The sequence below is a fragment of the Hemiscyllium ocellatum genome, chromosome 10, assembly GCF_020745735.1.
Source record: "Hemiscyllium ocellatum isolate sHemOce1 chromosome 10, sHemOce1.pat.X.cur, whole genome shotgun sequence".
Classification (NCBI taxonomy): Eukaryota; Metazoa; Chordata; class Chondrichthyes; order Orectolobiformes; family Hemiscylliidae; genus Hemiscyllium; species Hemiscyllium ocellatum.
This window is the reverse complement of record NC_083410.1, coordinates 111,821,036-112,109,393: the sequence shown is the minus strand read 5'-3', so window position 1 is coordinate 112,109,393 and position 288,358 is coordinate 111,821,036. Positions and strand designations below refer to the sequence as shown.

Here is a 288,358-nt window from a genome sequence, read left to right as displayed (position 1 = left end):
TGTCCCTCTACCTATCTTTGTATCATCTGTAAACGTGGCCAGAATACCCTCAGTTCCCTCATCTCGATCGTTAATGTATAAAGTGGATTGTTATGGTCCCAACACTGACCCATGGGGAACACCATTTGTCACCAGCTGCCATCCTGAGAAGGACCCTTTTATGCCCACTCTCTGCTTTCTGCCAGACAGCTAAGCCTCTATCCATGCTAGCACCTGGTCTCTAACACCATGGGAAAAAAGTAAGGACTGCAGATGCTGGAGATCAGAGCTGAAAATGTCTTGCTGGAAAAGTGCCGCAGGTCAGGCAGCATCCAAGGAGCAGGAGAATCAACGTTTTGGGCATGAGCCCTTCTTCAGGAATGAGGAAAGTGTGTCAAGCAGGCTAAGATAAAAGGTAGGGAGGAGGGACTTGGGGGAGGGGCGTTGGGAATGCGATAGGTGGAAGGAGGTTAAGGTGAGGGTGATAGGCCGGAGTGGGGTGGGGGTGGAGAGGTCAGGAAGAAGATTGCAGGTTAGGAAGGTGGTGCTGAGTTCAAGGGTCCTTCCTAACCTGCAATCTTCTTCCTGACCTCTCCACCCCCACCCCACTCCGGCCTATCACCCTCACCTTAACCTCCTTCCACCTATCGCATTCCCAACGCCCCTCCCCCAAGTCCCTCCTCCCTACCTTTTATCTTAGCCTGCTTGACACACTTTCCTCATTCCTGAAGAAGGGCTCATGCCCAAACCGTTGATTCTCCTGCTCCTTGGATGCTGCCTAACTTTCTGCGCTTTTCCAGCAACACATTTTCAGCTCTAACACCATGGGCCCTTATCTTACTCAACCTCCTATGTGACACCTTGTCAAAGGTCTTCTGGAAGTCTAGACAAATAACATCCACTCGTCCTCCTTGGTCTAACTGTTTGTTACTTCCTCAAAGAATTCTAACAGATTTGTCAGCCATGATCTCCCCTTGATTAAACCATGCTGACTTTGCCCTATTTTACCGTACACTCCCAAGAATTCAGAAATCTCATCCTTCACAATGAATTCCAGGATCTTACCCACAACCAAGGTTAGGCTAAACGGTCTATAATTTTCTATCTTGTACATTACTACACCAACTAGCCACGAAACGACACGACCAGCTATCCTTAGTAGCCACACACTCAGATGACAAACAACATGAATTCGATTGGGACAACACTATATTATAGGGCAAGCCAAACAGAGAACAGCCAGGGAATTCTTAGAGATATGGCACTCATCCACAGATTCTATCAACAAACACATCGACCTGGACCCTATATACCGACCACTGCAGCGGACAGCAACTGACAACCAGAAGCGGCAGAGACAAACCACTATAAATGCCAGAGGAAACATCACAGAAGCGCTTCACAGGAGGCTCCCAAGCACTGAGGATGTCACCTAGAAAAGGGACGAAACGTTTGCAACAAAAACTCCTAGCTCGGCGAACAGACCCACAACATTAATATATAACATGAACAGCTGTGGCCCCAACACTGAACCCTGCAGGATACTGCTTGTGACCAACTGCCATTCCGAAAAAGAACCTTTTATCCCAACTCTCTGCCTTCTGTCAGACAGCCAATCCTCAATTCATCCCAATAGCTCACCTCGAACACCATGGGCCCTCACCTTGCTCAGCAGCATCCTGTGTGGCACCTTATCAAAGGCCTTTTGGAAGTCTAGATAGACCACATCCACTGGGTTTCCCTGGTCTAACCTACTTGTCACCTCTTCAAAGAATTCTAACAGGTTTGCCAGGCACGACCTCCCCTGACTAAATCCATGTTGACTTGTTCTAATCAGACTCTGCTCTTTCAAGAATTTAGAAACCTCATCCTTAACGATGGATTCTAGAATTTTACCAACAACCGAGGTTAGGCTAATTGGCCGATAATTTTCCATCTTTTGTCTTGATCATTTCTTGAACAAGGGGGTTACAACAGCCATTCTGTTTTTTTTTTTTTTGTTGTTTTTGTTTTTTCTGTTTGATTCTGTTTTTAAACTTAGCTCCTAGCTGTTCATGCTCCCTTAGCAGAGCCTCTGCCCTAGTTTTATCAATTTCATTGGTACACGCGTGGACCATGACCACTGGATCTTTACTCTCCCATTCCAAGTTCCTCTGCAGCCCAGATGAGATATCCTGAACCTGAGCACAAGGCAGACAACACAACCTTCAGGACTCAATTCTGGTCACAGAGATCAGTGTCTATGCCTCTAACTATACTATTCCCAGTTACAGTAACATTTTCTTCTCCCCCCCCCCCCCCCCCCCCCCCCACTTGAATGGGTCCCTGTCCCACAGTGCTGCGGTCAGTCAGTTCATCCTCCCTGCAGTCCCCATTCCCATCTGTACAGGGAGCAATACTCTTGAACCAGTTGGACACGGATAGGGGCCGAGGGTCCTGTAACTGTACCACCTGGATCCCTGCACCTGCCTCACTCACAGTCACATCCTCCTGTATCTGACCACTGGCTGAACCATTCAGGGCAGCTCCGGACTGACAGAGGGTGTCCGATTCACTACAGATGGTGCAGCTGCTTGGGATGCTGGTGAGTTTGGGTTTCTCCTGGCAGAGGTGCATCATGTGTCCGGAATTGGGTGAGAGGGGCATCTTAGGGGGTAGACTAGATCTTTAATAAAGTGATTCTGATAAGAAGTGGTGAGAGAACGTGTGTGGCATTGCAGAGAGAAACCCTCAGGGGAACCCAAAATTAACAAATTTCCAAAAGAAAACATTCAGTCCATTAATGGATATTTGAAAAAGGTTTTGAGAGGGGGCTGGTTCCTCTGTGTTGAACTCTTCCACAAGCTCACACCTACACACACCTACACACACACATACCTACACACCTACACACACCTACACCTACACACCTACACCTACACACCCACACACACCTACACACCTACCTACACACACACATACACACCTACACACACTTACACACACACACCTACCTACATACTACTACACACACGCCCTCTCACACGCACCTACACATGTGCACACATTCACACACACATGCACACATACGCACACACCTATACATGCATACACTCACACATCTACACCCACACTCTCACATGCACCTACACACGTGTACACATTCACACACACACTCACACGCACACAGTGAGAGGCCTTTAAAAGTGAGATAGCTAAAGTTAATTGACTGTATGTACCTGTGAGGGTGAAGGGTAAGATTGGCAGGAATAGGGAACCCTGGATGACAACAGATAGTGAGGCTTTGACCAGAAAAAAGGAGGTGTGGCTGAGGTACAGGCAGCTGGAATCAAGGGAATCCCTGGAGGTGTTTAGGGAATACAGGAGTTTACAGAAAAAGGAAATCAGGAGGCCGAAAGGGGGCATGAGATAGCCTTGGCTGAGAAGGTGAGGGTGAATCTAAGGAAGTTCTTTAAGTGTATTAAAGGACAAAGAATAATTGGAGAGAGAATATGTCCCTTCAAAGACCAAAGTGGACATGCCTGTGTAGAACTGCAGGGGATGGGCGAGGGTTCTCAATGAATATCTCTCCTCTGTGTTTGCTGTGGAGAAAGACATGAAAGCTTGGGAGCTTGGGAAGGTATTGGTGATATACTGGGGACAGGAGAAAGTGAGGAGTGCAGATGCTGTAGATCAAAGTTGAAAAGTATGGCACTGGAAAAGCACAGCAGGTCAGGCAGCATCCGAGGAGCAGGAGAGTCAACATTTCGGGCATAAGCCCTTCATCAGGAATGTCTTGGGGACAGTTGATATCACTTAGAGGTGGATTGGATGTATTAGAATATATGAAGGAGATTAAATCTCTGGTCCTGATCAGATATAACCAAGTACAGTGCAAGAAAGTTGGGGCCCTGGCTGATATTTTCGCATCATTGTTAGCCACGGGTGAGATCCCGGAAGACAGGAGAGTAGTGAATGGTGTGCCATTATTCAAGAAGGGATCCAAAAGAAAGCCTGGAAACTATAGACCAGTAAACTTAAAATTTGTTATGGGTATATTACTTGAGAAAATTCTGAGGGTTAAGATGTTCATGCATATGGAGAGAGAGGGTTTAATTAGGAGTAGTCAGCATGGCTTTGAGAGTAGGAGATTATGTCTCACAAATATGTTAAGAGTTCTTTGATGGAATGACCAGGAAGGTTGATGAGGACAGGGTGGGAGACAGGGTCTATGTGGGTTACAGTCGGGCCTTTGATAAGGTTCCACATGGTAGGCTGCTCTGGAAGGTTAGATCGCATGGAATCCAGAGGGAGCTGGCAAATTGGACACACAATTGGGTAATAGTGGAAGGATGCTTATCGGACTGGAGGTCTGATTAGTGGAGTGCCTCATGAGTTGGTACTAGGCCCATTACTGTTTGTTATCTATGTCAATGATTTGGATGAGAATGTACAAGGCATGCTTAGTAAGTTTGTAGATGACTCTAAAATAGGAGGTATCGTGGACAGTTAGAAAAGTGATCAGAAATTGCAGCAGGACCTTGATCAGCTGGGGAAGTGGGCTGGGAAATGGGCAAATGGAGTTTAATATCGATAAGTGTGAGGGCTTGTACTTAGGCAAGTCAAATCAAGGTAGGAGTTCCGTGGTGAATGGAACGGCCTTAAGGAGTGTAGTGGAACAGCTTCGGTGCACGGTTCTTTGAAAGTGGACTCACGGGTAGGCAGGGCAGTGAAGAAGGCTTTTGGCACAATGGCCTTCCTCAGTCAGGACATTGAGTATAGAAGTTGGGAAGTTATGCTGCAGTTATACAGGACGTTGGTGAGGCCGCACTTGGGGTATTGTGTTTAGTTTTGATCACCTCATTATAGGAAGGATGTTATTAAACTGGAAAGAGTGCAGAAGAAATTTATAAGGATATTGCCTGAACTCAATGGTCTGAATTATAGGGAGAGGTTGGACAAGCTAGGACCTTTTTCTTTAGTACATAGAAGACTGAGGGGGACCTTATAGAAGTGTATACGATTATGAGAGGCATGGATAGGGTGAAGGCACTCAGTCTGTTTCCCAGGGTTGGGGAATTGAGGACTAGAGGGCATCAGTTTAAGGTTAGAGGGGAAGGAATAAAAGGGAACCTGAGGGACAACTTTTTTATACAGAGGGTGGTACGCATATGGAATGAGCTGCCAGGGGAATTGGTTGAGGCGGGTACATTAACAACATTTAAAAGGCATTTGGACAAGTACATAGATAGGAAAGGTTTAGCAGGATATGGGCCAAGTGCAGGGAAATAGGGTTAGCGTGGACAGACATTTTGGTCAGCATGGACCAAAGGGCCTGTCTCTGTGCTGTAGGACTCTGTGAGTCTATGAGTCTATGACTGTCTGTGAGGAGTTTGCACATTCTCGCTGTGTCTGTGTAGGTTTCCTCTGAGTGCTCCAGTTTCATCGACAATCCAAAGATATATAGATTTGGTGGGTTGGCCATGGGAAATTCCCCAGAGTGTCCCGGGATATGCAGATTAGACGGATTCACTATGGTAGGTAGGGTTTCAGAGATACGATGGGGTTGGGGGTGTGGGGTTCTGGGTGGGATGCTCTTCTGAGGGTCACTGTAGACTCAATGGATAGAATGGTCTGCTTCCACACTGTAGGGATTTCAATATCACCCATCCTGACAAGTGAAGAGAAATACACAGGAAAATAAATCATCCTTTAAAATGTTCCATATCAAATGATCTTTATGTTTGAACTATCAAAAGCAGCTTTAACACTCGCTCCTAGACATTTCTTGCCGGTAGCAACATATTATTACCATGGCCCAGATTAACACATGTGGTTCCAACACTTTTAGAAGCTGCAGACAATAAAAGTGACGACTGATGTGGCAAGGAATGATCCAGCTGTGCAGCTTTGCATTTTCAGGAACAGATCAATGTGGGTAACAGTTCACTGCAGAATTCCCATTGCCCTTCCATTAAACCTCCACACCGTGACAGCTTTACAATTCTTGACCTGATTCTCTTTCTGCATGGAGCTGCTATCCAGCACTCAGTGCCCCCTGCCTCACAAGCCAATGTCCAGATGTTGACAAAGGCAGCAAAGGATTTTCAGAGAGGTTCGCAGGAGTTTTATTGTAAATCTATAGTTTAGCACAAACACCAGTTTCCACCTTTTCCCCAGACCCTCTCCCTGTCTAGAAGTCAACATCACCATTTGGAAAGGAGCCAACTGTTTATTTTATTTCACAAACCCACCAACAAATTAACCAAGCACCCAATTAACTATTAACCAGCACTGCCCACCGAGGGGCAGGTTACCAGGGGCATGCAGGAATGTAAAGTTTAGATTACAATCTGATTGAACGGTGGGGTAGGCTGAAGGGCAGAGTGGCCTGCCCATGGTCCCGTATTGTATATTCTGGAGGAGGGGGGTGGGACGGAGCTCCCTGGGGGAAAGGTCAGCCTCAGGGGTCAGCTCTGAGTCCGAACTCTGAGAATAAAGTCCACCACAAGAAACATCCACCTCCTGCCATTAACGTCCACCTCCCTCATCCATCCCCACCACCTCTCTCACTCCCACCACCTCCTTCACCCCCACCATCTCCCTCTCCCACCATCTCCCTCGCCCACTATCTCCCTCACCCACTATCTCCCTCACCCTCTCCCAACTTCCTCACCCTCCCCCAACTCCCTCACCCCCACCATCTCCCTCGCCCACTATCTCCCTCACCCTCCCCAACTCCCTCACCCCCACCATCTCCCTCGCCCCCACTATCTTCCTCACCCTCCACCACCTCTCTCACCCCCACTATCTCCCTCTCCCACTATCTCCCTCCCCCTCCCCCACCTATCTCCCTCACCCACTATCTCCCTCACCCTCCCCCAACTCCCTCACCCCCACTATCTCCCTCACCCTCCCAACTCCCTCACCCCCAATCTCCCTCCCCCTACCCCAACATCTCCCTCACCCTCTCCCAACTCCCTCACCCCCACTCTCTCCCTCACCCTCCCCAACTCCCTCACCCCCAATCTCCCTCCCAACTCCCTCCCCGCCACCTCCCTCAACCCCACCACCTCCCTCCCCCAACTCCCTCACACATTCCCACCTCCCTCCCCCACCACCTCCCTCACCCTCCCCACTCCTCCCTCTGGGAACGCCCTGAGAAATCACTTCCCCAGTCCCTTCAGCAAATTGATCTCCTTCAAAAATTGTGGGACCCATTGGACACAGTTGACCATTTGAGGCCAAACAGAGATTTATGGAGTTTTAAAAGAACTGTCTTGTTTTTCCATTTAACACCCTGACTGACAAAGCCAAACATCCTCTCCTTTGTTGAAATGGCTGTATTATTCTGCACCTTTAAAGATCTGGGAACATCCATTTCCTCTGAACTGCACAGTGTCCATGACTGAGTGGAATTTGGATAAACACAAGAGAAAGAAGGAGATGAGCAAAGGGGTGAGATAAAGAGGAGGCTGGAAGGAGGCTCATTTGAAGCTGAAATCCCAGTACAAAGCAGATGGGCTGAATGGCCTGTTTCAGTGCTGGACTTTCAGTGTGTGAATGATGTTATAGCCAAGCTGTGCAACAAAATGTTTTGTAGAAGTTTAAAAATAAAGTACTTGGAACTTATTAACACTTCTAATAGAAATATCTGATTCTTTTGAAGAATAACTTTTTTATTGAAGAATCTTATCTTAAGATTCTTTTGATTGATTGGGTCAATGGGCTGAGGAGTGGCAGATGGAGTTTAATTTAGATAAATGTGAGGTTTTGCATTTTGGTAAAACAAACAAAGACAGGATTTATACAATTAAAAGTCGAGCCTTGGGGAGTGTTGTAGAACAGAGACCGAGGGGTTCAGGGACATAATTCTTTGAAGTTTAGTTCACATAGAGACAGGGTGGCTAAGATGGCATTTAGGACACTTACCTTCATTGCTTAGACCTTTTAGTGTAGGAGCTGGGACGTCATGTTGAGGTCGTACAGGACATTGGTGAGGTCTGTTCTGCAATATTGTGTCCTCCTTTTGGTTGCCTTGTTACAGGAAGGATACTATCGAGCTGAAGAGGGTTCAGAAACAATTTACCGGGATGTTGCTGGGAATAAAGGTTTGAGTTCTAGGGAGAGGCTGAATAGGCTGGGACCTTTTTACATTGGAGCGTAGGAGGTCAAGGGGTGACATTTTGGAGGTTTGTAAAATCATGAGAGGCGTGGGTAAGGTAAATAGCAGCTGTCTTTTCTCTAGGGTGAGAGATTTCAAGCCTAGGGGTATATTTTTAAGACTAGAGAAGGAAGTTTTTAAAAAGGAATGAGGGGCGACTTTTCTACACAGAGACTGGTTTGTGTTTGGAATGAGCGTTCTGTGGAAGTGATAGATGCAGGTACAGTTACAACATGTAAAAGACATTTGGATAAGTACATGAATAGGAAAGTAGGAACAAATTACTGGAGCTGCTGGAATCTATACTGGAAGCAACAAGTGTTCGAGATCACAGCGGATCAGACGGCATCCATGGAGAGAGAGAGAGCTAACTAGTGATTTGAGTCAAGATGATGGTTTGGAGGGATAAGGACCAAGCACAGATGGGTGTGTTTATTTTAATTTAGGATTATGGTCGGCATGGACTGGTTGGACCAAACAATGACAGATAAGAAAATAGTTAATGATTCACAGCAAAAGATATACCCCAGTGAGACAGAAGGATCGTAGGATAGGAAGGAGCTAAGCAGGTTAGCCAGGTAACTTCAGGATCGTCTCAAATAGAAAGATAGAACAAACAATGTTACCAAGTGCCATGGTAAATCAGAGGATTGAGGAAGTTTTAAAAGCCAACAAAAGATGCCAAAAGAAAAGAAAAAGGAAATAAACTTGCAAGTAATATAAAAATGGAGCTTCTTTGAATATATAAAAAAGAAAGAGAGTAGCTAAAGTGAGCGTAGACTGATTGGAGAATGAGGTTGAAGATATAATAATAGGAGCCAGGAAATTGCAGAGGAGTTGGATAACATCTTCAGGGTAGAAGATGTAAATAGCATTCCAAAAATCTTGAATAAAGGCACCGAAGATAGGGAGGAAATTAATATGATAATGGTCACTGGAGAAACATTTCTAGGGAAGCTATTAGAGCTACAGGCCCTGGACCTGATGGGAGGCATCCGAGGATCATAAAGCTTTAAAACCTATATTACTGATTATAATGAGGGAAGTAAATGTAATACCCTCACGTTTGCAGATGTGAGTGGGAGGGTGAGCTGTGGGGAGGATGCAGAGATACTTGACTGTCATTTGGACAAGTTGAGTGAGTGAGCAATGCATGGCAAATGCTATGTAATGTGGATAAATATGAGGTTATCCACTTTGGAGAAAGTGAGGACTGCAGATGCTGGAGATCAGAGCTGAAAAATGTGTTGCTGGAAAAGTGCAGCAGGTCAGGCAGCATCCAAGGAGCAGGAGAATCGACGTTTTGGGCATGATCCCTTCTTCAGGAATCAGGGCATATGTCCGAAATGTCGATTCTCCTGCTCCTTGGATGCTGCCTGACCTGCTGCATTTTCCACTTTGGTCATAGCAGGAAGACAGATTGTTACCTGAATAACATGAGATTGGGAAAGGGAGAGGTGCAACGAGACCTGATGTCCCCATACAGCAGCTGCTGAAAGTAGGCGTAGAGCTGCAGCAGGTAGTGAAGGAAGTCAGTGATTTGTGGGTCTTCATAGTGAGAGGATTTGAGTGTAGGAGCAGGGACATCTTGCTGCAATTTTACAGGCATTTTGGTGAAACCGCACCTGGAGTATTGAGTACAGATTTGGTCTCCTTATCTGAGGAATGATATCCTGTGTATGGAGGGAGTACAGTAGAGGTTTACCTGGCTGATTCCTGGGATGGCAGGACTGACGTATGAAGAGACTGGATTGGTTCGGACTATATTCACTGGAGTTTAGAGAATGAAGGTGATCTCATAGAAACCCAGAGAACCCCCATAATAAACCGGACAGGGTCAATGCAGGAAGGATATTCCCAGTGACCAGGGAGTCCAGGGCAGAGGTTACAGTCTAAGGATAAAGGGTAGATCATTTAGGATTAAGCTGGGGAGAACTGTTTTCACCCAGAGAGTGGAGAGGCTGTGGAATCCATTACCACAGGAATTGGTTGAGGCCAAAGCCACTGAATGTTTTCAACGAGGAGTTAACTGTAGTTTAGGGGAATAAAGGGATCAAAGGGTATGGGGAGAAGGTGTGAACAGGCGACTGTGTTGGACAATCAGCCATGGTTGTATTGAATGGTGGGGCAGACTCGAAGGGCCGAATACCTTCCTCCTGTTCCAATTGTCAATGTTTCTATGTTCCCAAGATTATGGGAGGCATTGACAGTAATCTTCCAAGATTCTTTGGATTTCAGAGAAGTCATAGAAGATTCAAAAACTGCCAATAAATCTCCTTTAATTAACAAGGGAGGGAGACAGAAGCAGGTAACTACAGGCCAGTTAGCTTAATACCTGTTATATCTACAAAATGTTCGGGTGTATCATGAAGGATGTAATGGCAGAGCATTTAAAATACATAATATGATCAAGCAGAGGCAGCGCAGCGTCATGAACTAGAAGTCATACCTGACAAATTTACTAAGGTTCTTTGAGGAAGTAATAAGTAGGATAGATAAAGGGAAACCAGCAGGTGTAACATTTGGATTTCTAAAAGGTGAACAATAAGCTGCTTAGTGTGGGGCTACTTAATAGGATGGTGTTGGGGGTAATGTATTAACATGAAAAGAGGACTGGCTAACTAATAGAAAACAGAGAATTGGGCTATTTTCAGATGACGACCTGTGACTTGTGGTATGCCATAGGGATCAGTGCTGGGCCCTTAATTATTTACAATATACATTAATGACTTGGGTAACAGAAGTGAACTATAGCCATGTTTATGGATGGTAGAAAGGCAAGTGATGAAGATGACTCCGAGTACATTGAGATTTTAAGTATGTGGGCAAGAAATATGGAACATGGAATATGAAAGTGTGAGGTTACGTACTTTTGCAGGAAGAATAGAGAAATAGAATATTAGTTAAATGGAGAAAGACTACAGAAAATTGATACACAGAAGGATTTGGGAATCCTTGTACATGCATCACAGAAAAGCTAGTTCCAAATTCAGCGGATAAGAGGGCAGGCAAACGGAATGTTGGCTTTTATTTTAAAGGGAATGGATATGAAAGTGCTAAAGTTATACAAAGCACTATTTGACCATATCCAGAATACTATGAACATTTTGGGTCCCTTATCTGGTGTTGGAAGCAGACCAGAGAAGGTTCCTTTGGCTGATACCAGTTATGGCAGAGTTTTTAATGAGGAGAGGTTGAGTGGGTTGGGCCTATTCTCAGTTTAGGACAATGAGAGGCAACTGTATTGAAACAGTCAAGATTCTTTTTGGACTTGACAACTTGGAGAAATTGTTTCCCCTTGTGGGAGATTCCAGCACCAGAGGTCATCTCAGAATAAAGGGTCACAAGTTGAGATGAGGGGAGTGAATCTTTACTGCAGAGGGATGTCAAGGCAGGGACATGAAGAATATTCAAGGCTGAGATATTTTTAATCAGTAAGGGTTATGGGAATTAGACAGGAAAGTAGAATTGAGGATTACTTGATCAGCCATGATCTCATTGAATAGCAGAGCAGACTCGATGGGCTGAATGGCCTACTGTTGCTCCTTATGGAATATTGATCAGTGAAGGGAGAGTGGCAGCCGAGACCAGTCAATGATGGGAGAATTAACCCAAGTCTCTCCTGGAGCACAAACCTCATGTGTTCTGACTCCATCGTTTCTCTAGGTCTGTTGGTATCTTCCAACATTCTTTCATCCCAACATAAATCATATCAGCTCAAGAAGGAAGGAAACTGTTGGAGCAAAAATGTTCCTGAAGAAAAATAGACCAATGCAGCCAAATCCCAAAGACAAGCTTTGGAACAAAGATGAAGACATTTAGATTTCATGGTTCAGAAAGTCAGGAAACATTTTCTTCTTTAAAACTCAAATCAAATACACTATTAATTCCTTTTTTTTTTAGCATTTATCTGTAGCAGTGCAGTTGCTAACTTTGAAAAGTGTGGTTTGGGGTTGCACGTTGCACAGGAACACCTGAATAGCATCTTATTGCTCTTGGCAATTTGCCCATATGGTGCTCCACAGAATCATTGGCTGAAACTCTACAACTCTGTAACATAACAGGAAGTGGAGCATTTTACTTTTTCCACTGGAGAGTTACTTTTTTTTTGGTGAAAAATGCTTGCTGTTAAACTGAAACATAATCTCACCTTTTGGCTTCGATAGCTACTATCTGCTGGATCAGGATGACAGATTCATGAGCAAGACGTTGCTGGGAAAGTGGGCATTCATAAGGCTTGAGGTTTAAATCCTACACTGGCCCTCTGTTCTGCATTACGATATGTCCTGTTTGATTTATGCTATGTGTAGGTGATTTGAGAATTGCTTTTTTTCTCACTTTCTCTTTTCTGAAAACAGTGACTCACTCTGGAGTTTGCTTGCTGGCTCCCCTCCAGCACCTTGTCTAAATGGCCGCTTGTCATGTGTGAGCACATGTACTCGTAATGTGTCAGCAGTCTCAAGAGATGTGGCTGGGGGAGTACAGTTCGGTTGTATCCTGTCCACTCCCCAAACACCCGTTCCTGCCCCTGTCAGTAACCAGCAGCAAGATTCCAGCCATTCCTTGTCCATCCTATTCCAACGCTGAAATCAATTGTCACAGCCCTTCTGTTGCTTTGGCTGAAATTCTGACTGAACATGGGATTGGATCCAAATTTTTGGCAATGTATTACTGCAACATGATGGAGTATGTACAGCCGCAGGAAAATGCAATGTGAGTGAATAAACCTCGGCTACTCTTCCTTGAGATTCTGAACAGACATCAAGCCAGCAGCTGAGGTTCAAACCAAAACCCATATTTTTTTTCTTCATAGAGAGAGTTTATTGCCCTGTTCAGTCTCATAGCTCTCATTCTAACATACCGGCTTCGTTTGATCAGGAGATTAAACTTCACAGAGCAGTAGTGGGAAATGATATCCTGACACTTTGATTTGATTTATTATTACTTGTACCTAAGTACAGTGAAAAGCTTTGATCATTCATCTCGAAAGTAACTCTAATTACCATCTTCAGTTTGAAAACATCTTCATTTCCAACCTCCATCATTAGGCAGCAGTTCAAAGCTACAATCATTAATAGACCGGTTAGAGAGGTACAAACTGAGACTATCTTAGTTAGTTAAAGTTAGCTGAGCTTTGCCAATGGGTCTATTTCTTCTTTCTATTACCCCTCCCTTTCCCCCCACCCCGCCTTCTCTAACATAAGTCTCATGCACACCTTCCCCCTTCACTATCCCACCCCACTCTACCCCCAAACAGTTTCCACATCTCTTTACCTTATCAAACATCTTCCTCCTCTGCTTCCCACGTACTCCCCTGCCTCCCTGCATCCATCCTTCCATGTTCTGTCACCAAACAACCCCTGACCATCAAAGTATACCGTAGCCGAGAGAGAAGTCCAAAGTGATGACTTTGAAAAGCTGATAGATTTTGTGAATAGGAGGGTGCGGGAACCATGTTGTTTCCATTCTAAGATGGTGCCATTGTCAACAAGGTGACACAGACTGTACACCATCCTGCAATACGAAACACTTTCACAGCTCAGTGCAATTTAAACAATTCTCCAGGGCCACAGAGAGGGTGAGGACTTATTTTCTTTGCAAATCACTTCTCTCTGTTTCTTTTTTCTTTTCTCTTGCATCATTATACATTTCAGTTTTACATTAGGGCCTGGGATCAGATCTGATTCCTAATTTACCAATCTGTGTGCATTACAATGAGGGAACTCTCCAGATTTCCCCTCTAGCTTGATGTTATTTTTTGGAGACTGGTTCCTCACTTGGTTAATTTGCATTGTATGGGTCTCTCACCTGTTTCAGTCTTATTCACTTCTGCCTCGGCTTTGCTGCTTTTCCATATTTTCCACCTCCACGCCTTCCCACCTCCCCGCCTTCCCGCCTTCCCACCTCCCACCTTCCCACCTCCCTGCCTTCCCACCTCCCCGCCTCCCCACCTCCTCGCCTTCCCACCTCCCACCTTCCCACCTCCACGCCTTCCCACCTCCCCGCCTTCCCACCTTCCCACCTCCCCGCCTTCCCGCCTTCCCACCTCCACGCCTTCCCAACTCCCCGCCTTCCCAACTCCCCGCCTTCCCACCTCCCTGCCTTCCCACCTCCCCACCTTCCCACCTCCCCACCTTCCCACCTCCCTGCCTTCCCACCTTCCCACCTTCCCACCTCCCCGCCTTCCCGCCTTCCCACCTCCCCACCTTCCCACCTCCCCGCCTTCCCGCCTTCCCACCTTCCCACCTCCCCGCCTTCCCACCTCCCCGCCTTCCCACCTCCCCGCCTCCCCGCCTTCCCACCTCCCCGCCTTCCCACCTCCCCGCCTTCCCGCCTTCCCACCTCCCCGCCTTCCCACCTCCCCGCCTTCCCGCCTTCCCACCTCCCCGCCTTCCCACCTCCCCGCCTTCCCGCCTCCCCGCCTTCCCACCTCCCCGCCTTCCCGCCTTTCCACCTCCCCACCTCCCCGCCTTCCCGCCTTCCCACCTCCCCGCCTTCCCACCTTCCCACCTCCCCGCCTTCCCACCTCCCCGCCTTCCCACCTCACAGACAGACCCTCTGCTCTCACCTCAGGGATGAGGGTGGTGTGACTGTAGTGTTGCTGGTTTAGTAATCCAGAGACCCTGGAGAATCTTCTCGGTACATGGTTTCAAATTCAATTGGAGTCACTTTAATAAATCTGGAATCTGAAGCTAATCTCTGTGATGGTGACCACGTGATTACAGTTGAATGTTGTGAGGACCCCAGAAAGGAAATCTGCCTTTGTTACCCAGCCTGGCCTACATGTGACTCCAGACCCACAGCAATGGGCCTGTCTCAAAACTCTCCTCTGAAATAAGAACATAAGAACTCGGGGCAGGAGTAGGCCATCTGTCCCATCGAGGCTGCTCCGCCATGAAATAAGATCATGGCTGATCCTTCCATGGCCTCAGCTCCATTTACCCGTCCTCTTACCATAAGCCCTCACTCCTTTACTGTTCAAAAATCTATCTATCTTTGCCTTAAAAACGTTCAACGAGGTCACCTCAACTGCTTCCCGGGGCAGGGAATTCCACAGATTCCCAACCTTCTGGGTGAAAACGTTCCTCCTCAGTTCCGGCCTAAATCTGCCTCCCCTTATTTTGAGGCAATGCTCCCCAGTTTCCACCTGTCAGTGGAAACAATCTCCCTGTTTCTACCTTATTTACTCCCCCCTTCCCATCACCCCCCCCCCCCCCCCCCCCCCCCGCCCCCCCCACAAGTCACTCAGCTCAAGGTCAATTAGGGATGAGTAACAGATGCTGGCCCAGCCATCCTGGGAATGAATACACTTGGGAAAAAAGGAGCGGGAATCATTGAAATTCCAGAGCACCAAAGGAAACTATTCTGCTCTGTGACCACCTACCAGACTTGCCAAGATCATCACCATCCCCGGACTAACTGGAATTGCTCGGATTATACCTGTTTTTAAGCTGACTGTGTCAGGTTAAAGTGAATCCGTTTTCAATGTTAGTCAAGTACCTGAAGAAATAAACAAAAATCGAAAGACCTGCGGATACTGGAAATCAGAAACAAAACTGGAAATTGTTGGCAAAACTCAGCAGGTCTGGCAGCATCTGTGGGGAGAGAAGCACAGTTAACGTTTTGGGTCCCGTGACCCTTCTTTGGAACTGGAATTAATTCCAAACGCAGTTCTGGAGAAGGGTCGCTGAGCCAGAAGAAATAACCTTTGTAAAGTGAAGGCACAGGTCAATGGGGTGACCTGGGAGAGACTTTGTCCTTTACGGACACAATGATGAGAATAGTGGTTTGAAAAGGAGAAGGGTGCTGATTCTGCGATTTGTGGATCTAACCTACAGATACAGGCTTGCAGAGGCAAACTTATTTTTGATAGATGCTCATTATCCAAACATTAAAATCCTAAAAAGAATAAGCAATGAAACGTAAGCCAAATATTTAACTTGGGATTGTCATCCTGGAGGGTCACAGACACAAATGGGAAGCAGAACAAGTCCATGATGCCGTTATCGAGTCAGAAGCAGTTCACCAGCTGGTGCCTGTCAAGGGAGGTGACTCACTGGCCCCTGCTCTCCGTCCAGTCCACTTCAAAGGTAGAAGGCAGAGGGTGGTGGTGGAGGGTTGTTTTTCAGACTGGAGGTCTGTGACCAGTGGAGTGCCACAAGGATCGGTGCTGGATTCTCTACTTTTCATTATTTATATAAATGATTTGGATGCGAGCACAAGAGGTACAGTTAGTAAGTTTGCAGATGACACCAAAATTGGAGGTGTAGTGGACAGCGAAGAGGGTTACCTCAGATTACAACAGGATCTTGATCAGATGGGCCAATGGGCTGAGGAGTGACAGATGGAATTTAATTCAGATAAATGTGAGGTGCCACATTTTGGGAAAGCAAATCTTAGCAGGACTTATACACTTAATGGAAAGGTCCTAGAGAGTGTTGCTGAACAAAGAGACCTTGGAGTGCAGGTTCATAGCTCCTTGAAAATGGAGTTGCAGATTGATAGATAGTGAAGGCGGCTTTTGGTATGCTTTCCTTTATTGGCCAGAGTATTGAGTACAGGACATTGGTTCAACCACTTTTGGAAGATTGTGTGCAATTCTGGTCTCTTTCCTATCAGAAGGATGTTGTGAAACCTGAAAGGGTTCAGAAAAGATTTACAAGAATGTTGCCAGGGTTGGAGGATGTGAGCTACAGGGAGAGGCTGAACAGGCTGGGGCTGTTTTCCCTGGAGCGTCGGAGGCTGAGAGATGACCTAATAGAAGTTTATAAAATCATGAGGGGCATGGATAGGGTAAATAAGCAAAGTCTTTTCCCTGGGATGGGGGAGTCCAGAACTAGAGGGCATAGGTTTAGAGTTTGATGGGAAAGATATAAAAGAGACCTACGGGGCAACTTTTTCACACAGAGGGTGGTACGTGGGTGGAATGAGCTGCCAGCAGAAGTGATGGAGGCTGGTACAATTGCAACATTTAAGAGGCATTTGGATGTGTATATGAATAGGAAGGGTTTGGAGGGATATGGGCCGGGTGCTGGCAGGTGGGACTAGGTTGGGTTGGGACATCTGGTCAGCCTGGATGAGTTGGACCAAAGGGTCTGTTTCCATGCTGTACATCTCTATGACTCTAATTATGAAGAAGAGTCACTGGACATAAAATGTTAACGTTTTTCTCTCCACAGATGCTGTCAGATCTGCTGAGTTTCTCCAGCAATTTCTGAGCTGTATTTTGTAACCTGTAATGTACAGGTGTCAGTAATGGAGTGTTTCAGTGTATCACGAGTGGAAAGGTTTGATCAGCACCTCATGCACAACATCCCCTCCCTCCACCACTGACTCTCAGTAGCATCAGTGTGTACTACCTACAAGATGCACTGCAGAAATTCACCAAAGATGCTCAGACAGCACCTTCTAAACCCACCACCACTTCCATCAGAAGGATAACAGCAGCAGATACATGGGAACACCACCCCCTGCAAATTCCCCTCTAAGCCCCTCACCATCCTGACTTGGAAATATATCGCCATTCCTTCACTGTTGCTGGATCAAAATCCTGGAATTGCCTCCCTTAAGGGCATTGTGGGTCAACCCACAGCATATGGGCTGCAGCGGTTCAAGAAAGCAGCTCACCCCCATCTTCTCAAGGGGCAACTAGGGACGGGCAATAAGTACTGGGCCCAATCAACGACGTCCATGTCCCAAGACTGAGTAATAAAAGAATCTGGGCAGGACAGTCTCAGGAAAGTGTGTAGACATCTACAACCACGGGTACTAATGACAGAGTCTAGATATGCAGATAACGGGACTAACTTAAAGAATCAGATTAAATGATTGCTCCAGAACGAGGGATATCAGGGAGTACAGGATAGGACCAGGTAGCTCATGTGGTCAAACACATGGAGCACGGTCAGTGTGGCTTGTTCACAGTGTATAATCCACAGCATCATCAGATTTTAGACAAGCAACCTCTTTCAGAGAGTTGTGAAGATTTGTAACAGAGCCCATTTGTACTTTCTGCAGAGTTTTATGCTGATACTCTGCAGCCTTGGGGTAATGTACCGATTCCTGATCTGCTCAGGCCCCTCCCATTCCCCAACTATCAGTTTCTCTTTTTGCCAGTTTCTCTCCTGATGTCAATGTAAAGGAACAAGAAAAGACAAGTTAGGAAAATGAACCACTGAGAATACAGAGCCAAAATCAACACATAAGAAACAAATCAGGTTAAATAGCAATGAGTAAGAGTGAGGGGAGTGGGCAGTGGACCTGGAAGATGAATACAAGGCTGCACTTATTCTTTCTGGTTTGGATGCTCAGAAACACAAGACTGGCATTATAACCCTGAAATAATGTAGCAATCTAACTCCAGACATTGCATTAAAGCCAAGTGGTATGGAATACCTCCAGCACTCTGTTTTTATACCATTTCATCAGAAACGTAATGGCTGCATTGAACTCCAGTCTGTGACTCCAGTTCTTCTGCTTCCAAATTTTTCCCCTGAAATCTTCATTTTATATTAATTTATTCTTCCATGGGACATGCATGTTACTGATAGGGTCAGCATTTATTACTCATCCCTCGTTGCCCCTTGAGAAGGTGGGGGTGAGCTGCTTTCTTGAACTGCTCCAGTCCGTGTGCTGTAGGTTGACCCACAATGCCCTTAGGGAGGGGGTTCCAGGATTTTGACCCAGTGACAGTGAAGGAATGGCGATATATTTCCAAGTCAGGATGGGGAGGGGCTTGGAGGGGAGCTTGCAGGTTCCTACGTATCTGCTGCCCTTGTCCTTCTAGATGGAAGTGGTCATGGGTTTGGAAGGTGCTGTCTGAGGATCTTTGGTAAATTTCTGCAGGACATCTTGTAGATGGTACACACTGCTGCTACTGAGTAGCGGTGGTGGAGGGAGGGGATGGTACACACTGCTGCTACTGAGCATTGGTGGGGGAGGGAGGGGATGGTACACACTGCTGCTACTGAGCATTGGTGGTGGAGGGAGGGGATGTTTGTGGATGTGCTGCCAATCAAGCGGCTGCTTCATCCTGCATGTCTTCTTGAGTGTTGTTGGAGCTGCCCCCATCCAGGGCAAGTGGGGAGTATTCCAGCGCATTCCTGAGTTGTGTCTTGTAGATGGTGGACAGACTTTGGGGAGTAAGGAGGATAGTTACTCACTGCAGTATTCCCAGCCTCTGACCTGTTCTTGTAGCCACTGCGTTTATGTGGTGAGTGCAGCTGAGTTTCTGGTCAATGGCAACCCCCAGGATGCTGATAGTGGGGGATTCAGTGCCGGTAACAGCAGTGAATGTTAAGGGACAATGGTTGGGTTCTGTCTGGTTAGATGTGGTCATGATGTGACACTTAGATGACTCAGGTGTTATTTGTATAAATCAGCCCAAGCCTGAATGCTGCCCAGGAGTCACTGCACATGGTGACCCAGTCAGTGCAATGTCACAGCACACAAGGTGGCCATTCGGCTAATCATCTGCCTTTTCCCAGCTCTTTGCATCTGTTTGTATTTAAATAATCATCCAATGCTCTCATGGATGCTTCAAAACACTAAACGGACTGCTTCAGTACCTGAGGAGTGGTGAATGGTGCTGAACATTGTGTGAACATCCTCACTTCGGACCTGATGATGGAGGGAAGGTCATTGATGAAGCAGCTGAAGATGGTTGGGCCGAGGACAGTACCCTGAGGAACTCCTGCGGAGATGTCCTGGAGCTGAGACGACTGACCCTCCGACAACAACAAGCAACTTCTCTTTCTTCATTTCTTATTGGTAAAAGCAATGTTTTCCTTCTACAAGGGGACAGCTCTCACTGAGGGGATTCCTGTCAGTATCTAGGACAGGGCTATTTTGGATGAGGAACAGGAATCACTAAGACGTCACAGATTGACTGAGATCAATATCAGAAACGGTTCTCTGGCCAGTGGAGATGGTAAATACTGTCTGAATGCTGTACTTGCAGCTTGTGGAGAGTAGGAGTGTGATTGTGTTATAAGCAGCAGCCTGTGCCCTACAGTCAGTGACTCAGGGCTCCTCACAAACTGAGAAATTTTGGCAATTATAAAATTTGGAAAATTGGAGCTCAGATCATTTTGGAATCAGCTGATCTGAATGTCCATGGTTGGACAAGATCTTGGTAAGTGCCTTGTTAACTCCAGTGAAGCTGAACTTATTTTCCATCAATTAAATACTATTTACAACACAGAAACAGGCCATAGGGCCCAACTGGTTTATGCTGGTAATAATGCTCCACACAAGCATCCTCCCAATCCCCTCGTCATCTCACTCCATCAGCATATCCCCCTGCTCCTGTCTCCCCTTAATCGCATTCCAACGTTAATCATTCCAATGGCTTCCTATGGGAGTGGTTCCACATTCTCCCCACTGTCGGGACAGAGACACCTCTCCTGAATATCTGATTGGATTTATTTCTGATTCTTTTAAATGATTGACCTGAGATTTGGGTTCCTCACAAACATTGTTCCTGAATCTGTTCAATGAAATTCCTTTGATAATTTTATTAATCTTGACCAGACTCTGTACTTATCTTCTACATTCTAAAGACGAGGTTCAAAGCCTCCTTAATTTTTCCTGATAGTGAAAACGATCTGGGATAATTCTTGTCAATCTGTTTGACACCGTCCCTGTGTTTGTGATTGAGTCGGGCTGTTAACCAGAGGACAGAGAGGTCAGACCTGGAAGAAGCTACACATCTTGGAAAATTGGAGCTCAGATCATTTTGGAATCAGTTGATCTGAATGTCCATGGATAATAGTCACTGACTATTATCACCAATCTCTCAACCAATGGTTTGGAGGTGGGGGCTGGACTCACAGTAAATCTATCTCACTCTACACAAGGCCCACTAACTTGACAGTCTGGTCAAACTGCACAGCAAACAGTCCACAGTGTCTGTTTAAAAAGAGCCTCTTAGAGCAACAGCAAACAGAACTCATGGCTAAAGCCGCAGCACTGCTGCCCAATGAAAACAGGACAATTTCTTCCAGAAGGTGCCAACGTTGGAGGATCATCACACAATACAAATGTCAAATCAATCCCTGAGGGACTCTCGGCTGGATTGACAGGGGAATTCAACCAATCATCTCCATTCTGATCGGAATGAATGCTGTTATTATAAACTGCTCTGGTGGGCCATGGAGGGGGTCATTATGGCCGATTGCCTGCCCCTCTTCTGTGGTTACGTCCCAGCCTGGGTGTCCCTGGAGAAAGAGCGCACAGTGTCTACCAACACCCTCGAGGTTTCAGGGAGAGGTGGGCACCGCAGGGAGTGAAGTGTTTTAATTTCCCCCTCCAACTCTATTTTGATTTAATCCCTGCCCTCCCTTCACTTTTTTTTGATCGTGCAGCATTGCCCTCTGAGAGGGGCATGGCCTGTCACCGCCACTCGGCTGTTTCCTCGCTTCCTGGTGGTGGGAAATTAATAAAGATTTGTACACCTTGTGTCTTTCACTGTGTCTCACACCTGCACACACACAACATGGGTGCTGGGGGAAAGATAAACACTACTGCTATCTGGCATAGTCGGGGCGGGGGGGGAGATAAATAAATAAATATATAAATAGATATAAATTGCGCTGGCATGGAATGGTTGGGTGAATGGCCATCCTTTGTGCTATATCTGTCGATGTCACCTGATGCTGGGGAATCCTGCAAAGCATTCTGACTGTTGCTGTCTGCGCATTCTGTTGGTGTTCACATGGTGCAGGCTTTTCAAAGATGAAACCCACTCTCAATAAAACTGAAGATCAGTTGCAATGTAGTTCCGAAGAAGAGTCATTGCACTGAAAACATTAATTCTGCTTCTCCCTCCACATAGGCTGCCAAAGCTGCTGAGTTTCTCCAGCAATTTCTGTTTCTGATTGCGCTGTGCTGTACAAAAATAGCTGTGAAGGATATCCGGCTGGGAAACGCAACCTCAGGACTGGTAATGCTTGTTTAAAACTGGGTGCAGTCTCTGATCAGTAAGTTTGCAGATGACACGGAGATTGGCGGAGTAGCAGAAAGCACAGGGGACTGTCAAAGAATACAGGAGGATATAGATAGACTGGAGAGTTGGGCCGAGAAGTGGTAGATGGAGGTGATGCATTTTGGGAAGTCTAATTCTAAAGCGAACTATACTGTAAACAGAAGAGCCTTGGGAAAAGCCGATGAGCAGAAAGATCTTTGAAGCAAAAGGAGACCCAGCGGGGGTATTAGATGTTCACCTGTGGCAGGGGATAGAGTAGAGTGGCACTTGGACATTGTGGGCGAGAGCTGTCTTGTTTCTAGTCTGCCCCTTAACTATTGCCTGCTGTAAAAATGTAACTCTTCCATATCAGTCTCAAAGCTGTTGATAATTCCAACTTATATGTCAGGAAGAGCAGTGTGCTCCCTGGGAGATGGGAGGGCTCATCTTTAAACTTTCACTGCACTGTTGTTATGTCATATCTGTTAAGAACAATTAGGAACTGGTGTTTAAGTGGCACATCCCCTGAACCCAGGCACACGCCCTCCACATTCAGATCTGCTGTCAGCGACCCGTCTTCTTTCACTGTATAAGGAATGGACCCAATGGGAGGGATTTCTCAATGGTTGATGTTATTACTGCAAGTGCAGTACGCACTGACACTCTGGTCAGGCAGTTGCCTCCTTCTGACAGATTCTGGATCAGTGGTGCTGGAAGAGCACCAACGAGCTGAACTGTTGTGTTCTTCCAGCACCACTGATCCAGAATCTGGTTACCAGCATCTGCAGTCATTGTTTTTACCCCCTTCTGACTGATGTTTTACCTTAAACGGTGAACACTTCACCTCCATCAGGTGAATGAAGTTAAAAATCACACAACACCAGGTTATAGTCCAACAGGTTTAATTGGAAGCACTAGCTTTCAGACCGACGCTCCTTCATCAGGTGAGCTCGTGTGCTTCCAATTAAACCTGTTGGACTATAACCTGGTGTTGTGTGATTTTTAACTTTGTACACCCCAGTCCAACACCGGCATCTCCAAATCAGGTAAATGAACACACTTCATTAAAAGCTGTTATCTTTAACATTTCATTAACAAACCACAGTTCATTGACCCTGTAACCAGTTTTCAAAAATTCTACAAAAGAAAAGCAACGAGATTTACATTCCTGGATTTATTTTTTCAGAAAAGGAAAAATGTTTGCTTGAAATGTAATTAATTAACTCCAAGTAAAACTGTATGGATTTGTGATTTTTAAATATGTAGGATTTAGACAGATGTGGAGGAAGGTGATAGTTATTCAACATTGTACCTTAACCTTAACCCTGATGGGGTAATCGCCTGGGAATCTGAAAGATATTGCACGATTTATAGCTCAGGGTGAAACACAGCCGTTAATGCAACAGCATTGGCAGAGCTGCAAAGGAACATGAAAAATCACATTATACAGGAATGATGTCCTAATCTCTTTCCCTCCATCTCCCCAGACTGAGGATTCTTGCCTGTGACACAGATTGTGTGAACGGTCGGAGATATTTATCATTCTGATCCCAACATTGCAGTGGTCCTTCAGCAGACTCACTCCAGCACTGGGCACCTTCTCTTCACTCTGCTGACAGACGGCAACTTTGAAATACCAGCTTTTCTTATCAACAGGGATGGAATCAAGGCAGGTACAGGGGGTTTAGATCAGCCATCAGCAGATCAGGCTCATTGGGCCGAATGGCCTCCCACTGTTCCTGTGCCTCATTCGCACTACAGCAGCTCTCTGCTGTTCTTACATTCATCCATCCTTCACTCACAAGTTGTAACAGCACGGAGCTCTTTGAAATACCAGAGTGTCAATGATCTGTTATATTTGCACTGACTGTCCTCCCCGTTACTTTCACAAACGCAGTTAGCCATGAGGTTTCTTTTGAAAATTCATTCCCAGGTCATGGGTGCTGACCGTCTGCTTCATGACTGATTGCCCCTCCCAGTATCAGAGAGCAGTTTAACAGCAGAACCTTAGTTCTGAACCTGGTGCATCCCTCAGTCATCACACAGCAAGTGAGGTTTACCAGGTACCAGCCGGGGTCAGTGAGATCAATCACAGCATCTCAACTACTGCGGGCTGCAAGTAACACAGGGCCAGGACTGAACTCAACAGTCTCCTTTGTGGGGTATTTCCACCAGCAAGGTGCATTTAAATAGCACCTTTAACATAGTAAACATCCAAACAACATTGAACCATGATGCAGAAAAGGTGATGACCCAGAACCTGCTCAAAGAGAGACCTATTGAGGAGCACCTTAAAAGATGGAGATAGAGGGGAGGGAGAGACAGAGAGGGAAGGGTTATTGCAGACAGGGTAAGGTGAGAAGGGAGGAGGGTGGTACAGAGGCAGAATGAGAGGAGAGAGAAGCATGGGGCGAGAGAGTGGGACAAAGGGGGAAAGAGAGGAAAACTCAAACAGAGAAAAGGGGAGAATTTTAGGGAGTGAATTCTGGGGTCAGTGGCCACGCTATCAAACCATTTGAGGAAATACAAATTCCACTTTTCAATTTGTATTTGAGGGTGAGGCAAAAATTCCTGTACATTCAAACACATGTTATAATCATTCCCTCAGTTTGGGTTTATTTATAATTGCCCACAGATTGGGTGCATTTCTTGGAAGGTGATTTGAAACCTTGCAGATTAACTCTTAACTTCCCACAGAACCTGAGAGCAGTCTGCACCATTCACCATCTCTGTGCCAGCAGCTTACACCACAAGCAGAGGGAGGCTGTGGTGTAGTGGCCCTGTCACAGAGCTGGTAATCCAGCAGCACTAGTGTGGGGTTATGGGTCCAAATCACCCCCTCCTCGGGCCTGTATTACCTGTGTTTAATCCAATCGGAAGTTTCTTTATCAGTAAAACCTAATTGGCTCACCAATATCCTTTCAGGAGGGAAACCTGTTGTTCTTATCTGGCCTAGCCTCCACTCAGGTAATTAGGGATGGGTAACCATTGATGTTCACATCTCATTGATAACTGTCATGCTGATTGTCAGTGGTGTCAGGGCACATGGAGCTGAGACCTGCTGATTCCCTGCAACAGACCATTCCTGACTGTATAACTGCACGTGCTGCCCTCAGCCGTGGTTTTAATGCAGACTGTGGATTCTAGTCTGTGTTGAGCAGCTGAGGGAGTGCTGCAGTGTCAGGCAGTCTGGTGCACAGCCAAACCCTGTTCCTCTCAAATTCACCCCATGACCTCCTGAAAACTCCCAAAACAACTGGAATGGTGCCCAGCTGAGACTGTCATTGCCGATCCCTCAACACTGCTAACACCAAAACGACTAATAACAACAGCCCCTACCAAAACGCTGCCATCTCCAACAAACTACCCACCTCTACCCTACCACAGCACAACCAACCACATATTCCACTTGTGCCCAAAGTTTTTCCTTGTGTTTGTGGATTCCCAGCATATGTCAGCTATTGCAATGAAGCTTCTCTCAGTGTTTCTGAACAAGTCTGACATGAATAATCAGGGACAGAATGTCGAGCGGTGTCAGAGCACAGGACATTGACATCACTGCAGAGATTGACACAGTCTTTGATGAAATATTGTGCCAACATGCAGTGCCAGTGTTTGTTCAAGGAATGGCAGAGAACTGGGGGCATACCAGTTCTAAGGAAGTGCATTCCAGATGCCAAACATTCACTGCAGGAAAAAACAACTTGCATTTCCAATTGTGTTAAACCTGCACTCCATTGTTCTTGAATCTCTCAGCAGTGTTAAACCTTTGTTGAGAAAGTAAGATTTTAACCTGGGAGTAGAACTACAATGAATCAAAGCCTAAATTGAAAAATTGATTGTCAATTTTTTAATGTATAATTTCAGTTACATCACACTGTAAATATTTGCTATAAATTCTGTGTTAGGATTGAGTCCTCCACAATCACCTGATGAAGGAGTGACGCTCCGAAAGCTAGTGCTTCCAATTAAACCTGTTGGACTATAACCTGGTGTTGTCTGATTTTTAACTTTGTACACCCCAGTCCAACACTGGCATCTCCAAATCATATCCAGAGGGAATTAGTCTGTTCCCAGAAAAGACAGGGTGTGCAGGTTGATGCAGAGAAAGTGGGAGAATGACACTCAGTGAGCTGTTCATTCGGAGGACTAGTGCAGACACAATGGGCCGAATGGTCACCTTCTGGACTGTAACAATGTGATGTCCAAAGGCAGCATGAGCTGCTGATGAGGGTACATCCTGTGCCTGTCTCTGGCCAGTGGTCCAAGTGGGAGACAGTTCGAGTTCCCCTGCGCCTTTTAACTCCACCGACATCAGTGCTTGTTCGAGTAATTGTAAGATTCATTTATCGTCTTCCTTTCCTTCTTTGATCTCTATTTGGAGTGGGGACAGTTACAATTAAAAGCAGAAAGCCTCGCCCTGCTCCACCCAAACTGTGCCTTCAGCCGGCTCTGCCTCGAATTCTAGTCTGGGTCCAGCCTGAGAGACAGACACTAACCTCTCCATTGGCGGCAGCAGCAGCATCAAAGTCTCCCAGGAGCTGCAGCCTGCAGCCGTCTCTGACAATTACTGCCCAGCTCAGCAATGTGGAATCCCCCCTGAAATATCGGTATCTCTGTGTCCTCCGTTAACACCCCACCAATGGGGGAACCCGGAATTCAGAAAAGGGCATCTAGCTGGTAAAGCACACAACAACAGCGAAATAAAACCAAATCCTCGATCAGAACGTGGTTTGATTACCGGAACACATTTGTTGACACATTTCAGAATTAGCTTCAAATAAAGGACTTGCATTTCTGCAGCGCCTGTCGCCACCTCCTGACAGCCCAGAGCCTTTTGCAGTGTGATCGTGCAGGAACTCCAGCAGCAAGCTCCCAAATCAGCAACCCCATAAGGAGATAAGAGGAAAGGTTTGGAGCAAGATGAGCCAGTTGCATACACTGGGACCAATTTAGTCTGGAATTATGGTTGGACTGGTCGGACCAAAGGATCTGGTTGTGTGCTGTATGACTCTGTGGATGATAAATATCAGCCAGGGTACCTGGGACCCACTCCCTCCACCACCGAAGCCCAGTAGCAGCAGTGTGTGCTATCTACAGGATGCACCGCAGAAATTCACCAAAGATCCTCAGACAGCACCTTCCAAACCCACGATCCCTTCCATCCAGAAGGACAAGGGGCAGCAGATACATGGGACCACCCCCGTGCAAGTTCCCCTTCAGGACACTCACCATCCTGAACTTGGAAATATAATCACTGTCGCTGGATCAAAACCCTGGAATTCCCTCCCTAAGGGCATTGTGGGTCTACCTACAGCACATTAGAATCAGAGAATTCCCTACAGTGTGGAAACAGGCCCTTCGGCCCAACAAGTCCGCACTGGCCCTCTGAAGAGTAACCCACCCAGCTAACTAATGGACCTAACCTGCACGTCCCTGCATACTACAGGTAATTTAGCATGGCCATTCCACCTAACCTGCACATCTTTGGACTGTGGGAGGAATCTCAGAGCAAACCCACACAGAGAGTCGCCTGAAGCCGAGGCTGTGAGTTGAACCTGAGTCCCTGGTGCTGTGAGGAAGCAGTGCTAACCACTGAGCCAGCGTGCTGCCCAGAAAGGGGTAGGGAGCCTTCCTCACCAGGTACTATCAGTTCTGAGGAAGGGTCACTCGACCTGAAAAGTTAACTCTGATTTCTCTCCTCAGATGCTGCCAGACCTGCTGAGCTTTTCCAGCAGCTTCTGTTTTTGTTTCTGATTGACAGTATCCACAGCTCTTTATGTTTTTGCCTGAATTAGTTAGGCACCTTTTTGTGTAGAGACACCCCCAACTCTCTGTTGCTGCAGACCCTGTGAGTTGCAACGTGTGAAGAGTACACCTCCTCCAGGGTGCAGCTGCTGCTTGTGTGTGCTGTCACTCTCTGGGCAAGTTGTTACAGGAAAGTTGAAGGGAAGCTGTGTTTGAACTTGTAGTTTCAGTGAAGTGAGAGGGCCAGGCCTTGTGAGCTGATACAGTCACTCTGATAGGCTCAGAGCTAGGTAACTGTCTACAGGCAAACCCACAGCTTCCATAACCCAGCCCCTAGCCACTTGTCCAATTGTTTTTTCCGGTTGTGAAACTTCTCTTAGAGAGAGAGAGAGAGACTGCTGGAACACCAGGATCTGTGTGTATGTTCCTTAAAAACAAATCCATTCTAGCCGAAACATTTCTGGCCTTGAGCTGGTGCCAGTGTCAGATCTGTCTTGCTTGCTTGTACCGACAGGCTGGGAGTCAGAATGAAATTGCAGACCCGATTATAAGTGGCGCCTGTAGCAGACTTTTGTCTTTGTTGCTGTTGGTGCACTCATGACCACAAGCCGGTAAACGAAACCAATGTCCTGTACAGCCTGGAGTCACGTGAGCAGCTAACCCTGCCCGAGGGCAGCACTGGCTGAGAACAGCAGCTCCAATACAAACCAGCTGCTGCTGCTTGGGGTCAGCTCATTGGGAACACACCCAGCTCCAGTGTGGGGACAGGACAGCCGCAATCTAGATCAATGTCTCGTGAGTCCTGATGAAGGGGCTTAGACCCGACATGTCCAATCTCCTGCTGCTCGGATGCTGCCTGACCTGCTGTGCTTTTCCAGCACCACACTCCTGATTCCGATCTACTTTTTTAATGCCTCATTTGCTGAGCGTGGGGAGGCAAATGGACAAACCGCTAGGATGTATGAAAAAGCAAATACGTTGTGTAGAATCTTATTGAGATTAGACATGGAACACAGTGCCTGTAATCCAGACTAGGCTCAGAGAGACTCCAGCAGATTGTTGTAGAATGTCAGAACACAGAGTTTATACCAATCAGGGACAACCCGACAGATTGGGGGTGGGGATCCTGACGGGGATATTGATCAAAGACACAAACAGCAAAAGCAGGTCTGGCAGCTTCAATAGAGAGAAAGCAGGGTTAAAGTTTTGGATCCAGTGACCCTTTGTCAGAAATTGGACTCAACATGTTAACATTGCATTCTCTCCATAGACGCTGCCAGTCCTGCTGAGCTTTCCCAGACCTGTAATTCTGTTTTTGTTTCTGATTTGCAACATACACAGCACTTTCGTTTTTTACATTTATCAAGGACTTTGACAGGGAGACCCAAATGGTAGACGAAGAGGGTTACCTCAGATTACAACAGGATCTGGACCAGATGGGCCAATGGGCTGAGAAATGGCAGATGGAGGTTAATTCAGATAAATGCGAGGTGCTGCATTTTGGGAAAGCCAATCTTAGCAGGACTTATACATTTAATGGTAAGATCCTAGGGAGTGTTGCTGAACAAAGAGACCTTGGACTGCAGGTTCATAGCTCCTTGAAAGTGGAGTCGCAGGTAGATAGGTATGCTTTCCTTTACTGGTCAGAGTATTGAGTACAGGAGTTGGGAGGTCATGTTGCAGCTGTACAGGACATTGGTTAGGCCACTGTTGGAATATTGCGTGCAATTCTGGTCTCCTTCCTATCGGAAAGATGTTGTGAAATTTGAAAGGGTTCAGAAAAGATTTACAAGGATGTTGCCAGGGTTGGAGGATCTGAGCTATAGGGAGAGGCTGAACAGGCTGGGGCTGTTTTCCCTGGAGCGTCGGAGGCTGAGGGGTGACCTTATAGAGGTTTACAAAATTATGAGGGGCATGGATTGGATAAATAGGCAAAGTATTTTCCTGGGGTTGGGGAGTCCAGAACTAGAGGGCATAGGTTTAGGGTGAGAGGAGAAAGATATAAAAGAGACCTAAGGGGCAACTTTTTCACCCAGGGTGATATATGTATGGAATGAGCTGCCAGGGGATGTGGTGGAGGCTGGTACAATTGCAACATTTAAGAGGCATGGATGGGTATATGAATAGGAAGGGTTCGGTGGGATATGGGCCGGGTGCTGGCAGGTGGGACTAGATTGGTTTGGGATATCTGGTCAGCATGGACGGGTTGGACTGAAGGGTCTGTTTCCATGCTGTACATCTCTATGACTCTAAATAGAAAGGCAAAACCAGGAAGTCCAGGGATGAGCCGCCACCTCAGGCAGGACCTGTGGAGGGAAACAGGTTGGAATTTTCCTGGGGTTTTCCCCCGAACCTTTTTACGGAGTGTATGGAGGGGTATCAAATATTCTGCTTCCTGATCGTGGTGCCAATGTTCTATTAATAAAGCCTCGGCATTTTTCAGACGTGTTGCATTTCCTAACTCCATGCTCAGCGCCTGGTTTACATTGGTCAGTGTGTCAGGGGTCATCAGTAAGTATCCCATTTGCTACTCGGGTGATTTGTTGGGGGCAGTTAATAGATAAAGGAACAGGAAATGGCAGGGTGATTTGGTGATGGTGTGAGCTGTGTCTAAGAGCACTCTGGATAGGGGAAAATAAAAGACTCATTATTAAACCCAGCCCTTCCTGGAATAACCCTCACGGTCAAATAGGGGAGCCATCCCTATTCACAAACCCAACCTGACCAATCAGGCGTGTAGCTGGAGGGGGAGGCTGCTGTTTCCTCCAAACGGCTTCAGCTACTTGTCTTCTTCAGAAACATGGTGGTTCGTTGTTCAACATTGCCAGTGTTCTGGGTGAAGCCTCACCATGTTGATCAGCTCATGGGTTGTCTCAGCCATTTCCGGTCTGGTTTGTTGTTGTTCGGCGTTTCCAGTGTTCGGGGTGAAGCCCTGCTGTGTCAATAAGCCTGTTCAAGTGAAGGAGCCACACACTGGCTGATGCCAGGGAACCTGACTGAGCAGGCACATGGAGTTCAACTCCAAAGGCCACTGTTTGTAACTGTGTGCTGGTCCCAGGTCAGCCTTTGGTGAAAAGCCCAGAGATATAGACCTTCTCACAGTTGGGATATTAGGTCAGCCGGCTGATCATAAGACCATAAGGCATAGGAATGGAAGGCCATTAGGCCCATTAAGTCCACTCTGCCATCTAATCATGGCTGATGGGCATTTCAACTCCACTTACTCACACTCTCCCCATTCCCTTAATTCCTTGCGAGATCAAGAATTTATCAATCTCTGCCTCGAAGACCCCCAACATCCCGGCCTCCGCTGTGCTCCGTGGCAATGAATTCTACAAGCTGAAGAAATGTCCCCACATTTCCATTCTGAATTGACCCCCTCTAATTCTAAGGCTGTGCCCACGGAGCCTAATCTCCCCGTCTAACAGAAACAACTTCCCAGCATCCACCCTTTCTAAGCCATGTATTATCTTGTAAGTTTTTATTGGATCTCCCCATAACCTTCTAAACTCTAATGAATACAATCCCAGGATCCTCAGCCGATCATCATATGTTAGGCCTATCATCCCAGGGATCATCTGTGTGAATCTCCGCTGGACACGTTCCAGTGCCAGTATGTCCTCCCTGAGGTGTGGGGACCAAAACTGGACACAGTACTCCAAATGGGGCCTAACCAGAGCTTTATAAAGTCTCAGTGGCACATCACTGCTTTTATATTCCAACCCTCTTGAGATAAATGACAACGTTACATTTGCTTTCTTAACCACGGATTTAACCTGCAAATAACCTTTAGAGTATGCTGGACTAGCACTCCCAGATCCCTTTGTACTTTGGCTTTATGAATTTTCTCACCATTTAGAAAGTAGTCCATGTCTGTATTCTTTCTTCCAAAGTGTAAGACCTCACACTTGCTCGTGTTGAATTTCATCAGCCATTTCCTGGACCACTCTCCTAAACCATTAAACCTGTCTGCATCCTCCCCACCTCCTCAGTACTACCTGCCTGTCCACCTAACTTCGTATCATTGGCAAACTTCTCCAGAATGCCCCCAGTCCCTTCATCCAGATCATGAATATATAAAGTGAACAGCTGAGGCCCCAACACTGAACCCTGCGGGACACCGCTTATCACCAGCTGCCATTCTGAAAAAGAACCTTTTATCCCAAATCTGCCTTCTGTCAGACAGCCAATCCTCAATCCATCCCAGTAGCTCTCCTCGAACACCGTGGGCCCTCACCTTGCTCAGCAGCCTCCCGTGTGGCACCTTATCACAGGCCTTTTGGAAGTCTAGATAGACCACATCCACTGGGTTTCTCTGGTCTAACCTACGTGTCACCTCTTCAAAGAATTCCAACAGGTTTGTCAGGCACGACCTCCCCTTACTAAATCCATGTTGACTTGTTCTAATCTGACCCTGCTCTTCCAAGAATTTAGTAACCTCATCCTTCACAATGGATTCTAGAATTTACCAGAACCGAGGTTAGGCTAATTGGCCTATAATTTTCCATCTTTTTCTTGATCCTTTCTTGAACAAGGGGGTTACAACAGCCATCTTCCAATCATCCGGGACTCTCCCTGACTCCAGTGACTTTTGAAAGATCACAACCAACGCCTCCGCTATTTCCTCAGCCACCTCTCTCAGAACTCTAGGATGTATCCCATCGGGGCCAGGAGATATATCAATTTTTAGATCTTTTAACTTTTTTAGCATTTCCTCTTTTGTAATGTCTACCATCCTCATAGTCAGGTGGAGAAAGCTGTCCCAATGAGACCCTCCACCCCAAACTCATTCCGGTCTAATGTAACATTCAACTGGCACCCACCCACCCACAGATTCCACCCCCCCCCCCACACCCCTCTCCTTTCTCTAATCCCCACTGCCCCCTCTCCCCACACACCCCTCTCTCCCCCCCATAAACCCTTGCCCTCTATCCCACCCCCATACACCCCTCCACTGTCTCCTGCCCCCACGCACCCCTCCCCTTTTACTCTTCCCCACCCATACACCCCTCCCCACACTCCTTGCCACCCCTATACACCACTCCCCTCTCTCCCTCCCACTCACACACTCCTCTACCCTCTTCCCGCGCACACCTCCCCCTCTCCCCCAACACACATCCCTCTCCCCTCTGCCCCCACACACACACCTCCCCTCTCTCCCTCACACCCCTCCCCTCTCTGCCCCCACACACACACCCCTCTCTGCCCCACACACAAACACCTCCCCTCTCCCCACCCACAAACTCCACCCACTCCCCCTCCTACACCTCTCCACTCTCTCCTCCTACACAACCGCCTCCCTAACACCCCTTCCCTCTCTCCCTGCCAACACAACCCTTCCTCCCACATCCCCCTCCTCTCTCTCCCCCCACACACCCCCTCCCCTCACTGCCCCCCCACACATCCCTCCCCCTCTCTCCCCCTCACATCCCTCCCCCTTTTCTCCCCCCAACATATCCCTCACCTCACATCCCTCTCCCCCCTCCCCCAACACATCCCTCCCTCTCTCTCACCCCTCACATTCCTCCACCCCCTCCCCCCACACATCCCTCCCCTCACTGCCCCCCACACATCCCTTCACTCTCTCTCCCCCCACACATCCTTCTCCCTCCCCACACTCTCCCCCCAACACATCCCTCCCCCCCACACATCCCTCTCCCTCACCCCTCTCTACCCCCCACACATCCCTCCCTCCTCTCCCCCCACACATCCCTCTCCCTCCCCCCTCTCCCCCCACACATCCCTCCCCTCTCCCCCCACACATCCCTCCCCCTCTCTCCTGCCCACACATCCCTCCTCCTTCTTTCCCCCACACATCCCTCCCCTCTTTCCACCCCACACATCCCTCCCCCCTCACCCCCCACACATCCCTCCCCCTCTCTCCCCCACACACATCCCTCCCCGCTCTCTCACCCCCACATCCCTCTCCTCTCTCCCCCTCACACATCCGTCCCCTCTCCCCCTCACACATCCGTCCCCTCTTCCCCCCCCCACACATCCCTCCCCCTCTTTCCCCCCACACATCCCTCCCCTCTCTGCACCCCCCACTCCCACCCTGTTTCAATGGTTTTGAACAAGTCTCTGGGTGGAGGTGGTGGGGGTGTGGGGGGGTGGGTGTTGTGGCCTGTAACCAGCAACACACAACCCAGGGACATGAAGAACCGCTAATAGAGAATCGTTGAGAGTGTGTGAGGAGCCACCGTTGGAACTCTCCCCCTGCTTTAAAATTAAAGCAAGAAAAAAGACAAGAAATCAGGAGGAGATTTAGCCCAGCACTGCCCTCTGGTGCCTCCACTGAGTCCTGATCCTCACTCACTAGGGCCAGGACAGGAACCTGTCAGCTCCCTCCCCTGGTCACTCACCCTGGGACGAGGTGAGGCGATGTGGTGTCAACAGAAAAGTCTGGATGGACTGGGGCTGGGGATGATAGTGATTGCTGAGTGAGCCAGTGAGTGACTGTCACCTACAGTATTTGAGTGAGTTCTGCAGGGGCACTGTGTGTTACTGTATGGAGCATCAATGTCAGCTGTCAGTGTAATTGTTCACACCTTCAGGATTATCCAGTGGATGTTGTCTAATTGTAGAGTCACTCTGTATGACGGGCACTGTGTCCCAGGTGTCTATAAGTGCAAGCTGGGTGGTTAGGACCAGTACCTTACAGGATGCAAGCAGCTGAAGAGATGAGCTATTTGACCAGATTCACAGGTGATTGGGGCAATGGGGCTTATTCATCAGGTATCACACTGCACTTAAATTCACACCCCACTTTACTCCCCAATGTGATCTCCTTCGATATCCTCTGATTTGGTGGCAGGAGCAGACGAGGCATACATCAGACATGCAACAGCCTGACATAGTCATTCTGACAAAACCATACCTTAAAGGCCATATCCCAGACACCACCGTCCCACCAGCAGGACTGACCCAGCAGAGGGGGGCGGGGGGAACAGTCGGGAGAGAGTTGCCCTGGGACTCCTCATCGTTGTCTCTGGAAGTCTGACATGAAGTCTCATGGCTTCAGATTAAACCCAGGTGAGGAAACCTCCTGCTGATTACCTTATACCGTCCTCCCTCGGCTAATGAGTTGCTACTCCTCCATGTTGAACAACACTTGGTTAAAGATGAGATCTCGACCAGCAGGGGCATCCTCCGTTAGTACTATGTACCATTTGCTACATGATGGAGTCTCAGGAGACATGGATGACCTGCTTAAAACATGGGAGCAGGACTTGGGGCTAGAAATCTCTGAGGATATGTGGAATGACATTTGGGAAAATGCTAGAAGAATTGCTATCTGTAACAGAACTCAGGCTATCCAACTAAAGATACTTCATAGGGCCCATATAGCTCCGGCTCGACTGGCAAAATTTAAGGCAGGAGCATCTCCAATGTGTCCTAAATGCAAAATAGAGGTGGGTACTCTTGTACATTGTCTGTGGACTTGTCAGAAAATCCGCAGATACTGGACTAAAGTGGCAAATACCCTGACAGAAATTTTAGGAACAGAAATTAGGGTGGACCCTGTATCTCTCCTTTTGGGCTTTTCGAACCTCTCATCTCTGGATACGCACGGGAAGAGACTATTTTCTATTCTCTCTTTCTGTGCAAGGAAAAATATTTTGGTGAACTGGGTGGCTGAGGGCCCCCCTGGACTTTCAAATTGGCACAGATTAATTATGGAATATATCCCCCTTGACTTCCTCACAAATATGGTGCACCGAAAGACTGAATTATTTTATAAAATATGGCAGCCCTTTTTGAATTATATAAATGCAGATATTTCGGCTATCCTAACAAGGGCTTTTATTTAGTGAAGATTTCAGACCGGGCTGTTCCGGGGCCCCTTGGGAGAGGAATCCTGCGCGAATACGGGTTTTATTATATTTGATGTTTATACATTCCGAGCATGTAAGAGACTTAGGTATACACTCTGGTTAGTTATAGGTTAGATTAGTAGAAAGTTGAGTTTTTTTTTTCTTTCTTTTTTCGTTTCTTTTTTTTGTTTTCTTTCTTTCTCTTTTCTTTGTTAAATTATGACTATTGTATATATGATTTAATTGTACATCAATGTTTGTATTTGAGAGTTTTGTTTATTTTTGTAAATTTGCAAAAATGTTAAATTTCAATAAAAATATCTACAAAAAAAAAAGATGAGATCTAATGCTGAGAGTGGCTAGGGCACAAAATGTCCCCTGGGTGGGGACTCTCAATGTCCATCACCAAGAGTGCCTCAGCAGCAGCAGCAGTGCTACTGATCGAGCTGCCCGGGTCTGAAAGGACACAGCTGCTAGACTGGGTCTGCGGCAGGTGGTGAGGGAACCAACACAAGGGAAAAACATCCTTATCTCTCTGCCTCATCCTTATCAATCCCCCAGCTGCAGATGTATCTGTCCATGACAGTATTGGTAAGGGTGACCACCACACAGTCCTTGTGGTGATGAAGTCCTGTCTTCACATTGAGAATACCCCCCATCGTGTTGTGTGGCACTATCCCCGTGCTAAATGGGACAGACTTCAAACAACTCAGGACTGGGCATCCATGAGGTGCGGTGTGTCACCAACAGCAGCAGAACTGTACTCCAGCACAATCTGTAACCCCATGGCCCGGCATATCCCCAACTCAACCATCACCATCAAGCCAAGGAATCAACCCTGGTTCGATGGAGAGTGCAGGAGGGCATGCCAGGAGCAGCAGCGGGTATACCCTGATGATGAGATGTCAACCTGGTGAAGCCACCAAACAGGACAGCTTACATGGCAAACAGCATAAGCAGCAAGTGATAGACAGAGCTCAGCCATCCCACAACCAACGGATCAGATCTAAGTTCTGCAGTCCTGCCACATCCAGTAGTGAATAGTAGTGGACAGTTAAACAACTCCATGTACATAGTCCACGTATCTAGATCCCTCAAAGTTGCCACCCAAGTTGATAGAGTTGTTAAGAAGATGTATGGTATTTTGGCTTTCATTAACACGGGGATTGAGTTTAAGAGCCGTGAGGTTTTGCTGCAGCTCTATAAAACCCTGATTAGACCACACTTGGAATGTCGCGTCCAGTTTTGGTCACCTCATTATAGGAGGGATGTAGATGCTTTAGAGAGGGTGCAGTGGAGATTTACCAGGATGCTGCCTGGATTGGAGGGCTTGTCTTATGTAGAGAAGTTGAGTAAGCTAGGGATTTTCACACCGGAGACAAGGAAGAAGAGAGGTGATTTGATGGTGGTGTACAAGGTAATGAGAGGCACAGGTAGAGGAGATAGCCAGAGACTCTTCCCCAGGGCAGAAATGGCTGCCATGAGGGGTCATAATTTTAAGATGATTAATGGAAGGTTTAAGGGAGATGTCAGAGTTAGGTTCTTTATGCAGAGAGTGCTGGGTGTGTGGAATGTACTGCCAGCAGTAGGAGTAGGGCTATTTAAGTGACTGCTGGACAAGCCCATGGATGGCAGTAAATTGAGGGGTGTGTAGGTTAGGTTGGTCTTAGATTAAGGAAAATGCTCAGCACAACATTGCAGCCAAAGGGCCTGTACTGTGCTGTGTTCTAACTGACTGGAGGAGTAGGCTCCACACATCCCCATCCTCGATGATAGAAGAGCCCTGCACATCAGGGCAAACGATAAAGCTGAAGCTTTCACTCCAGTCAGAAGAGCTGATTGGTTCATCCATCTCTGCCTCCTCCAATGGTCCCCAGCATCTCAGATACAAATCTTCAGCCAATTCGATTCACTCCACATGATACCAATAAACGGTTGGAGACACTGGATACTGCAAAGGCTATGGGCCCGGACAATATTCTGGCAATAGTACTGAAGACTTGTGCTCCAGAACCTGCAGCTCCCCAAGCCAAGCTGTTCCAGTACAGTTACAACACTGGCATCTACCTGACAATGTGGAAAACTGCGCAGGTATGTCCTGTACACAAAGCAGGACAAATCCAACCCGGCCAATTACACCACATCAGTCTGCTTTCCATCATCAGTAACATGACGGAAGACCGACAGTGCTATCGAGCAGCATCTGCTCAGCAATAACCTGCTCAGTGATGCCCACTTTGGGTTCCCCCAGGACCACTCAGCTCCTGACCTGGTTCACAGCAGTTCCATCTCCCTGGCCTGACACTCATCCCTGGAATGTCTGGATAACAAGGTCACCTATGGCAGACTCCTATTTATTGATTTTAGCTCCACATTCAACCCCATAATTCCAACCAAACTCTGAGAGTTAGCACTCTGCTCCCCGCTCTTAACCCGCAGACCACAGTCAGTAAGGATAGGCAACAGCCCCTCTTCCACAATAATCCTCAACACCACTGCCCTGCATGTCTGCAAACGCAACCCCTTACTATACTCCTTATACACCCTCAAACGTGTGGCCAAATTCAGCTCGAATGCTGTTTACAAATTTTCTGATGATACCATCATAGTGGGTCAGAACTCAAATGATGATGAGACCGAGTACAGGAAGGAGATGGACAGCGTTGTGACGACATGATGGTAACAATGACGACAACAATCTTCCCACCAACGTCAGTAAAAACAAAGGAGCTGGTCAGTGACTTCAGGAAGTAAAAAATGAGGTCTGCAGATGCTGGAGATCACAGCTGAAAATGTGTTGCTGGTCAAAGCACAGCAGGCCAGGCAGCATCTCAGGAATGCTGCCTGGCCTGCTGTGCTTTGACCAGCAACACATTTTCAGCAGCGACTTCAGGAAGCAGAGTGGAGGACATGCCCCTGACTGTATCATTGGTGCTGAGGTGGAGATAGTCAGGAGCTTCTAGTTCCTGGGAGTAAATATCGCCAACAATCTGTCCGGGTTCATCCACACCGACTATATCGCCAAGAAACCATACCAACATCTCTGTTTCCTCAGGAGGTGGAGGAAATTTGGCATGTCCACAATAACTCATCATCCTATCCCGGTGCCTCACAGCGCGGTATGGCAACTGCTCTGCCCAAGGCTGGAGGAAATTACTGAGAGTTGTGAACACAGCCCAGTCCATCACACAAACCAGGCTTCCATCCATTGACTCTGTTTACACTTCCTGCTGCCCGGGGAAAGCAGCCAAAGGGATCAAAGACCCCCTCCAACCCCAGTTAATACTCTCTTCCAGAAAAAGTTGAAAACACATACTGACATGTTTTAAACACAGCTTCTTCCCCACTCTTCTCAAAATTATCAACAGACCCCTTGTACATCTGAGCGCATCATTACTGATGAAGGGCTTTTGCCCAAAACGTAGATTTTCCTGCTCCTCAGATGCTGCCTGACCTGCTGTGCTTTTCCAGCACCACTCTAATTTTGACCCTTGTACATCTGAGTTGATCTTTCTCTGCATCTTCTCTGTAGCTGTAACACTTTATTCTGCATTCTATTCTATTACCCTGATGTACTTAGGGAAGGTATAATTTATCTGGTTAGCACACAACACAATTACAAACAAAAATCAAACCACCACAGCCTTGGTTCAAACATGGACAAAAGAATTCCAGAGGGGAGGATAGAGTGACAACAGCTTGGCATCAAGGCTGAAGTCAACTGAGTGTGGCATCATGGAACCCTAGTAGAACTGGAATCGATGGGTATTGGGAGGCAAACTCTTCACTGGTCAGGGTTATACCAAACATGTAGGAAGATAATTGTGGTTGTTGGAGGGCAATCATCTCAGCTCCAGAACATCTCTGCAGGAGTTCCTCAGGGTAGTGTCCTAGGGCCAACTATCTTCAGATGCTTCACCAATGACCTTACCCCCTACCCCCCCCCAGTACCCATCCCAAACCCTCCCCCAGGAAGGTCAGAAGTGGGGATGTTTGCTGATGATTACAGAATGTTCAGTACTATTCACAGTCCATGTTCAAGTACTAGATCTGGATATTATCCAGGCTTGGGCTGACAAGTAGCAAGTAACATTCACACCACACAAATGCCAAACTATGACCATCTAACCCTAACCCTAACCCTATCCCCTCCCCCCACCTTGTCTCAGTCCCAACCCTCGAACTCAGCACCACCTTCCTAACCTGCAATCTTCTTCCTGACCTCTCCGCGCCCACCCCCACTCTGGCCTATCACCCCCACCTTATCACCCTCACCTTAACCTTCCACCTATTGCATTTCCAACACCCCTCCCCCATGTCCCTCCTCCCTACCTTTTATCTTAACCTGCTTGGCACAGTTTCCTCATTCCTGAAGAAGGGCTCATGCCCGAAACATCGATTCTCCTGCTCCTTGGATGCTGCCTGACCTGCTGCGCTTTTCCAGCAACGCATTTTCAGCTCATCTCCAATAAGAGCCAATCTAACCATTTGCTTTTGACATTCAACAGCAATATTATCATTGAATCTCCCACTATCAACATCTAGGGAGTTATCATTGACCAGAAACTGAACTGGACTCACTACATAAACACAACGGCTACAAGGGCAGGTCAGGGGTGAGGAATCCTGCAGTGAATAACTCACCTCCTGTCTCCCCAAAAGCCTGTACACCATCTGCAAGGCACAACGCAGGAGTGTGATGGAATATTCCCCACTTGCCTGGATGGGGGCAGCGCCAACAACACTCAAGAAGCTTGACACCATCTAGGACAAAGCAGCCCACTTGATTGGCACCACATCCTCAAACATCCCCTCCCTCCCCCACCGACACTCAGTAGCAGCAGTGTGTACCATCTACAAGATGCACTGCAGAAATTCACCAAAGATCCTCAGACAGCACCTTCCAAACCCACAACCCCTGCCATCTAGAAGGACAAGGGCAGCAGACACACGGGAACACCACCCCCTGCAAGTTCCCCTCCAAGCCACTTACTATCTGAACTTAGACATATATTGTCATTCCTTCATTGTCGCTGGATCAAAATGCTGGAATTCCCTCCCTAAGGGCATTGTGGGTCAACATACAACAGACAGACTGCAGCAGTTCAAGAAGGCAGCTCACTCCACCTTCTCAAGTGAATAAAAAATCATTTGCTGGGTAGGCGTTGACATGAGGAATTACACTGACAACAGTTCTTGTCTATTGGTCAGACTCAGAATGTGCTTGTATGTATTGGAGCTACTACTATTAATGAGGCCCTAGTCTTTGCCGACAGAGAGCGCGAGCATATGCACTGCACCCTGTTTCAACTCAGTAAGGTGGGTGACAACCATTTCCAGCTATGTTCTTCAGGACAATGTCCTAACCAATCAGTGTCAACCTGACTGCTTTCAAATTTAAACAAAGACTGACAGTTAACTGTCAATCATCTTTAACTGGCACATTCTCCATGACAGCATCTCTACAAATCGTTTTCCCACCAATTGGTACTCTACTCTCATTAGTATAAATGCTGGTGTTCCCCTTAAACTGGTATTCATGTGAATTGTCCAGATGAGAGTAAGCTGAAAAGCATTGATAACATTTCCCTTTTACCACAATGCTCAGGATTAATGTTAGCATTTAGTAAGGACAGAAGCTTGTAAGCTCTGCTAAGGTGAGAACCGTGTTGTGGATCTGGTGCAACCAATCCCCATCCGTGAGCCAGAGGACAATGCGCAAAAATCCACAACCAAAACCTCTGAAAACTCCTGCACAAAAATTAATGAATCGAACAAGGTTTAGAGAAAATAGTGGGATTCAAGATGACATTGTCACTGAACTACTTCATCGCGTTAAAACAAAACACACAAAATCATCTTTTTTCTGCAAACCTAGTGCAATGGGGTGGCTGACCAGGAGCGAAGAGTTATTGTGACACGCAGCGACAGTAAGAACATCATCAGGAATAATCACATATCTAATAAACTGGGAAAACTACACCGGAGCAAGGTATCTCCATGGCAACCATGGCACACCGAATCCAGCAGTCTCCTGGGAAGGACCATGCACTGAACACTGACCCTGTGTCTGTACGGGAAGGGCTCATGTAAATACACACTCTTTCAAGAATTCATTAAACAAATTTGTCTATTTCGAGATTGATGTCACAAAAGTGAAATTGTGAGCTTTATTGCATCAGCTAGTGAGGTGTCGATGAGACTCCTTTGTCTAAATGATCAGACTGAGGTCAGGGACGGGTCCAAAGCTGATAGCTCACCGTGTTTCCATTGCAGGGTTTATACACAGAAGCACTTTCACTCTGAAGCCAATGCACCCCCTCAGCTCTGTGTAACCTTTCACCTTCATTCACCACCCGCCCTTCCAGTGCATCACATTACCTGCAAAGACCATCAGGGGCAGTGCAATAATTCTGTAGGTGAGGAAGAGGTAGGGAACTGGGGAAGGGGCTCACTCAGAACGGAGTGGGAGGGGGATTAAAACACTGTACCCTTCAGTGCCCACCATTGGTGGACATGGGTGTGCTCGCTTTCCAAGGACACCCGGGCACAAAGGTAACTGCAGAAGACGGGCAGGCAGTTGGCAGGGGTGACCACCCCCTCCATGGCCCACTGCCTGGACCTGTTTATAACCAGCCTGGCCAGGCCCAGGAGCAGACCCACAGGGAACTCCTCCGATCTGCCCTCCCCCCTCCTCACCGGGTGCCCAAAGATCAGGAGGGTTGGGCTGAATTATGACCAAAGGCACAGTGAAAGGATTTTTTTCTCAGAAAACCAAAGAGGAGGTGCAAATACCCAGAACTAACACAAGGTTCAAGGACTCTCCAGCTCACTGAACCACATGTCTGTTTCTTTGGGAATGAATATTCGGGCATGTCTAATGGCAACTGACAGCATGTTCACGGATGTTATTACACACCCCAGAAGCAGGTGGGACTTGAACCTGGGCCTCACCGTCCAGGGGTAGTGACACTGCCACAAGAAGGCATTGGAGATCTGCTCTAGCGGGCCCCAGCTGTGAATTGTTGTTTGCGGTGTCCGAGATCTGCAGCTCAAGCTCCACATTTTTAATCATTTTACCTCTGTTTTTTCAATCCTCTGTTTCCAGGCTGGTCTGCCTGTACTCCATTGTAAGAGGACTCTGTTCTGTCAGCATTGTGCTCTCCTTCTAAAGTCCCATCCAAACAGCGGCTCCTCAAAAATGGATGTAGCAGGAGACCTGACGTCTGGCTGTGAATCTGAATCAACGCTCCATGCAGACTCCAAACATTAGCCCTGTTCCAGTCCCCACAGATGCTGCCAGACCTGCTGAGTTTCTCCAGCACTCTCTGATTTTGTTTCAGATCTGCAGCAGCTGCAGTATTTTATTTTCACACTATATTTCCTCTGTCACCGTTTGTATTTGTGAAGAAGCAACAAATCAGCAGAAAGTGGGAAATGGGAACAAGTTGAAAAGGGGAGCGACGGGGAGTAAGTCGCCCGGAAACCGCCAACAGTCTGAAGAAATCAGAATGAATATTTTAACAAGGGGAACAAGGGGAAAGTCTCATCAGATACTCTGTTCATCCACAACAAAACTGGGACATTAACTTACAAAAGAGAAATGTTTTAAATGTCAAGGCAGACTTTTAAAAAATCCTATATAGAACTTGAGATGAGTGAAGAGCAGTTTGAGATTGCAAGAGAAAAGTGAACTTAATAAGCGACATTCTGAAAAGGAAGTGCCAATATTTCAGCTGTTTGATCAGAACTGAGGAGCCACAGTGATCTCCACGAGAGGGCAAGGGGCAACAGGACATGGGGAGGTGGGGACCCAGGATGATGGCTGTTACAGAGCAGATTACTGACAGAGTACAAGAGTTTGTATGACATTGGTGTGAGGCAGACCAGCAGGAGCAGCAGTCTGCCTGTTGGTGGTTTCCAGGTGGGCCCTTGTGCTGGGAAATTCCCGTGCTGGGAAATTCAATCCTTCATCCCAGTTTGAGGAGATGCCAGTGTGCCCTCCTCCCTTGGCACATGTACAACTTGCCACCCAAAGACAATGCTGGAAGAGGCTGTGGGTGTGATCGCTATGGAAACATTTGAGTATACCTTGGGTTGTGATGGAAACACAGAGTCTGTGTGGTTTCTATGGTGATTAGGGACATTGCTATGGAGATGCAGAATGTGGGAAGCAGGTTCCAGTGTGTTCCCCCAACAACCCTCTGCTGCCAGAACCTTCCAGAAGTTCCACAAACCTGCCCCCTCCCTTGTACAAACAGACACAATTGGAGCAGAACTAAACCATTCGGTCCATCGAAACCGCTCAACCCGAACAGCACTGTGGGTGCCCCTCATCCCATGGACTGCAGTGTTTCAATATGGCACCTCAACAGCACCTTCTCAGAGCAGCTAAGGACAGGCAATAATTGCTGACCCAGCCAGTGCCACTCCTGGCCTGTGGGTACAATAAGAGAAGTGTTTCACAGTCAGACGCTAGGTATCATTCTCAATAAAATCGAAAATACCTCTATTGTTTTTTCAGGGAACAAATGACACACTTGCACAAAGTCCCCCAAAGCACTGATAAAGAATTGTGTATAACTGTGGGTAATGTACATCGCTGAACCGTATGATATAGGAGCAGCAGTAGGCCATTCAGCTCATCGTATCTGCTCTGCTGTTCAATGAGATCATGGCAGATCTGATCCCCCTCAACTCCACTTTCCTGCCCTTTCCCGTAACCCTTGCTTCCCCCTGACTGATTAAAAATCATGGATAGGATAAATAGACAAGGTCTTTTCCCTGAGGTGGAGGAGCCCAGAACTAGAGGGCATAGGTTTAAGACAAGAGTGGTAAGATTTAAAAGGGACCCAAGGGGCAACTTTTTCATACAGAGGATGGTGTATGCCAGAGGAAGTGGTGGAGGCTGATAAAATTACAACATTTAAAAGGCACCTGGATGGGTATGTGAATAGGAAGGGTTTGGAGGGATATGGGCCAAGTGCTGGAAAATGGGACTGGATTGGGTTGGGATATCTGGTCAGCATGGATGAGTTGGACCAAAGGGTCTGTTTCTATGCTGTACATCTCTATGACTCTATGACTCTAAAATCGGTCTGTCTCAGTCTTGAATATACTTGATGACCCAGCCTCGACAGCCCTATGTGATACAGAATTCCATGGATCCACCCCTCTCTGAGACAAGACATTCCTTCTCATTTCTGCCTTCAACATGCAACCCCCGATGACGCCCTCTGGTCCTAGACTCTCCCATAAGGGGAAATAACCTCTCCACATCTCCCCTGGCTCGTACGTTCCAGTAACAGGCCCAACCTACTCAATCTCACCTCATAACAGACCCTCCATCCCTGTGATCAACTGAGTGAACCTTCTCTGAAACGGCCCCTAATGATCCTTCCTTAGGTAAGGGGCCGGGGTGACATGTTAATCAGCCGATCTGAGAAGACAGCCCGTGGGATCAGGTTGTGAAATCGATCCCAGCGCTGGAGAATCCTCCAAACTGAGAGTTGCAAACTATTTGAAGAGATTGTGATGAATGGAACAATCTACCGTCTGACTGAAGCAGATTATTTGTGGTTTAACAGTTTCGAATAGCAGCATCCTTCCTGTTTGTAACCATATAGGGTAGCTATAGTAACACAGCAGAAATGTTTCATCATCCTCAGGCATGTTACTTGACACTGAATTAAAATTGTGATGAAATATCCGCCAGGCCCTAACTGGAGGATCTGAACGAGGTGCTGGTAAAAGTGAAACTTACTCATTGGTTAACATGACATCACAGCTTTAGGATAAAGCCATATCAACAGGGATCCATGTTATGGGATCAAAACTGCACAATTCTCACCAACTGGCACTGATTCCTGAGATACAAACAGTTATTAGCTTCTACAGAGCTTGAGTTTTGCTGAAAAGAAAGATCCATTTTATGAAACCGTATCATCTTGCACTCTTCAGAAGAATATGCAAGAATCTTTTCACTGTGCCTCGGTACACATGACAATCAATTCAATTCAATCATTCTCCCACCAGAACTAACACTGAATATGAGTGCTGTTGTTGGAAAGTAGATTTTGATTTGTCAGAGTATTGCCATGGAGGCATGAATGATGATTATACATCAGTTAATGATGATTGACAGTTAACTGCCAGTTTTTGTAGAATTTTAAACTAGGCAGGTTGACTCTGGCTCATGCCCGAAACGTCGATTCTCCTGCTCCTTGGATGCTGCCTGACCTGCTGCGCTTTTCCAGCAACACATTTTCAGCTCTGGTTCCTACTTTGTTGAGTGAAACAAGTGTGGTGTGGATACATACTCTTCCTGTACAGGGCCCTGTAGTTTGCAGCACACACACACACACACACACACAGAAACACACACACACGCACACACAGAAATGCCATGCTGAAGCCTGACCAATAGTAAATTGATTATCAGTGTGATTCTTTGCCTACTCAGTCTCCTGCAGCAATTGTTATCCAAATGCAGAATTCTGTCTAATATTGGACACCGCACTGTAAATTTTGCCAGGGGTTGAGTGTGGTCAGTACCTTCGTTATTGCCAAAGGAGCCTGCTGGTTGATACCATTGGCCAGTCTTTGGTACAGATAGCCTAGACACCTGGAGCCACACCAGCAGTGAACCTCAGACCCACATTATCAGTGTGAGAGACTCCAAGGTTTGATGGTAACCTCCTGTTGGTGGTGAACACCACTCATATAGCTACTGCATAATAGCAGTGTGAAGCAACTCACTTAGATGTTTTCAGAGACTTTAACCTTTCAGGGCCATAGACTGGGCTCTATTCAGAATCAAACATGGGCCTGAAGGCCAATTGGATGTGTCTTTTATTTAGAAATGTTCTTAGATAGAAACTGCCCCCTATTGCACAAAGGTTAAAAGGGGGTTAACCCCTCAAGATTGTGTGGGCCTTTATTGGATTAGAGAGGGAGAGAAATTGTTTTCACTGACAGGGGGCGTCACTGAAGGAGGGGGCCACAGGACTTTGTGGAAATTGACACATGTGATGAAATGTGCCTTTAAGAGGGGTTTGCCTGTCCTTTCTTGGGGTGGGGTGGGGGTTGTATGCAGAGGCGCCGAGGTGTCTGCCCCATGGAAAGCAGAGGAAATAGCTTTGGTTTTTTTTAAATTAGAGAAAGCAAGTATGTGTGGGTGGAGTCAGGCTCACACCGAGCCCAGGGTTTTGGGTTTTGCTTTCAGTTGGAGTTGGGGTTTTGGAGTTGAAGCTGCTAGATACAGCTCTCTCTCTCTCTCTCTGCTGCTGGATTCACTCTGTCAGTGCTCCTTCACCTGGACTGGGTGGGATAGCAAGCGACGGAAATCTGTTCTGCCTTTGCCAGGGGTGTGTTTATGGGATGCTGCTATATCGGAACAGTTGGTAACTGGTCGTATTATTTTGTTAATTATTTCATTAAAGTTATGTCGATCCTTTGTTTGTTAGTGTTTTAACTGTGGGCTAAGAATAACACAGGTTTTGCTTAAAGCTGAGTAGTGACACCAATTGAATCACATCTGGAACACAGCATCTTACACTTGCCTTTAGATGACAGTTAGGGTCTAACTTATCTGGGGTGGCACGGTGACTCACAGTGCCAGGGATCCAGGTTTGATTCTAACCTCTGGCGATTGTCCGTGTGGAGTTTGCACATTCCCCCAGGTGCTCTGGTTTCCTCCCACAATCCAAAGATGTGCAGGTCAGGTGACTTGGCCGTGATAAATTGCCCTTGTGTTCAGGGATGTGTAGGTTCGGTGCATTAGTTAGGGGTGAATACAGGATAATAGGGTAGGGGAATGGGTCTGGGTGGGTTACACTTTGGAGGGTTAGTGTAGACTTGTTGGGCTGAAGGGCCTGTTTCCACACTGCAAAGATCTATGATTGTATCTCGTTGATAATTTGAGGGGGTTTAGTCTGGCCCCTAACACACAAAAGGCTGGGTGAAATGACCCAGTGAGTTGCGGTGATATGGAATGTGCAGCGGGAACAGGTCCAACAGGAATGTTTAATGTGGAATTGGAGAAATATTTGATTACAGGGATATCTGGGAATGCACTGATTGTAAACAGTGGACAGACTGGAAACGAAAGGGTTATTTTTACTGTTGGACTGCAGTTCATTTTTGCTTTTTATCACTTTTCAACCTCCACTGGGAATAAAATTTGGAAGACACTAGTTTTAAAGTCGAATGTTGTCCAAGATAATGACTGTCGTCGTTCATCCTGTAAATACTTGGAACTGAATGATTGGTAAATTGCTTCAGTTTCTAAATCCGTGTGGACCCAGTTAGCTCCAGATTCCTGCAATGTAACCTCATCCCCTTCTCATCTTCCCACCAGTCAGGTTAAATCCATGCTCCCTAAACACTGACCTCTCTTACACAGCATTGCCCTTTGATGTGAAGGGCACTGCTTGTCACTGGCCACTCGGGTGTTTTCCTATTTTTCCCGTGGTGGATATTGAATAAAGATTTGTACACTTTGTGTCTCGCTGTGTCTCACACCTGCACACACACACCATGGGTGCTGGGGAAAAAATAAGCACTAGTGCAGTTAGGCGGTAGTGTGAAAAAAAAAGAAAAAAAAGAGAGGAAAAAGAAAAGAAAACACTGTTCCCTTAAAAAAGAAAAAAATAATCAGGAGATTTTTGATGTGAAGGGCACTGCTTGTCACTGGCCACTCGGGTGTTTTCCTTTCTTCCTGGTTGTGGAAATTGAATAAAGATTTGTACACTTTGTGTCGCTGAAGAAGAAAAAAAGAGAAAAAAAACACTGGCCTCTCTGCTCAGACCCCTCACTGGTATCGTTTGCAAGGGCTTGCATCATGCTTCAGAAAAGCACTTGCAAAACTTTCACTCTCTGTCTTCCTCACCCTTGCCTCACCTTCCTGTTTCTGCTGCCGTTGGGTAATTTCTCCCACTCTCTGTTTCTAAGATACAATGTTGAATTTGAGCTGTCAGAGCTATCCCAACTCAGCCCAAAGTTTATAAGCACGTCCTTCCAACAGGGACAACCCCCAGTGACTCCAGGTCTCCACTGAGACAGAGTCAGGGTTACAGTACACATTGTCTGGGTCACTGCTTGGAGATCTGGGATAGCACTAGGAGGACTAGGATACAACAGGGAGTCTGGGATAGCACAGGGAGGATAGGATGTGTCTTAGACAAAACAGATAGAAGTTCCAGGCTTTGCAAGAAAGTGCTGGCTCTGAGCACAAAGACACATCACAAGGCCTGTCCATCAGGCTCTTGAGGGGACAGCTGAGGCTATCCCTTCCAGCCTGCCTTCCCAAGTGGGGGCTGCTGGATAATCAGAGACCAGGGAGGGGGGTATCCTCATGGGGGGAGGTGAAGTGGGGGGGCAGGTGTAAAGGATAAATCTGATCAGAGACAAGTTCAGGCGAATGGCCTGTTTCTGAATCACAGCATTGTTACAGCTTACACGAGATCATTCAGCCCATCGTGCCTGCACTGAGTCTTCAAATGAGCAGCTGTCACTAGTGCCTCTTGCCCATATCCCTTCACACCATTTCTATCCAAATACAGCCTGTTCTCTCCTGATTGCCTCAATTGAACCTCCCTCCACCACATTTCCAGGCCGTGCTTTCCCACTGGCTGGATGAAAAAGTCTTTCCTCACATCATTTTTGCTTCATTTGCACATCAGTTTAAATCTTTGCCCCTCGCATTCTTGTTTCTTTTATGAGTGGTAGAATGTCTGTTTCTGAGCTGTTTTATATTCAACTGTTACAACTCTAGCATCACAGAATAATTGAGACAATCAAGGAAGAATGAACTTGCACTGTTGTTCCACTTGGAACAGTGGGATGAGGGTTCAAGTCCTACCTTTCTTTAATCATAGAATCCCTACAGTGTGGAAACAGGCCATTCAGCCCATTGAGTGTGGAATCCGAAGAGCATCCCACCCAGACTCACCCCCTACATTATTTCTGTAACCCTGCATTTACCCGTGGCTAATCCACCCAAGTCTGCACATCTTTGGACTATGTGAGGAAACCAGAGCACCTGGAGTAAACCCACACAGACACGGGGAAAACGTACAGACTCCACACAGACAGGCACCTGAGGGTGGAGTCAAACTCAGGTCCCTAGTGCTGTGAGGCAGCAGTGCTAATCTCTGAGCCACTGTGCCACCAAGGTCAATCAATAGCACAGTGTTGCTAACAGAGGTTGCAGTGCAATCATTGTCAAATTATTGGAGATTTGTGAACAGGGACTCCCAATCTCACCTCCTCACTATCTCTGCAATCCCCTGCGATGACAACACCTCATTTGTCAAAAGCCTGCAAGCAGCCCAGGGAATGGTGCTGTAGTGAGCAATGCCTCTGGAATTATTAACCTACAGACCCAGGTTAATGCCCTGGGGATGAGGGTTCAAACCCCACCATGGGACCAGGTGGAATTTTAGTTCAATCACAGCCATATAATGACCATCACATCTATCATCAATGGATTTGAAACCCCACCTGCTTTTCTAATGGACAACAAACACTGGACTTGTCAGTGAAAGATTTTTTTTTAAAACTGGTCTTTCCTGGAAGTTCCAGACAACTTTAAAAGTGATGTGTGGACAGTGGAAGGGATTCAAACCTATTGCTAGCTTGTACAATTTTCCAGAGGCCCTTCAAGTTATTGAGACCTTCTCTATCACAACTGCCTGGAGGTTCTGGGTTTTCAGAGGCCCCTGCACTGAACCCAGTGAGGGATGCTTCAAACAGCTTCAAACAGCAATATTCAAATATGGAGTCATAGACTCATACAGCTGTACAGCACAGAAACAGGCCCTTTGGTCCAATCGTCCATGCTGACCCAGATATCCGAAATTAATCTAGTCCCAGTGCCAGCACATATTCTTCTAAACCCTTCCTGTCATATACCCAACCACATGCTTTTTAAATGTTGCATGTGTACCAGCCTCCATCACTTCCCCCGGCAGCTCATTCCATACACGTACCACCCTCTGTGTGAAAAAGTTGCCCCTCAGGTCTGTTTTACATTTTTCTTTTTTTTTGAAAGATACAGCGCAGTACAGGCCCTTCGGCCCTCGATGTTGCGCCGACCGAATCCTACCTAACCTACACTAGCCCAATAACTTCCAAATGCCTATCCAATGCCCGCTTAAATGACCATAAAGAGGGAGAATCCACCACTGCTACTGGCAGGGCATTCCATGAACTCACGACTCGCTGAGTAAAGAATCTACCCCTAATATCTGTCCTATACCTACCACCCCTTAATTTAAAGCTGTGTCCCCTAGTAACAGCTGACTCCATTAGCGGAAAAAGGTTCTCAGTGTCGACCCTATCTAAACCCCTAATCATCTTATACACCTCTATCAAATCTCCCCTAAACCTTCTCTTCTCCAATGAGAACAGCCCCAAGTGCCTCAGCCTTTCCTCATAAGATTTTCCTACCATTCCAGGCAACATCCTGGTAAACCTCCTCTGCACTCGTTCCATTGCCTCCACATCCTTCCTATAGTATGGCGACCAAAACTGCACACAATACTCCAGATGAGGCCGCACCAGAGTCTTATACAGTTGCAACATGACCTCAGGACTCCGGAACTCAATTCCTCTACCAATAAAGCCTAGTACACCATATGCCTTCTTCACAGCACTATTTATCTGGGTGGCAACTTTCAGGGATCTGTGTACATGGACATCAAGATCCCTCTGCTCATCCACACTACCAAGTAGCCTACCATTAGCCCAGTAATCCATCTTCTTGTTACTCCTACCAAAGTGAATGACTTCACACTTAGCTACATTGAATTCCATTTGCCACATTTCTGCCCAGCTCTGCAACTTATCTATATCCCGCTGTAACCTACCACTTCCTTCCTCACTATCCACAACTCCACCGACTTTTGTGTCATCCGCAAACTTGCTTACCCAGCTTTCAAGCCCTTCCTCTAGAGCATTTATAAAGATAACAAAAAGCAATGGTCCCAAAACAGATCCTTGTGGTACACCACTAGTAACTGCACTCCAAGATGAACATAGTCCATCAACTACTACCCTCTGTCTCCTTCCAGCCAGCCAATTCCTAATCCAAACTTCTAATGTATCCTCAATGCCATACCTCCGTAGTTTTAGCATTAGCCTACCATGGGGAACCTTATCGAACGCCTTACTAAAATCCATATACACAACATCTACTGCTTTACCCTCGTCCACTTCCTTAGTCACCTTCTCAAAGAACTCAATAAGGTTTGTGAGGCACGACCTGCCCTTCACAAAACCATGCTGGCTATCCTTGATCACGTTATTCCTATCTAGATGTTCATAAATCTTATCCCTTACCATTCTCTCTAAGACTTTGCCCACCACTGAAGTCAGACTCACTGGCCTATAGTTACTAGGGCTATCCCTACTCCCTTTCTTGAACAAGGGGACCACATTCGCTATCCTCCAGTCCTCTGGTACTATTCCCGTTGACAATGACGACATAAAAATCCAGGCCAATGGCTCTGCTATCTCCTCCCTAGCTTCCCATAGGATCCTAGGGTAAATGCCATCAGGCCCAGGAGACTTATCTATTTTCATCCTCTCCAATATTCCCAGAACCTCTTCCCTGCATATTTCCAGGCCATCCATTCTAATCATTTGTGACTCCATATTCACATCAGCAACAGTGTCCTGTTCCTGAGTGAATACTGATGAAAAGTATTGATTTAGTGTCTCTCCAATCTCCTCCGCCTCCACACACAACTTCCCACTACTATCCTTGACTGGACCGATACCTACCCTAGTCATCCTTTTATTCCTGACATACCTATAGAAAGCCTTTGGGTTTTCCCTAATCCTACCAGCTAAAGACTTTTCATGTCCCCTTCTCGCTTCTCTTAGCTCTCTCTTTAGATCCTTCCTGGCTACCTTATAACTCTCTATCGCCCCAACTGAACCTTCACGCCTCATCTTTACATATGCCGCCTTCTTCCCTTTCACAAGGGATTCCAATTGCTTACTAAACCACGGCTGCCTCACAAGGCCCTTTACACCATGCCTGACTGGTACATACTTATCGAGGACACGTAGTAGCTGCTCCTTGAACAATCCCCACATCTCATTAGTGTTCTTCTCCTGAAGCCTGTTTTTCCAATCCACACATCCTAAGTCATGCCTCACTGCATCATAATTTCCCTGTCCCCAGCTATAACTCTTGCCCTGCGGCGCACACTTATCCCTCTCCATCACTAAAGTAAAAGTCACCGAGTTGTGGTCACTGTCCCCGATCTTTCCCCTCTCACCCTAAACCTATGCCCTCTAGTTCTGGACTCCCCCATCCCAGGGAAAAGACCTTGTCTATTTATCCTATCCATGCCTCTCATGATTTTATAAACCTCTATAAGGTCACCCTTCAGCCTCCGACACTCCAGGGAAAACAGACCCAGCCTGTTCAGCCTCTCCCTGTAGCTCAAATCCTCCAACCCTGGCAACATCCTTGTAAATCTTTTCTGAACCCTTTCAAGTTTCACAACATCCTTCCTGTAGCAGTCTGCTGCATTGGGAGATGCCAATACTTTCTCACCCCCCCCCCCCCCCCCCAGTAAATTCCAGCTGGTGATGATGGCAGACGATGTGTCCCGTTCAGGATGGTTTGCATCATTTTCCAAGAGCAAGCAGTGGGTATGGGGAGCAGCCTCTTACTCTGAGTTTGCTGATTTCTGTTGGAGCTCAGAGTCAGATCATGAAGTGGGCAGTGGTAATTTTATTTTCTCAGCAATAGCTGAGCTGGGTTGCATCATCTCAGAGCTCCTCCTGCACCGTTATCTCTGAGTTTCCCATCCTGTTCACACACTGCACTTAGAGACAGTCCCTGACAGACACTCTCTCTCAGATTAGTCACTCTTATTCTCTCTCACACACACATATTTAGCCACACACTCTCACACAGACACACAGAGAAACACACACACACTCCCTCACACAGATACACACACACATACTCTCTCTCTCTCTGTTACACACACACACCCCCTCACACAGATACACACACCCTCACACACACAGATATACTCACACTCACATTCTCTGTCACACCCACCCACCCTCAGTGTCCCTGACTGTCCTGCAGTCTCCGGCCTCAGGCAGATACACCTCCCTGTTGCCCAGACACGGTCAGGGCTCTGCCTGCAATGGGGAAGGACTCAGAAGCCGGGCAGCAGCTTGCTAACGGCAGCCGCCGAGGATGCAGTCTGAGCGGCGTGGCGATCCGGCCGAGCCCCGGGGAGGAGCGGCGAGCCCCGGCTAAACTGCGGGCTTTCCTGCGGAGGAACTGCCTGGTGCTGCTGACCGTCTCCGGGGTGTTGCTCGGGGTGGCGGCTGGACTCGCGGCCAGGAAGCTGCAGCTCTCCCGCACCCACATGCTGCATTTAGCTTTCCCCGGAGAGCTCCTGCTCCGGCTGCTCAAGATGATCATTCTGCCCGTGGTGTTCTGCAGCCTGGTAGCTGGAGCTGCTAGCATCGACCCCAGAGCCCTGGGCAAACTGGGGGGCAGAGCCATCCTCTACTTTGCACTGACCACCCTGATTGCATCTACACTCGGAGTCACCTTGGGCTTGACCATCAAACCAGGAGATCAGAGCGGCCAAGTCCGGCCCATGGACCAACCCATTGCCAGCCCCAGCCTGCCCAACAAAGAGGCAACTGATACCTTCCTGGACCTCTTCAGGTAAGACACCCCCCTGTTCACTCATCGCAGTCTGAGAGGGGGACCTTACTGAAACACACTGGATTGTCAGGGAACTTCGAGTAGAAAGTGAGGACTGCAGATGCTGGAGATCAGAGCTGAAAATGTGTTGCTGGAAAAGCGCAGCAGGTCAGGCAGCATCCAAGGAGAATCGATGTTTCGGGCATTCCTGAAGAAGGGCTTATGCCCGAAACGTCGATTCTCCTGCTCCTTGGATGCTGCCTGACCTGCTGCGCTTTTCCAGCAACACATTTTCAGCTCTTGTCAGGGAACTTGCCAAGGTAGATATGGGAGAGTTTAGGACCAGAATTTGGGGACCACCATTTTAATGTCCAGGGAGGAATCTCTTCTGTGAGAGGAGGGGGGGTGGGGTGAATCTGTGGAATTCTTTACTGCCCAGGGCTGTGGAGGCTGGGTCCTTAAAGGCTGAGATAGATCAGTAACAGAATCGAGGATGATGAGGAAAAGGCAGGAAAGTGGACACCAGGATGATCAGATCAGCTATGGTCTCATTGATTGGTGGGCTAGACTTGATGGGCTGAATGGCCCACTTCTGTTCCTACCTCTGATGGTCCTCACATTGGGATGCAGCATCGGTAGGTAAAAGATGGTTTCAGGGAGACTAATGGCGGTGTTTAACATCACCAGGGGTTTAGAGAATTCGCTGAGAGTGGGATATAGAGAAAAGCTGTTTCTGATACGGTTGTTGTAATGTCCGATTGGGAATGTTTTAGCCTCAGACTGTGTGCCTGTAAGAAAATGAATGTTCCTAATATTAAGACTGTTACAACCAGACTGAGACAACCATGAGTGGACCATGATGTGTGGGAATTTTGCTGCTCCATCTGTAACTTTCACATCAAAATGTTTTGTAATACACTTTTATAAATCTTATGAGTAACTTAATTTTTTTGCGGAATGTAATAAGGAGAAGCCATGCTCGTTGTGTTGGCAAGTGAGTTAGTAACCAGAGGTACTCCAACTAGATGGATAGGCAGAGAGGCTGAGGGGAGTGATTTTGATGTAGCCAATTGTGTTCTGGAACACACTGACTGAAAGGGAAATGGAACTTTCTAAAAGTGGATTAGAAACGTGGGAAGTGAAAACTGGTGGGGCTCGAGAGTGGTGTGTGGGACAACTGTGACAGCTCTTTCAGAGTGCAAGTGCACACACAATGGGCTGAATGGCCTCCTCTGGTGCCTACTATTGGAGAAGGGGGTCCATGTTTATTAGTTAGGCCTGTAAGAGCTGAGGACGTGTGAGATATCCCCTGCAGTGGGAAGGTGGGATTGACCCAGAGGCAGGATGTTCATGCTACTTGTGGATAGTTGGTTGTGTTTAAATATCTGATTGAAATGACAGTGAATGCACAGAGTTCAGGCGGTCAGTCACTTTGAGGGGAGTAGCTGAACAGGCTCTCCCCAGAACTGAAAGCATTGACTGCAATCTCACGTTCGGGAGCTGGCCTAGCCTGGCAGTTTCAACTGACATCAGTCTTCATTTGGTCTCTTCTCACCCTCAGGTTCACTCACTGTCTCACACTCTGCCTCACCGTCACACTGAGTGTCAGTCCCACTATCTCTCACAGCGTTGCTCTCTGTCTCACTCTCTGTCTCACTCTCTGTCTTGCTCACTGACTCACTCTTAGGAGATGATGGCCTAGTTGTATTATTAGACTGTTAGATCATTAATCCAGAGACCTGGGCAATATCTGGGGACCCAGGATTGATTCACCTTGTTGCAGAGAGCAGATTGGAGTTCAATAAAAACCTGGAATTAGAAGTCTATTGATGACTATGAATCCATTGTCAATTGTCAGAAATCCCCATCTGGTTTATTAATGTCCTTTAGGGAAGGAAACGGCCATCCTTATCTGGTCTGGCCTACATGTGACTCCAGACCCACAGCAATGTGGTTGACTCTTTATTACCCACTGGGCAATTAGGGATGGGCAATAAATGCTGGGCCCAGCCAGTGATGCCCCCATCCTGTGAGGCTGAGGGGTGACCTTATGGAGATTTATAAAATCATGAGGGGCATGGATAGGGTAAATAGACAAGGTCTCTTCCCTGGCGTGGGGGAGTGCAAAACTGGAGGGCATGTTTAAGGTGAGAGGGAACTATTTAAAAGGGCCCCAAGGGGCAACATTTCACGCAGAGGGTGATGTGTGTATGGAATGGGCTGCCAGAGGATGTGGTGGAGGCTAGTACAATTACAACATTTAAAAGGCATCTGGATGGGTAAATGAATCAGAAAGGTTTAGAGGAATATGGACCTAATGCTGGCAAATGGGACTACATTAATTTAGGATATCTGGTTGGCATGGACCGAAGAGTCTGTTTCCGTGTTGTACATCTGTAAGATTCTATGAATTTAAAGAAAACATCACTGTCATACTCTCTGTCTCACTCTCTGTCTCTTTCTCTCTCACTCATTGCCTTGATCACTGTCCCCATCCCTGTCTCTGTCTCAGTGTCACGCTTGGTCAGTTGGATTTTGGAAGGATGTGTTGGAGGTGGAGGGTGATAGATAGAAACGGTCCCAGTATGAGAGGGAGTCTGGCCTTAAAATCACATCGAGTTACCTCAGGAAATGTTTCTTCAAACAAAGGGAACTTGATGTTTGTGACTTGCTGTCACAGGAAGTAGTAGACACTGAGGCTCAGTTAATAATCTTTCATCTTTGTTGGTTACGAGGAGCTGAGGTGTGCAAGTGCAGTTAGGTCCCATGTCAGCCATGATCACATTGACAGGATCAAGCAGTTGAATGGCACAATCCCCATATCCTACACAATGCAGTCTGTTCAGAATTCCAGAAGGGATTTATTTGTGACTGTCTTGTGTTTGTGACAGCAGCTTCTCTACATGCCATCCATTCACCTTCCCTGTTTGGAATAGACAATCTCAGCCTAGTCCAATCTTCCTGATGATTAAATTCTCTTGGGGGTCCAAAGGTATTGCCTTTGTAATTTTTCTTTTGCCTCCTTTTGAGAGTGTTGATGTTCTCAATGCGGTGTTTTTTTGTGATACAAATCCAGCCAGCTTTGCAATCTAACCAAGATTCAGTTCAGACTGAAATTCATTTCTTTGCTTTTCAATCTGTCTCTCTGGAATTTTAAACTTCTTAAAGATGCTCCTATTAACACATATCATTATTTATTGATTTGTGAATGTATTTCCCCATGTACTCTTTCAATCTCTATCCCATTTATCCATTTTCCAAGCGTAATGTAACTTTGAAAGTAAAAACAGATGACCAAGTGGGCTGAGTCAGCAGATTGATGACTATCAGATCAATTTACAGGATCTCCTGTTCATTCGAGGCAGAATTTATCCCCTGCCCTTTGATCAGAATTTTACTAATGACAGAGGCCATTATCTGGTCTTTTAGGCCTCCCCAGCTTTTATAACTCAGTGCCAAGTGAGAGCTGCTGATGCACTGAAGGGTCTCCAATGAAGCGTTTTCAGAAGCACATTCACTGAGCTTCAACATGTGCAGTCACTCAGAGCAATGTTCCCAAACATCAGGATCAAATGCATCTTATTGATTGGATGCCCTGACCTTAATGCAGGAGCCAATTAGGTTCACATTGTTTAGTGGCATGGACAATATTCCAAACTTTTCCAACATATGAGATTCCAATTCTGTCTTCAGTTGGCCTTACTATCTGGAGTTCTGCAGTAGAATGTAAAATTGATGTTTGTTGTAATCATCTGCAGTTTTTCTTAAGATTTTTATCGACGTTATAGCTCTGAAACATGAACTGGAAGTTAATGTTTCGAGTTTAGTACAACTGTTGTTTGGAACTGGTTCCTTCTGTTCCAGAGGACAGTCACATTGAACAGGAAATGTGAATGATGTTCCTTTTGGCAATGATGTGGAGGTGCTGGTGTTGGACTGGGGTGGAGAACGTTAGGGGAGAGGGCTCCTGTGGATGGTGCCTATGGTTTTATACTCCAGGTGGGGCCTGTTTCTTGATGTGTCTTTAGTCCCCATCGAGACTTTGCTGTGTAAAAGTTGGCATTTATTGGAAAATATACCCTCGCTTAAAATTATTCACTTGGACCCCTGAAATTATGCAAATCTCTACATCTTAATTTCATCCAATGCTAATTAGTTTTTTTGTTGTGTGGGCTTTAGTTGGGAAGGCCAGCATTTAGGAGCTGTCCTCTAATTGCCCCCTGAATGAGGTGTTCTCTGCTTAAGCCGCTGCAGTCCATGTGATAAGGATTAAGGATGAATCCCCTGGCAGCTACTAGCAGTGATGAGGAGGTACTGGGGTGGACAAAGTTAAAACTCACACAACAAAAGCTATCAGCGATGCTGCCCTTTTGTTTGTGGAGTCAACACATTTCTTAGGTGTGAGTGACAAAAAGTAAACAGTGAGGGAGATACTGAGCCATGGTGCTAAAGGCAGACACTCTTATCCTCTTAGACAGTGGTTCTATATATAACCCACTGATCCTGTAAATACCGGGTGCTGCATTTTCCCTGTCTTAGCTTTCAATCCCAGTTATAGAACATCTGAAGAAGAAAATGGCCATTGTTATTTCTGTTTGCTGTTTTTGGTATCAGTGTTAGTGTTAACGTTTTGCCCTCTCTCTTACTCTTTGCCCACTTTGTAACTAGAAGCTGAAGGTGATTCCTTATCACTGTGACACTGCACGGCCTGAGCACAGAACAAGGCATTCTGCTTTCTTGCTCCAACACTTGGCAGATGTTTTGAAATTTATTTCACTTCCTTATATCTAAACTGCTGTCATATAAAACATCCTTTTCTTCCAGCTAAAAATTCATCAAACTATAAATATAACAGTTGTTACTAAAATCAAATCAGACACCTGGTCCTTTCATTAGTGTAAGTATTCAGAGATGTCCAGCTACTATTTTGTGTGAAGGCTTTTGGGAAGTTAAACTGTGCCTCACTAGGAACATTTAAATCAAAATGATTTTAGAAGCATTTATTTATATCTTCTCAACAACAGGTTCATATTTTATTTATGGTGCATAGTCTAAGACATGAAAGGTCTTAACATTGTTTCCCATTGTGCTGCCACGTCTGTATTTTATCTTTAGTTGGGCCCCTACGGTCTCTCTCTGAGGGGAGACAGTGACATGACGGGTAACGTCACTGGACCCAGTGACCCAATCACTCTGGGAACATGGGCTCAGATCCCTGCATGGCTTTTGCTGAATTTAAATTCAATTCATAAGATTTGGAATTGAAAACTAGTCCCAGTGCTGGGGATCCTGAAACCAGTGTGGATTATGTAAAAACCCATCGGGTTCACTCCCCCCTTGAGGGAGGGAAATCTGCCATCCTTACCTGGTCTGACCTACATGTGACTCCAGACCCACAGCAACGTGGACTGCCATCTGAAATGACCAAGTGAGACACTCAGGTCAAGGGCAATTAGGGACAGGGCAACAAATCCTGGCCCAGCCAATGTCACCCCCATCCCATGAAGAACATTTAGAAGCCGGGTATTACCAGGTTCCTGTACTTAATCTGGGGCTGTGATATGACACAATAAAACCCTGGGGGAATGGATTGAACAACTGGAGGGCAGTTTGAAGAGTTAGATTCATAATTGAATTTTTCCTTCTTTATCACTGTAATATAGAACATAACTCCATATTTTCTGCTGTTGCAAATGTGTATACCGTGCAGAGAGGCTGTGAGTGGGTTAAGCTCAAAGCCTTGATCTGAAGTTGTTTTCGCTGTGTGTGAGTGTATTGTACAAATACTTTCCCACGGACTGTAAAGGAACTTGGTAAATAAGCCCGAGAGCAGGCTGCTGGGCTGTGGACAGGTAGAGACACACTCTGGGGCTGCAGGAATTTGTGGAACACGGCGGAGGGTACAGTTAACAAATGCATGAAACAGCCCATTCCCCCCTGGCCTACAAGGCTGCCTTTAGATGGAGATTTTGGGGACTGCCCCACTCATTCATGGTTTAATTGTGTTGATCAGCTGGGGCTGAGTTGTGGAATAGGGCTCGAGTTATGTTCTGAGGTGAGCTAGGCCCAGCCGGAATCCATTGGTGGTTAGAAGAATGAGGGGTGACTGCATTGATAAATATGAGATCCTGAGAAGATTTCTCAGGTTGATGCTGGACGAATGTAACCTCTTATGGAGGGAGACTCAATCAAGGGGACAATGTTTAAATGGAAGAGATCTCCGAGTTATGAAGGAAATGAGGATTTTGTTTCTCTGAAAGTTTTGAGCTTTCTTCTCCTGAGAACGATGAGGAGGGTCATTGAGTATTTTTGAAGCTGAGGTAAAAAGATTTTTTCTTGAATGTGGAATTGAGACTGCATAAGACATAGGAGTGGAAGTAAGGCCATTCGGCCCATCGTGTCCACTCCACCATTCAATCACGGCTGATGGGTATTTCAACTTCACTTACCCGCATTCTCCCCATAAGATCAGCCATGGTCTTATTGACTGATAGAGCAGGTGAGAGGGGCTGAATGGCCTGATTGTATTTGATGTGTATATAGGAGTCAGCTCCTTCAGTAGGCTGTGGGAAGAGTTCGGGGGGGAATTGAAGGAACAGAAGTGAACTGCTTTCTGAGTCGTATAATTTGAGTTAAGCTGTGATCTGTAAATATTTTAACTCCTTGCTTATAATAACTGCTTCAAGGTCATTGATGTTCTTGCAGCTTTCTCACGGAGTATAGCAACAAACTGTTTCTGATTAGATAAGTTAAAGACTGGCCTGAATTTGCCCAACGAGGTGGTTGGGTGGAGGTTGCTGTAGAAAGCTGTGCCCCCTCGATGTTGTCCTGCCCTGCAGTGAGTTGGATGAGCAGGAGGCTGGTGACATAGCCCAGGCCTCAGAGGAGACGATGCCTTCCACAGAGGCAGGAGCTATCTGAGGCCAATTTAAGACTCTGCTCATTTTAAAATCCCGTCTGCATTGTGCCTTACATCCGCAGGGAAGTGCAGCCATTTTGGGGGTGGGGGGGGTGCGGGGTGTGGGGGGTGGGGAGGTGCTTCTCCCAGGAAGGTGAAGGTGGGACATCTGCCTTTTCTGGAAAAAACTCTCAAAGACTGTGTATTTCCCAAGGCAATGAGATAGTTGGAGAAAGATGCACTGAAGCCAGGAGCTATGGCTGGCTCTGATCTGTCTGTTAACAGTGTGTGACCAAACACAGACACTGCCCCCATGGCAACTACTGACTTAATATTTACCCCTGACTAATCCACCTAACACTACGGGCAATTTAACATGGCCTGCACACCTTTGTGACTGTGGGAGGAAACTGGAGCACCCGGAGGAAACCCATGGAGACACAGGGAGAACGTGCAAACTCCACAATGACAGTTGCCCAAGGCTGGAATTGAACCTGGAACCCTGGTGCTATGAGGCAGCAGTGCTAACCACTCAGCCACCGTGCCAGCCATGGTGGGGAGTATTCCATCACATTCCTTGTTGATGGTGGGGCAGTGTGCCGTCCCAAAGCTTGACGTACATTATTGTTCTCTTTCTGGGTGTTCCTATCTCTCTTTTTCTAACCAAGCAGCTTCTAACTGGTTCTAAAGAGGTGTCTCTGGACTCAAAATGTTTAGGGCCAGAGCCCTTCATCAGGAAATGGGAGCCCTTCAGGAGCCCTTCATCGGGCTCTGGCCCGAAACGTCGAATTTCCTGTTCCTTGGATGCTGCCTGACCTGCTGTGCTTTAACCAGCAACACATTTTCAGCTCTGATCTCCAGCATCTGCAGACCTCACTTTTTACTCAAAACGTTAACTCCATTTTCTGTCCACAAATACTGCCAGAATTGCAGTTTCTCCAGCAGTATCTGCTTTTTTTTTTGGCTTCTAAATGAACTAATTAACTTTAAAAGTGACTACACATCCAGATAGCCAATAGCCCACCAATGCATGGTCAGTTACATCATACTTTGGGCCATGATATTCTGAGGGCTATTTAACTTATCAAACCCCCTTGTGGCTTGTAATGAAATGTAAATAGTTTCTGGTCATCTTTAGGAAATGTTCTGGTTTTGCATTTGGATGAAGGCCCCTAATTTGTGCAGTGCTGAAATGAGAAATTCAATATTTTCATTGTATTTTCTGTAACATCTGACTTGAACTGTTTTGGAATGTACTTACAGATAACTCATGAATAAAGTGTGTTTTTGTGAAGAAACATTCTGTTATAGTTACAAGTTTACCGAGGAACTGCGTCTGGAGATTGCAGCCAGAATAATGTGCTTCAAAACTGACCTCCCGTAACCTATTTCACAGAACGTTTGCTGCAACTTTCTGACACTTGGGCTGTCTCAGAATAAAATCACCGGGTCCCGAAATGTGAACTCTACTTTCTTTCCACAGGTGTGGCCAGACCTGCTGAGTTGTTTCAGCAATTTCTGATTTTGTTCCAGATCCTAATTGTTGCCTAAAAGGAGGTTCCTGTTTATTTTCTTTTCGCTGCAGGCAGTTTGACGAGTAATGATTGGATTGGATTTGCTGTGAAATTGTTGTTTCTTTTTGTTTGTTGCAGGAATCTGATTCCTTCAAATCTTGTTGCTGCAGCTTTCCGCTCGGTGAGAATTACTCCTTTAAAACCTTCAAACTAATCCGGGTCTGACAGGGACATTGGTAAACAGCTGACGCAGATACTGTCCTTTCCATGCCTACTCTTATTCTCCCTACTGCACCAACCAAACTCTGTATCTCACTGCCATTTCTCACCAGGGAACATTTATTAATTCCAGTTGTTCAGCGTCCATCAAAGGTTAGGAAAAGATCCATATTCAAAATAACATTTGGGGAATGCTTCCTTGTGTGAATTAAATTGTGGTGATAATCTTTAAACTCCCAAATAGTAAGCAAGTGAGAACTTTGACATTCCTGGTGCCAACACAATGCACATTGTTGCTAAAAGGACAGGAAGGCTGCTGGCAGCAACAGCCCTGTCTCTTGGCTGGAAGTTCCGGGTTGCGGGTCCCACTCCAAGAATTTTCCGGCTGTGCTGATTGGTTGTCAACAGTAAATCCTTCCAGGTGGCTGGACAGCAGGTGGTAAGAGGGGGAGAATGGCCTGCTCAGTTACCCCTGCAGAAGGCCATGGTGATCACTACAATGTATTACCATAAGACTGCACCATCCAATGGCAGTCCTTGACCCTATCCTCAGGGGCGGAGACTGGGGAAAAGCCAGGGGACATAGTGAAAGGTGACCTCGTGGTGACAGGCTCCAGAACTGGCCAATTATGTTTGCCTTTAGTGGGGTTACACAGCTCAGTGTGCTGGTGTTGTTGGTGAATCACACCTGATGTGTGGCTATTTGTTATGATTGAACAACCAGGGCAGGGTCTAACACAAGCTTCCTTTCTCAGTATGCCACAGATTATAAATGGGTACTGACTACTGCCCCCGGTGAAAACCTAACATCCAGAAACACAACCCTCGAAAAGGTAAGAGATGTGCAACTCTGGTTGCCAAGAGAGCTCTGGAGTTTGTTCTTATAAATGTTTATTTGCAGAGGTACACAGTCAAGCACACAACTCCAAACCCAGCCGCAGGGAGAGATGGTGGGGAACTGGAGGAGGCAATAACAGGAGATCTGTGTGATCCCAGGTTTTCACCTTCCACTGCTTTCTCTGATTGCCATTTGAAAGTGGTCGTTGAATCTGTTTCTGTCATGATGCAGATCGCAGTAATTCACCACCACCACCACCCCCCCCCCCCCCCCCCCCCCCGCCGTTAGAGAAATACTTTCTCATGTCAGTCCCGGACATTTCTGTCAACTGGGCATTTCTTATCCAAGAGCAAACGCTGCTCCCTGTCTGATGAAAGGAGGTTGGCTGGGGGAGACCAGAGTGGGAGGGGGTCTGGGATTGTCGGGGTGGGGTTGTGCAGACCAGCATGGGGGTTTGGGTGGGGTTTGGGTGGGGTGGGGGGGAGTAATCTTTGAAAAGCAAACACAGCCATTGACTCCCTGGGGCAGGAATGAGTCTGTTTCAGCATGACGCTGTCTGTGTGAGAGGTCAGTCAGGGTGGATAGTCCTCGCTGTGGTTGTCTCTGATTCTGCGGCCTATGTTTTCTGTCTGTGATTCCAGGTTCCAGTTGGCAGCGAGGTGGAGGGAATGAACATCCTGGGACTGATCCTGTTTGCGATGACCTTTGGGATTGCTCTCCGGAAGCTGGGCCGTGACGGAGAGCAGCTGATTCAGTTCTTCAGCAGCTTCAATGATGCCACCATGATCCTGGTCTCGTGGATAATGTGGTGAGGGTTCAGCGAGGAGCTCGCTCACAGAACCGTCCTGAACGGGTTGCTGCTACTGCCATCACTCCCCACCCCCCACCCAACATACCCTGCCAACATCCCCACACACCCCCCACCCATCCTCACCCCCACCAATATCCCCCACACTCACACCCATCCTCACTCCCACCAATGCCCCCCACACTCACACCCATCCTCACCCCCATCAATACCCCCCACACTCACACCCATCCTCACCCCCATCAATACCCCCCACACTCACACCCATCCTCACCCCCATCAATACCCCCCACACTCACACCCATCCTCACCCCCACCAATACCCTCCACACCCCCACCCATCCTCACCCCCACCAATACCCTCCACACCCCCACCCATCCTCACCCCCAACAATACCCCCCACACTCACACCCATCCTCATCCCCATCAATACCCCCACACTCACACCCATCCTCACCCCCACCAATACCCTCCACACCCCCACCCATCCTCACCCCCATCAATACCCCCCACACTCACACCCATCCTCACCCCCATCAATACCCCCCACACTCACACCCATCCTCACCCCCATCAATACCCCCCACACTCACACCCATCCTCACCCCCATCAATACCCCCCACACTCACACCCATCCTCACCCCCACCAATACCCTCCACACCCCCACCCATCCTCACCCCCACCAATACCCTCCACACCCCCACCCATCCTCACCCCCAACAATACCCCCCACACTCACACCCATCCTCATCCCCATCAATACCCCCACACTCACACCCATCCTCACCCCCACCAATACCCTCCACACCCCCACCCATCCTCACCCCCACCAATACCCCCCACACTCGCACCCATCCTCACCCCCACCAATACCCTCCACACCCCCACCCATCCTCACCCCCACCAATACCCCACACACCCCCACCCAACCTCCCACCCGCCAATACCCCCCACACTCGCACCCATCCACACCCCACCCATCCTCCCCCTCACCCCCTCCCCTCCAACCCACTTATCCTCCCACACGCCATCCAACCTCTCCTTCTCTTCACACTCATCTCCCTCCCCCAAAACCCCTCACCTCTACCCATCCACCACCAACCCCCACACCCATCCATCCTCCCCCTCTCACCCCCTCCCCCATGTCCCAACCCATCCTCCCCTTGCCCATCCCCCACTCATTCTCCCCTCCTCCTTCACACCCCACCCATCATACTCCCTCCCTTCACACTCATCTCCCTCACTCCCTCGCATTCACCTCCCTCGTCCTCCACCCCTTAATCTCACTCCACCCCATCTCCCTCACCTTTTCTACACCTTCCCCCTTTCCCCCACACCTACTTCCCTAACCCCCTCACCCTAACTCACTTCCCTCCATCACATGCCACCCCTTCACACTCACGCCTGACCCCCCCACCCTCTCACCCAAACCCTCACCACCCCATACCTTCACCCCTTCACCCTCACTACTCTCACCCCAACCCCTCACTGCTCCCCAACCATGTTCTCCCCCTCACCCCTACCCCACACTGCACCCCTAAACCATGCCCTCACCCATACCCCACACAGCCCCCCAACCCCTCACCTCTCTGCTCCCCACCCACCGTTGTTGCCGTGTGTGTTTGACTGAGCAGGATGTCACCCTGATGCTGACTATCCATCTTGTTTGAAACAGGTATGCCCCGGTTGGAATCCTGTTCCTGGTTGCCAGCAGAATCGTGGAGATGGAGGATGTGGTTTTGCTAGTAACCGGTTTGGGGAAATATGTCCTTGCTTCTATCCTGGGCCATTTCATTCACGGAGGGATCATACTGCCCTTGATCTATTTGCTGTTCACTCGCAGAAACCCGTACAAGTTTCTGTTGGGCATTGTAACTCCGTTAACCACAGCATTCGGAACGTGCTCCAGGTCTGTCACTCACTGTTTTCTCGTCAATGTCACTTCGGGAGGGGTGGCACAAGGGTGGGGGTGACATATTTTTCCTTATGGTTGGTGAGGTCATCAAGTGGCTGCAGTTCCCAAACAGAAGACTAGTCATCAGATTGGTCAAAGAGCTGGGATCTTGAAGTGATCATTGGGAGAGCTCCAGAGATCAGGGAATCATTGATGGACAATCAGCCCATAATGTGAAAGAGAAAATCAGAGCTGGAGCATGGGGGGGGGGTTGCATTCTGGGAAATCTGTATGGATGGAACCTGGAACCATTTGGTGATGGGAGCAGTCAAACCTCTAGAGAACAGTGATCTCACGCAGGTCAGTAAGGAAGAATAAGGTTGTAACATTTTGCTCAGAAGAGAGCTATCGAATTCTGGATTGGCTAGAGGGCATGGAATATTGAGAAGGGAAGATTGACCATGAGACTATTTGATAATCAATTTATAGTTTCCATTTGGAACATGTGGGTCACTGGCTGGGCCCAGTATTTATTGGCCATCCTTAGGTACTTTTGAGAAGGTGGGGATGAGCTGCCTTCTTGACCCCATGTGCTGTGGGTTGACCCACAATGCCCTTAGGGAGGGAATTCCAGGGTTTTGATCCAGCGACAGTGAAGCAACAGTGATATATTTCCAAGTTCAGGATGGTGAGTGTCCTGAAGGGGAACTTGCACGGGGGTGGTCCCATGTATCTGCTGCCCCTTGTCCTTCTGGATGGAGGTGGTCGTGGGTTTGGAAGATGCTGTCTGAGGGTCTTTGGTGAATTTCTGCAGAGCCTCTTGTCGTTTGGGCACACTGTTGTAACTGAGCGTTGGTGGTGGAGGGAGGGGATGTTTGTGGATGTGGTGCCAATCAAGTAGACTGCTATGTCCTGGATGGTGTTGGAGCTGCACTCACCCAGGCAGGTGGGAATTGTTGAGATAATGATCATGTGAGTGGAGGTTTCAGTGATGGAGTGTGACAGACATCAGCACTAAAGTGTTCTGCTTCAGATTTGAAGAGATTTTAATTTTCAGGAATAACTAGACTTTTCCATCTTTGGAATTTTACAAGTAGGGAACTTGACCAAAGCCTTCCCTCGGGGGAAGTTCTGTGAGTGGATGGTCCTGTGGCAAACTGCTGTTTACTGTGGTCAGCCACATCGTCATAGAGAGAGAGAGAGCAGAGTTTTGGTTTTGAAGAGTCATTGGACTCAAAATGTTAACTCTGCTCTCTCTCCACAGATGCTGCCAGGCCTGCTGAGTTTCTCCAGCACTTTCTCATTCTGTTTCTGATTTCCAACATCTGCGGTTTTTAGTGCTTGTTTTTGTGCTGTTATTATTTTGTGTTATGTGGGAATCGCTGTCACCTGTTAACATTGTCAGCACATTGTAAGCTAATAGTGAAGGGCTTTGCAGAGTTGCTTTTAGCAGATGCGAAGGGCGTCTGTTAATATTTCCCAGATTTGTGCTGCCATTAGGAAGGTAAATGATAGAACTGACATGTTAATGGACACTCTGCTAATGGAGTATTTGCTTTGCAGATTACGAAATATTTGCTTAGCCCAGATAGCTTTGGGATAAAAGGTTACAATTAAAAGGATGTCAGAAAAAACACTGCCGTAGAAGAGTCCGTGTTCATTGTTATTGGTGTGAACAGTAAAGAGGCAATAGAGTCATACAGCACAGAAACAGACCCTTCGGCCCAACCAGTCCATGCCAACCATAATCCCAAACTAAATGAGTCCCACCTGCCTGCTCCAGTGTAATACAATTTGTTCATCTCCATTGTGCTGTTCATGGGGAGTTTGTGCTCAGGGCAAAGAGGGTTAGAAGGTAGGGGCAGGAAGGGGGGAATAATTGGATCAATGAGTGGGAGGAGCTGTTTTGGAAAGGGAGATGGGGAAACCTGTGAGTTAAGGTGAGAGTGAACAAATCCAAAGGAACAGTACAATGGCGTGGCTCTCATACTGCGTTAGTAATGTTGAAGCTGGACGAATAATTCCCCGTCATGAGTTCAAATCTCAGCAGTGTAGTTTTGAGACTTTGATTTCAGGTTAAAAGCATATCTGAAATATAATCAAACCCTGTATTTACCCTCGACTGTAAAATGGTTTGACCATTGTTAAAATTCAACCTCCCTTTAAGGTAGTAAACCTATCAGCTTGGTGTGTATGGGACCACACCACCAGGGCTGCCTCTTAATTACCCCGAAACTGGTCAGCACACCACACTGCTGTCTCCAAGGAGAGGGAGATTAAACCAAAAGACTGCTTGGCATTGAACCATCTTAGCTGACCCTGCCAGGCTTCTCCCTGACATTTGGGATTGGTGCCAATGTTGGCAGAGTACTGTGTTCTCAGTAAAATGTTTCTGTTCTGCCCAGTTTCCTGAGTTCTCTGCAGGGATTCCAACTCCTGCTCCATACCTCCGGGCAAAATGAAAGGGTAGCAATCGAATCAGTCTTTGCCAGCTGTGGGACAGAGCTCCAGGTTCGAGTCCAACTCTGACCCTGGTCAGCCATGGAGGGTGTGTTTGTAACAAGATGAGGTTAGCCTGTCCATCTATCCAGTCGGCCGATGATAGATGGCAGGAGGGACAGAGAGTCTCCTGGTCAGCCCCTCTGCTTAAGGCAATGCCAAACCAGGAGCAACCTCTGAAACAGGGGCTGGAGAAAAGAAAGACCATGTTACAGAAACCGGACATTTGTCCAATTGGTCTTTGGCCATGTTTAAGATGCAGTCACCCTGCTCCCACCCTACATTATAACCATGGCAACATCAACCCCTCTTCCTCTGTCCCTCATGTGCTCATTCCAGCCTCATGTTGAATATATCTGCAGTAGACAGTATACCTTGACACCTCTCTCTGGGAGCCATGTTCACATTCTCCCCATTCTCTGGAGGAGGGGGAAGGGGTTTCTCCTGAATTCTCCATTGGATTTATTAAGGACTCTCCTTTTGTTAATGGTCCTCAGATGGTTCATACCAGGAGAAGGGTCTCACTTTATGGATGATTTTGTTTGGAAGTTGGAGCCAGGATCATTTCAGCCCTGATTGATCAGAGTTAGAGATCACTGCCCCCAGTCCTGGAGGTTAAAAACCAGAGGAGAAGGTGAGGACTGCAGATGCTGGAGATCAGAGCTGAAAAATGTGTTGCTGAAAAAGCACAGCAGGTCAGGCAGCATCCAAGGAGCAGGAGAGTCGACGTTTCGGGCATGAGCCCTTCTTCTGGTAAAAATCAGAAGAAAGGTCTCCCCCAACCTTCACTTTCTCTTTCCTCTGTATCTCCCCTTCTCTCTCTCTCTCTCTCTCTCTCTCTCACACACACACATTCTTTCCCATTAAGAGTCCCTGCAAAACTCTAACCAAGTTGTTCCCTAAAATGTGATTTGGAGTGAAGTCTTTATTGAATAATCGCTGCAGTGACTTGTGACCTTTTACTGCTTGAAGGCACTCTATAAATGCAAGTTGTTGTTACAAAGTGGAATTGCTGAGGCCAGATCCTGAGCCACGTGGATACCATGCTGTGTCCAATAGAGTGCCCTGATTTGGAAGGTGCATCTTGACTCTCTCTCCTTATGGTACATTGCAGTTCAGCCACTCTGCCTTCAATGATCAAGTGTGTGGAAGAAAACAATGGAATCGATAAGAGGATCTCTCGGTTTGTTCTCCCCATTGGAGCTACAGTCAACATGGATGGAGCTGCTTTGTTTCAGAGTATTGCTGCTGTCTTCATTGCAAATTTGAACAGTGTCACCTTGGATGCAGGACAGATCTTCACCATTATGTAAGTATCAAGTTCTCATTTTTTGTTATTTTATGATGATGTGTCAGAGTTCTCTCACTCTCTGCCACACTGCCTTTAGTTTACCTGGAGAGAGCAGTCCTTATTAAACTGGTGTGGAGTTCCCCAGGTCCCACTCTAAGAACACAAGCAGAACACTGTATGGCCCTGGCACCTGCCCTGTCACTCTATGGCCCTGGTGCCTGCCCTTTCACTGTATGGGCCCTGGAGCCTGCCCTTTCACTGTATGGGCCCTGGAGCCTGCCCTGTCACTGTATGGGCCCTGGTGCCTGCCCTTTCACTGTATGGGCCCTGGAGCCTGCCCTTTCACTGTATGGGCCCTGGAGCCTGCCCTGTCACTGTATGGGCCCTGGAGCCTGCCCTGTCACTGTATGGGCCCTGGTGCCTGCCCTGTCACTGTATGGACCTTGGTGCCTGCCCTGTCACTGTATGCGCCCTGGTGCCTGCTCTGTCACTATATGGGCCCTGGTGCCTGCCCTGTCACTGTATGGGCCCTGGAGCCTGCCCTGTCACTGTATGAGCCCTGGAGAAATTCAGCCAGTATGTCATTGTCTGTGGAGAGAGAAAACAGCATGGCTTCTTCAGAACAGCTGGTATTTTCAGTTTCTTCATTGGCCTGAGGGAGAGTCACTGAACTTGAGGCATTCACTCTGTTTCTGTCTCCACAAATACTGCTGAGTTTCTCCAGCACTTTCTGTTTCAGGGTCCATAAGGACCGACCTGACCTCCCAGTCACTGCCCATTTTAATTCCCCTTCCCCCTCCCTTTCCAACATGACCATCCTTGGCCTCCTCCATTGCCACAGTGATTCAGACCACAAACTGGAGGAACAACATCTCATCTACCGCCCTGGGCAGATTACAGCCCGGAGCACTCAACATTGAGTTCTCCAATTTCAAATAACCTTCCTTCCCATCCCCTGACTTCCTTCCCAAACCCTCCCCCTCCCTTCCATTCCTCTGATCGACCCTTTCTTCCAGCTACCAACTGGATTCATTCCTCCCATCGACCAACCAGGACGTACCTACCACCTGTACCACCTGTCACTACCTCACCACTCTGCCCCTCCTCCCATCCATAACCCTCCCCCCCCTTTATGTGCAACTCCCCTTTACCCGCACCCCCAGTCCTGAAGAAGGGTTACACCTGAAACCTCAGAAATCTCCAGCTCCTGGTGCTGCCTGGCTGCTGTGTTCCTCCAGCCTCCTGCCTGTCTACTTTACAATGTTGGAAGCAGGTGGTTATTGAGATGGACAATGTGACAAACTGCTTATGTCAGGAGCAGGGTTAGAGTCTCAACCCCAATTACAGCACAAAATGTGATATAATTGCACCTCATTTGTCTGAAAGCTGATCCAGTATTTGCTCAGTTCCCATCTCCACAAATCAATTGTCATTTTCTATTTGCGTCTCCACATTAATCAAACCTGAAGCTGATGCTAATTCAGCAAACCCCTCTCCTGAGCACTAAAGGTGAATCAGACCAACCTCACTTCCACAGTTCCCAGGCAACAAAAGCAGAGTCCCTCTCCGTATTCCCAGCAGCACACGTTCCTCTATAAACAAGAAATCTTTCCAATTTGGACCGAGCCTGCTCACCAGTGGGTTTCACCTGACGCTGTGTTTGCCGTGAAGTTACATACTCAGCCAATTTCTACACACACTCCATTAATTTTTGCATCATCCCAGAGGTTGGGGATATTTGGATCAATGAACCTGCCATTCCTTGTAGACTCTGTTGGTTAAACCATTCCTCCTCATCCACCTCAATCTGACCTGCAGCTTGTGACAGAGATAACCTTCCCCTCGTCCTCCAACCCCATTCCACTGGCCTCCAGCTGCCTGCGGCTTGTTTTTATCCTATTCATCAGAACCAGGAACTCTCTTCCAGTGGTTTCTCTTCCTGCTCCATCTGATGCCCCCTGTCTATTTTTCATCTACATGGGGCCCATCAGCAACACCACCAGGTCCAGGGTGAGCTTCCCACCCGTACATTGACATATACCAGCACCTCTCTCCATTCCTCTGCTATGCCTACGTTATCCAACTGCATATCCATTTTCCTCCACTTTGGTTACACAGATAGTTCCACCAAATAGATATGGGGAAGACTGAAGGCATTGTCTCTGGTTCCTGCCCCAAATGTCCCCGTTCCCCCACCCCCGACCAACCTAGCCTCTGTCTGAAACAGCTTTGAGAGCCACTCAGTATGAGGCAACTAGAGATGGATAACAATTGCCCACCTTGCCAGTGCTGCCCACATTTGTGGAATTCTTTCCTGCAGAGGGCTATCGAGGCTGGGTCATTGAGTATATTCAAGGCTGAGGCAGACAGATTTTTACTCAAGAAGGGAATTGAGGGTTATGCAGGAAAGGCAGGGAGTGGAGTTGAGGATGATCAGATTAACAGTGACCTTATCGAAAGGCAGACCAGGCTCGATGGGCTGAATGGCCTTACTCTGTTCCTATGGCTTATGGTGTTTGGGGAGCAGGGTAGACTTGAGAGAAAATGGCAGAAGGATCAGCGATGGGTGAGATAAAGAGGGGATGGGATTGGGGCAGAAACAAAGTAGGTGGCCAGAATGGCCTGTGTGTAGACTCACTGCAGTGAGATGATTGGTGAGAGAGTGTGAATGTTGTTGACGTGCTGCTGGTTGTAATCACAGAGTGACGGCTACAGCTTCGAGTGTTGGGGCAGCTGGAATTCCAGCTGGTGCTGTGCTGACTATCGCCATCATCTTGGAAGCTATTGGACTGCCCACCAATGACCTTTCGCTCATCTTAGCCGTTGACTGGATTGTGTAAGTATAAAAGATCTCACTATCAGCCACAGTCCATTTTTTAGCAAGTTGTTTATGTAATATTTAAATGTTTCCTTGTGTCTGGGACCTCTACTTTTCCTTCATTCAGATGTGGTCCCGGGAATGATGGGAAAGTAAGGATGGACTAATATCCTGGAAATGCTGACATGTGGACATTTTCCAAACTGGAGAGTTAATTTGGATAAATGTGTTATTTCCTGCTCAGTGAGCAGTGAGCTTCTTGGCTTGGCCTCACATTAATCCCATCAGACACGTTGCCACCCAGGAGCATTCACTATGTAGCAGACCATCGTAAACCCGAGGTTCAGACCTGGGCTGGTAACTCACAGGGGAGCCCCCCCCTTTCCCCCACCCACCCCTCTGCTTGCTCCAAGCCAAGCAACATTTTAATTTCAAAGTTCTTCTCCCTGTTCTCACATTCCTACATAGTCTCCCCAACTCTGTAACAATATTCGATTCCCCACCCTACCCCATCATGGAGATTAACCCCCCCCCCTTCCAATTCTGAATCCTGTATGTTTCTAATTCCCATGGCTGTGCTGTTAGTGGATGTTCCTTCAGCTGCCTAAGCGCTGGGGAATTCCCTCCACAAACCTCTCCACCTGACTGTGCCACTGAAGGGGAAGGGGAGGAACTCACCACCACTTGCTCAGGGGCAATTAGGGATGGGCAATAAACGGTTAAAGTCCCTATTTGTTACGGCTCAGGGAATCCCTGATGTACCTGACCTGTAAGCCTCTGTTGGTTCATCCCACAGATCATACTCTGCGGTAGTCTGGAATATAAAACTCTTACAGGCAGTTTAGTTTAAATTATTATCTTTATTTACCAATGGCATTAATATTACACTATAACATGGATACCTATGAGCCAGGCTTGAGTTAAGGTTCTAAAGCCATTAGCAGAGTCGCGGAGCCGGCTCTGACCCCTAACAGCTCTCTCAGGCTACCCTCCTTATTGCTGCAAACAGGCTGTCTTCATACGGAACCTGATATTAAAATTACAAAACCCCACATGTCCTTAATCCGATAAGTAGCAATAAAATGACAAAGGTTTGCAGAGGAAGAGAAACTCATTGACAGGTCTGTGTACGTTTGACTAATTAAGATACAGGCCCATCAACGTGGGACAGCATGATCCAGCCAGGCCCCAAATGGCCGATTGCTTTGGCCCGATAACCTTCCCTTTTAACACTACATCGCAACGAGGGACTAGTCTGAACTATGTGGAAAAGGTCATGAGGTAACCTCGCTCAGCTAACATGTGCAGTATCACTGTCCTACAAAATGGCTTTTTCTTTTAAAATTATCTTAGATTCCCAAAATACAAATTCAATTCATAACATTTCTGGATCTCGAGCTCCTGGGAACAACACACAAACATTCAATCCATGACAAGCAAGTGTATGCACAAATCAGATCACAGAGTGTTAACATTTCCACCAGCTTCTGTCCTCTCTCTCTCTCTCTCTCTCTTTCTTTCTCTCTTTCTTTCTCTCTCACTCACCCTTGAACCCTTCAGTCAGTGAATGTAATTTACAGAAGAATATTTCCTCTCTCCCACTCACATATGAACATCTTCCAACTTTCTTACTACCTCAGTTTCGGCCTCCGTGTTTTCCTAGCTTGTAAGGGTGATGAGACATTCACATTCCAGAACAGTCAAGACGAGGGAGCTGAGCTTCATAAATTCAAACCTGCTCAGTGTGGTATACATGAACATGTGTCAGGATTGTTCTATTACACGCATATTTGGCTTATTAAATTACAAGTTCTTTTCCTATTGAGTATGAGTTTTGTTAAGAGTCTTCGATATAAACCAGAAATTTAGTTATTCAACATCCAACTGTGAAACGTGCGCAGCGTCCAGCCCCTGGGGCGAGAAGGAAGTACTGCCACACGTTCCACAAGTGAACAGTGTTATCACCGTATTTACACAGATCCATTAACACTAAGAATAGACCGCCTTAATTCTTCTGAATAAATGTATCAGGCTACCAGCTTTCTCAAAATGATGCCCTCTGTCAGCAACACCACATACCCTAGAAATTAAAACCAAACCTTTTTATTTTTAAGATTAGAGTTCTTGATGAAGGGCTCCCGCCCGATATATCGATTATTCCTGCTCCTTGGATGCTGGGTGACCTGCTGTGTTTTTCAGCAACACTTTAACCTTGACTCTGCTTTCCTGCATCTGCAGTCCTCATTTTCACCTTTTTATTTTTAAGACATCCCTTAAAACTTTCTCCAACCTGAATATCTCTTTCTGGTACACTTTCAAATTTTATTACTTTGAAGGTGCTACATAAATGCAAGGTGAGGTTGTTGTCCTTGGAAGGAGGGATTTGAGACATGGCAGTGTAGAGTTACATTGGAGCCCTCCTTTTACTGACTATGCATTACCTCCAAGGAGAAAGTGAGGTCTGCAGATGCTGGAGATCAGAGCTGAAAATGTGTTGCTGGAAAAGTGCAGCAGGTCAGGCAGCATCCAAGGAACAGGAGATTCGACGTTTCGGGCATAAGCCCTTCTTCAGGAATGAGGAAAGTGTGTCCAGCAGGCTAAGATAAAAGGTAGGGAGGAGGCACTTGGGGGAGGGGCGATGGAGATGTGATAGGTGGAAGGAGGTCAAGGTGAGGGTGATAGGCCGGTGTGGGGTGGGGGCGGAGAGGTCAGGAAGAAGATTGCAGGTTAGGAAGGTGGTGCTGAGTTCGAGGGATTTGACTGAGACAAGGTGGGGGGAGGGGAAATGAGGAAACTGGAGAAATCTGAGTTCATCCCTTCTGGTTGGAGGGTTCCTAGGCGGAAGATGAGGCACTCTTCCTCCAACCGTCGTGTTGCTATGGTCTGGCGATGGAGGAGTCCAAGGACCTGCATGTCCTTGGTGGAGTGGGAGGGGGAGTTGAAGTGTTGAGCCACGAGGTGGTTGGGTTGGTTGGTCCGGGTGTCCCAGAGGTGTTCTCTGAAACGTTCCACAAGTAGACGGCCTGTCTCCCCAATATAGAGGAGGCCACATCGGGTGCAGCGGATGCAATAGATGATGTGTGTGGAGGTGCAGGTGAATTTGTGGCAGATATGGAAGGATCCCTTGGGGCCTTGGAGAGAAGTAAGGGAGGAGGTGTGGGCGCAAGTTTTGCATTTCCTGCGGTTGCAGGGGAAGGTGCCGGGAGTGGAGGTTGGGTTGGTGGGGAGTGTGGACCTGACGAGGGAGTCACGAAGGGAGTGGTCTTTGCGGAATGCTGATAGGGGAGGGGAGGGAAATATATCCCTGGTGGTGGGGTCCGTTTGGAGGTGGCGGAAATGATGGCGGATGATACGCTGTATACGGAGGTTGGTGGGGTGGTAGGTGAGGACCAGTGAGGTTCTGTCCTGGTGGCAGTTGGAGGGGCGGGGCTCAAGGGCAGAGGAGCTGGAAGTGGAGGAGATATGGTGGAGGGCATCGTCGATCACGTCTGGGGGGAATCTGCGGTCCTTGAAGAAGGAGGCCATCTGGGCTCCAATACCGTACAGAAGAAGGGCTTATGCCTGAAACGTCGAATCTCCTGTTCCCTGGATGCTGTCTGTCCTGCTGCGCTTTTCCAGCAACACATTTTCAACTATGCATTAACTCCTCCTACATTGCTCAGACAATAGGAGCTGAACTTTGGGGATAGTACGTTCTGTTTCTTGTATGGGTTGTGGGCTTGTTGCTTATCCCTAACTGCCCTTGAACTGAGTGACTTGTAAGGGCCATTTCAGAGGCCCTTTTATTGCCCTGGGTCTGCAATCATATGTAGGCCAGACTGGGAAAGGACAGCAGATTTCCTCCCCTAAAGAATATGGGTGAATCTGATGGGGGGTTTTTTTGACCGTTGTTACATGGTCATCATTGGGATAGCTTGGTATTCCAGATTTAATACTGAACTCGAAATTTTCCCAGCTGCTGTGTCGGGATTTGAATCTATGTTGGCAGAGTGTTGGCCTTGGTTCTCGATTCCTAATTGACTACTACCCCTCCTGTGGTTTTAACTGGGAATGGGAATACTCCTGGTTAGATATTTCCAAGAAACAAAATAATAGAGTTGGGAATATTGGTTTCAAAGCAACAAGAGCTTTATCTTAGGCCAGACCCAGAGAGAGTGAACTGTTTCACACCTCAGGAAGGATATACCACCGTGAAGGTTTACCCCTGGGTTACAGGAGTTAAACAAGGAGAGATCAATCCAGTATTGTTTTCTGTGGAATGTAGATGGTTAATAGGTGGTTAAATTGAGTTTTCAAGATTAAGGGTAAAAAATGAGGTCTGCAGATGCTGGAGATCACAGCTGAAAATGTGTTGCTGGTCAAAGCACAGCAGGCCAGGCAGCATCTCAGGAATAGAGAATTCGATGTTTCGAGCATAAGCCCTTCATCAGGAATGGCTTTCCTAATGAAGGGCTTATGCTCGAAACGTCGAATTCCCTATTCCTGAGATGCTGCCTGGCCTGCTGTGCTTTGACCAGCAACACATTTTCAGCTTTTCAAGATTAAAAAAGGGGACAGAAAGTGGAAGGAGGGGGTTTTCAATCACTAGGGTATTCAAGACTAATGCTGAGGCTGAATATTTGAACCAGACCTTTCAGGATTGAAATGAGGAAACTCTTTGATGCACAGAGGGTGATAGACCTTTTGAATTCTCTCTGACAAATGGCAATTATCACTAGATCAATTGTTCATTTAAAATCTGGGGGTGGTAGACTGTCGTTAACCAGAGGGTACTGTGGGATCATAGAATCCCTACAATGTGGAAACAGGCCACCCAGACCCTCTGTAGGGTAATCCACCCAGACCTGTCCCCCTCCCTATTATTCTACATTCACCCCTGACTAATCCATCCTGACCTGCCCATCTTTGGACTGTGGGAAGAAACTGGAGCACCTGGACGAAACCCACACAGACACGGGGAGAATGTGCAAACCCGAGGTCCCTGGTGCTGTGAGGCAGCAGTGCTAACCACTGAGCCACTGTGCCGCCCATATATTGGGATATTGGGGCAGTTTAAGAAGCAGTGGGTGAGGTGATGGCCAAAGGGAGTTTAGTTTCTGAAATATTTCTTCAGAGGGAGGTATCCCATTGCCCTTTATTTAAAAATGCCCAACTTTTGACAATAGTCTCTCACTGAGCCAGGCATTCAGGGGGGTTTGACATCCCTGACATTCACAAACAGAAACAGAAATTGCTGGAAAAGCTCAGCAGATTTGGCAGCATTTGTGGAGAGAAATCAGAGTTAACGTTTCGGGTCCGGTCACCCTTCCTCAGAAGTGACTTGCAGCATCTGTAGTTCTTTCGGTTTTTAATCCCTGACATTCAACCTTTTCTATCAGCCAGGGCTTCCTGATTGGGCTGTTAGTGTGGTCCAATCAGGGAACTGCTATTCTGTGCGGTCATCCCCGTCACTATCGCTAGAGTGTCCAGGAAAGGAAGATTCTGGAAAAGGAACTCCAGGTTGCTGCTTTGTGGTGAGACTGAGACAGTCAGCTGAGTGCGGGGTCACTCCAGTTACTGACACCCCAGCAAGCCACAGGAAAGCCTGGACAATCACCAAGATCCTCAGAGATTGTTGGCAGCTTGACTTTGGTCAACATAAGAGTGTCTTCACTTCTGATTGGCCCCTGAATAATGCACATTGATGTTGAGCTGACCAAGGCCCTGGACAGACCCCAGTTAATCCTGGATGAGGCCACTCAGCTGGGATGATAGTAGGGGCAGTGCAGGGGCTGTCATTCTCCTGAAAAGCCATGATCTCATTGGATGATAGAGGGGGCTGAATGGCCTCATCCAGCTCCTGAGGAATGTTCCGTGTTCCCCAGCTACACAGTGCCCCCAGCTGGAAGACTTACCTGAGGTAGGGTTTGGGTAATGCCATCTTTGAGCTCAGCCCTGGTGGCTTCTGCACTGAGACAGGTGTGTGGGCTTCTCTTACCCAGAGCAGTATCCGAGAGTTAGTTTCGCCCCTAACAGAAGCATGGGCTGGGGGGGGGGTGTGGGGAGGGGGGGTGGGGAGGGGGGGTGGTACAGGGTTGTAGAGCCCCTCTTCCCCTCACACTGTACACTGACTGATGGCTGTGACTGTGAACAGGGACCGGAGCTGCACTGTGGTCAACGTGGAGGGCGATGCTCTGGGAGCAGGGATTCTTCACTACACCTGCCATTCCGAACTGGACCCGGCGAAACCAGAACTGACGGATGTGAAAGTTGAAGCTGTAGCTAACCCGAGTTCCGAGGAAGAAACCTCTCCCCTGGTCTCTTACACTAAACAGCTGTCAGCTCCTGCTAACACCACTGATTCAGAACCGAAGGAATCTGTACTCTGAAGGCATCAAAATACTACTCCCTGTTCCAGAAACCTGAAAGCTACCTGCACGTGGGAAGAATAATCTCCAGTGTTAATGGTTGATTTCTAATTATTTAATGTGAGTGTTGGTATCAGTTACTTAGTCATCTTCAAACCAATTATTTTGCAATTATTTAAGTAAAGATCCAATATTAATCAGCAGGAAGCATCCCCAACCAACATTCCATGAGTATTAGATTCAGGCATCATGGAAACCGAGGGAGCCGCCCAGGATCTCCGTTACCCATGACCTTCTTACAACATATAATGTTTAAAAACTTCAGTCACGTTTAATATTTCTTAACTGTCCTGTTGCCTTTCCTATTTAGATGTTCATAGAAAAAGAGGTAAGGGTGTTTGAAGTCTTTCCATCTGTTGTGACTGAGACAGGAGGTTTCACATGTTCTGTTGTCAATGGCTAAGTTTTCACACTGGGGCAGTATTATGTCGCCATTTACAGTATCCTGTATGACTTGTAATGAATGTGTTAGTGTGTCAGTTGCTGTAAAAGCTTTGCAAATATTTTGATGTTCATGGTCTCTGTTACATAACCCTCTTGGAGACAATGCTTTATTTGGTTTGACCAGGACGAGAGGAGAGTTGACCGTTTCACTGAGACACTGGGGGATCTGGGACTGACTGCTTATATGGATAGAGGCAGAAATTCTCACCTCTTTGTAAAAAGAAAACCCCTTGGATATGCAGTTAGTGTCAGGCCCAAGAGCTGAAGATGAAATTAGTTTGGACATCATAAAAATGACAGACCAAGTGGTCTCCCACTGCACTGAGTTTTCTCTGTTTCTCAATGTTCATTTCAGATGGTCTTTGAAATGTTGCTTTAACCTGCTCCCGTGTGCCTTAATGTTTACTTCCTCTGCCCTGACCATACCTCCCCCAACAAACCCATGCTGACCAATAGCTGAAGTGCAGAGACGTGTGTGTATGAGAAATTCCCACAAGCTGAAAAATAATATGGTCACAGATTGGAAAATGGTCAGGGTTTTTGCCTCACCCACTTTGTGCTGCTTTAATAAGCAGCAGTCTACATGCTTTCAGAATTCCTTGGCACCACATTGGGTAGGACGAGCCTTCCGTCCTGGGCCTGCCTTTGTGTTTCTCTGGTCTCAGGTGCAGAGACCAGTTGGAATGGTTTCCTAAGCAATTAAATGGTGGAAATGCTGCATATAAAGAAAGGAACGGGCAGTTGTTTCCAAGAGACTTCACACAAATTATTTTGGCTTGGAATATTAGGCATTCATCTGTCAATTTTATTCTCCCGAATGTTTTTTAAAGAAGTAATTTCCTTTTGTAAACACCCTGATTAAAACACCGGGAGTAAAAGGCATGGGCAATGTGCTGACCGAGCGTTTCACGACAGTTTTGGAAGTTGTAGAGTGACTGACTGGACTGTACCTCACTGCTGGAGATGTGCTCGCTAACATACAGCTTGTTACACAGTGTTCCTGGGAGAGTTCTGCTCTGAAAGACACATTTTGCAACACAGTTTAGCATTCTCCTCATTAACAAAAGCAGTTAACCCAGGTACACGTCCATCAACATGGGGATGTATTTCATTGGTAGTCTCACCACCTCGCTGAAATCGATCTGAAAGATCAGCTTCCTATAAGGGTAGTCCATTCCAAACTTGGGATCCAGTAACCATTCTCCATGATCCCAGATAGAACTTGGTTTCAGTATATATGTACCTACTAACCTCCGCACTGACTTCATGTCAAAGCACACTGCACAATTGGCAGAACTAATCTCTGAGGGAATTAAACAGTAAAGCAGTTTTCCTGAGGAACCTTAATAACACTTTATCCAATGAAGTAATTGTATTCTGTGTAACTCAATGTCATTGGATAACTGTGAGAAAAATTTCCTTTTCAAAACTTGATTTGCATTCTGACATGATTGTGATATGAAGTAGAAATGTTCAGTTGAGATGAATCGATTACAGTTTCTTTTGAACTCGTTCTTTTTTTATAAAGAAAGTGGTTTGATTTACTGTACATGTTGCTAAATATTTTTATCCCGTATTTCACCTGGACCAGCTGAATCATGTTAATTCCCATTCTGATCTTCAAATCAAAGCCTCATTCCACTTTATACCCAGCCCAACCCAACCCCAATACAATGCAGCACGACCCAACCCCAAAACAACCCAACCCCATACAGCCACATCACAACCTAATACAACCCCAACCAACCCCATTACAGCAGAACACGACCCAACCCAACCCCAATGCAACCACAACACAACCCAATACAACCCCAACCCAACCCAACCCCAATACAGCAGAACACGACCCAAACCAACCCCATACAACCACATCACAACCCAATACAACCACAACCCAACCCAACCCCATACAACCACATCACAACCCAATACAACCACAACCCAACCCAACCCCATACAACCACATCACAACCTAATACAACCGCAACCAAATCCAATACAACAGAACATGACCCAACCCAACCCCAATACAACCACATCACAACCCAATACACCAACCCAACCCAATACAACAGAACACAACCCAACCCAACCCCATACAACCACATCACAACCCAATACAACACCAACCCAACACAACCCAACCCAACCCGAATACAACCAAAACACAAATCAACCCAACACAACCCCAATACAACACAACACAAATGCTAACCAACCCCAACACAACCCTACCCAACCACAACCCTACCCAAACACAACCACAACACAACCCAATACAACCCCAGCCCAATTTGGTACAATACAATACAGCCCTGACCAGCCAAAGGAGCATAATCTAACGCAGTAACACTCAGTAGAGATAACATACTCGCAGCTGGACCATGTCACTTTCCTGTTTCTCCAAGTCAAGAACCAGGAGACAAGTGCGCACATGAAAAGAATTTCAGAATTCAAGCGATTATTTCATCTAAACACAGTGGCCTTATTTCCAACTCTTTTTTGATAATGGTAATAATAATGCTGCAGCTCCAAGCGTTATTCAATCACCTTAACTCTTCACAGTGACAAGAACAATGAGAGTTTACACTTGTTACCATGACGAGTGGGGATTGAGCTTTCTCTAGTTTGTTTAAATGATGTAATTTAATCTTGTCCTGATGTAAAGTATTGCTGATAATGTCTAATCTAATAATGTCATAGATTCTACTAAGAACCGTATTACAAATGCTGTGAATTTAAATTACTGACTGATATTGACGTAAACCGAGTTTTTGCCAAACTGGATTGTAATGTTCTTTGAATAAAGTTAATGCTGTCAATGGGCCACTTTTGTGTTATTTTTAACTAAAGCCCTCCTGTATCCATGCAGGAGTTTGTATCTTTTCAGACTTTTCAGCTTCAGCCATGTTTAGGTGGTGAAACAGAATTATATCCAGACTGTATCCAGGGCAGGGAGTGATGGAGATAGGGAGGGGGTGTAGGGGGCTGGTGGAGGAGGTGACAGAGATAGGGAGGGGGTATAGGGGGCTGGTGGAGGAGGTGACAGAGATAGGGAGGGGGTATAGGGGGCTGGTGGTGGAGGTGACGGAGATAGGGAGGGGGCAGAGGGGGCTCGTGGGGAAGGTGACGGAAATAGGGAGGGGGCGGAGGGGGCTCGTGGGGAAGGTGACGGAAATAGGGAGGGGGCGGAGGGGGCTGGTGGAGGAGGTGATGGAGGTAGGGAGGGGGCGTAAGGGCTGGTGGAGGAGGTGATGGGGATAGGGAGGGGGCGTAAGAGCTGGTGGAGGAGGTGATGGGGATAGGTAGGGGGCTGATGGAGGAGGTGACAGAGATAGGGAGGGGGCGTAGGGGCTGGTGGAGGAGGTGATGGGGATAGGTAGGGGGCTGATGGAGGAGGTGACAGAGATAGGGAGGGGGCGTAGGGGCTGGTGGAGGAGGTGACAGAGATAGGGAGGGATACGGTGATGGAGGAATTTGAAACAAAAATGAGCATCTTGAATGTAGACAAGGGACAGAATATGGGAAGGGATACGTTAGCCGTATGTCCCGATATTAATTGCAGCTAGATAGCTTCTCACGTACACACTGACACTGACTCTCTTTCCCGCCCCCCCCCCCCCCCCCCCCCCCCAGCTCCCCCAACAACTTGCTCCAAGAGGCAGAGACACAATGGAAGGAATTCCAGAGCTTCGGATCCTGGTACCTGTAGACATGGCCACCAGTGTTGGAGTGATTAGGGAGAGGCTGGGAGTCCCCGTTATCTTGGATATTACAGAGAAATTTATCAACAAGGGCATGGGCTGGATCATCCTTTTGGATCCCTCAAAGTTTTACATAATTTGGAGGAATTTATTGTTTGTAAATTCATTCACCGGATGTAGATGTCACTGGCTAGGCCAGCACTCATAGTCTACCCCTGATTACCCAGGGGGCAGCTGAGAGCCAACCACGTTGCTGTGGGTCTGGAGTCACATGTAGACCGGACCGGGTGAGGACGGCAAACTGCCTTCCCTGAAGGACATGACATTAGTGAGTCAGTTGGGTTTTAGCCAATAATTGGCAATGTTTTCATGGTTATCAGTATGTTCTTAATTACAGATATTCTTCATTGAATTCAAATTTCACCAACTGCAGTGATGGGATTTAAACTGGAACCTGGGATATCAGCTGGGTCTCTGGAGTAAAAGTCTAGCAATAACACCACTAAACCATCGCCTTCCCCTGACTCTCCCTCTCTCTCAGCTAAATTCTGTGTAATTGGGGGAAGTGAAGCCAGGGAAATGTTATACCTTTGGTCATAATTCAGCCTAAAACTCCTGATCTTTGGGCACCCAGTGAGGGGGTGGCGGGGGGGGAGGGCAGATTGGAGGAGCTCCCTGTGGGTCTACTCCTGGGTCTGGCCAGGCTGGTTATAACCAGGTCCGGACAGTAGGCCCTGGATTCGCGGAGTCATCCCTGCCGACTGCCGCAGTTACCTTTGTTCTTGGGTGTCCTTGGAAAGGGAGCACCTGGTCCTGATGGCTTTAGACAGAGGTGGACACCATGGGAGATACAGTGCTTGAATTTCCCCTCCAACTCCATTCTGGTGTAGCCTCTTCCTCTCTCTCTCTCCCAGCCTTTGGGGGAGTGCATTGGCTGGGAAATGAATCAATCGGAAAATACAGCTGAAAATACAAGTGGGTAATGAGTAAAAATTACCACAAGCCATTTCGCCGGTGGGGGGAGGGGGAGGGGAGAAAGAAAAACTCAGTTGTATGTAAGAACATTACTAGATTTTAAAAAGAAGAAAAATGAAGCCAGAAAGGGAGTTCATGTGATGGAGTGGTAGTGTCCCTAGCTCTGAGCCTTGAGGCTCAGGTTCAAGTCCCACCTGCTCCAGAGACATGGAGTAACATCCCTGAACAGGTTAATGAGGAAAGTATCTGAAAGCAAATCACACTGAGCTTTTGATCTCGTGCCCTGCTGACTCGATGTCAGTGTATTATCCGAATATCCTGCCGTTTCCATTACCCTCAGGATCTCTGGGAGCTCGCCTTAGCTCAGCCTGTTCCAGATTTGGAGCAACCTTTCCATACGTGTGAACAGAACAGGGTCACCAGGTATTTTCTCATCAACCTGTACAGAGATATTGCAACACCTCTGGAGCAGGTGGCGCTTGATCTCAGGCCTCCTGGCTCAGAGGGAGGGACATTACCACTGTGCCACAAGGGCCCGCTTCACCAGGTTTTTAAAGCATTATGTATACACAGAAGTGTCATCGCACACAACCAAGTGATCGTCCCAGTATCACCATCACCATGACTGTTTCATCATTGTGTAAGCTATCCAGCACCAGCAGGTTTTACCATGCAGCCAATTCAATGTTGACATGTCAAGCCCATTAAAGACAATACTAACTCACAAAAGGGAGGGGGAAGAGGGGAAAGAGGGATAGGAGCAGACCGTATGGGAAGGTATTTAATTGGGGGAGGGGTATTACAATGCTATTAGGCAGGAACTGGGGCACCTAAATTGGGAACAGACGTTCTCCGGGAAATGCATGATAGAGATCCGGAGGTTGTTTTGGGAGCACTTGTTGATGGTGCTGGAGAGATTTGTCCCACTGAGGTAAGGAAGGGATAGTAGGGTGAGGGAACCTTGGGTGACAAGGGATGTGGAACATCTAGTCAAGAGGAAGAACGAAGGTTACTTAAGGTTGAAGAGGCAAGGATCAGATAGAGCTTTAGAGAGTTACAAGGTAGCCAGGAAGGAACTGAAGAAGGATGTAGGAAAGCTAGAAAGGGGCATGAAAAAGGTTTATGAATAGAATTAATGAAAACCCGAAGGTGTTTTACATTTATGTGAGGAACAAGAGGATGACCAGAGACAGGGTAGGGACGATCAGGGATAGCGGAGGGAACGTATGCCTGGAGTTGGAGGAAGTAGGGGAGGTCCTTAATGAATACTTTGCTTCAGTATTCACCACTGAGAGGGACCTTGATGTTTCTGAGGACAGTGTGAAACTTACTGATAGGCTCTTACAGGTTGATGTTAAGACGGAGTATGTGCTGAACATTTCAAAAAGCATAACGATAGATAAGTCCCCTGGGCCAGACGGGATAATGGTTACTATGGAAAGCCAGGGAAGAGATTACTGCACCTTTGGCGTTGATCTTTGCATCCTCACTGTCAACTGGAGTAGTACCAGATGATTGGACGGTGGCAAATGTTATTCCATTGTTCAAGAAAGGGAATAGGGATAATCCTGGGAATTACAGACCAGTCAGTCTTAAGTCTGTGGTGGGCAAAATATTGGAGAGAGACACGATTTATGATTATTCAGAAAACCATAGTTTGATTAGAGATAGTCAGCATGGCTTTGTGAAGGGCAGGTCATGCCTCCCAAATGTTACTGAATTTTCTGAGGATGTGACAAAACACAGTGATGAAGGTAGAGCAGTGGATGTGGTGTACATGGATTTTAGCAAGGTGTTTGATAAGGTTTCCTGTGGTAGGCTCATTCAGAATGTAATGAGGTAATGGATACAGGGAAACCTGTCTGTCTGGATACAGAATTGGCTGGCCCACAGAAGACAGAGGGTGGTGGTAGATGGAAAGTATTCAGCCTGGAGCTCGGCGACCAGTGGTGTCCCGCAGGGATCGGTTCTACAACCTCTGCTCTTTGTAGTTTTTATAAATGACTTGGATGACGATGTGGAAGGGTGGGTTCGCAAGTTTGCCGATGATATGAAAGTTGGTGGAGTTGTGAATAGTGCGGAGGGCTGTTGTAGGTTGCAATGGGACATTGACAGATGCAGAGCTGGGCTGATAAATAGCAGATGGAATTCAACCTGGAAAAGTGTGAAGTGATTCACTTTGGAATGTCGAATTTGAATGCAGAATACAGGGTTAAAGGTAGGATTCTTAGCAGTGTGGAGGAACACAGGGATCTTGAGGTCCATGTCTATAGATCCCTCAAAGTTGTCACACAAGTTGATAGAGTTGTTAAGAAGGCGTATGGTGTGTTGGCTTGGCAGGGGATTGAGTTTAAGAGCCACAAGGTTATGCTGCAACTCTAGGGAACCCTGGTTAGACTACATTTGGAATATTGTGTTCAGTTCTGGTCGCCTCATTATAAGGAAGATGTGGAAGCTTTAGAGATGGTGCAGAGGAGGTTTACCAGGATGCAGTCTGGGCTGGAGGGCCTGTCTTATGTAGAAAGGTTGAGGGAGCTAGGGCTTTACTTGTTGGAGAGAAGAAGGATGAGAAGTGACTAGATAGAGGGGTACAAGATGTGGAGGGGCATAAATGGAGTAGATAGCTAGAGACATTTTCCCAGGGCAGAAATGTCTCTCATGAGGGGTCATAATTTTAAGGTGATTGGAGAAAGGTTTAGGGGAGATGTCAGAGGTCGGTTCTTTAACTGAGAGAGGTGGGTGTGTGGAATGCACTGCCAGCAGTGGTCATAGAGACAGAGACATCGAGGACATGTAAGCAACTCTTGGACAGGCACATGGATGACAGTAAAATGAAAGATATATAGGTTAGTCTGATCTTAGAGTAGGATAAAAGGTCGGCACAACATCGAGGGCTGAAAGGCCTGTACTGTACTGTTCTGTGAAATGCAGTTGGACAGGGTAATAAAGGCATTGGTGAAACAGCACATGGACCCTCTCCAAGGGCACCTGGGCTCAAACATAACCAGCTTCGAAACCTTTCTTTTTACCTCCACAAGAGGGCGGCCTGCAGTCATCCGAGGTTATATTTTAATTATTTTTGTAAGACAGAAAATTGTACACGCTGTTTGAACAGACTTTATTCTTACGAATGCATTTTATTTTCTCCACCACCAGGAAAACACTCGTGTGGTTAAGTGAATATTTACAAGCGATGCCTGTTAACATTAAAAAGTGAGGGAGAGAGGGAGGGGACTGAGTGAGAATGGAGTGGGAGGGGGGAAATAAACCACTGTATCCCACCCCCCTGCCCAGTGCCCACCCTAAAGACCCCGAGAACATTAGTGAACATTACATGATCATCAGTTCTCTTTAAACTGTTCTTCTAATCAACCTGTTCAAAGATGTTATTACACACCTCCGGAGCAGGCCTCCTGGTCCAGGGGTGGGGACACTACCTCCGTGCCAATCGATTGCACCTGGGGGTTAAAATATCTTTCCAGTTTTGAGGTTTTGTAATTCTCATACCTATTATGCTATCCTTCCAAGACTGAACTGTCTCCTGTCTCACAAGCTCCTCCAGACACCAAAACCCTCCAGGATCTCTGTACTCCATCAATCCTACCCCCCTTTTCAGGAGTCCGTCCACCACTGGCTGTGCCTGCAGGAGTCTGAGCCCTACTCTCGGGAACTCTCTCCCTAAAGCTCTCCGCCTCTCCCTCCTTCCCTCACTCCATTTTTAAGGTGATCCTTTGACCTTTACACTGTGGTGAGATATTTAGCCAGCTCCCTATGTGGATCCTGTGGGTGTGCACTTCACTGAGAGTCACTGCTGTGTTAAACATGACACAGCGAGAGAGAGTCTCACATCAAACAGCCAATGCTACAACAAACAACATCCACTGACTCAGAAACAGAAATGGAATTCTGCAGAAGGGTCACTCGATCCGAAATGTTAACTCTGATTTCTCTCCACAGATGCTGCCAGACCTGCTGTGTTTTTCTGTTTTTGTTTCTGATTGACAGCATCTGCGGTTCTTTAACAGATTATATTTACTCAGGAAGCCTGAAGGGTGTTTGTTGCTTTCTCAGTAACTTTGCAGGGTGTTGGTGATAGAGTGGCCACGTCAGTGCAGTGACAATGCACAGGCCCAGCTGAATGTTTAAGGGACTTGGCTGCTGAACATTCCCTTTATTTCTGACAGAGTGTTGTTTTGAGACAGTAATACAGCCGATGCTGAAATCCAAAATAGATACACAGGAGGCTGGAGGAACACAGCAAGCCAGGCAGCATCAGGAGATGGAGAAGTCAATATTTCAGGTGTAACCCTTCTTCAGAACTGGGGGTGGGCATGGGGGGAGCTGCAGACTCACTGAGTGTTTTGGGCAGATTCATGTTGGGCAGTTTGCCATCGCTCACCCCTCACCGTCCCCTCTTTAGTTGATTCAGGGTGTAACAGGCCTTTCCCGTGCTGTCTCAGCAGCAGAGAGAGGCGGCAGTGCATATCACTCTGAGTGCTGCACACAAATCCCAGCTGCTCTCCCCTCCCTCCCCATCCCCATCCCAGTCCCCTGCCCCCTCCACCCCAGACAGCCTGCAGCCCAGGGGCTCCCAGTCCCCTGCCCCCTCCACCCCAGACAGCCTGCAGCCCAGGGGCTCCCAGTCCCCTGCCCCCTCCACCCCAGACAGCCTGCAGCCCAGGGGCTCCCAGTCCCCTGCCCCCTCCACCCCAGACAGCCTGCAGCCCAGGGGCTCCCAGTCCCCTGCCCCCTCCACCCCAGACAGCCTGCAGCCCAGGGGCTCCCAGTCCCCTGCCCCCTCCACCCCAGACAGCCTGCAGCCCAGGGGCTCCCAGTCCCTGCAATGTTATCCTGAACAGAGACAACCAGAGAGCTCCGATCACCCCTCACTTCAGCCTCACGCAGCTGGGGCTGTTGCTGCATGGGGTGGTTCTCGGTGGGGGGGGGAAGTGGAGGGCAAGGAGGCCTCTATTTTCTCTTGTTGCCCCCCAAACTAGGCCACATAACCAGTCCCAGTCAGAACTGCGGCCACGGCACAGTGCACCAAGATAGATGGTCAGTCATCTCCTGCCCCCCACAGGCGTGTCATCACCTCCTGCTCCCTCAGACTCACAGGGACCACCACTCATTCTGACACTGTCACTGCACGCACCCCTCACCCAGACTCATCAACAACAGCTCCCTCGATAGACTGCAGCATGGCCTTTACCCAGCTCACCCTCCCAGACCCCTCGGCCTTTACCCAGCTGACCCTCCCAGACCCCTCGGCCTTCACCCAGCTCACCCACCCAGACCCCTCGGCCTTCACCCAGCTGACCCTCCCAGACCCCTCGGCCTTCACCCAGCTCACCCACCCAGACCCCTCGGCCTTTACCAAGCTCATCCTCCCAGACCGCTGGGCCTTCACCCAGCTGACCCTCCCAGACCGCTCGGCCTTTACCCAGCTCACCCTCCCAGACCCCTCGATCTTCACCCAGCTCACCCTCCCAGACCCCTCGGCCTTCACCCAGCTCACTCTCCCAGACTCCTCGGCCTTTACCCAGCTCACTCTCCCAGACCCTTCGGTCTTTACCCAGCTCACCCTCCCAGACCCCTCGGCCTTCACCCAGCTCACCCTCCGACCCCTCGGCCTTCACCCAGCTCACCCTCCCAGACCGCTCGGCCTTTACCCAGCTCACCCTCCCAGACCCCTCGATCTTCACCCAGCTCACCCTCCCAGACCGCTCGGCCTTTACTCAGCTCACTCTCCCAGACCCCTCAGCCTTTACCCAGCTCACCCTCCCAGACTCTCGGCCTTCACCCAGCTCACCCACCCAGACCCCTCGGCCTTCACCCAGCTGACCCTCCCAGACCGCTCGGCCTTTACCCAGCTCACCCTCCCAGACCGCTCGGCCTTCACCCAGCTGACCCTCCCAGACCGCTCGGCCTTTACCCAGCTCACTCTCCCAGACCCCTCGATCTTCACCCAGCTCACCCTCCCAGACCCCTCGGCCTTCACCCAGCTCACTCTCCCAGACCCCTCGGCCTTTACCCAGCTCACCCTCCCAGACCCCTCGGCCTTCACCCAGCTCACCCTCCGACCGCTCGGTCTTCACCCAGCTCACCCTCCCAGACCCCTCGATCTTCACCCAGCTCACCCTCCCAGACCGCTCGGCCTTTACCCAGCTCACCCTCCCAGACCGCTCGGCCTTTACCCAGCTCACCCTCCCAGACCCCTCGATCTTCACCCAGCTCACCCTCCCAGACCACTCGGCCTTTACTCAGCTCACCCTCCCAGACCGCTCGGCCTTTACCCAGCTCACTCTCCCAGACCCCTCGGCCTTTACCCAGCTCACCCTCCCAGACCCCTCGGCCTTTACCCAGCTCACCCTCCCAGACCCCTCGGCCTTTACCCAGCTCACCCTCCCAGACCCCTCGGCCTTTACCCAGCTCACCGTCCCAGACCCCTCGGCCTTTACCCAGCTCACTCTCCCAGACCCCTCGGCCTTTACCCAGCTCACCCTCCCACACTATGAGACTCTCACTGAGCTCACCCTCCCAAACCGCTAGCCCTTCCTGACCTCTGCATGTCATCTACACTCAGTGAAGACTTCACCAAAAACACCTCCTCCATCCACCTCCATCAAACCCAACTCCTTCCTAGGTCTCACTGCAGGAACAATTGGTCCAGCCCCTGAACTGGAGCCAGATGTCCCCCCAACTTGGCCCCACCACAGACTGGGCCCTCTGTCTTTCAGAAGCACGGGCAGTGTGTTGGTATTAAGATGCTGACACTGTAGGTGTGACACTGAGGTAGCACGATGTCCTACAGTGACATGTCCACCTCCTTGACCGTCCATTCCCCTCCCACAGTCACGACCTCTACATCTGCACTAAAGGTGAGGCACAGACACTAGCAGCCTCCAGGTAACACCAGGTGAGTGAGTGTTCGGCAATGAAGCTGAGGGCCATTGGATTGCTCCCTGTGCAGATGTATCAATGCCCCCCCCCCCCCAATCCATTCACACAGAGGGAGCTGGCAGCTGCAAGTCCCTGAGCTGCAGAGTGGTATCCCAAAGAGCTGGTGTGGGGCCTGAGAGCGGGCATTCTGGTGTGGTGAGGCTGGTGGCTAGCTGATGTGGGGCCTGAGAGCGGGCATTCTGGTGTGGTGAGGCTGGTGGCTAGCTGATGTGGGGCCTGAGAGCGGGCATTCTGGTGTGGCGAGGCTGGTGGCTAGCTGATGCCGATTTGGGTAGACAAAGGGAGGAGGAGGAAAGTGTGTGTGGAGTGCGCAGGGGTGTTGTGGTGAAGGCAGAGGTGGATAAAGTTCTGAATAAGGGAGAGGAGGGATACTGCTGATGGGTACCTGCTCTCCAAACTATGACCCCACTTCTCCCGGGCTGGGAGTTGTCAGCCTGTCTCCCAGGGAGGGAGAGCAAGCTGGGAAACTGCTGGGAAAAGATGTGAGTCAGACCAATAACGAGGTACAAAATGATTGAAATAATGTGGTCCCCAAACATTCATGAGAATCAGAACCCACCTTCTAAACCCTAATGGGAAAAATTGGAATGTTTTTTCTCAACATCAAGAGTTTAATTTTTGCAGAATGGTCACGTTTTCCCAGCTCTCTCACTATTGCCCACACTTCTCAAGGAAGCAGAAAATTGTAGTCACAGGTTCAAACCCCACCATGACCCTCTGGATTGAGAGCTCCTCTCTGTAATAATGACCATGAAACTGTCATTGGTTATTGTAAAAACCCATCTACTTCACTGATGTCCCGGAGGGAGGGAAATCTGCCGTCCCCTTACTTACTGTGGTCTATGTGACTCCAGGCCCCCAGCAATGCGCTTCACTCTGGAATAACCCAGTGAGACACTCAGGTCAAGGCCAATTAGACAATATTCCACAAAGAAGTTTTAAATGCTGCATTTAGAAAAGGAGCTAAGCAGAGACAGGGTCTAACCAGGACAGGGTCTAACCAGGACAGCGTCTAACCAGGACAGGGTCTTACCAGGACAGGGTCTTACCAGGACAGGGGCCTAACCAGGACAGGGTCTTACCAGGACAGGGTCTTACCATGACAGGGTCTTACCAGGACAGCGTCTAACCAGGGCAGGGTCTTACCAGGACAGCGTCTAACCAGGACAGGGTCTTACCAGGACAGCGTCTAACCAGGACCTGTATAAGGACTTAGAGGAAAGGTCAGGGCTCTTTACTTTCAAAAGAAGACTGAGGAGTGAGAAGACAATAAGACATAGGAGCAGAAATTAGGCCATTCAGCCCATCGAGTCTGCTCCACCATTCAATCATGGCTGATAAGTTTCTCAACCCTATTCTCCTGCTTTCTCCCTGTAACCCTTGATCCCCTTGATACTCAAGAACGCATCTATCTCTGAGTTAAGTATACTCAGTGATCTAGCCTCCATAGCCTTCTGTGGCAATGAATTCCAGAGATAATGATAGAGATAGTCAAGAAAATTAAAGGATCTTAAAGGGTAGATGTAGAGAAGATGTTTCCACAAGGGCCCATTGATGGAAGATGATCACTGATAAATCCATTAGGCAATTCAGAAAAAGTGTGTATGGAGCATAAATGCTATCATAGACCAGTTGGGCCAAATGGCCTGTTTCTGTGTTATAGATTGGATGTACAGTGAAGAATGAAGAGTTGCCTCATTATCCTGTTGAAAATGTGTTGCTGGAAAAGCGCAGCAGGTCAGGCAGCATCCAAGGAACAGGAGAGTTGATGTTTCGGGCATGAGCCCTTCTTCATTATCCTGTTGTGCTGTCAGTGGGGCAGCTGAGAGAACAAAACTAGATTATAACATTAGGGTAGGGAGAAATATAAATCTCTTATTCTGCTTAGTGCAAGGGCAGCTCCGAAACATGTGCTTGTGTTTACACACGTGGACATTTTTATTACCAGGTGAGTATGAAGAGAAGGTTTGCACACAATTACCATCAATGAAAATTCATTTGATCACTAACACGTTAACAGAAGTATTGCTGATATGTAACATTGATATGTAACAGCTGTGTGTGAGAGAGGACAGGAGAGACACAATGAATTGGTTGATGGTGTTTTATTTAGTGCACATGGAAGACACATATCTGGGTTTAATGAACAAGATTTTGCTGGACTGCATTTGTTCTTGCATTGTGAAAATTTGTCCTTGAAGTTTAACAATGATAATTGGAGAAAGAATTAGACAAAGATATGTTGAGTTGTTACAGATGTATAACTTGTTGAGTTACCATGTAACAGTATTAAACTGCTTGTTTTAATTTTGCTCAAACAAGTCACATGACAAAATATAACCAATTGTAGGAAGGAAGAAATAATTGGATGGGATGCATGGGATTTTTAAGTGAACTTGGTCATTAGTGCAATGAGGAAATGGAAAATGAATGTAATGAGAAATCTCACAATTATTAACGCGTTTAGATCAGGTGTCATGTCCTTCTCCTTAAACACACACCTGTATCATAAGTCATTCCTACTGAGAAAAGGAATGTAGAATTCCTGAGACTGCATGGCCGGAGGGATTTTCAACGTCTAATTATGTTTGAAGCAAACTGATGGAATGCAGACTTGATTTAGACCTGGAGTAGGATCGAGAGAGAGAAAAATATTAACCTGAGAACAATCTTCAATAAATATTTATTTGTAAACAAAACCATTTACAAATAGACAATGAAAATGCATTTGATCACTAACACGTTAACAGAGGTATTGCTGATATGTAACATTGACAATGAAGCTGTGAGATTTACACAAAGCCTATACTGGCACCAACGAGTGATAATCAGGGACCCGGACAATCGGGTATGCTAAAGGAGTGAAAGCAGGAGTGCCACAAGGACGTGTACTGTAACTACAATTATTCAGTCTTTACACTGAGCAAGTACTTGATGTACTTCCAGGAGTAAACATTGGAGGCAAGAGCATAATAAACTTGCAGGACACTGATGACTACACTGAGGAACAGAGAGGTCCCTGTGAAGTCCAGTGGAAATAAAATCCAGAGGTATGGAATTTGGAGTATGGGCACTTAAATGACACAAAATTGTAGTGGTTTGAAGAAACACATTGGAAAACACGAGAGTAAAGACTGAAGTGGACGGTACCATACAGTTATAGAGTCATAGAATTGTACAAAACAGAAACAGACCCTTTGGCCCAATTCATTCATGCCGACTAGATATCCTAAATTAATCTAGTCCCATTTGCCAGCACCCGGCCCATATCCCTCTAAACCCTTCCTATTCATATACCCATCCAGATGCCTTTTAAATGTTGTCATTGTACCAGCCTCCACCACTTCCTCTGGCAGCTCATTCCATACACGTACCACCCTCTGCATGAAAAAGTTGCCCCTTAGGTCCCTTTCAAATCTTTCTCCTGTCACCCTAAACCTATGCCCTCTAGTTTGCTGATGACACCACCATAGTCGGTCGAATTTCAGATGGCGATGAAGCAGTTTACAGACGGGAGGTGGGAGACCTGGAAAAATGGTGCACTTAGAACAACCTAGCTCTCAACGCTGGCAACACCAAGGAACTCATTATTGACTTTCGGCAGGATATTACTCATGTCCCCCCCCACACACAGTAACAGCACAGAGGTGGAACGAGTGGAGAGTGTCAAGCTCCTGGGAATGGTCATCCACAACAAGCTTTCTTGAACTCTTCTTATGGATGCACTGGTTACAAAAGCCCAACAACATTTCTTGTTCCTCAGGCAGCTGAGGAAATTTGGCATGATGGCGAATACCCTTGCCAACTTTTATAGGTGCGCCATCGAGAGCATTCTGGTACGGCAACTGTACCATTCAGGATCGGAGATGGTTACAGAGAGTGGGGAACTCGGCCTGGACAATCACAAAGGCCAACCTCCCATCTATAGAATCCATCTACCAGGCCCACTGTCAAGGAAAGGCCACCAGCATTCTCAAAGATCCATCCCACTCTGGCAATGCTTTTCTACAACCTCTACCATCAGGGAGAAGGTACAGAAGCCTGAATATACACACCAGCCAGTTTCACAACAGTTTCAACCCTACTGTTGTTAGAATACTGAATGGACTCGCAAACTCTTAACATTCGCCTGTACCTGTGTTTTTGTTTTTGCCACTGTTTACCTATTATTTACCTATTTATATTAATTAACTCTGTGATCTGTCTATTTCTCAGAAGATAAAGCTTTTCACTGTGCCTCGGTATATGTGACAATAAATTCAATTCAATTCAATTCTGTACTCCCCCTCCCTTTCAAGGAGCTATGAACCTGCACTCCAAGGTCTCTTTGTTCAGCAACACCTTACCATTAAGTGTGTAAATCCTGCCCTGATTTCATAGAGAATGAGTCTTTGAATATGGCGGATGGTGGGATGGAAAATGAGGACAAAGGGAACCCGATCACACTGTTGTCACCTTCAAAACAGTGCTGCTGCCATGGCTTCCTACCCACTGTGGTTGACAGGGCCCTCAATCACATCCAACCCATCACCCAAACCTCTGCCCTTGCCCTTCCCCTCACTCCCAACAGTGTGATCAGGTTCCCTTTGTCCTCACTTTCCATCCACCATCCACCACATTCAAAGACTCATCTTTACCAGCTCAGGGCAGGACTCACACACTTAATGGTAAGGTGTTGCTGAACAAAGAGACCTTGGAGTGCAGCCATCCCAGCCCTTACCCCTTCCCATCCCTCCCACCAGCGTTAGTGTGGAGGTGCTGGTGTTGAACTGGGATGGACAGGGTCAAAAATCACATGACACCAGGTTACACTCCAGCAGGTTTATTTGAAATGCCGAGCTTTTGTAGCCTCGCTCCAAAGGGGCAGTGCTCCGAAAGGTTGTGATTTCAAATAAACCTGTTGGACTATACCCTGGTGTCATGTGATTTTTGATCTCATCACAACAGCGTGATTGGGTTCCCCCTGGTCCTCACTTTCCATCCCACCAGCCTCCACATTTGAAGTATCATTCTCCACCATATCAGACAACTCCAGCAGAGCACCACCCCCAACCACATCTTCCCCTCACTCCCCCTGTCTGTATTTAGAATCATAGACATGGACAGCACGGAAACAGACCCTTCGGTCCAACTCGTCCATGCTGACCAGATATCCCAAACCAATCTAGTCCCACCTGCCAGCACCTGGCCCATATCATTCTAAACCCTTCCTATTCATATAGGATAGGCACTTATCCAGATGCCTTTTTAATGTTGTAATTGTACTAGCTTCACAGGGATTGTTCCCTCTGGAACACCCTAGTTCATTTCACAATCACCAACACCACCCCCCTCTCCATGGCACCTTCCCATGTAACCGCAGAATGTACAACACCTCCCCTTCCCCTCCTCCCTGCTCACCACCCAAGGATCTAAAGAGTCTTGATTAGATCAGATTACTTACAGTGTGGAAACAGGCCTTTCGGCCCAACAAGTTCACACCGACCCTCCGAAGAGCAATCCACATTTACCCCTTCACCTAACACTACGGGCAATTTAGCATCTTTGGACTGTGGGAGGAAACCCACGCAGACACGGGGAGAATGTGCAAACTCCACACAGTTGCCCAAGGTGGGAACTGAACCCAGGTCTCTGTGCTGTGATGCAGCAGACGCCACTGTGCCGTCTTTCCAAGGGAAGCAGCGTTTCACCTGGACCTCCCCCAGCCGTGTATTGTAATTACTGCACCCAATGTGGCCTACTCTCCATTGGAGAAACCAAACGCAGACTGGGTGACCGCTATGTTTAGCACCTCCAGTCTGTGTGTAAGCATGACCCTGACCTTTCCATAGCTGGTCATTTTTACAGTGTCCTGCTCACATGCCTTGTGGGCGGCACGGTGGCACAGTGGTTAGCACTGCTGCCTCACAGTGCCTGAGACCCGGGTTCAATTCCCGACTCAGGCGACTGACTGTGTGGAGTTTGCACATTCTCCCCGTGTCTGCGTGGGTTTTCTCCGGGTGCTCCGGTTTCCTCCCACAGTCCAAAGATGTGCGGGTCAGGTGAATTGGCCATGCTAAATTGCCCGTAGTGTTAGGTAAGGGGTAAATGTAGGGGTATGGGTGGGTTGCGCTTCGGCGGGTCGGTGTGGACTTGTTGGGCCGAAGGGCCTGTTTCCACACTGTAAGTAATCTAATCTAATGCCCCACATGTCTGTCCTCTGCATGCTGCAGTGCTCCACTGAATCACAGCACCAACTAAAGGAACAACATCTCAACTTCGGACTAGGCACTTTACAACCTTCTGGACTGAATACAGCCCTGAGTTTAACACTTCAAATTGTGAACTAGCTCCCGTTCTTTTAGCTTTAGTTGTTACGTTCTCTGTCATCGTGCCCTCTCTCCCCTCCCCCACTCCTTTCCAGTGGGAATGTCTGTCCTTTCCAGTCTGGCAGATAGATACACCATTGTTCTCATTGAGAGTGTGGTGCTGGAAAAGCACAGCAGGTCAGGCAGCATCCAACGGGCAGGAAAATCGACCTTCTGGGAAATGGCCCTTCATCAGGAATTGTTCTGCCATTCTCACATTCCGATCACTTAATCTAAACTGTCAACATCTTTTCTCCACCAGCATTCCCTCCACCATTTCATAAATACTGTTCCCTCCGCACTTCACCAGCTCTGATGAAGGGTCATCAAGACCGAAACGCTCTCTCTCTCTCTCCCCGTGGATGCTGTCTGACCCGCTGTGATCTCCAGCATTTGTTGTTTCCAGGGCAGATTCCAGCATCTGCATTGTTCCTAGAATTGATCGCTTTCAGATCCCAGGATTTGCCCCTCTCTAGCTGGGACTTGCCTTGCATTGTACTGGGATTTGCCCTGCTGTGAGCTGGGACATTCCCCCTCCACTCTGCCAAGGACATGCAGGTCCTTGGACTCCTCCATCGCCAACAACACGACGGCTGGAGGAAGAGCGCCTCATCTTCTGCCTAGGAACCCTCCAACCACAAGGGATGAACTCAGACTTCTTCAGTTTCCTCATTTCCCCTCCCCCCACCTTGTCTCAGTCCCAACCCTCGAACTCAGCACCACTTTCCTAACCTGCAATCTCCTTCCTGACCTCTCCGCCCCCACCCCACTCTGGCCTATCACCCTCACCTTGACCTCCTTCCACCTATCGCATTCCCAATGCCCCTCCCCCAAGTCCCTCCTCCCTACCTTTTATCTTAGCCTGCTGGACACACTTACCTCATTCCTGAAGAAGCGCTCATGCCCGAAACATCGACTTTCCTGTTCCTTGGATGCTGCCTGACCTGCTGCGCTTTTCCAGCAACACATTTTCAGCTCTGATCTCCAGCATCTGCAGCCTTCACTTTCTCCTCTGGTGGGATTTGCCCCACTTTGGGCTGGAATTTGCCTCTCTCTCTGTGCCCTTCAGTATGCTGGGGTTGACCCCTCACTGTGCTAGGACTTGCCCATCACTGTGCTGGGATTTGCCCCTCTCTGTGTTGTGACTTGCTTCTCTGTGTGCTGGGATTTGTCCCTCTATGTGGTGGCATTTGCCCCTCTCTGGGCTGAGATGTCCCTTCACTGTGCTAGGTTTCCCCCTCTGTGTGCTGGGATTTGGATTGACCCCCCCCCCCCCCACTCTGGTGGGATTGGACCCTCATTATGCTGGGATTTACCTGTGTACTGGGATTTGCCCATCTTTATGCTGGGATTTGTCCATGTCTGTGCTGGGATTGGCCCCTCACTGTGCTGGGATCGGTAAGACACTGCCCCCTGAGAGAAGTGAGTTCTCTGATTGGTCGCTGGGCTGCGTAACGGCCGACGTTACTGCGTGACTATTGGCTGCCACAGCTCTTGCCCCGCCCCATCCTTTTGTTACATTTTCCTCGAATGAATCTGCTCTGGAAGCGGCAGATCCTCAGAGAGAGAGAGATCCTGGACAGGGGCAACGGAGAGAGAGATCACAGTAATAGAGATCACAATGAGAATGAGAGAGATCCTTGAAAGAATAATCATAGAGGGATGGAGATCACAGAGAGACAGATATCATAGACACAGAGATCATAGTGAGAGAGTGAGGTCACAAAGTGAGTGACCATAGAGAAAGTGATCATAAAGAGAGATTGTGACCATAGAGAGGTAGAGAGATCATAGATAGACCAGAGTGAAAGGGTGACCATCACAGATTGACCAAGAAAGAGAGTGAACAAAGTGACCATAAGACATAGGAACAGAAATCAGGCCCTTCAGCCCACTGAGCCTGCTCTGCCATTCAATCATGATCAGTTTCTCATCCCCATTCTCTCCCCATAACCCTTGACCCCCCCTTCATACTCAAAAACCTATCTATCTCCATTTTAAATATACTCAGTGACCTGGCCCCCACAGCCTTCTGTGGCAGAGAATTCCACAGATGCCCCACTCTCTGGATGAAGAAGTTGCTCCTTATCCCCGTTCTAAAAGGTCTTCCCTTTACTCTGACGCTGTGCCCTCTGGTCCCAGTCTCTCCTACCAATGAAAACACCTTCCCAACATCCACTCTGTCCAGGCCATTCAGTATTCTGTATGTTTCAATTAGATCCCCCCCTCATCCTCCCAAACTCCATTGAGTATAGAATCAGAGTCCTCAAACGTTCCTTGTTCATTCCTTTTCGTTCCGGGGACCATTCCTGTGAACCTCCTGTGAACAGGCTCCAAGGCCAGTACATCCTTTCTAATGTATGGGACCCAAAACTGTGCACAGTACTCCTACTGCAGAGAGAGTGGTTATCAGAGGGTGACCAGAGAGAGTGATCTGAGGGAGTGTGTTGGGGTGGGTGGGGGTGTAGGGGTATGGGTTGAGTGTGTGTATGTGGTGGGGGGGGTGTATTAGGGTGGGTGGGGTGTGTGAGAGTTGGGTTGGGTGTGTGTGTGAGGGGGTTGTGTGTGTTGGCGTGGGTGGGGTGTGTGTGTTGGTATGGGTGAGGGTGTGTGTCGTTGTGGGTGCGGTGTGTGTGTTGGTGTGTGTGGGGAGTGTGTGTTGGTGTGGGTGTCTTGGTGGGGGTGTGTGTGTGTGTATTGGTTTGGGTGGGGGTGTGTTGGTGTGGGTGGGGTGTGGGTGGGGATGTGTGTTTTGGTGTGGGTGGGGTGTGTGTGTGGTGGGGGTGTTGGTGGGGTGTATGTTGGTTTGAGAGAGGGGTGTTTGTTGGTTTAGGTGGGTGTGTGTGTGTTGGTTTGGGTGGGGGTTGTGTTGGTGTGGGTGGGGGTGTGTTGGTGTGGGTGGGGGTGTGTTGGTGTGGGTGGGGGGTGTGTTGGTGTGGGTGGGGGGTGTGTTGGGGTGGGTGGGGTGTGTTTGTTGGTGTGGGTGGGGGATCTGTTGGTGTGGGTGGGGTGTGTGTGTTGGTGTGGGTGAGGGGTGTGTGTTGGCGTGGGGGGGTGTGTGTGTCGGTGTGGGTGGGGGGGTGTGTTGTTGTGGGTGTGGTGTGTGTGTTGGTGTGTGGGGGGTGTGTGTTGGTGTAGGTGTCATGGTGTGGGTGGGGAGTGTGTTGTGTGGGTGGGGTGTGTTTGTTGGTGTAGGTGTGGGTAGTGTGTTGGTGTGGATGGGAGTGTGTGTTGGTGTGGGTGGGGGTGTGTGTTGGTATGGGTGGGATATGTGTGTGTTGGTGTGGGTAGGGGTTAGTGTTGGTGTGGCTGGGGAGTGTGTTGGTGTGGATGGGAGTGTGTATTGGTGTGGGTGGGGTGTGTGTGTGTTGGTGTGGGTGGGTGTTGGTGTGAGTGGGGTGTGTGTGTGTTGCTGTAGGTGGGGGGTGTGTGTTGGTGTGGTTGGGAGTGTGTGTTGTTGAGGGTGGGTTGTGGGTGTTGGTGTAGGTGGGGGGTGGGTACTGGTGTGGGTGTGTGTTGGTGTGGGTGGGGTGTGTGTTGGTGTGGGTGGGGTGTGTGTGTTGGTGTGGGTGGGGTTGTGTGTTGGTGAGGGTGGGGGTGTGTGTTGGTGTGGGTGGGAGTGTGTGTTGGTGTAGGTGGGGGTTGTGTGTTGGTGTGGATGGGAGTGTGTTGGTGGGGTATATGTGTTGGTGTGGGTGGGGTGTGTGTGTTGGTGTGGGTAGGGGTTAGTGTTGGTGTGGCTGGGGTGTGTGTGTTGGTGTTGGTGGGAGTGCGTGTTGGTGTGGGTGGGGGATGTGTGTTGGTGTGGGTGAGGGGTGTGTGTTAGTGTGGGTGAGGGGTGTGGGTGGGGTGTGTGTGTTGGTGTAGATGGGAGTGTATGTTGGTGTGGGTGGGGTGTGTGTGTTGGTGTGTGTGTGTGTTGATGTGAGTGGGGTGTGTGTGTGTTGCTGTAGGTGGGGGGTGTGTGTTGGTGTGGGTGGGGTGTGTTTGTTGGTGTAGGTGTGGGGAGTGTGTTGGTGTGGATGGGAGTGTGTGTTGGTATGGGTGGGGTGTGTGTGTTGGTGTGGGTAGGGGTTAGTGTTGGTGTGGCTGGGGTGTGTGTGTTGGTGTTGGTGGGAGTGTGTGTTGGTGTGGGTGGGGGATGTGTGTTGGTGTGGGTGAGGGGTGTGTGTTGGTGTGGATGGGAGTGTGTGTTGGTGTGGGTGGGGGTGTGTGTTAGTGTGGATGGGAGTGTGTGTTGTTGAGGGTGGGTTGTGGGTGTTGGTGAGGGTGGGGGGTGGGTATTGGTGTGGATGTGTGTTGGTGTGGGTGGGATTGTGTGTTGGTGAGGGTGGGGGTGTGTGTTGGTGTGGGTGGGATTGTGTGTTGGTATGGGTGGGGTGTGTGTGTTGGTGTGGGTGGGGTGTGTGTTGGTGTGGGTGGGGTTTTGTGTTGGTGTGGGTGGGGAGGTGCGTTGGTGTGGGTGGGGGTGTGCATTGGTGTGGGTGGTGGGTGTGCGTTGATGTGGGTGGCGGTGTGTGTTGGTGTAGGGTGTGTGTTGGTGTGGGTGGGGGTTGTGTGTTGGTGTGGGTGGGGGTTGTGTGTTGGTGTGGGTGGGGAATGTGTGTTGGTGTGGGTGGGGGTGTGTGTGTTGGTGAGGGTGGGGGGTGGGTATTGGTGTGGATGTGTGTTGGTGTGGGTGGGATTGTGTGTTGGTGAGGGTGGGGGTGTGTGTTGGTGTGGGTGGGATTGTGTGTTGGTATGGGTGGGGTGTGTGTGTTGGTGTGGGTGGGGTGTGTGTTGGTGTGAGTGGGGTTTTGTGTTGGTGTGGGTGGGGGTGTGTGTTGGTGGGTAGGGGTGTGTGTGTGTTTGGGGTGTGTTGGTGGGTGGGGGTGTGTGTTGGTGTGGTTGGGGGTGTGTGTGTGTTTGGGGTGTGTTGGTGTGGGTGGGGGTGTGTGTTGGTGTGGTTGGGGGTGTGTGTGTGTTTGGGGTGTGTTGGTGTGGGTGGGGGTGTGTGTTGGTGTGGGGGGTGGTGTTGGTGGCTGGGGTGTGTTTGTTAGTGTGCATGGGGGTGTGTGTTGGTGTGGGTGGGGGTGTTGGTGGGTGGGGTGTGTGTGTTAGTGTGCATGGGTGTGTGTGTGGGGGTGTGTGTTGGTGTGGGAGGGGTGTTGGTGGGTGGGGTGTGTGTGTTAGTGTGCATGGGGGTGTGTGTTGGTGTGGGTGGGGGTGTGTGTGGGGGTGTGTGTTGGTGTGGGTGGGGGATGTGTGTTGGTGGGGGGTGTGTGTTGGTGTGGGTGTGGGTGTGTGTTGGTGTGGGTGGGGGTGTGTGTTGGTGGGTGGGGGTGGTGTTGGTGGGGGTGGTGTTGGTGTGGGTGGGGGTGTGTGTTGGTGTGGGTGTGGGTGTGTGTTGGTGTGGGTGGGGGTGTGTGTTGGTGTGGGTGGGGGTGTGTGTTGGTGGGTGGGGGTGTGTGTTGGTGGGGGTGTGTGTTGGTGGGTGGGGGTGTGTGTTGGTGGGGGTGTGTGTTGGTGTGGGTGAGGGGGGTGTTGGTGGGTGAGGGGGGTGTTGGTGGGTGGGGTGTGTGTTGGTGTGTGTGGGGGTGTGTGTTGGTGTGTGTGGGGGTGTGTGTTGGTGGGTGGGGGTGTGTGTTGGTGTGGGTGGGGGGTGTGTGTTGGTGGGTGGGGGTGTGTGTTGGTGGGGGTGTGTGTTGGTGGGTGGGGGTGTGTGGGTGGGGGTGTGTGTTGGTGGGTGGGGGTGTGTGTTGGTGGGGGTGTGTGTTGGTGGGTGGGGGTGTGTGTTGGTGGGGGTGTGTGTTGGTGGGTGGGGGTGTGTGTTGGTGGGGGTGTGTGTGGGGTGGTGGGTGGGGGTGTGTGTGGGTGGGGGTGTGTGTTGGTGTGGGTGTTGGTGGGTGTGTGGGTGGGGGGGTGTGTGGTGGGTGTGTGGGGGGTGTGTGTTGGTGGGGGTGTGTGTGGGTGGTGGGTGGGGTGTTGGTGGGTGGGGGTGTGTGTGGGTGGTGGTGTGTGTGGGTGGGTGTGTGTGTGTGGTGGGTGGGGTGTGTGTGTTGGGTGGGTGGGGTGTGTGTGGGTGGGGGGGGGTGTGTGTGTTGTGTGGGTGGGGGTGTGTGTGGGTGGGGGGGTGTGTGTGTTGGTGTGGGTGGGGGGGTGTGTGTGGGTGGGGGGGGGTGTGTGGGTGGGTGGGGTGTGTGTGGGTGGGGGGGTGTGTGTTGGGTGGGTGGGGTGTGTGGGTGGGGGGGTGTGTGGTGGGTGGGGTGTGTGTGGGTGGGGGGGTGTGTGGGTGGGGGGGTGTGTGGGTGGGTGGGGTGTGTGTGTGTAGGTGGGGTGTGTGTGGGTGGGTGGGGTGTGTGGGTGGGGGGTGTGTGTGGGTGGGGGTGTGTGTGGGTGGGTGGGGTGTGTGTGTCTCCGCCTGCTGATACAGCAGGATATCAGATCGCTCCCAGCAGCTGCCGCCTCTCTCCGGCTGCAGTGAAACTGCAGGGGATCGGCTTCTCTCCGGGAAATGGGATCCAGTCGGTGAACGGAGAGAGCAACTGGATCCTGTGGCGGATGGGAAATCTCTGGGATAGACTCTGGGTGAGTTATTGCAATCCATCCCTCCCCGGCCCGTGTCTCTCTCTCTCTCTCACAAAGACAGGAGACCTTGTGCTGATGATTGAACAGGCTCATGGTGGCTGTGGGTTCAGGTCTCTCCATCTTCGGGGCTCTCTCTGTGTGTAACTGCCTCTGGGCGGAACACTCCCTCTGGCCTGGTGTGCTCCCATTCTAACTGCTTTCAGGGATTAACTGCCCTCACACAGATTTCCCTAAAACAGAGCAGGAAATGAATTAAATTTAATGTGGATTAGATTCGGATGTTTCACATTTAACTGTGTGTGAGTGAGAGAGAGCGAGAGGAATTACTGAGGTGTTTACGTGTGTGTCTGTACATATCCCGAAGAGGCATTAATATTTTTATCTGTTTATGTGCGTGTGAGAGACGGTACTCTCTCTGGATAAATGTCCAATTTTTCATCAGCTTTTCTGGTGCTAGTAATTTGCACTTTGGCTCTCAAAACATCAATACAGAACGTGGTAACTTAGCAATGCAGTCTCCACAACAAAATGTAAATCAAACCATTGCCTTTAGGTAACTAACATTAACTGTTTGACAAGGTGTGTGCATATCAGCCTGTTCCCCCACTCAGGTTAGATTGAGAAGGTCAGTCCAGGAGATATTCAGATGTTTATCAAGTTCTTATCCAAATAATAACTTTTAAAAAATCAAAACGTACAAAATTGCTGAAAAAGCTGTTTAGGTAAATGGTGGGAGATTATTCTGTTGACCAGAGTCTGTACCTGGGTGTCACTAGGCAGATGCTGGAGTTCAGAGTCTAGATTAGAGTGGTGCTGGAAAAGCACAGCAGGTCAGGCAGCATCCGAGGAGCAGGAGAATCAATGTTTCAGGCGAAAGCCCTTCATCAGGAATCACTCCTTGGATGCTGCCTGACCTGCTGTGCTTTTCCAGCACCACTCTAATCTTGACCTGGGTGTCACTGTCTGGGTCAGTGTTTATTGCCCGTCTCTAACAGCTGTTGTCAAGGGAGGAGTGAGCTGTCTTTGTGAATCACTGCAGTCAGTGTGGGACAGCCACAGTACGATGGTGGAGTGGTCACCCATTTAGGACTGACATGAGGAAGAATGTCTTCATGGAGGGGGTTATGACGGTTTGGAATTCTCCAGTCGGTAGAGCTGTTGAAAATAGATTGCGGGCAGAGATTGAGGGTATCTCAGGAGGCAAACTAAAAGGTTAGCCATGAGCTTCCTGAATGATGGTGGGGGTTTGAGGAGCTACCACCCTGTTGCTTCTGCTATTGTTTGAGTTAAAATGCTGCCAAAGCCTGAATACACTTCAGCATCAGCCTGATTGATTCTACAGCGACCTGAGGGCTGTCAATTCCTTGGCATTTCCGTCAGTTTGATGGACAGAAGCAGGAAGCCCCTCTTCCAGAGAGGTGATAGTGCACAAGGAGCAGCAGGGAGCTGCACTATCTACCAGGCACAAGTCCGGTGTGTGATGGAACACTCCCCACTTGCCCTGGATGGGGGCAGCTCCAACAACACTCAAGAAGCTTGACACCATCCGGGACAAAGCAGCTGCTTGATTGGCTCCACACCCACAAACATCCCCTCCCTCCACCACTGACTCTCAGCAGCAGTGTGTGCCATCTACAGGATGTACTGCAGAAATTCACCAAAGATCCTCAGTCAGCACCTTCCAAACCCATGACCACTTCCATCTAGGAGGACAAGGGCAGTAGATGCATGGGAACACCAGCCCTTGCAAGTTCCCCTTCAAGCCACTCACTATTCTGACTTGGAAATATATCGCCAATCCTTCAGTATTACTGGGTCAAAATGCTGGAATTTTCTCTCTAAGGGCATTGTGGGTCTACCTACAGCACATGGACTGCAGCGGTTCAAGAAGGCAGCTCACCCCCACCTTCAAAAGGGGCAACTAGGGACAGGCAATAAATGCTGGGCCCAGCCAGTGACCCCCACGTCCCACAAATAAATGAAGAGAACGTCATTAACTGTGGAGCTCTGAGAAATTCAGAAACCTTGTATTGAATCTCTCTTTCGCTTTCAATGGAAATGGTCCCACCAGCTCTGGGTTTGCCAACTCATGAGTAATCCTGGTGGATGGATACTCTGGTTTCTGCTTCTCCAGTATCTGTCTATTTTCTGGCAGAGTTCCCAATCATTGCTGCAAAAGTTAACCAAATTAATTTAGCATACTTTACTATTATTTGTAGAGTCCACAAATGCTGCTGGATGAGTTTTATTACTTTTTAAAACATATACTCAGGAACCATGACTCTGGTCTTAATTCTTCAGATGCATCCTTTCCATTGGCTGTCATTGATTTCTCTGCCGGAATGTGTTAGCTTCCACATTTGCATGTTATTTTGGATCTGGCTTTTTCTTGTCCATTTCATTAACCTGTCTTGTCTTTCCATCTTTGCGTAATCTTGATGGTCTTGGTCAGCTTTAAGGTTTGTGTTCCCATTAATGAACTCCAGATTGTCTGTGCGTCGGGGAACAAAAAGGGAGCCAGTGTTGATCGCTGAAGTTACACCCAATTCCAGTTCCAGTCATCACTGTTTTGTGGAACCCCTTGTTCTGTTGGTATCTGCCTTTCAGTTTGTTCAATAACAAAATGATGGAAATCTTGTAGCATTAAGAGTGAGGACACTTGGGACATTAGACAGCATTGTGGCAAGGGAACACACAGTTTATGTATGGAACACTTTGCTGGGACTCTTTCACAGGCAATAAGCTTAGAAATAGGAGGACAAATGATTCAGCCCATCCAGTCTTCTATGCCATTCACTATGATCGTGACATTGGGCTTCAGCACCATCTCCTGTTTTGCTGCTCATTTCAGAGGGACCAAGACGTACCTCTGTCCCAGCCCTAAATATATTCAACGAGGAAAACAAAAACGGAAATAGCTGGAAAAGCTCAGCAGGTCTGGCAGCATCTATGAAGAGAAATCACAGTTAATGTTTGGGTGCGGTGACCCTTCCTCAGACCTGAGGAACATCCACAATCCCCTGGGTAGAGAATTCCGAAGATTCACTACTCACTGAGTGAAGAAATTCCTCTTCAGCTCTGGCCGAAATGTTTGACCCTTTATCTTGAGACTGTGACTGGGTGTAAATTCCCTGATCAGCAGAAACAAGGTCCCAGTATCCCCCCTTCAGAATTCTGCATATTTCGATGAGATCACCTCTTATTCTTTGAAACTGCAGAGAGGATGGAGCCTTTAGACTCAGGGTCTCACCAGCAGACAAGTCCTTTGACCCAGGGGCTAATTTAATGAAACTTTACTGCATCATCTCCAATGCAGCTATGGCCTTCCTTCGACATGAACACTAAAACTATTGTGATTTCACCAAGACCCTGCACAATTGGAGTAAGTAAAAATCCCACAACACCAGGTTGTAATCTAACAGGTTTATTTGGAAGCACTAGCTTTCAGTGCACTGCTCCTTCATCAGGTGGAGTAAGATTTCTGTCTTCCAGTATTCCCTTACACTAAAGGTCAATATCCCATTTGCTTTCTTAATTTCTTGCTGTTCCTGCATGCTAACCTTTTGTGTTCCTTTACAAGTTCACCTAGGTCTCTGTTAACTCAACATTTACAAGTTTCAAGGCCGTTAAAAATATTCTGCTGTTCCTAAGGCAAAACTAAGTTCCTAATTTTGTAATCTATCTGTCACCTCATTGCACAATTACTTAACCTGCCAAAGTAAAACCTGGAGATTGGAAATAGCTGGGACCCCAGCACGGTCCCATTATTCATTGCCTGTTAACTGGAAAATGCTCCATTTATGCCCTTTTCTCTATCCGTGCTGATAGATTAACCCTATCTCTATTTGCTTTTATCTTTTCTATGGCACCTTATTGCATGCTTTTTGAAATCCAGGTTCACTACATCCAGATCCCCTTTATCTGCCTTCAGAAGGGTCACTGGACCCGAAACATTAACTCTGTTTCCCTCCACAGCTGCTGCCAGATCTGCTGAGTTTCTCCAGCACTCTCTGTTCTTGTTTGTATCAGATCTCCAGTATCTGCAGATCTTTGTTTTGTTTTACTTGTCAAACAGGATTGTTTTTCAGTAAAACCCATGTTGGCTTGTTCTGATCATACTCTGCTTTTCCAAGTGCATTCTGAAGACTTTCTCAATAACGGATTCCAGCATTTCCCGAACAACTGGTGTCAGTCTGACGGGCTGGTAGTTTCCTGCTCTCTCTCCCTCCCTCCTTTTTCAAAAGGAAGTGTAACAGTTCCCAACTCCCGGTCTGCTGGAGCTGTTGCTGAATTGCAGTAACTTTGGAAGATCATTGTGACTACATTCCACTGTTTGTGCATCTGCAGCTAACTCTGTTAGAGCTGAAAGATGCAGAGCCAGTCCCAGTGCTAACCAGGGACTTTAGGCTGTTCACTTTCTCCAGTAATTTGTCTCTGATGATAATCTCAGATCATGTCAGAGTCAAAAGCACGTAAATTAGCGAAACATTTGTGATCACGCCAAGTTTTGTATCTTTGCAACAGCAGCAGCCAATAACAACCCGAGTTCTTTATGAGTTTGTTTCCGTTTCCCGTCTGCAGCTGGATTTTTAATTTGCAGCCTCTATCTGACCAGCTTCAAAACCCTGTGGAGTTGCAGCATGGTGAGCTGGTGAGTGTTTTATTTGATGAAATCACCCAGCGGTCCCAGTGCGCGCTGGGGGAGACTCACTCAGGTCCTGTGCGTTTTGAAACTCCGGGGTTCCTGGGGTTCTGCCATGTCCTGGGAGTCCAGACCCTGAGCAAACCGAACTCAGGACGGGTCTGAGCGGAGCCAAACAACCAAGCCAGCCACTAAAATCTCTTGCATTTATGCCATAGGCCCTTGCTGAGTTATGAAGGAAATTAGGTCACAATAAACTGGGGTTTTCAGAGTGATGTCTATTGGACAGGATGCCTACTTGCCTTTTTGTAGTGCCCTCCTCCCCCCAACCACTGGTTATTTAACACCCTCTGGTCAATAACCACTCACTAACCAGGAGCCCTGTGTCAACACCTGAACTTAAGCTGCCCGGAATGGATTTTCCACTCTCTATTTAATATGCCCAGTGGTACCTGAATCCACTGGCAGTATAGGCAGTTGGAGCAATGGCTGTTCCCCCTTATTGCTCAGGGACAATGTGAACAGAGGATATAGTTAATCCCTGGTCAGCTGGGAGCTGGGAGGAAAGAGCCACAGGACAGAATATTCCGCACATTTTCTTTGAAAGAGGAGCTGGGTTTGAGGCGGTGACAGACTTGGTACCATCGTGCATCAACGGCTGAGGGAGACGGTTTACGGCCACAGTTTTTCACAGGTAATTTGTCTTGGATGTATAATATAATTGAATGCGTTCCATAAATTTCTGTTACAGTCTTGATCAATCAGTGATTCTGTGTCAGAAATAAATCTACAGTCAGTCAGATCAGTTTGACTATGATATTGTCGGAGGAATGAACAAAGCTTCCTTTTCCTGACCCTGGTCATGACCTTTTATACCTGTCAGGGCTGCACCAGACAATGGTTCTGTCTTTACAGAGTGGAGGTTCTTTCCTGTGAGCTGCCTGTTGTCTTGTATAAGCCCTCGATTCACTCACTGTAACAGACCCTTCAGAGTCTGACAATACCTGGTACAACTGGGAGGGAGGCTCTGAGCTGATTAGCAGGATCTGAACAGGGTTGGCTTTAATGGGTTATGGTTATGGTTATAGTTACGGTTAAGGTTCGAGTTAGGCACTGGGAATGTTCTAACACAAACAGAGATTGAGAAATTGTAGCGATATATTTTTTTAAAAATTTGCTCATTTTTGTGGAATGTGGGTGTCACTGGCTGGGCCCAGTATTTATTACCCATCTCTAGTTGCCCCTTGAGAAGGTGGGGGTGAGCTGCCTTCTTGAACCGCTGCAGTCCATGTGCTGTAGATAGATCCACAATGCCCCTTAGGGAGGGAATTCCAGGATATTGACCCAGTGACTGAAGGAATGGTGATATATTTCCAAGTCAGGATGATGGGTGGCTCGGAGGGGAACTTGCAGCTGGTGGTGTTCCCATGTATCTGCTGCCCTTGTCCTTCTCGATGGAAGTGGCTGTGGGTTTACTCGGTGGATCTCTGGTAAATTTCTACAGTGTATCTTGTAGATGGTACACACTGCTGCTACTGAGAGTTGGTGGGGGAGGGAGGGGATGCTTGTGGATGTGGTGTCAATCAAGTGGCTACTTTGTCCTGGATGGTGTTGAGCTTCTTGAGTGTTGTTGGAGCTGCCCCCATCCAGGCAAGTGGGGAGTATCCCATCACACTCCTGACTTGTGCCTTGTAGATGGTGGATAGAGTTTGGGGAGTCAGGAAGGGAGTTACTCGCTGCAGTATTCCTAACCTCTGACCTGCTATTGTAACCACTGCATTTATGTGGTGAGTCCAGTTAAGTTTCTGATCAATGATAACTCCCAGAATGTTGATAGGGGGTTTAGTGATTGAATGTTAAGGGGCAGTGGTTAGATTGTCTCTTGTTAGTGACAGCCATAGTCTGGCATTTGTGTGGTACAAATGTTACTTGCCACTTGTCAGCCCAAGCCTGGATATTGCCCAGACCTTGTTGCATTTGAACACGGACTGCTTCAGTACCTGAGGAGTCATGAATGGTGCTGAACATTGTGCAATCATTGGTGAACATCCTCACTTCGGACCTTCTGATGGAGGGAAGGTCATTGATGAAGCAGCTGAAGATGGTTGGGCCTGGGACACTACCCTGAGGGACTCCTGCAGAGATGTCCTGGAGCTGAGATAACTGACCTCCAGTCTTGAACATCTTTCTATGTGCCAGGAATAACCCTAACCAGCAGAGTGTTTGCCCTCTGATACCCATTGATTCCAGTTTTGTCAGGGCTCCTTGATGCCACACTCAGTTGATGTCAAGGGCTTACCCTCTCCCTCCCCTCTGGAGTTCAGCCTTTTTGTCCATGTTTGACCCAAGGATGTAATGATGTCAGGAGCTGAGTGACCCTGGGGGAACCCAAACTGGGTGTCACTGAGTAGGTTATTGCTGAGCAGGTGCTGCTTGATAGCACTATGGTGACCCCTTTGTTCACTTTACTGATGATTTGAGAGTAGACTGATGGGGTGGGATTTGGCTGGGTTGGATCTGTCCTGCTTTTTCTGTACAGGTCATACCTGGGCAATTTTCCACATTGTTGGGTAGACGCCGGTGATGTAACTGGAGTATGTAAGTGAGGTGACGATAATGCTGAGGGACGGATAAGTGATGGGACTGAGTTTGGGAAGGAGACCGAGAGAGGATGAGGAGAAATCATTTCTCGCAGAGGATTATGCAACTTTGGAACTCTCTGCCTGAGAAGTTGATGGGGTCCAGGTCACCAAATATTTCAAAGGTCGAGGTGGTTAGATTGTTGTTGGGGAAAAAAACCAAAGATTGAAAAATGAAGCGATTAGCCAAGATCTTATTGAATGGGCAAACAGGCACGAGGGGCTGAATGGTCTATGTCTCCTAGTTTATGTATTTCTTTGGGATATTAGGTGGGGTGAGTCACTTCAGGACATTTCCACAGAAGTTCTTCAGGATAGTGTCCTGGGCCTGACCATCAATAGACTGTATGAAAAAGTGGGTCCTTTTTTCAGGCTGGTACAATGCCACTGAACAGTGTGCCCCGGGGGTCAGTGCTGGGGCCTAACTCTTTACCGTTTATAGAAATGACTTGGATGAAAGTTTCAAAGGTGCAGGAACTCAATTTATTGTTGACAAAAGATAGGAAGGTGAATTGTGAAGGGACATTAACCTACAAAGGGATAGAGATAGGTTAAGGCAGTGGGCAAATGGAGTCTCATGGGAAATTGTTTCTGTCAAAATGGACAATCTTCAGCTGCTTCCTCAATAGGTCAGAGGTGGGGATGTTCGCAGATGATTGTGCAATGTTTAGCGCTAATTTACAACTTCTCAGATACTGAAGCAGTCCGTGATCGAATGCAACATGATCTGCACGATACCCAGGCTTGGGCTGACAAGTGGCAAGTAACATCCATACCCCACAAACACCCATCAACGACCATCCCAAGTAAGAGCAGAAAGTGAGGACTGCAGATTCTGGAGGTCGGAGCTGAAAAATGTTGCTGGAAAAGCGCAGTAGATCGGGCAACATCCAAAGAGCAGGAGAGTCCACGTTTTGGGTATAAGCCCTTCATCAGGAATGTGGGGCATTGCAAAAGGAGGCTGAGAGATAAATAGGAGGGTGGGGATAGGGCTGGGACTGTGGCTGGGGGGAAGGTAGCTGGGAAGGCGATAGGTAGATGAAGGTGGGGGGTGATAGGTCAGAGGGGAGGGTAGAGCAGATAGGTGGGAAGGAAGATGGACAGGAAGGACAGTTCAAGAGGGCGGTGCTGAGTTGGGTTGGATCTGGGATGAGGTGGAGGATGGGGAGATGAGGAAACTGGTGAAGTCGACATTGCCGGGTGGTTGGAGGGTCCCAAAGTGGAAGATGAAGTGTTCTTCCTCCAGGCATCGGCTGGCTTGGTTTGATGGTGGAGGAGGCGCAGGACTTTAATGTCCTTGGCAAAGTGGGAGTGGGAGTGGGAGGGGTAGTTGAAGTGGTCAGCCACAGCGTGGTGGGGTTGTTTGCTGCTAGTGTCCCAGAGATGTTCTGCGAGTTGGCGTCCTGTCTCCCTTATCACTTATCGTGAATAAGAGACAATCTAACACCCGCCCCTTGATATTCACTGGTGTTACCGTCACTGAATACCCCACAATCAACATCCTGGGGGTTACCATTGACCAGAAACTCACTGAATTCACCATGTAGACACAGTGGGTGCAAGGGTGGGTCAGAGGTTAGGGATCCTGCAGTGAGTGACTCCCCAAAGCCTGTCCACCATCTACAAGACACAACGCAGGAGTGTGATGGAATACTCCCCACTTGCCCTGGATGGGGGCAGCTCCAACAACACTCGTGGAGCTCAACACCATCCAGCCCCCACTTGATTGGCCCCACATCCACAAACATCCCCTCCCTCCACCACCAATGCTCAGTAGCAGCAGTGTGTACCATCTACAAGATGTGCTGCAGAAATTCACCAAAGACCCTCAGACAGCACCTTCCAAACACATGATCACTTCCATCCTGAAAGGTAAGGTCAGAAGATGCATGGGAACACCACCTCCTGTAAGTTTCCCTCCAAGCCACTCACCATCCTAACTTGGAAATATATCACCATTCCTTCAGTCGCTGGGTCAGAATCCTGGAATTCCCTCCCTAAGGGCATTGTGGGTCTATCTACAGCACATGGACTGCAGCGGTTCAAGAAGGCAGCTCACCCCCACTTTCCCAAGGGGCAACTAGGGATGGGCAATAAATACTGGACCCAGCCAGTGATGCCCATGTCCCATGACACAAACAGAAAAAAATCTCTTTGTCCCAGGGCTTTTGTTCACTTGACCTAACTTTAGTGGCTCAGTGTCCATTCCTGTGTAACAATTGCTCCCATAAAGCACATGGGGATGATTTGCCTTGTTAACGTTGGGTGTCAGTGCTTAGTGCTGCTGCCTCACAGCGTTCAGTTCCAGCCTTGGGCGACTGTCTGCATGGAGTTTGCACATTCTCTCCGTGTCTGTGTGGGTTTCCTCCGGGTGCTCTGGTTTCCTCCCACAGTCCAAAGATGTGCAGATTTGAGTGGCTTAGCCATGGGAAATGCAGGGTTACAGGGATAGGGCGGGTGAGATGCTCTTTGGAGGGTCGGTGTGGGCTTGTTGGGCCAAATGACCTGTTTCCACACTGTAGGGATTCCCTGTTAGGTGTTAGATGAATGCACTTTGCACTTTGAGGCTGGATTAATATCGACAGGGTTCACAACTAATTCTGAAGGAAACCGGTCATTAATGTTATATTAACACATGGATCAAGAGCAAGAACTGTACAGGATGTTAAAGTACTCTTATTGTTAGGGGGCATGTCGCTACATGTTTATCTGACTATCGGTGGGTGGAGAGATTCCAGTCTTCTGTAGTTTGCTCAGCCTGTGTACATTCCCAGTGCCAGCCCAGTGATCTCTCCATCCAGAGTCTGAGGACACCTGTGGCAGTCTACCCAGCAATATGGGGTCACCTCCCTGTGCTCAGACACCAGATTCCCCCCTCTCTCTCCCTCCTCCCATTGGTCAGTTTACAAGTCCATGCTTGGCCGTGTGTCCTTCAGCCAATGGGAATGCCAGCACACTCTTCATTACCCACCTGGAGGATTCCTGATTTCGAAGTCAAACAGCTGCCTCTTGCCCACAGCCATCGAGAGCGTTTTGATGAATTACAAAACATTGTGATGAAATTACATTCGATTTGTTTGCGCTTTCCCTGAGTTACTCCCAGAAGTGGCCTGAGAATCCATCATTAGCTCCTGGAGAACTGAAAGCTGTTCCGGTGGAGGATAACATGTTCCTGCCCAATCACTGTGGCAAACATGGACCAGATGAACAGCAGGAAGCCTGCTCCACCATTCAATATAATCATGGCTGACCAAGCACCTCAAAGCCTTTTACCCCCACCCCCCCACCCCATCCCAATAATCTTTTACCTCATTGATAATCAGAAACAGAACATAGAAACTAGGGGCAAGGGCAGGCCATTCGGCCCTTCAAGCCTGCACTGCCATTGATGGTGGCCTATCTTGTATTTCAATGCTGTATTCTTGTTTTCTCTGCATCCCCCTATTGAGACCTCTTGTATCTCAGAATTCATCAATCCCAGCGTTGAATATATTCCGTGACCTGGCCTCCACACCATTCTGTGGCAGTGAATTCCACACATTGACCACTGTCCGAGTGAAGTAATGGTTCCTGATCTCAGGCTGTTTCCTGGGACGGTGTCCCCTATTTTCGACTCCTCAACCAGGGAAAACAGCTTGCTTGCATCATTTTGTTCAGCCCTGCTAGAATTTTATAAGTTTCAGTCCGATCCCCTCACGTTCTTCAATACCCTCGTGAGTCCAGGCCCAGGCTGACCCATCCTGAGGTCAGTTCAGTCTGTCACCTGAAACAGACTCTCTGGCAGCTCTGCCACAGGCCCCTGTGGGCTAGAGGATTCTCTGAATAAAATCATTTCTCCTCATCTCACATCTCTCTTATTTTTAAACTGTGCCTCCTGGATTTCTCTCAGAGGGTTGTGGAGGCAGAATCAATCAGCAGATTCAAGAAAGAAATGGATATGTTTCTGATGAACAGCAGGATGAAGGGCGATGGGGAGCAGGCCAGAGAGTGGAGTTGGGATCAGGATAAGATCAGCAGAGTGGGTTCGAAGGGCTGAATTGCCTACTCCTGCTCCAAATTCCAATGTTCCTATGCCCTGGACTCCCCAGTCCAGGAAACATCTTACCTGCGTTTTGCCCTGTCCATGTCTTTGAAGTATTTTGTAAGTTTCATTGAGATCTCTGCTGCCATTCTCCAAACTGTCGAGAATCCAGGCCCAATTTGTCCAATCCCTGTTCACAGGATAGTCCCACCATCCCGGGAACTCCTCTCCCTCTGAGGCAATATTAGTGTTCATGAGATAAGGAAAACCAAATAAGGGCATACCCTGTACCCTGTACTCTAACTGTGGTCTAACCAAGCTCCTACACAACTGAAGCAAGACCTCACTGCTCCTGTACTCAAATCCTCTTGTGAGAAAGACCAACATTTTACTCATCTTTCTAACAGCTTGCTGCACCTGTATGTTAGCCTGCAGTCACTTACTGGCAAGGGCACTAGGTTCCTTTGCCCATTTTATAAAATATTTGGCACGTCGATTTTTACCATCAAAGTGGATACATTTTTCTACATTATATTCCAGCTGCCATTTTCTTGACCATTCGCTAACTCTGTCTAATCCTCCTGAGGCCTTTTAATATCTTCCTCATGACACACATTCCCACTTAGTTAAGTATCTTAACTTGGAAATATGACATTTGAGTCCTACAGTCCTGTGGGACCACTTCAATCCTTCAACTCTGACATCATTCCTTGAAAGTGGAGTCCCAGGTAGACAGGGTGGTGAAGATGACGTTTAGTATGCTTACCTTTATTGGTCAGTGCATTGAGTGTAGGAGTTGGGAGGAGGAGAAAGTGAAGACTGCGGATGTTGAAGATCAGAGTTGGGAGTGTGGTGCTGGAAAAGTGCAGCAGATCAGGAATGAAGGGCTTTTGCCTGAAACTTCAATTCTCCTGCTCCTTGGATGCAGCCTGACCTGCTATGCTTTTCCAGCACCACACTCTCGACAATAGGAGTTGGGAGGTCATGTTGTGGTTGTACAGGACGTTGGTGAGGACACGTTTAGAATATTGTGTGCAATTCTGGTCTCCCTGGCATAGGAAGGATGTTAAACTTTGAAAGGGTTCAGAAAAGACTTACAAGGACGTTGCCAGGGTTGGATGGTTTGAGCTACCGGAAGAGGCTGAATAGGCTGGGAGTGATTTCCCTGGAGCATTGGAGGCTGAGGGGTTTATAAAATCATGAAGGGCATGGACAGGATGAATAGCCAGGGTGAGGGAGTCCAGAACTAGAGGGCGTAGATTTAAGGTGAGAGGGGAAAGTTTTAAAAGGGACCTAAGGGGCTACTTTTCATGTGGAGGATGGTGCGTGTATGGAATGAGCTGCCAGAGGAAGTGGTGGAAGCTGGTATAATTACAACATTTAAAAGGCACGTGAATAGGAAGGGTTTGGAGGGGTATGGGCCAAATGCTGGCAAATGGGACCAGACTATGTAGTCAGCATGGATGAGTCGGACCAAAGGGTCTGTTTCCGTCCTGAATGACTCTTCCCCCACACACCAGATTGTAATGTCAGTCACATTGTTGCCTGTGTCTGCAGCTAGGCACTCCCCTTACTCTGAAATTGCCTCCCCTAACCCATCTGGCTGATTCTCCTCCTTTAAGATGCACTTTAAGGCTGACCACTATGTGTCTCCTACCTTTACATTGAGCCCTACAAGGAAACCGCCTGGGTGGACCCACGGTGTGGGATGTCACTGCTGTAAGTTGTCGCTAAGCGGTCTTAGCGTCTTAGTCCATTTGGAAACTGCATTTCTCAGTCATTGTGAAACCCCAGGAGTGCATTAGAAACGGGGATTGTCAGACTTGATAAAGGCATTTGATTTTCATATTGTGGCTTTGAGAAAGGAGCATTGTGTTCACTGGATTTTAGAAAATGAAGGTCTGATTTGATCAAAAATTTTCAGAACAAAGAACAAAGAAAATTCCAGCACAGGAACAGGCCCTTCGGCCCTCCAAGCCTGTGCTGGTCTAGACCCCCAATCTAAACCTGTCGCCTATTTTCTAAGCATCTGTATCCTTCTGCTCCTGCCCATTCATGTATCTGTCTAGATACATCTTTAGTGACGCTATTGTGCTGGCAATGTGTTCCAGGCCCCCACCACCCTCTGCATGAAGAACTTTCCATGTGTATCTCTTCTAAACTTTTCCCCTCTCACCTTGAACTCGTGACTCCTAGTAACTGGGGAAAAAGCTTCTTGCTATCCACCCTGTCTACACCTCTCCTGATTTTGTAGGCCTCAATCAGGTCCCCCCTCAACCTCCGTCTTTCTAATGAAAATAAACCTAGTCTACTCAACTTCTCCTCATAGGTAGCACCCTCCATACCAGGCAACATCCTGGTGAATCTCCTCTGCACCCTCTCCAAAGCATCCACATCCTTTTGGTAATGTGGCGCCCAGAACTGTACGTAGTATTCCAAATGTGGCCAAACCAAAGTCTTCTACAACTGTAACATGACCTGCCAACTCTTGTACTCAGTATCCCATCCAATGAAGAAAGCATGCCCTATGCCTTCTTGACCACTCTATCGATCTGCATTACCACCTTCTGGGAACAATGGACCTGACCACCCAGATCTCTCTGTATGTCAATCTTCCCCACAGCTTTTCTATTTACTGTATAGTTCGCTCTTGAATGGGATCTTCCAAAATGCATCACCTCAGATTTGCCTACATCTGCCATTTCCCTGCCCAACTCTCCAATCTATGTGTATTCTGCTGCATTCTCTGACAGTCTCCTTCACTATCTGCTGCTCCACCAATCTTAGTGTCATCTGTGAGCTTGCTAATCAGACCAGACATAACTTCCTCCAGATCATTTATGTATATCACGAACAACAGCACGGATCCCTGTGGGACAGCACTGGTCACAGGTCTCCATTTTGAGAAACTCCCTTCCACTACTACTCTCTATCTCCTGTTACGCAGCCTGTTCTCTATCCATCTAGTTTAGAATACTCTGGACCCCATGCGACTTCACCTTCTCCGTCAGCCTATCACGGGGAACCTTATCAAATGCCTTACTGAAGTCCATGTACATGACATCTACAGCCCTTCCCTCATCAATCAACTTTGTCTCTTCCTCAAAAAAATTCTATTTAAATTGGTAAGACATGACCTTCCCCGCTCAAAACCATGCTTCCTATTACTGATAAGTCCATTTTCTTTCAAATGTAAATAGATCCTATCCTGCACTAACTTCTCCAGCAGCTTCCCTATGACTAATGTCAGGCTATAATTACCTGGAGTATCCCCTTAAACAAGGGGACAACATTAACAATTCTCCAGGCCTCCAGGAACTCACCTATGTTCAAGGATGTAGCAAAGATATCCGTTAAGGCCCCAGCTGTTTCCTCGCTCGCTCCCCTCCTGTCTGGTTCTGGGGACTTGTCTACCTTATTGCCTTTTAGAATACGCAGCACTTCCTCTCTCCTTATGCTGACTTGACCTAGAGTACTCAGACATCTATCCCTGACCTCAACAGCCGGCATGTCTCTTTCCTCGGTGAATACTGATGCAAAGTACTCGTTAAGAATCTCACCCACTTTCTCTGACTCCACCCATAACTTTCCTCCTTTGTCCTTGAGTGGGCCAACCCTTTCCTTAGTTACCCTCTTGCTGCCTATATATGAATAAAAGACTTCGGGCTTTTCCTTAACCCTGTTTGTTATAGGGATATCTCATGACCCCTTTACCCCTCTTAAATCCTCCTTTCAGATTGGTCCTACTTTCCTGATATTCTTCCAAAGCTTTGTCTGTTTTCAGTCGCCTAGACCTTATGTATGTTTCCGTTTCTCTCTTAGCTAGTCTCACAATTTCACCTGTGATTCCCTAATCCTGCCATTTCTATCTCTTAATTTCACAGGAAAATGTCTCTCCTGCACTCTAATCAACCTCTCTTTAAAATCCTCCCACATAGCAAATGTGGATTTACCATCACACAGCTGCTCCCAATCCACATTCCCCAGCTCCTGTTGAATGTTGCTACAGTTGGCCTTTTCCCAATTTAGCACTCTTCCTTTCAGACCACTCTCATTCTAAAACTTACAGAATTATGATCACTATTCCCAAAGTAATCCCCTATTGAAACTTCACCCACCTGGCCGGGCTCATCCCCCAACGCCAGGCCCAGTGTGGCCCCTTCCCTGAATTGGACTATTTACATACGGCTCTATAAAACCCTCCTGGATGCTCCTTACAAATCCTGCTCAATCCAATCCTCTAACACTGAGTGAATCCCAGTCAATGTTGGGAAAATTAAAATCTCCTATCACCACCACCCTGTTGCTCCTACATCTTTCCATAATCTGTTTACATATTTGTACCTCTATCTCACCCTCACTGTTGGGAGGCACCCTTCCTATTTCTGAGCTCTGCCCATTGCTAGAGTCTCCATAATGCCCTCCTTCAGCACAGCTGTGATATCCTCTCTGACCAGTAATGTAACTCCTCCACCCCTTTTACCTCCCTCTCTATCCCACCTGAAGCATTGATATCCTGGGATATTTAGTTGCCAATCATGCCCTTCCCTCAACCAAGTCTCAGTAATAGCTATAACATCATTCTCCCAGGTACTAATCCACACCCTATGTTCATCTGCCTTACCTACTGCACTTCTTGCATTCAAACAAATACACCTCAGACCACCTGTCCCTTCTGCGTTCCCGCCTCAGGCAACTGACTGGAGTTTGCACGTTCTCCCCGTGTCTGTGTGGGTTTCCTCCGGGTGCTCCGGTTTCCTCCCACAGTCCAAAGATGTGCGGGTCAGGTGAATTGGCCATGCTAAATTGCCCATAGTGCTAGGTAAGGGGTAAATGTAGGGGTATGGGTGGGTTGCGCTTCGGCGGGTCGGTGTGGACTTGTTGGGCCGAAGGGCCTGTTTCCACACTGTAAGTAATCTAATCTAATAGAACATAGAACATAGAAAGATACAGCGCAGTACAGGCCCTTCGGCCCTCGATGTTGCGCCGACCGAATCCTACCTAACCTACACTAGCCCAATAACTTCCAAATGCCTATCCAATGCCCGCTTAAATGACCATAAAGAAGGAGAGTTCACCACTGCTACTGGCAGGGCATTCCATGAACTCACAACCCGCTGAGTAAAGAATCTACCCCTAACATCTGTCCTATACCTACCACCCCATAATTTAAAGCTGTGTCCCCTAGTAACACCTGACTCCATTAGCGGTAAAAGGTTCTCAGTGTCAACCCTATCTAAACCCCTAATCATCTTGTACACCTCTATCAAATCTCCCCTAAACCTTCACTTCTCCAATGAGAACAGCCCCAAGTGCCTCAGCCTTTCCTCATAAGATTTTCCTACCATTCCAGGCAACATCCTGGTAAACCTCCTCTGCACTCGTTCCAATGCCTCCACATCCTTCCTATAGTATGGCGACCAAAACTGCACACAATACTCCAGATGAGGCCGCACCAGAGTCTTATACAGTTGCAACATGACCTCAGGACTCCGGAACTCAATTCCTCTACCAATAAAGCCCAGTACACCATATGCCTTCCTCACAGCACTATTTACCTGGGTGGCAACTTTCAGAGATCTGTGTACATGGACACCAAGATCCCTCTGCTCATCCACACTACCAAGTAGCCTACCATTAGCCCAGTAATCCATCTTCTTGTTACTCCTACCAAAGTGAATGACTTCACACTTAGCTACATTGAATTCCATTTGCCACATTTCTGCCCAGCTCTGCAACTTATCTATATCCCGCTGTAACCTACCCCTTCCTTCCTCACTATCCACAACTCCACCGACTTTTGTGTCATCCGCAAACTTGCTTACCCAGCTTTCAAGCCCTTCCTCTAGATCATTTATAAAGATAACAAAAAGCAATGGTCCCAAAACAGATCCTTGTGGTACACCGCTAGTAACTGCACTCCAAGATGAACATAGTCCATCAACTACTACCCTCTGTCTCCTTCCAGCCAGCCAATTCCTAATCCAAACCTCTAATGTATCCTCAATGCCATACCTCCGTAGTTTTAGCATTAGCCTACCATGGGGAACCTTATCGAACGCCTTACTAAAATCCATATACACAACATCTACTGCTTTACCCTCGTCCACTTCCTTAGTCACCTTCTCAAAGAACTCAATAAGGTTTGTGAGGCACGACCTGCCCTTCACAAAACCATGCTGGCTATCCTTGATCACGTTATTCCTATCCAGATGTTCATAAATCTTATCCCTTACCATTCTCTCTAAGACTTTGCCCACCACTGAAGTCAGACTCACTGGCCTATAGTTACTAGGGCTATCCCTACTCCCTTTCTTGAACAAGGGGACCACATTCGCTATCCTCCAGTCCTCTGGTACTATTCCCGTTGACAATGACGACATAAAAATCCAGGCCAATGGCTCTGCTATCTCCTCCCTAGCTTCCCATAGGATCCTAGGGTAAATGCCATCAGGCCCAGGAGACTTATCTATTTTCATCCTCTCCAATATTCCCAGAACCTCTTCCCTGCATATTTCCAGGCCATCCATTCTAATCATTTGTGACTCCATATTCACATCAGCAACAGTGTCCTGTTCCTGAGTGAATACTGATGAAAAGTATTGATTTAGTGTCTCTCCAATCTCCTCCGCCTCCACACACAACTTCCCACTACTATCCTTGACTGGACCGATACCTACCCTAGTCATCCTTTTATTCCTGACATACCTATAGAAAGCCTTTGGGTTTTCCCTAATCCTACCAGCTAAAGACTTTTCATGTCCCCTTCTCGCTTCTCTTAGCTCTCTCTTTAGATCCTTCCTGGCTACCTTATAACTCTCTATCGCCCCAACTGAACCTTCATGCCTCATCTTTACATATGCCGCCTTCTTCCCTTTCACAAGGGATTCCAATTCCTTACTAAACCACGGCTGCCTCACAGGTCCCTTTACACCATGCCTGACTGGTACATACTTATCGAGGACATGTAGTAGCTGCTCCTTGAACAATCCCCACATCTCATTAGTGTTCTTCTCTTGAAGCCTGTTTTTCCAATCCACACATCCTAAGTCATGCCTCACTGCATCATAATTTCCCTGCCCCCAGCTATAACTCTTGCCCTGCGGCGCACACTTATCCCTCTCCATCACTAAAGTAAAAGTCACCGAGTTGTGGTCACTGTCCCCAAAGTGCTCACTTACCTCCAAGTCTAACACCTGGCCTGGTTCATTACCTAGAACCAAATCCAGTATAGCCTCACCTCTTGTTGGCCTGTCTACATATTGTGTCAGGAAACCCTCCTGCACACATTGGACAAACAAATCTAATCTAATGTGCTCCCTGCCTCCTCTTCCTCTTAGTCACACTGACTTCATTATCTAGTTCCTTACAGGCTTTAGTTACTGCCTCCTTCCTGTCTACGAACCACCTCATTTGTTTCCCACCCCTCTGCCACATCATTTTAAACCCTCCCCAACAGTGTTAGCAAAAGCCACCCCCAAGGACTTTGGTTCCAGTCCTGTCCAGCTGGAGACCGCCCAATGTGTAATAGTCCCACCTCCCCCAGAACTGGTCTCACTGTCCTGAAAATCTGATCCCCTCCCTCCTGCACCGTTAAGAGGAACAGGTCGAGAGAAAGAGAAACTATTTCAGGTGGGTGTGAAGTCTAAAACAAGTTTAAAATTGGAGGCAGTCCTGAAGTTAAGAAACACAAGTAAATGGTTGGAACTCAGTTCCAAAAATTTCAACTCATTTCAAATCTCAGGCTTCTTGCGAGCTAAAAATATTAAGAGAATCATAATATTGGCATGGTTATTAGTGAAGCCAAAAACTGCAGATGCGGGAGATCTGAAACAGGAAGTGCTGGAGAAACACAGCAGGCCTGTGACGAAACAGTTAGTGTCTGGGATTGATCAGCAGACTGTGATTGCAATGAAATGAAATGTTAAGTTTATCTGTCTGTCTGTCTCTCTGGGTGTCTCTCTCTTTTTGGGTATCTCTCTCTCTCTTTCTGGGTGTCTCTCTCTTTCTCTCTCTCTCTCTCCCCCCCGTAAAGAGAACTATAAGGCGGCCGAAAAAGCTTTGGCAGGAAGGATGAGGGAAAACCCAAAGGCGTTTCTACACATTTGTGAGGAATAAGAGAAAGATCAGAGAGATGTTGGGCCGATCAGAGGTAGTGGAGGGAACTTGGCCTGGATTCTGAAAAGGTATGGGAGGCCCTAAATGAGTTTATTGCTTCAGTATTGACTAGAGAGAGGGACCTTGTGAATACCGTGGACCAGGTTAATGAGCTTGAGCAGATTGATATTAAGAAAGTGTATACGCTGGAAATTCTGGGAACCAGCAAGATAGATAAGTCTCCAGGACAGGACCAGATATGTCCATGATTACTAAGGGAAGTGAGGAATGAGATTGCTGTGCCTCTGGCAAAGATCTTTGCATCCTCACTCTCCATTGGTGTACTACCGGCTAATTGGAGGAAGGCAAATGTTGGTCCTCTGTTCAAGAAAGGGAATAGGGCAATCTCTGGGGATTACAGACCAGTCAGTATTATGTCTGTGATAAGCAAAGTATTGGAAAGGATTCTGAGAGAGGATTTAAAGATCGTCAGCATGGCTTTGTGAGGAACAGGTCATGTCTCATAAACCTGATTGAGTTCTTTGAGTAAGTGAGGAGGTTGAGCAGTGGATGTGGTGTATGTAGATTTCAGTAAGGCATTTGATAAGGGTCCCCATGGTAGGTCATTCAGAAAGTTAGAAGGTATGGGATACAGGGAAATTTGGCTGTCTGGATACATAATTGGCTGGCCAAAAGAAGACAATGAGTGGTGGTGGATGGAAAGTATTTCACCTGGAAGTTGGTGACGAGTGATATCCTGCAGGGATCTGTTCTTGGCCCCTGCTTTTTGTAGATTTTAGATATGAACACAGAACATAGTCTGACAGCCAGACTACTGCGACCCTTAGGACTCATAACAGCACACAAGCCAACATCCACACTCAGACAACAAATCACTAGAACAAAGGACCCAATACCCAGCATGAGCCAAACTAACGTAGTTTACAAAATACCATGCAAGGACTGCACAAAACACTATATAGGACAAACAGGAAGACAGCTAACAATCCGCATCCACGAACACCAGCTAGCCACAAAACGACACGACCAGTTATCACTAGTAGCCATACACTCAGACAACCATCAACATGAATTTGACTGGGAAAACACCACCATCATAGGACAAGCCAGACAGAGAACAGCCAGAGAATTCCTGGAAGCATGGCATTCATCCCCAAACTCCATTAACAGACACATGGACCTGGACCCCATATACAAACCACTACAGCTGAAACTGACACCCGGAAGCGGCAAGAACATCCATCAACAGACACATCGACCTGGACCCCACATACAAACCACTACAGCTGAAACTGACACCCGGAAGCGGCAAGAACAAACCAATATAAATACCGGAAGAAACATCAAAGCAGCGCTTCATACGAGGCTCCAACAGCACTGATGATGTTCCCTAGCCAGGGAACGAAACGTTTGCAGCAAAAACTTCCAGCTCGGCGAACACAACCACAACAACGGATACCCGAGCTGCAAATCTTCAATCAAACTTTAAGAACATAGAAAAATACAGCGCAGTACAGGCCCTTTGGCCCTCGATGTTGCGCCGATCCAAGCCCACCTAACCTACACTAGCCCACTATCCTCCATATGCCTATCCAATGCCCGTTTAAATGCCCATAAAGAGGGAGAGTCCACCACTGCTACTGGCAGGGCATTCCATGAACTCACGACTCGCTGAGTAAAGAATCTACCCCTAACATCTGTCCTATACTTACCGCCCCTTAATTTAAAGCTATGCCCCCTTGTAATAGCTGACTTGGATGAAGTGGAAGGGTAGGTAGGTAAGTTTGCCGATGACACAAAGGTGGGTGGTGTTGTAGATAGTGTTGAGGAGGCAGCACGGTGGCTCAGTGGTTAGCACTGCTGCCTCACAGCAACAGGGTCCCAGGTTCGATTCCAGCCTCTGGCGACTGTGTGGTGTTTGCACATTCTCCCTGTGTCTGCGTGGGTTTCCTCCGGGTGCTCCGGTTTCCTCCCACAATCCAAAAATGTGCATGTCAGGTGAATTGGCCACGCTAAATTGCCCATAATGTTAGCTGCATTAGTCAGAGGAGAATGGGTCTGGGTGGGTTACTCTTCAGAGGGTCAGTGTGGACTTGTTGGGCCGAAGAGCCTGTTTCCTGTAGGGAATCTAGTCTAATCTAATCAGAGGACTGTTGCAGGCTACAACAAGACATAGACATGGTGCAGAGCTGGGCTGGGAAGTGGCAGATGGAGTTCAACCTGGATAAATGTGAAATGACTCATTTTGGAAGGTCAAATTTGAATGCTGAATACAGAGTTAAAAACAGGATTCTTGGCAATATGGAGGAACAGCGGGATCTTGAGGTCCATACAGATAGATCCTTCAAAGTTACCACCCAAGTGGATAGGGTTGTTAAGAAGGCTTATGGTGTTTTAGCTGTCATGAACCAGGGGGATTGAGTTTAAGAGCCGCGAGGTTTTGCAGCAGCTCTATTAAAAACTCCTGATTAGACCACACTTGGAACATCGTGTCCAGGTCTGGTCACCTCATTATGGGAGGGATGTAGATGCTTTGGAGAGGGTGCAGAGGAGATTTACCAGGATGCTGCCTGGTTTGGAGGGCTTGTCTTATGAAGATACGTTGAGTGAACTAGGACATTTCACATTGGAGAGAACGAAGAGAGGTGACTTGATGGAGGTGTACAAGGTAGTGAGAGACATAGATAGAGTAGACAGATTTCCCCAGGGCAGAAATGGCTGTTACAAGGGGTCATACTTTTAAGATGATTGGAGGAAGGTTCTCTACACAGAGAGTGGTGGGTGTATGGAATGCACTGTCAGAGACATTAGGGACATTTAAGCGACTGCCGGACAAGCCCATGGAGGGCAGTAAATTGAGGGGTGTGTCTGTTAGGTTGATCTTAGATTAAGGTAAATGCTCAGCACAACATCGTGGGCCAAAGGGCCTGTACTGTGTTGTACTGTTCTATGTTCCATGTTTACCCTATGCATGCCCCTCATGATTTTATAAACCTCTATAAGGTCACCCCTCAGCCTCCGACGCTCCAGGGAAAACAGCCCCAGCCTGTTCAGCCTCTCCCTATAATTCAAATCCTCCAACCCTCGCAACATCCTTGTAAATCTTTTCTGAACCCTTTCAAGTTTCACAACATCTTTCTGATAGGAAGGAGACCAGAATTTCACGCAATATTCCAACAGTGGCCTAACCGATGTCCTGTACAGCCGCAACATGACCTCCCAACTCCTGTACTCAATACTCTGACCAATAAAGGAAAGCATACCAAATGCCTTCTTCACTATCCTATCTCCCTGCGACTCCACTTTCAAGGAGCTATGAATCTGCGCTCCAAGGTCTCTTTGTTCAGCAACACTCCCTAGGACCTTACCATTAAGTTCTGCTAAGATTTGCTTTCCCAAAATGCAGCACCTCGCATTTATCTGAATTAAACTCCATCTGCCATTTCTTAGCCCATTGGCCCATCTGGTCCAGATCCTGTTGTAATCTGAGGTAACCCTCTTCACTGACCACTACACCTCCAATTTTGGTGTCATCTGCAAACTTACTAACTGTACCTCTTATGCTCACATCCAAATCATTTATATAAATAATGAAAAGTAGAGGGTCCAGCACCAATCCTTGTGGCACTCCACTGGTCACAGGCCTCCAGTCTGAAAAACAACCCTCCACCCCCACCCCCTGCCTCCTCCCTCTGAGCCAGTTTGAGCCAGTCTGAGCCGGTTCTGTATCCAATTTGAATTCTCCTGTGAAAAGTGACAGCTGTTTTTTTTTGGATGAATTGTTTTGGTTCTGATGGATTCTGGTGTTTTGAACAAGTTGGAAATGGACTGATGTGGTTTTGGTGCAGTCCCAAGTTGGATTTCTCTCTAGCTGGAATTGTCTGGTGTTGCTGCGCCCACGTTCCCCCTGTACACAGACTGGAATCCAGGGCCAGGCGTGTCTGAACTTGTTGTGTGACGTAGCTGAGGGCTCCAGGGAAGGCAATGTTACTGCCCTGTTCCTCAGTAAAGAGACTCCTTTGTTGGTCTGTACCATTCAAGTGTTAATGAAGCTGTTCGATAGGAGCCTGGTATCCCGTAGGCTGAGAGAGCAGCTGCAAGTGGAAAGGCCAGTCACTGTTTGGTAACACAAAAACCATCTTGCATGGCAACCATTCTCGTGGGCAGTCCCCTCTCAGTGGGTGGTAGTTCCTTCGGAGTGGAAGGTCTCCTAATTTTGGAGCATGTCCAGAGATTAACATTATTCCCATTCCAAGGTTTGTTACTTGTGTGAAATGTATGTGAGCTGGGCGATCCCAGGGGGAGAGAAGGTGTAGGGTGGTGAGTGACCTTGACCAGTTGGTCTGGTCATTACCACCCTCTGTTTGTTACGGGCTTCCTGGGTTCGGATTAACTGCCACATCTCTGGGTTAGATTTTCAAATTCAGCAATGCTCTCACACGCCTCTGGAGCAGGTGAGACTGGTGCCAGGCTCTCTTGGTCCAGAGGTAGGGACACTACCACTCCACCATTGGGCTCTTGCGGCTTCTCAGGAAACGGTTGTCGATTGTCATAAAGAGCCAATCTGTCCTTACTGTCCCTCGGGGAAACCTCCCACCCGCTGCAGCTAGGTTACTGACCCCCCCCCCAATACTGTTAAACCCCAACCCCCCCCCAATACTGTTAAACCCCAACCCCCCCCCAATACTGTTAAACCCCAACCCCCCCCCCCATACTGTTAACCCCAGACCCCCCCCAATACTATTAACCCCAGGCCCACCCCGCCAATACTGTTAACCCTAGATCCCCCCCAATACTGTTAACCCCAGACCCCCTCGCCAATACTGTTAACCCCAGACCCCCCTCGCCAATACTGTTAACCACCGACCCCCCCCACCGATACTGTTAAGCCCCCGCCAATACTGTTAACCCCAAGTTCCCCCCCCAATACTGTTAAGCCCCAACCCCCCGCCAATACTGTTAACCCCTGACCTCCCCAATACTGTTAATCCCCCCCCCCCCCCCCCCACCAATACTGTTAACCCCAGACCCAACCCATCAATATTGTTAACCCCCGGCCCCTGCCAATACTATTAACCTCAGACCCCCCCCCCCACCAATACTGTTAACCACAGTCCCCTGCCAATACTGTTAACCCCAGACACCCCCAATACTGTTAACCCCCGACCCCCCCCAATACTGTTAACCCCCGACCCCCCCACCAATACTGTTAACACCAGACCCTCCCTCGCCAATACTGTTAAACCCTGACCCTCCCCCAATACTGTTAACCCCAGACACCCCAATCCTGTTAACCCCCGATCCCCAATACTGTTAATCCCAGACCCCTCCCACCAATACTGTTATCCACAAACACCCCCGCCAATACTGTTAACCCCAGACCCCCCCCTGCCAATACTGTTAACCTCTGACCCCCTGCCAATACTGTTGAACCCCAGCCCCCCCAATACTGTTAACCCCTGACCCCCCAATACTGTTGATCCCAGACCCCTTCCACCAATACTGTTAAACCCCAGACCACTCCCACCCCAATACTGTTAACACCAGACCCTCCCTCGCCAATACTGTTAACCCCCGACCCCCCCCGCCAATACCATTAACCCCAGACCCCCCCTCGCCAATACTGTTAAACCCTGACCCTCCCCAATACCGTTAACCCCAGACCCCCCTCGTCAATACTGTTAACCCCAGACCACTCCTGCCCCAATACCGTTAACCCCAGACCCCCCCTCGTCAATACTGTTAAACCCCAGACCACTCCCGTCAATACTGTTAACCCCAGACCCCCCCTCCAATACTGTTAACCCCCGACCCCCCAATACTGTTAACCCCAGACCCCCCCGTCAATACTGTTAACCCCAGACCCCCCTCCAATACTGTTAACCCCAGACCCCTCCACCAATATTGTTAACCCCCGACCCCCCAATACTGTTGAACCCAGGCCTCTCCCACCAATGCTGTTAACCCCAGACCCCCCTGCCAATACTGTTAACCTCTGACCCCCCACCAATACTGTTAACCCCCAGCCTCCCACCAATATTGTTCACCCCAGACCCCTCCCTATACTGTTAAGCCCAGACCCACCCCCCTCCCATTGGTGTTCAGCTCCTTAAGGTTACAGGAATCAAAGGGTATTGGGGAGAAAGTGGGACCGGGACTGAGTTGGATGATCAGCCTTGATCATATTGAATGGTGGGAGAGGATCAAAGGGCCGAATGGCCTACTCTTGCTCCTATTTTGTAGTTTCTCTATTGTTTAGATTTATTATCTGATCTAGCAGGAGGCCGCTCCCCCCATTGTTTCTGTTCCAGCTCTGTGACCGAACAACCCAGAGATAAAGTTACTGTCTTGCTTTTACCCCATGGTCCTGAATCTTCTTCAGTTTCAGCTGTTCCCCTGCTGTGTTTGATAAAGAATTTCACAGAACAGCAACCTCTTCACTGATTGTCTCTGTCTCTGTCTCTGACTCCCTAAGAAACGAACACAGTCCAAACATCAAACTCCTGTTTCATTTTAAAAAGCTCCTCTTTTGATCTTCTTTCTCCCACTGTGTCTGCACCCTTTCCACTGTGACCCTAATTACTGTCTCCTCTCTCTCCAGTATCAGCAGGAGTGTTTGTTACTCTGTATTCCCTGTGGCCATTCTAATTACTCTGCTGCCCCCTCTCCCCAGCCCTCAATCCATCAGCTGCCCTCCCTCGTTCAAACCTCTCTCCCCACCTGTACACTACTGCCCCCTGGTGTGTTTCACTTGTTACTGTTCCTGAACGATGCCCTGGTCCTCGGTTAAAGCTGCTGCATTTCCTTGCTTCACTTGCTCACTGCGAGTTTAGGTTTAGGATTGTGTTGAGTTTAAACAGACCAGTTGGGCCGAAAGGTTGGTTTCTGTTCTAGAGATGCAATATAATTAATTACATGTTATTTTGACCTTTCAGAAAATGCCAGCAGTCATTAATGTTGCCGGTATAGACCTCGAAGAGCCTGAAGATTCAACCCCTTCCTTACATTCCAGCTCGGAGCAAATCTGAGAGGTTTGCTTCATGGGACGATACTGAGCTGGGAGCAGATTGGTCTAAACGTCTTCACGTTGTCTCTCTGTTGCTGTGCTTTAATTACATTTATCTCCATTAACTGTGAATGCTGCCTAAACCCATCAATATTTAAATGAAGGATAGCTGGACACAAATGCCGAAGAAAAATGTCCAAGTTGTTTATTTACTCTTATCAGCTTGAAAATCGCGTTAGGAGAGTTCTTAGCAGACTGAAGATTGATCGCTCACAAACAGAGTCAATTCAGGAGCTTTACTTCAGCGTCCAGCTCAAAACAGGTAAGGAATAGAAACATTCTTCTATTTCTTCACTGTGTGTTTTTTTTAAAGAAACAGGTTGTTATTGAGTCATACAACACAGAAACAGAGCCTTCAATCCAACATCTCCACACCAACTAGGTTTCTCAAACTAGACTCGTCCCTCTTACCTGCACCCACACCATGTCCATGTCAACCTTTCCTGTTCTTGTACGTAGCTGCCCAAGTGTCTTTATAACGTTGGAACTATAGCTGCATCTCCCACTTCCTCTGGCAGTTTATTCCACACATGACCAACCCTCCGTATGTGGAAAGGTTGTCCCTCATGTCCTTTCAAAATCTTTCTCCTCTCGCCTTAAAACTAAACCTGCTAGTTTTGAGCACTCCCACCCCATGGAAAAGATATTTGCTGTTCACCTTATCAATAGCCCCCATGATTTTATAAACTTTATTAAGGCCACCTCTCAACCTCCCGTGCTCCAGTGAAAAAAACTCCCAACCTATCCAGCCTCTCCTTATGACTCAAAATCTCCAGTCCCGGCAACATCCTGGTCAATCTGTTTTGAACCCTCTCTAAGTTAACAATATCCTTCCTATAGCAGGGCAACTAGAACTGTAAGCAGTACTGCAAAAATGGCCTCACTAATATCCCGTACAATGTCAACATGACGTCCCAACTCATATACTGAAAAGGTCTGAGCAACGAAGGCAAGTGTGCTGAATGCCTTCTTAACCAGCCTGTCCACCTGGGGATACAAACTTTAAGGAATTATGACCCTGAACCCCTAGGTTCCTTCTACTCTACAACACTCCCCAGGGCTCTACCATTGACTGGATAAATCCTGTGTGTGTTTGTTTTCCTAAAATGCAATACCTTATATTTCTCCAACATAAAATCTATCTGCACCTCCTCAGCCCATTGGTCCAATTGACCAAGATCTCTTTGTAATCTTAGATAATCTTCTTCACTGTCCACTATAACCACCACTATTGGTGTCTCCTCAAAATGCTAACTATGCCTCCCCCAAATTCTCATCCGTATTATTTATACAAGTGACAAACAACATTGGGACTCAGTCCTGATCCCTGTGGAACACACTGCTCACAGGCCTCCAGCCCAAAATATAAACCACCCCGCCCCCCCCCGTTTCCTACTGTCAAGCCAATTTTGTGCAAGTTAATTACGAACATGAACATTACAAATTAAACTGTTGTTTAAACTGGGTTTTAAATTCACTCTTGTGCATAAACACAGTCACTTGCTAACAATAGGAACAGGAGTAGACCAGCCAGTCCATCACACTGCCCTGCTACTTTCAACCTTAAACATATGCACCTCGAAGACTGATCCTCTACAGCTCTCTGAGGTAAAGAATTCTGACAACTCCCTGAGTAAAACATGGTCCCCTCTCTTAGACTCTAATGGCATCCCCTAGGTTCGAGATTCCCCAATCAGGGAAGTGTCTCAACGACATCTCCCTGGCCACTGACCTGGCCAGTACAGTCTTCTGACTAAAACTAATTTTCTTCAACTTCTCATTCTCCCTAATCACTTGCACCTCTGATTCCGGGATTAGAAACATCTTTAATTTTTGTACCTTCCTCCATGAAAACAGACACAAAATAAATATTTACCTTCTCTGCCAATGTCTGTATTCCCCATTTCAAATTCTCCTGACTCTGCCCTCAATCTTCACTTTAGCCAGATGTTTCCTTTTCCTGTTCCCATAGAGGGATTTACAGTCCATACAGTGTGGCTTTTTGTAGGTTGCACTCAAATTCAATTTTCCCTTTCCTTTCTGATTCTTGGTCCTCCTTTGATGGATTCTAGAATCCTCCCAATTCTCAGAATTCTTTTTAATGTATTTCTGGCAACTTTTATTGGCCTTTTTGTTTAACCTGATGCAATCCTGAACTTCCTGTGTTTGTCACAGTTAACTGCGATTGTTTGAGTTTTCTGTGTCTTGAAGGAAGCTTTTCCTGAAGTTGAGATTGTCAGAGCATAGAACATAGAGAAAAAAAATACAGCGCAGTACAGGCCCTTTGGCCCTCGATGCTGCGCCGATCCAAGCCCACCTAACCTACACTAGCCCACTATCCTCCATATGCCTATCCAATGCCCGTTTAAGTGCCCATAAAGAGGGAGAGTCCACCACTGCTACTGGCAGGGCATTCCATGAACTCACGACTCGGTGAGTAAAGATTAGCAGTCTCTTCCTAATTGGCTTTTACCTCCCTCTTTCTCCAAAGATATTCTTTTTCCTCTCCCTCATTCTGTCTCTCTCTGTTTCTCTCTGTTCACTGGAGTGAAAGAAATCGCTATGCAAGTCACCAGGTTGTTGTAAAATCTTCACTCCACATCTGGTGCTGTTTACATATAGGGTGGCACGGTGGCTCAGTGGTTAGCACTGCTGCCTCATAGCACCAGGGACCCGGGTTTGATTCCAGCCTCAGGCAACTGTAGGTGTGGAATTTGCACGTTCTCCCTGTATCTACGTGGGTTCCCTCCGGGTGCTCCAGTTTCCTCCCACAGTCCAAAAATGTGCAGGTTAGGGTGGATTGGCCATGCTAAATTACCCGTAGTGTTCAGGGATGTATAGATTAGGTTTGTTAGTCAGGGGAAATGTAAAGTAATAGGGTATGGGGATTTGTTTGGATGGGTTACTCTTTGGAGGGTCAGTATGGACTTGTTGGGCTGAGTGGCCTGTTTCAATTCTATAATGATTGAACAATGAGAGTGAGTTGTGGCCTCCTGACAATGTCACTGGGCCAGTAATCCTTCTTCAGAACGATCACCGGACCTGAAACGTTAACTCTGACTTCTCTCCACAAATGCTGCCAGACCTGCTGAGTGTTTGCAGCAATTTTGTTTTTTGATTTTGTTTTTGTTCAGACGTACGCTCTGGGTTCCCATCCCACTGTGCGGATAGTTTTGATCCAGGGTGGTATGGATTTAATTCAGTTTAATTTATATTCAGTTCATCAATTCACACTGTAGGGAATCTAATCTAATCTCATAAAATCTGGACCGTAAAGCCAATCACTCATTGTGAAGAAACTGACTATCTGATTTGCTCATGTCCTTCAGGGAGAGAATCTGCCACCTTTTCCTGGTCTGGCTTACATGTGACTCCATACCCACAGCGATGTGGTTCGCCCCTAAATGCCCTCTGACATGGCTGAGCACACCAGTCCAAAGAGATGGACAATACATGCTGGCCCTTCCAGTGATGCCCACAGACTTGATGGAATGAATGGTCTCCTCCAAACCATGGTGGCTATGTTCAGTGAAGTTCTGTGAATGTATAAACATGGAAACTACTGAATGAAAAGTTGATGCTTGCTATAGGGAACAAATACCTTTAATATTTCCCTCACTCGTCTTGTTTTCCAGGGAGCTGATATGCAGGAGCAGAGCAAAAGATATTCCAATCTGTATTCTGGATTTACGAGAGGGATTCCATCAGAAAGATGGGATGGCAGTGAGATGTTCTCTCTCTTCTCTGAATCTGTACGTTCCCCGTATCGTACATACCAGTCAGACTCCTCACCACTCTCTGTATCTCGAGTGTATGAACCTGTTGGGAGATCTGACCCAAACATAATGGCATCTACTGATGAGTTACCCCGGTCACTCAAACACCTGGAGGCTGAGAAACCCCTCAATGGGAGGTGTCTGTCCACTGTGAAGTATAGCACCTGCCTCGATACGTCTGCTTTCTCTCAGTGTGTACCGAAAAGGAAAGCTACGTTAAGCTCACACAACATCAATGTGGGTAGATATACCTCACACGATGTCGATGTGGGCAGATATACCTCATTGGGCCAAACCTTGACTGGCAGCCTTGGCACACCAGGCTCTACCCATAAGGCGCTGCGTGAGAAAGAGGTCACACCTTGTTTCTCAGAATACTGCGCCATGAGGCAATCGGATTCCTTCAGGGTGGTTCGGGACCGCACCTCCCCAGACTGGGACCCTGACGAGGAATACCAAGCTCTACTGGATTTTACGTATCCCTTAAGACCAGGGTACATGAGCTCCAGGGACAACTTAGACGACGATGATGACAATATGACCTCTGACTCCTGTCTAAAGGATTCAGGGATCGTGGATGACAGTCCAATACCCTCCCTGTCAAATACATTAATTACAAACGCTTTGTCATCACTACCTACCTCCCAGCCTAACCCCAGCAGTGCTGCTAACATCACCTGGGGCCATCCTAGCTACATGGAGGATCATGTGTACACTCCATATTCTTCCTCCAGTTCCCTCCGCCTGCATAACCAGCCGTCCTATTGGCTGTCCAGTCGATCGCCTAAAGCTGGTATTAATCCAAACACCTTTCTGGAGAGTTCTATGAGGAATAAGACACAAGGTGTGACGAACCGGGCCAATCCTGACTGGGCCACGGTCACTTCGGTTGTTGATTCAAGTTTTCTTTCAAGCAGCTCAAACGAGGAATTTTCCAAGCCCTTGCTCTCAGGGAAAGATCCTAAAGGCTTCACATTATCCAGGCAGATCCTGCCCTTGAACAGAGAGTGGGACAGTGAGGAGGATTTTCTCACTCTCCCGTATAAGCTGAAAGAATTGGAAGCCTTGGCCCACCAGCTGGAGAAGCTCTCTGTTCACGTGGAGAGCAAGTCTGCCTTTGCAGCCAATGGGATGAGACTGGGCACGGGCAGTCCAAGTGGCAGTACCGAGGGGACCCCCGCCGTACACAACAACAACACTGAGGCTGCTCCGTCAGACTGCCAACTGGAAATTAGTCCCAGAAATCAACCCAAGAATCCACAGTGTGAAGATATAATCGCTGATTTAAAAAAGGCCAATGAATTTATTCAAAAGTTGGGCACATGGTCTAGTTCTCAACTGCTATTCAACCAGCCCTTTGAACAAGTAGCTGACAACAATGACAGTCTATTGGCTCACATTCAGGTACGATCTTATTTCTTTTCCAAGTTCTATGTTTCATTCAAATACCTCACACGAGCAGAATACATCAATCTTGTTTCTTGCTGGTACAAACGTACTGGATTGGGCAAGCTAGGAAACTAAACGTTAGTATTTAGCCGCAATGGTTTCAGTTTAGAATTTGAGGTTTACGTTGATAAAAGTGAACTGTGAAAGACTGGGCAGGGCTGTTGAGTTCCTCCAGCACTTTCTGTTTCTGTTTCAGATCTTCAGTTTATGTAGTTGTTTGTTTCATTAAAGATTGAGCAAGTTTACTTTTTTTTAAATAGGCTTTAGAGTTTGAAATGGAATGTAAGATTCTGAGGTGGTTGGACAGGGTCAGTATTGAGAGAGTCTTTTGACCTGCTGGAGAACCATAAACTAGGGTTTGTAAATACAAGCAAGTTACAAATATATTCAGCAGAGAAATACAGAGAGAGATTACCTTTCTCAGAGAGTAAGGAGGATGTGGAACCCACTACTACAGGATGTGGATGAGGCAAACAGCTCTGATACTTTCAAAATGAAAATAGGCAACTGCATGAGTGTAAAAGGGTCAGGAAGACGGGCAGAGGTACATCAGATGGAATAGGGGCGGGTCTCATACCGAGTACTTAATTGGATTTGATTTATTATTGTCACTTGTACTTCAGTACAGTGAAAAGTTTTGTGTTGTGTGCAGTACAAAGTGCATGAAAGTAAGAGAACAGAGTGAGGAATACACTGTTATGGTGATAGAGAAGGTACACAAAGAGCTAGATCATCATTAAATTTAAAATTTGAGACATCCATTCAGGAAGTCTTAATAACAGTGGGGAAGAAATTGTTCTTGATCTGTCGGCTTGTGTGTTTAAGCTTTCCTATCTTCTGGTTAGGAGAGAGTATCACCGGGTGGGAGGGCTTTTTGATGGTGGCAGCCTTCCTAAGGCAGTGAGAAGTGGAGATAGAGTCAATGGATGGGAGGTTGGTTTGTCTGATGGACTGGGCTGTGTTCACAGCTCCCTGTAGTTTCTTATGGTCTTGGGCAGAGCAGCGTATAAACACCAGCATGGATGGGTTGGGCTGAATTCTGTGCTGTGTTGTAGAGCCATAGAGATGTACAGCATGGAAACAGACCCTTTGGTCCAACCCATCCATGCTGATCAGATATCCCAACCCAATCTAGTCCCACCTGCCAGCACCTGGCCCACATCCCTCCAAACCCTTCCTATTCATATACCCAACCAAATGTCTTTCAAATGTTGCAATTGTACCAGCCTCCACCACTTCCTCTGGCAGCTCCTTCCATACACGTACCACCCTCTGTGTGAAAAAGTTGCCCCTTAGGTCTCTTTTATATCTTTCCCCTCTCATCCCAAACCTATGCCCTCTAGTTCTGGACTCCCCAATCCCAGGGAAAAGACTTTGCCTATTTACCCTATCCAAGCCCCTCATGATTTTGTAAACCTCTACAAGGTCACCCCTCAGCCTCCAACGCTCCAGGGAAAACAGCCCCAGCCTGTTCAGCCTCTCCCTATAGCTCAGATCCTCCAACCCTGGCAACATTCTTGTAAATCTTTTCTGAACCCGTTCAAAGTTTCACAACATCTTTCCGATAGGAAGGAGACCAGAATTGCACACAATATTCCAACAGTGGCCTTATCAATGTTCTGTACAGCCACAACATGACCTCCCAACTCCTGTACTCAATACTCTGGCCAATAAAGGAAAGCATACCAAACGCCTTCTTCACTATCCTATCTCCCTGCGACTCCACTTTCAAGGAGCTATGAACCTGCACTCCAAGGTCTCTTTGTCCAGCAACACTCCCTAGGACCTTACCATTAAGTGTAGAAGTCCTGCTAAGATTTGCTTTCCCAAAATGCAGCACCTCGCATTTATCTGAATTAAACTCCATCTGCCACTTCTCAGCCCATTGGCCCATCTGGTCCAGATCCTGTTGTAATCTGAGGTAACCCTCTTCGCTATCCACTACACCTCCAATTTTGGTGTCATCTGCAAATTTACTGACTATAACTCTTATGCTCACATCCAAATCATCTTTGTGTTCTCTGTCATTGTGTGTAACTGATCTGCTATTTTGCTCCTATAGAGCTTTAGCTCTAAACTTGAAGAAATGGTCCAGTGGTTGTATGAAGTAGCAGAGACCACAGATAACTGGATCCCACCACAGCCCACAATGGACAGTATCAAGGCTTCCCTGGATAAATGTATGGTAAGCAGCCCCCCTCCATTAAACTACACATTTGTGATTTTAAAAAATTAAGATTGTTACCAGTCATCACTGTAAGCAAAATGTTTCTCCACTGCTCGGGCATGCTCCACCATTCAATAAGGTCATCTCAGGTCAGACTGGGATCTCAGGTTTCTTACTCACGTTTGGATGTGGATGTCACTGGCTGGGGCCCTGTCCCTAGTTGCCCCTTGAGAAGGTGGGGGTGAGCTGCCTTCCTGAGCTGCTATAGTCCATGTGCTGCCCTTAGGGAGGGAATTCCAGGATTTTGACCCAGCAACAGTGAACGAACGGCAATATATTTCCAAGTCAGGATGGTGAGTGGCTTAGAGGGAAATTTGAAGTGGGTGGGGTTCCCATGTATCTGCTGCCTTGTCCTTCTGGATGGAAGTGATTGTGGGTTTGAAAAGTGCTGTCTGAGGATCTTTGGTGAGTTTCTGCAGAGGATCGTGTGAAGGATACACATTAGCGGAGACAAATGTAATTATCACCAGGTCTCAGTCAATCATAGGGACCAGCCTTCAGTCAGAGACTCCCAGCACAGAGAGAACAGGGCAGCATCCACGCTGGATCCAGGGGCTTGGGAATAGGTGGTCAGTATCCGTATCCCGCCATCCTGGGAGGGAGGAGCTGAGCTAACTTCAGCCCACTGTCCACCTTTTTTCTTTCTGTCCAGTTGTGTGCAGTTTGCTGCTGGAATGAGAGAAAGAGAGGGGAGTTGAAGGAGATGAATATAGCTGGTACATGTGAGGAAGGGTTGGTGAGGTGGCCCGAGTGAGTATAGGCAGCACAGAGGGCTGGTGTGTGTGTGTGTGTGTGTGTGTGTGTGTATATGGGCATGGGCAGGTCAGGAAAGATGTAGCAGGCAATTGTGAGAATATTAGCCTTGGTTCAGGTGGTTATGGTGCGGAGGTGGAGTGACTGTGAGGTATGGCAGTGAAGGCAGAGGAGCCCTGGCCAATTGGAGAACGTCATGGAGCTCCTTCCTTCATCGCTGACTGTTTCCTCGTGTGGATCAGGCTGCACTGACCCAGCTGGGCCTCCTCTGGACCAGGAGCCCTGGGGGCCTGCCCCACAGCAAGGTACCTACCTCCCTCTGTCTGCCATGATGGGGCAAATGTCAGGAGTGTGTGTGAGGGTGCGGTGGGGGGGGAAAGAGTGTGAGGGTCCAGGGGAGATGGTGGGGGCAAGGGAGTGTGTGACGTGTGGGGGGGAGGGGGAGATGGGGAGGGAGTGTGTGAGGGTGCGGGGGGAATGTGTGTGAGGGTGCAGGGGTAGGTGGTCTATGAGGATGTGGAGGGCGAGTGTGTGAGGGTGTTGGGGAAGAGTGAGGGTGGGGGAAGATGGGGAGGGCGTCTGTGAGGGTGCGGGGGGAATGTGTGTGAGGGTGCAGGGGTAGGTGGTCTATGAGGATGTGGAGGGCGAGTGTGTGAGGGTGTTGGGGAGAGTGAGGGTGGTGGGGAGATGGGGACGGAGTGTGTTAGGTTGCAGGGGAGATTGTGTGAGGGTGGGGGGAGATGGGGAGGGCGTCTGTGAGGGTGCGGGGGGACTGTGAGGGTGTTGGGGGAGAGAGGATGGGGGAGATGGGGAGGTGGTGTGTGAGGGGGAGGGGATGTGGAGGGAAGAATGTGAGGGTGCCGGGGAGGTGGTGTGTGAGGGTGTGGGGGAAGAGTGTGTGAGGGGAGAGTGAGGGTGGGGGGAGATGGGAGGTGGTGTGGGGGGAGGTGGTGTGTGAGGGTGCGGGGGGAGAGTGAGAGGGGGTGTTGGGGGAGAGTGAGGGTGAGGGGAGATGGGGATGTGGTCTGTGAAGGTGCGGGGGAGTGTGTGTGAGGGTGCGGGGGGGGGGGGGGAGTGTGTGAGGGTGCGGAGGGGGGGAGTGTGTGAGGGGGTGGGAGTGTGTGACGTTAAGATTAAATGATCACTCACCAAGTGAGTAGACTGTGCTCTTACAGAATAAAACATTGATCTGCAGGAGAGTGAATGCAATGGTGGAATGTGTTTTGTGTGTGTCCTCCCTAACAGGCTTTCAGGAATGACATTAAGGAACACCGAGAGCTGACTGCGAGTGTGCTAAAGTCCGGAGAACACCTGCTCCAGTCGATGAGCAGCGCCACGCCAGGTATAAATCCTTCAGGAGCACGGAACTCTGCGCTTCATCTACAACACCCTTTACCTGCTCTCATAAAACCAAACATTATTGGCAGAAGATTCTACCTTTTACTCTTTTCAAAGCGAAAGGGTCATTGTTGTTCCCTCTCCTTGGGTACTAGTTTAAAGCCTGAATTGAATAGGAATGGGACAGGCCAATCAGCCCCCTTAAGTTTTCTGCTGATAGTCAGTGAGATGCTGACACAGCAGTAATTAACTCCTTTGGTTATGCTTCCCTGACTGCCCTTATCCCACTCAATTCTAACTATCTCCGAAGTAAAGTGATTCACTGATTAGATTAGATTACTTACAGTGTGGAAACAGGCCCTTCAGCCCAACAAGTCCACACCGACCCTCCGAAGCACAGCCCACTCAGACCCATTCCCCTACATTTACCCCTTCACCTAACACTATGGGTAATTTAGCATGGCCAATTCACCTAACCTGCACATTTTTGGACTGTGGGAGGAAACCGGAGCACCCAGAGGAAACCCATGCAGACACGGGGAGAATGCTTTCTGTGTGTTAGTGATGTGTCACTCGCTTTCCTGCTGAGGTGGTCAGTTTGTCTCAGGCTGTGAAATAACACAGTGAAGCAAAATAATAAATCAGGGTGCTGTTTCAACTTCTTATTGAAACCTTTTTTCTAAAAAAAAATCAATCTTCTGTCTTACAAGAATTAACTGGTGATAGAATCATCATTCTTCAGTTTTAAAAATCACAACAGCTTGCATAATCCAGAAAATATTCAAAGTTGTTTTACAAAGAGCCAATAAATTAAAATGAACTCTAAATCAGAGATGACCAAACACTTACTTATTCCAAGATTTACCAAATGTGTGAATGATTTTCACATGACATAAAATAATTTCTTAAAATTCTGCTCAATTTTGTGTGCACTTCCAACATGCTGTTCAAATTTTAAAGCAACCACCTCCTTGTCATCAAAACAGAGAATGCTGGAGAAACTCAGCAGATCTGTCAGCATCAGACACAAAGTGCTAACTGTATTTCTTTGGTTCAGAGAGAAAGAGGAGTTAACACTTGGAGTCTGATCAAAGCTCACTGGGCTGGAATGTCTGACCCAGCATTTCATGCTCTCCGTCTCTCTCCACAGATGCTGCCCGACCTGAGTATCTCCCAATATTTCTTTTGGCTTTTGATTTGAATTTCCAGCATTTGTGAGGTTTTATTTGTGTATTGATGAGCCATGTTTGCTACATTCATTGCTGCTTCTCTGACTACCTCCTTCTGCTCCCGTTTAGTTCTCAAAGAGACACTTGAATTGATCTCTAGACAATCCAAGCAGCTGAATGGGCACGCTGCCCACCTGTACCTGTCGATTCTGGCTACTATGGATAAGGTGAAAGATGATTTGGAGACCAAGCAACAGGAATTCGTATCTGCTGGTTTGGAAAGGCAATCAGTATTGGTAAAGAATAATTTCACCTTGAATCTTTTGTAAATTGGTGAATGTGGTGAATTAAAAGAGCTCTGCTTATTTACTGTTAATATTATAGAAGGTGTAAAAGTCACCATAGTCAGACTGGACCGAGAGAGAGAGAGAGAGAGATGATGGGTGGAGGTTTAATCTGAGGGTCACCATGCCTCAGGGGAGGATGGGGGTGGAGGTTGAGAAGAATCCTTCATGGTAACCTCTGCAGGTATGGGTTTTTAACCCATGTGGATAGCGTTGTTCACTCCAGTAGCCACTACCATCGATATGTTGGCATCATTCACCAAACATCCAGTCAACTGAGCAAACCTGCTGATAGTGTCCTACAGCAGCAATTCTGGCCCTGAGGGCAGTTGAGTCAACCCCATTGCTGAGTCTGGAGTCACGTGTAGTCCAAACCAGCTATGACCAGATTTCCTTCCCTAAAGGACATTGGTGATTCAGAGGGGTTTTGTTTTGCAACGATTGATAATGATTTCATGATTTCTATTAGGCTAGCTTTCAGTGTGACTGAATCCTTTCAGTCCATTATTAACAGTAAATGTGCACTTCCTGTGTGATTATGAAGGGACGTTTAAGTGCTTAACTAGGAGGAGCTATGAGGACATTGCAGCCAAATTAACATATCACTGGAGTTTTTCACTTCTCAGTAACCCCCGTGGTAGAAACGTAATTGTATAAATTTTGCAGTGTTAAAGTACAAACAGTTTGTAAACTTTTTATAAGTAATTCCTGCAAACTATTTAATTTGAGGGCATCGTGGAGCCTTGAGCTAGTTCATCCCCATATCTATGGAGCAGTCTACAAGAAAATGAGGAAACAAGAAAATGTGGCATTAAAATTACATTTCACTTATTTGTAAATTAAACCTTTTATTTTTGGTCATAATTTGTTTTTTTTTTAAGCAATGCTTCTTGTATTTCCAAAACTGCATCAGATTTTGTGCAAACTTGTGGATTCTGGTTTTCACTTGAAATGTTCGTTTCCTTCTGGTTTCAGTGATGTTTTGGCTAAAGGTATGGTCTTTAAAAGTGTAGTACACGGCCATTTACATTGGAACTAATCTTTCCTGTAATTGCTGCCTTGGAAGAAACAGGATGTTGGTGTCAGTTTCAGTGTTTCCCATCACATGATTCACTGAACCATGACAGCACAATGTTACTTCATATTTAAATGTATTTATAGGGCTCGGAAACCGGAGTCAACTTTACACAGACCTCCTTTGATTGATGTGCACTACTGACCTATCCCATCAAGACCACTGTGTATTCTGGAAGTCTTAATTTTAAAGCTCTGTTTACAGGATGGAGTACTTCCAGAATAGATCCCCAGAGAAACCTGATGAGTGTGTGTTGTTTTTCCAGATGCCAAGCGATGTTGAGGAACATGATGCATCAAACCACATGAATATGGATGATCTAGTTTAAAAGGGCTGGTGAAGTAGTGAGATGGTGATGCTTCTTTTAATTCAAGTTTGGGAAGAACTTGTTCTGCAAAATTATTGGCTTAATTTTACACTTTTTTTAAAAAAATGAGCAATGAGTGTTTACACCTCCTGTAATTAATCTCTTCGTTTTATGATACTTGGTTACTTTTATTGACACTTCAATTAAACTTTCAATCTGGTGAAATTCAAGTCACACAAAAAAAAATTCTTGTTCGCCTCCAAGACAAACAGAAGAAAATCAGTAACTGCATCAAAGGTTGTGAATTACAGAGAGATCAAGTTGCAGTCCATACTGGGGTATACAGGACTTCTAGATGGACGAGACTTCCTCCTCCTATTGAGATGGAGTACAGTTAGGGGGAAACACTGCTCAAGTCCTCTCCCCCACTCCTACTTCCATAAGCTGGTGGCTACAGGAAAAATTCAAAAGCACAAAATAACAGAAGAGGGATTCTGACTATACAGATATTCATTTGACTCCATAATTTCCATCATACAAACAGAAAGGGATAACCCTCAGTCTGATTAGAAAAAAAAGTATTGTTGCCCAATAACAAGCCTGATTGACCAAGTCAAGGTTCAACACTGAGTGTGAGTAACCTGTCTGTTAATTCAGGTAAAACGTGACTAGGTGAGTGCAATGAAGTTTTACAGGTGGTGTCGATATAAGGAACAAATCATACTTGACTAGATAGTTTTTTTTCTAAACTTTGTAAAATGACTTGTCTCAAAAGTAACTTGCTGTCACTGTAGTGTTAATTAAAATTTATCTTAAGTAACCAGTGTGCATATAGTTTAAATTGTTTTAGCAAGTTTGTAGATTGCAAGTGGAAGATAATTAGCAAGAGGAATATGGAACCAAGGTCCACATCATACCAGCCTTGACCTTATTGAATAGTGAAACAGATCGCTGAATTTGGATTCATGGATATGTATTAGTGTTTGCAACTTGGTGTGAACCTGGGCTCCAGAGACAATAGCAAAAATCTCCATTCCCACATACCCACACAGTGAGGGAATTGCAATAATATCCAGCAAAAAGTCATAATCCATTCTAAAAGGCTTTTAAGTAAGAAAGTGGATGACTGAAGATGACATGCAAGATTATAGTACAACTTTCCTCCAACTGTTATTCTTGCAGGAAAAACTTCCTGTTTGAGCTGAAAACAAAAATAGTTACACAAATGATCAGAAAAAGACATCAAGTGGGACTTGATGCCAGTGAAAGGGAGGCTAGCACTGCATTACTCAGGGCTGGCAGATTACACAGCTTAATGTTACTGACTGTTGACATGGCCTCCTTTGAGAAGGTCAAACAGCAACTTTCAATTCCGTGCCAGTCTTGCACAATGCCAAAATGCTTCACATAAGCTAACTGACTTGAAGGAACTATTAGAATATTAAAGACAAAATTACAGAATGTTGGGATTGGACAGAAAAGACAATGGTGGAAAGATGTAAACCAGCCAGAGCAATTAATAGCAGCCGGCCATTAAGCCTGTTCCACCATTCAGTAAGATAGTGGCCTCCAATTCTTTGTCACCCCCTCCACCCCTTGTGGATCCAAGATCTAACTCTGCCTTGTATACTCTCACTGTGACAGTCATTTAATGAAGGGTCTGGGTCAAAGACCAACAACCCTCAAAAGAAATGCTTCATCTAAAAGTAATTTCTCTTTATCCAGTCCTAAGTTTCCCTATGAAGGGAAACTTATCAGCAACATCTTTCATTCTGTTAAACTCTGAGGAGTACAGGTCCAACCGACTCACCCTGTCCTCAGTAGGAGGAATGGCCTCCAATACAAAATGCCCCTCCCAGAGTAGCAAGACCAATGGCAGACATAATATTTCTGATGTAGTTTCACTAATGTCTGATATAAATGCAGCAAGACTTCACTGATTATACTCCATGGCCCTTCCATTAATGGCCACCCGTTCATTCTATTTCCCTTCCCAATTACTTGCTGTACTTGCACACAATATTTCAGATTCACGTAAAGGACATTCTGCAGTTGCAGTTCATCTCCACCCTGCCAAAGTAAACAATCTCACTTTCCATAAAATAACCCACCTGCCAAATTTCTCCCTCCTTCACAAACTATCCATAGCTGACATGTTGTCCTGATCACATTTTGCTACTTTAGCATGCAGTCAATCAAGTCCCTCACATCAATGCTCAGCACTAATCCCAGTGACACTCCACTCACTATAGTTTTCCAATCTTAAAGTAATCCATGGGAGGGTGAACAGGCCCAGGGAAGTGTAGAAGTTGGGAAAGGTTAGAAAGCAGCCATGCAGGGACATTGCATTTGCCTGTCCTTGTGGAGGGTAAACACCAAAAGACTGGGTGGGTCTCAGTGTTTGTGAAATTGATTTGTTATGATTATACTTCATTGAGATCATATATTTCAATGTTTTCTATGTAATTAATAAATACATACAAAATAAAAAGAAATGTGGAAGAAAAAGTGCCATTAAGCATTTTATTTAGAATGAGTAAAAATAAATTTGAAGTAAATCACCCTTAACCATGCTTAAAATATTTTAATTAAGTCCTTTCAAATTATATGGGTCCCTAGACTAGTCCTAAAAAATGAAATGAGTTAGCATGCCTGATATACTGTAACTGTTTACGAAACTTTCTGGAGAAAAGAACAACCCATTAGTATCTAGATGTACAGTTTCTAAAAATCCACAAAAATAAATGAAATTCACTTGTAAAAATGTCACCTGTTTTGAGCACCTCTTCAGTAAGCAATGTCCCTGTGCTCTCAAATGCAGTTTATAAATACAAGCCATTTTCCAAGGCAAATGGGAATCATAACAACCAGTGATCTACATTTTGAAAACTGTCATCCACAACCAAATCTACATTGAGATACAACAAATGAGATATATGCAGAATAAATAATTAAGACATTTAAAGCTCTGCAGCAGTTTAGCCCACTTTTATCTCGCAGGCTGTGAAGCTGTGGACCATTCTGTGCCACCGTGTTAGTTCTAAGTAATTCTAGAAAGTACAACATTCATTAAACACTTCTTCAGTTGTTTAATGTTACATATGTGCAACAAGTTACAATATCCTGCAGACAAGTTATATGCAGAGAATATGAAGGTAATGCAGTGTAATTCTCTCATATCTCCACAGAAAGTACTTGCAAAATCAGATCTGACACATAACATTTCACTAAACTTTATTGATGTCAATGAACATGACAAACACTTATGCTGCGTGATGTGAAATGGCTAAACTTCATCTTCAGAGCAGATCCAATGTTGACATTTAAAACATGCCATTATAAACAAAATCAATTTCTATAATAAACCGACCGCAGGAAAATCTGATAACAGGTTATGAGATTTATGCACATTATTAATGACTGGCAACACTTTAAAGTTTAAAACCATTCTGAAAATGAAGTTAGTCTCAAGTTGGAAATCTCAGCCAATAGTGGCTTTTCAGTCCCCAATTGTGTGTCTGGAAGGGAAAGGGGCAAGTCTGTAGTAGTGTGGCTACATACAGTACAATTCAGGCAACGTTTCTTACTTTTGGGCCTATTAAATCAAATTTATTAGGAGAATGTGAAAGCTCTTAGCAGCAACCCCCACTGGACGGCTTCACTGGTGTGCTCTGGATGTTGACATTGGACTTTTCAGAACCACCAGATGTAGCTCCAGGACCCATTCGCTTTTTAATCTCAGCAGCCATTGTCATGAAGGCTTGTTCTACATTTGTTGCATTCTTTGCACTGGTTTCCAAAAATGGAATCCCAAGGGAGTCTGCAAACTCCTGTTGACCAATAAGAGAAAATCATTACTCAGCAGGAACAACTGTTGTTGACATAGCAATGCAGCAACTCTCATGCACCTTACTATAGCACCACAGAGAAAATACTAAACCCACAAAGTTTCTTTCTGAACAGAATTCTGATAATGCACATTGTTCAAGATGAAACATGCACAATTACAATAAAACAGATATTCGGATTACCGATACCAAGAGCTCCAAATGTGCATAACTGTGAAATATTGTTTCATATTGAAACGAGCCAGAATTGCTAGGATCCGAGCTAGACAATGGCCCCTTCTACTGGATTACAGCAACACGTGGACAAAAGCTGATGTGTTTAATTGAAAGCCATCAAAGTGACCCGGGGAGATGGTAACAGGAGACAGACTAACTGCATCATTAATTCAACTGAAAAATATAATTTGACACAAAGCCACAAAAGGAAATGAGAACAGAAAGAGACAGACTTTAAAGGAGCTTTTCAAATGAGAGATGCAGAGGTCCTCGGTGAAAGCAACTGAACTCATGACCAAAATGATGCAAACTGTTGTAACCAGAACTATGTAAGCCAGAACTGGACTGCAGACAGATCTGGGGGCTTTTGTCAAGCAGAAAGAGGATTTTGAAATAGAGACAGTGACAGGCACCGGGGGGCAATGCACTGCAGAAAACACTGGAGTGATGGGGGAATAGGATTTGGTTAGCAGAGGTCAAGTTTATAGGACTAAAGTCTGGGCCACTCAGAGACCAATGTTTAAGAACTACACTGAAATGAAATTTGTGCATGAACACCACTGCTGATAATCAAGTATTTGAACTGCAGAAATGCTCAACTATCACACTGCTTCTACTTCATATAGCTACCAGCACAGATCTCAAAAGAAAATAATTGTGCAGTAAAGTTCAAATTAAGCAGCTTCTTAACAGATCATAATTAAGCCTCAGTGCTGAAAGAAGCCCACATCATACATTACACATAGCTAATACTGGTGGGCAGATAGTCCACAGGTAGCAGACAAATGCAATGAGTAATGACTTGCTGGAAATCTGGCATCATGACCATACAGCTGGCATATAACAGGATGGAAAGCCAGGAATGGATCACCATAGTTTATCTCGACTCCAAAAATATCTAGTGTACACCTCAAGTAGCTGCAAATGTGTTGCTGGTCAACGCACAGCAGGCCAGGCAGCATCTCAGGAATAGAGAATTCGACGTTTCGAGCATAAGCCCTTCATCAGGAATTAAAATCTAAAATTGAACTGGCTCCCACTTGAATTTTATGCAAGACTTACACTTAAGACTCAGAGATGTACAGCATGGAAACAGACCCTTCGGTCCAACCCATCCATGCCGACCAGATATCCCAACCCAATCTTGTCCCACCTGCCAGCATCCGGCCCATATCCCTTCCAAACCCTATTCATATACCCATCCAAATGCCTCTTAAATGTTGCAATTGTACCAGCCTCCACCACTTCCTCTGGCAGTTCATTCCACACACGTACCACCCTCTGTGTGAAAAAGTTGCCCCTTAGGTCTCTTATATATCTTTCCCCTCTCACCCTAAATCTATGCCCTCTAGTTCTGGACTCACCAACCCCAGGGAAAAGACTTTGCCTATTTATCCAATCCATGCTCATAATTTTGTAAACCTCTATAAGGTCATCCCTCAGCCTCCAACGCTCCAGGGAAAACAGTCCCAGCCTGTTCAGCCTCTCCCTGTAGCTCAGATCCTCCAACCCTGGCAACATCCATGTAAATCTTTTCTGAACTCTTTCAAGTTTCACAACATCTTTCCAATAGGAAGGAGACCAGAATTGCACGCAATATTCCAACAGTGGCCTAACCAATATCCTGTACAGCCACAACATGACCTCCTGACTCCTGTACTCAATACTCTAACCAATAAAAGAAAGCATACCAAACACCTTTTTCACTATCCTATCTACCTTCAACTCTACTTTCAGGGAGCTATGAATCTGCACTCCAAGGTCTCTTTGTTCTGCAACACTCCCTCGAACCTTACCATTAAGTGTATAAGTCCTGCTAAGATTTGCTTCCCCAAAATACAGTACCTCGCATTTATCTGAATCATCTGCCACTTCTCAGCCCATTGGCCCATCTGGTCCAGATCCTGTTGTAATCTGAGGTAACCCTCTTTGCTGTCCACTACACCTCCAATTTTGGTGTCATCTACAAACTTACTAACTGTACCTCTTAAGATCGCTATTCAAATGTAACAGTGGAAACCATGATCAGTGCAATAATTTTAAGAGATAAACTTTTTTTTAAAAAGAGTCAAGTTTAGTTTTTAAGTATTTAAAGGTTAGCCTGTTTCTGGCTAGTGTCTAGTACTGCCAATATATTTGCAGATATGAATTCAAATACTTCCCTCAATACTAACTTTTCAGGAAAATGCAATGAAATGCTAGTCTTAAGTTCAAGAACATCAGAGTGTGACTTTTCACAACATACCTTTGCTGTTGTATAGTCCACTACTTTCTTTGTTGTCAGGTCACATTTGTTCCCTACCAATAACTTGTTAACATTTTCACTGGCATAACGATCTATCTCCTGAAGCCACTGCTTTACATTGTTGAAGGACTCCTGGAGGAAAGAAACAAAAATAGTTTGTTGTCCCAAAGGTAGATTCAGGAGCAGTTTCACAAACCCTGCCCGGAGACCCCAGCCTGAAAGAGAATGTTGATGGAGGTTTACTTCCACTGGTAGCTCTTGTTGATTCACAACCCAAACCTCATTTAAAGAAAAGCCAAAAAGACCAAAAATGCTCAGATCAAAAGGTAAAAGACCTAAAGAGACACATCTGGTGCAAAGAATTACCCCAAACCAAACCACATCTACTTTAAGAAATGTGTTGTTTTAAGGGAATGTTTGGTTAGCAGAGTAGTTTTTTGAAGGGTTGAAAAATGTCATGCTGAAAAAGCACAGCAGGCCAGGCAGCATCTGAGGAGCAAGAGAATCGACATTTCGGGCATAAGCCCTTCTTCAGGAATGAGGCTGGTGTGCCAAGCCGGCTGAGATAAAGGGTGGGGGCCGCTGGGAATACGATAAGTGGAAGGTGGTGAGGGTGATAGGCCGGAAAGGTGGGGGCGGAGGGGTCAGGAAGATTGCAGTGCTGAATCCGGGGGTTGGGACTGAGGTAAGGTGGGGGGAGGGGAAATGAGGAAACTGGAGAAATCTACATTCATCCCGTGTGGTTGGAAGGTTCCTACGCGGAAGAGGAGGCGCTCTTCCTCCAGGCGTCGTGTGGTCAGGGTCTGGCGATGGAGGCGGCCAAGGACCTGCATGTCCTTGGCAGAGTGGGAGGGGGAGTTAAAGTGTTCAGCCACAGAGCGGTTGGGTTGGTCGGTGCAGAGCGCCTCATCTTCCGCCTAGGAACCCTCCAACCACATGAGATGAATGTAGATTTCTCCAGCATCATTTCCCCTCCCCCCACCTTATCTCAGTCCCAACCCCCGGATTCAGCACCGCCCTCTTGACCTCCAATCTTCTTCCCCAACCTCTCCGTCCCCAACCCCTCTCCGGTCTATTGCCCTCACCGTCACCTCCTTCCACCTATCATATTCCCAGGCCAAGCTGTAGAAATCAAACAAGAAGAAGTTTTATCCATTGAAATCTCTTGCTCCAGAAAGATTCAGACGAACTGCAATGACTCCACTGGTGTTGAGTGAGATCTGTTCACTGTACACAGGTTAGAATCACGATTTGATCATCCACATTTGCCCACCATGTCTATTTATCCACTGAAGTCAACAGGGAGCGTTACAACATTTAATCACTGGCCGACATCATTTTCATGAATGGTTTTGGTTTTAATGATGTAACTGTATCTGCCTAATATGCTTTCACATTTTCCAGTGTGTTTATCAGTTCTACATTTGTATGACTGAAATTACCAAAAGTTAACTATATTCAACACTTATATTAGTGCATTTCCTGGGTCAATGTCTTTCACTTAATATGCACAAAATTGTTTTGATTGTAATTGTAAGATCCCCAGTCTGTTGCACAATATTCAGCCCTTCAACTCACCCAGGAAAAGAAAACCTGTGCCCAAAGGTACTAAAATAGACTGACTGGTACTTTATAAAGAATGCAAAGCTTAAATTAGACAATTAAAATGAAGCAGAGGAGTGGTGGGACTGAAGACAACAGATACAATCCTCTGTCTCTATCTACTTAGACAACCTTTTGCCTAAGAGCTGTACAGCACAGGAACAGATCCTTCAGTCCAACTCTTCCATGCTGACCAGATAGCTTAAATTAATCTAGTGTCATCTGTCAGCATTTGGTCCATAACACTAAACCCTCCCTATTCATATACAGATGCCTTTTTAAGTGCTGTAATTGTACCAGCGTCCACAACTTCCTCTGGCAACTCATTCCATACACACACCACCCTCTGAAAACGTTGCCCCTTAGATCATTTTTATATCTTTCCCCTCTCACCTTAAACTGATGCCCTCTAGTTCTGGACTCTCCATTCTGGAGAAAAGACCTGTCTATTTATCCTAGTCATGCCCCTCATGATTTTATCAACTTCAATATGGTCACTCCTCAGCTTCTGAAGCTCTAGGGAAAATAGCCTCAGCCTCCCCTGATAGCACAAACTCTCCAACCCTGCCAACATCCTTGTACGTTTTTCGGAAACCTTTCAAGTTTCAGAACATCCTTCCTATAGCAGGAAGACCAGAATTTCATGCAATATTCTAAAATGGCCTTACCAATATGCAATATAACCTCCCAACCCCTGTACTCAATGCTCTCACCAATAAAGGAAAGCATACTAAACGCCTTCTTCACTATTCTATCTATCTGCAACTCCACTTTCAAGGAGCTATAAATCTGCATTCCAAGGTCTCTTTGTTCAGCAACACTCTCTAGGACCTCACCATTAAGTCCCGCTAAGACTGCCTTTCCAAAATGCAGCTCCTCAAATTAAACTCCACCTGCCACTCCTCAGCTCACTGGCCCATCAGATCAAGGTCCTGTTATAAGGAGGTAACCATGCTTAATGTCAAGAGCTCGTTTTAATGAGCAGATTGCGTTTTAATGATATAACTACATCCGACCAATATGCTTTCACTGTGTAGTTTTACGGTACCTGGTCTGTAACATCATATACGACTATGATGCCATGTGCTCCTCTGTAATAACTGGACGTTATTGTTCGAAACCTTTCCTGACCAGCTGTGTCCCACTGGAAGCAAGAGAAAAAGAAATTCCCTTTCAGTCAGAGTTAAAATCATCGCAGCTAATGGGTCAGAATCTTAAACAATAATTATTCTGAAGTGGATGCCAGCTATTATTGCCCGTGCATGTTGTGTTTAAAAAGAAACTCACTTGTGGGATGTGGGCCTCACAGACCAGGCAAGTTTTTATTGCCTATCCCCAGTTGCCCTGGAGGTGGTGGTGGCAAGGTGCCTTCATGAACCACCACAGTCCATGTACCTTTAGGGAGCGAGTTCCCAGAATTACAACCCAGGAACACTGAAAGGACAGCCATATGTTTCCAAGTCAGGATGGCAAGTAGCTTGAAGATGGTGGCGTTCCCGTGTATCTGCTGCCCTTGTCCTTCTCAATGGAAGTAGTTGTGGGTTGGAAGGTGCTGTCTGAGAATCTTTGGTGAATTTCTGCAGTGCATCTTGTAGATAGTACACACTGCTGCTGCTTCTGCACATTGGTGGCGGAGGGAGTCAATGTTTGTGGATGTGGTGCCAGTCAAGTAGGCTGTTTTATCCTGGATGGGTGCTGTGGGAGAGCAGTACCCACCAGGCAAGTGGGGCGTATTCCATCACGCTGCTGATTTGACGATGGTTGACAGGCTTTGGGGAGTCAGGTGAGAGTTACTTGCTGCAGTATTTCTAGCCTATGACATGCTCCAGCATCCTCTGCATTTACACGGCTGGGTCCAGTCTAGTCAATGGTAACCCCCGGAATGTTGAGAGTCAGGGAGATCAGTGACGGTGATGCCATTGATTGTCAAGGGACAGTAAGTAGATTGTTCCTTATGGAAGCTAATCACTGTCAGGCATCTATGGCACAAATACTACTCCCCCACTTGCCAGTCCAAGTCTGGATTTTATTCAGGCTTTGCAGCATTTGGACATGGACTGTTTCAGTATCTTAGGAGGGTGATGATGCTGAGCATGGTGCAATTATCAGCAAATATTTCCACTTCTGACCTGATGGAGAGGAAGTCATTAATGAAGCAGCTGATGACAACTGGGTCTTGGACACTACCCTGAGGAATGCATGCAGAGATGTCCCAGAGCTAAGCTAATTGACCTCCAACAACCTATGTGCCAGGTACAATTACAACCAGTGCAGAATATGACCCCTACCACTCAGATCCCCATCCCCACCAGATTTGCTGGGGTTCCATCAAAAGTGGTCTTGATATCAAGGGCCATCACTCACACCTCTGGAGTTTAGGTCTTTAGTCCATGTTTGAACTAAGGCTGTAATGAGGTCAGGAGCTGAGGGGTCCTGGTGGAACTCAAACTGGGTGTCACTGAGCAGGCTTTTGCTGAGCAGGTGCTGTTCAACAGCATTACTGACGCCAAATTCTATCACTTTATTGATGCAGTGTAGACTGATGGGGTGGTAATTTACTGGATTTGATTTGTTCTGCTTTGTGTGGGACTTGCTTGGGAAAATTCCCATGTTGTTCAGCAGATACCAGTACTGCAGGAATTAATAGGAACTGGTAGGATTTGAACTGACGTCCCCAAAACATTAGCGAGGAGATTTGGATTACTATTTTAGTATCAATACTATTATGCTATCACCGCCTATAACACGAAAACAGGAATCAGTTTTCCAAATTTGCTTTGTGTTTTCATTTAAAAATCATGAAATAGCACATTAGAAATATTTAACCTGGATTTTAGCAATTTCATTATTTAAATTCTGCAGCATTTAGAGATACTTACAATTTGAAGTTTGATAGTCTTGCCGTCTAACTCTATAGTTCTGATTTTGAAGTCCACACCGATTGTACTGATATAACTTTCTGTGTATGTATCATCCTGGAAATTAACAGAATATTCAAGATTGATATTGTGAAGAACAGTTGGACCAGAATGAAACCAACTCCTTGCTGTCGATTAACAATCAATCTGAATTATTCTCAGTGTTATGGTTTCATGGCTTCATCCATCTGGACTGTAATATCTATTCAAACCCAGAACTGGGTTGCATTTTGGAAACATGTTAAGAAATTATGAAGTACCTCTCTGCAAAGATAGGGCCTAAAAGTGCACTCAGTGTTAATAATGGTTACAGCTGTTTTAAAAAAAAAAGTTTATCTTCAAAAGGAATAGACTGCCATATTTTTTGAGGAAGTAACAAAGAGGACTGATGAGGGCAGAGTGGTAGATGTGATCTATATGGACTTCAGTAAGGCGTTTGACAAGGTTCCCCATGGGAGACTGATTAGCAAGGTTAGATCTCATGGAATACAGGAAGAACGTGGGCGGCACGGTGGCACAGTGGTTAGCACTGCTGCCTCACAGCGCCTGAGACCTGGGTTCAATTCCCACCTCAGGCAACTGTCTGTGTGGAGTTTGCACGTTCTCCCCGTGTCTGCGTGAGTTTCCTCCGGGTGCTCCGGTTTCCTCCCACAGTCACAAAGATGTGCGGGTCAGGTGAATTGGCCATGCTAAATTGCCCGTAGTGTTAGGTAGGGGTAAATGTAGGGGTATGGGTGGGTTGCGCTTCGGCGGGTCGGTGTGGACTTGTTGGGCCGAAGGGCCTGTTTCCACACTAAGTCTAATCTAGTCTAAAAAAAAACTAGCCATTTGGATACAGAACTGGCTCAAAGGTAGAAGACAGAGGGTGGTGGTGGAGGGTTGTTTTTCAGACTGGAGGCCTGTGACCAGTGGAGTGCCACAAGGATTGGTGCTGGATCCTCTACTTTTTTTTGTCATTTACATAAATGATTTGGATGCGAGCATAAGAGGCACATAGTTAGTACATTTGCAGATAACACCAAGATTGGAGGTGCAGTGGACAGCAAAAAGGGTTACCTCAGATTACAACATGATCTTGAACAAATGGGCCAATGGGCTGAGAAGTGGCAGATGGAGTTTAATTCAGATAAATGCAAGGTGCTGCATTTTGGGAAAGCAAATCTTAGCAGAACTTATATACTTAATGGTAAGGTCCTGGGGAGTGTTGCTGGACAAAGAGACCTTGGAGCACAGGTTCATAGCTCCTTGAAAGTGGAGTAGCAGGTAGATAGGATAGTGAAGGCGGCATTTGGTATGCTTTCCTTTATTGGTCAGAGTACTGAGTACAGGAGTTGGGAGGTCATGTTGCGACTGTACAGAACATTGGTTAGGCCACTGTTGGAATATTGCGTGCAATTCTGGTCTTCCTATCAGAAAGATGTTGTGAAACTTGAAAGGGTTCAAAAAAGATTTACAAGGATGTTGCCAGGGTTGGAGGATCTGAGCTACAGGGAGAGGCTGAACAGGCTGGGGCTGTTTTCCCTGGAGCGCGAGAGGCTGAGGGGTGATCTTATAGAGGCTTACAAAATTATGAGGGTCATGGATAGGGTAAATAGGCAAAGTCTTTTCCCGGAGGTCAGGGAGTCCAGAATTAGAGGGCATAGAAACCTACAGGGCAACGTTTTCACACAGAGGGTGGTACGTGTATGGAATGAGTTGCCAGAGGAAGTGGTGGAGGTTGGTACAATTGCAACATTTTAGAGATAGTTGGATGAATAGGAAGAGTTTGGAGGGATAAGGGCCAGGTATTGGCAGGTGGGACTAGATTGGGTTGGGATACCTGGTCGGCATGGACGGGTTGGACCGAAGGGTCTGTTTCCATGCTGTACATCTCTATGACTATTTGTTTTCAATTCTGATAATACTACTGTCTGCAGTTTACATTCATGAACTAAATAGACCCTCCTGAGCAGAAATGTAATCAGTTAGTGCGTGGGACTGAAGGTCCCTCCCAGATTATATACATGCCAAAGAAAGCAATCAAAGAATCTTTTGCTTATGGTGAAAAGACACATGCAACAATGAATTTCTGACTACCACTTAGTGGAAGCACCTATAAAATTATGCCAGAAAACAAACAGAAGTACTTTTGCTGTTATATTGCTCCCGATAGTTTTCAGTTTTCTGAGGAGTTAGCACCAGCCCCAAAGTTTAACAAGCTTACAACCAGCCATGCACTCTGAGCATGAGGAACATTGTGCTGATCAAGGATCAGGCTAAGGAAAAAAAGCTACAGATATTAACTTGCAGGCTGGTGCTTTTTGAAAAAGCTGTGTGCAACAGGACAACTTCGGTTTTGACTGCTCAAACTTATGAAAATAGCCCTGCATTACTCACCACCCAAGGCGAGGGTGTTAAAGTCTGGAAGCAGTTTTCTTAAAAGTACTATCAATTGCTTTCATATTACTAGAAGTGAGACAATTCGGGACAGCACTTATGCAGCAAGAGTTTCCTGAAACAGTGCTCCCAGCTGCAACAGGAACAATGCACAATGTTTTAGAATAAGGTTGATTCAATTTCAAACTGACATGCAGTTTCAGCCTGCCCCCAGTTGGAAGGAGGGACATAACAAACATCACAAAATGCAAATGCTGGGTGTGGCACATTTGCTTCTTCCTCTTGTGACAGCTTGGTTAATTTAGCTCTCAAAAAGGCAAGTAGAGTGGTGTGAAAGGTCAGCACAGCACTCTTCTATTGCAACTCAACAAGAACATCATCGATCAGACTAAGGATTGTTTAAAAAAAATCACTCGTCTCCCTACCTTTCAGCGTTGGCTGGTTTGTGTGTTGGGACTTGTGTGACATTGTTCCTTTTTAATACTGTTGAATACAACAGTTTTCATATTTCCAATTGAGGCATTTTAATTGGATTCAGGACACTGCATCCATGTATGACATATCAACTTACATGCTAGTCCTGAGTTACCATAGAAATTCCTCAACTTTCCCCACTCCAAACTCCGTGTGGATCAGTTGCCTTGCTGTTTAAGACACACAATGGAGCATAATCTGAACAAACAGGAGTGTTCCCAGTTTAGCCACCAATTTAGTTTTTCTGCTCAGATTACAGTTTTTATGCAAGAAAACCAACTGGCAAAGATTTTAATTGGTGGGGAAAATGGGGAACAGCTTACATTTCCTCTTATTTTGCCCACTTCCTAACCATTCCACCCTTCAAAAGCTAAATTGCAAATATGAACATTTCTGAAAACAATTAGATAAATCATCATGAACCAAAAGTTACATGCTTAATGCTTTCAAATTTTCAGTGAGGTCAGGATCCCAAGTGAGGACATGAGCTGAAATTTCAGAGGTACAAAGCTCTGAGACAGCAATGGGCACTATGGAACTCTGAGGAGAAAGTGAGGGCTGCAGATGCTGGAGATCAGAGCTGAAAATTTGTTGCTGCAAAAGCACAGCAGGTCAGACAGCATCCAAGGAACAGGAGATTCGACGTTTCAGGCATAAGCCCTTCTTCAGGAAAAGCCCTGCTGCGCTGTTCCAGCAACACATTTTCAACTATGGAACTCTGACCAAGTTGTAACAGCCAGGTTTCACTTCTGACATAGCTCTGCTCTCAGCACCCCACTGAGGGCTTGCAACTGTCTCCAAGCCACAACCAGGGTTCATAGCCGGGGAACACTTGGGATGCACTGCACTGGATACTTGAACACAGTTAAGAAATTACAAACCTGTAATTTACTACCTTTATCTGCCAGTTTCCAACCTAGGCTGTCACGGTGCATTATCAACATGCTCTCCCTCCTTTACAAACTATCCCAAGCAGACAGAAAAGAATAAATCTTATTTGGCCCAACTTTTACCAGCCACAAGAATTAATGCAACTCAAAATTAGTTGCAAAGTCTTCTATTATGAGAAGTAAATTAAATATTTTGGAAACTGTGCTGAGATAGTACAAAGGAGTGAAAGAATAAAGTTAGCAGACATGAAGTCTGATTGCAGTTCGACATATTAAATTTACACACAGATTCTCTGTTTGTGAAACTTAAGGCAAACAACATGCAACAATGAAAGTTTTCAATCCAAACAAAACACACTAGAAACCTCATCATTCATCTGTAAACAGTGTGCAGTGTTATACAGCTACAACCCTTGGAGGAATAACAAGGCAAAAGAAACATTTCAGATTTAATTGTGCTTGATACAAAAAGATGGGACAGTTACTCTCATATCCCAAATTTTTGTCCATGGGAGAAGGTAGGAAAATAGCGAGCTCACACCATGACTCCAAGGCAAGCTACAATATACGCAAAAAATAGGACAATGTTAAAAATCACAACACCAGGCTATAGTCCATCGCTCCTTCATCAGGTGGCTGTGGAGTATAAGACAGTAATACACAATTTATAGCAAACATTTAGTGTCATTCAGTGATATACTGAACAAACCTGAATTGTTAAATCTTAAGTTATTTTGAAAAAGTGACTTAAAAGTAGTTCTTGGATTTACATACTAATGAACCAAAACCTGCATTCTAGAAGGTGAAAGTCTTAACAATCCAGATTTGTTCAATATATCACTAACTATTCACACTGCCTCTTTTGCAGATGTTTCCTTTATGAGTAGGAACAGTTTCTCTTTCTCAACTCTAGCAGTCCACTCAGTTTTGAAAACCTCAATCAAGAAAGGTTCGTTACCTACCCCCTCCCATACTCCCCATTTACAACTAGGAAAATGGCTCAGAAATCATTGAGGGTGACCATTGCAGTAAGCGTGGCCCCAATAATTCCCCCTCATCCACTAACTAGCAAACAGGGCAAAAACTAGCAGCTGTGTCTTGCCTTTTACTTTGTTCACCATGCCCAACTTCTAAACCCCTTCCACCTTCCGCTGCAAATGTGTTGCTGGTCAAAGCACAGCAGGTCAGGCAGCATCTCAGGAATAGAGAATTCGACGTTTCGAGCATAAGCCCTTCATCAGGAATAAGAGAGAGAGAGCCAAGCAGGCTGAGATAAAAGGTAGGGAGGAGGGACAAGGGGGAGGGGCGATGGAGGTGGGATAGGTGGAAGGAGGTCAAGGTGAGGGTGATAGGCCGGAGTGGGGTGGGGGCGGAGAGGACAGGAAGAGGATTGCAGGTTAGGAGGGCGGTGCTGAGTTGAGGGAACCGACTGAGACAAGGTGGGGGGAGGGGAAATGAGGAAACTGGAGAAATCTGAATTCATACCTTGTGGTTGGAGGGTTCCCAGGCGGAAGATGAAGCGCTCCTCCTCCAGCCGTCGTGTAGTTGTGTTCTGCCGGTGGAGGAGTCCAAGGACCTGCATGTCCTCGGTGGAGTGGGAGGGAGAGTTAAAGTGTTGAGCCACGGGGTGATTGGGTTGGTTGGTTCGGGCGGCCCAGAGGTGTTCTCTGAAGTGTTCCGCAAGTAAGCGGCCTGTCTCACCAATATAGAGGAGGCCACATCGGGTGCAGCGGATGCAATAGATGATGTGTGTGGAGGTACAGGTGAACTTGTGGCGGATATGGAAGGATCCCTTGGGGCCTTGGAGGGAAGTGAGTGTGGAGGTGTGGGCGCAAGTTTTACATTTCCTGCGGTTGCAGGGGAAGGTGCCGGGGGTGGAGGTTGGGTTGGTGGGGGGTGTGGAGCCGGGGGTAACAGGCCGCTTACTTGCGGAACGCTTCAGAGAACACCTCCGGGCCGCCCGAACCAACCAACCCAATCACCCCGTGGCTCAACACTTTAACTCTCCCTCCCACTCCACCGAGGACATGCAGGTCCTTGGACTCCTCCACCGGCAGAACACAACTACACGACGGCTGGAGGAGGAGCGCCTCATCTTCCGCCTGGGAACCCTCCAACCACAAGGTATGAATTCAGATTTCTCCAGCTTCCTCATTTCCCCTCCCCCCACCTTGTCTCAGTCGGTTCCCTCAACTCAGCACCGCCCTCCTAACCTGCAATCCTCTTCCTGACCTCTCCGCCCCCACCCCACTCCGGCCTATCACCCTCACCTTGACCTCCTTCCACCTATCCCACCTCCATCGCCCCTCCCCCTAGTCCCTCCTCCCTACCTTTTATCTTAGCCTGTTTGGCTCTCTCTCTCTTATTCCTGATGAAGGGCTCATGCTCGAAACGTCGAATTCTCTATTCCTGAGATGCTTACTGGCCTGCTGTGCTTTGACCAGCAACACATTTGCAGCTGTGATCTCCAGCATCTGCAGACCTCATTTTTTACCCTTCCACCTTCCCCCCTCCTCTCCAAAAAAACACCCTGACTGAGAACAGCAAATGTCAGAATCCAAAACCCAAAGCAGAGCTACATTACCAAGGTAATCAGCACTATTATAGCACTAAATTATAGCACTACACCCCATCACTTATGCTACCTTCCACCACATAGGAACAGGTTCCATAAGTAAGGGAGACATGACTATCGGGATCAATATATTTCAAAGAGGTTCCATTGAAATTCATCCATCCACTGTCTCCATTCTCAGATGACAAAATGGTTAATCTCTTTTGCAGATAGTCAATTAAAACTGAAATGCAAATGTATACTTGTAAACAAAAACCTGTTTCTCAAGATTCATTCACAATTAGACACCAACATGAACACTGCATGAGAGGAGTGTTTCATTTTGGAAGATTGATGAAATTACAGTGAAGAGCATCAAGATAGCCAGGTTTCACCACTACCAAACTATCTGGGCTTTGAGTTACACCTAGTAGCAAACATGTCCCACATCACATACTTCATAAATCACCCCTGCCATATTTGCAGAGGATTTTAAATCCACACCCTTGCAATACTTTCCTTTCCAAGCAGCAACAGTTTAGCCAGTCAGTTTTGAAACCCTCTCTGAAGGAAGGCTTGTTCCTTGCCCTCAACCATACTCCCCATTGACTGCCACATCATTTGTGAGAAATCAATTCATTTTACTTTTACAATTACACCAAATTCTCATCACTTTAATTATTTTACTGCACAATGTTACTAAACCGCTAAGTAATCTAATCTAAAAACCGAAGGTAACAGGTACAAACATCAGCACAGGATAACAAGAGCCCAGCTGAGGCTGCCTTGGTTTGCCTCTCCGTTTTGAGGGGTGTTTTTGGGGTGGAGGAAAGGAGTAAGGCCATAAGATAGAGGCACAGAATTAGGCCATTCAGTCCATCAGGTCAACTATGCCATTTGATCATGGCTGGAATGTTTCTCAACCCCATTCTCCTACCTTCGCCTCATAACCCTTGAACCCCTTACTAATCAAGAACTTCTCTTTTTCAATGGCCAGATCTATAAAAGCCCTCTGTGTCAATGAGCTCCACAGATTCACCACCCTAGTCTCTGCTACCAGTGGAAACATACTCTCCATGTCCACTCAATCAAGTATTCTGTACGTTTCTATCTGATCTCCCCCTCAATCCTGTACATCCATTAAATACGGATCCAGGGTCCTCAAATGCTTTTCATTTGACAAGCCCTTCATTCCTTGGATCATACTTGTAAATCTCCTCTGAAACTCCTCCAATGGCATCCTTCCTTAAATACAGGGTCCAAAAAGGCTCTCAATATTCCAAGCATGGTCCAGCCACAGCATATACAGCCTCAGCAATACATTTCTACTCCTGAATTCTTGTCCTCTTGAAGCGAATGCTGACTTTGCATTTGCCTTCCCAACTGCCAACTGAACCAGCATGTTAACTTTAAGAGATAGTCCTGAACCAGGACTCTCAAGATTACTAGTGCTTCAGACTTCCAAAGCCTTTTCCCACTGAGTAAATAGCCTATACTTTTCTTCCTATCAAAGTGCATAAACACTCACTTTCCCACATTGTATTCCATCTATCACTTGTCTGTCCACTTTCCATGCTTATTGAAGTCCTTTTGCAGCCTTCCCTGCTTCCACAACACTCCCTCCATCTTTGTGACAACTGCAAGATGAGCAACGCCCTCAGTTCCTTCGTCCAAGTTGTTAACATATAACCAGAATAGCTGTGGGTCCCAACACTAGCCCATGATATTCCACTAGTCACCAACTTGAAAAAGCCTCCTTTTGCCAGTCAGCCAATCCTCTGTCCATGCCAGGACCTTGCCTCGAACACCATGAGTTCTTACTGAGCAACCTCCTGTGCTGCACCATAACAAAGGCCTTCTGAAATTCTGAGTAGATCACATTGATTTGTTCTCCTTTCTCGAACTTGCTCATTGCCTTTTCAAAGAATTCTAACAGATCTGTTCGGCATAACCTCCCTTGACAAAGCCACCTGTTTTCCCTGGAGAGTCGGGGACTGAGGGGTGACCTATCGAGGTTTATGAAATCACAAGGGGCATGGATAAGAGAAACAAAGTCTCTTCCCTGAGATGGCGCAGACCAGAACTAAAGGGTATAGGTTTAGGGTGAAGGGGGAAAGATATAAAAAATAGGGGCGGCTTGTTTTTATAAAGAGGATGGTACATTTATGGAATGAGCTGCCGGTGGAATGGTGGGGGCTGGTACAATTGCAACATTTAAAAGGCATCTGGATGGGTTTATGAATAGGAAGGATTTGGAGGGATTTGATGTTGGCAGGTGGAACTAGATTGGGTTGGGCTATCTGGTTGGCATAGACGAGTTGGACTGAAGGGTCTGTTTCCATGCTGTACATCTCTATGACTCAGCCCTATTTTACCACGCACTTCCAAGTACTCTGCAATCTCATTTTGAAACGGGTTTTAAAATCTTACCAAAAACTGACGTCAGACCAACCAGCTTATAGTTTCCTGTCATCCCTAGGGTCTGAAACAGGGATGTTACATTAGCAATTTTCCAGTTCTCTGGGACTCTCCCTGACTCCAGTGATTGCTGTAAGATCAATCTCCTCTGTTCTCTCTTTCAGAATTACTGGGTGCAATCCATCTGATCCAGGTGATTTATCCACCTTCAGACCTTTCAGCTTCCATAGCACCTTCTCCGTAGCGATGGCGAATACTCTCATTTCTGCCCCGACACACTGCTGGTGTCTTCCACTCTGCCATTTCTTTGTTCCCCATTACTACCTATCCAGCCTCATTTGCCAGCAGACCAATATCTAAAAAGAATGCTGTAATAGCTAGCTTTCTCTTACATTTCATTGTTTCCCGCCTTATTGCTATTTTAAAGCTATTTGCTGGCTTTTAAAAGGGTTTCCAGAAATATTCACATTAAATGTTGTTTTTAAGCTGAAAAGTGTGTTGCTGGAAAAGCGCAGCAGGTTAGGCAGCATCCAAGGAGCAGGAGGATCGACGTTTTGGGCATAAGCCCTTCTTATGCCCAAAACATCGATTTTCCTGCTCCTTGGATGCTGCCTGACCTGCTGCGCTTTTCCAGCACCACATTTTCAGCTCTGATCTCCAGCATCTGCAGTCCTCACTTTCTCCATGTTTGTTTTTATGCTGTCTGACTTGCCTTATTAGCCACGGTTCTCTCATTCTTCCCTCTGTCTGTTTCTTCTTCTTTACCCCACAAACTCCTGCTATTGCCGCTTCACGGTTTTCCAACTAGGCTTCTCTTCCAATTAACTCAGGCTACCTCCTCCCTCAAACGTGTGTAGTTACCTTTACTCAATTGTAATATTGTTACATCTGATTCCAGCTTCTCCTCCAACTGAAGGGTGAATTCTTTCATATTATAGTGACTGCTCCCTAAGGATTCCTTCAGCCCTAGTCTACCTTTTTATACATTGCACCTCTATTTCATTTAATAAGTACTTAATTTGACTTTTAAAGATTTCATACTAGTCATTTAGTTGTAAGCCTGTAAATATTTCCCTTATTTACGTTCAATCTGAAAGTAACTAATAATAGTCAGTCAAATTAGTAGCTATCGCCAACGAGTGAGCTTAGTTCTCCTGGGATGTCACAATTTTTGTGCTGGCCCTCTGATCCTGAGCTTCAGTTTATCCTGTTAAAAACCCTTATAAGCTATAAGACAAAAAAATACAAAAAGCACCTCTTCCCCTCTGTTCCAAATTCCCAGTGCTTCCAATTTCTCTGAACTATATACTCTGGCTGTGTCTCACTCTGGATGCAACCTCTCCTTTACTGTACAAAGCTTACTGATTTCAGGGAGATAAACAGTACAAGAAAGGAGACACAACTGTCTTCTAGCAGATGACCAATCTTGAAACCCAAGAACTTCAAACCATTAACAGTTCAGAATACTCTCTTCAGATACAACTCAAATTGGAAGGACTAATTATAAGGGAGCTTGTGGGTTTTCACTTTATTCTATTAGCGGCAAAGTGACTACCACTCCTGCCTCTCAGCATCAGGTGCCCAGGCTTGATTCCACCCTGGAGTGACTTTCTCCCTAGGTTTGTGCAGTTTCTTCTTACTGCCCAAAGATGCGCAGATTAGGTGGACTGGCCATGGGAAATGCAGGGTTAGGGTGAGTCAGATGCTTAGGTAGGGTTGGTGTAGACTCAACAGGCTGAATGGCATATTCTATGATATCAAATGTATAATTGTGGGTGTGGCATGGACCAGTCACTTCCTGTACTGATTCTCTGTCACCATGATAACTATTTAGAGTGAATCCATACCTGGGAGAGGTAAATGTGTATTAAAATGTATTACCAGGGTACCTTTGCAAAGTGAACCTTCGGATGTAAAAAGTGTATGCAACAACAGGTCAGTCATAAAGCTGGTATAAAACATTGACAGCAAATTATCAAAGAATAATGCTATACTTACTGCAAATCTAAGGAGGAGACAAGACTTTCCAACACCGGAGTCTCCAATCAGCAGCAGCTTGAATAAATAGTCACTGAAATAGGTAAAAGAGAAGAGAAAGATTTGCCAAAGATTACACCAGAGACTTGAGATTCTTTAATATATTATGGCTAAAATAGTCATTTGTAGAGTGTCATCTTTCATAATTGTACCTGCATAAAAATAGAACTCTGTCACCCAAATACAATTGTGCATTTGCTGCCTTACTTCTCAATTATTATTCATGCCACACCTGAGCATCTTACGATAATAGGATTCAATGACTTAGCTTCACTGGATACTTTGTCAGATAGCCATACCCAACAGCATCTCAACTGGAATTGATATCCTTTCCAGTGTCACTCTGCACATGGGGGAAGTAAAGAGGACCAAGATCTTCAATGCCTTTAATGTAGAATATCATCCTAACATCAGATACACAACTGTTTATCCAATACCTCAAGATCATAGAAGGCCCAAATGCTTCACATGAGCTATAATGAACATTATAAAATACATGCTGGCATAGAATTCAGGCCCAGAGCTTTAAAGGAACATTTTAAAGAAGGGAAGTGAAGTAAAGAGAGAAAAAGAGGTTTCACTTGAAGTCAAACTAAGTGAACATCGATCCAAAGGAAATATCAGGAGAGATGAACTCAGTACTTATCTGAAAAGTTAAAATTTCTACTAGCTACACCTTATGCCCTCATACACCTCTCTAGCACTGGTAAGCAGAGTGTTACTGATGAAATTGTTCATTCAATGAAATATTTCAACTAATTAACATGCTTAAAGATTGCAGAAATTTAAACCAACATTTTACCTCAAACACTTTCCAAAGGCTGGGACTCTGTATCAAAACTACATTCCTGAGTTCTAAGATGTACTGTGGTTGGTGGAAAACAGATGATTCTAATGGAGGGTTGTGGTGGAACCATTCATAAATAATCAATTTTTCCTGCCGCGTATCCGACCCAGGGTAATGTTATGAGCCTTTTCTTGTTTACATCGTTAACATGAGTCTCTCAGGTTTCTTCCATGCCCTTTGAACAAGGACAACTTCTGGAAGAAAACTCAACATTAAATTAGTAATGTACTCAAAACTGAGAATGAGAAAGATTGGAAGTTTATTTGGCAGCCATGAAGAATCATGCATCTGCACTTGAAATAATCTGATGTTAAAATGGCCCTTTAAGTCACCTGTATCAATAATCCAGTCTTGAAGAGTCATATCAAACTTGGAACCTTAACTGTTTCCCTCTCCACAGATGCTACCAGACCTGCTTTCTATATGTAGAGTCATAGAGATGTACAGCATGGAAACAGACCCTTCGGTCCAACCCGTCCATGCCGACCAGATATCCCAACCCAATTTCGTCCCACCCGCCAGCACCCGGCCCATATCCCTCCAAACTCTTCCTATTCATATACCCATCCAAATGCCTCTTAAATGTTGCAATTGTACCAGCCTCTGCCACTTCATTCCATACAAGTACCACCCTCTGTGAAAAGGTTGCCCCATAGGCCTGTTTTATATCTTTCCCCCTCACCCTGAACCATGCCCTCGAGTTCTGGACTACCCCCCTCCCACCCCAGGGAAAAGACTTTGCCCTATTTACCCTATCCATGCCCCGACCTGAGGAAGGGCTTATGCCTGAAACGTCTATTCTCCTGATCCTCGGATGCTGCCTGGCCTGCTGTGTTTTTCCAGCTCATTTTTAAACTCTGGTCTAGAATATATACATTATTACATTTGAGTAGCACACATTTGGCAAAACTCTGCTTTGGTGAGCAGTGTGAAGTACATCACTGGGCACTGCTGATCCAGGTAAAACTTGGTCTAGGCCAGGAGGCTAATAGGTTGTCACAGTACATTTGGGAAATGCAGGTGGAGTGCCCTGGTCACCTACATGTATAAACACCATCTCAGGATCAGCAAATGCCCCTTTCCTAATTAGTGCTTCCAACATGTTTTTCATCAACCAAGAATTCCCTTCTCTGTACTACACTTCTGACCCTTTCTCCTCCATCCAGACTTCCCCTATTCTATCCACCAGCCACTGTAATTCAATAGATTAAAAGCTACAAATTTCCCTCATTACAGCACAATGGCAGCACTGAATGCATCTTCTCCCCACACGTCCCCATCCCCATTTCAATTCCCTATCCTCCCTTGTCCATTCTTCAAACACCATGACCATTCCTTCACCATCCCACAGATCCTTCTCATGCAGAGAAAATGCTATACCTGATCTTTCACCCTCTCCCTTTCCACTGCTCAAGGGCAGACCCAACTCCTTTCCAGGTGAAATAACCATTTACTGTTCACAATGTAGTATCCTCTATGCTGGGAAAGGGCAACGATGATTACACCATCACCTTGTTGAACACATTCACTCAATCTGCATGACCTCAAGTCTCACCACTCAACACAACCACAGTTGATACTGGGTTTCAACACCATTTTTCTGCCTACTCCCCACAGCGCATGATTCTCAGACACCAAAAATCTATCAATCCCATCCTTAAAAGCACTCTGATGGAGCATCGTATCTCCCTGGAGCAACAAATTACTAACATTTACTTTCAGGAAGAGATGTTCCTTATCTCAGCGTTAAAAGACTGGCACCTTATACTTAGACGGTGACCCCTTTGTTCTCAATTTCTCAGTGTCTACCCCAAACTCCTTCCCTTCAGAGAATTTTCTTTGCCAGACACTTTGGGATTGACTGCTTCCAGCACTAGTTTTTGCTGTTTGGTTTGCATCATATCCCACAGTGACGTGGATGGAGCTAACTGGGAGCAAATCTGGACCTTGCTTCATTGAGAACGAGCCAGATTAGACTTGTAATAACCCCTGCATTTATTATAGTTGTGCTTTCACAGTTCAGAAACATACTAATTTAAAGAACAATTTGATACATAGACTGAGTTGGCAGGAAAGAAAAAGATGGAGAAAGGGGTGGAAAACGCAAAACTAGACTTTCAGCAAACACTGACTTGATATCAACTATTCATTCACCTCAAAAATACAGACTTGAGTGAAATAGAAATTTGCTAGTGTCCTTGTCTTTTGTTCACAACAGATCAGAAATAGCTGCTCAAACCAACTTTCTGCATATTTCATCCTCTAGAAATCATATCCAAAAACAAAGACAACAAAGTTCACATTCTAGGATTTATAAATGATATAATTAAAACCTGTGTACACTCATTTTAGTTGTACATTCTACTTTTAATTCTGCATTGCTCAAGTGCTTTACCAACTTCACTAGCTCTGCAAAACGTATGATTCAATTGTGTCATCTACTTAGATTTGAAATATGTTGTACCCTTAACTCTCAGGTTTGTGGTCAAGCAAATAACTTGCTTGCATTTGACATTGTTTAAAATGACAGACATGTACATTCAGTAATTGCCAACCTTCTGTACAAATCCTGAAACTAAGTCACAACACCATTTGCAATCCTCATTTGAACCCTCAGCCAAGCTACTCCAGAATACAAAATACCCCAAATATTCTAAAATGAGCTAACTGATATATAGTGTGTAATACTAACATGGAACAAATTACCCCGATCACCAGGACAAAAGAATAATGACTAACTTCAGACTGGCTGTATTCAGTAAACAAACACAAATAAATCTTTTCCAATACTGTCAAAGATATCCAGCCACTGTGCAGAAGTCTCATATTACATCACAGATCCACATGACAATATTAGCCAATGCTCCTCAAGCATTAGCTCAACATATGCCAAGTCAGTTTGGATTCTCTCAGGTGACTTGGGAGTGTACTTTGAGGCTTTTAAATATAATCCACGATGTCATATAGCGTTGGGTGGCAAGTAGGTCTTGTGCAAATGCGATACAGTTGCAAGTGGCATAACTGTATGTACTAACCTCAAGTGAAGTAGCAATTTTGTCAATTACTCATTTTCAGATCAATATAAAAGTTTGTTCATTTACAAAATATAGTACAGTATTTTGAAATAAATATTTCAGTTACTGTTCAAAATGGATCAGTTTTAAAAAGTAATTGCTTCAACGTGTAAAGCCTCCAACTGCTTACTTTTTTAAAAAACAATGATAGTACATGAAAGTAAAACACTTTTGTTATGTGAACATGTCCAACTTGTGTTTCGCTATATTCATTGGAGCATCGGTTATTTAAATGTTATTACTTCAATAAATATTGCACTATTTTTTTTTAACTGCATTATTTCATCAGTAAGATTAGCAATATACAATTTGAAATCACAAGTATACACAAATGCAAGGAATGATCTCAAATTCAGATTCTGGCAGCATGCATGTATATAGCAGCTGCCATGAAGCAAGATATTCTGAGGTAACATATAGGGGAGCAATCAGACAATATTGACACTGAGTTGAAAGAAGGAATCTGAGAATGGATGATTAAATGCTTGGTCAAAGAGGAATATTTTGAGGACTATGTTAAAGACAGAAAAAGAGAAGTGGGTTTGCAATAGAATTCCAAAGCCTCCAAGTGCAAATATCATGACTTTGTGGGGGTGGGGATACTCAAGGTCAAGGTTGGAGGAATGAAGCGTTCTGAGGATTAGGGTTGGTTATAGATAAGGTTGCGAAGACAAGGATGAGAATTTTAAGCAAAGCGCTTGTGTGTCTGGAAAAGTTAATGAGATAATAATGGATGAGTGGGACTTGCTGCAAATCAGCCAATAGACAGTTCAGGATTGTTCAGGATGAGTTCAGGATTGAAACACGAAAATCAAGAGGTCAGCCAGGAAAGTACAGAAATTATTGAGTCTGGAAACAAAAAGGGACAAGGGTTTCTGCAGCAGATGCACTGAGCCAGAGTGAAGATTGGCATAGTGATGCGAAAAGGTTGCAGCAAAACCATCAAAAGGTTTAATAGCACAAACGTGTGCTTCGTTCAGCTGGCAGCACTTCAATCGAAATATTATTACACAAGGTTAAGAGTTTGAAGCCCCCACAACAGAATTTACATATCATCTAGACTAAACAGCTCACTGCATGCACTGATGGTTGCTGAGTTGTCACAAGTACCACAGATGAAACCAGCCTCAAATCCAAATACATCTTGACTGATTGTTGTTAGCTGAAGCGTTATGTTTTGTGTAATTTACACTGATAAATGTTATTACATAAATATAGGATATTTGCAAACCTCACTTAGGCTGTCATTCGTTCACAATGAACTGAAGCATACCAACTGAAAGGCCTTCGCTCAAGTTATACGTAGATTGCTTAAAAGTGCTTAAGCAATTTAGAAATTGTTTCCTAACTGGTTCCTTTCAAGAAGCTGATCTGTCATCCTCTGTGTAGGAGTCATTATATGCAAGACCAGACATGAAGCACTGCGATTTCAGGCCCATTGAAAACAAAGCCTGGGATGAACCAGTCTCTCTCATTTGTCACTGACTTGCAATTTGTATAAAGTGGCCCTATGGCCAACAAAATTATTACAAAATGTCAGTCAATTTGAATGTATGTTCACTAGTTTTGAATTATTAAACTATTATAAAGCATTAACATGACTCTTCAGCTGCACAAACAGAAGTGACATTCCAGAGCGCTTATGCTGAGTGTTCATTAGTTCGCAAGGTCCACGTGACAGACACCTGACATCCTGGGCGGATCACATTAGAATAGGTCAGGAAAGTATGCCAAAAGCCCTTTACCAACTGCACAGTTCTTCCAAAAGATATTCTATTAACTGTAAAGATCAACATCTAGGAGTGTCCAGAATTGAGGAAAAAAATACCATGCAAAATCAGGCCTGAAAAGAATTGAAACAGGACAAAACAGCAAACAGGACTGTGGGAACAGCAGACTCTCCACTTCAGAGTTGGACAGGGGTGGGGGGAGAAGAGGCTATTCAGCATACCATGAGGCAGCCTGACAGGAACAGGACAAGGCAATTCACAATGCTGGTATAAGGGAGAGGGTAATAGAATGCCATCAGTTAGTTTGCACTGCCATTCAAATACACCGCAACTGATCTATAACAATTCAAATGACACAGCTTCAGCCAATAGCCCTTAGACAAAAAAATGGGTAATGGTGGAGAGGGTATGGGTGGAGGATAGTTCGTGGATAAGAAAGAGAGAGAGCGTGGCAAGGGAGAGATCATTAGAAAAGAGGAGAGAAGCAGGAAATGAAGGGAAAATAGGAAGAGAGAGAGGCAGGGGAAGGGGGGGGGGAGGAGAGAGAGAGACGGGGAACGGGGGGGGGGAGAGGGAGACGGGGAACGGGGGGGGGAGAGAGGGAGACGGGGAACGGGGGGGGGAGAGGGAGACGGGGAACGGGGGGGGGAGAGAGGGAGGGAGACGGGGAACGGGGGGGGGAGAGAGGGAGACGGGGAACGGGGGGGGGAGAGGGAGACGGGGAACGGGGGGGGGGGGGGGAGGGAGGGAGACGGGGAACGGGGGGGGGGGGGGAGGGAGGGAGACGGGGAACGGGGGGGGGGGGGAGAGAGGGAGACGGGGAACGGGGGGGGGGAGAGGGAGACGGGGAACGGGGGGGGGGGGGGGGAGGGAGGGAGACGGGGAACGGGGGGGGGGGGGAGGGAGACGGGGAACGGGGGGGGGGGGGGAGAGGGAGGGAGACGGGGAACGGGGGGGGGAGAGGGAGACGGGGAACGGGGGGGGGAGAGGGAGGGAGACGGGGAACGGGGGGGGGAGAGGGAGGGAGACGGGGAACGGGGGGGGGAGAGGGAGGGAGACGGGGAACGGGGGGGGAGGGAGACGGGGAACGGGGGGGGGGAGGGAGGGAGGGAGACGGGGAACGGGGGGGGAGGGAGGGAGGGAGGGGGGAACGGGGGGGAGGGAGGGAGGGGGAACGGGGGGGAGGGAGGGAGGGAGGGAGGGGGGAACGGGGGGAGACGGGGAAAGGGGGAGAAGGGGGGAGAAGGGGAAAGGGGGGAAAGGGGGAGGGGGAAGGGGGAAAGGGGGAGGGGGAACTGGGGAAAGGGGGAGGGGGAACTGGGGGAATGGAGGAAGGGAGGAGGTGGGGGGGAGATGGGGAAGGGGGGGGTGGGGGGGATGATGGGGAAGGGGGGGGTGGGGGGGATGATGGGGAGGGGGGGGGATGATGGGGAAGGGGGGGTGGGGGGGGGTGATAGGGAAGGGGGGGGTGGGGGGGGATGATGGGAAGGGGGGGGTGGGGGGGGATGATGGGGAAGGGGGGGTGGGGGGGGAGATGGGGAAGGGGGGTGGGGGGGGAGATGGGGAAGGGGGGTGGGGGGGGAGATGGGAGAGGGGGGGTGATGGGGAAGGGGAGGTGGGGGGGTGATGGGGAAGGGGGGGGGGGGGGGGGTGATGGGGAAGGGGGGGTGGGGGGGTGATGGGGAAGGAGGGGTGGGGGGGGATGATGGGGAAGGGGGGGTGATGGGGAAGGGGGGGTGATGGGGAAGGGGGGGTGATGGGGAAGGGGGGGTGGGGGGGGTGATGGGGAAGGGGGGTGATGGTGAAGGGGGGGTGATGGTGAAGGGGGGGTGATGGTGAAGGGGGGGTGATGGTGAAGGGGGGGTGGGGGGGGTGATGGGGAAGGGGGGTGATGGTGAAGGGGGGGTGATGGTGAAGGGGGGGTGATGGTGAAGGGGGGGTGATGGTGAAGGGGGGGTGATGGTGAGGGGGGGTGATGGTGAAGGGGGGGTGATGGTGAAGGGGGGGTGATGGTGAAGGGGGGGTGATGGTGAAGGGGGGGTGATGGTGAAGGGGGGGTGATGGTGAAGGGGGGGTGATGGTGAAGGGGGGGTGATGGTGAAGGGGGGGTGGGGGGGTGATGGGGAAGGGTGGGGTGGGGGGGGTGATGGGGAAGGGGGGGGTGATGGGGAAGGGGGGGGTGGGGGGGTGATGGGGAAGGGGGGGTGGGGGGGAGATGGGGAAGGGAGGGAGATGGGGAAGGGGGGTGGGGGGGGAGATGGGGAAGGGGGGTGGGGGGGGAGATGGGGAAGGGGGGTGGGGGGGGGAGTTGCGGAAGGGGGGGTGGGGAGGGAGATGGGGGAAGGGGGTGGGGAGAGATGGGGGAAGGGGCTGTGTGGGGGAGTGGGGGAGTGAGATGGGGAAGGCAAGAGGCGGAGCCTGCTCAGTGGCCTCCTGCCCCCGCCCTGGGGGGGGGAGGGGGTGGGGAAGGGGGGGAAAGGGGGGGGGGGGTGGGGAAGGGGGGGAGGGGGGGGGAGGGGGTGGGGAAGGTGGGGAAAGGGGGGGAGGGGGTGGGGAAGGTGGGGAAAGGGGGGGAGGGGGTGGGGAAGGTGGGGAAAGGGGGGGAGGGGGTGGGGAAGGTGGGGAAAGGGGGGGAGGGGGTGGGGAAGGTGGGGAAAGGGGGGGGGGGGTGGGAAGGTGGGGAAAGGGGGGGGGTGGGTGGGGAAGGTGGGGAAAGGGGGGGGGTGGGTGGGGAAAATGGGGAAAGGGGGGGGGGGGGGGGGAGATGGGGAAGGGGGGGGAGATGGGGAAAGGGGGGGGAGATGGGGAAAGGGGGGGGAGATGGGGAAAGGGGGGGAGATGGGGAAAGGGGGGGAGATGGGGAAAGGGGGGGAGATGGGGAAAGGGGGGGAGATGGGGAAAGGGGGGGAGATGGGGAAAGGGGGGGAGATGGGGAAAGGGGGGGAGATGGGGAAAGGGGGGGAGATGGGGAAAGGGGGGGAGATGGGGAAAGGGGGGGAGATGGGGAAAGGGGGGGAGATGGGGAAAGGGGGGGAGATGGGGAAAGGGGGGGAGATGGGGAAAGGGGGGGAGATGGGGAAAGGGGGGGAGATGGGGAAAGGGGGGGAGATGGGGAAAGGGGGGGAGATGGGGAAAGGGGGGGAGATGGGGAAAGGGGGGGAGATGGGGAAAGGGGGGGAGATGGGGAAAGGGGGGGAGATGGGGAAAGGGGGGGAGATGGGGAAAGGGGGGGAGATGGGGAAAGGGGGGGAGATGGGGAAAGGGGGGGAGATGGGGAAAGGGGGGGAGATGGGGAAAGGGGGGGAGATGGGGAAGGGGGGGAGATGGGGAAAGGGGGGGAGATGGGGAAAGGGGGGGAGATGGGGAAAGGGGGGGAGATGGGGAAAGGGGGGGAGATGGGGAAAGGGGGGGAGATGGGGAAAGGGGGGGAGATGGGGAATGGGGGGGGAGATGGGGAATGGGGGGGAGATGGGGAATGGGGGGGAGATGGGGAATGGGGGGGAGATGGGGAAAGGGGGGGGGAGATGGGGAAAGGGGGGGGAGATGGGGAAAGGGGGGGGAGATGGGGAAAGGGGGGGGAGATGGGGAAAGGGGGGGAGATGGGGAAAGGGGGGGGAGATGGGGAAAGGGGGGGGAGATGGGGAAAGGGGGGGGGGGGAGAGGGGGAATGGAGGGGGAGGATCTATGCGGGGAGCTGAAGGGAAGAGGCGGGGCCTGCTCAGTGGCCCCCTGCCCCCGCCCTACGCCTCCGGTGGAGTGACGGGGGGGGGGGGGGTACAGGGGTCTCCCTGGGGCCTAGCCCCGGTGTTGAGGCGCTCCCTCCCCCTCCCCCTGGTGACTCTCACCGCCCGCGGGGGGGGGGGGGATGGGGGATGGGGGGGGATGGGGGATGGGGGGCCCTTCCTTCCTGGCGGCCGGCCTCCCTCCCTCCCTCCGGAAGGCGGCTCCGCTGCACTGCAGCCGCTAGGCCCCGGGGAGCCGGTGCCCGTGCACCGACACCGACAGAGAGAGAGAAGCGACACTTACTACTCGGGATTCATGGTTGACATCTCACTCTGGCACCCCCGCTCCGCTACAACTGCGTGCCCTCTCTCTATATATATCTCTGTCTCTAATTCTCTGTCTGTCGGCTCCAAGGTTTTGATTGGCCTCTCCTCTCCTTCCCCTTCCCCCAGCGCTCGGGCGGTTGCGGTTGTGTCTGGCTGTCTCTCCTCGCTGTGGTGACGGAGGGGAGCGGCCCTCTTCTCCCTCCGGATCGCTCCTCACTCACTGCCCAAAATGGCGGACCGCTCCGACCAGGAAATAACAAGCCCGGCCGCCGATCCCGCCGCCTGCTGGGAGCTGTAGGCGCATGACGTCAGCGGGCGCCGGCCCGCCCGGACCCGCCCGACAGCGGACTCCAATCCCCACAAGGCACCGCGCTCACCCCCCGGAGCGGCGCCGCGCGTGCGCAGGCAGCCTCTCCCCGCGCCTCGCCCTCGCGCATGCCCGCGGTCCTCCACCCTTCCCTCCCACACCCCGACAACCGGGTTGCGTCATCGGTGAACACGTGGCAGCCTGAGCTGGCCAGGAAGGAGACAGAGTGGGGGCAATGGGAGGGTTCACAATGGCATTGTGTCTCTGTGTGTGTGTGTGAGAGACTGGGGCTATTGGGAACTGAAGAAGTACAGCACAGAAAACATCCTAGAACTGTTTTGCATAACAATACTTTCATTTTTTTTATTAATTCATCCATTAGGATTTGGGTGGCACAACATTTTATTCCTCTTCATAATCACCACTTAGACTGAATGGCTTTTTCACAGGGCAGTTAAGAATCACTCACATAGCTTTGGGTCTGAATTCACCTGGAGGCCCCGACTGGGTCAGGGTCATACAGATTTTGTTCCCTTGATCGTTTTGATGCAGCTCAAATAAAGGCTTAAGACGGTGGATACTAGAAATACAGAAGATTAAAATACACCTTCCAGTTCTGAAGAAGTCGTACCAGACTCGGATGTTAACTCTGTTGTTCTCTCCACAGATGCAGCCAGACCTGGTTTATAGTCTCATAGAGTCATAGGGTGCTGGCAGGTGGAACTAGATTGGGTTGGGAATATCTGGTCGGCATGGTCAGGTTGGACCGAAGGGTCTGTTTCTTCAGCAATTTCTTTGTTTTGGGTTTTTACACCAATCAGCAATGGTTACATGCTCACCATAAGGCTGGGTATTTTACCAGATTTGAAATGATTCATCTTTCAATATGTGACATGAGGGGAATTTGAGCCCACGTCTGCAGAGCATTGGTCTGTGTCTATGGATTATTAGATTTCAAGGATGTTGCCAGGGTTGGAGGATTTGAGCTATAGGGAGAGGCTGAACAGACTGGGGATGTTTTCCCTGGAGCGTCGGAAGCTGAGGGGTGACCTTATAGAGGTTTACAAAATTATGAGGGGCATGGAGAGGATAAATAGGCAAGGTCTTTTCCCTGGGGTCGGAGAGTCCAGAACTAGAGGGAATAGGTTTAGGGTGAGGGGAAAGATATAAAAGAGACCTAAGGGGCAACTTTTTCACGCAGAGGGTGGTATGTGTATGGAATGAACTGCCAGAGGATGTGGTGGAGGCTGGTACAATTGCATCATTTAAGAGGCATTTGGATGGGTATACGAATAGGAAGGGTTTGGAGGGATATAGGCCGGGTGCTGGCAGATGGGACTAGATTGGGTTGGGATATCTGGTCGGCATGGACAGGTTGGACCGAAGGGTCTGTTTCCATGCTGTACATCTCTATGACTCTATGACAAGACCATTATCTCCCAATAGATGGGCAAATTTTCTAAACTGGATAAACCACACCTTAACGTTCAATGATGTTGCCATCACTGAATCCCCACTATCAACATCCTTTGGGTTACCATTGACCAGAAACCCAATTTCACATAAACTTGATGACTACAAGAGCACATCAGAGCCTTAGGAACAGTTTGGAGAGTAACTCACCTCCTGACAGCCCACAGCCTATCCACCATCGACAAGGCACAAGTCGGGAGTGTGATGGAATACTGCCCAGTTGCCTGAATGGGTACAGCTCCAACAAAACTCAAGAAACTTGACACGATCCAGGACAAAGTAGCTTGCTTGATTGGCACCACATCCACAATCATCCAATCCCTCCACCATCAACAGTCAGTAACATTAGGATGTACTATCTACAAGATGCACTGCAGAAATTCACCAGACATCCTTACACAGCACGTTTCAACCGTTCCCTCTCCGGCTACCTGGTCAGGTCCACACCCCCTAGCAGCCCACCCTCCCCACCCAGCATCTTCCCCTGCCACCACAGGCATTGCAAAACCTGCACCCACACCTCCCCCATCACCTTGGCCTGAAATGTCGATTTTCCTGCTCCTCGGATGCTGCCTGACCTGCTGTGCTTTCCAGCACCACTCTAATCTTGAATCTAAACTCCAGCATCTGCAGGACCCACTTTTGCCTAGCATCTTCCAACTGACAACCACTTCTATCTGGAAGGACAAGGGTAGTAGATACATAGGGATCATCACCTCCTGCAAATTTCCCTCCAAGCCACTCACCATCCTGACTTGGAAGTACATTACCATTCCTTCAGTGTCACTAAAATTCTGGAATTCTCTCACGAAGGGCATTATGGGTCAACATGTCGACTGCAACGGTTCAAGTAGTCAGGTCACCACCACTTTCACGATGGCAACTAGGGACACCCGGCAATGCTGATGTCAACGAATGATTTTTAAAAAGTGTATCTTGGCTAGGGGAATGTGATGGATTGATGGTATTGTCCCTGGATTAGTAATCTGGACTCATGGCCTCAGGATGTGGTACTAAATTCAACAACAGCAGCTGGGGAAGAAGGAAATCAATTAACATCACAGGACGATTACAGTGAAGGGTAAAAAGCTATTCTGCATAAACTGCTCTGCACTAGCTCGCCAAATCAGCATTATGACCTTTTGTTATTATGCTTTTTCCCTGCTCCTTTATTGCATGATTTCAAACTCCCATCAAGAGTTTAGGTTCAAAAGCAGAATGTTTGAGGAGAAGGCAAGGTCAAAAACTGTCTTAATGCTTAGGTTTCTTTAGAGTTCTGTTTATTTGTACATTAATACTAAATGTTATTATGCACAATAATAAGACATGTCAGGCACTAATCAGTAAGACGGAAAGAGGTGCTTCTATGGTGCTTCTTTCACATACTTATTCCGTAGAAGGGTCACTGGACTCAAAATGTTAACTCTGACTTCTCTCCACAGATGCTGCCAGACCTGCTGAACTTTTCCAGCTATTTCTGTTTTTGTTTCTCTCATACATCTAACTCACCCTTCTCACAACATGCGGTTTATGCTCAATGGGGACTTTTTCCATAACATCATTGTAAGGTTGTTCTAGGGTCCTAAAGCCCTTACTCATCGTTGGAAACCCTGCCCATTATTTCACTAGCGACAATGATCTTATATCTTCTTGAGCAGGCCTTGACTAAAGCTGCTTCCAATCTATTGCAAGTGCATTCCAAACCCTAACACAGGCTTTGTTTCTTTTACACATCACTGTCATTAAATAAACACACAACTATCACAACTATTTTAAGAGTTGGGCAGTTTCTATCCACTTTGTCCAGATTTCTCATAATTTTGAAAATTCCTCAGAGTCTTCTTCTTTGTAACTGAAGCCTTCCAAACTTCTCCACTCTGTCTTGATCACTGAAGTTTCTTATTCCTGGAAACTTTCCCTAAAACAACTTCTGCATACACTTCAATCCATTCAGATCTTTCCTGAAGTCTGGAATCAATAATCAAGTCTCAGTAATTGTGACCATGAAACTATCAGTGATTGTTGTAAAAACCCACCTGTTTCACTCATGTCCTTGAGGGAAGGAAATCTGTGACTCTGGACCCACAGTAAAGTGGTTGATTCTTAATTGCCTTCTGAAATGGCTCTCATGAGACACTCAGGTCAAGGGCAACAAAAGCTTGCCTCAATCCTGATGCTCACATTCCAGAAAAGCATAATTAAAGAAAGACAAAGTTATATGTGAAGAGTGTGTCGGGAGTAAAGCTGCTTGGATGACTATTTCAAAGGGCCCGGTACAATACACTGAATGACCACCTGTGTTGTGTCATTCTGCGAGCAAGATCAAGTCTTGAATATTTCAAAATTATATGTCTTGCAACATGTATCAGATGACAATGTGTTTTCCCACTTTCTGAAGCGCTCAGTTTCTGTGATTGCAATATTATTATGACTGTTTGGATGATCGATATATCAAGCGCATGTGAACACCAACAGCTGCAGGAAATGTATGCAAACTGCTCTGGGGTTCTGTGCTTACACATCAACTTCCAGTTTCAGAAGCTGCTGCCATGCATGGACCTTGCAGGTCTGAGTGCCTGAAAATGTTGAGAGTAGTGGCTGTAAGCTCCTCTCTCTGCCACATATCAGCCTCACTTGGAAGTATATTTGCAGTTCCTTCAGCAAAACTGGATCAAAATGCTGTAATGTCCTTCTGTAAAACACAGCCTGAAGCAATTCAAGAAGTTAGCTCACCACCATCACCTTCTCAATTAGGATTGGGTAATAACACCCACATCCTGTGAATGAATTGAAAGAAATTTGCCTTCCCACATATTGATGACATTCATTAGATACAACTGTTAGGATCAGTTGTTTGGATCAAAGTTATCTCAGTGCAATGCCCAATGGCAGCAAATAATGACCATGTTAGATCATTATCCCAGGACCCTCTTCATCTCCAGTGTTATTGTTGCAAATAAGTGGAACAGATCACCTATATTTTAAGTTATCTCCTATATGTCAGATATTTAAAGCCAATTTGCAAGGACGTTGCCAGGGTAGGAGGATTTGGGGAGAGGATGAATAGGCTGGGGCTATTTTCCCTGGAGTGTCGGAGGCTGAGGGGGTGACCTTAAAGAGGTTTATAAAATCATGAAGAGCATGGATAGGATAAATAGACAAAGTTTTTTGCCTGGGATGGGGGAAGTCTAGAACTAGAGGACATAGATTTAGGGTGAAAGGGGAAAGATATAAAAAAGATCTAAAGGGCAAATTTTTCACGCAGAGGGTAGTGCGTGTGTGGAATGTGCTGCCAGAGGAAGTGGTGGAGGCTACTTAAAAGGCATCTGGATGGGTATATGAATAGAACATAGAACATTACAGCGCAGTACAGGCCCTTCGGCCCTCGATGTTGCGCTGACCTGTCATACTAATTTGAAGCCCATCCCACCTACACTATTCCATGTACGTCCATTTGCCTGTCCAGTGACGACTTAAATGCGCTTAAACTTGGCAAATGTACTACTGATGCAGACAAAGCAATCCAAACCCTTACTACTCTCTGAGTAAAGAAACTACCTCTGACATCTGTCAGATTCGTTTTCAGACGTTTCATCACCGTACTAGTCATCAGTGAGCCAAATAAAGCACTGGTGGTGTTGCCCGCTTTCTATTTATATGTTTGAGTTTCCTACGGTTGGTGATGTCATTTCCTGTGGTGACATCATTTACTGTTCTTTTTCTTAGGGAGTGGTAAATGGGTTCCAAATCGAGGTGTTTGTTGACAGAGTTCTGGTTGGAATGCCATGCTTCTAGGAATTCTCGTGCGTGTCTCTGTTTGGCTTGTTCTAGGATGGATGCGTTGTCCCAGTCGAAGTGGTATCTTTCCTCATCTGTACATAAGGATACTAGTGAGAGAGGATCATGTCATTGTGTGGCTATTTGATGTTCATAGATCCTGGTGACTGGTTTTCTGCCTGTTTGTCCAATGTAGTGTTTGTTACAGTCCTTGCACAGTATTTTGTAAATGACATTAGTTTTGCTTGTTGTCTGTGTAGGATCTTTGAAGTTCATTAGCTGCTGTTTTAGTGTGTTGGTGGGTTTGTGGGCTACCATGATGCCAAGGGGTCAGAGTAGTCTGGCAGTCATTTCCGAGATGTCTTTGCTGTTGGGGAGAGTGGTTAGGGTTTCTGGACGTGATTTGTCTGCTTGTTTGGGTTTCTTCCTCAGAAATTGGCGGACTGTGTTCATTAGGTACCCATTCTTTTTGAATACACTTAATTGTATTTTCCTCTGCTCTGAACTGTAGAAGAACGCTGAACTTGCAAGGACTGTAACAAACACTGCATTAGGTACACAAGCAGAAAACTAGCCACCAGAATACATGAACATCAACTAGCCACAAAAAGACATGACCCACTCTCACTAGTATCCTTACATATGGATAAGGAAGGACACCACTTTGACTTTGACAACACATCCATCCTAGGACAAGCCAAACAGAGACATGCACAAGAATTCCTAGAAGCATGGCATTCTAACCGGAACTCTATCAACAAACACATTGACTTGGATCCCATTTACCACCCCCTGTGAAAAATAACAGGAAATTACATCACCATAAGAAATGACATCACCAATCCTAGGAAACTCAAACATGTAAATTGAAAGTGGGCTACACCACCAGTCCTTCATTCAGAGGCTCACTGAAGATGTTACCTAGTATGGTGATGAAACATCTGAAAACAGACCCTCCAGCTCAGTGAGCAAACCTACATCCAGACCTCAACCTGAGCTACACATCTTCTCAAAACTTGCGATGAATAGGAAGGGTTTGGAGGGATATGGGCCAGGTGCTGGCAAGTGGGACTAGATTACGGTGGTATATCTGGTGGGCACAGACAAGTTGGACCAAATGGTCCAACTCTATGACTCTATGCCTCTTGCAAAACCATAGTGAAATGTACAATTGGTTCTGTGCCACACTTAGTTTACTATTGTTGGAGGTGCTCATAACCGGCGTGCTGCATGATTTCTGTCCCCGTTCATGAAGAAGCTCTTCCTTACCAGGCTTCCGAAAAGTAAAATGGCATGTACACAGACCAGGTCAGTCACAGAAATAAAGACATAACTGATGGATTAAACAGAAATAAATAGTACTTGGACACAAAAATTACATAGGTAATCTCACACTTGCAAGTTTCTTAACATTTCCAAAATCCATAGCAATAATATTTGAACTAGGAGACAGGAACTGATAAAGATCAGGTTCAGGTATTACACTGGGATGAAAGAAAAATTTGCATTTCAGTGGTATTTTTCATAACCTTAGAATCTTCCAAGGTGCTTGGCAAATAATTGTCTTTTTAATTTTCCAATCCATGCCTCCCACATTCAAGAGGTTGTGAGCATATTTGATGTATTATTGCTTCAGGCACCACGATCAAATCTGGCTTGATCAATGTGATCAGTGCACCCTGCCATTGTAAAGCTGTCCATTTTTCTCAGATCATCCTGCAGGACAAAGATAACTTTGAGTCGGTTTTCGGAGTTACCAATAATCTGTATATAAACTCCTCAGGCCCAGTAAGGAGCTCATGATAATGACGGAAACAATTTCTTCAATTACTGCTCCTGTCTCCACAGCCATTGGCGTTCCCTCCCTGCTCAGTTTCTCTCCTGTTCCTCATCTTTCCTTAAGTCAAATATTTCTCACTCCCCCTTAAGATATTGGTCCCTCCCTCAAACACTCAAGGTGACAAGGAATTGTGAGGTACCAACAAGTGGCTCAGTGGTTAGATCTGCTGCTTCACAATACCAGGGACTCAAGTTTGATTCTACTCTGTCTGTGGAGAGTTTGCATGTTCTCTTGGCGTCTGCGTGAGTTTCCTCTCAAGGTCTAAAGATGTGGACTGGCCATGGTAAATTGCCCATAGTGGCTAGATAGATTAACCATGGGAAGTGCAAGGAGACAGGACTAGGGTAGTAGGGTGTGACTAGGTTGAGACTAGGTTGAGAAAGTGAGGTCTGCAGATGCTGGAGATCAGAGTCGAGAGTGTGTTGCTGGAAAAACACAGCAGGTCAGGCAGCATCCAAGGAGCAGAAGAATCGACGTTTTGAGCCAGGCCCTCCATCAGGACTGGGTTGGGTCTGAGTTGAGACATTCTTTGGAGAGTTGATGTGGACTTGATTGGCTGAATGGTCTGGTTCCATATTGTAGAGATTCTACAAATCTTTCAACTCTGTCTCTTAAAGGTATTAACAACCAGGGCACAAGAAGTGAGCTGACACCGCCCTTCATTCTTGAGCAGTTTGAAATTAAAAAGGCATGATATGACCATTTAATAAATAAATATTTTACTGTGTATAAATTGGTGTAATGAATAAATCAGTCAGATTTCTTAACAAGACAGTTTTATTTGCAATATTCACCCAAGTAGCAAAAATTAACTGAAGGTTTAAAAGACACAAAGAAATCCTACCAACCTGTAATGCAAAACAACACAAAGACACAATTCCCCTCCCTTGTCTCTTCATGTATGCAAAAATAAAATGACAACAGAAATTTGCAAAGTATCAGATCTTAAAACTTGGCCAGGTAAAATTTCAGTCTAGGAAAGATAATGTGTAGATTGTCTGGAACTCGTTGACAGGTAAAATGGCTGCTTCCACGGTGACAGTCATCACAGTTGGTTCAGGTTTGTTTCTCCTTCTGGAGACATGGTGTTGATTCAGAGTTCTCTCTTTTACAAACTCACTGCTTCCAAATTAGGGACAATCAATCAGCGTGGCTTTGTACATGGAAAATTGAGTCTCACTAACTAGATTGAAATTTTTGAAGAGGTGACAAAGATGATGAATGAAGGCAGAGCAGGAGACACCATCTATATGAACTTCTGCAAAGCATTTAATAAGGTACCACTTGCTAACAGTCAGTAAGGCTGGATTAGATGGAATCCAGGGGGAAGCGAACCAATTGGATAAAAAATTGGTTTAAAGGTAGGGAACAGAGGGTGATGGTGGAGACCTTGAACCAGCAGTGTACCACAAGGATTGATGATGGTTCTACTGCTTTTCATGATTTATATGTGATTTAGATGTGAAAATGAGGCATGGTTAGCAAATTTGTAGATGAGACCAAAGTAGGTGGTGTAGCGGACAGTGAAAATGATTAGATTATATTACCTACAGTGTGGAAACAAGCCCTTCGGCCCAACATGTCCACAACGATCCTCCGAAGAGATAGCCTACCCCCCCGCCCCCCCCCCCCCCCCCCCCACAATATCCACCTAACGTTATGGGCAATTTAGCATTGCCAATTCACCTAACCTGCACATCTTTGGACCATGGGAGGAAACCGGAGCACCCGGAGGAAACCCACGCCGACACAGGGAGAACGTGCAAACTCCACACACAGAGACAGCCGCCCGAAGCGGGAAGTGAACCCAGGTCCCTGGCGCTGTGAGGCAGCAGTGCTAACCACTGTGCCACTTAAGAGCACAACAGAACTTTGATCAGATAGGCCAAAGGGTCAAAGAGTAGCAGATAGTGTTTACTTTATCTAAAGACAAGTGTTGTATTTTGGTAAGGCAACCCATATAGGACTTCTATAGTTAATGGCTAGATCCTGGAGAGTGTTGCTGAACAAAGAGACCTGGGGTTTGGCGGGTACAAAATTCCTTCAAAGTGGAATCTGTCGTGGACAGGGTGTTGAAGATCAAGTTTGGCACACTTACCTTTATTGGTCAGTGCACTGTGTATATGAATTGGGAGGTCATGTTGCAGCTGTCCAGGCCACTTTTGGAATACGGAGTACAATTCTGGTCTCCCTTCGATACGAAAGATATGCTTAAACTTGAGAGAATGCAGAGAAGATGTGCAAGGCTAAATAGGGTGGGACTTGTTTCCCTGGAGAGTCAGAGGCTGATAGAGGATTATAAAATCACGAGGGACAAAGTCTTTTTCTGAGATTTGGACAGTCCAGAACTAGAGGGCATAGGTCAAAGGTGAGAGGGGAAAAGATTTAAAAGGGACCTTAAGGGCAAGCTTCACACAGAGGGTGATGTGTGTATGGAATGAGCTGCCAGAAGAAGTGGTGGAGGCTGGTACAATGACAACATTTAAATGGCATCTGGATGGGTATATGAATAGGAAGGGTTTAAGAGGGATACAGACCAAATCCTAGCAAATGGGACTAGGTCAGATTGGGATGGCTGGTTGACATGGAGGAGTTGGGTCAAACTGTCTATTTCTGTGCTATGTAACTCTGACTTCATAGAAGGTCTTTCAGAAAATACAGAAAAAGAGGGGGCAAGGCTATTGCCCCGTGGCTATTTCTCTTTGATTCAGTCACCTCCGAATGTTTTGTTGACTGAATGACTCCATTACACAACTTGTGCTCTCCACCAATATAATGGTTTGGCTGCTGTAGCGTTAAAAAGTATTCTTTGGAAAGCCTAAAATGTAAGTAATTGCTTGGTAGTACAGACTTGAACATTGCTGAAAAAAAAGATGCTGTTGAAGCTCATACTGACATCAATATATCCAGCCAATTGTGTGTGTGTGTGTGTGTGTGTGTGTGTGTGTGTGTGTGTCTCAATTCATCCAGACACAACATTGTAAACTTATACTTTCAATAACACAACTTTATAAAATAAATAATGTGCGTTATCTTAGTGACAATGTGAATTAATACTCCCTTGTCACAGCTTTCCTACCACATGAAATTTCAGTTACTCAGTCCATCATTTGAGTGCATGAAGTGAATCACCATGTCAGTGAGTCTCCACTCTCAACCAGAGCCATCCCACTCTTTCCTCAAGGTTACCAGGTAATCACAAGACACGACAGGAAGAGACCTGAAACTGAATATACCAAGCATCTCTCATCACACTGTTTTGATTCATTCATAAACAAAGCTGGAGTTGGTGAGTGCAATGCAGGATGGTGGAAAGCTATGAAGACCTGAAGGGGAGAGTATTTTACCAGGTTTGGAGATCTCTAACCTGACAAAGTCTCACCAGGACCATCATTTTGGAGAGATGTGAAATTTCTTCACTGAGAATTGAGAACCTTTGGAATACTGTAGCATTGACAGTGGTAGGAATTCAGTTGATTGCTATATTCAAGCCAGAGATCAACATGTTTGGAGACAAAGGAAACCAAGGAAAATATAATTAAGGGCAAGAAAGTCACTTTGAAGGAGAAGATCAAACACTCTTATGGAATAGCGGAGCAGGTCAGGGAATTGTAGGGTCTATGAAGTACCTCATCTTCTTACATTCTTCTGATTCAGAACAGGGCTCTCACTTGAGGCACTGCAGCAGCCAGGGCAGACTGGTTGTTAATACAGTTAAAAGACCAACAGGGACGGAAAAAGTCTTGGATTTCATCAGTAAATTAAAGGAGGACCGAGCAGGTTGAAGACAAAAGCCTGCTATCATATCCTTTGGGAAGCTTTGCCCACCAGCAATCAGATTTTTTTTTAAAAAAGATCCAGAAGTGAAAAATGAGCAGATTTCTGCGTGTCCCCAAGTCCGGCAGTTGCACCTTCAACTTGACCAGAGAGTTCCAACAGCTTGTCGCTGAACCCACCTCAAACCTGACAAGGTGGAGCAGTAATGTGAAAAACACCGGAATATATCAAGCGTTTGGAAGAAAGCTTTTTAGCAACTGCACTGATGGTCGTTAATCTAAGTGTACATAAGGGCAGCTGTGTCTCTGTTCCACTGTTTCCATCCCATGAGCCCAGAATGTATATGGAAAAGGGACAGTTGAAGCAGCTCCAACTTCACCCTGTGTGGGGAAACAAAAACTTCAGAACATGCATCATTCACTTCTCAGAAAATCCCACACCTACAATACTACACATCTGGCTGAAGCCATGAAAAGCACAATATCAATTCAGCTTTGTTTGTTCCTAAAAATGGCACTTCCTGGAGTGGGTACATCAATTATAAGATTTCATGTATTTTGCTGCAACATACTGCAGAGCAACAAACAGTTCACAGGATCTCAGTGGAATCATTCTGTCCTCAGCATCAAAAATCTCAGACTCAAACCTCACTTGCAGAGTTGAGCACATCATCTGGGATGACTCCAATTAAGTGCTGCACTGTCAGAGGCTCAGCCTTTCTGGACGAATCACCACACCAAGGTCCTGGCTGATGGTTCCTGTGATTCCTCCTTGCCTGGCTTGAAACTTGATAATTACTCCTGAGGTGCCTTGAGATTTCTTTCAGCACCTTAAAAAGGTGCTGTAGAAATTCAAGTGGTTGTTGTTGCGCAGGAAGCACTGTTTGATGAGTTGAAGCATTGACCGTGCTTTTCTGAGTAAGCCACTTGCCATGCTCTGGAGAGGATAGCTCAGATATAGGGACAGGGACACTCTTCAGAAGCCCCCACAGACAGAACTGCAGCTGAACTGCCAATCACCAAGGGTACCCAAACGCTGCATGTCTCTGCACATTTTACACAGACTCCTTTTCCTACCCCCGTCTTTATTTGGCTTGTTACCAGGTTGTGCCTGCTCCCAGCACTCTCTCCACAAAGCCTTATGAATTTTATTTTTGAAGACACTTGAAATAATTACTGCCTTTTCAAAAGGCAAACAAAATGATTATCTTATAAAGTGACCATTGCCTGTTTAATGTTCCCAGCAATCAGTGGGCGGCACAGTGGTTAGCACTGCTGCCTCTCAGCACCCGAGACCCGGGTTCAATTCCCGAGTCAGGCGACTGACTGTGTGGAGTTTGCACGTTCTCCCCGTGTCTGCGTGGGTTTCCTCCGGGTGCTCCGGTTTCCTCCCACTCTCCAAAGATGTGCAGGTCAGGTGAATTGGCCATGCTAAATTGCCTGTAGTGTTAGGTAAGGGGTAAATGTAAGGGTATAGGTGGGTTGCGCTTCGGCGGGTTGGTGTGGACTTGTTGGGCCGAAGGGCCTGTTTCCACACTGCAAGTAATCTAATCAATCCTTGTTTTTTGAACTCTCAAAGGGCTTCAGCAAATCAATGGCTCTCACTTCCATGGGATGAGTAAAGCTGATGAATATATAGTCAGTTAATATCTTGGAGGTAAATTAAGTATTTCCAACTATAACAAAGTGTAAACTCAAAGCATTGCTCACAAGTTAAATTCATTCCACCTATCCAAAGGAATTCTTCTTCAAAATAATCTTGCCCCATATTTTATTCCTTTTCTTAACAATGAAAATAATCTTTCACTTCAATTTCACAGCACCATCATAAAATAACAAATTTTCATACAGAATCATGCTCTGAGTGTCCCACTCTGGGAAGAGTGTGACGACATTAAAGAAAACACAGAAAAGATTCTTGCGAATGGTTCTAGAGTCAAGAGTGTGATGCTGGAAAAGCACAGCAGGTCAGGCAATATCCGAGAAGCAGGAGACGACGACGTTTTGGGCAAAAGCCCTTCATCAGGAAAGATGGGCTTTTGCCCGAAATGTCGACTATCCTGCCCCTCGGATGCTGCCTGACCTGCTGTGCGTTTCCAGTACCACACTCTTGACTCTGATCTCTAGCATCTGCAGTCCTCACTTTTACTTCGAATGGTTTTAGAGTCAAACGCACTTTAATTACAAAGATAGACTGGACAGATAAGGACTGTTTTCTTTGGAAAACAGAAGGTTGAGACGAGTTTTGATGAAGTGTTCAAAACTATAAGGGGGTCAGGACAGAGTAGATAGGGAGAAATTGATCCCATTGGTGGAAGGTTCAAGAACAAGAGAACACATATTCAAAGTAATGGCGATACAAGCAAACATTTTCACACAGCAAGTGGTTTGGGTCTGGAATGCACTACTCAAAAGTGTCAAGAGGGAACTGGAATATCTGAAGAAGAAGAATGTGCTGGGTAACAGTGAAAAAGTGGGGAAGTGACTATTGGCTAAATGTTCCTATTGAGAATAGGGCAAATGAGATGGGGCAAAAGGTTGCTAACTGTTCAAGAACAATTCTGTGATTCGGAATCCACCTCTTTTTGTTTTGCATTTCCAACTTTTGAAATTAGAATATCATCTATGATTTGGTTTATGACTAGTGTCATATGTACCTAGGTTTTGCATACAGTATGGGCGGATCATACCATACAAAGTGCATGAGGGCAATAGAACAGAGCCAAGAATACAATGTTATGGCTGCAGAGAAGGTGCACAAAGAATGAGATCGATATTAAGTTAAAATTTGAGATATCCATTCAGAAGTCCAATAACAGCAAAGATGTGTACATGTGTACACTTTGTTATGTCGAATTCTGCACTTAGAGTTCCAGTGCGACCTTGTGTTGGCAGACACAATCATATAGAACAATAACATACAATGTTGATAGGAAATTTTCTCTGGATATTGGAAATGCTACTCATCCACTCTCAAAGATTTATGATCAGTAATGGATGGATCACATTTTAACAGTGTGCTAATGTCACTTCAAGCAGAATTAGTCAGTTGATAGTACATAACTTGAGCACCACTGGAACAGAAAAGGCATGCGTTGACACTTATTTTGTCATCATCAGGACAGAATCACAAAAACGCTAAATTTCAAGGGAACAAAACTTTATACTTCATGAGAAATAATGTTTGTCAGCAAGTTGGACATAATTGGTCAAGACATTGCCACAGTCAAAGCATCAGGGAGCCATTGTTGTTGATGCTTTAGTTTGTTCAATGAACATGCAATTGCTGGACAATTTCCTTGTGTTTGCAGACAGCAGGTCCTATTTCATCCCGACTACAACACAGGAACAACAACTCAAACAAACCCAGCTTGCAAAACGTAATCTTAAATTGGATTCTGTGATTGGACAATTCTTGTGGAGGAATCCCAAGCATTCTCAGAGTTACTCTCAAATTGATTGAGAGCATATTTATCAAGCATGTTGCAATGTAGGAGTACCCGTGACTCTCCTGAATGGGTGTCCCATGGGAGACCTGCCTAGTTGGTTCCCTTTGTGGTAGTTTTCATACATTCTTGTCAATCACATTGCCACTGGCCTTTTGGCAACAGCAGTACCTTTCGATGCTGGCAGGCTAAACAACCTGAAGATAAAAACACGAAATGCCATTTGACCTGTATGGATCGAGATACTATGCAGTGGTATCAATTGAGAAAGACTTGTAAAATGGAGGGCTTTAATCATCCACTTTAGCCTGAATGGGAAGCATCCGGAGAATACATCTCCCCGAGGTACATTAATGGTAATGATCTGCAAATTGCCATGTGCTGGTGTCATGTTAGGTCCAGCAAGATCACCAGTGCTGACAAGAAATCCAACTCCATGTCGACAGGAGACACACAGACAGACCCAAAACACTGCATGTCATTTCTGACAATGATGTGGATCCAGGTGTCAGGGATCTAATTTCAGGTGAGAGGGGATCTAATTTCAGGGTAGATGTTGACATGAAAGTGGACATAGAGGTGGCCCACCCAATGAAGCAGAATACCAGCAGAGATGCTTATCTTCTGTAATTGTATTTACATACATTAATTTACAAATTAATGTGACTGAGGCAGGTAACATCACTGTCAGCAATGAGACATCTGATATGTTGGAATGTATTGAGCACTAATTGAGCTGTCCTATGACTGTACCACTGTGTAAAATGTCGTGATACATTACTCCATTTAAGAATCATTTTGCACAGGCTCTAATTCACTCCTTCCAACTATAGGCACTTTTTGTGTCCACTTAATTAAAAACAAAATGAAATTAAGAATACTGGAACTATTTAGTCCAAATGCAATAAGAGCAAGGACGATCATGTGATAATGTCATTGCATTAAATGTAATGGAAGATGATCAGCAAAACCGGTCACGTCCTTCGATCGTTCTGAGAGAGTTAATGTTTCCAACTAAAACTGACCTTGACCAACATGGCTGCCATAGACATGCAGTATTGTGCAATCAGAAGCATTTGGAAACTGACAAGTCAAAGAAGTAACAAAGAAATCTGTAGCATCCTAACTACAAAAACACCAAAGCTAATTTCTGACAAATGCAGGACAGAACGGAACTCCTGCATGACTGTACAGTTGCCTCTATACAACGAGGCTAGCAAAGAGCGCTTGGAGGCTGTCTCCCAGGATGACAGTGAGGCTCATGAGGTGGTCACTCAAGAATCAAAAGGATTATTGGCCCTCCAGCCAATTCTCAAAACACCCTGAAAGAGATCATCAACAAACCCAGGCTGAAGACCTTTTACAGAAAAAGGTGATGCCAAGGTCGGAATGCTGAGGTTAGGGCTGGCGGGAAGTATCACAGAATTCTTAATATCCCAGGACAAGCCAGCTAAAGTTAATCCTGGGCCAACAAATCCAAATGTAAGAAAGTCTAAAATGCATGGCAGGGAGAAGAACACTTCTGCAAAGCAATGATGGGCCAAAAAGAAAGAGAGGCTGAGAGAAACTCAAACAAAAACGTAAATTGCTGGAAACAACTCGGAATATCTGGCAGATCTGTGGAGAGAAAGCAGAGTTAACATTAGGGTGGCTGTCAATGTAACCCAAACACAAAGTACTAAAGTGTCCTTGGCCACTGGCCAGAACAGCTTCTAGTTCTAGTTCTCAGTCAAATGGGGGTCATCTGTTGCTTGCTGAGAGGGGCCTTTTTAGCCCTCCTGGTATGTCTTTTTTCCTGTTCGCAGTTAAATCAGCATTGCTGCCAGAAATGTTGTCATATCAATAACCAACTTAAAACTTTGTACAAGACACTCCTTGGAGTGTCCCTCAAGGTCGCTCATTAATGCTTGTTGGAGATTAAGTTTTTCAGATGCAGGGATCTGCCCTCTGCAGGGAAAAAGGAATTTGCCTGGACACTGCACCTTTCCTGAATAAAGCAGATCACAGGGAACAATGGCTCCTGAGTATATTTGCCCCAGCAACACCATGACCAATCACAGCCAACTCGTCAACAAATCAGCCACCACTACACCCCTTTCCTCATTAAAGGGATATTGTTGTTCCCTTTGAAGTGGGGTATTCTTGCTTCTGTCCTGATAAGTACAAGACGAAACACCTCTGCAGCATGTCTCTCTCCTCAGCAAGATCTAAAAGGAAGTTGTCCAACAGGCAGATAAGTAATGATCAAAAGCTTATTTGAAATCTATGCTGTTGTTTAAATCTAACTCCTAACACAATGAATATTAATATTCTAACTTTCCAGAGGTTAAAATTCAATCCTTTGGAAGCATCACCCATTGCTTGCGGTCAATGTGCTACCATTGATCTGATTGAACCCAGAAAGACAAGTTTCTAGGTTTGATTTCGACTCTCTGTTGAGCTCAGAAAGGTCAGCTAAGTATGCTCTAATCACTTGAGCCATCCCAGGGGGCAGAGGTCAGCCTGAACTCTCACTCCAATTGTGAACTCGTGAGCCTTCCTTGAAAATAACTTGTGCAAACTCTCAAACATGAAGCAGTAATAGTGGGTACCTTCATATTCAATGCAATGAGCCCAATTTCAAAGATGTCTTTGTTCCCTACTCTGTGACAAATGTCCTGAATCACAGACTGACAAGCATCTCCAGGAGAAAGGCCCTGAAAAGATAGAGAAACATTCATAGCCACATTGTGTAATGTTGTTAAAAATTCCTGAAAACAATAATTCTGAAGGTTTCAAATAAACAAATCATGCAAAACATATTAACTGTTTGATAATATTTCACACATGAAAATTTATGACTGGGTCAGCAAAATATTAAACACAAAGAATACATGATACGCTCAGTAAAAATGAGCACCAGGCTGGGACAAAAATGTTCATTTGGAGAAACACACAAAGCAAAATGATATGAAGAGTTAACATTAAACAGCAGAACTCCAAAATTTAACTGCCCCAGGGTTGGACAGCAGACATCAGAAGAAAGTGCATGATCCTGGGGTGTGCAGACTGCCTGTAGAACCTCTACTTCAATGTTATGGCAGTAGACTGCGCAAAGTAGGAGAAGCTTTCTTCGGTTTTAAATTCCAGGGTTGAGTACTGAAGGGCAAACCTCTCGGAGAAAAACACAGGCTGTGTGGGCTGTTATTCCCACCCACTACACCTTGGTGCTTTGAAGAACGTTACACTCCTCTGTCTCTGTCCCTGCCCTCACCCATTCCAGCTAAAACTCGCGTTGCCCCTGTGACACCAACTCCACTGACGTGATGATCTTCTCGAACCAGGGGGTCATATCTGCTGCCAGTATTTGGCAGAACACCCATAACACAATGAGATGCCTTATATACAGCCTTTGTATATCACAGTTAGCAGACTGGCTGTCTGATTCTGATACCAGTGAAGAGCTGATGAAGGGCTTATGTCCGAAACATCAATTCTCCTGCTTCTTGGATGCTGCCTGACCCGCTGTGAGTCCCCAGCACCACACTCTCGACTCTGATCTCCAGCTCCAGCATCTGCAGGCCTCACTTTCTCCCCTGATTCTGATACCAACTATCCCTCCCTACCTCCATTCCCACCCCCCTTCCTGCCACTTGAGGATGGAGTTGATTAGGTTAGATGAGATTAGATTAGTTACAGTGTGGAAACAGGCCCTTTGGCCCAACAAATCCACACCGACCCTCCAAACAGCAACCCATCCAGAGCCCATTCCCCTAACACTGCGGGCAATTTAGCATGGCCAATTCACTAACCTGCACATTTTTGGACTAGGGGAGGAAACCGGTGCAACCGAAGGAAACCAACGCAGACACGGGGAGAATGTGCAAACGCCACACAGACAGTCGCCTGAGGCTGGAATCGAACCTGGGTCCCTGGCGCTGTGAGACAATGATGCTAACCACTGAGTTGGGGGTAATATTCAGCCCAAAGTTTCTTATGGTGAACAGATGATATGCTGGCTTTCCTGAAGATTGTGACATCCGTAAGACTGCGCAATTAAGTGACTCACTCTTCCTGCCAATCATTCATTGAAACCGCACTCACATCAAACTTTCAAATATATATCTAAACACAATACCTGCTTCATCAGTTGAACAACATGGAAACTTGGGCAGAAACACATGATTTTATCTCCATCACCAGTGGCTCCAATTTAAAGAAAAAAAGAAATATTGTTGAAAGACATTTGAATATTATGTTTATCAATTTGAAATTGAATTTTTAACATATCCACATTATCACATTTCAATTGAAAGAGGAGGCAATGGATGAAGTAACATGATGGACACCCTGAAACTGCTATTTGTTATTTATTACCAGTTGGAGCAAAACATTTCCTTCAGGAGATAATGCCAAAGGAGGCTAGCATTAGCCAAGACCAAAAACCCTGTGCTCCCCATCATCATGTGAAGAAAACGTAGGTTTAGGGTTCAGTGCAGGACTGAAGAGACCAGCACTGTCAAAGTTACTCTCTTTTGGGTAAGATGTTAATGCAAAGCTCTGCTGCAATGTGCAAGCAGGTAGAAAATAACTTGTGTCTATTGAACAGTTCTTTTGTGCTCAATCAATAATATAGTCAGTTTAAAAGGTCATTCACCTTCTTTGTGTTTGGGCAAACTTGCTCTGTTTAAACTGGCTGCTGATTTTGACCACATCATAATAGTGACTGTGATTCAAAGCTAATGCACTGGATGTAAAGGATTGTGGATATGGAGGGGGACATAGTAAAAGGCTGAAGACATTTTTTTTTAAAACAATGTCCCCATGGAAAGTATCAAATAGAAGTCAAGCATTTTGTAATTTGCAGAGACAGAAAAGTGAAGGGCCACCCTTTACTCCAAAACTCTCATGCCACTGAGCCAGTTACAGAGTGACACTGAAACAGACTGGAAGCAAATTTCTTGGGATCTTTCTTGCCTCACAAAGATGTTGACTATGGGAAAATGGTAATGGGGAAAGTGAGAAAAATAATTTAGGAATGATGAAGGGCTTCTGCCAGAATCAGTATCAAATGAGGAGATAGTCGTTGAGTAATAATTGGTAATCCAGGCTATTCCACTGGAAGTGCAGGTTTAAATCCTACCAAGAGACCCAGAGGAAGTTGAAACTAACTAATAAGATCAGTGATGATGACCACAACACTAACATAAATCATCATAAAACCCACTTAGTTCACTCATGTTGTTTACGGAAGGAAATCTCTTGTCCTTACTTAGTCTGGCTGACATGTAAATTGAGACCCACGGCAATGTGGTCAAATATCCTTGCAAGATATACAGCTCAAGGGCAATTAGGGATAGGCAACCAAAGTTGGCCTCGCAAAAACCTGAGCAATCACTGAAATTAAAATGAACATGGAGACCACCACATGTGTTTTAAAATCTCTCCATGCCGAGACTGTTTCTGTGCAAATGGTTTTGGAGATCTGAATTATTCTTAAACAACTGGAAGACAGACATTCCTTAAACTAAATAGTAATATTCCCAAGGATGAAACACAGATTTTATGGAAGGATAGCTGCATAATTATCAAAACTACCAACAAACATTTCTTCTATCAAGTGCTACATATTCAACCACTTAATTAAATATTGCAGTATAATAAAGCTAAACTAAAATATAAACCATTAACAAGGTGTCTGCTCAGGTTTTGTAACTTTATTCTTCCATGAGATGTAGGCATGACTGCTGAGACCAACTTTGGTTGCCTATCCCTAATTGCCCTTTGAGCTGTGTATCTTGTGAGGATATTTGACATTGCTGTGGGTCTCGCTGTACATGTAGGCCAGACCAAGGACGGACAAGAGATTTCCTTCTATCATGGACATGAGAGAACCAAGTGGGTTTGATGACTATTTGTTAGTTTTGTGATTTTATTAGTTAGAACAGTGGATCTGTATAACATCTGTGAATGTTTGCTATGTTTATCTAAGTATTGCTTAAAAGGGATGATTTCTGATGCATTGTCAATGACCAAAGATGAAGCATGCCACTTATTTTCGAATACGTACCTGCAGCAGCTCCTGCCTAGAGACAGTAACACTTGTCACAGGCTGATTGTGGTTCAATTATCTTGAAAATAAAAGCAAACCAGGAAAAGAAAACAATAATTTCAGAAATTTTGTAATTTATAGGTTCCCAATTTAATTTTTGATTCCATTTATGATCCTTCAACCAGTGTTTCCCCAGTCAAAATGGGAAGCGAGTATTGTTGTTCTTGATTAATGTTCGCTCTGCAAACATCATGTTAATAGTCACTAAAGGATGCTCATAAAATGTCCAACTTGTCATCTCTCACAGAGAGCCTTAATTGCCCAAGGGAATGATATTGTTACAGGCCCCGATTAGCGGTCTGAACATGCAAGGTCAAATCACACCACGAGGAGCCAGAGAAATTTACTTTCAATCAAATGCTTGGGATTAAAGAGATGGTCATGAAGCCTCCAAGTTTTTCTCAGGAGGGAAACCTGCTTTCTTTACCCAGTCTTGTCAATATGTGACTCTAGACCCACAGCAACTATGTTGACTTAACTGCTCTCTGAAAGGCTGCATCAAAAATTGCTCTGGACAAGTCAAATGGATTAGCTGGACAAAGCATGCAATAACAACCTCGGCACTGACTAGTATAATAGCACATCTTGCTCAGTTGGACATGTAAAAGTAATATATCACCAGTTTAGATTGGTCAAATTCCTGTAACTCCCTCCATTTGATGGTGCAGCTGTACTGACACCACTTGGACTACAGTGCTTCAGGCAGCAGATCAACATTGGGGATGGACAAACAATACTAGTCTTACCAACAATGTCCACATCCCATGAACGAGTCTTAAAAAAAGGTCAATACAACTGTATCAAATTCATGCTGGCTTGGTTTTAATCTGTTGATTTGGGAAGTGTGATCAGGTACCTGTCTGAATACTATGATGCTACATCATGAGAACAAAAAGCCAAATACCGTGGACACTGGAAATCAGTAAAGAAATACCAAGTGCTGGGAAGGCTGTGCAGGTTTAGTAACGTGTGTGGTGACAGAAGGTCAGAGTCTTGAAGTCTCAACTTGGTTTTTCTCCCCAAGATGTAGCCTGACCTGCTCAGTGTATCCAGCATTTTCTGTTTTGATAGCATTTGGCAACACTGCGTCAGAAAAGGACTATGGCACTGTTGCTTTCAAATTCAATTAGGATGACATTGTCAACTTATCAACATTAACATAAGTGAAAAGACTTTTCTCACTTGGCACATTCAAATCACAGAAGGTACTTGCCCGATTGTCTGCATATAGACCACATCCAGGCAAAGGTGAATCACCAACACGCCCAGGGTCTTTGAATGGAGCTCCAGATGTTGATACACCTTCACAGTTCAAAGCAAAACCATTGAAAGCAGGTTTGTAAAACCAAAAGTAATTTCTGGACCAGACTAAAGATAGACCATAATTTCTAGCTACTTCAGAATCATACATACCTACAGTTATATTCTCCATCTCATCCAAGACAATCAAACCTAATAACAAACAAAAGCAAACATTATACCGAACAAATGGCTTTGAGACATTTGTCTTGGAGTCCATTATATTCTAACTAATTCCTGCAATTGTAACATTTCTTTTAAACATACATTAAGTTGTTAAAGATGGTATTCTCCTAGTTTTAGAGATCTGCTATTTCCCCATATTGAATTTCATGTGCCACAACTTGATTCATTTTAAATATCGACTCTTGGTGGCTTTTTGGAGAAGATAGCAGCAGTGGTATAATGAGTAATCTAATGAATAATGCCAGATATTAATACCAGAATATTGCTCTGTGAACATTGACTCAAATCCCACAGCAGTTGATGGATTTTAAATTCAATTAATTGATCTAAAGGGTGTGCAGAAGCAAAGAAACCGGGGTTCCAAACTGGTCCAAAGGTGCGCCATAAGATGGCTAAACAGGTTCATGATAAATAACGACAAGTCTTTCTGCTTCATACATCAGGACATAGAGTGTAAGAACAAGTAGCGTGGAGCATATAAAAGACAGCGGTTAGACTTTGGCTGCAGTGGTGTGTACAGTCCTGAATGCAACACTGTATGAAGGATGTGAATGCATTAGAGTGTGAATAAGAGGTCATGAGAATGACTCCAGGGATGAGATAGTTCAGTGGTGAGGTAAGATTGGAGGGGTTGGGACTATATTTCCTTGGAGAAGGCTAAGGGGAGAATTTACGAGTAAAAAGTGAGGTCTGCAGATGCTGGAGATCAGAACTGAAAATGTGTTGCTGGTTAAAGCACAGCAGATTAGGCAGCATCCAAGGAACAGGAAATTCGACGTTTCGGGCCAGAGCCCTTCATCAGGAATTCTGATGAAGGGCTCTGGCCCGAAACGTCGAATTTCCTGTTCCTTGGATGCTGCCTAACCTGCTGTGCTTTAACCAGCAACACATTTTCAGTAAGGGGAGAATTTATACAAATTCACGAGGGACCTGGACAGAGTAGATGGGGAGAATCCACTGCCACTTGTAAATGGACCGAGATCCAGAGGGCACAGTTTAAAAGTGCTTTGCAGAAGAAACAAACAGTGAATAGCTAGGATATGGAATGTAGTGCCCAGGAAGGTTCAATTCGGGTATTCAAGAGGACATTGAATGATTATTTAAACAGAAACAAATGTTGAGGGTTATGGGGCAAAGGCAGGAGAGGGACACGAGTTTAAAACACTCAGACAGGCAATGCAGACATGAATGGCCTCCTTCGGCACTATGACAATCTGTGAAGATGTAATGGAATAGAGAGATAGCACAGGAAAATGGTTAGCTGAGATCTAATGGAGTGGTGACGCAGAAGAGATTGGTCTACTCCCAGTTCCTGTTCCGAGATTCATCAGCCTCCATTTTTGGACAGGCACCCAATGACATACACTAAACAAAAATGAGTAAGGGTGTAACCTAAGAATTTGGCAGTTTACATGTGAGAGTTATGGAACCTGTGCCATTCAGATGGACCAACATCGATCCCTGAGACAGTCTATATAACATATACAACTAGCCTGACCACACCCTCCTAAATAATTCCACTATTCGCTCTCATAAGCCAATTCCTCACCCACTTCCATGTTTAGTTTGTAGCATCCACATCATGAGGCTGCAAGCATCTTTTCAAGTAGAAGTTCATTGAGGAGCTTCCAAAACTCTATGTACTAGATGATTGGGCTTTCTAATGATCCTAGTGTCAGCACCAGGGTGGGATCATTGGCTCTGGACCCAATGCTGCGGCAGCAACACATCTTTTCTCATCTTTCAGGGAATGTTAAAGCCGACACATGCCAACAAGCTTGCAGGCTTCAACATCTTCACCCTACACCTCTGTGCAGCAGCGCCTGGTCTCCAGCTGCCTCAGATACCCCTGTCATTGAGCCAAAAGAGATGTACAGCATGGAAACAGGCCGTTTGGTCCACCTCGATCATGCCAACCAGATATCCTCAACTGATCTAGTCCCACCTGCCAGCACTTGGCCCATATCCTTCTAAACCCTTCCTATTCATGTCCCCATACAGATGCCTTTTAAATGTTGTAACTTCCTCTGACAGTTCATTCCATACACATACCACCCTCTGGGGGGTGGGGGGAGGAGATTCCTCCTTGGGTCTCTTTTAAATCTTTCCTCTCTCATCTTAAACCTGCGCCCTCCCACCCCAGAGAAAATACCTTGTCTATTTATCCTATCCATGACCTTCTTGATTTTATAAATCTCTATAAAGGTCACCCCTCAGCTTCCAATGCTCCAGGGAAAACAGCCCCAGCCTATTCAACCTCCCCCGATAGCACAAATCCTCCAAACCTGGCAACATCCTTGTAAATCTTTTCTGAACCCTTGCAAGTTTCACAACATCCTTCCTATAGCAGAGAGACCAGAACTGCATACAATATTCCAAAAGTGGCCTAACCAGTGTCCTACAACATGAGGACCAATGAGACCAATGCGTCATCACAACTAGATAAGCATCAACAGGTCCACAGAGAGGTCAAGACCAGACAGCAGATGAATGTTCAAAACCAAAGCATTCCACCCCCCTCCTCAAATCCAACTTGCCCCTCCTGCAACAGTAGCAACAGGGGACTGTTTAGTCAAATAAGGATCCACAATGAAAGTCATTCTTAGTCCCAAGGGATTGCCTAGGAGAAGATGGTTTTCAATATCCCACTTTGAGATATTCTTCTTGAAATAAATCAAGGTTGGGAAGGCAGGATCTGCAACTTCAAAAACATTGACCAGTCTTGGGTAACTTTGCTTTAACATTGGTCAGTTGTTGGAAATTTAGCATCACGACATGTGGTTTAATTTATATTCAGTCAATGTAATGTTGGGACTCCATGTTATTTTTCAGTGGCTGAAACTGCTCCTTGACCCTTGTTCCCAATGGTGACCTTCTGATTTGTGGCTGCTTTCAGAGCTTGACTCATGGACTTGCCCCTCACCAACACACTGGCATGCTGACACTGGTGCTGCCTGACTCGGATTGTTGTACTTGCCTGGAACTGCATTCCCATTCAAAATACAGATAATGACTCACACTGGAACTCTGGGGGTTGTGAAAGTGCCAAGCTGGGGATGACATAACCCATGTGTTTTTTGTTTAAATGGTCCTGCATCCTCCCCCACAACTTAAGATTCACAGCTATGTAATATGTGCCCTGGGTCACCAATACGGATTCAGAAGGCGTGCTTAGTCTAAAAGGTAGAGAGGCTGCAAAACAGAGTATCAACAGCAAGAAGATGCTTTTGGAAGTGGGGGAGTATTTGAACCAGTGGGTTGGAAAGAAGGCCCACAGTGACCAGGAGGGTCAAAGACTGGGATGCAGGTGAAGAGACTCAGCTGTTTGAAGGAAGTACTATACAAAATTAAAAGGTGAGCGAAGGTTAAATTGTTTTCAAGCTATTTCATTTACCAAAGTGAAAAGTTTACAATAAAAAGCCCTTCAATCTTTAAAGGTAGAACATTAGAATTTCTGGTTTCTTGAATGTGTGAAGTCCTTCAGAACCCAACCATAGCTTTTACATTTGATTTAATGGGAAAATGTGCTTATTTAGAGCTGTTCCACTTTAAATTGCAATTTTCAGGAAGTTAAAGTGTGGACTTAATGTACTAGGTTAATTTCATACAGATATTCCTCAAGTTCATCCCCATTTATTTTTCCCACTACCTGGAAAAGGACGGGGTCTGTAATTGTCACAGGACTGAAGAGCAGGAGTAGGCCATTTGGCCTTAGGAACTTGCGGCAACATTGGGTTCTCGTCCCAATTCCACTTCCCAGTCCACCTCAATACCCTTGGTTTCCTTTCTGGTCATAAAACTGAACACAACCTTGAAGAAATTCAATTACCCAGCTGCCACTGCTTCTGGGGAAGATAACTTCTCAAATGAGACTTTAGAATAATCAATGACAGTTCCACAGTTACCATGACTGAAATGAGATTTCAACTACAATGTTGTTTTTATTAATTAGCAAAGTATTCCAAAAAAAATGAATCCACCAGCTGGTTGTGGGATTTGAAGCCATTTCCTCAGATAATTATCCTAGTCTTTGGATTATGAACACCAATACGATTGCCACTATACTGCCATCTCTACCAGGTCAGGAATGAGATCTGCATGGCTTCACACAATTAGTCTGAGGCTCAACTTGCTAAATTAATGTATTTTCACATTTCATTCTAACTGAACCAACTATCCAGGCTTGTTATACTGGTACTTAATTTCAACTCAGCCAAATTGGCTTAGGTTCCAGATTATTCATCATCTTTCAATGATTGTACCAACTCTACCAAAAGGTAAATAACTGCTTGCATTGTCTGTCAGAACCGTTATTGTGGATATTTGAGATCAATTGCATTTTGTGGCAACATGAAAACATTTTGACTAGTTGCACTATTGAAGGTTTATTGAAGAATCCCTTCTGCTCCAAATAGCTTTTGGTTTAGTCTGTAATGCTTTAAGTTTTAATCAGAATGAGAAAGTTTGAAACATGGCTCTAGCAAAATGAACAATACCTATTTGATTACGTTAATTTAACTAGCAAGATTGACTGCAGGTTGTAATGAACTCTAGAATTATATAATGTAATAAGGAAATTGCTTTATAACAATACCAAAATGGAAGCTGAGGCTGACCTCCCCCCCCCCACTCTGAGAACCGAAAACCAATACACCCAAAGAGGAGTCTCCTACGCTATAATCTGCAGAGAGTGTGAAAAATGGTTAACCTGCTACTCACCAAATTCTAGTTGTTAAATGAAATACATCCCTGACACTCACTTTAAAATCAACAAGTAACAATTTATTTATCTAACTCTAACAGTGAGCAAATTAACTAAACTATTAACAAACCAAATAAATCCCTTTTAACTACTAACTATTCCAGAGTAAAACAAGATTTTAATGGTATGCTGTTCCAATAAATACAAGACCCACTCAGATCACAAAAACAGAAGCCGAATTTAATGCCTCAAAATTATAGCCAGGTCACATGCCCTCCAGAATGTTATGCGCCTTCTCTGTCGATTCATCTGTCAGGAATGTCTTCTCTGTCATTGGTACTGTTGTTATTTAGATGGTGCTTTCTCTAATACATAGATGACTGAGAGAGCCAGCGATTCTCTTTGAGAGCTGTTAGCTTTGGCGGATGGCTGTTAGCTCTCTGTCTTTTTTCAACTGCCCCCTTCTTTTATACCCTTGATGACATATTAATATTTCTTAGAATAGGATTGGTTCTATGTTGTCAAAATCATAAGATTTAATTTTAATAGGGTTTTGGTATCTAAGGGCCTGGTTCAAATTGATTGGTTAAATTCAAAAGGCTGTTGTCTTGGTTAAAAAAAAATTGGCCTGTTAACTGTACGGCCTTTCAATACAAATGTTTCAATTCAGGTCCTCTCCTTACTCAAACTTTGCAGTGGCTTGTCATAGACGTCCATTTTAAATCTCTAAGTCCAGAAAAAGCACCATCTTTAAAAGGGTCCATGCAATGCTTCCTCCCCTAGCATTTTAAAAACACCAAATTTTAACTGCCTTCTTCCCAATTTACAGTTACTCAACCTAACTTCGCAACAGTACGCAAGACATTTCTTACCTAAAGTGTCATGGTTTTTGGGAGGGCTCTTGCGACTCTGCAAAAATTCCTGGACAAATTGAAACTATTTTTTTAAAAAAATCATCAAAAATGAAACAAACAGAAAAATCTTAAGCAAAGCATTTGCACAACTGAGGACTTCATGTGAAAATTATGTACAAAAATTACTGGAAGCCTATGTGTTTTTTCATTTCCCTTCTGAACCCATCTAGCAATGCTATTGAATAAAACATTTGACAAGCATATATAATTTCATACATTTATAACCTATAAATGAAGCGGCATCATAATTAAGTAGTGATGTGTTAATCCAGAATATGCCATAAATTTTAATAAGTCTCCAAACCCACGAATATAAAACAATAATCCTTTACATAAGAACACAAGAAATAGGACCAGAAGTAGGCTACTCAGCCCCTCATGCCAGCCATGCCAGTCAATAAGATCATCTTGATGTGCCACAGGGCTCACTTCCTCTTCCATGCCAGCTCAAAGCTTTTGAAGTATTGTGGACTTGAGGGCTATCTACCTCCACTTGAAATGCTTACTGCCATCTAGCTTCCACAACTCGCTGGGGTAGAGAATTCCAGACATTCACTGCCCCCAGAAGAAATTCCTCTATATCACAGCTTTAAATGAGTGTTGCCATGTTCTGTAACTAATTCCTCTAGTTTGAGATTTCCCCACTGCTGGAAACATCTTCCCCACACTATCTTATTAAACTCCATCAGAACAGGTATTTTACGAAAAGAATGATTGCTCCTCATTCTCTAAACTCAAATGATTAAAGAGCTAAATAGTTTAACTATTCTTGAGAAACCAAGCCCTCCAATCGAGGAATCAACCCAGTGAAACTCTTGAACTCCTCCACTGCCTACAGATCTGTTCTCAAGTACAGGGATCAAAACTGCACCCAGTACTCCAAGTGCAGTCTCACCAACATCCTGTGTTGTGGTGACAGGACATTGCTACTTTGGAATTCCAACTCCTTGCAATATAGGCCAAAATTCCATTTGCCTTCTTAGTCACTTGCAGCACCTGCATGCGAGCTGTTTGTGTTTCATGTATAAGAACTCCAAGATCTATTTGTACTGCATTTTTTTGGGAGTGTCTCTTGATTTAAATAGTAGCTTGCCTTGGGATTGTTGAGATTGTGGTGCTGGAAAAGCACAGCAGGTCAGGCAGCATCCAAGGAGCAGGAGAATCGATGTTTTGGGCAGGACCCCTTCATCAGGAATGAGGCTGGGAGCCTTGGGGGTTGAGAGAGAAATGGGAGGGGGTGGGGCTGGGGAGAAGGTAGCTGAGAGTGCAATAGGTGGATGGAGGTGGGGTGAAGGTGATAAGTCGGAGGGTGGAGCAGATAGGTGGGAAAGGAGATTGACAGGTGAGACAGGTCATGAGGGCGGTGCTGAGCTGGAAGGTTGGAACTGGGGTAAGGTGAGGGGAGGGGAAAATGAGAAAACTGGTGGAGTTCACATTGATGCCCTGGGCTTGAAGGTGGCCACTCCTTCACCACCCGAAGAACGCCTTATCTTCTGCCCCGGGCAGAGTGAGGGTCAGAGGCAAGAGCAAAGGTGATTTTCAGAGCCTTTGAATCACCAAGTGTTCCTCCAACTGCCTCCAGGTTGGGTCAATTGGAGGACCCCTCAACACGGTAGGTTCATGGCCATGGCTTCCCAAACTAGGAATAAATCAATAAATCCAATCAAATCTTTGCCATCAACCAGCAAGGTAGGTGGTTGGAGAAAGAGGTTAGTTGAGGTTCTTAAGCGTCTATCAATTGACCACTTAAGGACTTGAATTGCTGACAAGACAAGAATTTTGCCCAAGGACCTTTGCTGTCCAGCAGTGAAAAGGAAATATGCTTCATTCTAGGATCCACTCATTCAACTGTTTTCCCTTCTCACTTTCTCTCCTTTTGCTCCTTTGTTCAGGTTCCCATTTGGTTTGAAGGATAACCGAGTTTAAACCTGTTCTTATGAGGCTCTGAGCGTACTTTCAAGATAAAACAAGAGCGATGTTTATTGCACAAAAAAGAAACTGTATCCCATTAGAAAATAACAATTGAAACAATTTCAGCATGACATCAGAAAAAAACATTGTCTTTTTCATCTCAGCAATAATCTTACTGACATTCAAATTTCAGTAAAGATCCATTCCTATCTCCTGGCAAAGGTTTCTGGCTCAGCTGCAATTACTTTCTTTTGGAAAATTGCTGCACATTCATCCGATGCTATCTTCTTGAAAGAATGTTTCTCCCTCTGACTGTGAAAACAAACTCCTGACTCAGACTATGACTTAGCATGGGATCCTTAAATCCAAGTCTCCAACAGCTTTGTAGGATGACTCTTCAGGAACACTCCCACAGCCTTCTGTTTCTGGAGTTTTCTTCTCACTGCCTTGTAAGCATCGCAGGATGGTTCCCAGCCAGGACTGCTTTGAGATTGTGAAGAGCAGCATCTGTCCACTGCATGAACCTTGTCTGGATCCTGCTCCCTCTCTGACAGTTAGAGAATTCATCAACAAACATCTCAACAATGCCCTCCTGAGGTAGCTTGCTCTTCATTTAGCAGTAATCACAACTGTTATTATTATGTTGTTATCTACGTAGAGTCACAGATACGTACAGCACGGAAACAAACCCTTTGGTCCAAACTCATCCATGCTGACCAGATACCCTAACCTAATCTAGTCCCATTTGCCAGCACTTGGCCCACATCCCTCTAAACCCTTCCTATTCAGATAGCCATCCAGATGCCTTTTAAATGTAATCGTGCCAGCCTCCACCACTTCCTCTGGCAGCTCAAACCATACATGCACCACTCTGTGAAAATGTTACCTCTCAGGTCCTTTTTAAATCTTTCCCTTCTCACCTTAAACCTATGCCCTCTAGTTCTGCACTACCCAACCCCCAAGGAAAAGACCTTGTCTATTTACCCTATCCATGCCACTCATGATTCTATAAATTTCTGTAAGGTCATCCCTCAGCCTCTGACGCTCCAGGGAAAACAGCCTCAGCCTATTCAGCCTCACCATCTAGCACAAACCCTACAAACATGGCAACGTCCTTGTAAATCTTTTCTGAACTCTTTCAAGTTTCACAAAATCCTTCCAATAGCAGGGAGACCAGAATTGCACGCAATATTCCAAGTGGTCTAATCAATGTCCGATATAGCCGCAACATGACTTCCCAACTCCTGTACTCAATACTCTGACCAATAAATGAAAGCATACCAAACGTCTTCTTCACTATCCTATCTACCTGCAAATCCACTTGCAAGGAACTATGAACCTGTACTCCAAGGTCTCTTTATTCAGCAACACTCCCCATTTACCATTTTTTCAACCTGATTTCCTGATGACGACAAAAGCTCAGATTCTTGCAGTAATGAAAACTAAAATGCATTTTTCTTCTACTTTAGAATCCAAATTATTAAATAATAATCAACTTGGATAACACTTTCCCACAGAAAATAAACCAACAGATATATGTGAAAGACACTTTCACTTCCCACTATAATTTACTATCTATTTTTGTTTTACTTGATTTTATTTGGACGTTGCTACACATTTACATTAAATAAACAAAATCTTCCCAGACAATTATATCAGACAGGTCCCTTTTGATCACATTTGTTCTTAATGAAACGTATGCAATGATATTGCTTCTGCCGAAGACGTAAATGATTTTCAAATTCTTGTTATGGCAGTTAACTCCACCAAACCAATCTCGGCTTTTTAGGAAAGAAAAATGGTCTTTTCCAGCATGGATCACAAAGATTTAAATAACAATCTCTGCTAAGTCATTGGATATATAAAATTCAAAATGTTGCAGAGCCAAAGTCAGAGTTCTCTTATTCTATCGCTAAACATTTCTGCGGATGTGAATTCAACTCTCATGAAAAGGATGTTGCCAGGTTTGTAAGGTTTGTGCTAGAAGGAGAGGCTGATTGGTTGATCCCCAATCTCATTCATTCTACTGGAATAAAACTGAATTAGTTGATGGCACGACTTAGCAGAATTCAGTGCTATGAAAACTAGTATTTTCGTTAACATAGGTCTCAAGCTGTCAAAGACATTCAGCACTCTGACAATTCAAATTTCATTTCTCCTTAACAAAGTTAAGCCACTGCAATGCAGAAATTCAAAATTAATTCTGTTAAAATCCATTGATGCCTATGTTCTGCACAATCTATTACATCATCTTCGACACAGGAAAATCCAAACTAGCTGTTAATTGCATTCGCTGGTGCTAGTTGGCTTTCCACAGAAGGGCCCAAATAAGTCTTTTTTGGTGAAGTTTACAACTAAATGGGCTATTTAGTCATAGAGTCAGAGTCTTAGAGATGTACAGCATGGAAACAATCAAAATCAATTAAATGATTTCAAATCATACAACATGGAAGTAGATCCTTTGGTCCAACTACTCCATGCTAACCAAACATAACAATCTGACCTGTCTATAGCTGACACACGCCTCCAATTTCTAAACCACCACCTCAATGTCACTAGTAATCCAGCATTCTGTATGCCTATCAGCCTTACCCTTCACCCTTACAAGAACATACTACCTCATCTCATTTTTAAAAGCCGGTGAATAACTTCCCTCATTCAACCTTTGAAAGTTCCTGTTTGATACGGTCAAAATTGGCTTTATTCCAATTTAGAATTTGAACTTCTTGATCAGTACTATGCTTGCCCACAATTCTACTAGCTTTAAAACAGTTATGATCACTTCCCCCAAAGTGCTCTCCCACTGACATCTGTCACTTGCCCTGCTTTATTTCCCAAGAGGTCAAAGTATTACTCATTCTCTTGTAGATGTTCTACATATTGAATCACAAAGTTTTCTTGTAAACATTGAACAAATTCCTCTCTATCCAAGCTCCTAATACTATGGCAGTCCCAGTCCAAACTGGAAAGTTACAATTCCATACCATTTCAACCCTATTATTCTTACAAATAATTGAGATTTCCTTACATATTTGGTTCCCAATTTCCCGCTGACAACTGGAGTGAATATAGTACAATCCCCACAAAGTGATTATCTCTTTCTTATTTCTCAGTTCCACCCAAATACATTCACTGAACAATCTCCCAGGAATACCCTCTGTATGTACAGCTGTAATGTTATCCATAGCCTAAACTGCCACTCCACCTCCTCTCTGGCCTCCCTTTCTATCCTTCCAACAGCATCTATACCCTGGAGCACAAGCTGCCAGTCCTGTACACCCCTAGGCCACATTGGTGTAATAGCTGTTATCCCAATCCCATGTTCCCAACTATGTCCTGAGTTCATCTGCCTTTACTACCAAGCCTCTTGCATTGAAGTAAATGCAGTTTAATTTATCAGTCTGAACTCATTCTCTGCCAGGGTCATGTCTGCCTTGACTATTCGATTCCTGATGAAGAGCTCCTGCCCGAAATGTCCATTTTCCTGCTCCTCCGATGCTGCCTGACCTGCTGTGCAGTTCCAGCACCACTCTAATCTTGACTCTAATCTCCACCATCTGCAGTCCTCACTTGCACCTATTAGATAAGCCAACCATGTCTACTCTACCAGCCTCGCCCTTTTATCACAATTGCTTCGGTTTCCACCCCCTTTAGGAAATTAAAGACTCCCGAGTAGCTGGAACAAATGTCCCCGCGAGGATATTGGTCCCCTTCTCATTCAAATCGAACCAGTGCCTCTCTTACAAGTCATGTTTACCCCAAAAAGATCCCAATGATCCAAAACTCTGAACTCCTGCCCTCTGTGCCTCAGCAGTGTATTCAGAGTTGTAAATATTCCTCCCAGGTTTGGGTGGACACAAGCAAATCATCAATACATACAACATAGCTGGATAATTCTTCAGTTTGTTGGTTAATCATTGAAAAGTTGTAGATGTATTTTTTATTCTCAATGGCATCTTTCTATTGATTAGGTCCTCCATGGTGCAAGAAGCTAATATTTACGCAGCTGTATCAGTCAGTGGAACTTGGCAATATCCTTGAACAAGTTTATTTTAAAAATAACAAACCATGTTCATCCAACCCTCAACACAATCCTCCAACTGTGGCATTCAATTTGAATCTGCCTTTGTCAGTGTTAATTTTGAGATGATCTAATGCAATCTTTGTGATCTGCTTTCATCACAATTGATGAGATCCAAGAAAATGGGGCATAAAGCTAAAAATCAAAGCCAGGCCATTCAGGGGTGCTGACAGGAAGCATTTGCTCACATCAAGGAATGTGCAAATCTGGAACAACTCCCTTATTACCCAACAGCAGCAGCCCCCCTCCCCCAAATCAACTTGGGGTCAACTGGAAATGTCAAACACAGAGATTATGGGTTAGGTAAAAGGAGATTACCTTAAGGTTGACAGAACCAAGGCAAGAGACAACACAGATCAACCACGATCTAACTAAACGACAGAACAGGTGCGAGGGCCAACTGTGCAAGAATAACAATTAAGTGAGAAAGCTGCAGCATGATAACTTTTTTGGCATAAATTGTCTGCAAGCTAAAATACTAACTGGGGCTCAAAAATGAACTTTGATCTTGCATTTTAGATTTTTTTTAAACTAGTTGTTCTAAATCTACAAAGCTAATGTGGAAACATTATATGCATGAGTGTCAGTCACAGGTGTATAGAGACTGTTGTTTAATCACCTCATAGGCAGCCAAGCTTGCCTCAGTCATCATGTCACTGTTATCTTCAATACGGAATCCCTGTTCTCTGGCAAAGGCAACTGCTCCTTCTCCAACAAGCATGTTATGTTCGCTCTTATCCATCACCATTTGAGCCACTGTCAGTGGGGTACCAACACTATTACAAAGCATAATGAAAAATGTAAAATACAGTTATAAAAGAAATTTAACACGTTTTTCATTATTGTTGCGTCATTTTTCTTTAGCTGCACAAACTTTCAGAAGTGAAAAGTTATAATTGGTGCTGTGTTGTGATGTGATGTGATGTGATAGGATGTGAAATACTGAACATATTTAATTGGCTTGAAGAACTCTTTTGCTCGCACGATATCAAGGCTTGAACCTCTGGGTGAATCAAATCTATGGGAAATGTCAAATGTGGGGCAATCTGGGGAAATGGGCAAATTAATTCAAATATGGCAACAAAAAACAAGCAGGAGAGACAAATTGAAAATAAACGATTCACACTGTGAAAGGATCTAGAAAATAGTGTATGCTCATTTAAATACACAAAAATAATTCAATGAATTGGTGAATACCCAATCAACTAAGGGACACAAAGTATCAGACAGTTACACAAGTTTCAAGAGCAATTTCAAAGATCCTTTCCCTACAGGGTTTTAATTGATGATAAGAATCGGTAAATTTGGAAGATACAACACAAGAGGCTATTCATTCCACCTTACACCATTCCATAACATTACATAGGATATATAAGTCAACAGTCCTGATTAAAATGGAAGCAGCCACGTACAGTGATAATGACTACAGCTGACAGTCAACACCTACCCAGGCAGGGCTGCGACTGCTCCAAAACGCCCCGGCAGCCCTTCCATGATTGCAGCATCACACTGAACAACTCCAGCTTTGTTTGGGAAGCCCCCACGGCCGACCACAAAGCAGCCAGTCTCTTTGTCATTTTCTAGTTCTGGAAGTTGAAGGAGAAGCAAACTTTAATTTATCAATTTGCTTTATCTCAGTTTGAGATATTACACTGCAGTGCTGTTCTAAAGTCTGTAACACTTTGGAACGGCCTGGGTGAACAGAAAACGTGGTGGCAACAAAAGACTTAAAAATCAAGATTAGGGGCAGGAGTAGGCCTATCGGGTCTTCTCAGCCAATTAATTAGACCTCAAGATGGCCTCAACCCCATTTTGCTGTTTCCATCCTGTATGACTCTCGATTCCCTGGAAAATCAAAATTCTACAACTCAGCCTTACCCAAATTTGATAAAGCGCTGCTTTCTGAGGGAAAGAGAATGTCAGATGCTAACAACTCTCTGAAAAAGAACTTCTCATCTTTCTTAAAAGGGAAATGCTTAAAATGTGTCCCCTAGTTCTAGTCTTGCCCACAAAGGAAAAACATTTTCCTAGTTGCCACCACATCCAGTCTCCTGTTTCAATACGATCACCACTCATTCTTTGAATCAAGCCTGCTCACTCTTTCTTCAAAAGTTATTTCTCCCATTCCCATCTCAGTAATGAGTTGCATGAAATTTCTCTGAACTAAATCTAAGGTCATTATGTCTACTCTCAAATGACGAGATAAAAAAACTACAGACAGTACTGCAGATGTCAGCTCACAAAGGCTCTGTACAGCTGCAATAAACTGACCCAACATTATAATTAATTTCCCATGCAAGAAACAACATTCCATCCGCCTTCCCAATTACTTGTTGTACTGCATAACCTTTCCTGCTTCAATTACCAGGTCAGTACTGTGAGAAACTAAGCTCACTCACTTCAATAATTTCAGTCCGAGACAAGATCTGAATCAGTAATGTCATTTATTTCACACTTGCAAGTGGGTGCGATGTCCACTGTCCACAAGGCAGGGACAAAATACACCGAATTCAACGAATACTTGATATGTATATAATCTGGTTTCTACATTTTTTTTATTTCATTGCTTCTCCCCTGTTTACATCCTCCACTTCCGTAAGACCAGTACCCATTACTCCTGTTTGTCTCTTGCCTTATCCGGCCTTGTCTGTGACAAAATGCTTATTTCTGGCCTCAGACGGCTGTTTGACCTCATCCTGCTGTGGGTCATTGATGGGCATATCCTTTCCTTACCATTATCTACTCCCTCCATCTGAGCCGCCCCTCTCAGCATCTTATTGTAAAGAACCTTTTAATTGGGGTTTATTCCTGTGTTCCTGTAAAAGTGGGAAACAGATGTTTATACCTACTGTTTGTACAGGCGTATCTAGCTTAACTTCCTCCCCTCACAGCATCTTATCTAGTTGCCTGTAATATCTCCCATTGTTTTGCTGTCCCGTTTCTTTCTTGCATACACTTTTAGCTAATACAGAAACAATTTTGCATTTCCTCCACAGTTTCCATTCTTGTTGACTCCGCTCTTGGCTGAAACAATTCCACACTGGTGTGAGTTCATTGATTTTGTATAAGTTATTATAATTGCAGAAGTAACACTACTTTACCCATATCCCACAGTCCCTAGGTCATTCTGGACCACCAAGTTTTACAATCTTTCCCCACATAAATAGCAAGCTAAGGAAGGATCACCTGACCTGAAGCGATTACTCTTATTTCTCTCCACAGATACTACCAGACCTGCTGAGCTTCTCCAGCAATTTGTTTCGGTTTCTGATTTATAGCATCCGCGGGTTTTGTTTTGCTGCTTTTCTTTCTCCCTGCCACATTTTCCATATTATACTCTGATCTGCCATATCTTTTGCCCACATACTTAACCTGTCAAACTAAATTTATCTATCCCTTATCTCTTCTTGATAACATACTACTTAACCCACATTGGAGTCATTGACAAATTTAGTTGCCTTACGTTTTATCCATTTATCCAAGTCAATGATATTGATTGCAAAAAGAATTGAGCAACAGGATCTTCATGGTACTCTCCAAGTCCATGTTTTCCAAGCTTAAAACTGATTTATCTCTACTTTATGCTTCCTGTTAGCTTACAAAGCATTTATCTATATTAATACATTAACTCTTGTCTTGTGAAGTAACCTTATCAAATGCTTTTGGAAATTCAAGTGTGGAGCATCTACAGGTCCCTTTCATCTACCTTTTATCTTCTTTATCTCCCCACCTATTGATGAGTAATTCCTAATAGACCTCGAATAAATTCATGAAACACACTCAAATATACTTATTAGCAAAAAAAATTGACTTTCCAAACATAAATTTATTGAAAAATACAAACAATAACAAAAACCAGTATAATAAAGAGAAAAAACCCACAAATTACAATTGTCTACAAACTACTAACCTATCCTATAATACAAAACAAACCTTAACACTGCAAAATAACACCAATAAATAAATAAATGACTAATAGATTTAAAAAAAGCAAAAGAAAACAAAAAAAAATCAGGAAGACCGATCAGCTATGATCGGCATAAAGCTCCCAAACAAAAGAATGTGACCATTGTATATATTCCCGTATTAACTCAGGAGACCCCTCTTCAGGGCCCAGGGCTTGACAAATCTAACCATTCTGGTTAACCAAATGTCCTAGTTAAGATAGTTGACAAATCTATATTCAAATAACTGAAGTAGGGCTGCCATGTCTTATAAAAATGGTCTGTTGTGTGGTGCACCATGTTTGTAAAATAAATCCAAGCGAATGTGCTCCATAATTAATGTCTGCCATCCCAGCAATCCCAGTGGGTTCTCATACACCCAATTCATCAGAATATTCTTCCATACACAGTATGCAAGAATATTAAATAGTCTCTTCCCATGCCTGTCTAAAGATGGTAAATTCAGTAGACCTAAGAGGAGAGATATTGGGTCTACTTTGACTTCAGTCCTCAATACCCTCCCTATCTCTCCCACCACAGCAATAAACACGGAGCCTGTGGCATGTCCAGAAGCAATGGGTAAGAGTACCTACACTTTCTCACATTCTCCCACATGTTCTCCCATGTTTCAGAAGAGATCTCCACTCCCAGCACTTGCTCCCAGACCTCTCATAACCGGTTAATGTCCTGCCAGGCCCAGGAACTGAGAGGGTTCTTGTGGAACACAGCAACAACCTCTGTGTCTCGGGCTTATAGGGCTTAGTGAGAAGCGTGGTCTTCTTCTGGATGAAACCCCTAACCTGAAAAAAAAACGGAAAACGTCTCTGCTGGGCAGCCCGTATTTGCGGCTCAGTTGCTCGAAAGACATCATAACCTCCCTCTCAAACAAATCTCCCAAACTTGCTGCCCAGAGTTTGAACCCTGAGTGTATCATCCCTGGTTGAAACCCTGGCATACCAACTATGGGGGTGAGTGGCAAAGTCTTGGATACCTCTTGTTCCTGATGAAGGGCTTATGCTCGAAACGTCGAATTCTCTATTCCTGAGATGCTGCCTAACCTGCTGTGCTTTGACCAGCAACACATTTGCAGCAAAGTCTTGGATAAGCAACCCTCACTCTGATGCATCACCCTCCATGCCTTGACTGTACTAATGACGTGGGGTTCCGGCAGTGGTCCATAACTGTCCTCATCTTATCCATGAACAATAGGTTAATAAGAGGGCACTTTGCCTGGCAGGCCTCGATATCCAGCCATATTGAGTTTGTATCGTTACCTACCCAATTACAGACAAAGGACAGCAGGAAACTCAACTGATACCTCCTGATGTCTGGGAAATCAACTCCTCTCCCTCCTTGAGGCAACTGCAATTTAATAAGTTTGATGAGGTGCCACCCATGATGCCATTCAAAGGAACCAAACTAACCCATGAGTCTCCACAGCGTTGACCCGGGAAACATTATAGGGAGCATACGCATGGGATAAAGCAAACAAGGAAGAACATTCATCTTAATGAGAGAAATTGGAAGACCCTCCCATCTCTGGTGATCTCGTCTAATATTGTTGAGCAAATGAGCAAAGTTAGTCCGAAATAACAGATCAAACTTGGGGGTAATAAAAATGCCTAGGTACCGGAACCCCACCCGTGACCACTTAAAAGGGAACCTTGGGCCACCTTCAATCTTTGGTGCATCCTTGAGGTTACCCATGGGCAGAGCCTCTGATTTGCCAAAGTTAATCTTATATCCTAAAACAGCCCCAAATGAATTGATATATTGTACCACATGGGGTATGGAGATCATCAGGTTCGGCAAAAACAGAAGGACATCATCCATGTACAGTGTAATCTTGTGTGTCCTCCATCCCAATTCTGGAGCAGTTATGTGGACGTTCTGACGAATGGCCTCTGCCAGCGGTTCTATCACCAAGGTAAACAACAATGGTGAGAGGGGGCGGCCTTGCAGACTTCACCCCGTTGGTGATGACCGTGGCCAGAGGGTGGCGATATAAAACCTCCACCCACCTCGCAAAGACCCCACCCAACCCAAACTGTTCCAAGACATAAAAAAGATATGGCCATTCCACCCAGTCAAATGCTTTCTCTGCGTCCAAGGAAATCACTAACCCCTGAATCGATCATTGCTGACAAAGTTGGACCACATTCAGCAACCTTCTAATACTATTAGAGGATCTACGGTCTCTTATAAAGCCTGTTTGGTCCTCTTTAATATGGGGCAACACCTTTTCCAATGTCAGTGCCAAGATCCTCAGGAAACTTCTTCTTAAGAATTAAGGAAATATTAGCTTCTCTCAAAGATGGTGGTAGGCATTCATGCATATAGGAGTGATTGTACATCTCCAACATCGGCCCTGACAGAATCCCTATAAACTCCTTATAAAACTCACCCGGGAGACCATCAGGGCCAGGCGCTTTCCCACTCTGAAATGGTCTAGCTGCCTCCTGTATTTCCTGAAATGTCAAGGGGGCATTAAGGAGACAGTCCTGTTCCAAGGTTACCCCTGGGAGGTCCAGGTTCCTAACAAAGGTCTCCATTTTAGCCCTCCTGTCCTCACAACCTTCAGACTGATTGAATTCAGAGTAAAAGCTCCGAAAAGCATCATTAATCTTTTTAGCATCATATGTAAGGACTGCGGCACTGTCTCCGATTGCAGTCACGGATTGGGGAGAATGCATTTTCCTAGTCGGGTTGCTAAATACTTTCCTGGCCTATTCCCATATTCGAACAGCCTTTGTCTAACAAAAGCGAGTTCTTTCTTAGCAGTTTGTGTCAGTATTGAATTCAAGGCAGCCCGGGGGGGCCGTGATTCGCTGTAGCTTAGTCATCGAAGACCATTCAAAATGTGCGTCTTGGAGGCTTTCAACTGTGATTCAAGTAGATGCTGCTGTTCCTCCTTCTGTCCCTTCCAGCTAGCCGAATATGAAGTAGCTCATCCCAATTCCAGAGCGGTTATGTGGACGTACTGACGAATGGCCTCTGCCAGCAGTTCTATCACCAACGGAAACAACAATGGTGAGAGGGGGTGGCCTTGCAGACTACTCCGATCAATTGTAAAATTCCCAGACTTCACCCCGTTGGTGATGATCATAAAGGCCTTGGCAGTCTCCCATAGCATGGACGGACTACTAGCCATGCCTGAGTTGATAGTCAACAATTCCTGAAACACCTTTAAAAAGAATTCCACACATTTGGAATCCTTAAGGAGAAAAGGGTTCAGACACCAGTGCCGCAAACCTAGCCCCTCACTCTTGTCTTTAACCTCCAATGTACCGCTGTGTGATCAGAGATAGTCCAGAGGATACGCGCCATCCTGTCTTGGGGTGCCATTTTTATTTCCAATAGTATCTTTTCCCTGGTGACAGCAATTGTTTTAATTTCCTCCCTGTCATTCATGTCCTTATTTATAGGTGCAAAGTACCTGTTCCATACACCACCATTTCCTTGTGAACTATTTTCTATTTATCTAAACTTATTTGTTGAAGGGCTGACACTAACATTTGTTCCACTTGCCCTATTTAAATACTTAAAGTCATAGTGTTATATAGGACAGAAACAGAGCCTTCACTCCAACTCATCCACACCAACCTGATATCCCAGAGTGATCGAATCCTACTTACCAGCATTTAGACCATATCCCTTTAAAGCCTTGCTTTCATGGATCCCTCCAGACGCCTTTTAAATCTTGTAATTATACCCACCTTCACCACCTCTGCGTGAAAACATTGCCCCTCAGCTTCCTTTTAAATCTTTCCTCTCTCACCTTAAACCTATATCCTCTCCTTCTCCAGGGGAAACGACCATGTCTATTTATCCTTTCCATGCCCCTCATGATTTTATAAACCTCTATAAGGTCACCTCTCAGCCTCCAACCCTCCAGGGAAAACAGCCCCAATCTATTCAGCCTCTCCCTGTAGCTCAAATCCTCTAACCCTGGCAACATCCTTGTGAATCTTTTCAGAACCCTTTCAAGTTAACATCTTTGCAATAGTAGAGAGACCAGAAGTGAAATCACCTTTCACATGACAAGCCAGCTCACTCATATTCTACTAAACCCCTTTTCATATTTTAACCATTCTTTCCTGGTTCTTAAACTTGGCCAATCTTCTGTCCTACCACTGAACACAGTAAAGTCTTCCTTTCAATTCAACACTAGCCAAGATGGAGGACAGGATAAAATTGTGGCTTTAACAGTTATTCCTTTTTTGGATGTGTTGTCAGCATTGGAGTGATTTCCTTGAATTCTAGTAGCATTACTTTCTGTTTTCTAAGCTGTTGCACTGTTTTGGAACTTCAGAGACAAAAATATCAAAACAACAACAAAAGGAAGACAGGCAAAGGCAGTGACCACATGGGAAGTGAATCAAACAGAAACAAACCTGCACTGCTGTCTGACCTAGCAGTGACTCTGCACAGCTAACTGCTCTGCTGTTTGATTTTAAGTGAGTATGGATATTGGATTTTGTCTAAGAAAAATGATGAACAGAGAAATTCACAGAGGACCTTGGAGAAACCAGTGTGGGAAAGGTCACAGCACGGGAAGATTTGAACTAGTTTGGAGAGGGTGGAGGCACTGGTTGGGAACTAGGGAGACAGTGAGGAAATATCAGTCTGAGACTGGTACAGTCGGGAAAAAGATCAAGTCAAACAGTCAGTGCGGGCAGAAATAAAGCAGAGAGTGAGGTCAGACAGATAAATTAAACTGCATTTACTTCAATGTTAAGAGGCCTGATGGCCAAGGCAGATGAACTCAGGGCACAGTTGGGAACATGGAACTGGAATATCACAGCAATTAGAGAGACGTGGCTTAGTGATGGACAGGACTAGCAGCTTAATGCTGTATAAATGCTATACAAAGGATCGAAAGCTGGGAGGGGAGTGCGCAAGAGGAGGGGGAGTGGCGCTTTTGATAAGGATAACATTGTGGCTGTACTTAGGGAGGATATTCCTGGGAATACATCCAGGGAAGGTATTTGGCTGGAACTGAGAAATAACAAGTGATTGATCACCTTATTGGGATTGTACTTTCAACCTCTCCAGTCGTCAGGAGGAAATTGACAAACAAATTGTAAGGAGATTTGCAAGAATAATAGTGGTTCTGGTTGATGGATTTTAATTTCCAAATATAGATTGGGACTGCCATAGTGTTCAGGGCTTGGATGGAGAGGAATTTGTTAAGGGTGTACAAAAAGTTTCCTGATTCACTGCCTGGCTATACCTACTAGAGGAGGTGCAAACCTTGACCTACTCTTGGGAAATAAGGCAGGGCAGGTGACTAAGCTGTCAGTGGAGAACTTTGGACTAGCAACCATAATTCTATTAGTTTTAAAAGTGATGGAAAAGGATAGACCGGATAAAAAGTTGATGTTCCAAACTGGAGGAAGGCCAATTTTGTCGGTATTCAAAAGTTGATGATGGGCAGACATCAGCTGAAAAGTGGGAAGCCTTCAAAAATTAGCTCATGAGAGTCCAGAGATAGTATGTTCCTGTTAGTGTGAAGGGCAAGGCTGGTAGGTGTAGAGAATGCTGGATAACTAGATATTGGTCTCGAAAATCAAGAACGAACATGTCATGTATAGACATCAGAGATCAAGTGAATCCCAAGAGTATAAAGGCAGTAGGGGTATGCTAAAGAGGGAAATCAGGAGGGCAAAAAGGGGACATGAGATAGATTTGGCAGATAAGGTTAAGGAGCATCCAAAGTGATTCTGCAAATATATTGAGGACAAAAGGATTAGATTATTTACAGTGTGGAAACAGGCCCTTCGGCCCAACAAGTCCACACCAACCATACCCCTACATTTACCCCTTAACTAACACTACGGGCAATTTAGCATGGGCAATTCACCTAACCCGCACATCTTTGGACTGTGGGAGGAAACCAGAGCACCCGGAGGAAACCCACGCAGACACGGGGAGAACGTGCAAACTCCACACAGTCAGTCGCCTGAGTCGGGAATTGAACCCGGGTCTCTGGTGCTGTGAGGCAGCAGTGCTAACCACTGTGCCGCCCAAACGGATAACGAGGGAGAGGATAGACCCCTCAAACATCAGCAAGACACCCTATGTGTGGAACTGCAGGAGATGGAGAAGATACTAAATGATTATTTTGCATCAGTGTTGAATTGAATTGAATTTATTGTCACGTGTACTGAGGCACAGTGAAAAGCTTTGTCTCGCGAGCGATACAGGCAGATCACAGAGTTAAGTAGCATAAATAAGTAAATAATAGATAAACAGCTGCAAAACAAAAACAAAGCTTCAGGCAAATGCTAAAATTTTGAGAGTCCATTCAGTATTCTAACCACAGTAGGGCAGAAACTGTTGCAAAACCACATGGTGCATGTGTTCAGGCTTCTGTACCTTCTCCCCGATGGTAGAGGTTGTAGAAAAGCATTGCCAGGATAGGAAGGATCTTCGAGAATGCTGGCGGCCTTTCCTTGACAGTGGGCCTGGGAGATGGATTCTATAGATGGGAGGTTGGCCTTTGTGATTGTCCGGCCGAGTTCACCACTCTCTGTAACCGTCTCCGATCCTGAATGGTACAGTTGCCGTACCAGGTAGTGACACATCCAGACTGAATGCTCTCAATGGTACACCTATAAAAGTTGGCAAGAGTATTTGCCACTACGCCAAATTTTCTCAGCTGCCTGAGGAAGAGACGACGTTATTGGGCCTTTTTAACCAGTGCGTCCTCATGAAGAGGCCAAGAAAGCTTCTTGTATAGAAGGATATGGAAGATATAGAATATGGGGAAATAAGTAGCGATATCTTGAAAAATATTCATATTATAGTGGAAGTGGTGATGGATGGTTCAAAATGCATAAAGATGAATAACTTCACGGGACCTGCTCAGGTGTATCTTAGAACTCAGACGATACGGAAGAGATGCTGGGCCCTTTGCTGAGATATTTGTATTATCGAAAGCCACAGGTGAGGTGGCAGAAGACTGGAGGTTGGCTAATATCGTGCCAGTACTTAAGAAAGGTGGTCAGGAAAAACCAAGCAACTACAGACCAGTGAGCCTGACATTGTTATGGGTAAATTGTTGGAGGGAATCCTGAGGGACAGATTTACATGTATTTGGAAAAGCAAGGACTGATTAGGGATATAAAGTTAAAAATTGCACAACACCAGGTTATAGTCCAACAGGTTTATTTGGAAACACTAGCTATCAAAACACTGCTCCTTCATCAGGTGGTTGTGGATAAGGAGCAGTGCTCTGAAAGCAGGTGCTTCCAAATAAACCTGTTGGACTATAACCTAGTGTTGTGTGATTTTTAACTTAGCACACCTCAGTCCAACACCGGTGTCCCCAAATCATGATTAGGAATAGTCAGCATGGCTTTGTGCATGGGAAAGCATGCCTCACAAACTGAAGTTTTTTTTTTAAAATAGCATAGAACATCATAGTGCAGTACAGGCCCTTCGACCCTTGATGTTGCGCCGCCCTTGGAACCAATCTGAAGCCCATCTAACATACACTATTCCATTCTTGTCCATATCCCTATCCAATGACCATTTAAATGCCTGTAAAGTTGGCGAGTCTGGAGGTGTTGCAGGCAGTGTGTTCCACGCCTTGACTACTCTGAGTAAACTACCTCCGATATCTGTCCTATATCTATCACACCCCAAATTAAAGCTATGTCCCCTCATACTAGCCATCACCATCTGAGGAAAAAGGCTCTCACTGTCCACCTGATTTAACCCTCTGATCATCTTGTATATCTCAATGAAGTCACCTCTCAAGCACCTCTCTAACAAAGAGGATTGATGAGGGCAGACCGGTTGCAATGATCTATATGGACATCAGTACAGTGTTTGACAAGGTTTCTCATCATAGACAGGTTAGCAAGATTAGATCTCATGGAATACAGGGAGAACTAGCCATTTGGATACAGAACTGGGTCCAAGGTAGAAGACAGAGACTGGTGACGAAGGGTTGCTTTTCGGACTAGAGGCCTGTGATCAGCAGTGTGCCACAAGGATCGGTGATGGGTCCACTGCTTTTCATTTCTATAATATGATTTGGATATGAATATAGGAGGTATGGTTACTACATTTGCAGATGACACCAAAATTAGAGGCGTGGTGGACAGCGAAGGTCACTTCAGAGTACAATGGGATCTTGGACAGAAGGGCCAATGGGCCGAGGAGTGGCAAATGGAGTTTACTTTAGATAAATGTGAGGTGCTGCATTTTAGAAACACAAATCAGGGCAGGACTGAAACGTTAAATGGTAAAGTCTTGGGGAGTGTCGCTGAACAAAGATCTTAGTTTATAATTCCTTGAAAGTAGTCACAGGTAGATGGGATAGTGAAGGGGGCATTTGGTATGCTGAGCACCTCACACTACCACAAACCCATGGATAACCTCACCATGCTGCACTTCTCCAGCTTCCACCTGAAATATATTAAAACAGCCATCCCCTGTGGACCAGCCCTACACAAGCACAGGATCTGTTTCAATGAAGAGGAACATGATGGGCACCTGGAAGTATTCAAGGACACCCTCATAAAAACGGGGTATGCTGCTCAACTCATCAGCCGCCGGTTCCAATGTGCAACAGCGAGAAACCGTGATGACCTCGAGAGACAGACATGAGCTGCAACTGACAGGGTACCCTTCATTGTTCAGTACTTCCCAGGAGCCGAAAAACTCTGCCATGTTCTTCGCAGCCTGCAACACATTACCAATGAGGATGAGCACCTCGCCAAGACCTTGCCCACACCTCCACTTCTCACCTTTAAACAACCACCAAATCTCAAACAGATCATTGTTCGCAGCAAACTGCCCGGCTTTCAGGACAACACCGTACAACCCTGTCACGGTAGACCCCTCAAGACATGTCAGAGTGTCGACACAGATACCAACGATACAAGTGGGCACACCAACCACCCATGTACGTGGCAGGTATCATGCACCTCAGCCAACATTGTCTATCTCATACGCTGTAGGCAAGGATGCCCTGAAGCATGGTACATTAGTGAGACCAAGCAGAGGCTATGGCAACAGATGGATGGACACTGCACAACAAATCAACTGAGAGAAGTGTTCCCTCCCAGTTGAAGAGAAGTACTTCAGCAGTCCGGGACACTCGACCTACGGGTGACCATCCTCCAAGGTGGACTTCCGGACAGGCACCAATGTAAAGTGGCTGAGCAGAGGCTAATAGCCAAGTTTGGTACCCATGGGGATGGCCTCAAGTCACACGACAGGTGACCCCACTGCACTACACACACACTCCTACAGACCCATACTCATTCAGACCCTCTCTTATGCATTCACACATACAGTCACACACACCCCCGCTCACAGACTTACACCTCTTTACACTCACGCGTGCGCACACACTCACAGGCACTCATAACCACCCCCCAACATACACACCCACAAGTTTGTGGGGTGAATTTGTACTTGCAGAATTACTTTTCATTTTGCTCAAAAACTGCATGAATCCATGTAAGATTCTGTAAATCGTTTTTTTAAGATCAGAATCAGTCTGAATGTTGGGGCACAGACAGTCTCACACCTTCAATGCATTATCTGGGCCAGCATGACACCTATTGCTAAAGTTAACTTGAGAATGTAATTTTAAAAAGTTCTGCAATTTACATATGAAAGAACTGAAACCACCACGGTCATTCTAAAAGATGAGACTTAAACAATCCAGGTGTTTTTCAATACATATTTACAATTACATCACACTGTAAACTTTTGCTATAAATTCTGCATCTTATGATCTTATACTCCACAACCACCTGAAGGAGCAGTGCTCCAAAAGTTAGTGCTTCCAAATAAACCTGTTCGACTATCACCTGGTGTTATATGGTTGATAACTTTGGTATGCTTGCCGTTATTGGTCAGTGCATTCAGTATACGAGTGGAGGGGTCATATTGTGGCTGTACAGGACATAGGTTAGGACACTTTTGGAATACTGCATTCAATTTTGGTCTCCTTGCTATAGGAAGGATGTTGTGAAACCTGAAATAGTTCAGAAAAGATTTACAAGGATGTTGCCATGGTTTCAGCTAAAGGGAGAGGCTGAATAGGCTGGGGCTATTTACCTGAAAAGTCAGAGGCCGAGGGGGTGATTTTAATGAGGTTGATAAAATGTGCGAGCAGCACTCCGAAAGCTAGCGCTTCCAAATAAACCTGTTGGACTGTAACCTGATGTTGTGTGATTTTTAACTTTGTGCACCCCAATCCAACACCGGCATCTCCAAATCATATACAATCATCAAGGACATGGATAAGGTTAACAGATAAAGTCTTTTCCCTGGGGTAGGGGAAGTTGGAAGTTTAAAGTGAAAGAGGACAGATTTAAAGGGTTCCCAAGGGGCAACTTTTTCACACAGAAGGTGTTGCATGTATGGAATGAGCTGCCAGAGGAAGTGGTAGAGGCTGGTACAAGTACAACATTTATAAGGCATCTGGATGTGTACATGAATAAGAAGGTTTAGAGGGATATGGGCCAAGTGTTGGCAAATTGGCCTAGATTAATTTCAGATATCTAGTGAACATGGATAAGTCGGACCGAAGGGCCTGTTTCCTTGCTGTACATCTCTGTGACTGTATGACTATTCTTAGCTTCATTATTCAGCTTTGGATGAATAACCTTCTCAGACACAGTCTTTCTTTCTCACAAGGATTAATCATTTTTGACTGTTATTAGATAGCTCCTTACAATCTGCCATTGCAACTCCACTGTTCTAGCTTTTTAACCTAGTTTCCCAGTTCAATTAAGTTAGCTCTACTTTCATATCCTATCGAGATATTTATTTAGGCTTGTAAGACCAGTCAGAGATCCAAACTTCTTCCTTTCAAATGCAATGTGAAATTCTATCATGTCATGATTGCTGTCACCTGGCAGCTTTCATGGCACGATCCTGTCTCACTGCTTGGAATAAGGTGAAGGACAGCCTGCTCCCTGGGTGGGTTTCGAATATACTGCTTTCAGAAACTGTCTTGAATACACAAACCCATTTTCCAGTTTTGCTTGGCCAATCTCATTCAGTAAATCGACTTATAGGTCAAAGTTATCCACGATTCCTGCAGGACGTTTCTTACCTCTCTGTTTATCTGCACCCATATATTCCATTCTACGACATAACTACTGTCCGAGTGCCTCTAAACTATTCCCACAAGGGACCTCTTGCCATTTCTGTTTCTGATGTTTACCTCACACTTCACTCTTTCAAACCAGTCATTTCTCACATTTTGGGTACTGTGCACAGTACTGGTCACATTAAACCAAAAAGTAAACACAAGAGAAGAGTTTCAGATAAGGTTTACCAGATGAGCACGTAGAACGGGCAGTTGTCTTATGACAATCAGTTGGAGGGGCTCGGCCCATATCCATTGGAGTTTAGAGAAGTCAGAGGTGATTGAACTGAAATGTGCAAGATCTTTAGGAGCCTTGAGGGGGTGGACGTGGGGAAGATACTTCCTCTTGCAGAAGAAGCTAGAACTAGGGCTCACTGACATAAGGGGGTCATGCACGTAATAAGGAGAATTTCTTTCCTTCCGAGGAGTTGAGTGTCTTTGGAACTCTCCCACAAAAAGCAGTTGAAGCACTGTCTTTGAGTACTTTTAAAGTGAGGTGGATGGAATCTTGAAAAGCAAAGAGTCAAAGCTTCCAGGAGTTGGGGTGTTGTAGACGAAGTGGATCAGCCATGATTTCTGAGTGGCAGAACAGGCTGGAGGAGCCAACTAACCCATTCCTGCTCAAACTTCATACATTGATACTAACTTCTATCAGTACTCATCATTCACCCATTTTGTGACAAATGTTGATTCATCATTTTTTGGAAGGGAAATCTGCCGTCGTTACCCAGTCTGACCTTGATGTGGCTCCCGACCCACACTAAATTATGACAAACACTTCTCAACAAACTAATTCTGTGGAATCCTCCATATAAGTGAACAAGAAAAAAAACAAATTCATTATAATGTTCTTATGTAGTATTATTTGGAAGATAGTTTTATATCACTGCAACCTCTGGAATACTGGGCAAAGCAGAGATTTGAAATGGGAGATCCAGCAGATGAATGAACCTGTTTTCCTGCTGAATTTTGGGGGTCACAGCTCAGGAAACATTCCTAGAATTACTCAAAACTAGCTGACTACTGCCACCTACAGGAGCAAGTGTTTTTTATTCAGTCAGGCAATGTGGGTTGGGCCAGCATTACTGTTCATCCCCAAGTGTTTGTGATGAGCTGTCTTTTTCAACACAATGCAGTGGCTTTCTCAGACATGGTGGAAACCAGTTCAAAACAGACCACAATATGGTGGATATGGAGCCACATTTAGGCCAAGTTTGGCAAGCAGAACAGATTTACTTCTCTTTCTGCACATTTTCCTTCGGAGTTTCTGCAATGTGTGGTTGGCCACCCTTGAGCATAGCTGATATCTTTTTCTCCTCCTAAAGCTTGACCCCCTTTGAGAAAGTCAACAGCCTTAAAACTTGTCCTTAAACATTTAGACTAAATGTAACACTGAATTATAGAACAGATTTGCTACAAAAGTAGGAAATAAACAAAGTTAAAAATCACATGAGGTGATAGTCCTGATGAAGGAGCGTTGATCCGAAAGCTCGTGCTTCCAATTAAACCTGTTGGACTATAACCTGGTGTTGTGTGATTTTTAACTTTGTACACCCCAGTACAACACCGGCACCTCCAAATCGGAAATAAACAAGACAGGTAGGGAGGCATCAGGCCACAAAAAGGGGGAACCCAGGATACGCAGAATATCACATTCATGGCTATTCCTGGAGGGGGGAGGGGGCGAGAGAGGGAAACAGAGACATTCTGATGATTTTGAGTAGCCATTACTGGTTATGAAATACAAACTCTGTGAAAGGTAATATTGGTGAAGCTTTAACTTACTTACTGTTCTTAGAGACCATGCCTGCCCCACTATCAATTCTAAACAGTCAGATCTTGACTTATTTGAATTTGAATCACAACTCTGAAATGAAAGCATTTTTAATTCAAGACTAAAATGAATCGTTTATAAATACAATCTTATTGTAACATTTCAGCCTCAGGTACAGAATAAGACCATACGAGAGTGGAAGTAAGGCCATTCGGCCCATCAAGTCCACTCCGCCATTTAATCATGGCTGATGGGCATTTCAACTCCACTTACCCGCATTCTCCCCGTAGCCCTTAATTCCTTGTGACATCAAGAATTTATCAATCTCTGCCTTGAAGACATTTAGCTTCCCGGCCTCCACTGCACTCTGCGGCAATGAATTCCACAGGCCCACCACTCTCTGCCTGAAGAAATGTCTCCGCATTTCTGTTCTGAATTTACCCCCTCTAATTCTCAGGCTGTGCCCACGGGTCCTAGTCTCCTCACCTAACGGAAACAATTTCCTAGCGTCCACCCTTTCTAAGCCATGTATTATCTTGTAAGTTTCTATTAGATCTCCCCTTAATCTTCTAAACGCCAATGAGTACAATCCCAGGATCCTCAACCGTTCCTTGTATGTTAGACCTACCATTCCAGGGATCATCCGTGTGAATCTCCGCAGGACACGCTCCAGTGCCAGTATGTCCTTCCTGAGGTGTGGGGACCAAAACTGGACACAGTACTCCAAATGGGCCCAACCAGAGCTTTATAAAGTCTCAGTAGCACATTGCTGCTTTTATATTCCAACCCTCTTGAGATAAATGACAACATTGCATTCGCTTTCTTAATCACGGATTCAACCTGCATGTTTACCTTTAGAGAATCCTTGACTAGCACTCCCAGATCCCTTTGTACTTGGGCTTTATGAATTTTCTCACCGTTTAGAAAGTAGTCCATGCTTATATTCTTTTTTCCAAAGTGCAAGACCTTGCATTTGCTCACGTTGAATTCCATCAGCCATTTCCTGGACCACTCTCCCAAACTGTCTAGATCCTTCTGCAGCCTCCCCACTTCCTCAGTACTACCTGCCTGTCCACCTAACTTCGTATCATCTGCAAACTTCGCTAGAATGCCCCCAGTCCCTTCATCCAGATCATTAATATATAACGTGAACAGCTGCGGCCCCAACACTGAACACCATGGGACACCGCTCGTCACTAGCTGCCATTCCGAAAAAGGACCTTTTATCCCAACTCTCTGCCTTCTGTCAGACAGCCAATCCTCAATCCATACCAGCAGCTCACCTCGAACACCGTGGGCCCTCACCTTGCTCAGCAGCCTCCCGTGTGGCACCTTATCAAAGACCTTTTGGAAGTCTAGATAGACCACATCCACTGGGTTTCCCTGGTCTAACCTACTTGTCACCTCTTCAAAGAATTCCAACAGGTTTGTCAGGCACGACCTCCCCTGACTAAATCCATGTTGACTTGTTCTAATCCGACCCTGCTCTTCCAAGAATTTAGAAACCTCATCCTTAACAATGGATTCTAGAATTTTACCAGCAACCGAGGTTAGGCTAATTGGCCTATAATTTTCCAACTTTTGCCTTGATCCTTTCTTGAACAATGGGGTTACAACAGCAGTTTTCCAATCATCCGGGACTTTCTCTGACTCCAGTGACTTTTGAATGATTCTGTGCTTAAGATAAAAAGCAGGAGTCTGCTCATAGTTTAAAAATTAATCTAAACCTAACATTGAAGAGATTCGACACAATCTGTCAGGAAGCCATTTTATGGTCAGAGTTTGTCCTCTTTCTAAGAAGCCATTTTGTAAAACAATGGTATCTGATATGCGAGCTGTGCAAGGTTACCTTATGATGGCTCCGACTTAGTTTAGACTGGCACTTCTGTAATGACATGAACTTATCTTGCAAACAAGCACCTGACTTGGCTGGATGTGTTTTTTTCCAGCTGCTGGGTGGCTCAGGACCTGTCGGAGTGATCAGTTAAGTGCACACTGACCTGTCAATTAACTCATCTTCCTTATGAATTATTGCCTTTCCACTGTTACCTGTCTAGTTAAGAACAGGCAGTGTTTTTGTAAACTGTTGGAAAGGAAACCTGTGTGACAGAAGGAGAGAGGAGCCTGCAAGGATTCTTAAAGGTAGAGCTGGTACCCTACTCTCCGAAGATTTTAGAACCTTAGCTGACCTGTCTTAAAGTGTTATGTTGTAACAGTGATGCTATGGGTAAATAAAGGGGATGACTAAAATTATCCTAAATTGTCTGCAAGATGTTTTTTTATTCCAGACTACGAAAGACTACGATCTCCAGGATGAACCAAGAGGGGCTTACAAATAGAGTGCACTCGGGATTCCGTGGACTGTCTCAAATCTGAACTTCAAAACCGTGATAACCTCTCTCTGTCTCAAATACACTCAATGACTTGGCTTCCACAGCCTTCTCCAACAATGAGTTCCACAGATTAACCCTTCTCTAGCTGAAGAAAATTCTCATCAGTTCTAAAGGGTCATCCTTTCATTCTGGGCATTTGCTGTCAGGTCTTAATCTCTCCGATGAGTGGATACATCTTCTGGATATTAATTCTATCCAGGCCCCTCAATACTTGGTCAATTTCAATGAGATCCTCCCTCATACTTCTAAACTCCATCAAGTAGAGAGCCAGAGTCCTTCACCACCTCTCATATGACAAGCACTTGAGCCCCAAGATCATTCTTGTAAGCCTTCTCTTGACACCCTCTAATGCCAGCACATCCTTCCTGAGGTGGCCTAATTCTGCTCCTTTATCTTATGGTCTTCCCTTCAGATACCTCCCCACTTCCAATTACGCTGTATATCAGTCTCTCGAACAAAGGATCTTTCCACCTGGTCTTGGGCCTTCCTCCTCTTCACGGTGGCACAGCGGTTAGCACTGCTGCCTCACAGCGCCAGGGACCTGGGTTCAATTCCCGACTCAGGCGACTGACTGTGTGGAGTTTGCACGTTCTCCCCGTGTCTGCGTGGGTTTCCTCCGGGTGCTCCGGTTTCCTCCCACAGTCCAAAGATGTGCGGGTCAGGTGTATTGGCCATGCTAAATTGCCCATAGTGTTAGGTAAGGGGTAAATGTAGGGGTATGGGTGGATTGCGCTTCGGCGGGTCAGTGTGGACTTGTTGGGCCGAAGGGCCTGTTTCCACACTGTAAGTAATCTAATCATGGCAATCCCAAATTCAACAGTCAACACGCTGCACTTCCCCACCTTCGCTCTCCCTCCAGCAGAGGACCACACGATTTCAACCTCCTCTTCTCTACTTTCTTGGACGTTCTTACAATCTTCACTGACCCTGACTTACAAGCCCCTGATCTTGATTGCTCCACACATCCACCTCAGACTGTGCATCTCCTCAGTATCCAGCTGTTGTGTCTCTTCCTGATGTTGCCCAGATTTCTGCACAGTCTAACAAGGCCACTGCCGTAGATTCTTCCTGAGAGTTTCAGTGATACTTTCCAATCACGAGATGCCACTGTCATCCCTCCAAACCATCCACCAGTGACCTCCTGGCGTTTACTGTCTCCAAATCTCCACACTCTCTTTAGACTCAAGTTGGAAGCCCATAAATTGGATGCATTTCTGTCATGAAGGATATGATTAACCCGATAACTTGATATGACAACATAGCTTTGTAATTGCCAGGACTGATTAATGAATGAATAAAAACAATGGACTGTGAGTGTTGTTAACGAGACAGTATTTATTGCCCATCTCTAATTTGGCCAGAATGCAGTTAAGAGTCAACAGCATAGGCTGTGGGTCTGGAGTCTCCTATCGGGCAGACCAGATTAAGATGGCACATTTCCTTCCCTCAAGGACATTTGTGAACCAGTTGGGTTTTTCTGACAATTGATTCATGGTCATCATTGCACCCCTCATTTGAGATTTACTCTTTGTTGAATTCAAATTGCGTCATTTACTGTGGTGAGATTTGAACCTGGATCTCAGAACATTATCTGGATTAACAGTCCAGCGACATTACCATTAGGCCATTGCCTCCCCCAAATGTCATATTTTGAACAAAAGGTTAACTTAAAATCTACAGATGTCTTGGTCAGATTCTGAAATCCTGTCTCAGGATGACAAGTCCTGATATTGGTAATCATCAATACAATCATGTAACTCACCCTGTTAAATGTGTTTCACAGGACATAGTGTTATCTGCAGCAAGAGATACAGCCAAGTCCAAGGATGTATTGATAGATTTGCCAGCAGTGACTTAGACCACCTGCATTTCTGTTGAGCTGTGAACACTGCATATGGACCTCAAATCTCATGATTATAAACAAACACTTCATTACGAACTTCTCCCTCTCCCCAGTCTGCTGCTAACTTGATTCAGCTTGATGCCTTCACATGGGACTAGAAAATTGAAAAGTTTATTTTGTACTAGAACACAAAGCATCACAAAAATCAGAGCCTAATGTACAGGCGAGTCAACCACAGTTGGACTCGATCCATCACATGCCGTGAAACTTTGCACACTATATGTACAGTACATTATGGTAGCCATTGCAAAAGTACATGTTTACTGAAAAGTATTTCCATATGTCCCGAGATCACAAACAGAACAATGAAATAAAAGTACTTCTTTAACACAAGATTATGAACACAATTTGGAAGAGTGACATTAAACAAAACTTTTTAAACCCTTATATAAGCTAATAAACTGACAAGGACATATACAAGTGAAACATTAAAGGTGCTTTCCATAAGGTAAGGGAATCCAAAACCAGAGGGCATAGGTTGAAAGTGAGAAGGGAAAGCTTTAAAAGAGACCCAAGGGGCAACCTTTTTACATAGACAGCAATGCACATATGAAATAAGCTGCCAAAGGAAGTAGTGGAGGCTGGTACAATTACAATATTTAAAAGGCATCTGGATGGATGCATGAATAGTAAAGGTGTAGAGGGATATGGGCCAAATGCAGGCAAATGAAACCAGATTACTTTGGGATTCCTGGTTGGCATGGACAAGTTGGATCGAAGGGTCTGTTTCTATGTTGTTATTTAACTCTCATGAATCTATCAAAGCAAATGCATTGAGGGTCGGCGCTGAGGGAGCGCCGCACTGTCGGAGGGTCGGCGCTGAGGGAGCGGGCACTGTCGGAGGGTCGGCGCTGAGGGAGCGCCGCACTGTCGGAGGGTCGGCGCTGAGGGAGCGCCGCACTGTCGGAGGGTCGGCGCTGAGGGAGCGCCGCACTGTCGGAGGGTCGGCGCTGAGGGAGCGCCGCACTGTCGGAGGGTCGGCGCTGAGGGAGCGCCGCACTGTCGGAGGGTCGGCGCTGAGGGAGCGCCGCACTGTCGGAGGGTCGGCGCTGAGGGAGCGCCGCACTGTCGGAGGGTCGGCGCTGAGGGAGCGCCGCACTGTCGGAGGGTCGGCGCTGAGGGAGCGCCGCACTGTCGGAGGGTCGGCGCTGAGGGAGCGCCGCACTGTCGGAGGGTCGGCGCTGAGGGAGCGCCGCACTGTCGGAGGGTCGGCGCTGAGGGAGCGCCGCACTGTCGGAGGGTCGGCGCTGAGGGAGCGCCGCACTGTCGGAGGGTCGGCGCTGAGGGAGCGCCGCACTGTCGGAGGGTCGGCGCTGAGGGAGCGCCGCACTGTCGGAGGGTCGGCGCTGAGGGAGCGCCGCACTGTCGGAGGGTCGGCGCTGAGGGAGCGCCGCACTGTCGGAGGGTCGGCGCTGAGGGAGCGCCGCACTGTCGGAGGGTCGGCGCTGAGGGAGCGCCGCACTGTCGGAGGGTCGGCGCTGAGGGAGCGCCGCACTGTCGGAGGGTCGGCGCTGAGGGAGCGCCGCACTGTCGGAGGGTCGGCGCTGAGGGAGCGCCGCACTGTCGGAGGGTCGGCGCTGAGGGAGCGCCGCACTGTCGGAGGGTCGGCGCTGAGGGAGCGCCGCACTGTCGGAGGGTCGGCGCTGAGGGAGCGCCGCACTGTCGGAGGGTCGGCGCTGAGGGAGCGCCGCACTGTCGGAGGGTCGGCGCTGAGGGAGCCCCGCACTGTCGGAGGGTCGGCGCTGAGGGAGCCCCGCACTGTCGGAGGGTCGGCGCTGAGGGAGCCCCGCACTGTCGGAGGGTCGGCGCTGAGGGAGCCCCGCACTGTCGGAGGGTCGGCGCTGAGGGAGCGGGCACTGTCGGAGGGTCGGTGCTGAGGGAGCGCCGCACTGTCGGGGGGTCAGTGCTGAGGGAGCGCCGCACTGTCGGAGGGTCAGTGCTGAGGGAGTGCCGCACTGTCGGAGGGTCGGTGCTGAGGGAGTGCCGCACTGTCGGAGGGTCGGTGCTGAGGGAGTGCCGCACTGTCGGAGGGTCGGTGCTGAGGGAGTGCCGCACTGTCGGAGGGTCAGTGCTGAGGGAGTGCCGCACTGTCGGAGGGTCGGTGCTGAGGGAGTGCAGCACTGTCGGGGGGTCACCCTTTGGGACGTGAGGAGTTGCTGTAGTAGATTGAAGGTACATCACCTGACATCGCCTCCTGTAGAGCGGCCGAAGCCCCGCTGCCCACCGCCAACAGCCGCCGGGCCTTGTCCACCGCCGCCAGGGAGAAGGCCCAGGTTCCCACCACCACCGCCATGACCATGGCAACCCGGCCTGGACAGCAGGATTGGCCCAGCTTACCGACCAATCACATTACAGCAATTACACAGGGGGCGGGGAAATGCTGATCAACGTTTAGAGAATTGTCAATCATACCGGAAGTACTCGAACTGAGAAAAGACTTTCAATGTTGTTTCGAAAGACTGACCCCACCCTCAGGGTCAGGGTCAGGGTCAGGGACACGGTCACCGCCCACCGCCCACCAGCTGCACGGGCAGTGCCCAAAGCCCATTGGACACATCACCTGTCCATCAAAGATCGATTGCGGAGCCCACCTCCTTACTGTCAATCACTGACGTCATGAGCACGAATTCCGCTCAATCAAACAAGACCCGCCTACCGCATGTCAATCACACGAGACCCGCCCACCGCACGTCAATCGCAATCCGTCATCGCCGTGCCCGAGCAGACCCATCGGAAGCGGCATGTCACGTGGGGACGGCGCGCCCTGTGGAGCGGCAGCCAGCGGACGGTGATTTCCGGCGTCGGGAGGCGGGTGGAAAGTTTCGCTGGGACAGCGGCGGCGGAGGCTCGGGAGCGGACCATGGACAGTCAGGGCAGGAAGGTGGTGGTCTGCGATAACGGCACTGGGGTAGGTGCTGGCTCATCCACCCGGCCGCCCTGTGGGGCTGCGATCAGGAAGTGAGGCGCTGTCTGCGAGTGGGGGAGGGGGTGGTGTCTGTGCTCGTTCCGTAATGCCCCTTCTCCAGCCCCGCCATCTCACCCCCTTCCCCCCCTCCCTTCCTCCCTTTCCTCCCCCCTTCCTCCCCCTTTCCCTCCCCCCTCCCCCTTTCCCCCTTCACCCCCTCCCTTCCCCCCTCCCTCCCCCTCCCTCCCCCCTCCCTCCCCCCCCTTCCCCCCTTCCCTCCCCCCCCTTCCCCCCCCTCCCTCCCCCCCATCTCACCCCCTTCTTCCCCCCATCTCACCCCCTTCTTCCCCCCATCTCACCCCCTTCTTCCCCCCATCTCACCCCCTTCTTCCCCCCATCTCACCCCCTTCTTCCCCCCATCTCACCCCCTTCTTCCCCCATCTCACCCCCTTCTCCCCCCATCTCACCCCCTTCTTCCCCCCCATCTCACCCCCTTCTTCCCCCCCATCTTCCCCCCCATCTTCCCCCCCTTCTTCCCCCCCTTCTTCCCCCCCATCTTCCCCCCATCTTCCCCCCCTTCTTCCCCCCCTTCTTCCCCCCCTTCTTTCCCCCCCATCTTCCCCCCCTTCTTCCCCCCCTTCTTCCCCCCCTTCTTCCCCCCCCATCTTCCCCCCCCCATCTTCCCCCCCCCATCTTCCCCCCCCCATCTTCCCCCCCCCATCTTCCCCCCCCCCCATCTTCCCCCCCCCATCTTCCCCCCCCCATCTTCTCTCCCCCCCCATCTTCTCCCCCCCATCTTCCCCCCCCCCATCTTCCCCCCCCCATCTTCCCCCCCCCATCTTCCCCCCCCCATCTTCCCCCCCCCATCTTCCCCCCCCCATCTTCCCCCCCCCATCTTCCCCCCCCCATCTTCCCCCCCCCATCTTCCCCCCCCCATCTTCCCCCCCCCATCTTCCCCCCCCCATCTTCCCCCCCCCATCTTCCCCCCCCCATCTTCCCCCCCCCATCTTCCCCCCCCCTTCTTCCCCCCCCCTTCTTCCCCCCCCTTCTTCCCCCCCCTTCTTCCCCCCCGCACCCCATCACCACCCACCCTTGTCTCACCATTCTGCTCCCCTCCCGCCTGTCACCTCACAGACCCTCCATACCTCTCCTGCTCCTTCTCCTGGCCCCTCGCCCCTACCATCGTTCTCCCTCCCTCACATCCTGTCCTTCAGAGTCACAGGAGTTTACTTGTTCAAAGTGACAGTGCTGGGTGAGGAAGCTTGCTGTGTGCAAATTGGTTACTGAAGTTTCTGCAGTGTATTGATTACCCTTCAAAACTACTCACTAGCTTTATAGTGAGGCAATGCCTTATGGGAATGAATTGTTAGGATTGAGTAGTTTTCTATCAACATATCCTTCTTGGACTTTTTCTGTTATGAGATTCCTTAACTTCCCTTTAAGGGGATCTGAGTTGCTAGCCTCAAACACTCCCTATGTGGGTAAGTTCCATTCACCATTCTGGTGAAGCTATTTCAACTGGATTCTGTCTGGATTTATTTGTGATATCTTTATAGCTGCCGGTTCTTATCCTCCCCACAAGTAGAAGCAAGTTTTCTTGTATCTGCCAGTCATATCGTAATTTTAAAGATTGGTATCTGGTTACTCCTTTTAGACTTGTGGAGAAACGTGTCTGAGGCTGTTCATGGTTCTCTCATCGTTATAACTGGGTAGTTTTGGCCTGGTTCCCACTTTTGGTACCTCTATGTCCCTACTCTAACTGAGTTTGCAGCCATGGTTTGCCCCCTCATCATTAGTGATGCAACTTCAGGTACATCACCAGACTGCCCTTTGGTCAAAAAGTACTGCTGGTCATGAGAGGTGACATTGACCATATCGCAGATCACCTGTCCCAAACTGGCCAGTTTTAATCTGGGATAAATTAAAAGGCTGCAAATGATTGGAAGGCTATTTCCTAGCATCTGCAGCTTGGAGAATAGCTAGCTTTGAAAATTTATAGCCAGAGCTGAGCAAGAGGACAGAATTGGTGATGTACTGAAAGGTTGTCTGGTTGGACAATTTGCAGGGCTGGAGCAGGCAATGCTGTCATGCTCGAGCTGTCTGTCTTGAGTCAGCAGTGCTGGGAGTGGTTTGAACCACTTCTCATTACAGTCTGCTTACTGAACCAGCTGAGGATCTGGAAGGGTGGTGGAATCGGATTGAGTTGCAATTTTCAAGAGTGACCGAGTTGAATACTTAAATGTGAAAAGAAGCGTGATGGAGAAGGAGCAGGGAAGCAGCACAGGCACACTGAGCTCAAAGCTCGCCTTTGCTTTAAGAATCTATGCCTTGAGCAAAAAAGGAACAGGCGCAGAGCAGACATTCACTCACTTCCCTTTTGTGAAACAAACCAAAGATGGTGACCTTCCCTTAACGGCTTTGACTTTTGATGACTAACCTTTGTTTCTTTTGCTACACTGTTATTAGTTTGCAATCTGTCCCTGGACTTTTGGGAAATTGTTCAGACTTTAGTGTGTGCTATGCAGGTTAATATCCATATGAGTGTTTTCCAGTGTGTGCGCCTTGAGAAGGCTTGTGGCTGTTTGAACAAATGTTTATGAATAAACTTGAAAATGTATTCACTTCTCAACGTGAGTTATTCTGGACAATGTGTGGAACTTGGCATGTTTGCTCTGCTTGCTTTTGTGAATGGTTTGTGTTCTGACAAATGGGTTAGGTCCTTAAGAGTAAAAATGATCTTCCAATTCAGAAAACTACTTCAGTTCACTAGAATTTGACTGTTTTAATCGATTCATGTTAGCAATGAAATAATTACACAGTAACTAGTCATGTTTTCTTAGAATAATAGCAGTGAATTAATGAAAATGATGACCTCTGGATTAATGAAATAGACAGGGTTGAATAGCCCCTTCCTGTGCTCAAGTCTCTCTCTGCATAAACACCCTTGGGGAGAATACTGTGCAAGCACAAACTGACAGGAAGAACATTCATTGGCCTCAAGCCACATTTTTCATGTGGTTGAGCTGATGCTGCGGTCTGTACATGCTATGAGGTGTGTATCTCAGTAGGGTGGAGGCAATCTGTTTGCCAGTTTACAGTGCTCATTGATTAGTGCCTCTGAAGGAAGGAAACTCTGAATGTCTTACCTGGAATGAGACAACTGTATAGGCTTTCTTTGATCCATTGTCTGGGTTCAGGTTATTGACTTCAGTAAAGCAGGAGTTGAAGAATTACTTCTTACCTTGATCTACTCAATTAGACTGGAAAATGAAAGGTTTCCTCACAGTTGGAGGAGAGAGTGTGCATCTTGGCATGAAAAGGAAACAGTAACAGGGCTGGAATTAATTGCAATGTCCCACTGAAGTGACCAGGCACGTACTCAATCTATACTCGCTCAAGGTGAGAGAATTCTCTGTACTTGTGTAGTTTCCCTCAAGATTCAGTGAATTCATTGCCTGTTCGTTACATCAAAGTTAAAATCAAATAAATATTCATGTCCCTTAACAGTCGTTAACAATGCGTATTTATGTAGTATCTCAAACCTAGTGTAACAGGAATGATTGTCAAATACAAGATTGGGTAACCTCAGGTTCGCTTGATTGAAGAAGTTGGTTTGAAGGAGCACTTTAAAGATGTGGCGGTTTAGGAAGGAAATCCCACCCCTTTGGGGGCATGGGCTGTGCCCATGGGAAAGATGTAAAATTGACAAAAATTTGAAAATCCAGACTTTGTGTAACTGGAACCAGTTAAGGTCAATGAGTACAGTCATTATTTTACTCATTGTAGTCTTTCATTTTGAAGTTCGTTACGAGCACATGGGAAGGCTTCAGTTTGTTTACATGATTCAGTTGTTAGCTAAGGTTCCATAAATGTCTTAGACATTTGCTAAATCCAGTTGAAGCTGTTCAAACAGAAGCATTAATTGGTGAATTGAACTTTGAGTAGTCTGCATTGTTTTGAATGCAATATTTTAGTTGTGCACGAAGTGTAATAACAAAAGATAATAACTGCATGTGCCAGAAGTTCGTGGCTAAAGTACAGCAAACAGCTTATAGTTTGACAAGTTGTGCTATGATTTGCAATAAAGATTTACTCAGACGAGTGTACCTGGCTTTACAAGAATGACTTTGAAGATATCAGAATGAAGTCTCCATTGGCGCTCAACATTACTTCGAAATCTGAATCAAGGTGGATACTTGATTTGTAACTAATCATAGCTTGAGTACTTTGACTGTATTGCAGTGTATCTGGCTATAAATAAAAACTTTTTTAGTTTTCAGAATTTCACTGATTTATGAATTAGTGAACCACCATTGAGGAATAGATTGTCAGTTGTCCCTCATTGAGGATATGTCCTTGGGACCCTAATTTTCTGCTATGAGTCTTCGTGTGACTGATTGTCAACCTGCACTGTGGGGGAGTGACCGGAGTACCTGTGAGCATTACCAACTGACCTGTACAAAGGGGATACTTTTTGTTTGGGGCCTCTTTGATTCAACTTCACACGCCTGAAAAGTGGGTCAAAGGGGGTCACCTAGCTTGTACAGGCTTTAATAAACTTTTAACTGTTTGCAGAAGCTGGTGTGTGTGAATTGCATCTCGTGTGTGAAACCTCAGGAAAAGAACCTTAAGCAAGCAGTGGGCTGTGAAGAGGGTTATAACTGCTGACTGTCTGCCCCTCGCCTGTGGCTCAATGCCCAGGTGCCGTTGGAGTGTCGGCACACGGTGTCTAATAATCTTCATATCTTTTGAAGAGAGGGTTATGCACTGTCAGGGGTAGAGTGCTCTAGTGCCCCTCTAACTCCCTTTTGATTTATTCCCCGTCCCCATCCCTTTTTAGATACCCTTCATCTTCCCAGGAGTCACATGAGCTACATCCCTTGCACTGTAACTTTAGAAATACTTTATATTCATGTGCCAAGAAATACCAGAACACATGTAATATTTCGTGAATGTCCAGAGAGATATTCCAATTTAATCTTTTTAATGTTGCACTTGGATCAGCTAAGAGCCAACATTGCATGGTCCAGGAGCTGACCCAAGGTGGTACTCTGACTTGCCCAAACACCCCTCTACACCAGATGTCCAACGATCAGGCGTGTGGGGCTGAAGTGCGACCAAAAGCACAGTTAAAGATTGTTCAAATCACTAAAAATGAGGTGCAATCACCCAGAATTGGTATGACTTGAGGACCCCACAGCATGGCAAAGCAAACAGTTGGGCTTGGAATCCATCAACCAATGGCATGTGCTCTTTCATGGGATTGCTGTGTGCAACACCTTGCACCCCAGCTCCTCAGTGGAAACTTTTGCCGAGAACCTTTCACTGGGGACCCACTGCCTGATAAAGCACGCCAAGGCATGTTCAGGTGGTTGATGGAGTCAATGAGTGCTGTGCAGCAGCTGTTTAAGAAGTATTTCTGCACCAGTCTAATCAAAGGAACAGGTTGGAGGAATGAGTTGATGGGTTTTTTTAATGTAGCTCAGTGACCAGGAAAAATTTGCCAGAGAGAAATCATTCAAGTACACATACAGGGTTTCAGTCTTGGGAGAACTGCAGATGGACAATGTCTTAACCACTGCAATGAGCAATAATTGTTGCTTTCATCGTGTAACACACTGCCAATATAGCACCTTGACGTCACAGGAAGATTACCACATGAGATGCTGAGTCCCAGGAGGAGATGTGAGGGACAGTGGCCCAAAAGTTTGATGCAAATGGTCTACAGTCAGCCTTAAAGCAGGAAAGCGAAATGGAAAAATATAGAGAGCGCAGCAGAGTTTGGCATCATTAGCCACTGGCACAGCTGCCAGTGGACTGATAAAATCAGGGATGCAGAGAAGGTCAAAATTGAAGGAAGTGAATTTAAAATTTGAGACGGGTATAGAAAACAAGAATGACTACTCTCAAATTCAAGCTAGCAAAGAATGCTATATAAAAAAAAGGAAAGTGTTAAGGGAAGTTGCCCTTCAGTTGTGCTGTGTTCTGCCACATAAGAGCACTGTTGAGTTCACTTCTAGTCACAGATGTTCTGAAACATGCGGAATTGGAAGAGCTATGAAGTTAGTTCCCATATGATGGTTTGTAGTTTTGGTGACAGTTGGAGCAATTGTTTCTTTCGCGTTGAAAATGAGAGGTGTTGGGCATCCTGAAGATAGATGAGTAATAAGAAAATAATTGAACATACAACTAAAAACTGCTATAGGGAAGTAAGGAGGGTAGGTTCAAACAAGTGATAGACAAATTTAGGACTGATATCAGGAAGTCCTTCACTGAGTAATATATGAAACCGAGTTCTGCATTGGTGAAAGGGCAAACGCTGGAGTAATTTGACAATTGCTTCTATCAATTTGGAGTTTTTTTGGCTGGGAATGAGTTTTATAAAATAGCCATGAGTTTTATATTTGGGGAACTGAGTGCAAAAGGAAGAGGGTGATAAGGAATTGGTGGGAGACATTTTTGTGTAATTCTCTGTCTGTGCAATGGAATCTTTCCTGTTTCAACAATTTTGGATTTGGTCACTTCTCAAACATAAACCGGAGCCTGTAAACTACCTTAGTGGGGTTAACATCAGCTGAGATGTGAACTTTTTATTATAAACCTAATGAATCCTCTGTATGCTCTCCTCAAGTTCGGTAAATCCTTCTAAAGCTTAACGCAGTGTTAAAATATTGGCGTAAGGCCTGTGGGGTCACCTTTTTAAATGAGTCCACTTGGGTTAAAGGTCAGGCATATGTTGTGAGATTGTGTATAGCTTGGTTCTGGACAGCGACAAATGTCACCTTTCCAAAAAAAATCATTCTGATTAGTCTGTCTTTGAGCTCTGATTTTCCACACTTCACTCTGTTTGTCAAACATTTGCCTTCAGTTATTCCATGTCCCCCTTCACAAAATACTGAACTTCCTAATTTGGTCAATTGCAACTTGTTCCGACAACTTTATTGCTTGATCCATGTTAATGTATGATGCCAAGCAGAGGCTGCTGTCCAAGTTTGTGCCACATTTCTAATTCCGTGAAATAGAATGGGATCTTTTTCCCAACTCTACCTCGGCCCATGTCATGAGGTTGCCTCCTGTTCCCATGAACTCGTATCTTTGAGCATTTGCTGGTGCAGAGCTTTATCAAATGTTTCCTGAAGTCAACCCCTGACAGCATGTGTGGATGCAACTCTCTCTCTGCCAACCTAGTGACCTCCAAATAAATAGCTTAAACAAGAAATATGACTGCCCTTTATCTGTGATCAGCTAATAGTTGCTGGATCTCTAGGCCTGGTAATCTCTCCTTTTATTGAAGTGACATCAGCAGATTTCAAATCTACATGCCCAAATCTTGAAACTCGAGTGCTTTTGGAAAGTAGACTTTGTTAGAGACTAAACCTGCAGATGCTGGAAGCCAATGTAGCCAGGCAGGAGGCTGGAAGAACACCACAGGCCAGGCAGCATTAGGAGGTGCAAAAGTCGATGTTTTTGGTGTAACCCTTCTTCAGGACTGGGGTGGGTGTGGGGGGGAGCTGCAGATAAAGGGGAGGCTCCCTCTGTCTTCAACTCTTCTTCCCCCAGTCCTGAAGAAGTGTTACACCGAAAACGTCAAACTTTGGAAAGTAGACTGTCACATTTAGAATCCACTTTCCTTTGTTTCAGTGGCCTAGATCGGAAATCCGAGCAGAGGATCTGGCTCTTAACTTGAACACACTTTTTTGTAATATTATTGTACCTGTTTGAAATCTGATAAGATTGTCTTGTCTTTCGACTTTTTGTGCTGCTTTTAACTGATTCGAAGAAATTTCTGTTTCACGATGAAAACGTAGAAAACAAGACCAACAGATCCTGCCCTCTGTATTCAATATGATCATGATTGATTCTCTGTCTCAATGCCATGCTCCTGTCTTCCGTACTCCTTCATACTATGAACTGTTTCTGAAATATATTCAGGGACTTAGCTGCCACAGTCTTCTGTTGCAAAGAATTTTTCAGGTGAAAGGTTAGTAATGAATGGAATGCAGTACAACCGAGGGTAGTGGAAACTCAATCATCAGTAAATTGATCACATTTACTCCCTTTGTCTCTTTAAAAAGGTGCTTCTGTATTTGTTGGCTTTCTGGCCTTTCACGCAGCTCCAATTTTCATAGCTTTCAGCTGTACAGGTTGACAATCCCAAGAATTCCCTTTCTGCCTATTTTCTCCATTCAGACACACTTTAAAACGTAGTGTTTAGAAGGTTTTGGCCACCACTCCCTCACATTGCCTTCTGTAGCTCTGTTTCATAATTGCTTTATGTAGAGTGTTTCACTGCATGGCACATACTGTTGAATATGTTTGTTTTTAGTAGTAAGGTCAACGTGGTTGACTTATAGTTGATGAAATAATATGGCATTGTAATTAAGAACTGAGTTTTCACCAGTACGTATGAGTTTTGTTTCTTCATTCAGTAATAATGCAGTTTGCATGATTTAAGACTATAATTGCTTTTTCCTCCTTGCAAGTTTGACAGAGAATAAAGGAGAGAAAAGGGTATGTCTTCTATTAAAATCAACACAATTATCAGTGATCACAGTTTCATTAAAATCAGTTTATGATGAAACAAAAACAAATTTGACATCTGAGAGATTCTTGGCTGCATCTGAAATGGCTTTTGAAGCCGCTCAGTCCAAGTCAGAGGTGTCACCGTCTCTTCAATGACCGTCAAAGGTCAATCCAGGCTTTTATATCAATGTCCCATAAATGAATGAAAAACGCTGGTATAGGCTGCTTGGCAGTCTTTCCTTTGGTGATATTATTTACCACAATTTTCAGAATACGGCTTGGAGTGAGTTTTTCTCCAGGTAAAGAAGTAATGCGTACTTCATGCTTGCTAAGTATAGCTTTGTCGTTTCTAAACAAGTATTGTGTATATTCTTAACAAGAAAAGTAAGTGATTAATTTCTACATGTTTAAATTGCTATATTAAAACAGCTGAGCAGAGCTATCTGCTTTCAGTGCAAGATGTATTTTTATCCATCTGTAGCAACTCATTTTCTCCCCCTGTTTGGTTAATAATGACTTGCAAAATGCCTTCTTTAAGAAATGACATGATTTTTCCTTTTTTTGTTGTCCTTTGTATAGTTTGTGAAATGTGGCTATGCTGGCTCCAATTTTCCAGAGCACATTTTTCCCGCGTTGGTGGGCCGTCCCATTATCCGATCCACTGCCAAAGTTGGGAATATTGAGATCAAGGTAAGATTATGGAGAGTTGTGCTGTTACTAACTGAATGTGGCTGACTTTTCTCTTGCCCATCCAGTTGCTGTGTGGTGATGTATTTGTTGGATCTGCTATGTTTTCATTACTCCTTTTGTATAACAAAATACAGCAAAAAGCACAACATTCCGGTATTAATAGAAAACCAGACAGCACATTTTAGAAACGCTTGCAAAAGCTGTAGATAATCTTTTACATGACACATGATTAAAGCTTGTGAGATTGTTCTGGACAGATATGCAAACTTTCAAAGTATGTAGGTTTATAGAGTCAAATTAAGGTGATATGCCCTTTTGCTCTTCACATTAAGCTATTGCAAATATGTATGGTGGAAATTAATATTTAAATAATACCTCAAATTCATATGTTTGCCTAATCAGAGCAGTGTAATTTTCACTTGTGTTGCTGTTTGGATGGAGTAAACAGGTTTCTTTTACATTGCTCCTTCCCTGCTCCTCTTCAGAAAGATTTCCTCAGTTTAATCAAACAACTGCTTAACTCAGGAAGGATTTGAAGCCTGCCTGCAGCTGTAACATACCTGCATGATGGATATATTTGCAAGCAAGAAATGTTGTAAGCTCCACTCGGAGTCAAAAAGTTGATAATCTAAGCTTGTTCATAAGGTGCATACAATGTGAGAAATATGTTTGCTTTCCACTGGTAGAAAATGTCATAATAATTTCTGACACAGTAATTCATATACTGCTTTTGCCCTAGAATGCCAACAAGGTCATTAACACCTCCTGTGGGGGACAGAGACGCAATATAATTAATTCCACGCATCACTTTACAGTATATTGTGTGAGAATTCGGAGAATTGGGGAAAGTGTATATTGTGTTGATCCTACAACTTTGATAAGCAAACTTTTTGTATTATTGCAGCAATAATGTGTTTGAAATACATTTGCAGAACTCTAAATATATTTTGAGAAAATGATAAAATTATGTTGCTGAACAGACCTATATATTTGAGCTGAACACTTGACTCCATACCTGATGGGGAGGTTTCTCAAAGTTCTGTCATTTTCTTCTTTTAATTTTGGAAAGCACTTGGATCTTTTAAGTTCCTGGAGTGATGTTTTCACTCGGACCTTTTCTGACCTTTGTTTTTACCTTCTCTCTCTCTTTCTCTTCTTTCTTCACCTGTTGAAGTAGAATAACAAAAAGATGGTAAGTAAGTTGTTGGAGTGTGGTGTGTTCCATCTTTTCATTTCATTTTTATTTTGGTATTGCAATCCAAACATCCAACCTCTGCGTTAAAATTTCTTTTTGTTAACATTTTGCAATTTTTTTTCCTTAAAACAGCTGCTCTCTGTTATGCTGAAAAGTCTGTTCAATTCAAACTTAAAGCACGGATGAGATGGGTTTTGCATTGCGGCATGTTGGGGGATGGCTGGTGTATTGCACCTGACTAAGGCCACAGGGCAATGCAGAATATTTCTCCCCTTTCCCAGGCCATTTGGGGATAGCAGTTGGGTAGAGCTGATAAAATTGGTTGGAAACACCCAGGATAAGTCATGCGCTGCAATTGTATTCCTGCCACCCCTGTTTGCTGAAGGGCTTGGGGAAATGTTTGGAATTAGGCTGATTGAATTGTCACTGAATCATGGAATGTTGCAGTGAGAGTTCAGTGGTGTAGTTGGAGCTTTGAGAGTGAAACGTTTGAGAGTTGAACAATCTTAATCACCTGTCCAACTGCATTGAAAGGCCTTGAGTATTTGTACAAGTGACTTGAATTGCATTTGCAGCTAAGCTTTATCAAGAGTAGGTAATCATTGTAAGGTGAGTGGGTGCTGGTATCATGTCGGTATATTGATGTAATAACATTCTTAAAATGGGAGATTTATCTTGGTGCCTCCAAACCTATCATAATCTCCATCAGATAAATGTCATGGAACTAAGGACCTTATCCAAACAATTTGGAAGAACAGGACGACTAGTTCATTTGAGTTATGGTTGTGTACTTCTGCCAATGGCCAGAAGGAAACCCAAGAAAAGCATTAGTTTATGGAACATGTTGATTCTGTGATGAAAATGGTGGGTGATTGATAAACATCTGCAGAACAAATCTTTTGTCTTGTGACAAGAATGCTTAAACCCACCACAATTTCATGCTGATTGTAAAAGCATTAAATTTGATCAGACTTCTGGACAACTTTGTAAAGTCTGTGTTTAAACATTCCAAGAAACCTATTGGGGTTTTCAGTGTTTCACCTTGCAGCATGATTTTGCCACGATTCCTTTGTTTTGCTTTGAAGCATGTATTGAACTATACTTATCCATATTTTTCTGTGCATAGGTACTAGCGTTTGTTTGGTTGGGGCTTAAAATTAACATTATCCTGCTAGATACAAGTACTTTTTCCATTCCTTCAGTGACAATGGAATGTTTGCTCGAGTGAAGCAGTTGATGCATTCCTGTGTAAATGCAGATTGTGGACTGGCAAGCAGGTGTGTCTCATTTTGTCCAAAGTCTCTGAAACGTGTGCGATTTAAGTCTTGCACTAGGGAGGTGTCTAATACTATTGCTTATTGGACAGCTCCTCACATCAATTTCCAAAACTGAATGTATGTCTGCCTAACACTGACTGCATGTATTGAATGGATTGCTTCAAAATTTGATGAATGCTTTAGTTCATTAGTTTTATCAGGATCCAGGTTGAAATCTGACTAGGTTTGTGTGCTTGTTCTGTGGCGATTGAAGTGATTTCTACTTGGAACTAGTCAGTATTTGGGCATCTAATATCATCCAGTGAACTATCCAACATGAGTAGCTAGTAATATATACTGCTTGTACTGTGCTCACACAGATCTTAGTATACAGGCATTCTCAAACTGCCTTGAGTAAGTATTCAGGCAGACAGTGCAATAAGTCTGCTGTGTAGATTGTCAAACATATTTGTCTGACCTGAATGCAAATGCAAGAAATGATTTGATTTTTTGAAAAGAAGGAAAATTGCTTAAAATCTTGTTTTGGTCTGACATCACCTGTTGCGGGATAGCTCTGCCGAACAATAGGCTTGCATGTAATCAGTCTTTTGTTTTCTTAATATCCATGCAGCACCTGACCCCATACCATTCACCCAGATCTGAAGGATCTTGATTGTTTAGAATGTAATACTTTGAATGCAAAATATACCCTCGCACGCTCGCAAATACACACACCAATCCATTGCCATCTGCCTGTATTCTTTTTCTTACGCAAAGGCTCTTGATACCAGAATTGCTTGTCCTAACTTGCAGAAACCTCCAAACTAGATGTTCCACTACAGTATTGTACAAGTCATCCCAAGCCAGTGAAGTTGTGTATAGATGTGTCATTTTAATCAGTGGGGCACTGGGATGATTGGCCTGATTCTCACATCTCTCGGCCTTACTTGGGGAGAATGACGTGACAATTCTCCTATTTGTTACAGTCAAACAATTTCTGGATAGTTATGATCAGAATATCAACTTGGCTTTGGCTATTAGTCTGCGTGCATAGGCATTTTCCTTTTCAATGAAAATGTCTCCCCTATCTCTCTCCCTCTTGCTTTTAAGTTTGAAGATAAACATAAACATAAATGGATATAACTCAGAATATAAGCTGTTCATTAAAATTTTAATATAAAATGGCTTCATAACTCTTAGCTTGGTATGAACAGAACTATGGTATCCGACTAGAGCATTTTGACTCCGTGTGCCTTTTGATCAATACTTTTGGAGACATTTTGATTTGTTTCACAGTTTCTATGGCGGTTTATTCATTGGTGGCCCTCGTAACTGATGAACTTTCTGAAGTTCTCCCTTTGCCCACTTCCATCATATATTCTGTGACACCCTATCATCATCTCCCATGATCTGTATCATGACCCAGAGTCGTGTTGTCATTATCTTCTATCACTTCCTACCTATGGCTCAACTTTGTCCTGTGCATGTCCTTCAGATAGATCTCCCTTATGCACCCCTCTCTCTTTCAATAATCACTCCTCACCTTGTCCTGAGCGAAACTCTCCAAGCCTCTGTCCTTGCAAATTAATCCTGCATCACCTCCAAAGATTGTAGAAGTTTCATGGTTTCTAGTTTTAAGAGAGAAAATTATGGTCATAAACACTTATCTAAACAAATTAATTCAACCAATAACTTGCCCAGTGCAGAGTTTTACACTAATTCCTGTTTGCAGAATATCCCGGTTGTTTTCCTTGTTTTGAGATTTGATTAATTTTTTTGAGGTTGGACTTTGTACACCTGCCACCGGTGACCAATGTTGATCCACATCTCATTCAGCTGTTTCACGTTCTTTTGAATTTTTCCCTTTGCAGGATCTGATGGTGGGTGATGAAGCCAGTGAATTACGTTCTATGTTAGAGGTTAACTATCCTATGGAAAACGGCATTGTTCGAAACTGGGATGACATGAAACATCTGTGGGATTATACTTTTGGCCCAGAGAAGTTAGATGTCGATTCCAAGAATTGCAAGATTCTTCTAACTGAACCACCAATGAACCCCACAAAGAATAGGGAAAAGATAATTGAGGTAAGAATGTTTGTTGAGAAAACTGTTTTTATATTTTGGGGACTGACTTCAGGAAGATGGAAGGACTGTTGACTGAGTTGAGAAGCTGTTCTTCTCCTGCTTCTCTTGTGGCTCTCCAATCAATCATGATCTTGTCTAATTTGGGAACTCCTGGCTCAGTGTAACTAATTTAATTTATTTCTAGATCAGCCAATTACCATTCCTTGGAGGTGCACTTGAAGGTCAGGTTTTGTAGCTGAGTTTGCAGTCATTGCACAAAATAATTTTAATGTTTCAACCATTGGAATCAAATGTTTCTATCCATTGAGATAGGCTAACCTTATCCCAAGCTCTGACTGTGTGCTGATGTTTGAAAAGGAAAATGTTCAGAATTTAGGACAATGCTGCGAGTGGTGGGGAAAATGGTGAAGCTGGAAAACCCACAATGCATGCCACTTGAATTTGGGAATCTGAGTTTAAAGCACTTTGTCTCCAGTGGGAATGCTCATTTACTGGCAATTGATGAATTGTTTGTGTAAAGAATCTGGATTTCTATGCAGATTCAGGCTATTGGTTAGTGCATTCTCTACTCGTTGACCTCTTCTGAGTTTCTGTAAATGCCAATTGAGCATGTGTTGATGTGGAGAATTATGTGACAGTTTCTCTGTAGACACTTGGTTCAGGAGCCTGCCCATTATCTGAGCAAATCTGGAGTGTAACAACTATTTCATTCTGCTGGGTGCCATCACTCAAATTTTGGGAATGCTGTTGGTCATGTCATGTCATGGCAAACTTTACTTGTCAAAGCTCAAGTAAGTTACAATGCTTTGAAATTTTGGTCTATGTTTACTTTGTAATCTGTCCACATTTTATATGTTCCATGCCTTAATCTTTAGAGCACTGTATTATGTATTGAGTATTGCATCCTTGGTGCATTTCCCATGTAATCTCCTCATTTCATAAAGTAATTCTCCTCCGTTTTATACTTAGTTTTGTAGCAACAAAAACATTGTCATCTCGGTATTCCCAGACCTCATCCCAAATAGGCCTGGCAGCTCCATAGCAGCGATGCTGCCTGGACCAGAATCCAATACAAGACTTTGCCTGTTTGGTTGGTTCGAGCTAGAGGGGTTTCAATAGGTGTGCTTGTCATGACAGAGCCATGCCCAGTATGTGTTGAATTGTGTCACAGTCCTCAGGTTAGCATGGAGTCTCCTTGAGCTGCTTGCTAGCTCAGAGCCCTGTCAGACTCTTCAAACTGTAGATATTGATACCTACTCCTGGACTCTGAAAGCTGCAGGAAAGAGCATTTTTGATGGAAACAGTTGCAGATGCTGCAGTGGAAATCCTTTTCCAAAGATTGCCTGAATGGAAAGTTTGTCAGTACACTTGAGAAGTGTATTCAACTTGGGAGTGAATGGTATGAGGTGAAAGTGGGGACTGCAGAAGCTGGAGACCAGAGTCCGAGAGTGTGGTGTTGGAGAAGTACAGCAGGTCAGGCAGCATCCGAAGAGCAGGAGTGTCGCCGTTTTGGGCAAAAGTCCTTCATTTATCAATGGGGGAATCAGTTTTAAACCCTTGGGATAATTTTCTGCCTCTGTTCGCTCCCACCCCAAAATAAAATTAGCATCTCTCGTCAGTCCAGATGCCCGCCTTGTAAATTGCTCACTCTGTAGCAGCCCATTAAAGTAGGCTCAGATCCTGTCAGTGTTTGCAATTTGCATGAGTATTGAGCAAAGTGATACTGAGCTTTTAGTCTGGTCTCTATATTTGGGCAAATGTTTGCAATTGTTTTACCAATGTTTTAATTTGTGCATCAAGAAAAGCTTTCATGCTAAAGAAAAGTAGTGATGACTTGACTATGGGATGAGAACTTCCACTTTGATAAAAGAGCAATCCACATCTTTTACACGACTTGCAGTGGCAAGGGAAGGTGCCAGGGATGGAGGGAGTGGACCTAACAAGGGAGTCACATAGGGAGTGGTCTCTGCAGAATGCAGATAGGAGTGAGGAGGGAAATATATCCCTGGTAGTGTGGTCTATTTGTAGGTGGCAGAAATGGTGGCAGATGATGTGATGTATCTGGAGGTTGGTGAAGTGGAAGATGAGGACCAGGGTGGGGTTCTGTCCTTGTTGTAATTGGATGGGTGGGGTTCAAGGGTGGAGGTGCAGGAAGTGGAGATAATGTATCGGAGGGTATCATTGATCATGTGGGAAGGGAAATTGTGGTCTTTGAAGGAGGCCACCAGGAATGTTCACGGGTGAAATTGCTCCTGCTGGGTGTAGATGTGGTGGAGGAATTGGGAATAAGGGATTGCATTTTCAAGGTGGGGGTGGTGAGGAGAGGAGAGAGGTTGGCAGAGGTGTAGTTCAGGTAGTTGGAGTTGGTGGGTTTGAAGTCAATGTCCACATTGAGTCGGTTGGTGAGGTCCAGGAAGGGGAGGGAGATGTCAAAGATGGTCTAGGTGAACCTTGAGGTCAGAGTGGAAGCTGGTGGTGAAACTGATAAACTGTTCAATCTCCTTGTGGGGCTCCTTGCTGCAGAGGGCTCTGGAGTTCAAGCCATTAAATATATTTAAAACAGACTGGTTGATGATTAGTAAGGGGATCAAGGGTTATGGGGATACCTCCAGGATAGTGTTTACTAAACCTCATCTCAGTTGCTTCCAACGTATCATTGCTTAAGATGGCCGGTACTGTATGCAGTACTCCAGATCTCATTTTACTGTCCTGTGTAACTGAAACATAACCTCTATTTGTTTGTATTATCTTCCTCTTATGAAAAATGATGATGTTCTATCAGCTTTCTTAGTTACTCGCTATACCTGCATGCTAAAGTTTTGCAAATCATGCATGAGGGCACCCTGTATCCTGTTTAATCTCTCACCATTAATGGAACATGCTGCTTTATTCTTCCTGTCAAAATGAACAATTTAATGTTTTTCCACAGTGCATTTGCGTCATGCTTGTCTAAACAATTCATGTCAGTACCCTCTTTCACTTACACTTCATACATAGCTTCCTCCCTTCTGTGCGCAATCAGAAAATTGAGCAGCTATAATTCTGTCTGTTTCACCAAATGTCAATGGTGAAAGTGATTTTACCATGGTTGTAAAAACCCTAATGTTACTGATGCCCAAATGGTGGCCTCTTGCTCCACGTCTTTGTGGTGACTGTGTGAATATAAAGATCATAAGACACAGGAGCAGAATTAGCCAATCAAATCTGCTTTACCATTTGATCATGGGTGATCTCCTTCTAAACCCCAACTTCCTGCCTATTCCCCCGTAACCCTTGATCCCCTTTAATAATTGCGAACATGTCTCTGTTTTAAAAACTCAATGACTTGACCTCCAGTGACCCCTTTGGCAATGAGTTCGACAGATTCCCCACCCTCTGTGTGAAGAAGTTAATCCTCATCTCAGTTCGAGAGGGTTGTCCCCTCTCTGAGGCTGTGCCCTCTGGTCCTAGTCTCTCCTTCTAGTGGTAATATCATCACCACAGCCACTCTATCCAGGACTCTGCTGTGTAGGTTTCGATCAGATTTTCTCTCATCCTTCTAAACTCCGTTGAGTCCAGACTCGGAGTCATCAGCTACTTCTCGTGTGATAAGCTCTTCCTGTCTGGGCTCATTATTATAAACCACCTCTGGACTCCCTCCAATGCCAGTACACCGTTCCTTAGATACAGGGCTCAAAACTGCTCTCAATATTCCAAATGCAGCCTGTCGACAGCCTTGCACCGCCTCAGCAGTACATTTCTGCAATTGTATTCCAGCTCTCTTGAAATGAATGCTAACATTGCGTGAGTTTTCCACTTGCCAACTTAACCTACAAGTTAACCTTCAGAGAATCCTAAACTAGGATTCCCAGGATCCTTTGTGCCTCAGATTTCCAAAGCCTTTCCCTATCAAGTAAATGGTCTAATCTCTATTCCTTCCAAAGTGCATAACCTCTCACTTTGCCACATTTGTATTCCATTTGCCAGTAATTTGCTCACTCCTAGTATTGCTAAGTTCTTCTGCAGCCTCCCTGCTCCCTCAATGTTACATGTTCCTCCATCTGTCTTTGTGTCATCTGCAAACCCAGCCATAGTGCTCTGTTTCATCAGCCAGATTTTGTCAAGTGTGAATAGTTATGACTCTGACATGGACCCTTGTGGAACTTGATTCACTGGCTGCCATCCTGAACAAGATCCCTTTAACCCCACTCTCTGCCTTCTGCCAGTCAACCAATCCTCTATCCGTGTCAGTATCTTACCCCTAATACTGGGCTGTTACCTTAGTTAACAGCCTCCTGTGTGGCACTTCCTCAAAGGCCTTCTGGAAATCAAAACGGATCCTGTTGTGTGTCCTGGCTCAGCCCTAGTTTGCCAAGAAGTTTGGGGTTCTCGGCAATGCTGTCTTTAATAAGGGACTGTAAAATTTTAGCAGGGACTGAGGTCAGATTAACAGTCTCATAGTTTCCTGTCTTCTGTCTCCCTCCCATCTTAAACAGAGCTGTTACATTAGCCATTTTTGAGTCCTCTGGGATACTCCCTAACTGCTGAAAGATTTACCACCAATCCCTCTACAATCCCCTTAGCTCTATTCAGAACTCTGGGGTGCAGTCCATCTCATCCCAGGTGATCTATCCACCATTGCACCTTTCTCCTTAGTGATGACCACTATCCTCACCTCTACCCCTTGACTCTGTTGAAGTTCTGTATGGTGTTGATGTCTTCCACTGTGAACACTGATGTAAAGTACCTACTCAGTTCCTCTACCATTTCTTCGATCCACATTACTACTGCCCCAGCCTTATTTTCCAGTGATCCAATGTCCACTCAGGCAGCTCTCACCTTTTTAAATAGCTTAAAAACTCTCGCAATCCTTTATCTGACTAGCTTACTCTTATAGTTCATCATTTTCCCCTTCATTGTTTTGAGTTACCCTCTGCTGGTTTTTATATGGTTCCCACTAGTCTTCACTACGTTAGGTACTTTAGCTTTTAGATTGTTCCCAAGTTTCCTTGTCAGCCTTACTCTCACCATAGTATGTTGTTTCTTCCTGGGGATGAATTTCTGTGTTGCCTCTTGAATTATCCCCAGACATTCCTGACACAACCCTGAAAACAAAAAAGGCACCTCAAGTGATAGCATTACAGCTGTACTGAGGGTGGACATTCCTGGAAATACATCCAGGGAAGTTATTTGGGCGAAACTGAGAAATAAGAAAGGGATGATCACCTTATTGGGATTGTATTATAGACCTACTAATAGTCAGCGGGAAATTGAGAAGCAACTGACATCTGCTTACAGATGTATCTGTAAGAATAATAGGGTGGTTATGGTAGGGGATTTTAACTTTCCAAACATGGACTGGGACTGCCATAGTATTAAGGGTTTAGATGGAGAGGAATTTGTTGTGTGTACAAGACAATTTTCTGACTCCGTATATGGATGTACCTACTAGAGAAGGTGCAAAGCTTGACCTACTCTTGGGAAATAAGGCAGGGCAGGTGACTGAGGTGTCAGCGGGGGAGCACTTTGGGGCCAGCGACCATAATTCCATTTGATTTAAAATAGTGATGGAAAAGGATAGACCAGATCTAAAAGCTGAAGTTCTAAATTGGAGAAAGGACAACTTTGACGGCATTAGGCAAGAACTTTCAAAAGCTGGATGGGGGCAGATGTTCACAGGTAAAGGGACTGCTGGAAAATGGGAAACCTTCAGAAATGAGATAACAAGAATCCAGAGAAACTATATTCCTGTCAGGGTGAAAGGAAAGGCTGGTAGGTATAGGGAATGCTGGATGACTAAAGAAATTGAGGGTTTGCTTAAGAAAAAGGAAGCATCTATCAGGCATAGACAGGATAGCTTGAGTGAATCCTTAGAGTAGAGGAAGTAGGCGTATACTTAAGAAGAAATCAGGAGGGCAAAAAGGGGACATGAGATAGTTTTGGCAAATAGAATTAAGGAGAATCCAAAGGGTTTTTCCAAATACATTAAGGACAAAAGGGTAACTAGGGACAGAATAGGGCCCCTCAAAGATCAGCAAGGCGGCCTTTGTGTGGAGCCACAGAAAATGGGGGCGATACTAAATTAGTATTTTGCATCAGTATTTACTGTGGAAAAGGATATGGAAGGTATAGAATCTAGGGCAATAGATGGTGATATCTTGAAAAATGTCTATATTACAGAGGAGGAAGTGCTGAATGTCTTGACATGCATAAAAGTGGATAAATCCCCAGGACTTGATCAGGTGTACCCTAGAATTCTGGGAAGCTAGAGAAGTGATTGGGCCTCTTGCTGAGATACCTGTATTTTCCATAGTCACAGGTGAAGTGCTGGAAGACTGGAGGTTGGCTAATGTGCCACTGCTTAAGAAAGGTGGTAAGGACAAGCCAGGAAACTATACAACGGTGAGCCTGACGTCAGTGGTGGGCAAGTTGTTGAAGGGAATCCTGAGGGACAGGATGCACATGTATTTGGAAAGGCAAGGACTGATTAGGGATAGTCAACATGGCTTTGTGCTTGGGAAAACATGTCTCACAAACTTGATTGAGTTTTTTTTTGAATAAGTAATAAAGAGGTTTGATGAGGGCAAAGCGGTGGACGTGACCTATGTGGACTTTAGTAAGGCATTCGACAAGGTTCCCCATGGGAGACCGGTTAGCAAGGTTAGGTCTCATGGAATACAGGGAGAACTAGCCATTTGGATAGAGAACTGGCTCAAAGGTAGAAGACAGAAGATGGTGGTGGAGGGTTGATTTTCAGACTGGAGCCTGTGAACAGTGGACTGCCACAAAGATTAGTGCTAGGTCCTCTACTTTTTGTCATTTACATAAATGATTTGGATGTGAACATCAGAGGTACAGTTTGTAAGTTTGCAGATGACTTCAAAATTGGAGGTGTAGTGGACAGTGAAGAGGGTTACCTCAGATTACAACAGGATCTGAACCAGATGGGCCAGTGAGCTGAGGAGTGGTAGATGGAGTTTAATTCAGATAAATGCGAGGCGCTGCATTTTGGGAAAGCAAATCTTAGCAGGACTTATACACTTAATGGTAAGGTCCTAGGGAGTGTTGCTGGACAAAGAGACCTTGGAGTGCAGGTTTATAGCTCCTTGAAAGTGGAGTCGCAGGTAGATAGGATAGTGAAGAAGGCATTTGGTATGCTTTCCTCTATTGGTCAGAATATTGAGTACAGGAGTTGAGGAGAAAGTGAGGACTGCAGATGCTGGAGATCAGAGCTGAAAATGTGTTGCTGGAAAAGTGCAGCAGGTCAGGCAGCATCCAAGGAGCAGGAGAATCGACGTTTTGGGCATGAGCCCTTCAGAATTCAGGAATTGTCGGTTCTCCTCCTTGGATGCTGCCTGACCTGTGCTTTTCCAGCAACACACTTTCAGTACAGGAGTTGAGGTCTTGTTGTGGCTGTACAGGACATTGGTTAGGCCACTGTTGGCATACTGCGTGCAATTCTTGTCGTCTTCCTATTGGAAGGATGTTGTGAAACTGGAAAGGGTTCAGAAAAGATTTACAAGGATGTTTTCCCTGGAGACTGAGGGGTGACCTTGGAGATTTATAAAATAATAGGTGCATGGATAGTGTATATAGACAAGGCCTTTTCTCTCTGCTGAGGGAGTCTAGAACTAGAGGACACAGGTTTAGGGTGAGTGGGGAAAGATTTAAAAGGGACCTAAAGGGTACCTTGTTCACACAGAGGGTGGTACGTGTGAGGAATGAGGAAGTGGTGGAGACTGGTACAATTAAAACATTAAGAGGCAGTTGGATGGGTATATGAATAGGAAGGGTGTGGAAGGATACCGGCTGGGTGCTGGAAAATGGGACTAGATTGTGTTGAGATACGTCATCAGCATGGACGGGTTGTATCGAAGGGTCTGTACATGTGACTCTGTGTATTTAAAAAAAAAAGTAGTGAAGTTTTGGGAGGGATTGTCATCATTTCAGTTCCAGGCAACTGAAGGCATAGCTATCAGTGGTAGAATTGGCTTAAGCAAAAGATCAGAATTGTCGGAGTGCATTGTCTGAATGGAGTGCTGCTGTTCACCTTGCTATTTTTGTCATTGCTTCAGGAGATCCACGCACGGGGGACTTGTACTGCCTGCCACTCCAATGTATTATTGCTAACCAGCTCATGCATTCAACTCCAAGCTGCTTCCTGCTGTTGATGGTGATATGTGACTGCTTCAGGCTTCGCTTGAGCACTGTCTTGACTTCCACCAACCCCATCTCCCCCCTCCCTATTGGAGTTTATTGCTAGGCTCTTCTGTGATAGTAATAGGTTATTCCTGTCAGTTGACAATCTCTAATCCTTACACCCCTGTATCAGCTGGGTCTGTTTAGCTGTGGTTTGGCCACCTTGGGGTGCTCTCATTGATAAATAGTTTTTGATCCTTTGAACCTTCAGTATTGATAGGTGACCATATCAGGCTGTCAGATGTGACTGGCAGTAATATTTATGAATAATGGTAATAGTCCTGTGCAGTTTCTGCTTGGTCCGGAGATTAATTTCCTGCTCATTCCAGTCATAGTACCTTTGTCCCGTTCTTTCTGTCTCTCCGCCCACCCCCCGCCAAGTCAAAGCAAAACGCTTAGAGTGATGGTATAGTTTTACCGCCATCACCTTTTATTCCAGGCCCTGGAGGGAGAGAGGATGCTTGTCCATGTGCGCAGAGACATGAATTCATGGTCTTCTGTGAAACAGGAGTTTCTCAATAAACTAAATAGTTATTTTACAGGATGGAGCATCCAGATAAGACAACCAATATGTTAATTGGGTGACCATTACAATCAACAAGTACCAATAGCAGAGACCAAGCCCTTTACTGTTATACAATGAATGCTCTTAACCTTGTTGACTGGATTCATACAATGGATACTTTGCCTCTTGTTTGCTGACCTTACATCCTGAACGCTTCCAATATTGTTAAATGGCTCTACATAATGACTCGGTTTCCACCTTGTTAACCAATTGCCATTGCATCCAGCATCCCATCATTAACTGTAAGTTCTAAACTGATCTGAGTCATGCTCAGCTGAACATCAAGTTTCATAAAACTTGGAACTTTTTCCCTGCCTGCTTATGCCTGAGACACATTCTCATCTGTCAATTATTGCACTTGTCAGTGCATTTTTGTGATTTGCTATGTAAGATGCTGCACAATGAGTAAATCACTTTAATGTGGTCACTTAACTCTGGACATCTTGAAGTACCATCATATTTCATGCACTTCCCTTTATTGGCCACTCCATTAACTACTGGAGTTGGGAGGTCATGTTGTACAATATAGGACATTGGTCAGGCCACTTATGAAATACTGCACTCGTTTCTGATCTCTGCTATAGCAATGATGTTGTGAATCTTGGAAGATGCAGAAAAAAAAATCTATCTTGATGTTGTCAGGTTGAGAGGGTTTGAACTGTAGGGAGAGGCTGAATCGGTTGGGGTATTTTTTCTACAACATCACCGGTTGAGGGCTTATAAAATCATGAGGGCCATGGTTAGGGTAAGTGAACAAGGTCTATTTCCTGGCGTAGGGGGGTCCAAAACTAGAGGGCATAGGTTTAGGCTGACCGGGGAAAGACTTAAAAGGGACCTATGGGGCAACTTCGTGCAAAAGGTGGTGTGTGCTGTCAGAGGAAGTGATGAAGGCTGGTGCACTTAGAAGATTTAAAAGGCATCTGGATGGGCATATGATTGGGATCAGTTGAGGGATATTGGCCAAGTGCTGGTAAATGGGACGAGATTAACTTAGGCTATCTGGTCAGCCTGGATGAGTTGGACTAAAAGGTCTGTTTCTGTGCTGTACATCTGACGCCACCAATAACTGGAATGGGGCCAGTGTTCCAGTTGTGTATTCTGTGCAATGTAACACAAGCTTTCAGTAAAAGCAGAATTCACTTTCGTCTCCTCGCTGGACATGACAAACGGTTGCTAATTCTGGTTCGCGGCATTCACTTTGACCTGTTTCCAGCCACCCCCATCCTGACATTTCCTTCACTGATCTATCCCACAGCCATTGGGAATAATCCATTGGATTAATTCCCACTGTTAGTGGAGCAGCCGTTCCTCCCTTGCCCCAGGGTTTGGAATATTTGCAACTGATCAATTGACTCTTCAAAGAAAAAGTCACTTTAAAAGATTCTAGTTATTTTTTCCCCTACCGTGGTGTTGCTTATAGCATGCCTTCGAGACCCCTCACTCCCAGAGAATCCTGCCCAATCCTGAAGGGTTGTTAATTCTGTTCCTGTTGAGATGAAGTTACATTCTGAGAATGTGAGGGCATTCAGCATGCCCTGTTCCAAGATCTGTGTTCTCGCCTGCATGTCAGGATTCAGCAAAGAGTTGGTTGTGTAATAGAAACGTTTCAGCCCTCATGTAATTTATATATCGTTTGTGGGATGGATAGACTTGAGGCAGGTAACTGCCTTTGAACTGAGTGTCTTTCAGAGGGTAACTAAGAGTCACCTGCATTGCTCAAGTCCCATGGAGGTCAGATACAGGAAAGATGGCAGAAAGAAGCTCTCTGAGCAGTTGCTCGTTGTAATGGTTACCCATTGCTGGCACTTAGTCCCAGAGCACAGAGTGTACTTCACTAAGAACCATTGCATCCACTGCAGAATGAAGAATGCAGAAAGCCAACATTATTCATTTTTTAACAAGTGACAACAAGTCCTGTCATGTGTCCGACTTGTCAGTTGGTCTATTTTTCAAATGAGAACATGGAAAAATGCAACATACCAACCTCCAAAAACTCTGCATTTCACCCATTACAGCAATGTCCTGGGTACACAATTGCTTTCTGGCTCTCATCACTTGACAGGAAAACCGTGATGATGGGTTGGGACCAGGTTAATTGAATATATTCAGAATACTGGTTTGAATGTACTTTTTTTTAAAGATTAGATTGCTTAGTGTGGAAAGGGGCCCTTTGGCCCAACAAGTCCACACTGACCCGCTGAAGCTCAACCCACCCAGACCCATTCCCCTATATTCACCCCTTCACCTAACCCTATACGGGCAATTTAGCATGGCCAATTCACCTAACCTGCACGTTTTTGGATTGTGGTAGGAATCCGGAGCACCCAGAGGAAAGCCACCCTGACACTGGGACAATGTGCAAACTCCACAGTCACCCGAGGCTGGAATTGAACCCGGTCTCTGGCGCTGTGATGCAGCAGTATTAACTACTAACTGCCCATAGAACGGTGAGTTGCTTGGCCAGCAACACAACACTGGCAAGAAGATACAACAGTGAACTTGTGACGCAGCAAGCAGGCACCACTGAGATTTGAACCCAGGATCTCCTGTTTACTAGACAGGCACTTTAACCATCTAAGCCATGGCGCAACTTTTTAATGGCTTACATTCTGAATTGGAACATCTGAACTCTTCCCTTGTAATAGTTTGAGTTATGTTTGATTGGATGATCACCAGGAGGAAAGCTGTTCGGCTCATTTCCTGTCAGCTTCAATGCTGGTCAGCATTCAGGGACATACAGCTCAATCTGGTAGGACAGAAAAAGTAATCCGAAGCAAGAACTGGGGTCAAGAGGGAAAGCGAGAGGATTGGCTTGCTTCTGCTCTCCAGTCCATTTTTGAAGCAAGAACCAATGTAAATTTCCAATTATCAATCTTGAAAGGTTGCAGTCAGGTTAGGAATGCTTAATGTTTAGGGGAGAATGAGCGGAGCTAGGTATGAGTATGTTTATTAATTGATTGGAAAATGAATAAGGATAAAATGATAAAGACAGGGTTGACTAAATTATAACTTTTTGTTTCAGGTGATGTTTGAAACCTATCAGTTTAGTGGAGTCTACATTGCTATTCAAGCTGTACTCACACTGTATGCTCAAGGTACGTATACCTGACTGGAGTTTGGAGAAATGCTGAAGTTAAACTACAATGCCATGTAAAACACAGCTTAAGGCTTGATGGACTCAACTATCGAACATTACAATAACATTGATCAGGTGAATCTTGTCTACAGCAATTTGAGAGCAGATCTCTGTGTTGCTGGCTGCTGTTTTCCATAGCTAATGCATTGCTACACTCTGCCCTTGATCTGCAACACCTTCCCATTGTATCAGTCTCATCTATGATACAACTTGCTCTTTATCTTAACACTGGAAAGCAATTAGCAACATCCTCTCGAATATATGAAGTAGAAACATTACGGTCTGCCTGATCTCAGAAATAAAAAAAATTGTCTTCTAGTTAAAAATGGAACATAATTATGAAATATCACTAAGTTAATTCTGCTGGGTCATTTATTCATTATTATGAAAAATTTTCATAAAATAAATGCAAAGCATTTAATCAGAAATAACAACAGCATCGTAGAAGTCATAAACTTTAAAGAGTAATAATCTTAAAATCCAAGCTCCAGAAAGAGGCTGAAGGGGGTCACCTTGAAGTTAAGAGGAAGCATTTCTTTTTGCTCAACTCTAAACACCAAGGACGTGGGGTGTAGGAAGTAGGACAGGCAGCTTAGCAATGATTGGAGGGGATGTTTAGTCTGGGTTATCAGAAGTGATTGCAAGTTTATTGTTGAGAACATTAAGAAATGGTTTAACCTGTTCATTTTTAGTTTTAAAATGTTATGTACTATTTCACAGAAATTCAAGTTGCTTCTTCTGTTGAGATAGGAGTGTTTTTAAGTTGGTTTTACCCACGAGGGTGAAGTGTGTGTTTACTGAATTTTAGATCTGTACTGCATTCTGCAGCTTGATCCAGTGTTCAATAACAATCAGAACTCATCAGGAAGAGGCATCTCATCGTTATGGGGGGGATCATTGTAACCAAGCGTTGACCCTTCTGCTGTGCAAGGTTTTCACACGCTGTTTAAGCATTTGAATCTGCAGTGTCAACCGCAATGCAGCCTCCTTAATCAGGGACCTGCAACTTGCAGTTTTGTAATCTGTAGTCAGGATGATAAATTGTGTTCATTTGAAGGAAAGGCTGAGGGCCACCTTCAACAACTCCTGGATACAATTAACAAAATTCCTGGAGATCTCCAAATTGAATCATCAACTGTAAAATACAAAACAAGGCCATTCTATAAAAGACAAGTCCATGTTTAATGAAATTGAACAAAATCTTGGAAATTTTGGTTGCAACTTCAGATTTCTGGTGGAACATTGACCCATGCTGATAACCCTGCAAGTGGCCTTTCTTGAACATCTGGTCAATTTTGAATCAAGTTCAAGTATACTTCCTGAAGGACCCTGTCGTCGTCTTAGTGTAGTTAGTGCTGTGTACATGTCCATTGTTTGTTTGTGGTGCTTATGTCTTTGATATTTTAATGAATATATCACTTTTTTTTTTGTTTTCCTGGTCAGCATATTGCTAATAGTCTGGAGGATAGAGGCAACATCAGCTTCACCTTTATTAACCTCCTGAGTGTTGAATGCCATTTGATCATATTTATACCTAGTACAAAACAGAGGAAAGATCTGAAAAGGCTTACTAGATCTTCCTAGGGCCAAGAGGCTGGATAGGTCTGCTCTGTTCTCTCCAGAACAGACGAGGTGGAAAAGTGACCTCCGTTTGAAAGATCGGAGTGAGAACATGATTCCCTCTAGTGAATAGACCCATTAACTACACAACAATCCCAATGTTAATTAAAGAAGAACAGGGTATCCTGTCGAAAGTGTCCCTCAACAACATCGACGTAGACCAGATTATCCAGTCATTGTACACAGCAAGCTCTCACCAACTGCAATGAGGTAAAGGGAACAGCACATTTCCTGCTCTTTAATGGTGACTTCTTGTTAAAGTACTGAATTGGGAGAGAAACTGTCTCAGTTGTGGAATGTGCTGTACAGCTGCAATTCTTGTTCTCTTTAAATTTAAAAATCACCACAAGATGACTGTTTCTGCAGAACTGTCACGTTCTGAAGAAGTGTAAGCTGATTCTATGAATAACTTGAAAAGGAAGTTGAGGGGGTTCATGCGAATGAGGAACTTTGGAGGCCTCTGAAGAAAAAGCCGAGGAGTGTGGATGAAGCATTCCCATTGGTCCAGTCAGCTGGAGCAGTGAGCTCACTGACCGAATTGCTCCAATAGTAGATTGTATGAGGGAGTCACAGTCGAATCTGAGGGGTTGCAGACAGATCCACTTAAATACTTTGTGTTGACTTGAGTAACAAATGAAATGGATTGCAGGCAAGGTTAAGACAATCTGAATAGAAGAGAAACGTGAGGAGCATTACCATTTCTATAGTGTTAGGGTAGTTTGGGGCAATGCAGCATATGTGCAGGCTTTCGTAAAATAACTGCTTGGGTAGTTAAGTCAAGAGGATGTAAAACTATGTGAAAATTGAAAGAAGTGCACATAGTCATAGAGATGTACAACACGGAAGCAGACCGTTCAGTCCAACCCGTCCATGCTGACCAGATATCCCAACCCAATCTAGTCCCACCTGCCAGCACCCGGCCCACATCCCTCCAAACCCTTCCTATTCATATACCCATCCAGATGCCTTTTAAATGCTGCAATTGTACCAGCCTCCACCACTTCCTCTGGCAGCTCATTCCATACACGTACCACCCTCTGTGTGAAAAAGTTGCTTCTTAGGTCTCTTTTATATCTTTCTCCCCTCAGCAAAAACAGAAGTGACTGGAAAAGTTCAGGTCTGCCAACATCTGTGAAGAGAAATCAGTTAACATTTCGGGTCCCGTGACCCTTAAAACTAGGGGTCTGAGGACTCAAAACATTAACTTTGATTTCTCTTCACAGATGCTGCCAGACCTGTTGAGCTTTTCCAATTTCTGTTTTTAAGGGTGTAGAATTATCCCCGATGACAGATCAGGGGAAGTGAGAGTGGGCTGTGCAATGGTCTAATCAAATCCTTAGTTGAGAGTACCATGTTCATTTCCAGTGACTGAAGCATAAAGATTTTAGCCTTTCAAAGTGCTAGAAGGCAGACCATGAAACTTCATGTTACTGGAGACTGAGGAGATTAGGGTAGGATGGGGCATTCAGTCTGCAAGATGATTCACAGAGGGTGGTACGTGTATGGAATGAGCTGCCAGAGGAAGTGATGGAGGCTGGTACAATTGCAACATTTGAAAGGCATTTGGATGGGTATATGAATAGGAAGGGTTTGGAGGGATATGGGCCGGATGCTGGCAGGGGGGACTAGATTGGGTTGGGATATCTGGTCAGCATGGACGGGTTGGACCGAAGGGTCTGTTTCTGTGCTGTACATCTCTACGACTCTATGATCTAATTATAGACTGATAATACTTCCCAGAGCTTGTTGTTAAGCCATGGGTTCTGGTTCAGATCTCAAAATGACTGAAGCTGTAGATTTAGGAAATCCTTTCGAGTCCGGAGCTCTGATCTGGAATGAACTGTCTGGCTTGTTGGATGGTGAGCTCACCTCTGGCAAATGCATGTCACCTGTGTAATTCAACACTCTGTTTTCAACCAGGACTCCATTCCAGCAGAGATTCAGGCAGCATTTTCATTACAAAGATCCATCCTTACAAACAAACATTAGTTCATCTGCTTGGGGATGCGCAGAGGTACTCCTCTTCAATTCCTTTGCCTCCGGGGTTGAAGGTTTTTGTGATGATCCCAGGACTTCACTTAATCAGATCAGGCACTACACAGGAGATTTGAGATGGAAATGTGTGCAAGAATTGTTTTAATTGGGTCAGAGTTAACTTTAGCATGGGGAAAAATAGGTCAAATCTATTTTACTTGGCTACTTGCTGTAAAGTGTGTCAACCTGACTTTACTCTGATCACCTGGTGAAGGTGAGTTCTGTATTTGTTAGTGCACATTGGAGCTGTCTGGTTATGATGCCTCTGTTGAAACAGCATATAATTGACAGCTACTCTCAGAAATGGGACAGAGCCATGGTTCGTGACTTGTCTGATTGCTGCCTCCAGCTGTCCATGCAGCACCAATTTACACATCTCCATGTCAGAGGTGATCATGGAATGACTAGCAGAGCTACGCTGCAACAGTTAGCAGTGGTTGAAGGTTAAAGGAGTTTGTTTGTCCTGGGGTAAGAACAATTCAAGGGAAGTGCAAATGAAGCAAGGGTAATGAGAAACAACAATTGAGTCGTTAGGGTCTGAACTACACTGCTGGGAAGGTGGTGGAGAGCTGGTTCAGTTGAGTATTTGTGGGCGTTGGCTGGTTTTTTATAGTAATGGAGTGCAGGGCTTTGGGAAAAGGCAGGAGATTGGCAGTGGGTCATAGATGACCTGAATTGACATGGCAGCAGAAATTCGGCCATTCAACCCATCGAGGCTGCTCTGCTATTCCGTCATGGCGGATAAATTTCTCAATTCCTTTCTCTTGCTTTCTCCCCATAACCTTTGATCCCCTTGGGATTCAAGAACTTACCTGTCTCTGTATTAAATGTTCTCCACGACCTGGCCTCAACAGCCTTCTGCAGCAATGAATTCCACAGATTCACCACTCTCTGGCTAAAAAAGGTTTCTCCTTATCTCCATTCTGAAGACTCTTCCCTATACTCTTAGGCTGTGCCCTCAAGTCTTCATTTCTCCTGCCAATGGAAGCATCTTCCCAACACCCACTCTGTCCAGGCCATTCAGTATTCTGTAAGTTTCAATCAGGTTCCCCCTCATCCTTCTAAACTCCAAGTATAAATTGAGTCCTCAAAAATTCCTCATATGTTAAATTGTTCATTCCTGGGACCATTCTTGTGAACCTCCTCTGAATCTGCTCCAGGGCCAGTACATCCTTCCTAAGATATCAGGCCCGAAGCTGTGCACAATTCTCCAAGTGTGGTCTGACTAGAGCATTATTGAGCCTCAGAAGAACATGCTGCTTTTATATTCAAGTCCTCTCAAAATAAATGCCATCATTGTATTTCCCTTTGGTGGAACTACTGACTCAACCTGCAAGTTTACCTTGAGAGAATCCTGGGCGAGAGCTCCCAACTGTCTCTGCACTTCAGACTGCTGAATTTTCTCTCCATTTAGAAAACAGTCCATGCCTTGATTCTTCCCACCAAAGTGGGCGACACGGTGGCACAGTGGTTAGCACTGCTGCCTCACAGCGCCTGCAGACCCGGGTTCAATTCCCGACTCAGGCGACTGACTGTGTGGAGTTTGCACGTTCTCCCCGTGTCTGCGTGGGTTTCCTCCGGGTGCTCCGGTTTCCTCCCACAGTCACAAAGATGTGCGGGTCAGGTGAATTGGCCATGCTAAATTGCCCATAGTGTTAGGTAAGGGGTAAATGTAGGGGTATGGGTGGGTTGCGCTTCGGCGGGTCGGTGTGGACTTGTTGGGCCGAAGGGCCTGTTTCCACACTGTAAGTCTAATCTAATCTAAAAAAAAGTGCATGACCTCTCACTTCCCCATGTTGTCTTCCATCTGCCACTTCTTTGCCCATTCTCCTAACCTGTCCAAATCCTTCTGCAGCCTCCCCACCGTCTCAATGCTACCTGTCCCTCTAACTATCTTTGTTTTGTAAGCAAACGTAGCCAGAACGTCCCCAGTTCATTTATTCAGATCGTTGATGTGTAAAATGGAATGTTATGGTCCCAACACTGACCCATGTGGAACACCACTTGTCACCAGCTGCCATCCTGAGAAGGACCCTTTTATGCCTGCTCTCTGCTTTCTGCCAGACAGCTAAGCCTCTATCCATGCTAGCACCTTGCCTCTAACACCATGGGCCCTTATCTTACTCAGCAGCCTCCTGTGCGGCACCATGTCAAAGGCCTTCTTGAAGGCCAGGAAGGTCTCCTTGGTCTAACTGTTTGTTACTTCCTCAAAGAATTCTAACAGGTTTGTCAGGCATGACCTACCCTTGATGAAACTATGTTGACTTTACCCTATTTTACTATACACTCCCAAGTATTCAGAAATCCCATCCTTCACGATGGATTCCAAGATTTTGCACACAACCGAGGTTAGGTTAATTGGTCCATAATTTCCTATCTTGTACCATACTTCCTTTTTAAACAGGGGTGTCACATTAGTAATTTTCCAGTCCTCTGAGACCCTCACTGATTCCAGCAATTTCTGAAAGATCACCAGCTTCTGTTATCACTTCAGCTATCTCCCTTCAAACTCTGGAGTGTAGTCCATCTGGTCCAGGTGGCTTATCCACCTTCAGGCCATTCAGCTTCTCTTGCAGCTTTTCCTTGTTGATGGCCACCACACTCCGTTCTGCCCCCTCACTTGTTTGAATATTTGGGAAATTACTTGTCATGCACCGTGAAGACTGACTTCCTGCACCATAACCATTCAGAAAGCTGGATCAGAAGCATCAGGTTTGAAGAGGGGCCCATTGGCAAAGTGCAAAATAAGCAAGGACTGCTGGATCCAAGGTCAGGAGGGTACATTAGACCATGCTTCAAGTTCCATGTGGAAGCACATGAGTCTGTGATAGGGTAAGTGTGAATTTCAGCCCTTAGCACCAGACCCCTTGGAGGGCATGGGAGAATGGAGTTTGGAAAGAGCAGTTGGATGGTTGGTACACGTGTGAATAAGGAAGGAGATGGACCGGGAGTCAGCAGCCTTGTAGTGAAAACGAAGTCTTGGCCAGAGTGGCAGAATACCAAGAGTTTCTCAGCAATCTGGTTGAGCTGGAGTGGGAAAGAGGTGGGTATTTTACTGGTGAATAAAAGCTCCACTTCAGTCAGAGATGTTCAGGTTACAGGCAGGTTTGACTTGTCCATTGCTTAACCGGGCACATTGTCTGACATCATGGAGGTACCTGGGACAGGAAGGAGAGCTTGAGCTGCTGTTGACGTTGGTGGAAAGAGGGAGGGCATGTGATTGACCTTTCTGGTCAGACAACGGAGGGAGATAGGGTCTCTATCTTGTGAAAAGCTTTGGACTGCTGTCTGTGTCTGTGTGCCTTACTAAACCACAGCAGTAAACCCATGAAGGGCAAGAGGTTTCCTGCTGCCCTTTTTGTTCCATCTGCCCCACCCCTCCCTCACAAATACCCATCTCTTTCAGAGGAAATGCTGGGTTTCAGCTTGTGACTAAATACGCTATCTGCAGCAGAGAAAATCTGATAACCTTCCTGACTGTGTTGGGCTTTAGTAACAACAGTGTACAGTCATTGAGATGTTTTGAGTCGCTCTTTGCTGATGAACTCTGTCTTCTTCCAGGTTTGCTGACTGGTGTGGTTGTGGACTCAGGTGATGGTGTGACACACATCTGCCCCGTGTATGAAGGGTTCTCACTGCCACACCTAACGCGGAGGCTCGATATTGCTGGCCGGGACATCACCCGATACCTCATTAAGGTGAGGCAAGGAGTGTGATTGTGTTGTATTGTCAAATGGTCGAGCTGCGCTTGTACTGCTTTTCTCCTCTGGTTGTCGGTGGCCCATCTAAAGCTGGAAAGACATGGGATATTAGTTCCTCTTGGTAATGTCTGACAACGTAATTCATCCTCTTAATTACAGACAGACCAGACTAGTTTTGATGTAGTCTGAACATGATTTCTCGTGGAGGCTGAGCAGTCTGAGTTTGTTGTCAATGCCACTCCTCCTCCCTCTGCTTCTATTGGCTGAGTGATTGTTAATATTCAATACACCACTTGCTGTGGGCCATTGGAAGTGATCAATCTTTGAGATGTCTCTACACTGCCCTTGTATCGTTGGACTCTGCAGGCTTGGACCTTGAACTCTTGGTGAAATGCAAACAGCCTGCTGTGGTTCATCAAGACTGAAGAACATCAGCTAGGAGCAGGAGTAGGCTATCTGGCCCCACGGCTGACCTTTTCATGGACTCAACTCCACTTGCCCACTCCCCATGACCCTTGATTCCTTTACTGTTCAAAAATCTATCGATCTTTGTCTTAAAAACACTAATGAGGTAGCACCATCTGCTTCACTGGGCAGGGAATGCCACAGATTCTCAACCCTTCAGGTGAAGAAGTTCCTCCTCAACTCAGTCCTAAATCTGTTTACCTTGGTTATGCTCCCCTAGTTCTAGTTTCACCTGCCAGTGGGAACAGTCTCCCTGCTTCTATCGTATCTACTCCCTTCAGAATTCTGTTTCTCTAAGATTCCCCTCATTCTCCCGTAACCTGTTTATATCCCTTTGCAGACTTTGTGTCTTCTGCACACTTTGCTCTACTGTCATTTGTGTTAACTGCGAATTTAGGCATCCTACACTTGGTCCCCAACTCAAAACAATTTATATAAATTGTAAGCCATTGCAGTCCCAACACTGACCCACGAGGCACACCGCTAACCACTGATCGCTAACCACTGATCACCAACCAGAAAAGCACCCATTTATTGTCAATCTTGCTTGCTGTTGAGTGAGAGTGGAAGGCAATTCTCTTTAAACTCGGTTTGATTAATTTCTGGTTGTGGCCTGAGTTACAGTCTGGAGAAAATTTGCAAAGTCATACAAAATAAAAACGTTCAAATGAGGAAGTGTTGTCAGTTGCTTTACAAATCCATCTCTCATACTGAAGTAAAATTGGAGACTTCTGTGGTCTCAGTTAACCTGCCTTACACTTGAGGTTTTGAGTCACAGTGGAGACAGAGCTCTGATCTCTGTGTTGGAATGCAGTTATACTGCTAGAGTAAGTAAAGTTACCATAGTCCTCCAGGACTATAAGGCTGCGCGCTCATTAGGGAGGGCTGATTGGTTGCGTTTTTGTTTGAGAAGGTTTGTAGCTCAGGATGACGATCAGGTTGGAGGTTTGCTTGCTGAACCGGAAGGTTTGTTTTCTGATGGTCTGTCACCATATTAGGTAACATCGTCAATGAGCCTTTGGTGAAGCACTAGTGTTATGTCCTGCTTTCTATTTGTGTGTCTTGGTCTGTTGTGGTGGGTGATATCATTTCCAATTCTTATTCTGAGGTTTGTAAATGGGACCCAAATGCATGTGTTTATCGGAGTTCTGGTTTGAATGCCAGGCCTCAAGCAATTCCCGTGTGTGTCTGTTTAACCTGTCCTCGGATGGATATGTTGTCCTGGTCAAACTGGTGTCCTCCTCTGCATGTAAGAATACAAGTGATAGTGGGTCATATCTTTTGGTGGCTAGTTGGTGTTCATGTATCCTGGTGGCTCGTTTCCTGCCTGCCTGATCGATGTAGTGTTTGTTACAGTTGCAAGGTATTTTGTGAATGACATTTGTTTTGCTGGTTGGTATAGTGTCCTTTAGGTCATTTAACCTGAAGATGATTACCCCTCAGGCAAGTGGAGAGGTTAAGGAGAGACCTTCATGGTGACCTTAGTGCAGGAACTGTAGCAATGCTGTGGGGCTCATTCTGCAGTGCAAACCAGCAGTCCATCCAACTGAGCTAGCCAACCTGCATTAATGTGATGAGGCAGGCTGTTTGGTCCTTGAGCCCATGGTGGGAGTAGTGCTCCATTCAGTTCTTCCCTGTCAGTCTGACCCTCTTTCTCCTTCAGCTGTCACCGTATCTGTGTTACTCATCTTGGGACTTGTTGTGGTGATGAGTTCCACATTCTCGCTGCCTCAGTGAGAAGTTATTTTCTCCACTTAATTTTGAGTTTCTTGGTGACATCTCTCTAATTGCTTCTGACTTTGCTGTTCATACAAATAGACCTGAGAGTTTCACCTGATCTAAACCTCTGTTGTGCACAGACTGGATTAACAGTGTAAGTGCTGGGCTCGACACCGGTGAGGCGGAGTTACGTTTCACTGGAGGAAGATCTCCAAGTTTTTAAAAAAAGGGGAAATGCGTTATTTGTTGTCCCCAATGTTCGTGTTTTGAGAGTTGCAGGGGCCTGGCTCTCTGCTGCACTTCCTTGATTACTGATGAAGTTGTTTTATCCCCTGTACAGGAGATCCTTGCCTGACACCCATCCACCCACATGGAGGAATCAGCAATGGGAATCCCAACCTGTGTACCCTTCTAGATCGCCCCTCATCCCTCCCCCTATCAGTTGTTTCCTTACACCTGAGCCTGAATACTCTCTGGTTTTAGTATCTTTGGGCTCTTTTTTTTCCCCCCAAGGGAGTGGAGAGGGTGTTGGCCCTCCAATGAGCACAGTTGCTTCCTGATATAAACCTTAGGAGCCCTGGTTATGATGGTTTTATTGCCTGTTTTGCCATGCCCCACTGTGGAGCTTCTGCTTTTTCAGCTTTGCTGAATATCCCCTGCACTTCCAAGTTCCACCACCACGTGGCGCTGTAGTGCCCCCTCGTGGCAATACGTGGTACTGCGAAACGTTCCTCTGGGGGGGGGGAAAAGGGTAAAAAATGAGGTCTGCAGATGCTGGAGATCACCGTTGAAAATGTGTTGCTGGTTAAAGCACAGCAGGTTAGGCAGCATCCAAGGAATAGGAAATTCGACGTTTCGGGCATAAGCCCTTCATCCTCTCGGAAAAAACCCAGTTTCCATCTGTGGAGATGGAAGACTTTTGCAACAGGGCAGACGAAATTATGGGGGTCTGAATTAGAGTGGTGCTGGAAAAGCACAGCAGGTCAGGATGCTGCCTGACCTGGGCTTTTCCACCACCACTCGAATTCAGACTCCAGTTTCCAGCATCTGCTGTCCTCGTTTTTACTGAAGAAATTATGGGGTCAGTGACTTCAACCATTAGAAACATCAGTCCCACTTAGACTTGTAAGCAATTAGACGTGGCATTGGTGTGATTAATTGATTCTACATGCATTTGCTGAATTTAATTTGTCATGCCATGGCTTTGTTAGCTGGTATATCGCAATGTTTGAACACTGATTTAAAACTTATTGACAGACAACTTGCCCTTTGTCAATAGAACCATCCCTTTAGTTTTGAAATGATATTTCCTTTGGCACTAACACAAAAGCAAAACGCTGCAGGTACTGGAGATCTGAGGTTAAAAGGTCATTACTGGAGGAAGTCAGCTGGTCTCATGAGAGGGGGAAAACAGTTAATGCCTGAAGTTCAATGTGCCTCTTCAGAACTGCGCAAGGGTCATACTAGCCTTAACATTTAACCCCACAGATGCTGCCAGACCTGCTCCAGCACTTTCTTCTTCATTTCCTTCAATATTTTCAGTTGTCAAAGTTTAACTTTAGTTCTGTAATAAGTCAAAGTCTAAACAGGCTTCAGCGGCAGTGTAACTGATGTGTGCAGATATTTAATCCACGCCAGTCTGTCTGGACGTGTTGCTTCCAATTCACCAGTGTTTGCTGTTTGTTTGTAATTTGCAAGTACAGCACGAGTGACATGAGTGAATTGTTGTAGTGGGTAGTGCAACTTTCTGTATGGGTTGTCAGTTGTCGCAGACCTGCGCTCTATTAGCTCTGTCATGGAGAAACTGCCTCAGCTTGTTTCACTCTGTTAATTGAGTAATGACCACTGTGACTGTAAACTTGGGGCTTCCAGCCTCATTGTCACTGCTTGAGCACGTAGTCTAGGCTGAGACCTGGGTGCACTGCTGAGGGCACTTGACTTCCGTGCTCTACTTATGATTCTATGTAAGATCCTTCAAGGGGCTTAACAGGGTCAATGCTGAGAGGATGTTTTCCCTCCATGAGAGTCCAGGCCAAGAGGGCACAGGCTCAGAATAAAGGGGCACCGACTTGGAGATGGAGGTGAGGAATTTTTCTCAGCGTTGAGTCTCAGGAATGTCTTGTCACAGAGCTTATACATTTAAAACTGAGATTCCTTGACCAGTCAGGGAGTCCAGGGTTATAGGAAAGGGCAGGAAAGAGGATATGAGGAATGTTGGATGAGCCATGAACGTATTGAATGATAGAGCAAGCTCGATGGGCTGATTGGCCTGTTCCTGTTACTGTTTCTTCCTATCTTGTGCACACGTGCATCATTCAGATGTGCTAAGCTTACTGTTTGATTTTAATTTGCATTGGTGGGTGGGGTTGGGGAGAGAGAAGCAGGGATTTTTCTCCCTGGCCAATATCTCTCCTCAGATCGTTCACTCACTGCTGTTGGACCTTGCTATATGCAAATTGGTTCTTGTTGAAGAACAGAGCCGCCTTTGAAAAGCAATAGGTTGCAAAATCCTTCAGTTGCAGTTGTGAATTGCTGAGCTGTTGGGATGAGCATGTGCTGACTGCTGTGGTCACTTGTTACCGCTGAGCTTAGGGCATGGTTGAATTGTTGATGACTTTGACTGAAACTCATTCAGCATGTTTGAGAATTCACTAACTTCATAGAATCACACTTCAAAATGTTTTGTTTGCAGTAGGAATGTGCGGTGTATTTTTAGCATTTGAGACTTAGATAACGTTTAAAAAGCACAGAGGACTTGAGCTTATGTTGTTACTTGAATATCTTTGCAAATGTTTCATATTGGCTGCTGTAAATCATTATCATCTGAGTTTGGAAGTTTTACCTGTATCTGTTGCTGTTCAGTGACAGTAGTGCAGTGTTTTAATGATGTTTGAATCTTCCAGCTGCTTCTCCTGCGAGGTTATGCCTTCAACCACTCTGCTGATTTTGAAACAGTTCGTATGATGAAGGAGAAGCTATGTTATGTGGGTTACAACATTGAACAGGAGCAGAAACTGGCGTTGGAAACTACGGTATTGGTGGAGTCCTACACGGTGGGTGTTACTATAGTTAGTCATTTCCTTGTTCTGCAGCATGTGCTCACTGTACCATCTCCCAGCACTCCACTGAGCCTCAAAATGTCTGACTTGCTCAGAAAATAGAGCCAGTGACTCTGTGCTAAATCTTTGCAGAGCCCACCAGCTAACCCGTTCATAAGTTCTCCCTCCACCCCCAGAAATCCTTTCTCTGCCTTTTCCAATTTTTAATTTTTTTCCTGATGGGATGTCCTTTCTCTTATTCTCATTCACGTCCTCAGCCTCTGCCCCACTTGCGTTCTACTTTCTCCCCCGCCACTTGCTGCTGTTCCCTTTCTTGCTCCCCCTTGCTGTCTCCCCTCTCTGGGCCTCCCTGCCCCTTCCCTGTATGGCCCCCTCGCTGTCTCTCGCCCAGGCCTTATTTTTCTCCTGTGCCCCCTCTGCTGCCTGCCTCTCTGGTGAACAGGCCATCTTTGGGATTACCTGATTGTCTTTGTGACTCCATTCCCACTGACTACCACTTGGAGCGGTCAGTGCTTTGCTGACTCGACTGTAGAATCAGACTGAGTTTCGGCTCAGGGAACGGTAACTCGCAAACATCTCCCACTCCCTCTCCCACCACCTGCCCACGCCTGCAGGAGCTGAAAACCCTGACATGCTCTGTCCGGAGCCCGTGGACCTGGTGGGACTCCTGGCCTGTCGTTTAAGTGAGCATTGGAGCAGTGTTTGGCTGGACATTCAGCAGGTATTGACTGACTGATGTGAGGCTGGCGTGATGCCATTGAGCCAGATGCTGTATTGTCAGAACTTCCCTGTAGGTCACGGTGATGGACCGAATGCTTTTATAATTTCACAGGATGTGGGCATTGCTGGAAAAGCTGATATTTGTTACCTTGAACTGTGGGGTTTGCTGGGCAGTTAACAATCGACCACATTCCTGTGGAATTGGAGCCACGTGTAGGTCAGACTGGTTAAAGGTGGTGGATTTCCTTCCCTCAAGGACATTAGTGAAACAGATGGTGTTTTTTACTACAATTGATTGGTTACACAGTTGCCATTCAGCTAACTTTTTTAATTCTGAAATTTTCTTGAACTCCATCTGCCAACCTACCATGGTGGGGTTTGAACCCTCCTCCAGCTGATATTCCTGGGGATTTGTGGCTTACAAATCCAGTGATATGCACAGAGATGTGCAGGTGCACGTGGTACTTTTAAATATCGTTTGACTGAGAGAACACAGTTCTGTTATGGTTCCCATATCCTTCATCTGTTCAGAAATAGCTGTCCCCAATTCCAGTTTCTTAAATTAGGTTGTGCACAAGCCAGGAACTGTCAAAATGAAACAAAGATTGCCCAGAATGCCCCTGAAAGTTAGTGATTGCTTTGATATTGACGCTGAACCCAGTGAGCTCTTTCAGCCTGGATCCCTCCATTCTCACTAACTGGTTATCCTAGAGTTTGTCTTTAGAGATTGGTGTTTGCTGGGTTCCTAAAGCCAGAGTCTTTTCAGCTTCCAGATGGCCGTGTGATAAAAGTTGGAGGAGAGCGGTTTGAAGCTGCTGAAGCCTTGTTTCAGCCTCATCTCATCAACGTGGAAGGTGTCGGTGTGGCAGAGTTACTCTTCAGTACGATTCAAGCAGCTGATATTGATACCAGGTATGTGAGCAGTGGACATTTGGGGTTTTAGAAGTGTGGGTGTCTCGGTAATCACTAGCCCCTTTACAAATCCATTAACCCGTGGTTAGCTAGTCACTTCCAATTCCATCTGTTTCAGGCGGTTTGTTTCTTTGATCAGAGTGTTGAAGCTAGTTTGTAAATGTGTACCACACAGCAGGGTGAGTATTACTCTGAATCTTTGGCCCAGTTTATTCACTGCTGTCTGTTATTGCTCCCTTCCCAGGTCGGAGTTCTACAAGCACATTGTCCTCTCTGGTGGCTCAACAATGTATCCTGGGTTACCATCCCGCCTGGAGCGTGAGCTCAAACAGCTGTACCTCGAGCGTGTTCTCAAAGGGGATGTTGAGAAACTTTCTGTAAGTCTCGCTATGTACTGGTCAGCGATTCTCCAAATGTCTCAACTGCTGACTGTAATCTGACCTCCGTACATGGACTGATGCAGTACAGTCTTGGTGTTACTCCAATGCACAGTGAGTTGTGTCCTGATGTTGCAGTCATGTCCCACTCTACCCCTCCCCTTCCTCTCCACTCCTCTCTCCTTGAATGCAGTTTCCTTTTTCCTGGTCCTGCCCTCGTTGTGAAAATTCTCCTTGTTTTCAAATCCAGTCTTATCTATCCAGTTACAGCCAGAGAATCACATGCAATGGCTTTGCTTCCAACAATGGTCCCCTCCTCTCTCTCTCGATTTGCAGCCCCTTGTTGGTATCTGAAGGCATGTGTTGGTTTTCACATGTATGCTGACGACGCTAATTTCTGTCTCTGATCCCTGGATCCCTCCACACTAAAAATAATTAGCTTGCCTGTTTTAATTGGGTCATAGAAATTTCCCCTCGCTAAATTTTGGCAAGATCAACCATTTGAGTCAGTCTCTTCCACCAGCTCCATCCACCACCTCAGTAACTGAGACACTCTGGAATAAGCTGTTCACGCCCTCGGGTGGTCAGCTGGCCACACCCATGCTGTCACTAATACTGTCTCGTTCAGTCTGACATCCGAGCATCCATTTTCACCCTGTGCTGAAACCCTCACCCATGCATTTGTTTCCTGTCGACCTGCTGATTGCTGGAGGATTCCTGGTCTCCGCTGCTCAATGTTCTATTAAATTGCTCCTTTAAACTCTACTGTTAAGACCCAACTTGCATCAGGTTCCACTCCTCTGTTTGCCCTCCATCTATCATTAACTCCCAGAACAGTGACAGCTCAGATTTCCTGGGGCGGGGGCTGATTCTAAATCATTTCATTTCCTTGCTCCCTTCTTATCTCTCTCATCTCCTCCAAACCCAAAACTCTCTAGGGAAGAGTTCCCTAAAATTCCAGCCTCCGGAGTATCCCTGATTCCTGTTGCTAGTTCCAAAATCCCCTCCTAGAATATACCCCTTTGCCCTACTCCCCATCCTGTCCTTTTTAAGGTAGTCTGTCCAAGGAACTTAAGGCTTTTGTTGGCTGTTGTTTGATAACATTGCTGGGCACTACCTCAGGGCCAATAAAGCTGCTGAACAAATGAAATTGGGATGTACCTTCTCCATCCCTCCCCTCCACCCCCTTGTCTCCTCCAGTGGCAGCAGAGGTTCAGCCATCTGTCCGGAGTTCTGTTCCGAAGTCTCCGTTTTGCCATTTATCCTCTGGTCTTGTTTTGAAGGCAAACACACACAGCTTCATGCTCCGGTCTCTCTGCTCTTCCACAGAAGGACTGTTGTCACTGTTATCTGGGCTTCTATATGACTCTTGTCCCATACAAACAGCTTCCCTCGAGTGGCTGAGCTGTTTAGATCAGGGCATCTACTAGCCTTGCTGTTACCCTCCCAGAATGATTGAATAATTAAAATGGCCTGTTACCTAAAGGAGCACACTGGATCTGCCCACCTGCCAGTAACTGTCCCTCTTGTTTAATGCTGAGTCAGCCTCTGTGAGTGAGAAAGCTGTGACTTTAGTTTCCATAACACTGAAGTAGTGCTACTCTCTCAGTTCCCCTGACCCCTGCACCGATGCATGTATGGTCTGAAAACCAGTGTGATCTCAGAGCAGACATGGGCTAGACAGCCCATTGGAACTTTCAGCATGGGAGCAGACTCCGAGCTCAAAGTTAAAGACTGAGACAAAGAAAATAAGATTTATCATTGGCTGCATTATTTCCTCAAACTTGTTTTCCATGTAGCTTTTCCTAACCAATTTCCTTCAGTACGACACATGGGAGATGAGTTATGACAGGGTTCCAGAGGCTGTGGTTGATAGTTAATACCTTTATCAAAGTGGGGCTATCTATAGGAAACTCTTGGCACAGTGTAAGCTGTTGGACTTGCCTGACCCTGGTTATGTCCCTATCTGATATCACTCCATCCATCTTGTTGGTGTGTCAGTAAAGTAACTGACTGACTGTGGGAGTGCCTTCCTCCCGAGTTGTACAGCTCTGAGATTTGAAGGTTTGTTTCCTGTTAACACTCCCGAAGAAGCTGCTTTGTCATTGGTGATATTTAAAGATGAGACTCTCACAGATGCCTCTTAGCGTCCTGGTCAGTATAAATTGAGTTAAGAAAGCAATTAACAAATTACAAGTAGTAAAGCAATGCTGCAGGTACCAAATTAATAATCTTGACTTTTTAAAGATGTGTGCAGGAAGAACAAAGATAGAAATCAGCTGTGATTGCATTTCAAGCAATTGTTGACATGACCAGGCAGGGGGTATTTAAATGGTTTTGGAATGGTGGAAGAAATTAAACCTAAATTTAAACCTGTGCTGATAGTTTGCCTTTTGAATGCTCCCATTCAGAAATTCAAGATCCGTATTGAAGATCCACCTCGGCGCAAACACATGGTGTTTCTGGGAGGAGCTGTCCTCGCTGACATCATGAAGGATAAAGATAGTTTCTGGATGACCCGACAGGAATATCAGGAGAAGGGGGTTCGAGTCTTGGAGAAACTTGGAGTGACTGTTCGATAAATTCACATGTTTGTTCCAACGGTTCTCATTGCTTTTTGTTATTTCTTGCTCCTCTTTAAATCATTTGACTATTTGACCTGGAGAAGCTTCTGCCCTTTTGACTCCTGGGGTCAGCTTTTTTTTTGTTTTTGTTCACTGGTACTGCTGGTTTCCTGGGAGAGCTTTTTTCCATGTTTGTCAACTTCCCTGAAATCTAAAAGTATCTAACTTGACCATTTCCTTACAAACAAAATGAGGGAAGAGCCTGGGATTGGGTGGGGAGATGGGGGGTGGGGGGAGGGAGGGGTGCATTTAGGAAGGGTCAGTCTGCCATGTTGTGACAGTCCTGTCCAGCACTTGAAGAACCCCCTGTAGGTTGTAGCTGTAGTGTTGGACTGGTCACTGTCTGAAGAACTCCATCTGGTTTGATGCTCTGGCTGAGGGACCACCACACTCACCTAAGTGTTTGTTTTTAGAAAAAGCAGCTTTTGTGACCACTACATTGCAGTGGTTTGTGCTGTGACTTGATGAATTTTAATCTCTGTACTCTGGCCCCACTTCCAGAAAGTGAACAATGTCAGTGTCATTTTCCTTGTTGTAAAACAAGCCTTCATTGTCAAGTCCAGGGATGGGCTGTGGTCGTGAATAATGAAATTTGGGTTTGGAGATTTTTCTGTTGTGGGGTGGTAAATCCCAGCTAGCCTGATTTAACTCTATGTTGCTTCCTCTTTAAAACCGTGGTATGCAGTGTTGCACATCTCTGGTAATTGGAAAGACGACAAATGTGGCAATAGATGGGCAAAAATCTTCATTTGGGCGCAAGGTTACAGCAACAAAACCTTGTAGAACTAAAAGGGACTGGGTTCCCTACTATTAGATTTAAACCATTTGTAGCTATGTTCACTAAAATTAAACCTATATAATATAAATATATATAAAATATGAGAAGCTAGAACTTATAAATTGATAGAGGTGATATTTAAATTGATCAGGGCTCCACTTATTCATGAAGTGCTTCCTGTTTGGACTGATAAAACATTTAAGGCAAAGTTGCAGCATGTACGGTTACACAGTGCCACCGAAGTCTTTATAACCCGGATCTTTTTAGATAATTGTGCATACATTGTTTAAATTGGTGTCGTTCAGTTGGGTAAGGTCAGAAACATGAAGCTTCAGACCGTTAGAGAATTGGAAATTTAGGTAAGATTGAGGCCATTTAGCCCATCGCTTTTCTGTTGTTAGCCCACTGACCTGAACTATCTGCTGCACTTTACCTGTAGCTTTGAATATTTGGTTTCTCTTGTCATTTACCCAACTCCCTCTTGAATCTGATCAACTTGGCTTCAGTAGCTCCCTATCAAATGCATTCCATGTTCTGGTAACTTGATTGGGTGGGGGGGCAGGGGAGAGATGCTTTGCACCGTTGCAATTCCTTTAGAACGATCTGAACAGTGTAAATTTGGTGCCAAACTTCTCTTAAACTATTATCTGCCAAATTTCAATTCTAAACCTTGCAGTTTAGAGCTGTATCCAACCTGTTGAAAAGCCCAGTGTGCCTGTCTATGTGGGAAGTTGGCTGAATTGCATACAAAGTGTTTGGATGTTTGTAAGTGAGCTCAAAGCCATTCAGAGTCCCCTCAACTTGTTTTAAAGAGATGTTATCTGCTCTCCTGGCAGCTCTAAATGGCTGAATTAGCAAGGTCCATACCTACATAACATTTTTTTCAATTATCTTTGATCTTTAATAAAGTTTAATTATGAGTTACCCTCATTATCCTCGCTTGAACCAGCACTGTTTAAAAAATGAGTAAACTGGTGAGTGTTGTTTGAACTTTGGTTTTTAATGGTTGCTCTGTTTCCTAAAAATGTATTGTGCAACTTTCAGAACCAAAAGTTGAGCAAGCAATTTGTGCAAATGATTGCTATTAAAAAAATGTACAAAGTTGGCCACAAATATTGTTAATTTGAGATCTTTTCTATGAGGTTGTTTCATGCACCTCGTGTCATTCACACACTCTTCAGGAGCACTGTCAAACTTCAGAAGTTGCATCCTCTAAGCTGTAAATTCAAATCCAAAAGCTACCTGTGGGTGGGCAGTGCTGCTGTCACCCATCAGATTAAACAGTCAGCAAGCGTGTCGTTCCAGCTCCCTATGAAAATTGGTGCTTTTGAAAAATTAAATCGGGGTTTCTTTCATGTGCAAGGTGGATTCAATGAGAGTGCATTGTGATAGTTCACTCAATCTCTGATCGAGGGTGTGATTTGATTGCCCTCCCTGTTGGCAAGGGCTGTTGGCTCTCTGGCTCAAACATTAGCTGCAGTCCCTGCCTGTCTCCTGATGTTGAGAATTATCTCTGGAATTGGGGTCAGTGGGAGTCTGACACTAGGATATATTTACAGCTTCACATTGTACCATTGTCACACTTCTCCAGCTTCCAGTCAGCAGTTCTGATCACAAGTCACCCAACTCGAAACAGTAACTCTTCTTTCTTCCAACTGATACTGTCAGACCTGCTGAGTTTCTCCAACAATTTTTGCTTTTGTTTGATTTTGAACATCTGCAATTCTTTGTTTTATTTTGTAGTTTGGTAATGGGTTTTTGTTGTAAAATTAATTTGCTTGTGAAGTTTTGCAAACCATGTTTTTCATGTTCATTGTGAATCTCATTTGTCTGTGTTGTATTGACTGCGCACAGACCTTACCCTTACCTCTGTCTGGGAGGTTATAATGTGTGAAAGATCTGGGTGTGTTGCTATAACCCAGATTATTTGAGACAATAATGGAGTTTGCAAAACAGGAGTATTTATTTTAAAACTGGTTTCCTGACAAGCCTCATGTAATTTTCAACGGTAGTGCAACATTAAATGGAGATCTGGCTGTGCAGGTCGCTGTATTTGGGTCAATACTGAGATGTTTAAAGCACTAACTATCTGAAATACCTGTTACAAGAACGATTCTGCACATTTGCTTTGACTTTATTGCAGTGTGTGCAACCCGCCCTGAGTTAGTAGGCCGTCTCTGCAGTGGTCTTACACAGGCATATTAACGGAAGGCAGTAGTGTCCCTCCGAGCGCTGTATGGACAGCATTCTAACACCATGTTTGATCTTGTGAATATGTTGACCACCATCTTTTGGCTCCAAGAATCCAGATTTTTTCGCGTTATCACCTGCCAGCTGCTGAATTCAGATTCTCCCTGGTGTTCAACTGTATGGTGGCTCGGTGGTTAGCACTGCTGCCTCACAGTACCAGGGTCCCAGGTTCGATTCTGGCCTCTGGCAACTGTCTGTGTGGAGTTTGCACGTTCTCCCCGTGTCTGTGTGGGTTTCCTCCGGGTGCTCCGGTTTCCTCCCACAGTCAAAGATGTGCGGGTCAGGTGAATTGGCCATGCTAAATTGCCCTTAGGTACATTAGTCAGAGGGAAATGGGTCTGGGTGGGTTACTTGTGTGGACTTGATGGGCTGAAGAGCCTGTTTAGGGAATCTAATCAATCATAAACAACACTAGGTGACATCCTCAGTGCTTGGGAGCCTCCTGTGAAGTGCTTCTCTGATCTTTCCTCCGGCATTCGGTTGACAAGTGGAAGCGATAGATACAAACCACTACAAATGCCGGAGGTAAGATCACAGAAGCGCTTCACAGGAGGCTCCCAAGCACTGAGGATGTCACCTAGACAGGGGACGAAACGTCTGCAACACAAATTCCCAGGTCGGCGAACAGAACTGCAACAGGAGATGAAGGATTTGTCATCTCAATTCCCTGGTGAATAAGCCGAGTGCACAGTACAACTCCTTCGACTTTGTCCCAAATCATTGCTGCTGTCTTGGTGTCTTTGAAGTATCAGTCAGTACTACACTCTCTTCGGAGTCTGGATTCTATGGCAGGTATGTGAGCACGTATCCTCTAGTACAGGATGAAAGGAGTGTTGCTTTGGTGGACTACATATGTTCAGCTGGGACCCTTTTTGCTGCCTCAGGTACTGAAGGCATTCCATTGTACAGTTTCAAAGCAGTGAGGAGGAGAAATCCTTGGCCAATATTTATCTCCCACCACCACCGCTGTAGAAGTATCTGCTATTTTTGTGGGAGATTGCTGTGCAGAAGTTGGTTTTGCTGAAGTGACTACACTTGTGTACTAATTAGCTGTAACACCAATCTATCCTGAGGTTATAAAATGTATAATGTGAATGAGTTAGCTCTGCCTGCCACTCCCCTGAAAGCCCCAGGATGTGATCCCATTTACAAAGTATTTTAAGGCTCTCCATCTGTCACAGATGAGTGTTGTGTTTTATAAGCCCACAGCTATTCAGTTCCCCCAGAAATAAATATTTTCTGAATTAGAATAACACTTTCAGCTGCAACTTTGATGTTTTCTCTCATTTATAGCAAGCTTTTCACAAACCTTGAGTACTCAATTTGTTACGTCTGTTCCTCTGCATCCCCTACCATGTTAGTGTCACAGGTAGACTTTTGTGAACTGTTTGAAAGCTGTCAATAAGTAACTTTGGTTTTATAACTGCCTGTACAATCTATTCATTCTGTGTAAAGTGCCACTGAATTAACCTCCTGAATGCTGGCTGCAATTTACAATTGGGCAGAGCCTGTGATCTGAATGAAATGGAACCTTTCTTTTGGGTAAATTCACAAAAAGTGACATTAACTTGTGTATGTCTTTCAATCAACATTCCCAAGTTTGAGAACCTTGTCCTGAGATTACTACTGCGTAACAGTATTCTTGGGAAGGAACTTGGTGGTGTCAAAATAGTTTTCACAGCTTTACTTCAGTCTAGCTGCTATTTGGGTAGTTTAAACATGAGTTCATTTATTAAAATTAAATTGTGTGTACCAAGTGGCAGATGATTTGTTATCTTGCCTGCATTGCTCTCCTAACAAAATCAAGCCATCCATTCAACAGTTGGAGAGAATCGGAACAGTAGTCATTATTCTTCTGTTAGTGTTTTGATCCTATGGGTGAAAATGTGCTGCATAAATGGGTTAGTTTCATGAGGGGTGGAGAGAGCTGGATGCTCAGTGCAACTTTCCACTGGGGCTTTGTCATATAAATGTAATACAAGAATCCCCTTTCATTCCCTTGTGAGCATTCTTCAGAAAGTGCTTGAACAAGGCAATGTAGGAATGTCTGCTAATGGTTATTTTTCATCTGTTTGTGCTGGATAACAATACTGTACTACATTTTGAAAAGATTCTTTAATCCATATGGATTAAACCATCAAATTTTTAACATGGTGTAATGCTTTATTTACACTGTCACATCAAGTTTGCACCAGTTCTGACAGGTAGATTTCATGTCTGTGAATTGCAGGTGTCTGTATGAGAAGGTCAGTTCAGGTTTGTCAGTGCCAAAGCACAGTCAGTGTCAGCCCTGTTCAATCCGGCAATGTTTCCCCCAGCCACCCCACCACTGCTTCAGCCTCTGGTGACAGCTGTCTTTAATTCAAAGGAAATTCAGAAATAGAAGGTGATTTTCCCAGTGGGCAGAAGTGAGGAGGAAACCTTGATACAGGAGTGGACTGTACCATATGATGAATCTTAAGACAGATTGGTCTTTGGGTTAGAGCGAGAGAGGGGCAAGGTCAGTGGCAGCCTGCCTTTCAGAATCATTAGCATGTCAAAGTGGGCCATTTGACCCACCATGTCTGTACCAGCTCTTCAAATAAGCACATTTCGACCATCATCCTCTGCTTCCTGCCACTAAATTAACTTTGGATCCAAATTGCCCTGGATTCCGTGGGCTCTAATTTCTTAACCAGTCTGTCATGTGAGATGTTGACCAAAGCCTTGAAGTCCATGTAAACTTAAACTGCACTGCCCTCGTCCACAGGCTTTTCTTTGCACACCTTTCCTGTCCTTGTCCAGCTTGCTTTGTGTTCTGCACTGGGTTTGGTTGGAGTGTGCTGTTGTGTGTAGATGGCTGTCTTGTTTGAGCCAAAAAAGTGTGCTGGAGAAACTCAGCAGTCTTGGAGCATCTGTAGAGAGAAAGCAGAGTTAAAGTTTTGAGTCCAGTGATCTTTCAGAATGGTTTCTGTCCGCAGAGGCTGTCAGATCTGAATTTCTTCACTTTGTTTATGTTGGATTTCCAGCACTACTATGTTTTTGAGCTCCCACTGTACCGTCATCCCTTCAGGCTTACACTGATCCCCTGTTCTCATCCTGTCAGCCCGCACGTCTTTCAGAAAACGTTCTTAGCTCCCAGGAGTTTGAACACTGGGTGTATTATTTGAGCTCCTTTCCTGTTCTGTGGTATTTTGAAACCAAGATTGCTAACCTGAACGTACAAGGGAGCAACCCTCAGCATTTAAAAGGTGCAAAATCTCTTCCACTTAAATGTTGAACATGAATGTGCAGGTATTATTAGAAATGCACAGAGTATTTGATATTATTTGAGCTGGTTTGAAGGGAATTTGGTTTGTTCCAAGATTTTTCTTGGGTCAATAAAGACTGGTGGCCTTATTGCATAATGTGGAGGTGCTGGTGTTGGACTGGGGTAGACCAAGTCAGAAGTGGACAACACGAGGTTATGGTCTAATAAGTCTATTTGAAATCTCAAAACTTTCAGAGCACTGCGTCTTCAGGTGAATATTGGACTTTAACCTGGTGTTGTGACCTCTGACCATATCCACCCTGACACCTCCATATCGTTTCTCTCCTTTTGTGGGTCTAACCTTTTGCCCTGAACCGATTTGAATTCAGCAGCAGTTGAGATTATGCCGTAATGTTACTTTCTTAAACCAGTGAAGTCAGTCATGTTTGATCATTAAGCAATAAATTGCTTTCAGATATCTCTGAAGTATGTACAGTCCTGCCTCATCCGGTTTAACTAGTCAAAATAGCCTAAAGCAGCTACTATTAGCATTGTTTTCAAAGGATGGAGACTGAGCAGGAACTTACCTAATTGCTACAGAGATGAGTACGAGAATTTGGGCAACTCCTGTCCATAAAGGAAGTGTTTGGAATGTTAAAATGGATTGAAACTCATTAAGCTTTGTGTCTCAAAGAAACTAATAAGACTGCCACATACTTTAACAGCTTGTGTTGTTCACTACCTGTTTGTGTACTTGTTCTGAAATAACTGGTGGTACAGATTGTTAAAGAAACCTTCTCCCAAGCAATGTCTACCTTCTCCCCATCCCCAGTACCTGTTCAGACAAGGTTCCTGGTAGATTCTGTTTCCAGTCATGTAAAAGCTTTAGGACCCTGGAGCAGCCTTGCAATGAAGTAATTGAGCTGCTTTTCACTGGGCATAAATAGCACACTGGGCAGAGTTAATGGGTGAGGGAGAGACATGGGTGAAACCTGCTGTCTAACCATGTGAGTATTGGAAATGTGCAGAGAAACATAAGGATATTCCTGGCATTAGATGATCGAGGTCAATGTCCTAGCAGTAAGTTTAGAGTCTGATGTATCTCTGAATCCCACACATTGCACCTTTTTATTTTAATATAGTCTCATGGAGAATCCCAGATCTGAAGACTCATAACCTTGCCTTGCCAACTAGTCTGTCTTGAACCCAACCACAATGGATGTGCTTATAAAACCACACGACCAAGATTTCTCAGAATAGATCATGAACTCTGTAGTCACTGCTGCCTTCACAGACACTTTCTCAGTTTCACTCACCGCCCGCCTGCCTTTTACATTTATCTCCTGGTCTTTTTTTCCATCTCCTGGTGTCTCTTCCCTGTGTGATCTCACCTTTATTTATTTTCTCCATTTCTTCTCCCCAGCCTTTAAGAACAGCTTCCCACAGTGGTACTTCAGGATCACAATTGGAGCGTTGAGGTTTTGACATAAGGAAATAACTTATGACGACTGTGGTCCCAGATTTTCAGTATATTTGGGGTGTATAGGAAAGCTTCACCAGACCCAAATGTGCTCGTGTTTAAAGCTGACTCAACTTCTAAAGTCTCACAATATTGTATTTCATCTTGTTCGTTCTTCTGTTTTCTTGTCCATGTGCTTTGCTGTCCAAATTATAACTGCTGCCAGGTGACCGAGTTCAGTTGCTGTACACTTTCCCACAACTTGGACTGTTGAATGTTCTGAAACTGTTATGGAAACCTCTGAATTTCTCTCTACACAGTGGACCATTGATCCTCATTCAACATTTGCCATTATGTACCTCCTACCCTGGAAAATTACACTGTGATGATTTTGCAGGTGAACATTCGCTGTTGATCTTGTTTTAACTACAATTGAATCTAAGGACTTTAACCCTTGGACCACAGCATTCCATATCCTCATCTCTTCCCTATCCCAATGCTCTATTCTACAACCCTCAGCAATCCATACAGCTCATGGGGATGTCGAGGACCAGCAGGTGTAGCCTCAGAATAAAGGGATGCTCTTTGAAGGCTCAGATGAGGAGGGATTTCCTCAGGGTTGTCTCTTTGGAACTCCTTGCCGCAGGTAGCTGTGGGGGCAGAGTCCTTCTGTATATTTAAGGCTGAGATGGATTGATTCTTGATCAGTTGGGGAATCAAAGGTTATGGAGAAAAGGCAGAAAAATAGATGTGGGGAATGCTGGATCAGCCATGATCCTATTGAATGGTGGGACTGGCTTGAGGAGCCGAATTGCCAACTCCTGTTCCTATTTCTTTTTGGTCGTCTTGCTCCATTTACTCCTTTTGCATGTCTCTGATTTTAATTTCTCCTCCATTACCTGCTGATCTTAAATGGTCTAGACAAGGTGGATGTGGAAAAGGTGTTTCTGCTTGTGGGTCAGCCCATTCCAGAGGACATTACTTTAAAACTAGGACATGGATGAGGAGAATGGAGTTTTTTAATCTCTGGGTTGAGAGAGTTTGGAACTGTTATATTTGTAATGTGTAACCTACAATTGGCCTGTCCACCTGAGTGTTTTCAGAACTGTGTTGTGAAGGTTTCAAACAGAACAACAGTCTATTATTGTGAAAATCCCTGGAGTCTTGCTTAAATCTTCCCTTTGGCATCCCCCAATTTCCATCACAGCCAGGTGCTGCTGTCCCCCTGCTGAATGGGCCAGTGTGAGTGTGTGGAATGAGTAATTCCCCATCTCGATGAGATGGTGCACCACCCGTCAAATATAGCATCTGCATTTTCCTTTGATAAAGACATCGACAAGTGGCAGTTTGACGCTGAGAACTCATTGGTGTACCTCCTTGTGAAATGATATATTGTGCTGGAAATCATGTCCTGATACTTCTGCTAGGTTGTGTTAGGAGCTGGATAGAAAGAGATGATAATTACAAGGTGCTTAGGGTTAATCCCACCTCTGCTCCATTATTTATTGTGTTCCATGTCTCTCGCCAATCTGTTGACTATAATGTTGATCAGAAACTTGCTGCCAACTTTGAACCCCCCCCCCCCCCCAAAACATCTTCAGTAAGGGACACTGGGCCAACTCTGCAATGGGTGTGTTGTATCTGCAGTTAGAACTTTGATCATCAGATCAGAACATGTCTTGGCCTTCGTAGGAAAATCCTCCAGAATTCCTCTTCTAATGCAACCTTAATTGTACTTCCCTTCAAAAACAATTCGCCCACATGGTTTGGCTTACTGTCTCTTCTTCGAAGATGATTTGTCTGTTCAGTCCCTACAGCAGTGCAATCTCATTCCATCCATCAGTGAGTAATAGGACTGAGGGCTGGGGAGGGCTGCGGCTTTTTGAGTATTTGCCAAAGGGAATTGAGGCCAATTCTTTCTAACCTGGTCAAAAAAAAGCCTTAAGTGGAGAACAACTGTATCGTGGGATGGGTTTACGCTTGGATTGCCTTACAAAGATTTCTCAAAGCAGTAGCCTATCTCTGGCAGTGTGAATGTCATTTTTAATCACTTTATTTCCAATTGGGTTTTCCCGCCCCCTTCCCCCATTACTTTGTTTTCCTTTCCTTTCCTCTAGCAGTCTACCTGCAGTGAAATTTTCACACTAAGGATTTGGATGAGGGAACTAATTGTAATATCTCCAGTTTGCAAAAGTCTGGGTGGAAGGTGAGCTATGAGGTGGGTGCAGAGATACTTCAGTGGACAAGCAAATACTTGCCAGCTGCAGTTTACTGTGGATAACCGGAAGAGTACACCTAGAGCGTCTGCAGTTTTGGTCTCTTTATATCTCTCTCTAGGGAGAGCAGCAAATGTTTCTCAGACTCTCATCAAACTTGTAAAATTTGAAGACTCACTAATATGCATCTGCAAAGAGGTAATTCTGATGAAAGGCCATGGGGTCTGAATGATGTACTCAGTCTCTCACCCCACACCCACTGCACTGACCTATCGAGTATTTCCGGCAGTTTCTGTTTTTATCATCTTTATTATGCAATTCCTGTGATCACCACACGCCTATTCCAACTGACTCGGCCTGTTCCAGGAATTGAACCTACCCACTGCTGTCCCAATCTGCTCACACATCTTAAAGCCATTTCCTTTGGGAGTGATAATACAGGTTGTACAGAGTCTGTAAGAGTGCTTCCTAGGGATGAATAACACCTACGCGCAGAGAGACAGAGGAAATGAATGGTTTTCCTTCCTGGCCTGCCTTGGTTGAGGCAGGAGCATGTGGGCACAGCAATGAATAAAGAAATGTTTCTGGCTCATGGTCAGCTCAGCAGTTTCAATTAAACTGGGAGTTCTGACCAAACATCTGTGAGAGAAATGTTCTGTTTTGTAATTTCTCATGGAGACTGGGGGTGGAGCTGAGGGCTCCTCATGACAAAACCACAAACCTTCTGATTGCTGTAAAGCCCAACTGTCCCCATTGATCAGCAACTGCCTGGGAGACCTCACTTTTAATTGTATTTCCCATTTCCAGCTGCTTGTGACTTACCAGCTGACAGGAATCCAACAACTCACTTCAGATCAGTGAGGTCATGGGGGTCCGAACTAAAAAGCAGCTGTTTGAGGTGGAGATCTGAGGCACCCACACAGTAAACAGGGAGAAACCGTTCCCACTCACTGAAGGATGGTTAATAAGAGAGCACCAGTTGCAAGTAATTTGTAAAAGAAGCAAAAGTGAAGAAAAGAAAGCTTTTTTTTTCATGTGCTGTGTGGCTGGAGTCTAGAATTCACCATCTGATAGGCAGCTTTGATCAAGGTATTCAAAAGGGGCTTAGACTATGACCTGAAAAAGACCAGTCTGCAGCAGCATCCACAGCTTAAAGGAGACTTTGGTTACAGAGAACTGCTTGAAGGCTGGCTCTGAGGTAGTGTCACATTGACTACATAGTCCAGCTATCATCACAATTCTGTGATAAGGGTACGAACATGAGAGGAGTTGCAGTCTGTTTCTTATTTACAAAAGCCCATTCTCTGATCCTGCATTTCCAAAGTTTATGACTTTGTTGCAAGTAACACCTGAGCCATCTTCCACCTTCTTATTTGCTCTTTTGTTATTCTGCCTCTGTTCTTGCTCTCTCTTCAAGGCACTGCCTAATGTTGGGGCTTTCTGGCAATTGACTGACTTCCGCAGAAACCCTGCCCCATCTTACTGTCCAAAGAAGGACCTCAAATGTCAATCACTGCCCTTGCACCTCCCATCGCAGGCACAACACCAGGAATTGCTGGAAAAGCTCAGGTCTGGCAGCATCTGTGGAGAGACATCAGAGTTAACGTTTCAGGTCCGCTGCCCCCTCCTCCGAACTGCCTGATTCTCTTTTGCATCCCAGACTTTGTTGAGGTATAGAGGGAGGCCACTTCGCCCATTGTACTCCCTCATTAAAACAGCATCATGATTAAGTGTCAGTCCCCTCTCTTCTCCCCCCCTTCCCTTTGCCTATTAATCTTATCCGTATGTTCATCCAGTGTGGTCCTGGATGCTTCTGACTTCAACAACTGTAGCAATGGCTGCTCTGTCTGCCCGTTGTGAAACTGTCCTTTTGGGTTTGTAAGAAAATAACCTGATGTCCTGATCTCTGGTACCCAACAAGCCAATCAGACAGTGCCAGTGCACCCACTCTGCCAGGTACAGGCTCTGGCCTTGAATCTCTGAGACCAGATTCTAGCTGATCCCACTGATCGACCCCATTGAAACTGAGCCAGCTGGGAGTCCCACTGCACAGCTTCGTGATAAAACATGCAGCAGTAATTTCCATTGATAATTAGTTAGGTACTTCAGGGTTATACAGAATGCAGTCGCAGTTCTAATAGAGATTTCCAAAGTCATGTGTGAGCTGGATAGAGTAGGTGGGGAAAACATGGGACTGGGAGTCAGTCCTTCAGTCCCTTCAGCATTCTGACATTGTGAGCCCATGGTTGATCTGAGGCTTAACTTCAAATATCTGCCTTTGGCCCATAAAAGGAGCAAGAGTATAATCTGGAGTTGGGTTGAGTTGACACATTTTGAGAGGGGCCATTGGATGGTGATTGCCAGGCAGGGTATCGGGGTAAAGCAGGAGATCAGCAGGAAGTAATGATGTTTGTGAAGTGAGCTACTGCAGCCACAATGAGCTGTATGGTCTCTGCACTGTAGCAAAACTGGGATTCTGTGATGTGGACCTCATTGCAGGTATGGGAGGAGATTAGCTGTCCCAGAACAGGGAAGCACTGCTGCCTAATAGTAGGAACGAAAAGCACACTGAGATGTCCACCGTGGAGTTTCTTGAGCCTCACTGCGTTCCCCTGGAGGGAGCAGCAGGACTTACTGCTGTCTGTCGAGACTGCTGGAACAATCCCACAGGGAAACCTCGGTGTTCAGTGAAAACGAGCTGCCGACCGGCTCTCACCAACCTCTCAGAATCCTGTGGGAATGTCTCGTTCCTGATCACTCTGTAAAGGTGTTGCAAGAAAGCAGAGAAACCTGGTCCGTCACTGAGTTTCCTTGTCGATGGATTTGTTCCTCTCTTCAGAGGACTTGTAAGAAATCCCCTTCTGATTTCTCATGTTAATCTGAGCCCCATCAGTATGGCCTTGTCACCTGGCGAGTTGCAGCATTAAAGGAACATTTGTTGACAAATCTAGTTCTTGCCATGTTAATGGGCCCCCTGTTAACAGGAATGTTTGCT

At 45.9% G+C, this 288,358-nt stretch overlaps 5 protein-coding genes and 1 non-coding gene across 11 annotated transcripts; 3 read left to right on the top strand and 3 right to left on the bottom strand.

The window, feature by feature from the left end:
- The first annotated feature begins 53,501 nt into the window (after positions 1-53,501).
- slc1a4 (solute carrier family 1 member 4) lies at positions 53,502-81,343 on the top strand. Its single transcript, XM_060831100.1, has 8 exons — positions 53,502-54,359; positions 62,889-62,931; positions 63,725-63,802; positions 64,449-64,615; positions 66,294-66,527; positions 70,126-70,320; positions 73,004-73,138; positions 79,254-81,343. The coding sequence occupies exons 1-8, from the start codon at positions 53,824-53,826 to the stop codon at positions 79,486-79,488; spliced, it is 1,623 nt and encodes a 540-aa protein (XP_060687083.1). The 5' UTR covers positions 53,502-53,823; the 3' UTR covers positions 79,489-81,343.
- Positions 81,344-104,374: 23,031 nt separating this feature from the next.
- Positions 104,375-145,956, top strand: cep68 (centrosomal protein 68). 4 transcript variants are annotated; one of them, XM_060831872.1, is made up of 7 exons: positions 104,375-104,524; positions 130,880-131,272; positions 134,646-136,190; positions 138,298-138,420; positions 140,461-140,557; positions 141,852-142,018; positions 143,407-145,956. In XM_060831872.1, the coding sequence occupies exons 3-7, from the start codon at positions 134,655-134,657 to the stop codon at positions 143,467-143,469; spliced, it is 1,986 nt and encodes a 661-aa protein (XP_060687855.1). In that variant the 5' UTR covers positions 104,375-104,524; positions 130,880-131,272; positions 134,646-134,654; the 3' UTR covers positions 143,470-145,956. The 4 variants fall into 4 exon arrangements, with proteins under 4 accessions (XP_060687855.1, XP_060687856.1, XP_060687854.1 ...); XM_060831873.1 differs by lacking the exon at positions 104,375-104,524 and adding an exon at positions 109,037-109,175; XM_060831871.1 differs by lacking the exon at positions 104,375-104,524 and adding an exon at positions 109,188-109,860.
- Position 145,957: 1 nt separating this feature from the next.
- On the bottom strand, positions 145,958-174,987 carry LOC132819909 (ras-related protein ORAB-1). Its single transcript, XM_060831875.1, has 6 exons — positions 174,704-174,987; positions 164,988-165,060; positions 154,239-154,334; positions 152,408-152,503; positions 149,758-149,889; positions 145,958-147,278 (listed from the first exon to the last, which is right to left on the bottom strand). Exons 1-6 carry the CDS (start codon positions 174,724-174,726, stop codon positions 147,081-147,083), a joined length of 618 nt encoding a protein of 205 aa, XP_060687858.1. The 5' UTR covers positions 174,727-174,987; the 3' UTR covers positions 145,958-147,080.
- Positions 174,988-183,767: 8,780 nt separating this feature from the next.
- On the bottom strand, positions 183,768-231,969 carry zgc:153169 (uncharacterized protein LOC767799 homolog). 2 transcript variants are annotated; one of them, XM_060831870.1, is made up of 10 exons: positions 231,847-231,969; positions 209,977-210,115; positions 209,149-209,305; positions 202,496-202,544; positions 196,850-196,888; positions 196,646-196,738; positions 195,395-195,406; positions 193,463-193,530; positions 191,937-192,041; positions 183,768-186,280 (listed from the first exon to the last, which is right to left on the bottom strand). In XM_060831870.1, the coding sequence occupies exons 1-10, from the start codon at positions 231,962-231,964 to the stop codon at positions 186,173-186,175; spliced, it is 888 nt and encodes a 295-aa protein (XP_060687853.1). In that variant the 5' UTR covers positions 231,965-231,969; the 3' UTR covers positions 183,768-186,172. The 2 variants fall into 2 exon arrangements, with proteins under 2 accessions (XP_060687853.1, XP_060687851.1); XM_060831868.1 differs by having other exon boundaries at positions 193,463-193,534; positions 195,396-195,406.
- Positions 231,970-232,379: 410 nt separating this feature from the next.
- On the top strand, positions 232,380-275,661 carry LOC132819906 (actin-related protein 2). 2 transcript variants are annotated; one of them, XM_060831866.1, is made up of 9 exons: positions 232,380-232,573; positions 241,673-241,783; positions 246,106-246,321; positions 258,087-258,159; positions 265,416-265,552; positions 270,643-270,792; positions 272,285-272,430; positions 272,675-272,807; positions 275,219-275,661. In XM_060831866.1, the coding sequence occupies exons 1-9, from the start codon at positions 232,526-232,528 to the stop codon at positions 275,387-275,389; spliced, it is 1,185 nt and encodes a 394-aa protein (XP_060687849.1). In that variant the 5' UTR covers positions 232,380-232,525; the 3' UTR covers positions 275,390-275,661. The 2 variants fall into 2 exon arrangements, with proteins under 2 accessions (XP_060687849.1, XP_060687850.1); XM_060831867.1 differs by lacking the exon at positions 232,380-232,573 and adding an exon at positions 235,645-235,969.
- trnat-agu (transfer RNA threonine (anticodon AGU)) lies at positions 257,580-257,653 on the bottom strand. Its single transcript has one exon. It is a non-coding gene; the product is annotated as a tRNA-Thr (tRNA).
- Positions 275,662-288,358: the final 12,697 nt, after the last annotated feature.

What these genes read in the sequence shown, in the direction of transcription:
- slc1a4 (XM_060831100.1), top strand. Translation starts at nt 53,824, where the DNA reads ATGGGGAAGGACTCAGAAGCCGGGCAGCAGCTTGCTAACGGCAGCCGC. An exon ending in ACCTTCCTGGACCTCTTCAG is followed by an intron (nt 54,360 to 62,888) that starts GTAAGACACCCC and finishes TGTTTGTTGCAG; the next exon opens with GAATCTGATTCCTTCAAATC. An exon ending in GCATTCGGAACGTGCTCCAG is followed by an intron (nt 66,528 to 70,125) that starts GTCTGTCACTCA and finishes GGTACATTGCAG; the next exon opens with TTCAGCCACTCTGCCTTCAA.
- cep68 (XM_060831872.1), top strand. Translation starts at nt 134,655, where the DNA reads ATGCAGGAGCAGAGCAAAAGATATTCCAATCTGTATTCTGGATTTACG. An exon ending in CTTCCCTGGATAAATGTATG is followed by an intron (nt 138,421 to 140,460) that starts GTAAGCAGCCCC and finishes CCTCCCTAACAG; the next exon opens with GCTTTCAGGAATGACATTAA. An exon ending in GATGAGCAGCGCCACGCCAG is followed by an intron (nt 140,558 to 141,851) that starts GTATAAATCCTT and finishes GCTCCCGTTTAG; the next exon opens with TTCTCAAAGAGACACTTGAA.
- LOC132819909 (XM_060831875.1), bottom strand. Translation starts at nt 174,726, where the DNA reads ATGTCAACCATGAATCCCGAGTA. An exon ending in GTCTCCTCCTTAGATTTGCA is followed by an intron (nt 154,335 to 164,987) that starts GTAAGTATAGCA and finishes GTTAATTTCCAG; the next exon opens with GATGATACATACACAGAAAG. An exon ending in TATATGATGTTACAGACCAG is followed by an intron (nt 149,890 to 152,407) that starts GTACCGTAAAAC and finishes TCTTTCCTCCAG; the next exon opens with GAGTCCTTCAACAATGTAAA.
- zgc:153169 (XM_060831868.1), bottom strand. Translation starts at nt 231,964, where the DNA reads ATGGTCATGGCGGTGGTGGTGGGAACCTGGGCCTTCTCCCTGGCGGCG. An exon ending in GATGGAGAATATAACTGTAG is followed by an intron (nt 196,739 to 196,849) that starts GTATGTATGATT and finishes TGAACTGTGAAG; the next exon opens with GTGTATCAACATCTGGAGCT. An exon ending in TTGTTCAACTGATGAAGCAG is followed by an intron (nt 192,042 to 193,462) that starts GTATTGTGTTTA and finishes CTATCTTTTCAG; the next exon opens with GGCCTTTCTCCTGGAGATGC.
- LOC132819906 (XM_060831866.1), top strand. Translation starts at nt 232,526, where the DNA reads ATGGACAGTCAGGGCAGGAAGGTGGTGGTCTGCGATAACGGCACTGGG. An exon ending in ATAGGGAAAAGATAATTGAG is followed by an intron (nt 246,322 to 258,086) that starts GTAAGAATGTTT and finishes TTTTTGTTTCAG; the next exon opens with GTGATGTTTGAAACCTATCA. An exon ending in TCACCCGATACCTCATTAAG is followed by an intron (nt 265,553 to 270,642) that starts GTGAGGCAAGGA and finishes TGAATCTTCCAG; the next exon opens with CTGCTTCTCCTGCGAGGTTA.